At 40.0% G+C, this 258,962-nt stretch overlaps 1 pseudogene; it reads left to right on the top strand.

Moving 5' to 3' along the window:
• The first annotated feature begins 15,504 nt into the window (after positions 1 to 15,504).
• Positions 15,505 to 219,745, top strand: LOC123812506 (annotated as a pseudogene).
• The last annotated feature ends 39,217 nt before the right edge of the window (positions 219,746 to 258,962 follow it).

The raw sequence follows: 258,962 nt of genomic DNA, 5'->3' as shown, positions 1-258,962 counted from the left end.
GCAGGAACATCTATTCTAAAGACAGAAAAGCCCAAACAAGAAATGCTTGATTTAATTATCTTAACGAAGTGCCAGGGGACCGCTGGCACTCTATAACCTCCCTCTCTTCCTGGCCCGTGAGGGCAGGGTAATTTGATATCTGGGCAGTGCTTATACCTTCGCTCCTACAGCTGCCCACACAAACTGTCTGCTTCCATTAAGCTGGACTATTCCTTGTTGTCCAAGTTTGCAACACACATTTTGCTTCTGGACCTCTGTTCACATTATTTATGTCTCCTGCTTGGTAATCTCCTGCCTCAACCTTACAGCTCTCAGGACTGCCCTGCTGCCAGAGGTATCCCTCACAAAAAGCCTTTGGGGCCTGCCATTTTGGTGATTGCTACCATTCTGTATAATTCTCACTCACTGGGATTTTTTTAAGTCTATTATTCAAATGTCCGTCTTTCTCAACAGGTCGAGTCACCAGCCCCAAAGTGTACAGCTGACTGCCTCCTTGACATTTCCACTTGAATATCTCAGTCAAGTAAACACCGGCATGCTCCAAACTGAACTTGAGACTTCAGGCCACAAGACAGGCCCCTTCCAGTTTTCTCAGTCCTGATGAACGGCCCCCGCTAAACAAGCCAGAAATCTGGGTGTCATCTTCATCACCTATGTTTCCCTCACCCTCAGTACGGACCTCTCAGGGAATTCTGTTGGTGTTATCTCCTAAACACCTCTGCCCTCACCAGCTGCTTGCGGGCCGCCACCACGGGCTTAGTTCAGCATTGTCTGAATCGGGAGGTTACTGCCATTGAAAGGAGTTCACTCTACTCACAGGTCCTGAGAGACTGAGGACACCCCTCAGGGGCCACACAGGGACTCTCTGGGGCAATGGGAAAGGGAGGGACTGTAGGCAGGAGCCTTGATGGTGGTTCCCACAGGAAGGAGTGGGTGAGACCGAGTAAATGAGTTTAGGAGTGGCCAGTTTAATAATTTCCACGGGCTCTGGGGCCCAGGAGGTGATTAGAGCAGGAAAGTAGTGGCCCAGGGTATGAGAGCCCAATAAAGGAGGTTGCAGTGGTGGGGACTTAATCAGCTGCTTCAGAGGGAAATTGACCAGCTTCTAGCCAAAGCCTCTGACCAGGGTCAAGACAGCATTTAAACAGCTTTATTGCAGGCATATCACCCTGTTTACTTCAATAGCCTCCTTTTAAAGGTCTTCCATAAGTTGCCCTCTTCCATCTCTAACTCCTTCTCCATCCTCCTCTAGAACCCTTCAGGGGTTTTCTATTTCCTTAGAGTAAGGACAGAATCCTCTAACATGGTTTATGAACCCCGTACTTCCCTGGCACAGCTGCACCCTGCTTCCTCTAACTATATACACTTGGTTCTTCACCATCATATATATAACTGGTTATTTGCTCCACAGAAAGTTACTTCCTGCCGGGAAGTTGCAAGAACTCTGATGAACCTCTTAAATCAATTCCATCTGTATAATTTACTTTTATTTGACAAATTAAATAACTTTAATTTTAATTAATCAGATACTGCTGTTCATTATACATACTTATCTGCATCATTAATATGAGCACTGAAAGTAAAATGCCTGAATTTTCCCATATAAAGAATAGGTCTCAAACCAACATTGTAAATTTGATTATTGAATCTTGAGATAAATCATGTTCTGTTCAGAAAAATCCGTGTTTCTAGGAACTTTATGAGCTAATATAGCCACAAATACTGCTTTAGAATGTCCCCGACAATTCCGTCAGGCTCATAAACATCCTCAAGATCCGACGGCAGCCCGTGAAAAACTCATTTCATGATGAAATTTTTCCCACAGCATTTAAATTGCAGACATAAGATAGGAGAATGTGTTTTAATTTCCTTTATATTGATGTATTATCATCATTTTAAAGAAAACATTTATTTAACAGGTAGCAAGTGAGTTTATTCGATCCTTGGATGTCATAATTCCCCTACAAACTTGAAATTTCGTATTCATTTTTCTAGGAGGCAGAACCAGCCATGAACAATGTGATTTGCATCATCTACGACTTTCAGAGGCCATTACACCAACACCATATTAAATCAATATTAATGCGCTTTGTGGAAAGACACATTAAAAGCCTACTTGAAAACAAAATTCTTTTATAATAGCCCTAAATTAGTTATTTTATTTCTAAATCTTTAATCATTTCTCCTTCCTTCCTTCCTCTCTCCTTTCATCCATCCTTCTCTCAGTTTCTGTCTCTCCACTCACCTCCACCCTCCCCTCTCTCCTAATACGAATCTATTCTTTCAGTCCTCTGTCAAATGATGAAGCTTTCCTGCAAGACTAAGTAAAATATCACTCTATTGTATTTGCAGTTGGCAAAGTCTTAACATTATTTTTGGTTGTTCATTGTTGCCTTAATGCTTTGCAAGAATGGATTTCAAACTTTGTATCTTGGAATCACAGATCTTAATGCCACGGAAACAAATAAAACATTTTCTGTGAAATCATGGGGTATTCTTAGGACACACTACCCCTCTTGGATGCCTGGGGCTTCAGGAACACTCCTGCAAGAGTTACTGAATAGAATTAGCAGACAAAGTCAGAGCACATTTTCTTAAAATTACAGCTTTCTGATATAAAAAAGTAATATGTAGATATATTATTTTCAGATAGGGAGCAGCCAGACTGTGAGCATATCCGTTCATTCCGTTTCTACCTCCCCCTCTCTCTCTTTCTCCTTCTAAGTATTTTAATGCTCTTTTTAGTAATGAGGAAAGGAATATATGACCTCTCTCCTACTGATGTCTCTTTTTTGGGGCTTCTTGGCTAGTTAATTTCTCTCTCTGACTTACTGAACATCTCTGAGCCTTTATTAATTCAGCAATTAATAATACAGGTAAAGTATCAAGCATGGTATCTACGAGTGTTTATTGATTTATTTACACTGACCTCATTCCAAAAGCAATTTGAGGTAAATGAATAATAGGTGGTAAATAAATATTAGTTTTCTTTCCTTCCTTCCTCTATTTATTTATTTTTTAGTGCTTGCAAAGTTGGTGGCATTCCTTTTTTTATTGACACTCTTATAGATGTCCCCATTTCCCCCTTTGACTCCTCTGCCCAGCCCCAGCCCCGCTCCAGCCTTGGCCACATCGTTGTCTGTGTCCACAGGCTATGCATCTGTGCATGTATGTTCCTTGGCTAATCTCTTCCGGTCCCCTTCCTGCCTCCCCTCTTGAGATCTGTCAGTCTGTTCCATGTATCCATGCCTTTGGTTTTATTTTGTTCATTAGTTTATTTGCTCATTAGATTCCACATATGAGTGAGATCATAAGGTGTTTGTTTGTCTTTATCTGACTGGCTTATTTTGGTTGGCATACTATTCTCCAGGTCCATCCATACTGCCACAAAGGGTAAGAGTTCCTTCTTTTTCACAGTTGCATAGTATTCCATTATGTAAATGTACCAATCTTTTTTATCCAGTCATCTACTGATGGACACTTGGGCTGTTTCCGGATATTGGTGATAATGCTGCTATGAACAGAGAAGTTCATATATTCTTTCTAATTGATGTTTCAGGATTTTTAAGATATATTATCAGAAGTGGAGTCACTGGGCCATACAGCAGTTCCGTTTTTAGTTTTTTGAGGAAACTCCATACTGCCTTCCACAGTGGCTGCGCCAGTCTGCATTCCCACCAGCAGTGCACGAAGGTTCCCTTTTCTCCACATCCTGCCAGCACTTTTTGTTTGTTGACTTATTGATAATGCCATTCTGACAAATGTGAGAAGATACCTACCTCAAAGCTGGAAGGATTACAATGCTAAATATCAAACTATACTGCAAAGCCACTGTGATCAAAACAGCCTGGTACTGGCACAAGAACAGGCACACAGATCAATAGAACTGAACAGACAGCCCAGAAATCAACCTCCTTCCTCTATTTAAATTACCCTGAGTTTCTTAAAAAGGAACAATAAACTGAAAACCAAGAGGAATTTGAGAGTAGAGGCTATGGAGGTAAAATATTGGTAAGTGATATGGCTGATCCTTTTCAAAAGCTTCCCCATCTGAAAGAACAACACTCCTTCACAAGACTCCAGCCATCTGAGAGTGGAACAGGAGGCTGAACTCGAGAAACGGGAACATGGGCGAGTGCCTGGCAGGCAGGAGTGCACCTTCAAGGCTGGAGCTGCCCATGTGAGAGCTCAGCAGCCCAAAGCCAAAACACAGAGTTTTATTATAATTACATTTGAAGTCTACATAGCCTTTGTATGCTGCAAACAGCTAAGCAAATCTCCATCACACAGGCCTCACAGACGGTCAGTAAGATTATACCAGCTGGGCCATTCTAGAAGTGAATATGATGCAGTGAAATCATAACATGAGGCTGAAGTGCACCTACTTCCCCTCTCTGGACTTAGTTTCTCCATGTGTAAAATGGGCTAATTTAAGTTCCCTTTTAGCAATAAAATCCCACAATTCTACCTTTCTACACATAGAAACCAGGTAACTCCAGTCCCTGAATTTCAGTTTCTTTTTAAGATTTTTCTTTATATTAAACAAGCACAGTGTTAAAAGAGTAAGTATTCTTTTTTAACCCAAAGTCATTTGCAATTTTTAAGTTGGTTCTATCTTCACAGACATATATTTGTAACACTTTATCAAAAACCAACCTTTCCTAACAGTTCATAACATGAACAATTCAGACCTCATTACGACTGATATTTCTTTTCCTCTTCACATCATCAAGAGTTAGAGTTATAGCCTATACATAGAAGGGACAGAATTTCAAAATAAAAAACTCAGTTGCATTTTAGGGGTAAAGTCTTCCATGACCAGAGCCAGTACTTTAGTTGAGAAGGACTGAGTAAAGACTATGAGAAGAGCTGTCTATAAAAACACAAGTTCACCTTTCATATTTGAAAACCTTTTAAAAATCAGAACTCATGTCAGCTGTGCCAGGGTATTATTTTTAAGTAAAGTTGATGCCTTTCCAAAATTGCATGTGATTTGTCGTAAGACAGGAAAGAGGCCAAGATCTGCCCACTTGAAGTTAGCAGCTCTCCCAGTAGTTAAATTTAAAGTCAAATAAAAAGAAATGCAATTTATAATGAGACCACAGTAGGAAACAATCTCTTGCTACCTCATGAGTTAAAGCAGGATTTTCAATGACCCCAAACAATAAACAAAAAAATGCTGCCTTGGCTGGTGTGAATCAGTAGGCTGGGCATCATCCTGCGAAGTGAAAGGTCACCAGTTTGATTCCCGGTCAGGGCCCAAGCTTGGGTTGCCAGTCAGGTCCCCAGCTGAGGGCGTGTGAGAGGCAACCAATTGATGTTTCCCTCACACATTGACATTTCTCTCCCTCTCTCTCTCCTTCCCTTCCCCACTCTCTGAAAATAAATAAGAAAATCTTTTAAAAAATGTTTTTAATGCTTATATACAAGGATAAACATAACTTAGTATATATGTACTCATAAGACTGTCCTGTCCATTAAAATAAATTCGGATATTTTTTCAAATCAGTATAAATTTGTATAAACTTTATAAATATATTTTTTGAAAAATAAAATGTACTTTCCAAATACCAATCAAACATGGATATCAACTCTAATGATTTTGAAACACTTATTTGGCACATTATTAATGGGAAATCTGGGCTAATTCCCATGTATTTCAACTAATGCCAAAAGATGTAAAATGGTTCCATTTTTAATTCAAAGCTTGGAGTCACTGCAAGTAAAAGAGTTTTACTGTTAATATTGCAAATCATTAGTACTATCAGTCTATATGTCTTTGGAGAGTAGACACATTCTAACACAGACCAACCTCCATTTATTGCAAGAATAAAAGTGAGTAAAACATGCCAAGCTGGCGAAACGCACCTAACCCTCCCAAACAGCTACTCTCCTTATTCAAGTTCCGCCTAATAAACATGAAAAGCATCGACCAACAAGATGCTATTTAGCTTAGAATTCATGTCTACCTCATGGATCAAACAGAGAGGCTTTTTCTCCTAATGGGTGAATTTTCAAGCAACCATGAGAGATATCTATACATGAATAACAGGAAAAGAAGATTTTAAATCTCTCAGCTGCTGTGAAGCTCATGTACTTTAAGATACTCAAATACTTCTGTAAATATTCCCAAATCTTTCCTAAGTGAGGCAGGTTTTATTTTTTCTTTCTAAAGACTTTATTATTACCTGTCAGCAGAGAGTGACGCATTTGCTATTTGGCTTCATTCCTAGACCAAATGTAAAAGTCGTCCCCAAAATGAATTATAGAGTAACTGGCAGTGCAAACTGTTTGACAGAACTTCATTTTTGAAATTTATCTTTTCTTCCTCCTTACATAAGCAAAAGCTCAAGTATCTGAGGGAACCATTTTAACAATTCTGCTCTTAAGTAATAATTAAAGCCCCTGCTACACAGGAGTTTTATGTCTTTATAAATGTCAGCCCAGTTCTAATGAATCTGAGCTGCTTCTCAGCAGCTCTACCAACATACCCAGGAAGACATAAAATTTTGAAATGTCTTTTTGCTATTTATACATTTATAAATCATGGACCAAAGTTAACAGCTAAATCAAGTATATACCTTTTATTGATTCTTAAACCAACAATTAGGGCATGCATTCTAGTAACAGAACTCCTCCCAAATTACATGATGTTGAGGCTACAGAAAGATTTAAATATCTGAAGTTCAATTACCCTTAATTCTTTAAGGATATGAATTTTTTTGTTTTTGGAGTATCCTCATTTTATTATTTATTTTTTTATTATTGTTCAAGTAGAGCTGTCTCCATTTTCATAAATACAACTGGTTCCTGTTTATGGAGTCTTTTTTTTTACATACAGAAACCTACTTTATTTTTCTAAATAGATACTAAAATTAGTAGGTTATTTTTTTATACAAAAAATTACCAAAATATGTCTGGCTCTATTAGGATTAATAAGTAATGATGAACCTTTTCATTCTCTTTGGGTTGACAGGCATAAGGGAAAAATAAGGTGAGGGAGAATCCATGAAGCAAAGATTTATTGACCACTTGCTGTATGCCAGAGAGTGGACCCTGGGAATACAAATGTAAAAGGTACAGGTAGTGCCCTTAATGTGAAATCTTGTGAGGGAACAGATAAACAGATTGAACTAAAATGAAAAATGGTAATGAGATAGCACAGAAGAGAGACGCTCATGCTAGGTGGCAGGGCAGTGGGGAGACCTCCTCAGAGGGAAAGGAAGTGCCTGACAGGACGAGCAAAGGCCCAACGGTCACAGGGGAGCTGAGACGTTTAGGGTGACTGGTCCCAACAGGTGAAGAAGGGAAGGATGAGAGACAGGGCTAGAAATAAGGTAGCTCATGAAGGGCCTTTAATGACTCAATAAAGTTTTGGGTTGATCCTGAGAACACTGGGAGCCACTGAAGGATTTTTAAAAGAAGAATTCAGATAAATATTTTATATTAGTTACTCGAACAGGTGTTGTATGATAGAGGGCTTTATGGGACTAGCATTTATTAAACAGCTATTATAGCCCTGGCTGGTGTGCCTCAGTGGATTGAGTGCTGGCCTGTGAACCAAAGGGTCGCCAGTTCGATTCCCAGTCAGGGCACATGCCTGGGTTGCAGGCCAGGTTCCTGGTGGGGGGGTGCATAAGAGGCAACCACACATTGATGTTTCTCTCTCTCTTCTCCCTCCCTTCACCTCTGTCTAAAAATAAATAAATAAAATCTTTTAAAAAACAGCTATTACACATCAGTTTCTTATACTACCTTGCTGAATCCTCACAATAATCCTATATATTGTCTCCAGTTCACAGCTGAGAAAGGGGACTAGGAGAAAATTAAATGGGTGAGCAAGATCACACAGGTGGTAAGTGGTAAGGCTGGAATTAAAATACTGCCTGGTATATGCAATCCCTCATTTTTTCAACATGTTGCACAACACGCAAAATGCAACATGAACAGTGTATGTGCAACCTGTTTCATGACCATGGATGCTGCTCTGAATTAAAACCTAAGTCACAGTGTTGATGCAATAGGGGGGTCTGTGGAATGGGGCTGAGGACAGGAGCACTGCTGTCACGCTACCCAAGAAGGCAGATAATATGGAGAAACCCCAAATGCTTTCGATATGGACTTTATGTTCCATGGCCCTTTGTTAAAAGAAATTATTTATTCTCAAATTACAGAATTAATCTTTGTCAACATTATCACTATGTGAAGTAATGTTAACAGGCAATTCTCTCCCATCTGTTTTTTTTGGTGTGTGTGAGGGCAGGAGTGGGGAGGAAGGCTGAGGTCTGGGGAGAAACCACAATGGAAATCAAATGTCTTACTATGTTACTAAGTCATTAAGCTCAAGTTGGGCCCTAGACAGTGTGGCTCAGTGGATTGGAGCACAATCCCATACCAGGGGTGTCCAACCTGCAGCCCACGGGCCACATGTAACCCAGGATGGCTGTGAATGTGGTCCAACTCAAAATTACAGATTTGCTTAAAACATTATGAGATCTTTTTGTGATTGTGTCACAATGTATTTCATGTGTGGCTCAAGACAACTCTTCTTCTTCCAGTGAGGAGCAGAGACTCCAAAAGATCAGATACCCCTGCTGGGTGTACATTAAAATTTTGGGGGCTCCATCCCCAGTTATGGCACATACCTAGGTGGCAGGTTTGATCCCTGGTCAGGTGCATAAGGGAGGCAACTAATCAATGTTTCTCTCTCACATTAATGTCTCCATCTCTGTCTCTCCATCTCTCTGTCTCTCTCTCATCCCCACCTTCTTCTGTCCCTCCCTATCTTTCTCTCTAAAATCAATAAACATATTTTCTTTAAAAAAGAGAGATTAAGTTGGGCCCTGATCAGGTAGACTCAGTTGGTTAGAGCATGGTCCTAATAAGCCAAGATGGAGTGTTTGATCCCTGGTCAGGGCACATACAAGAATCAACCAATAAATGCATAAATAAGTGGAACAACAAACAGATCTCTCTTTCTCTCTCTCTCTCTCTTTCCTCCCTCCCCTCCCCCTTCTTCACTCTCTACAAAATCAATAACAAAAAATAAACAAATACATAGTAGGCTTTACCAGCTGCTGCTATGCACACAAGGCGTGTTATCAGATGCTGTCAGCTGCTTCCAAGCACACCTCCAGCTTCTGAAAATGAGGCTACTCTCTAAGCAAGTTGGTTTTAAAAAAATAACCTTAAGAGTGTTATATCTGGAATCAAGCAGAGCAAAAACATATCTTTGCATTGTTTGCTTCTTCCATCCCATGTTGCCACTTCAGGGATTCAACACCCCACTTTATAGGTCAGAAGACACAGGACCATGAAGAGAAATAACAAGAACACTCCCCAAGCTGGTGAACGTCAGACTCCAGGTCTTCGAATCTAAGCCTATTGACTCATGTCACTTAATGCTTTATCTTCAAGCTTCAGAAAGAAAAACTAATAATGTATTTTTGAAGGTCAAAGCATTTACAAGTCAACAAGAAGCTAGAAGAGGCCCTAATTTCCACATTTTCCTACAAGGATATTGTAGATTATGCCATTCTAAAATAGCAAAAGAACAGGTCCTGGCTCTCATTATCCCAACACTACCAACTACGTAAAAATACATGAGTCAAACAGCGAGCTGAAGACATGAACAGAACTATCTAGAATGTGCTAGAGCAGTGTTCCCCAAAGGGGGTTCTGAAGAACACTGGTCTCATAAAACACTCTGTTGTACCAATAAATCTGTGAAACACTAAATACTTTATTCCTATCATGCAGATTCCTAATGCCCTTTGGCATATAAAGGATTTGATAACATAAAGAAACCTGTTTGACTTTCATGCAGAGTGTTTCAAAATGATAAAAGCGGAGCAACAGAGGTGGTTGAATCTCAGTGACTGACATACCAGAACATTTTACAAGTATAACACTTCTAAATGGAACTCCATCAGAATACCTAAACCAAGAGTCAAACCAAACCGTGGATTTCATGTGATTTCCACTTAATATCAGTTGTTACATAAAAATAATAATGACTGCCTACTATGGGCCAGGTGTTCTGCTAGACCAGAGGTGGCAAGGAAGTTGAAACTAGTGTGCCAATCACAATGAATCACAAGTTCATCACGGGTGCTGAGGATGGAGCATCAAAGTCAGTGCTATGGGCTGAGGCAACACTGAAGCAGAGGGTGAGAGTGTGAAACAGCAGGTTCACAGGGCGCTCACTAACTGTCTCGGCTAGAATGCAGGCATTGTGGAGGGAACGCTTCCCACCTTTTTTTTTCATCCTATTTTCCAAGGCAATCCTCTCAACAAACATGTGTTTTTTGTCTGAAGTTTTTTAATTTACTTTTTTTCATATTCGGTATTGTGAAGTTATTCAGTGTTGTAGAGAGAGATGTTCTGTTTAATTAAATAATATGCTTAGTAAAGGATTAGTGTATATGCATGAGATCATTTTTAGTTTCATTTTCACAGTGATCCATATGCTCTTAACTAAAACAAAGCTCAACATATTTTACAGTGTGGCACTCTTCCCCCTCCTTTGTGATCATTTATTTCATGACCATGATGAGTTGCATGGCTCTGAGCTTTGCATGTTTAAAAAAGTACAATGAATATGCATCAACTTTATGACAGACTCCAGAACTACTCTTAAAAATATAAGTCACTCAAAATCACTCAAACTGACTAGTTTTTTCTTGGTATCCTTGTCCTTTTGCAGACTGTAGACTATAGCTTTCCTATGCATGGATGAAATAATAGCTAACAACTCGACTGTCTTCCTGGGAACCAGCTCATTTTCTTATGGAGAAAGGTGAGGGTGAAATGAAATGGCCAAAAGCACACTTTTAAAAGTGCATTCAGACAATAACCAGAGGCAGTTCACCACAGACTTCTTTCAGAGGAGCTGTCATCGCACCTCCATCCTCTTTACGTTTGGAACAACATCCTTTACACTCCAGCGGTTTTCAACCAGTGTGCCACAAGAATTTTTAAAGCATGCACTGCCTGACTATTTAGTCAGGACACTGACCGCTTTTCTCTTCGACTGTCAAAAAAATGAAAACTGACAACACAACAATGGCTGTCCAGACTGAACACCCTGTCTTCACCCATAAATATATGTCATATAACAGTTGCACCTTTACTGGTCATTTCACATAATAAGGTTCTGTCTGGTTAATTCTTAATACCAGAAATCCTTATCTACAAGTACAGACACTTAATTTTTTAAAAAGTCACTTTGGAGCAAAAAGAATAGGTCATTACTATTATTTTGTTGTATAAATCAATAAAAATTATGCCTACTTTTTGGTGTGCCACAGAATTTCAGTCACTAGTTTATGTGTGCCATGAGGTGAAAAGGTTGGAAACCACTGCTCTACTCCAAGTAGAAACAAACTGGAAGCAAAGATAAGAATGAAAAATGAGCTCGTGGTATAGAGGCGCACATGAGGAAAACGCTAATTGAAAATGGAGGATAACCTCAGCCCTGACAAGAAGATCTAGTACTTTAGAGTTAATTCACTGTCTTTATTGTTGATGTTGGCTATGGGGAAATTTGGTATATCAGGGCTATTCCTTTAAAGAGTAAGATAGTGCTGCCCTGGTTGGTGTGGCTCAGTGAATTGAGTGCCGGTCTGCAAATCAAAGGGTCGCCAGTTCTGTTCCCAGTCAGGGCACATGCATGAGTTGTACACCAGGTCCCCAGTGGGGGACGCTGAAGAGGCAACCACACATTAATGTTTCTCCACTTTCTCCCTTCCTTCTTCTCTCTAAAAATAAACAAATAAAATTTAAAAAAGAGTAAGATAGTGCTAATTGACAAATTAAACCACACCCTACAAGACTGACCATTTTGACCTAGTTTTCCTATCTATTACCCAGTCCCTGTGAATTTGTGCAGGTATTTCTCACTAACAATTTCTACTACCCCTTATACCTACCACTTTGTATATTTAGGAATGTGAGCCATATTTGGAATGTGTATTCACCACCGATATCAGGCAAACCAGAAGCAAAACCATTTTTGACTCTAGGATATTAAATGTAAGAAATTGCCTGGAAATAGCAAAAGGAAGCTTAAATATTCTATGCTGTTTCTGAAGAATACCGATATTAGCCGTCAAAGACCATGGACACTTAGTTCCTTTAACATCACTGTGTATAATCCACAGTGACAACCCAAGAAGCAGCAGTTTGATTTTTGCCAACTATGTATGCTTCTGCTGCTAAACCATTATTCAGATTTACTATTCAGTTGGGCTCTCAGGCATGCACAATACATAAATTAATATATACTAACACAAAAAGAAAAAAGACTGAATGAAATAATTTTCTTGAACTGCACAGCAATCTTCCTACATACAGTGACCAAAAAAATGCAACTTCCTTATCTTACTGGGATATCTAATTCCACTCCCTGTGGGAGACTCATCAAGGAACCTAGATAAAATGACCACTCTCATATAAGTGTAGGTAATTACAGCTATATTAACCCCTGAGAATGATTTTGAACGGATCAGTGTCAATCTGGGAAGTTCCTAAAAATAGTGGCTCTGTGGGTTACTCAACATCCTGGTGAATGCTGACTTTGCAAGGGGCACTTCATTGGATTTGGGACAGAATACTTGGATTCTTAGTTCTCCTGAGCTCATCATTAATAGAATCCTATTCTGTTACAAACCCCTGTTGCCACCCACCAGCAGTCAGTCCCCACCTCCTCAGGATGGCAGGTGTCCATTAGGTCCCTGTGCACCCTGATGTCGAAACTCAGAGGACACGGCCAGGTACAAGTGATCACTGCCCTTGTTTGGGAAGTCACTCTTTGCTGGGGACTGCCCTGCCTGGTCTCAAGAAGCTGTAACCCCCCGTGACTTAGGCTGAGTGAAAGACCTCCGGACCAGGAGCCACTAAGGAGACAAAACTTATTTCCCTGGCATGAACGCTGCCTGTTCTAATGCCTGGCTTCCCTTTTGCATGATCAGCAGTCAATGACGGGTAACAATTCTCTAAGAAAGAGAATGAATCTAAGACAGATGCAATCTCGTGGGAATGCCCTAAGGGAAGAGACTCGGGGCTGTGGATAAGAAGGGGTGATGGCATCAACCCCTGCCCCCTCAGCTTTGTCAAAGCCTGAGTCCTTGTGAGAAATCCAAGTCTCCTGGCTGCCTTTGTCTTCTCTGTTAACTCAAGCCTGCAGGAAATAGCAGGGCCAGTGCAGCCCAGACCAGGCCGACCCGGGGTAATCAGGCCTGGGACATAGAATATGCAAGATACTGTGAGATCTGTTTGCTGGAGGATGTTATTAGATTAGAATTTGAAGGCACAGACAGGAAACCAAAACTACTCTTTGAGCCCTGTTAGATAAAACCCCAATCTCTGCCCAGAATCACAGCAGGGATTCTGTCTGCACCTTTGTAAGTCATCTACTTCTTTTGATCTTTTCTTCCAGACTGTGAATCCACAAACTAAGTCTGTATTCTCAATAAAAATCTGCTTGGGAATAGAGACAGGGCACTCTCCCCACCAGAGAGAGTGACCATTCTGTTTTTACTTCTCCACAGAAACTGCTTGTCTCTGTTTATGTCTTTCTCGTGTTTCCGCAGGATTCCGCACTCACTGCCGGCCGGTGAGTACGCGTCAACTCTTAAGTGTTTAACTTACAAACTTTCCAACATTTTAATGTAAGGTACTCAAATCCTTGGTCTGGAAAGCAACCCCATCCTTTGTTACCTACAACAGGTTAGAAGGACAGGTAACTTGTTGTAACAGCTTGGGTTTCAGAGCCTGATCGAGCTGGTTTAGGCTTTAACCCATCTCTGACCAGCTGGTGAATGACTTCGCACAGTTTCCTCTTCTGGGACAGTATCTTCTATTTCTCAGAGTTAATACAAAATGAAATGTGAATCTCAGCCCTGTGCCTACCAAACACATGCTTGCACCTAGCACATCCCTGGCTTGGCACCCACACGCTGAATTGGTAACTTGGTTTTACACCCTTCCATCCCCTGACTATGGACTCCCTGATGGCCAGCACCCTGATGTGGCCATTTCTGCAACTCAAGGCCACAGCACAGTGTTTGACACATAGTAGGCTCTCAACATCTGCTTTACATTAAAGGAAGAGGAGGCACTTAATAGTGTTTCTCAAACTTTAATGTTTACATTAGTCATCTGAGAATCTTGTTAAAAAGCATATTTTGATTCATTTAGTCCAGGGGGGCCCAAGATACTATATTTCTGACAAGCACCCAGGTAGACCCATGCTTCCGAACTACACTTTGAATTACTGGGTACTAGTATCCCTTCTTCCCTCCCTCCCTCCCTCCCTTCCTGGCCACCACAGTAATCCACGAAGTGGCAACAGAGAGCTGTTTGTGGGCAGCTCTCTAAAGAACCACGTCCAATCCATGACACAAACACAGAGCAGGGGCACCCAGGATAATATTTGTGTGGAAGTTATATGCTGATATATCTCTACCCTAATAGAACAAGCTATTAAGTGAACTCCAATGCTAATCGTCAGAAAAATAAAAAGCTCTTTAAGGAATGAGAACAGGTTCACTATACTTCTAGAAGGCAAGACTACATAATAATGTGCCTGTATAAGACACAAATTTGTAAATAACTGACATTTAATACCTTCTATTTCACAAAAGTGTCATATCCTCTACCGTAATGTTAACAGAATGAGTATTTATAATACATGCCAGAAATGCACACAGCTACTCTTGGGAAAGGAAGCTGTCCTCTGGTTACCACACAGTGCCATCTGCTGGACAGCTACTGATGTGCAGCAGAAAAAAAATACAAGACACCCACTGGGGGAATGAAAGAAAATTTTCGGCAGCATCTCGAAGAGATTTATGCAAACTAAAGCAACTTTCTACAGATCTGCACTGTTTTATTTGGAGAGAATATTGCACAGCATCTATTCTCTTTTTCCTATAAAAGTAGAGCAGCTTTATAAAGATATGTATATTGGTGCAGGGCCAAAGGCTGAACATACATAAATCCCATATGGCCATAATGAAGAAAAAACTGTTCTTTCTATAAAAAAATAAAAATAAAACACTTTGATTTTCTGGGCACATCTGGAGTTACTGACTCTTAGTTAATAAAATATCAGTGCACACTTTGCAGCGCCCTTCACAAAGAATAGATATATAAGAAAGTACAAAATCTGAATCCCTGATCTTGTTCAGTTACGAGCACAGGTTCCTCCTGAACCCTAAGAGTGGTCAAATTCTTTAGCACAAATGGCAAGAAAAGAATAAGGAGGAAAGATGTAAGACTTACATAAGTTTTTCATTGACATCTTTCAAGGAAAATGCAACCTGCTCTGTCATACTATAACTTTGACATGATTTTAAATTTTCCTATGTGAATATGCTCTCCATCTAGTTGCAAGAGCTGATACATCCATCCTGATCTGTCCAAAACCCTTTAGCAGACTTCCACGTGGCACGAGGACACCGTCATCTCACCTCCTCCTAAGACCAGCCTTGTGTGTATTTCATGCGTGGGGTGTGTAAGGGAGGAGATGACTGCCGCTACTTGCATGACCTCTCTGGCAGTGCACACGGTGCAGTGTGCAAGTATGTTCATCAAGCTACTGTATTTACAGGGACTGCTGAAGATGTGGACACAGCAAACCACTGAAACAGGAAGAAGTGACTGCTACAGATTGAACTGCAAAATTATCCCTTGCTGTTTCCTCAAGTCTCTCATCAGTAGATGGACAGATGGTCGAAATGAATACAGGTGAGGCTGAGTCAAGACATTCAAACTTTGCAACTGTAGGAGCAGGTTCAGAGGACTGGGTGAACGCCATTGACTTTGTTCCTGGGCAGCCCCACCGTGGCCCTACTGCCCCCTCTTGCACTGGAGCACCCCTGCAGGGCTCAGTGAACAAAGAAGACTTGGAGAAGGAGCAGCTGGCAGTGGACGCAAAGCAGCAGCTTTGCCCCTAGGAGCAGTTGCAGAGTGCCGCTGTGGGGAGAACTGTGTGTATCTCCATGGAAGCTCCTGTGGTGTGCATAGTCTGAAGGTCTTCCACCCATGGACGCTGCCCAGAGATCACAACACATAAGATCTTGCACTGAGGCCCATGAGAAGGACAGGGAGCTCTCGTTTGCTGTCCAGTACAGGAAGGACAAGGTGTGTGGGATCTGCATGGAGGTGGTCTATGAGAAAGCCAGCCCCAGCAGGAACAGCTTCAGGATCCTCTCCAACTGCAATCACACCTATTGTCCCAAGTGCATTCACAAGTGGAGGAGGGCTCAGCAATTTGAGAGCAAGATCATAAAGTCCTGCCTTGAATGCCAGAGCACATCTAACTTTGTCATGCCAAGTGAGTACTGGGTGGAGGAGAAAACAAAGAAGCAGAAACTCATTCAGAAATACAAGGATGCAAGGAGTAACAATGCCTGTAGGTATTTTGATGAAGGACATGGGAGCTGCCCACTTGGAGGGAACTATTTTTACAAGTATGTGTGCCCTGATGGCCATAGAGAGGAGCCACGGAGTCAGAAGGTGGGAACATCAGGCATGTCCCGGGCCCAACAAAGGAACCACTTCTGCGAGCTCATTGAGGAAAGAGAACAGAAACCCCTTTGACCACAATGAAGAAGAGGTTGTCACCTCTGAGTTGGGCGAGAGGTTGACTTATGCTTTTGGCTGCAGGTGGGGACAATGACCTGACAGACTTTGAAGACTAGTGGGACTTGTTTCAGGAGGAGCTGGAAGACTTTCACAACTCGGACCTACAGCAGCAGCGCACGGCGTGTGGACGGGCCTGCCGAGCCTCAGACAGGGGCTGTCCCCAGCGGTGGGGCAGGGCCCACGGTTCTCTCCCCGGCAGGCCTGGCCCTTCCAGGCACTGTCTGAATGATTGTTCCTGTCTCCTTGATCCCTCACCTTTCTCTGGTTAAAAAAGTTACAAAAATAAATCAGTTTAAGTCAGGTTTTTCATAACACAAATTTAACTTCAGACAGTAAATACAGATTTATTGCGTCATTTGTTTTCAACCAGATTCACAGAGTTGAAGGTTACTGTTTATGGACTTGCCTGCACTCATTTGAGGACCTTGGGTTCAAAAGTCACACCATTGGCCCTGCTTTGGCATCCAAAAACAGGGGTGGCAGGCGAGGGATCTGGCCTGTGGTGAGTCGCCTCCTGCTACAGACTTGAGGTTTCTAGAGACATCTGCGCACATTTGTGTTTTTGTATCTGTTCCCGCCCTGCAGTCCCCACCCCACACTTGTTCTGTGGTCGGGTCTCTTAATGTTTAACTGCACACAAGTAATAAACTACTGGGTAACCATTAAAAAAGAAAAAGAGCTGATCACTTACATCTTAGGCCATCTTTGATTTTAAAGAATTAAGCAAATTCTTTAAAATTTGCTTAATTTGATAATGTCCATTTGATAATGGACATATCAAAAATAAGGATTAGTTCTATGAAATGCCTACTCTGGCATGTTAGAAAAAAATATATATCTAACCAGGTCCTTTTAGGCAATTTTCTATGGAGGACCTCAAAGGGCATTACTCAATGACCCTCAGAATGGCTTTATAGAGGTTTTACTAAGATTCAGAAGTGCAATGTATAAATAAAATTTGGATTAAGAAAGTATCTTATAGGTACTTTAGAGGAACATTAAGTGAATTGCCTGAGGTCACAAAACCCTAACAGTGAGGGAAAACAGAACCTGAAACACCCTGACCCGGGTTTAAAACACCTAAGGCACTTCCTCCCATGGAGAAAATGGTTTTCCTGCTACTCAGAAGTGGAACTGGTTTCCCCTTAGTGAGACCAGGAGCACTGAAAGGCCCCTGGAAGGTAACACCAGATATGCCAAGAGGGCTGGGAACACAGTGGGACACAGATTCCTCACCTGGCTGTCTGGTCTCATCCTGTGGAACAGCCTCAGTAGCCTGGGAAAGCTGACCTTTCTTCCAACTGCCAAGCCTCACCCCCACCCTCTCCAGGCCTTCAGGCTGTATGGGTAAGAAGCTGGCATCCAGACTGATCTCCATCAACGGTTAAGGTAGCACTGCTCTTCCCTTCCCACATCCGGAAGAATTTCCAATATGTTACATGTATAGAGCAACAGCAGAGCAGACTTTTCAAACACTTGGCAATCCAATATGGAGTCCCTGTCAGCCATGAGAGTCATGTCAAGTGCTGTGTCAAGACCGAGCTAATGAGGTATAACAGGAATGCTCTCAGGAGGGGCCATGAATGTCCAAAATCACGAGGCTGGACCCTCAGATAAGGAGTCCATCTGGACACCAGTATGTATGAGTGGGACCTCCACCCCTTGCAGGCTCAGAGAACTCAGAGCTTCCATTCCACCAGACTGTGCTGCCACTGCAGGCACCTGGCTTCATTTGAGACCAGCATCCACCTCTCCATCTGCGGACACCAGTGATCAGGGCTTCACACCTGATGCTTGCTCTGCTCGCTTCTATTGGCAGTAAACTCCTCTTGCGTTGAGACTCTGCTGGCTCTCTGGGGAGGTCCCCCCTAACGAACCTGGCATTGTGGGAAAACACCAACATGTGTGAGTGCCTCCTTTCGGGGATGCTCCCTTGCTCATGACACTGCACTTTCCATGAAGCTGAACCAGTTTTGTGAGCAAACTCTCAGGTGGCATGATAATGAAAATGAAAATATGAAACATGGTACTAAGACTGAAATATCAACACAAGACAAGCACATAAAAATTGGTTAGGAAAAGGATCCCTGACAGCGAGATGGCATCTAGTAAGGCTCAGAAAAAGGAGAATGTTCTTTTGTTATATGTTCTGAAGTCTAAAACCAAAACATGACTTTACCCACTCGAACTGAAACTAGAGCTAATTGCAACTTTATTTCTTTATTTTTAAATTACTTTATTGTTGTTCAATTATAGTTGTCTGCATTTTCTCCCCACCACTCCCCCCACAACCTCAGCCAAACCCACCTCCCCTCTCTGGCTTCCACCCTCCCCCTTGGTCTTGTCCATGTGTCCTTTATAGTAGTTCCTGAAAACCTTCTGCCCACTGTCCCCTCCCCCTCCCCTCTGGCTATTGTTAGATTGTTCTTAATTTCAATGTCTCTGGTTATATTTTGTTTGCTTTTTTCTTTTGCTGATTAGGTTCCAGTTAAAGGTGAGATCATACGGTATTTGTCCCTCACCGCCTGGCTTATTTCACTTAGCATAATGCTCTCCAGTTCCATCCATGCTGTTGCAAAGGTTATAAGCTCCTTCTTTCTCTCTGCTGTGTAGAATTCCATTGTGTAAATGTACCATAGTTTTTTGATCCACTCATTTCCTGCTGGGCCCTTAGGTTGCTTCCAGCACTTGGCTATTGTAAATTGTGCTGCTATGAACACTGGGGTGCATAGGTTCTTTTGGATTGGTGTTCAGGGCTCTTAGGGTATAATCCTAGCAGTGGAATTGCTGGGTCAAAAGGCAGTTCCATTTTCAGTTTTCTGAGGAAATTCCATACCGTTTTCCACAGTGACTCCACCAGTCTACATTCCCACCAACAGTGCACTAGGGTTCCCTTTTCTCTGCATCCTCTTGAACACTTGTGTGTTGATTTATTAGAAGCCTCAAAGAATATACTTCCTCCAAACCAGCTCTGCAAGAGATGCTAAAGGGTTTGCTTTAAGAACAGGAAAAAAAAAACAGTGTAAGAAAGAGGAACACAGGTACAAAAAAATGGCAATGAATAAGTACCTATCAATAATAACCTTAAATGTAAATGGATTAAATGCCCCAATCAAAAGACACAGAATAGAGGAATGGGTAAGAAAAAGCAACTTTATTTCTTTTATTACCTTTTCTAACCAAATTAAAGTCTCTACTGTTCCCTAAAGCACCTCTACATTTTCAAGGACCACTGTAATTGCTCCTGTCCTTCACCCACTCACCCATTCATGCATTGGACAAATATCTACTAAGCCAACTATGTCTCAAGCACTGTCCCAGGTGTCAAGAATATAGCGGCGTACAGAATAATCAAGTCCCTGTTCTGTGAAGTTGCCTTCTGAGGGGTGAGTCAGACAGTCAATAAATAAACCAATAAGTATACTGAGGATTAATAACTTACAGGAAGAAAGATAAAGCAAGGTAAGGAGACAGAGTGATGAGGGAACTGTATTTGAGTCATTTGAGATAGCATTTCTGATAAGGTGACAACCGAACCTTATCAGAACAACTGAAGAGGTTGGAGGAGGAGGAGAGAAAGTCTGGTTACAGGGAGGAAGCAGCATACTCGAAGCAGAGGGAAAAGCAAAGGTGAGGTGTCTGGCTGGCATGTTCAAGGCAGAGCTAGGAGGCCCACAGATGCACCAGTGAGAAGAGGCTGAGAAGGAAAGGAAAGGAGGCAGAAGATGCAGTGGGAAGATCACATAAGCAGCACTCCTCAAGTGCTCTGTGGTAAAGAACACTTAACTGTTTTTTCCAATCCATTGCAGATTAATTACTTTATAAAATACAGTTAAAATGCCATAGCAATATCTACTGCTATAGAAGTTTCTGCATCTATTTCCACAGACCCCTGGCAGTTCTCAGACCAGCAGTGATCCCGGGCCACGGAGGTGGAGTGGGGGAGGTCAAGGTCAGTGCTTTCAATTCTATTCTGAGGGACCTGCATCATCACCTCTAGAAGGTTTTGATCAGAGAGACCTCTGTTCCTTCAGACCAAATGCCCTTCCCCTACCAGCACCTGTCAAGGTCTCAATGACACAAACCGTGTCCACCATTCACAGAGAACAGGTTCAGCCAGGAGCATTTCATGTTCACGTATCCTGACCTGGCCTGGTGGTTTCTCCTCCACCCCCACCAAAGAAATTGTTTTCAATGAGAATTTTTCTTTTTTGGTACAGTCTTCATGGCATTCATCTACACTGTATTAAGATGTTTAGTATGTGCCACATCTCACCAAAAAGTCTGTAAATTCCTGGATATCAGAGATGGTTTTATAAATCTTGTACTTATTATGTTAACTTGACAGCCAATACATGCTCTTGAATTGAGTTGTAAACTAGATCTATAAAATTCAGTCATCAATAATATGATGTGACTACATAAAACAAACTTTAAAGGCCTGTTTTCAGTACTCTGGAAGAAGTGCTGACATTTTTCAGGCTCCCTGTTACTTTACAGATCAAATCCAGAAAATTATTACTGGTTCAAAACTTTTGTAGTTCTATTCTCCCATCTATGGCATATTTCTTGAAATACATGGCCCACTAGCTAGAACTTGTTACCATTTAGTGGTATATAGATCTCTTTGCTGGTGAAATGTGTTGTAATATGATTTGACCTGTAGAAATGCAGAATTTCAATGCTCCCTTAAAAAGGCAGTGACCAAGAAACAGCATTGTTTGTCTATGTCCCAGACCTATAGTTCATTTTCAAATTAGAAGTAATGGCCTGCTATGTTAAATGAGTGGGAGAAAATTAAACACCTGGATTAGGAGACTCTAAGAGCCCAGCACCAAGTTGAAAATGTAACTTTCAATATTTTAGCCCAAAGAAGCATGACAAGAAGTTTATTGCTCTAAAATCCAATATGGAAAAGTTCACAGTGATTCTAACTTTATTTTTACCAGCAGAAACAGAGTTGGCTGTGCAATCTTGAGTGTTTGTCTTTGAACCAAATCACTGTTTATTGTGATGACATTCCTAATTTTTTTCCTCAAAATTACAACTTTCTCCTTTACAAAAGAGGAAAATCTCTTTAGAGTGGGAAAGAAGGCAGTGAAGACTACCTAAATGGAGCCAATTTTTGCTATAACAAAATACTATAGACTGGGTGGCTTCTAAACAATAGAAATTTATTTCTTACAGTTCTGGAGGCTGGGAAGTCCAAGATCAAAGCACAGGCAGATTCGGTGTCTCGTAAGAGCCTACTTCTTCATTTATAGATGGCACCTTTTTGTTGTGTTTTCACATGGCGGAAGAGATGAGGGATCTCACTGGGATCTCATTTATAAAAGCACTAATTCCATTCATGAGGGTTCTACACTCATAACCTGATCACCTCCTAAAGGCCCCACCCTCCTCATACCATCCCCTTGGAGGTTAGGGTTTTAGCGCATGAACACTAAATCTATAGCAGTCAGCAACATGTTTTACTCATCACTACGTCATCCATTCATCCAGACACTCATCCACCCCCTCATCCCGTCACCCACATCATCCACATACCCCTCTCTCTCTCTCTCTCTCTTTAAATAAGAACATTATAAATGTTTTCTTTCTCAAAATCACAAGATTTAAAACAGAGCCCCGGGCATATCTTTACATTTATCTTCCTGTACTCCTAGATGATCACCTTTCTTCAGCAACTTTCCTTTTCTGCCTTTTCACCAACCCACTTTTCTTCTTTCCCTAAATTTAATCTTATTATTCTATACACAACTTTCCATTTCTTTTTGTCAACCACATAATATTTGCTCATGGGATCTGTGTAAAGCAAGAGAAGAACAAGGACTAAAGGCCTTCCCTTGCTGGCCCATCTCGCTGGTCCCCTTCCTGGAGCTGTGACTTTAACTGATACCCCAACAGATGTTTCACTTAGTGGCTTTTGTGCCAGCACTTTGCCCAGAGAAAACCTGTGGCAAACCTATGATCATATGAAAAAACCTATAAGACAAAGAGAAAGACCTGCTCCTAAATGATTTTTTAAAAGTTATTTCACATTGTACATTTTAAAACCCATGACCAAAATTCGACCTTCTAGATAATGGTGTCCCTTGACTGAAATGCTGTAGTACCAGACCAGCTTGAAACATTGAGTTAGCTTCATTGCTTTCATTACAAATTTAAAAATAGAAAGTGTAAGCATTTGGATGTTCTCTCTGGGCAGGGTTGGAGTAGGCAAAGGGTAGACGAGGATTGTCTTAGTCCATTCATGCCACTGTCACAAAATGACAAAGGTTAAGTGGCTTGTAAACAGCAGAAATCTACTTCTCACAGTTCTGAAGGCTGGAAGTCCAAGATCGGGATGCCAGCACAGGTGGGTCCTGGTGAAGACCCTCTTGTGAGCTGCTGACTGCTGACTTCTCTGTGTCCTCCCATGGTGGGAGGGTTCAGGGAGCACTGTGAGGCCCATTGTTTGAGGGCACTAATCTCATTCATGAGGGTTCCACCCTTCTTGACCTGAGCACCTCCCACAGGCCCTACTTCCTGACATCATCACCTTTGGGGGTGTCAGGATTTCAATGATTTGGGGGAAGGACACAGTCAGACCATAGCAATGGTAAACTATGGAATTAGTTAAAATTTACACGAAGCATACTTATCAGGACACAAGAAGAAAAACAGAATGAGCAGAGGGAGATGGGATGGGGGGGAATCTGTGCTAGTAAACAGCGAAGCGACAGAAGCCACTGCTCAGAGAGAGGAGAGAGGATTCCCTTTAGAAACATTAGCTAAGTGAGGAAGATAAACAGAGGGGCACAGAAATGCTGAGGCATTTTTGGCAAGTATTTTATGTCATCTCAACTAATCTCACAAGTATGATATGTAGATGTTATCCTTTCTGTACGGACAAGAAAGTAGTAGTTCCATGAAGTTAGAAAAGTTACCCAAAGTTATAGCAGGGATTTTAAATCCAGATATATTTGACTCCAAAGCCTATGATTTTTCTACTATGTTACCTTAAGGATAAAAATATCTACAAAATGAAGTTGGTGTTGAGAGAAAAGAGGGCAGTCATCTACTCAAAACATGGTAAAACTAAAGGCTAGAGAAGTTACTTTTTTTATTTGAGTTGCTACCGCTGCACTTATTAGGCAGATCTGAAAGCTGAAGTCATCTTTTGAAACAGAGGTCAAATTAATGTTAAGAATGCATGATGTTCTGGACCTAACTGACAGATTGGACATAAATAAATCACCAGGAGTGGTTGTAATACAATTTAAAAGTCTCCAGGAACTTCAGAATGGAACAGTATGACACTGGGCCAAAATGTACAATTTGTCATTTATAAAGTTATCCTGACTCAAGGAGTCTGGAAGGCTGCCGGCCTGATTCTGATGCAGAACATAGGTTCCAGAGGCCTGAATCAGGAACTTGAACTTGTGTGCATGACTGGCAGGCAAGTTCTACAACTATGACGTTTCAGGCATACCACGGAAACTCTGCACCTCTCATATATCTCTTTCCAGAGTATATTAGAGTTATTTATGTAGGTATCTCACCACCCCTAACTGGGTTTTAAGTTTAGCAAGGGCTATTTCCTACTCGTCCTGTGTTCCCTGAGAGCCTGCCACACTCATCTGTACCCAATACATGCTCAACATCTAGTTGAACCAACCCCTGACCACATCAGTGAGCCCAACTGCTGTGCGGAAAGCCAACTGTGGTTTCTGCTGGGGGAAACACTATCTCAATGATCACTAGAACTCTCTAAGAGACTGGCATCAGTTTGTGGCCAAGAGAAACCTGTGGACATACTTTTCCAACTGAATTGCATGGTGATTGGGAACATGTTTTTCAGAGGAAGAAAACTGGTTCAAAACTATAAACGAGAAGGAAGGATAAATGTATAATTTCTCTAACTGAAAGGAGTTAATATCAGAGTCTGTTGCAGCTGACCTTAATTAAAATTTTTTCAAATATAAATCATCTGGCTGATGAAACCATAAAGTGTTCCAGATTGCAGATAAGAAGTCAAGCTGATGAGCATGAATGACAAAAAAAAAAAAAAAAGGCAAACAGTTGAGTGGAATGAAATGTGACAGATGTGCTTCATTGAAGACAACAACAAACTAATGATTAAAATACTAAAGTATCATATAGGATGATGGACTCAGAATGACTAGTAACAATTTAGGAAAGCAATGAATGTCCTAAGTGCAAGCACATCTACTTTTCTTCCTAGTTAATATGTGACTTATGTATTCCCAGCATTCACTCAGACAAGGGGAAAAGCACAATCACCAAGACAGTTCATAAAATCCCTCCCAGTGCTTCGGAAAGCACATCTAGAATCAGACCAACTGGGTCAAAATGCCAACACTTCTGCTTATTAGCTACGGGGGTGCCTCAGTTTCCCCATCTCAGTTGGGTCAATAATACTAGCTACGTGGTAGGGTTGTTGTAAGGATTTAAAAGAATTAACCTATAAAGTGCTTTACATAGTGCCCAGCACACAGTAAACACTCAGTAAGTGCTAGCATCGTCATCGCCATCATCACTACCACCACCATCATCACCACCACGACCATTCATTTCTTCTCAAGGTCACATTATGCCAAGAGACAGGAACTGATGAGCATGGAGCCCCAGGCCGAGTGTAAAGACTGCAGAGTTAAGCTGACTTACTTTACCTCTTTTGATATTTCACTTCATCTCCATTTTATTCTGGGTAGGGTTTTGCTAAGAAAAATTGAAATTAAAATTAAATTGACCAATGTCTTGCTAAGGCAAGGGATTTTTCTTGACTTGTATACACTGATACGAAATCGAACACCCTGGCCTGCAGGCAGACCTGAGTATTTCATCAGCTAGCTGTCTCTACTGTTTGCTTTTGGACACTGCCAGAATAATCTCCGGAGCTGTGGCCAGCCAAAAATCTGTTTGTCTTTAATGTATCGCCTCTTGTGCATAATTGTCATGTTGGCAAGCTACCCAGCACCTTTCCAATACCCTATGTTTGGGAAATCTGCAGCCTTACGGATCTCGCTTTATTAGGGCAGCATCCAGAAAACTCAAGACCAAGACTCCTTTGCAACTGGGATACAGACAGCTGGACTAGACATTGCCCATCGGTCAAGTGCTCCTGAATCTTTGGTTTGTAAACAAGCAACCTGAGGAGACAAGCCTGGATCAAGTCCATGTCAGTGGCCCTGGTGGCAACAGAGGCATCCAACAACCAGGGGTAGCCAGCCCAGGAATTTCCGTGGTGTTCGCAGGCAACAGCCACAGTTTCAATTTCCTCATCAGGCCAGTTCAGATTCACGATTTGGGATGGTTCCTGTATGTTTAGACTCCTCCCCACAGTCCTGTGAGCTCTCCAATTTCCTTATAATAAAATCCTTTTCTAATTACTCAGCCATAGTGGGTTTATGTTGCTTCCAGCTAAAAATCTGGACTGAAAGAGCTACCTCTATTAGTAAAGGGGGTACAGGCACCAACCAGTGTTGGTAATACATATATAAAATACCTGGTGTTTAAAAATGGCAGTTCATATAATTAAGTCTACCCTAAATGTGCAAATTCTCCAAATTTCCCATCCATACTGCTTCCACAGAGAAGGAAAGACTTCGTTCAGGCCTTTGCAGTTGACAATATGCTTTGCCATTAAAATGTCAAGTTTGCCTTATCAATTTTTCTAGTTAACTGTACTATGAAATAATTTACCCCTTAAATAGTGACTTAAAACAACAAAGGTTTTATGATGCTCATACATACAGGGGTCAGGAATTTGGATAGGGCACAGAGAAGATGTCTTCTTTCTGTTCTAAGATCTGGGCCTCAGGCTTCTTGGCTTCCTCAAAATATGGTAGCCTTGGCATCATTGGACTTGGTACTGTCGGCTCAAACACCTCAATAAACAAGAGGGGAGGGGCACTGCCTTTCACACCCATATTGGAGCCCACGCAATGTTAGTTGCAGCACGCTCTATTGGCCAAACCAGCCAGGAGCCTGCCCTTATTCAAAACAAGAGTACTTAGACTCTACATCCTGATGGGGAAGTGACAAAGTCACATTGTTAAAGTGTATATAGGATGAGAGGTGTTATTGGATACATCTTTGCCACAGTGATAGGCACAATGGATTTAGAATCCAAATGTTAATTCTGAAGATGCCTAGGATTAACAGTCAGGTATTTAGACAGCTAGGGTACTTTGAGGCTTAACACAGGCATATCTCAGAGATACTGTGGTTGGTTCCAGATCACCAGTATAAAGCAACTTTGATAACACAGCAAGTTATACTCTCACTGATGGAGGGTCTAACCTTCAATTTGTTTTTAAAAAATACACCTTCTGTGAGGCACAATAAAGAGATGTATGTATGTACCATCATAATACTCTGCATCCAGTAGAGGTCCCAAAAGCATAAGCTAACTTTCTCAATTTTGCTTTCTATTTTTCATCCATCAATACATTATTTGACTATGGAATGCCCATCTAGACGAACAAGGTGACTACTTAAACTCCGAATACTAAAATCTCTCAGTAATAGCCCAAATTAATGTGTAATTTTTATCTTCTTCCAGCTTCTCATAAATCCCTGGTGCTATGATTCCCCTGCAAGAGAGTTAAAGATCTCTTGAAAAATCTTGTGTTTGCCTTCAGAGCGATGTCATGAATATAAAATCCTTTTGGAGATAAAAGGATTTTTTATGATGCCCATGTATTTCCTCTAGTTTTATAGATAGAAGATGGTGTTGATAAAGGCAGGATAATTTATATCATGCGCACTGAGCAGATCATTGCAGCTGAGTGTTTCATTGAAAAACGCAATTACATTTCTCTACATTTTAACACGACTGCTGAAAGATGCACTGAAATCTTTCCTGACTCCCTTCTAGGCAAAAGAGGTTCTGCTACTAAGAGTCTCTTAAGATTCTTGAAGGACATTTCTCCTCATCAGTATGTAATCTGCAGGAGATATACGCTGTTTCACGATACAGGCTCATCCGTTATTCTCTTGGTAAATTCAAGAGCTTTGACTATCTGATTGCAAAGGTAAAACCTGAGAGCTATTATTTTTAGGGGACCAATCCTTTCCAGAAGAATATATATCCAGCATCTTTTTTAATGGAATGTGCATTTGTTCCTCAAGGTCAAGGCTTGGGTCTGATCCACTGATGCCCAGTTCAGTACATTTACATAGGAGTTGTTCAAAAATGTCCACTGATGAGAATCTTATGATTACACATTACTTCCATGAATCTATAATTCATGTGCCACAATGCTGACTCCTTTATATGTGGCAAAGATTTTAGATTTGAAACTTCTAGTAGTTTACACTCCATTAGATGGTCATTATGTTTACATTCTAAGATGTATCACACTTCATGCATATACACCTTGTCTGTAGGCTACAAAACAAATCCCTTCAGAACTGGTAACAAGATGCATGAGGGTAAATCCATGTCTATCTTACATGTTTCCTACACTTAGCAGTATGTCATACAGAGTAGTTTTCAATAAACACTTATAAAATGATGCAGTCCTTGATTAGACAAATGAAAGAATGATGATACATTTGGGTCATCATTAAGTCGCCTTGTCTTGTTCATTATCTCATAAACGAGTCTCAACCTCAAAATAAAGTTGGTAATATCCACATTGTTACACAATGGGGCCTGAGCATTTTAGGAAATAACTGGCTCATGTTCTGTACTGTCATCACCAGAAAGGATTTCATTTCCACCAGCACCATATGCAAAGATTGACAGGCATGATTCTTGATTGGACTGAACAATGGGACGTCCTGCTCCCGTTAAGCGAAGAGGAAGTGACCAGGATGCAGTTTTCCAGCTGAAGAACTTCATTCTCATGCACGCTTCTCTGTGTTGTGAGGGCTTGCCATGCCTCAGGCTGATTTATAAACACTGCACATCCACCATAAAAATGAAACCCTGGCATCAGTGCTAGTTACTAATTAAATTCCATGCACATCCAGATTTTTGCTAGTATGTACATTTTAATAATGAGGTTGTCTTAAAGGCTATTGAAAGGCAGTGGAAGTCTTCACTGCTTAACCCAAGCCTGCCACTTATCCCTTCACTTTGCAGTTTTACTAGGGTAAACCATCCATCATACTGTGGTGTTTTAACCAGTTACAAATTAAACAGGAAACGTAATAAGAATAGAAAACCAATTTTCCTAGACTACCCTAATCTTGCCAAGCATAAAAATGTACTTAACTGAGAAAACTGCTGAGAGATTCATACAGAATTTGTGTGCTACTAAAGAAATCATTATAACAGCTAATTTCTGGGAATAGACTTTCTGCAAAAGTGGAAGGAGATATCTTTTCCAAAAACAGCATTGCAATAAAATGCAGATATTTATTCTCTACTAATTTAAAAAGGATTGTATTAGTATAACTTCATGTAAAGTCATATATGCAAATCTTCAGTGTGTCAGTGACAGAAAGATTTCAACTGTTAGGTAATTTAAAGTATTAGCTAAAAGGAAAAGTGTGAGCATTTAACTTAAAACAAGGAAATCTGTAAGAGTAATAGTAAGGATCAAACTGGAATTAAAATTAGGCTACCTAGGTGCTTAAAGAAAAAAATTCTAGTTAAGTTAGAAATAAAATCTAAACCAACTAACTTGAATTTTGTCTTAAACACAATTCTTTGTCACTGTCATTGTCATCATTATAATCATCATTGCCGTTGCTATCACTACCCTTTGCCAAATATGTAACACTGTAACAAGCATTTCATGCACATTTTCTAATTTAATCTTCAAAAAACAGCTCCATGACTTACGTTCTATTATTACTTATGGTTTACTGTTAAAGAAACTGAAGCTAAAACAAACAGGTTAAGTAGCACAAATTATTTGCCTAAACTTTTAAGTGGTAGGTTCAAATTCCAGGCAGTCTGATGCCACATTTCCTCATAATTATCCCTCGTCTAGAGGTGCTTCTGACAAGAGGTCCGAGGGACACAGGAGCTACAAACATAACAAAGCTGTTGAGCAGCTCATGAGCCCCATGAAGCGTGACTGGGTATGTGACTAAGTTTCAGGTCACTGAAATTTTCTGGTTCTCAAATTCCTAAAGGAGGTGGTAGCACTAGGCTGGGGATTCACAACTGGGTGGTGCCAACCACTAGGGAGCAATCTAAACATTTACGAGGACATTTATCAGGCCTTTCATGTATACAGTGTCTTAGACTGGATGTGCCACCACACCAAGGACTCACCTGCCCTGGCCATCATCTTCCACCATGCATGGCAAAATCAACTGAACCCTCCATCATTTACAAACACGCTCCCCATGTTATATATCTGAATATTATTCTTTGAAATGGGGATGGCCCTGCTATCACTGAGTAAGTAGTTTGATTATTGCCTTGTGCTTGCACTCAATATTCATTTATTCAACAAACTGTAATTGAGAACCTCACAGGGATGATTGTGGACCAGTCTTATGGGCATTTGGTGAGCAAGGATCGGTCACACAGGTTATAATGAATGGGATAATCCCACTATGTTCTATGTTCTTCATGATTTTCCAAAGGTTCCACCAGACATTCAGATACCAGAAAAACCCTCTCTATAATTATCTGAACCTACATATTAACCCTTTTTTCACATGTAAATACAAGCATGTTTTGTTTTGTGCAATTTTCATACACACTGATTTGTCCAGCCATGCAGCTACAATATGTGTGTATGTGTGGGTAATTGTGGGTGTGTGGGTGAAGCTGTTTCATTTCAAGCATTATCACTGACAGTTCACCACCTGGGAAAATCAAACCATTGACATAAGGCCATTTACAGTATTTGAGTTGCCAACAACACAACATACCTGTATCTGACAGAATGTGTGGCTGTTCCATTCATGATGATGCTACAAATGGGTAAAAGCATCTTACCACTTCATATGTCTCCAGAAGTCATGCTGGAGTGTTTACATGTAGATGGTGCTGCAGGGGCATGGGGGTATGTAATTTATACATATTGTAAATATAATTTTATGCATAAATTATGTATAGTTTTATCTATGTATACATGTATTCATCTCTATTAAACATCATTTTCTTTTTCTATTTCAGCCAGGGTGTTACATTAATTTTTTAAAATCCCTGGGTGTCAACTGTGTCATTCATGACATTTATTTGAAGCCACTAAGTTGCTGTTACTAAATATCTGTCAAAGAAAGATGCACTGATCCTGACAGAATAAAGACATTCTGGGCTAAATATTATCAGCTTTAAAATTCTACTCCATCCTATTAAATAAAGCCATAATTGGTGATTTTCTCTACAAAAGTGGCTCTAGCCAAAACCAAAAATAAATTACACACTCCCACTGATTTAGCATTACTGCTCACAGAACACACATTTCTGGAAATTCTCTAATTTGCACATTTTTTTTATTATGAGAAATGCCTTTCCTAGTCCATGAGGCAGAAAATAGCATTCTGTATACACCTACATATACTCATTCTTTCCTCTTGTCCTACACATAAAGCATACCTGGCAGAAAGTCAGTTGGATTAGAAAATGAAATGAGGCTATGCTTATAAATTAATTTTGAATGAAAAATTATTTTAAAATTGAGTGAAAGGAAGAACAACAGAAACAATGGATGGCAAGTGAGAGAAATGACATGGAATTAAAGTAATTTGATTACTCTGCATTATGGACCAACAGCATGGCAATATTCAGAGAATCGGAATGAAGTGCCATGATTTTAACAAAAGAAGAACTTAAAGTCTCCTCAGTGCTTTGCCATCTAAAGGGGTCCCTCAGTCAAACAATCATTAAGCAAGAGTTCAGAACTCTTGTTAAAGGGATTTGAATGACCTTTCTGAAGTGCCTCCTCACACTCAGATTCAATTAATTAGACAAAGATTTACTGAGCACCCACTGAACAGATGGGCAGAGCACTGTGCTTGGTGCTATGAATTCAATGGAAATTATGAGATTCCTACACTCTGTATTGCTGCAGGACACACACATATAAATAAATCTGAAATAAGAAAGACTATAAAGCAAGCTCTAAGAGAAGTACAAAGTGCTAAAACAACCTGAGAGAAGAAAAGATTCATTTCAACTGGAGAAATCTGAGGAGTTTCTTGGAGGAGGTAGGATTTGAACTAAACTTGAAAAAGAAGAAGAAAAGCTTTGATAAGCAGAAATGAATGGAAGAGGGAGGTAGCCCAGATACAGGAAACAGCTTGAGCCAAAGCCCAGAGGAGGATAAGATGTAGGGAAACTGCAGTGATTGTATCAGGGTGTGGAAGTAACACTGGACAGGGCCAAAATACACCTGAAATTCAGGTTGAGAAGTTGGGACTATGTACTATACATTCAACAATCATTAGATATTACAGAGCACCTACTATGTATCCAATTCTACTGTAGGTAGTAAGGCTATATCAGGAAACAAGGCAGACAAAAATCCATGGAGCTTGCTATTTAACTGGTGAAATATACAAAAAGATGAATAAGAAAGAATATATAGTGTGTCATAAAGTAAGAAGTATTGTGGAGAAAAATGAAGGGATGAGGAATAAAGGTGTTGCCACTTTAGAATGTCCAGGGAAGGCCTCGCTGAGAAGGTGGCATTCGAACAGCAGCTCACAGAAAGTGAGAATTTAGTGTGTAATGGATTAAAATGTAGAATGTGACCACTACATACCTATCAGAAGAGCCTAGAACTGGAAAACTGACAACACTCAATGCTAGTGAGGAAGTGGAGCAACAGGAACTCGCATACACTGCTGATGGGAATGCAAAATAGGACAGCCACTTCAGGATACAGTTTGGTGGTTCTCACAAAACTAAACGTATCTTACCACCCATTTCAGCAACTGTGCTCCTTGGTAAGTACCCAAAAGAGTCAAAAACTTATGTCCACATAAAAACCTGCACATGGATGTTTACATAAGTTTTATTCATAATTGCCAAAACTTTGAAGCAACCAAAATGCCCTTCACTAGGTGAGTAGAAAAATAAACTGTGATATACCAGATCATGGAATATTATCCTGAACTAAAAATGATCTATTAGGCTATGAAAAGACATGGAGCTACCTTAGATGTATATTGCTAAGGATAGAAGCCAATTATAAAAGGCTACATACTATATAATTCCAACTATATAACTTTTTGGAAAGGGCAAAACTATGAAGAAAATTAAAAAATCAGTGATTACTGGTGGTGGGTGGGGAGAACAGAGATGAATAAGCAGAGCACAGAGGAATTTTAGGACAGTGAAAATACTCTGTATGCTAATGAGTTCAATGTGGGTTTACCCTTGATAGGAAAGAAGGAAGGACAGAAGAGAGGTAGGGACAGGGGGAGGGAAGGGGAAAAGGGAGTAGAGCGGAGGGGAAAGAAAAAAAGTAAAAGAATATACATTCTGGTGAGTGATGTCGATAATGAGAGAGGACATGCATTTGCAGGAACAGCGGGTATATGGGAAATCTCTGCACTTTGTTCTCAGTTTTGCTGTAAACTAAAATTGCTATAAAACACAAAGTTTTTTTTTCTTAAAGAAGAAATTGTGCACAATTTACAGATCATATTTGTGTTTTTAGATGATAACTCTAGAAACAATATGGATTACTGATTTGAGGGGTGCATTGCAGGGGTAACCAAAAGTAGGCAGAATAAGAAGCAGCACAATGCACTGCATACCATATAGCATTCATGATTCCTAGCTACATAGTCAGTGTATAAAAAGATACACAGATAAATGAGAAATGCCAAATGTAGGTGAGTGGTTATCTTTGAGATGAAAAGAAGGTTAAGGGAAAAAAGAAGGGAAAGTGACATAGGAAAGGGTCCCCAGGTGGCTTTTTCTATCTTTGTTGCTGTCCTTCTTAAACTGCTAGTGGTCACACAGATGTTTGCTATATTAATCTCTATCTCTATTACTATTTGAATGTCTGAAATAGTACACAAAAATAAAAAAGAAAATTATAAAAGTGAAAGCTAGAAATAATTAAAATAGTTCATTTACTATATACTAGGCACCTAGTATTACTCTGGAACTACCTCAATTAATCCATTCAACAACCCTGTGAAAGGGGGTACTATTATCATTATCTTTCATTTATTTAAAAATATGAGACACAGAGGCTAGGTAATTTGGCAAGATCACACAGCTAGCAAACCAAGCCACACAGTTTCCAAACCAAGGCAGCAAAGCTCCAAAGACACTACTTGAAAATGAGGCAGGGAGACAGTTAGAATGAGGAAGTCCAAAAGGCATCTCAGCAAACACAAAATATGGTAAAGAAAGCTAAACCAGACATCCTCAGCCAGACAGCCTGAGCTCCTGAAATAGTTACTTCACTCTCCACAAATAGCTGGACTTGAGGTAGGAGACTTGGAGACAGTATATAAAATAACAAAGAGGAAGTCCTGGAGTGCAAAGGAGCTAAGGCTGACATTAAAGTAAGTAGCTGACATGACACTTACCAACATCTTGAATTCTGAAAATAGTCTTGTAATGGCACGGTAATACTTAAAACCACAGCCAGGCCTGCATACTTTGATCCTGAACCACCTATAATCCACCTTAGCATCATTATAATCTGATTGTAATAAATTAGCATTGTGGTTTCCACCCCCCTGAGTGGGCAGCCAGAGAGAACTATGGGTAACCTCATGTGCTGTACCAAGAAAAAGTATCTAACTCCTAACACAAGCACATTAGAAAGTAAACTAAGAATAGGGAGGTAAAAAGCCTTATAAAATTATAACCCCTCAGGCAATAGGGGGCCTTTCTCCATTCACAGATCAGCCAGCTCCCATATTCTGTGGAGTGTACTGTCCTTAATAAAGCTTGCTTGTTTCGCTTTATTCAGTTTGTGTGACTTGTCCAATTCTTTGTTTGCGATCACCAAGAACCTGGTTACCTGTGCTGACCTGTAACAAAACCACTGAAGAAACTGCCCTTCCAAAAATAAATAAATGTCTGAGTTGGAGAAAACTGAACAGTGAAAGAGAGTTGACAAAGATAGCAACAGAGTTAAGAGACACCGTCAAGGGAGACTGGATTGAATGGGGACTAGTTATACAACTCACCCATTATTTCATTTTTTGATTATTTAACTTCCAACACATTTTTTGAAGCTTATATAGCAGGCAATAGTCCAGATGCAGCAAAGTAAGAATGGCTAAGACGTTTTATGGAGAATCAGAATACAGTGTGATCAGTGTGACAATAAAGATATGCATGGAGGGTAAGGGAGTCTGTGGGTGACATACCTAAAACCCAGACTTTAAAGCCCTGTTCAACTGGCGAAGAGTAAAGTCAGTTCAGCAAAGGTGGAGGTGTTTGTTGACAGTGGGTGGAGGTGTTTGCAACAAAGCATGCTTGAAGAAATGAAAATGGTTAACATGGCAGGGGCAGTGGGTATTGGCAAAAAATGAAGATGCAGCAGTAAGCAAAGCCCAGCTCATAAATAACAGAGGTAGAATGGTCAGCCATGCAAAAGTGCAAAGGAGCTAAGGACAGATGTATGAAGAGCAACTTTAGTGTGCAAGGGAAGGAGAAGATGAGACCTGAAAACCTCACATTTTCTAGAACTGTAAGTGGTAAGATCTTCTGCTAAGAGAAAGGAAGGTGGGGGAGGAAGCTTTCGAATAGAGGAGATCAAAAATAGCCATGTTAATTAAACTGACAGGAAATTAACCGGGGATTGAAAATAAATGCTTCGTGACAAAACTAAGGATGTAGTGATGGTAAAGTGCCTTGACGCTGAGTTCATGGGTCAGTGCACACACATCAGTCAACATCGCAGCTGGGAGATCTCAGCCCATTCTCAACCATCTGGGAACAGGAGCAAAAAGAGTGCAGAAATACCCAGGAAATAAAGACAATCAGGGTGGGTGTGACACATTCTTGGACTAATTTTTAAATTATTTATAAGGTTTCAATGGCTAATAAAAAAACATAGACTACGTATATTGCTTCCAACCCAAAGAGTTTATAATATAATTGGCATAGAGCAAAAGCAACAGGAAGAAAATGCCAGCCAAGGGCAAAAAGTTGTGGGAAAACAACAGAATATGTATAACCAATTTGTAGGAGCCAAAGATTAGCCAAAAGAATTTCAAAAGAATGTAGAACTGATTAACTGACTGGCACCATTACATAGGAAAGCCCTTAAAAATTGGACTTTTGTTAATGTTTTTAAGGTTTCCTTCAATAAGTAATGAGGTGAATCGGAAAAACATCTGACCTGTGGCCCAACAACAGAATTTTTTAAGCAGAATTTTGGTTACTCTCCTATTGTTTCCCTTTCTTGCAAATAATTATGTATCCCAATTAAGTGAGACAAAGGGAGTTTTCACTTCTTTTCCCTTCATTTATTAATTCCTGCAGATAGATACTGCTCCAAATGGGCTATATGACGACTGGTACAGAGTTATTTCAAAGAAAAAGGCCCCCATGGGTAGAAAAAGAAGCAGCTTCTGGGTGTAGCAGGTAGCAGGGGAAGGGGTAGCAGTATAGAGAATTTCCTTTTTTCTAACACTAATCCCAGAGGTTAGTTTTAAGCATTAGTCTATGGCAGTGATTTTCAACTTCTTCCATCTTGTGACATGCACAAAATACTAAAATCTGTGGCACGCCACATTTTTTTGTGGATCTGACCAAAAAGTAGGTATAATTTTGATTCATTCACACTAGGTGGCTATTGTTATGTTGGTTGTTGTCATGTTTGTACTCAACAATCTAAGGGAAAAGAGGTCCATGCCCCTGACTTACTAGTCAGGTACTGCATGTTCTAAAAATTCTTGAAGCACACCAGCGTGCCGCAGCACACAGGTTGACAACCGCTGGTCTGTGGAAATGTGATCTGGGATCACAAGGGAAGTAGAGGGTAAAAGACTGAAGGCATCACTGAAGAAGCTGAAGCTGCTAATTGGCTCTAATGATCTGAATGTAAATTAATAAATCTCTGTGCTAAAAATTACATGAATATATAATTGAGACTTTTATAAGTTAAGAGCTCTCTTTAATCCATTATTCATATTTTTCCTTCGTGGGACCTGGTAGGGATGGAGAAGTTTTTTTTACTACCTTTCCTGCACCATCCATCCATCACATGCATCATTGAGCTTTACAGCTTTTGAAGGCCTTGTTAAAAAAAAATTCAAGGATGGCAGAAATGAAATCCACAGACAGTTTTACAAAGGAGGGGAAAAGGATCAAGCACAAAGCTGTGGAAGGCTGAGGGGCTTGAAAATTCCCAGCAAAGTTGTCTACTTAAGAACCCCTGAACCTAACAAGGAGAAAAACTTGAAATCGCAATGTGTGGCTGAGGGCTGTCAGAAATAATAGGCGTATAATGACTCAGCTATAACCGAATGGTCAGACTGCATTTTCTTCCACAAAGACTGGAGTCGTTGTCAGGATTAACTGCGGTAATTTATATGAAAAGGCCTAACAGAGCGCCTGGTACAGCAGGTACTCAAAAACGTCATCCTTTCATTCATTCATCCAGTCAGTCAGACAAACGACATTTAATTCCTATTATTTTACTTTTTCCTTGACTTCCTCTCTGTATTTTTCTCTTTGCCCTCTTTTCTTTCCCCCTTTTCTCCCTTCTTCCTCCTCTTATGCTTTCCATCACATGCATAGACACCATTTATCTCCTCTGGGGACACAGGGATTGGACCTCGTCGTTAAACACTCCCCAGAGACCTAAAACCTGGGGCCTTGTGGCCAGCACCCCCCTGTGTAAACATACTTCATCTGCCATCCTGTAAAAGCCCACTCTCATCAACACAGATGTGAAAGCACCTGAGCCAAGAGCGCGCTAAGAGTAAGTTGAAAAGGGACCACGCCTGGAATGGTGGCAGCTAGGCCAGTGGTTTACACAGGTGGAAACATTCAAGACCACCACAGAAAACCCAGATGCAAACAACTGGCTATTTTGTACTTGAGATCTATACAGTTATAGGGGATAAAATAAGAGGAGTCAGTCGACCTAAACCAAACCCCATTTTAGGCCACTACATAGCTGTGACCCTGAATAATCACACCTAACTTCTCTGTGCCTCATTTCTTTATCTATAAAATAGTTATTATGAAAATTAAATTATTCAATACACCTAAAGCATTGAGTGCAGTCTCAGAAATGTATTAAGGGCCAAATAAAATATTAACTCTATTACCACCACCCTCATCATCATCATCATCATTTTAAGATATGACCAGAATATTATAATCATTAACATTAAAGGTAATAATAGTATTCTGCTTGTTTTATACTTTGCCTTTTGGGTTTAAAAGCCCCTTCCTTACTCTCTCCTTCTGGACCCACAGCAGCACTGTGGGCCAGGAGGCTTATTTTCTGTCTTTCTCAGATAAGGAACGTGAGCTGCCTCACATTTGCTCTACCCTGCTATTCTCTGCAGGGCCACAGGCAGAGAGCACCTCCCCTGGATTCTGGTTCCAGAAATACAGGAGACACACACAGAAGCAAGGTGAGAAGCCAAAACTGGGAGGAAGGTCCTTCCCTCTCACCCCTTGCATGCCCTTAATCACCAAGTTATGTGTATTCTAGACCATCTCTCTTTTTTTCAGTATGTAGAGCTGCTTTTATTTGCACAATTTTGTTTTCAAACATTTTTTATTGTTGTTCAAGCACAGTTGTCTCCATTTCCCCCTCTCATTCATTTCCCTTCTTTTCTTCCCACTGTCAGGACAGTTTCCTCACTGTCCTAAACTTTATCATCTCTCACTTGAGTAACTGAAACCCCCACTTACTGTCCATCCCATCTGCCAGGGTCCTGGCCCTCACAGCCAGTCTCCACATAAAACTTGCTGTGGCACTCACTCCTTCGGGGGCTCCACACCTCCCTCCCCCAGACCGACTCCTCTTGGCATGGTCCCATTGTGTCTGTGTGTCCTCTCCTCCCCTTGAAAGCTCTGTTCACCTATTCAGCAATTATTGGCTCTTGTCTGCATACTAGATTATAAGTTCCTTGAAAGCACAGACCATATCTTCATTTTCCTAGCACCCATCAAAATACCCAACTCATGGTGAGTGCTCAAAAAAATATGTTGAGTAAACATGCGGAAACTCTACCGTACAAATAGAGAGGGATGGGGTACAATCCTGACCGTGTTTATACAGTATTGCATCAGTGGACACATTCCTGGAAAATTGCTTCCTTTAAGTAAAAATTTAATCTGATTAGAGACTAGGGACTTTCTAACCTTGAGGAGAGGATGTTAGAAAGAACCCCATAGTTTTCCTTCACTGTCTCCATGACTGTAAGCTCCATACCAAGAGGGACTACAGGCAAGGTAAACACATACCCTGGTCTGCATGGAAAAGCTCTGGTTTATAACTGGCATCCCAGTGTATGCAGTTATATTACATGGTGTCAAAATGGGCAGACTGCATTTGAGTTCTGTTACCTTTCAGCTCTGTGACCTTGGTCAACTTCTCTTAATTCCTGGTTCTCCATCTGCAAAATGGTATCTGCTTCACGGGTTATTAAGATTATTAGCTACAAAGTGGTCAGCACAGTGCCTGGCACATTGTCACAGCTACTACTGTCATTACTGAGTCAGAGACAGTGGCCACCCCAGTGCACCTGCATGTGCACACAGAAGAACTGCAATGGCTAGAAGTTAGCTCTCCAACACATTTTGGCAACAAATTGATCAGAGTTTTAACTCAAACCAGGTGTTAGTGCCTTTTCTGCAACCTTACAAAGGCACTTGTAAGAGCAGAGAAATGGGGAAAAGCAGGGCAAAAGGCTGCATGCCTGACCGATGTATTTTGTTAATAATTTAAGTGAGACCACTTAGTGCTTCTGCTTACAGCAGGGAGCAAAGATCCGCAGCTCCCACTGCTGCATCAGAACTCCTGTCAGCACAAGGGAGCAGCACGCTGTTTGAGAAATTGCCCCTCTCCAGCCTCTAATAATTATAGAAAGCATATCATTGAGGACCTATAACTGGCAGAGAAGGCTAAGACTACAAAATGTGATTATTGCTCTCTAGAATTGCCTTATGATAAATGATAGATTTCTGTTAGAGAAATGAGAATCAAAATATAGGAGTAAAGTTAATGCAGCTTAAAATATTACTATTCAGCAGAGTTGGTACGAGGAAGTTATACAAAACAAAAGCTTTGAGAGACAAAAATTGTAAATTGATTATGAAAAGAGAAGTTACAAATTTCACATAGATAAAATTAGTTCCGAACACAAGACCTGACCAGTGACTATCTAATGTACAAAGCAAAAAGTAACTGAATGCAAAACATAATATAAAAGAACAAAAAGTAAAATACTACTTGTGTAGGTACTAGAATAGTATTTTGAAGTATCATGTAAAATATGTATCACTCCTGGAAATTCCTTTTACCTTCAAGCCCCCCACTCTTTGAAGCTGAGGCATCATCCTTGGCTTAAAGCAGAAGTCAGGGCCAGGCAGTATAAAGAAGCCACTGCCCATCTCAGACTTTACAGTACACTTGTTCTAAAATGGTTCATGAACACTCACTTTTCCCTTGTAAGAGCTGGGCACTTAGAAAGAGGTTGTCTCTGGACTCCAAATACATGCTTTAAATATCAAGACTTGCTTGAAGAACTGGGTATAAAATCCTGTGATGAACCTGGTGGGTATTTCCCACTGAGATGAAAACCCCAGAAGGGTATACAGGAAGTCCTCAGGGAGACTTAGCAGAGGAAAGCAGAAGACACTCATGGTCCCTTTTCCCGTGAAGACTCTAAACCGTGCCAATGACACTTAAGAAGGCTGCAACAGAGTAGAAATGCCAATGGGCAGATTTTGACGGAGAGGACAAATCATTCCTACTTTCTTCCGTACCAATTCCCCTTGGACCTGGAAAATTCCCATGAGCCTTTCAGAGGGGCAAATGGGGCGGCTATGAGTGTCGGCCACTGTGCTATGCTATTGGGGCAGGTCTGAGACAATGAGAACCTATAGCAAAAGCTTTTGGTAGACCAAAGCCAGGATTTTATGTGGGTGTGGCTGAGTCTCAGAAAGAAAATAGCACCAGGAAAAAAAATCAAAGCGATAAGTCAGCAGAGAAAGACCTCCAGGTACTGACTGTGCTGAGATCAGGGACACTTCGGTAGCAGATGCAGTGAGGGCGGGGGCTGTGCCCAATGAGAGGAGGATGAGACAGCTCAGAGAAGGCGGGGAGAGCCAGAAGACAGCTGATGAGCCAGCCGCTGCCCCTCCTCCATGGTCTGGAGGGTGAATAGTCCACACCCCACTCTGCTACCCAGATGCCACCTGAGAGCAAAGGAGAAGAACTCCAAAAGACTGAGGCTTTACAAGAAAGACAAGCTAACCTAGAACTGACCTCGTAACCTTGAATGAACTAAATCATGAGGAAATGGAGAAATGAAGACAAATGCGACAGAGAAAAATAAAGTTATGGTACGTGGCTCTAAATTAAAAACCCTCCAATACATTATATGTCCAATCTGTGGAAAATTAACATGGTGGCATCTTTGGTACCAAAGTTAATACTGGAAATATCATTTGAGATCTAACACAAAGGAAAATCTAGTTTGTCCTGTCTCCCTAGGAAAACCCTCCATTTAGAGTAAGAAATTACAAGAAAGATCGCAGACAGAACACTGTGGATTGGGGGTGGGAGGCAGTGTAGCTAAAATGTACTGAAGACCTTCTACACCCACGGTAACCAGTACAATCTTCATTCAGTCCTCACCACAGACACGACATGGGCATGAGCACCCCTATTTTATGAGGGAGCCAAGGTGCACGAAGGTGAGTGGCCCTGTACAAAAAGTCACACAACTGGTAGGTGGCAAAATCAGGACTCAAACCCAGCTGTCCCTGACTCCTCAAAGTCCAGGACCTCTTTCTGTTGAAAGCAGAGTCAAACTTAATGATGTCAACACCTGAAAACTAAACTAAAGGGGAAAAGGCTGAGGAACAGAATTCTGGTGTATGCTCTGCAGTATGTGCTAAGAACGTATCTGCCACCAATTTATATCTCCTAATACCAAAAACTCAATGTTCCAAATCATAATGAAGCTTATACTAGAAATGAGATTATTTTTATTTGCAATGAGAGCTTGTTTGCTACCTTCTTAAAGTGTGTATAAGTACACCACAAGGTATTATTAATATTTTAGCATGGATTCATTCAAACTGAAGCAAAAATATCCACTTAAATTAATACGCTGAGAGTTAATTTTATAACTGAATATGGGAGTTGATATAGAATGATTTTTTAAAGAAAGGGGGTTATCCTTAAATTATATGCAATAGAGACTTTTAAGATAAAAATGCTCATAACAAATAGAATGAAATAAAATAAAAATGCTCATAACAAATAGTTTAAAACATTTAAAATTGCCCTGGTCTAATAAATTAACAATGATCTATATACTGGATGGCTTCAAGCTTTCAATTTCTGTTTATTTCTCATGTCCAGTTACAACCTTACCCCTGTATCTTCTCCCTCTTCAGTCAGCTGCTCTTTTTTGAAAACAAATCTAAGAGATTTTCCTGCAGAGCATACTTTTGTGGTCCCAAGTTTTAAAAAGCTTAACATCTCCCAATGATCTTACAAGAGCGGGTCCTTCAGTTTGGTCCCTGTCTCCAGCACTCATTCATTCCATCCTCCATCCACTCGAGAAAGGCAAAACCACTTTCAGTTTGTGGTAATAATAAGCACAACTAGTAAGGTAATAAAAGTAACAATAACAGTAACATCACGACACGAAGGAAAACAAGCATCTGTAGGTCATGGCATAGCCAGAAACATCTGATCGTGACAGCGTGTTGAAGCAGCTATGGTAGATGCTGTTGTTGCTGTTCATTGCTGCTGTTACCGCTGTTCCATCCGTGTCACAGCACAGAGCACACGTAGTCTCCACAGATGCAGGTCGTTCTGCAAGATCACACCCCTGTGTGAGAGCTGGAACCGTGAGTCTCCCTGTGCTCCTTGCCCTTCCCTCCCTATCTCCCCATATCACTCCTTAGATATTAAATGAATTTCAAATCTTAAATGTTGGAGAATTGAGAAAACAAAGCAATTAATATTGTGGTGTTTGAACCACTTGATCTTACCCACTGTTTTTCTGGCTTTAATTATGTCTGCATAGGAGGGTCAGCTGCTTTGAAGACTTTGCCTTCTGGCATTGCCTAAGGAGTAAAACATTTTTAATACAGGTTGGCATTCCAAATACTAGCGGTACTTGAAAGTAATCAAGACTACCAAGATATAAAAATTTTGGAGAAAGAAGGCTTAGAATGACAGTATTTAGATAATATTTACGGCCATCACCAGGTTTTCATGGGGGATTAGTTCCAGGACCCCCACAGATACCAAAATCCACGGATGCTCAAGTCCCTCCTAGAAAGTGGTGTCGTATTTGCATGTAACTTACTGTAAATAATCTCTAGATTACTTACAATACCTAATACAGTGCAATGCTATGTAAGCAGTTGCTATCCTGTACTGTTTAGGGAATAAGGACAAGAAAACATGTCTGTACAAGTTCTGTACAGACGCAACCATGGCTGGCCAAACTAGCAATACACAGCACACATCAGGAACAAGGTGAGGTTTTTTTTCCCGAATATTTTTCATCCATGTTTGGCTGAATCTGCAGATGCAAACCCTGAGGATAAGGTGTGCTGACTGTACATGTAAACTTGGTCCGTATCTCAACATCCTCATGGTTAAATGGGACAATATGGTACCTACTTCATGGATTTGGGTAAGCGTTACATGAGGCCGTGCACTAAAGTGCTCAGAATGTTGTCTGGCACACCAGGAGCCCATTAATGTTAGTGGAGCCGCCGTGGCCAATGACAAAATAATGAAGCATAGACACCTTCATCAGTCAGTGGTTTTTGCTTTCCTTTTCTGGTGACAAGGGTATTTACATTGGATATTTAGCTGCTATTTAACTAATTTGAAAATTCTATCTACATTGTTATAGACCAAATGTTTGTGTTTCCCCCAAATTCCTATGTTGAAATCCTCACCCCAAATATGATATGGAACTAGGAGATAGGACCTTTGGGAGGTGATTAGGTCAGGAAGCTGGGGCATTCATGAACGCGATTAGTGTCCTTGTAATAGAGCCTCCGGAGACAGGACACAGTGAGAAGACGGCCATCTATGAAAAATGGGCACTCACCAAGACACCAAATCGGCTGATTGACTTCCCGGCCTCCAGAACTGTTAATAAATAAATTCCTGCTGTTTTAAACCACTCAAACTATGGTATATTTATTATGGCAGTCCAAATGGACCAGGATATTTGTTTTGACAGTGTGTTTGGATGATCATGTTTTATGTATTGCTATTCTAAGCTGCAAATCTCTTCAGGAACTGACCATTAAAATACGATTATGATAATTTTAAACATTTTCTTTATAAACTTTAGAGTTCACTTTACTAAAAGAAACAGAGGGGTGGTTCCCATGTTAAAGTGCTCCTGACCCCCCCAAAAATTTTACCAATAAGAGTGTGTGATGATATTTATTCCCAGATGCCACCCTATGGGAAGAAAAAAAAGCTACTTTAATTAAATGTAAATTTAATTTAGATAAGGATTGGCCTACATCAGCAGCACTCTGTCCTCTGCGTGCACCAGAATCATTGGGATTCTGCAGGGCTCTCAACTTAGGCAGTGCCAGGTTCCTACCCCGGGGGACCCCAATTCAACGGGTCAGGGTGGGGTCCTGGCACTAAAAAATGCTAGTCTACTCACATCGTAGTATGTGCATTCAGGGATGAAAGCCACGGTCCCAAATTAGATTTCCTAGTTCCTATCTTGTTAATAGGATTTGTGAGTCTGTGATTTTTTTTTTACTGAACACAGTTGTTATTATCAGACTTCAGAAGCCACATTTAAAGAAATTAAGTGATGTTTTGATCTGAGGAGCAGTAGCCTAAAAAATGTGAAGACTACATTTAAATAAACAATCTGGTCTCATATAAGCACAATGGGATGTTAACAAAGAATTAATACGAGAAAGCACAGTTGGTCTATGGAAAAGCGAAGCTCTACGGAACGTGATTTGTCCAGGGGAATAGAGCCGGCAGCAAACTGCAGTACCGAACCTGTTACTTCTGCTCCTGTAAATCTAATTGGTTTTATCACACAAGAGTTCTTCTGTTTTTTAAAGATTTTATTTATTTACTTTTAGAGAGAGGGGATGGGAAGGGGGAAGAGAAGGAGAGAAACATCCATGTGAGAGAGAAACATCAATCAGCTGCTCGCTGCCCATGCCCGGACTGGGGACCAAACCTGTAACCTCGCCATGTGCCCTGACCTGGAATCAAACTGGTGAACTTTCACTTTGCAGAACAACACCCAACCAACCAACTGAGCCACACAGGTCAGGGCAAGAATTCTTTCCTTATTTTTTTTTTAAGTTTCAAAGATTTTGAAAAACTGACCCAATTATATACGTTGAATATTTTTAAATGTCTATAAAAGTCAGTTAGCTAAACAGACAGTGATATAAGCCCAAGTACATCCTTTGCTTCTGATCAGAATAGATACAGTTAATAAATATAAAAATTTTCTTTGGGTCAGGAGCACTTTAATAAAAATTAAATAATACTAATTTTCTTAAGTGTAATTTCACACCATTTATATAATATTTGAAAGCATAACGTGTGACATTTATTAGGTCTGAGCTGTGTTCCTGGGCAGGGAATGAATAAGTGCCACCATGTATTACAATGTGCTAACCTATTATGTTCCACATTGTTAAGCTGGGACTGTATTTGTAAAAAGCAACAACAATATAATTGTAGCAACAGTAACTGCCATTTATTGACTGCTTACTGTATACTAGGCATTGTAGTAAGTGTTACACACACTTTAATTTTTTTCATAGAAGTGTCACAGATAGGTAAACTGAGGCTCAGAGAACTTAAGGGGCATGCAAGCATAGCCATTTGGTGGTGGCAAAATAAGGATTTCAGTCCAGATCTGTTTTGTTTCAAACCTAATGCTCGAGCCACAAATTTATACTGCCTTAAAATAATCACTTCGACCATTCAAAGTTCAATTATGTAAAATATAAAATTAGATTAACATTTTTGGATGAAATTTAAGTATGATTTAGGTCAAAAACTGTTTGAGAAAATACTGATGATGCTGAGGGTTCACTCTGATAAAACCTGAATGGAAGACTGTGAAGATTCTCTGTTAGTCTGAGTGACAGAGAAAGATGACACAAGACTCAGCAGTGATGCACCTGTAAGTCCTATTCTCTGCTCTGTACCTGAGAACGAGCGCCTGGGAATATAAAATTACAAAAACAGGCATAAAGAACATTTTTTAAAATGCAAATAATTCAGTGATCGTGAACTAGAATACAAATGATTTTATTATACATGTTAATGGGTCAATCATTTTTACATCTAAAAAATAAATTATCTGACAAAAGAAACTTTGAGCAGAAGGGCAGAGAGTGTAAGAGAGTAGTAGATGCGCTATGTCCAGAAAGAATTACAGGAACTGAAACTCAGGCTGTGGATCTTTTCACTTTGCAGACTACATGTGCATGCTCAATGACATGATGATGTATTTCTTAGAGACTTAAATAACTTATGGATCATGGGGGTGGCGAGGGAGAACAAGTAAAGTGTTCCTATATTTTAATGTCAATCTTAAAATTATATGGTTGGGTTTCTAGTAGCACTTTCAGGATTGTTATAAGGTGTCTAGAAGTCACACATGCTTAGATTTTAAACAATTGTTTTAATGGAAGGAGCTCAGAATAATCTAAAGCTCTTACATTTCTGCTTAAAGGTTGAGTCTGTTTGGAAGGCAACTGGCAGAAGTCCCACCACTTTTGTGAAATAATACCAATGACGACTGAAAACTCATACAAGGCTTCTCGTAACCTTACTAAGAAATAGGCTGCACTTGTGACTCAGGGCTCCAGAACTGCTCAAAGACTTGATGTAAATTGTGTGTATCAAGGACCTGGCAGGGCTGCCAGCCCCAAAAAAAGTGTTCTTATCTGAGTGTCCACCTAGGTGGCAGCATGTGCTTCTGGGAGGATGGGAGGCGGAGGGCCTGGCTGCAGCCAGGAAGCCAAGAGGAAGGGTTTATCTCCCACCAGAAGGGTGTGGGCCAGTGTACCGATGCCTGGAGCACAAGCATGGCAGCCGCATCCTCCACATCACAGGGGAGGGATGCTGGGATGACTGAGCCTCTGCCTGGTACTTCCCCACAGATCACCAACCTCTGTCCTGCCGAGAGAGCATGAGGATACACACCATAACCCTGGGCCAGTAGGAAGGAAAATGCTTTGACACTGAGATTCTCCTTCCTTCTCTCGGGTAGGAATGTGACTTGAGAAAGTGTTGAGAGATAAGGAGACCCCACTGGAAAATAGGCCAAAGATGAAGTCTTCCTCTATGGATGTGGAAAAGGAGTTAGAGGCCTCCTGAGAGGATCCCACCATCTTTCCTGAGAAAGCAGGAGTGAGAAGAACAGAATATATGATATACCTCCAGTGGGAAGCTGTGAGCAACTCCAGTTCACACTGCATGGGGCAGGTGTTGGTCTCCTTTCTAGAACAGACAGAGGAAATACAGCTCAGACAGCCCAGGACCTGCGAAGGCTCAGGCAACCGTGGCACACAGAAGTGGGAATCCGTGCCATCGTGAGGGTGGTGGCACCCACACTGGCTGTGTGGCTCAAATGGCAGCACAGTGAGAGGCAGAATTTGGAGATGTGGCAGACATGGCAGAAGGGAGTGGCAGGCTGGGGGTCTGGCTCTTCTGAAAGTCGCTCCACTGCAGAGCCCAGAAGAGACGGGCAGGAGCCCCACCATCAAACCCACCCCAGTCGCAGGCTCTGTCCTCCCACCTAAAGCGGTCTCCTTGCTTCCCTGCTTCCCCTTCAGCCTTAACTCAACATAACTGCCAGGGAGACCCTTTTTAAACTCTTTTTTTTAGAAATAATTTAAACTCACAAGGAAGTGGCAAAAATAATAAAGACTCTGTGTACTTTCCACCCAGTTCCCCAATAATGACACATCATGTACCCATAGCATGCTATCAAACAAAGAAAATTGACACTGGCACATTACGATGAACTCAACTACAGGTCTTATTAGGATTTCACTACATTTTCCAGACACTTATTTTTTACTGTATAGTTCTAGGAAATGTTATCACATGTACAGACCTGTGCAACCAGCAGCACGAGGAGGATACAGAACTGCCCCCTCACCACAAAGGATCGCCCTGTGCTGTGCCTTTCCCATCACACGCTCCCCAACCCCACCCCTGGCAACCTTTGATCTGCCCTCCATCACTCTGATTTTGCCATTTCGAGTATGCTACATAAATGGAATTATGCAGTATACAACCTTTTGAGATTAGCTCTTTTTGGTCAGCATACTGTCCTTGAGATCTATCAAAGTTGTTACATGCATTTAATAGTTCTGTCTTTTTTATCCTTGAGTAGTAGTATTTCATTGTCTGGATGTACCAGAGTTTGTTCTTCCATTTGCTCTTGGAGCACAGAGGGACATTTGGGTTGTTTCCAGTCTTTGGCTTTCAAAAATACAGCTGCTATGTACAATAAGGTGCAGGATGTTGTGCAAACATAAGCTCCCATTTCTCTAGGTTAAGTACCCAGGAGTGTGATTGCAGGGTTCTATGGTAAGTGCATGTTGAATTTTATTGGGAACTGCCACACTATTTTCGGGATCATTTTAAAGCAAAGGGCATGTTATATCACTTCCTGTTCAAAACCCTCCAGTGGCCTCTCATCTTACTCCAATAAAAGCCAAAGTGCTCTCAGTCATTTTGACCTTACACAGTTTGTACACACACAGCCCCCACGACCTCTAACCCCATCTCTTATTACCCCATTCCTTGTTTATTCTGCTCCGGCCAGCCTCTCACCGACCAAACCACTGCTAACTCAGGGCCTGGCCACCCCTCAGAAGCACATGTGCCTTGCTTCCTTGTCTTCAATGCCCAGCCTTTAAAATTACAGTACCTCCCTTTCCTGCTTTATTTCATTCAAAGAGGGAATTTGCAAAAAAGTCTTTCTCCAATCTCTTCTGTGAGTACCCATTGGGGTTCATAGAGAAAAACCCCAAAGAGAAGGTGTACTGCCCCAATTTCTGCCACCCCTCAAAGCCTCCACATTCTCTCCTAGTCCACACAGACCCACCTCCGGCATCCCACTCAGCCTACTGCAGCTAAGCCAGTGTCTGCATCTTGTCTGTTTTTGCAGGTACCCGTCTCTCCTTAGATTTTGGGTCAGCTATTGTCCTGCAACCAAGTCTCCAATGAGTTTGAGAAAATACATAAACTTGCAGTTTGATGTGCTTTTTAACTTTTTCACTGTAAGGAGAATGATGATCTCTCCAGCTGTGTACACAACAGGAAGAAGAAAGCCAGGTTCTTCCACGCTCCATGGTGTGTGCTGACCATAGTGTTCTGTGATCACCAGCCTGGCCCCATTGCCCTGCCTTTGCCTCCCCAGTTCCTCATAGACCCAAGCTTGCCCTGGTTCCTGAGCTAATCAGGCAAATGGCAAGAGTTAGATCAGAAGAGAGACTGACACCCAGGCACAGACCTGGGAATTTAACTGTGCTCTCAATTACCACCATAGTAGATAAGCAGGACGCATCTGTAAGGCCTCCCCATGGCAATTTTTCCAGCCACTGTGGTAGACAATTTTTTCCACGAGCTTCTGGATATACTAACCAAAAACTTAGGCTTCCTACAGGACTGGACCCTACTGCTGGGCTTACATTATGTATCTTACTTACCCCTGCCTCGGGATCTTGTCATCCTCCAACCAATGGCTGTGATTCTGCTGTGAAGGAATGGGGTCTTCTGATGTGTCTCAGCTGTGCCTGACTTTACCCTCTGTGCTCCACCTGGAGCCCCCAGTGGACCCCATGGGCCTCTGGGACTGTGGGCTGCATAAGCGCACCCATCTTTTGGACACATCTTTGGGTTGCTTGGGCACTCTTTCAGCAGAGCCACTCCTCACAGCCACACATGGTCTGAATCTACGCTCTCCCCTTGTTTCTGCCTGAGCCCTGCGTGTCTCAAGTTCACTGCATACTCTCCTGAGCACCATTTATAAGCCAAAACAAGATATGACTACTGTTCGTTGCCTTATGCAAGGATTTGTCCTTAAAAGTCAAGGTGGCTCCAAACCTGCCATTATCTCCCGTGGTTAATGTGAGTGCACTACTGCTTTACTCTCATGTTAATGTTCGTCATCAGAAGGGAGCGAGGGTATACACGTCTTATTGTTCCCTGTGGTTCCTATTCTGTGTCTTAATTATAGTGTTAATATTCCTTTATTCCCAGGTTATCCTGAAAAATTAATATATTTAAAATTCAAACTGACTATCGCCATTTCTGCAATGTAGCAGGAAAGTCAATATTCTTACCATTGAGAAAAAATGTTTTCTGTTCTTTTCTGCATCAGAATGTGAGCAGAGGTAAGGAAGTGGGACAGATAGAGGTGACAAGATGGGAGATGGAAAAGACAAACAGGAAACTCCAAAGTCACTGGCAGTTCTGCTATATTGATAAAGACTAAATGGCCGTTATATAATATATATATCTATATCTATCTATATCACTTCTTCTTTATCCATTCATCTATCAATGGACACCTAGACTGCTTCCAAATCTTGGCTATTATAAATAGTGCTGCAATGAACATAGGGATGCACACATTTTTTTTAACTAGTGTTTTAGAGTCCTTCAGATAAATATTCATACATGGGATCACTAGGTCTTATGTTAGTTCTGTTTCTAATTTTTTGAGGACCCCCCATACTGGTTTCTCTAATGAAATATTACTTGGCCATAAAAAATGAAACCTTACCATTTTCAACAATATGGATGGACCTAGAGGGTATTATGCTGAGTAAAATAAGTCAGACAGAGAAAGACAAATACCATATGACTTCACTCATATGTGAAATCTAAAAAAACAAAGAAATAAACAAAACAGGAATAGATTTACAGACAGAAAGAGCAGACAGGTGGCTGCCGGCTAGGAGGGGTATCAGGGGCTGGGTGAAAAAAGGGGTATCAGGATTAAGAAGTGCAAATTGGTAGTTAAAAAATAGTCACTGGATGTAAAGGACAGTGAAGGGAAAATATAGTCAGTAATATTTTAGTAACTAACTATGCACGGTGTCAGATGGGTACTAGACTCATCAGGGGGAACACTTTGTAAAGTATGATGGTCTAATAACCACTATGCTGTACACCTGAAACTGATATAATGTGGAATGTCAACTGAAGTAGGAAAAAAAAATTGAAGAATGAATGACTATTTTGTTTAGCAAGGTATTAATGAATTAATTCTTAGACAAAAAAAGTCAGGCATGAAACCAAAGAGGGGGTTGTGGCTAGACAACTCTGCATAAAAAGTAAGAAAAACTGAATATGAAGTGTGGAGAGAACTGGAGGGGAGGGGAAATGAGCAAGAGCCCAGAGCCTACTATCAGGGTACCTCGTGAGAAAAATTCTCTGTGACAGAGAGCCATTTAGCAAAAGAAGTGTCTCTGCATTCAATCCTAGGCTTTTTGTGTTGTATTGATGTAACTGCTAACTGACCCTCTTACCCCAAACATTTATTAAAGTCTGTTATACCCCAATAGGCTTTGTATGAGTAATCTGCAGGGAAATCTAGGGGTGAAAAGCCAGGTATAGATCAGATTGGAGCAGAGGGAGGAAAGGAACAAGGAAGATCAAGACTCCAATGAGAACTAAAACTCAATTCCAGGAGTGATGGTGAGAATATTACATCTCAGGAGTTGGGATGGGGTCTTTGGTGGCCTGGGATTCCACTTGGGATGTAGAAGAGAGAGCTCAAGTCAGTGAATTCCTAAGCTGTCATCTGCAACATGCTTCTGCATGTGAATGCACACCTGTTCTCAAAGGGGTGGTTGTGGTAATGGATGAAGTCCCCATGACATGAAGAAAGACGGGAAGGGGTTAAAAGATGGTGCAAAGAAGTCTTTGGCAGAGGGAAAAATATATCTTCAAGCTGTTTTTAGAATAAGAGAGTTCCAAGCTAACCAGCCATAATAAATTCTGTATTTTAAGTGTCACGAAACAAGAATTAGGAAGATAGCTTGGCAGTTTCCTGGTTGCAGAATTTCAAAAACACTCCCATGATAAAAGGAACAAATAATTAGAATGTGTCAAGGCAGGTTCCAGCCACCCCCCGAAAGTCCTGCTTCAGCAGCAGTGGGAAGTTGCTCAGACAGAGAGGCAGCGGCAGGACGGGCGAGTGTGTGGGCCCAGGAGCTGGGCTGCACAAATCCAAATGCCGGCTCAGCCACTTGCCGCTGCGAGATTCTCAGCATGCCACTTACATTCTCTGTCTCCGTTTTCTTATCTATGAATGTGAACAACAGTAAATAGCGCCAAATATACAGTGCCACTAGGAAGGTGACATGAATTAATACATGTAAACCACTTAGATTGGCAGCAGGTACCCAGAAAGCACTTGATACGCATTTGCTTTCTTTACTGTATGAAGGAAACAGCTTACTACTAAAAGCGCTCCAAGCCTTAATCTGAGAGCCAGGAATCCCATTCTCCCAAGAGAATTGCATTCCCTTGGAGCCTTCCACGGAGGTGATGTTCAAGACAGAACAACTTTTAGAGTTTCCACCTCTTTATTAGCACCTGGCAATACAGAAAACTGACACTACTGAACATCTGCACATGCTTAAATGCCGTTTAGGTAAGAAGGATACACTCTGTGTTAATGATGAAGAGACCCTGAGACCATAGCCAAGGCAAGCAAACAGCAACTTTAGCACACTTGCCTCGAAGACCAACTTACAAATGAATGGGAAGGAGCCAATGATGGTGGCATCTGAGATCTAACAGAGCAGTATTTCCTCCATATGGAGCTTTTCACAAAGAGCTGGCAAAGGGGTGATGTGAACAGATCCAGTGATGGCAAAACAGGGGACATTAATACTGTGGTCGTGCCATATAGTGTTTAGACCAGGGATTTCTTTGTGTGACTTATAATATCTGAGTCTTCTTGACTTTGTTTTTGAAATGCCTTTCTTATATTGCTTCGTTCCTGGTGTAAGCTTGAATCCAAACACATACACACATCAGTTATGGTTTTATAAAGTCAAGTAATAATAATCCCCTGTCACAAAATGGATCTATTTTTCTACAAAAGCCAAATCCTTGAAAAACAAAGAAAAATAAGCAATACTGACAAGAATATATTGCCTAACTTTTGTGCTATAAAAATCTCAAACAAATAATAGTTCAGCCGTTAAGGGGAAAAATAATGTTAATTTATCACCTTTATTACCTAAATGCCTTCCAAATACTATGTCCCTAAATCCCCCAAATCCTACAAAGTGGAGGAACTTTAAAGACCATTTTACTGATGTTAGCTACAGCCAGAGCTGAGGCTCAAAGCCAGTTCTGAGCACAGAGCCAGGGCCTGGCCCACCGCACCAACATCCTGAGACACAGACTGCAGAACCTTTCTCGGTAACTGGTTGTAATTTGTGACACTGTTTTCCTTTGAAGATGCTCATTCTCAAGGAATGCTTCCTAACACTTAACCTACATCCCTCTCTTCTCCTCTACTTTAAACAATTCTTTTGTTTCATGTCTTCTGTGGGGACAGAGAACATTGGCAGTGACCTCCTTAATAGCAGTGATTTAACAATTATTCTATCACTGCTACTTCTAACTAAATGTATCCCACTCCTTTCATCTTTCATTAAAGGTCCAATTTTCCAACATACTGATAACTAACTGCATTTGCTCTTCTCTGGACTGCTACCAAACTCTTTATGTTACCCTCAAAATTCATATAGAGTGTGGGAAAAATTATTTGTATTACAGCTGTAATACAAATACTACAATGATTAATACACAATAATATACAAATAAACTGTTTTTGCATATCCCTAACTGTAAACCTACTTTGCCCACCCCTGCATATGGCATACATACATTGCTCTAAAAACGAAGAACCTGTGCCAACTAAATCTGGAATAATCCCTCCCATTCCTTCATCTGAGAGAGGGACGGGGGGAGAAAGAGGGAGGGGGTGGATTTACTCATTTGTAACTTTCATAAAAGCTTTACCTTGTTAGAATATCTACTGTCAACTTACAACCCATTATCTCACAGCTTTCTCTTTATGAGGCTCTTCCGTAGTGCAGCTCATGCCCAGGGTGGTGGGCATAAGCTGCTTATCAATGATTACAATCTGCCTTAAAATCACTCTCTGCCACAGGCCACATGCTGTGGTACCCGGAGGGGGAATAGCCAGTGCTGGTGGGGACTGGGTTGCTAAGGAGGAAAATTAATGTAAGGTATCAATGCGGACAGTGGCTGGGGGAGACAGCAGTGTGGTGTAGCACGCATGTGACAGCACCTCCCCTTCCAGCAGGGCCACAGTGCGCACAGAGGGATGGGGCTGCCTCGTTTTTCTCTGTCGTTCCCCCACACCTCTCTGGGAGCTTGTGCCCGAGTAACTCACTCCACCTTCCCAATTTAGGTGCCTATTGCTTATTCAAGCTTTTATGTTTTCGCTGGAACACTCCTTTAATGTGCCCCAGGCTAAATGTGATCTATCTTGTTTGACACGAGCAATCCCACAAGAAGTTGTAGGGAGGCATGCAGAAGACCCCAGATCAGTAAGGGCTTAACGGGAGCTCTCTCACTCAGTAGTCCATGGAACACTCACCCAGTGAGGTGCTGCTGGCGGCACAGAATCTACTTCCTAGTAGACATCATTGGAAAGAAACTATGTTCCTGCCCCACGTGAGACTCTAGCCCTGCCCAGTGCATCTTCTGCTACAGTGTGGATTCTAGACTTCAATGGCGAACAACTGCCCTGTCCTGCCTACCCCGCCCCACAGCTTCTGCAGTGAGGGCTGCGCTGAAAAGGCCCTGAGCCTCTTTGAAAAGCTCTGTGTTCTTAGAGAACAAAGGAACAACAGAAATAGCCGTGAATATATTCTTGGGCAAGACCAGTCTGCATATGTGATTTTCAAGCAGGCATTTCCTGTCTGAAAATGTCCTCTTGAGTGCTAGTAATAAATAGAAAAGGAAGGGATTAGAGTTGGGAGAAGCATGGAGACTGGTGAAGTAGAAATAGATGTTTCTGCATTGCAGTCATGAGAAAGCTACAGAAAACAGCATAAGGTATGATTAGGTTGGTCTGCATAGAGCAGAAATTGAGATACGTGACTTAAACAAGACAGGAGCTCATTTCCCATTCAGATAACGGAAGTATCGATGTAGAGAGTATACATGCTGCCACGTCAGCTCCAATATCATCAGGAACTCTGGATCCTATCTTTCTCCGTGTCTTTCAGTCCTGAGGCCCAAGGTGGCCGTGGAACACCAGACACAGCATTTCAGGCAGAAGGAGGAAGAAGGGAAGGGCCCAAAAGGTGTGCCTTTCAGCTGAGCCAGTCTGCTTTACAAGGCCTTCCTGAAAGCCCACCTAACACCTTCAGCTTCATCTCATTGAGATGCTCCACCCAAGGGGAGCTGGGCACACTGCCAGATCAGGTTTCCGGATGTGAAAGTATGGGTCCTGCGTATATATCTAGCAGTTTCTACACTAAAAGCTAAGACCAACGAAACACGTTTGCTCTTCATTCTTAAACCCTGCATGTTTTCTGAAAGCAAGGAGGACATGTGCCACCATTTCCCCAACATCTATACCCTCCCGGGGCGGTGGGAGGACACAGGGATGAGAACAGACCAGGATATTTCATTCAGTTGCATGGAAGTGTATCACTCACATCATTTAGATTATTTTTAACCTAAAAATGAAAAGAGATCTTGATTGTATATAAGTAGAATAACAGAACTTTATCATAACAGAGAGAGCTATTGAAACAGAAATGCAAAGCTTGGTTTTCAAAACAAAAAACAAACATCCATTGGAGGGGGAGTTAGTTCAACAAAAGAAAGAATGAAACCACTGCCTATCTGCAATTTCACATGACAAGGGAAAAAAGATATAAAGCTCAGTTATTTTAAGCAATAGACCAAAAAAAAAAAAAGCCAAAGCAGAATGGAGGCTAAGACTTGTCACTCAGAGACAAGGGATGGCTTCGCTCACCGTGAGTATATTTCTCTTCTTTGTCCTTGTGCTTCTTGAGACCCTGTAGTAAGCAAAACCTCTGAATGAAAAAATAGGGTTATGTGGTTTGATGGGATTTTTTCTCCTGTGCCAAGGTATGGAATAGCCTCACAGGTAAAATAGGGCTTTTTTTTTTTTAAGAGATTGCTTTTATGGCAAAGAATAAAGGCATTTGAATTCAGGGCTAGCTCAAAGAAGCTGGCCTGTATGCTGGATGTAATAAACCAGATTTGACCTTTACAATCAGAAACTGAGATTCTTTACCTGGAGTTTTCATCGCCCTGCAGACAACCCCAGGCCCACGCCTTATTGCTGACCTGAGGAAAGCCCGGTATCAGACAAGAGTCAGGGAGCAATAGGAGGGTGAAGACCTGCTCTTCTTATTTCCTTGCTACCTTATTACTTCAGTAACGGACCAAAGTTCCACATACTGTTCCACAACTGTATTGTAATATTTGGGGGAGCACAGCCATACACAAAGCCTTCCTGAAGTTGTGGTGCACTCAGTAGAAACAAAAGTAAGTATTTCTTCCTGAGATACCTTGCTGTGCATATGCATATGTAGAGAAAAATGCCCTTTGGAGCCAGACACCTTGTTGGCAATCCAAAGTCTGTGCTTCACAGGGCTAGGGGAGCACTGAGAAAGCAATGAACAACTTTCACATGTAAAAGCAGGAAACCAGTTCCTTGCTTCCTTACAATGATGCTGCAGTGATTCAATAATCCACATCAGGTACCTGACAGTAGGTACTCAACAAACATTAGAACTTCTACCTCTCTCCCACCACCCTATCCCATCCCATATTAAGCCCAATTTGATCATGTGAATGCATTCAGAGGTTAAATAAGGATGTCAATGCAATAGCATAGCCGTGGATAAACACTTCTGCTCCTTCACAGTGTGGCATTAGGCACAGATCTCCAAGAAATAGCTACCCTGGGCAATTATTTCAGTAAGCGCTGTAGGAAGGTACAGAGATATAAGAACACCAGCTTCAAAGCTCAGGTCACCGAGCAGGCTCCCAGATGTCATTTGGTGGTCTTCATCCCATGCCCAAAAGTCCTTGGCTTTACGTAACAGTTTGTGAAAACTGCCAGTTCTGTCTATCAGCTCGGAGCTGAAGTCACCAGGTAAGGCCATTTGGGAATGCTGCCTAAGAGACGCAGAGGGAGAGTGAGCGTGAACTGGAGCTTTCGGCACCAATGGCCTCATGCAGGGAGCAGTGGCAGTTTCCTGGGAAAATTCATTCAGAAATCATGTAATGTATTTGGATTCAGACACAGAAACAATGTGGTGATTCTAAGAGCTTAGATTTTAAAGTGAAAGATAATGGCCCTAAATGCATATTGTTTTTTGCTGCTTTTGGAATATTTAATAGTAAAGATAAATGTCCTGTCTGAATCACTCATTTCTTCAATGCTCAGAATCGAGCACTAGGGAAAGCTTCACGTCTATGTGAAAAATTAATTGCTGAACTTTATTTTTCAAACCAGTAGTTCTCACCCATTTACCCTCAAACACTTGTTATTTATACAAATGACTAAGATACTTTTTTAAAGCAAATGCAAATGAAGAGTATAGAATTAAATAACAGGCTAAAATCTGAAATGAGACCAAAATACCCCTTAAGTCTTTCTTGTTAATTCACATTTAATGACTGGGAACATCTTTGCCTAGTCCTGTGTACGGAAATCAATAAACAAGAAAGCACAAGAAACATTCAGAGCCCTGCGCCATGATCTGTAGTTATCACTTATTATGACTACTCTAGTTCTATTTTAATTATTTACTACAGTACTTTATGGCAGAGTATAAATGTGCTAAAGTACATTTTTTAAGTTAAAAAGCCTATGTACTACAAAGCTCAGGAGCACTTTTCCCCATTAATTGTTTTTTCATAGCCAGGAAATACACTGCTTTTCAGAAAACTTCCAAGGTTATTTAGTAACAGAGTAGAATAAATTATATTCCACTGTTTACCTACTTCTACAATCTGTAGATTGTAAAGATAAACAATGTTTTGCTTTTTAAAAAATCTCTGAAGAAAATATATATTGTGGGCCTGACTTAATAAAATTCTTGGGTTTAAGTTTTAGGTTTTCAAGCTTTCTTCTTGACAGGGAAGTGGGAAGAAAACCACAGATAACAAGTGATCAAAGAAAGGTTCTAGCAAAGACTAAACTTTCTCTTTAAAGTCTACTTATTGAACTTAAATCAACAGAGACAAGAAGTCTTAAACCTATTGATTGTTCTTCCCCCAAAATCATATGAAGGAAGAGAAGGTGTGGAACAGACGAGAATGAGTTAGGGAGTGATGATCATTAGAGGACACCTTGGACGCCTGCCGTTGCCACCCTCAAGGACAGAGTGAACGGACCGCTGCTTTCCCATGGGGCACAAGAGCACAGGCACGAAGGGGAGTTCTTCTCTACTTTTAGTCCATCGAGCAAACAGCTCCGCCGCTAGAGCCACTAGACACAGGAGCCCTATATTTCTGCACCTGTGGACACGTTGGGACACCGGGTATTTCTTCCCCAAGGAGGCACTGGCTGCTCACAAGTGAGGTGATGATGTCTGCTGTAAGAAAAAACACTTGAGTGGGCATTTAATAGCAGGTTAGTACCATTTAGATAGCAAATCTGTTCATCCTGCCTACAGCTGAAAGCTGGTTGCTCCGTAATGTGTGCCTCCAGCAGTGAACAGTGGAAAGGGGAAACATTTTTCCTCCTGCTATGCAGGCTAGAGGGCACTGTTGTATAATCTTAGTAGATATGTCTTCAACCTTTCAATAACCCAGACTTTTGCACACCAGTTACTGAACAAATACAGGGCAGGGCAAAAGTAGGTTTATAGTTGTGGGTAAGTGAAACAGGTTGTTCTTGTATTATTATTTATAGTGTTATTTTCCATATGAACAACTGTGAACTACTTTTGTCCCACCCTGCACTCGAAGGGAACCAGTCTGGGGTAAAGAGAAAGAGAAAGTAGAGGAGAGGCTAAAGAGAAAGGAAAGGAGCCAAAAGGTGTTTTGGAAGAAGGATATACTAAACCATGTTCACACCCACCCTGCATGGCCGTGGTAGCAGTGTTCACGAGTGATTACTTGGGTGGCCAGACAAATGCACTCAGTTGGCACTCAGTGAATCCTATTTGGGTTTAAGCAGGAAAGAAGAGTAGAATGTGGAGACACAACTGACTACTGACAACAAGACTGGGGATGACAAGAAGCCTTAAATTGACCGTGTGAGCTGACAATGAAACGTCCCCATTAAAATGTTCTGTAAACAGGCTTTAGATTACAACTGATTTTGCATATGGAACAATTTTCAAATTCCTTATCAGTACTGAACAGGTAAGTAACCTATTTGTCTGAACCATCCTGGGTTTCACATTCTCCACAGCTGTGTGCTCCACGTCATCTCTCTCTCAGCAGATGACCTTTTCCCGGACATGGCAGCAAATATTGAAAGGGTATAGTGGCTGGTGTTAGAGAAGCCAGTTAAGGTAGAGGTGAGGGAAGTGGCCAAAGCTCATGTCACTAGGGGTGAATGCATCACAACATATTAACAGGGCAAAGTAGTAAAACAAAGAAGAACAAGGACAGGAGAAAGGAATCAGTTAAAGAAGATTAAACACATAGATAAGAAGAAAACAAATTTAATGCCACTTTTTAAAAAGATTTTTATTTATTCACTTTTAGAGAGGGGAATGGAGGGAGAAAGAGAGGGAGAGAAACATCGATATGTGGTTGACTCTCACGTGCCCCCTACTGGGGACCTGGCCCGCAACCCAGGCATGTGACCTGGCTGACTAGGAATCGAACCAGCAACCCTTTGGCTCACAGGCCAGCACTCAATTCACTGACCCATACCAGCCAGGGCAAGAAAAAAAATTTTTAATGAGTCAGTGAACAGTATCAGCAAAACAATGAAAGACAAAAATAGCAAAAACAAAGAGGAATGTGCTAAAAAGGAAGGAAGATGTTTAGTGCTGGGCTAAGTTAGCACCTACAAGGTGTCTGAGGCAGTCATAGCTAGCATTGCCTGCTTCCCTTGGGTTGGCTTAAATCTGGGGTTTGATTTTTAGAAGAGAAGTCTGAGGTGGTCAGTGTAGAGGCAAACATCTTACTATATCCACTTCTCTTAGAACTGCAAGCAAGACATTTTCAGGACTGTAAATTGCTGTAGCTCTCTCCACTAGAGGACCCCTGCAGAGGTGCAGAGCTCTTTCCAAGAGACCTCTCCCACTCACTCTTCTGCAGTCCAGAAACATAATGCGCTCCATAAAAATACCTCCTCCGCCTTGTATTCAATGCATTCTTCTCTCCTTTGCCTCACCAACAACTCTCTGGAAGACAGTTTTCGGTACTAAGTACTGTTTCTTCAAATAACACTGTCTCCTCAACTTGTTTTAAAACAGCATTTACGCCATGACAAAAGTCCCAAGACAGACAGCTAACCTAAGCACCAGATTACAGGAATCATTTCAACGCTCCTCCTGCTCCACCTGAAATTCTCTCCTCTGATTCCTGTGACCAAGTTTTCCCCAGACTTTTCACTGTTCTCTGGCCAGGCTTGCTTCAGATCTTCAATGGCTTCTGGTGGGCCTATCAGTCTCTGATTGCCCCCCTGCCAGGCTGTGTTCCACTCTCTTATTCATCTCTTATCATGTGGCTGTTGATACAGAGTGTCATTAAAATCTACATTTTTAGCCAAGGCCAAGACACTTCCAAGCCATAAACCCTGAAATTATATTTACTACATGATGGAACTCAAAATAAAAACACTGCTGAGCCATTAAAATGTGAGTTTAAGGAAGTGAAAACAAAGTTCTTACCATTTCCAAGATTCTGATACCTTTTTGGGAAAACAATAAACCTCTTTATTTTTCAAAAATTGCATTCTTACTTTGACTACTGTAATTTTGCTGGTGCTCTAATCCTTGTCCCCTGAAGGGTAATCCATCATTCTGGTCCTGAGGCATCTCTTGATTCTTGGCATATGTTATTTTCACAGTCAATTTTGCATCACCATGACCTCTCCCCCTTCTCTTTGCTTGAGCCATCCCCTCTCCCCAAGTAACGCAGCAAATGAATGGAACTTGTCGTTACACAGTTGATGGAGAACCTCAGTCTGTTTCACTTTTCTACCCATGTTTTCAGGTATTTCTTTGTTCTTACTTCATGTTTTCATCTTCTGTGCAACTGGCAGTTCCTCCTTTCCAAGCTCATTTACTCTCTTCTTTACACAACTCCCCTCTATCAGGTTCCAGTGACGCGGCACTCGAATGAAGTTACACTATGACAAGTGCTCCTTGCACTCGCAGATGCTGTTCCTACCTTTTGGACCACTCTGGTCTTCTCTTCACCTGACTAAGCTGGGTTAGAGCTCAGCTTGCTGCCATTCTCTTCAGGGAATCTCCCCTCACACATTAGATGAAGTGAAGTCCATTTGCTGAATTGTTACCCAAGCTTCCTTACCTCCTCTTTGTAAGTCTCAGTGCATTTGTCATGACTTGTTTCATATCCCATAAAATGCATAAGAGCAAAGACCACTTTTGTCTTCTTCAAGGCTATGTTCGAAGTACCTAATGTCTTCCTCATCACTATAAATACATGTCGGATTGAACAGAAGAGACAGAAATAATAAAATGGCAACTCCCGTTTTATTTTTCCAGGCCCAGTTCAAGTGTCTTTTTACCCCCAGGCAAAAACATAGTTCCCTCACAGAATTTACACATTTCATTATCATTGTTCAAAAGTCAACTAGCCAAAATGTCAAGGCCATGAAAGACAAATGAGACTGACGGCCTGTCCCAGAATGGAGGAGATGAAAGACAGTGTGGGATCCTGCAGTGGACCCTGGAATGGGAGGGTGACATTAGTGGAAACAATGGTGAAACACGAAGTGTGTTAGGTTCATTAACAGTACTGTACCAAGGTCAGTTTCTTAGTTTTGATAATTGATAGGAAGATGATGTGAGATATTAATATTAGGTAAAAGGTATGTGGAAACCTTTCATACAATTTTTAAGACTTTTCTCAAAGTCTAAAATATTTAGATTCCTAGACCCTAACAGTGCCCAGTATAGTAGGTGCTCAATAAATACCAAAGGCTTTTACCCTTGCTTGCCCCCACTTTGGTTATTTGCAGTCTATGTTTTCATCCTGCCCTTCCTCCCTCACCTAGCAACAGCTTGGCACCCTCTGGGAGGACTGGTCCCAGAGTGCATGTACTTGAGAGGCCAGCATCCTGCCTTTTGGTGGCAATGGCACTACAGTACATTCAACACATCCTGCTTTCATCAGGACCGAAGACAATAAAGAAAAAAATGAAATATAAATAGGGAACCTGGTCTCTGTGTATCTTGATTATAAATTGTCTATATTTCTCTTTGAACCAGAGAAAAAATGAAATATAAATAGGGAACCTGGTCTCTGTATATCTTGATTATAAATTGTCTATATTTCTCTTTGAATTTGAAATTTATGTTATTATTTGAATGCCAAGATAGTCTACATTCCCCATTAAGCATCATTTTCTTTATAATTTTTATATTTTTATTTTATTTCATACATTGAGGACTGATCACCTTTCCACTAATAGCATCTCATGTCAAATTTTATGAAGAACATCTTTCTCTAAAATGCCTTAAATATATAAAAGGTTATCTTTATCCTAATGCATTGTGACAGAATTGCAAAACAGTATGGCTTTTAAGATAACTTGTAAAGGTTGAAAAATAAGTTTAAAACCTGAGAAATCCTTGTAAAAACATCCCTGAGCATTTCTAAGAGCATTCTAAATTTAGTTCATCACTTTAAATGACTATATAATAGCACATGTAATTAATAAGAGCTATAAGACATTCTAATTAGCTAAAAATTTAAGAAGGGTTTCCTAAAAGGTTGCATCCTTTATAGAAATTTAGGGTCAGTGTGTAGTCATTTTCCTCTTGCTCATAAAAACTTTGAATGTGATTATTTCTTATGGAAAACACATGATACTCTATTTCAACCATAACTCAACTGTCATTTGCTCTCATAAACCATGCTCAACTACCAAAGTTAAGGTTGTCTTAGCAAAGGAGAAGCCCCTCCTGTTTTTCAGTCTCCTCCACCAGGGCTTTCTGCTTTGCACAGCTACCTACCCGTGCACCTCGGTGGCATCCATCCTCTCTGTATCTAGGTGCTCACACCTTACAAACACAAATATCCACAGATGGTGGGTGTGAAGCTTGTGGCAGAGGCTTCCTACACCAACCATTTTACAGCACAGCAAGGAACAGGCCACACTCTTGTTCCTGTAGCATAAAATATGGATAACTACAGAGGGCTGGGCAATTTCAACTATATTTTTAAAATGAAGAAGGAAACATGGAGAGCCCCCCCAAGGAACACCCGGATGCTGCCCACCCTGTGAGGTCCCACAAACCCTGCAGGGTCAGTGTGTGTGGAGGCTCGGCGGCACCTGCCGAGTCTGAGGACCATGACGGTGAAATCACCTGCTGAGCGTCCTGCAGAGGTGGCCTAGCTTTCAAACTCTTGCTTTTCCATTAAAGAGATGAACAAAACCAATCTTACATTTTAACAAGCTTTCTATATTTAAGGGTAGGCCTTCCGTACACAAAGAACTAAATATATGATGAAATGCCTAATCAGATATGCACATATCTGAAATACCATCTGTGGTGAGCTGACCAAACACAATAAGATGGTTCCAAGTTATTTCCATAACAGTGTCCAATCTCCTAAAAATCAATCTAAGGCCTTCCATGAACTGACTGATAGCGTCCAAAGGAGCTCATCCCCACACCTTCAGTTTCTCACCTCATCTAAGCAATTCATAGTCAAGCACAGTATTCTGTCCTCTGGTCAGGGCATTTAATCAAAGTTTTCTTTAGTGGTCTCTTAAGGTTAACAAGCACTGGTCAGTCTGCTGACAGGCTTCGCCAATACCATTCGTTCACAGTTTTCACCCTCTCTGTGCCTAAGTGCAAATGAGGAAACAGGGCTGAGGGCCTCACCTATTTCCATCTTTCAGGTTGGGCCTCCCTTTTCCTTTCTCCTCCTGGGTTCTATAAGACGTAATTTCACATGTGGGTAATGACCATGGGCTTAACAAAGCTCCTACTTAATCCACAGTCAGAGCTAGGAGCCAGAACACAGAGGACCTGATGTTACCACCCAAAATGTGTTGAAACCAAAAGCCCATAGCAAAAATGTTCGAGTACTAAGGGGAATGTCACACAGCCTTTCTGGTTTACGAGCACATGAAATGGGGTCTAGGGAGGTACACTGGCATGGGCGTCTCCTACTCAGCATCTGCCTCCCATCTCAAAAAACATCTTGAGGAGAAAGAAAAGAAGGAGTGAGTTTGAAAATGCAGCACACACAAAAAAAACTTGAAATAAATATATTACAAATCAAAGAACTAGAGGTCAAAAACAAAACCAAAGAAGTCTTCTAAGTTCAACTTCATGGATCAGTGATTCTCAAGCAATGTCCCTAGAGGTTCTTCAGAGGTGTTCAAACCCTGAAATTCCACTTAATCAGAGAAGCTCCATTTGTATCTCTTTTACATACTAGGCCTCCATGTCAGACTTCAATTTGAAGAACAGATTCTGCAGCTTGAAAAAAAACAAGCTTAGAAAGCATTATTTCAAACTACAGACTTTCATGCATTCATCCCTTCAACAAACATTTATTAAACATCTGCTATGTACCGAGCACTGTGCTAAGGAATGGAGATACAAAAATAAGTAGTAATACATGGTTGCTGCCTACAGGGGCTCTTCCTGGAGATGAGAGAGACAAATGATGTGAAACTCAGGCTGATTAGGGGCTATGACCGGGGAAGAACAGGGAGCTGTGAGCTTCCATAAAACAGGTGCTTTAACATCTGGAAACTGGCTTTGAAATTCCACCTAAACATATCCAGTGGTGGGTAATTCTATAAGGAAGCCAATTCTATTTTTAACATTTGTAATTATGAGAAAATTTTCTCTTTAGAGTTGAAATCTATGTTCTTATGGCTTTAATACATCAGCTCTAGTTCTGTCTCTAAGTCTACACAGACATTAACCTTTACCACAAGATTCCCTTTTAAGACTAGATTCCGGTCATCATTTCTTCCTCTTGCCTTTCTACTCTCTAGGCATACAGCTTTTATTTAAATTAATTATTTTATGGTTTCCTGTAACCAAGACAAAAAGGGGGAAAATTCTAGGAGAACAGAGGCTTGAAAAAAAATGGCTCCTTCTATGAGAACTTGTTTTTGGAGGGACAATTCTAAGAGCAGTTTTGGTGCTCTCCTGGAATTAAGAAAATAATTATACATCATAAAATGTGACTACAGATCTTTAAAGCTCATTTTTCTTCATAACCGTCAGAATTAATGGAAATCTAGAGATGGCCAAAAGCATACAGGAACATATACATAAAAATGGTTCACTGATGTTACCTTACAATACACGCTATGTTCAATTGCTGCCCTTTATTAAAATGTGCATTTCAATGCACTGTTCAAAACTAAATGAACACCGTGTACTAACAATCTCCATCAACACCTGCACAGCCACCTCAGATATGCTGCCTGCGATGACTACTTCCCTAATGAGCATACTCTCAAAGTAATCAAGGAAGATCAATCTGTAAAATAAACAAATATTACCTATGTTTGTAGATTTCATGGTCAGTACCTATTTCTCATTAAATTTTAGTTTCACTTTTTAATTACTTTTAATTATTGAAAACTTTAGAAAATTATCATGATTAAGTAATATTCTAAAATGTTTTACATATGTAATTTTATAAGGCATTTCAGCATCTTTTAGCTACAATTTCTACACAAAGGAATTTCACTGTATCATGGATCAAGGAGCTTTGAAGGCCAGTGTGAAATCTAACACACATATAACTTTATTTCTGTGAAAATAAATCAGTTAAAATGTTTTTAAGATGAATTTTCTGAACACGGGCTTTGCATAAGAAGTATGTTTCACTAGTATAAAATGTAAATACCACCTGCTTCCAAGGGAATTTAAGTAATATATAAGCCTTTTTTTTAAAGTATGTGTAGATATTACTATGGTGAGTATTGAATTTAACTTTGATCTTCCTGGCAGCCTAGACAAAAAGGAAAACATGAAAGAACACTTAATTATACTTGATGCATCTGATAAGGTAAAATATTCAGGGGGGTGTTAGGAATAAAAACATTTTTACTTCTAAGTTTCAAACAAAATTTATCAAGAGGTACTAATCAAGGGAATTTAAACAAGGGGCGTTTAGTAATGGAATGTCTTCAACAAAAATAGGTTAGTGGAGACTGGAAAATAATCCCAAAAATGTTATGTATTATATAGGTCTTCTATAAAATTTGAGGGCACAGTTTTAATGCCATTTAATGAGAGTGTTTTTTTAGGATTATTTATTTTTTGAGAGAGGGGAAGGTGGGGAGAGAGAGAGGGAGAGAAACATCAATGTGTGGTTGCTTCTCATACCCCTACTGGAGACCTGGCCCACAGCCCAGGCATGTGCCGTTACTGGGAGTCAAACCAGCAACCCTTTGCTTTGCAAGCCAGCACTCAACCCACTGAGCCACACCAGCCAGAGCTAATGAGGGTGTTTTTATAAAGGATTATCCTGAAGAAAACAGCAAGTATAGCTACCATATTTTGCTGGGTATAATGCACACCCACATTTTAATGAGCATTATACACAGGATTATTATACCTGTTATTATACCCATGTATGTAATCATTATGTCAATGTACAACGTGCATCCTTATTTTTCCCTCAAAAATTTGGGCAAAAAAGTGTTCATTATACATGGCAAAATATGGTATCTCATGAACTGTGATCACTAATTCATGAGTATAACTGAATAGAAAAGAAATTACTGTTATTTTATTTCTCTTTCTCCACTGTTAGTGTTACAGAATATAGATGGTAGTTACCTCAAGTGTAAACTCTAAGGAAAAGGCCTATAGGGCAGATACCTGTGTTCATGCCCAAAAGAAGAACTTAGGGCGCCAAATATAAAAGTGCAAAGTTAATATTCTGTTACAGAAGCTGAAAAACTATAATTCTTGCCTGGGTAAGGGGTCACCTGACCTGCACACAAGTCACCACAGCAGCACCTGGGGCCAAAATTGGCCTCAAGCTTTGGACTCACTCAAGTTCCTGAAAAAGATGCTTGTTTGTAACTATAAAATATCATACCGAAGAATACTGTTTCTCCGAGTATTTCTTTACCCCAAGACGTCTCAGAGCTTTTAATGAGCTAGCATGCACTGTGGACCTCCCCAAGTGCAACAGAATAGGCGGTTAGCCTATCTGTCCACGATGTTCTCATTTGACAGAGCATCTTGCAAGACTAATGTCTTAATGGAACACAGTTTGGAAAATATCACCAGGTACGCCATAAGCCATACTTCAGAAAACAGATGTCACCACCTCAAAAACAAACAAACAAAAAAACAGGCAGTGTTGTTCCAGTAAAATGGTTTTCAAAGGTGTTCCATACAAAATCAACCTTGAATCACCCCCAAGCAACTGAATGAGCCAAGCAGGTCTCAGGAAGGCACTGCTTACCACTGTTGGAAAGTATCAACTTAGTAATGATAACTTCATTTACATAAAGCAGCTCCTTGTGACAATACTGTGACAAGAAGACCAGCTGCTTATGAGAGCTAGAGATGGAAGGACAATGTCTTTAGCCTAAAGAGGAATGTTTTCTATTCAAATATTCAATGTCTTTAGCCTAAAGAGGAATGTTTTTCTATTGAAATATGAACATTTTTCTATCCAATAAGAAATCTGAAACCTGTAATAGTAACAGAAACTGAAAGGATATTTAAATATATACTGTTTATACCATTTGATATTAAGTTTAGCCTTAAATGGGTAGATAATTCCTTTACATTCCTGTCATCAAAATAGTATTTAAATACTTGTTTTGAAGAATCATCACCAGCTCAAAAATGGCCTGGGCACACTGGGCTCAAAAAATGATAGCAGCCAATACTTGTTACGCTGGAAGCCATCAAATTCTCATGATCACTCTGTGAGGGATGGTGCGTGGACTACAGAAGGAGGCTATTCGAAACAAGGCGATCTTTTCTCACTGTGCAAATAGCGTATTCTAGGATCATAACTCCTCTACTTTAATCTATGATGTCTATCTCAAAGACTGTGGGAGGCAAAAATCAACAATGCTGACCCCAGTAACGATAAGGGACACTCTTCCAGGCTTGCTACCTAACCCTTTGGGGTTTTGTTTGCTTTTTTTTTCCTAAACAATATTGGTAAAGGTTATAAATGCTCTTGAACAGGCATTTTCCTTTTGATTTATTCAGGTTGTTGTCTCTTGAACTGTAATTTTTGACCTTTATTTTCTCCACAACACATTTGACAGATGAGATTTCCATATAAGTATTCGCAAACCCAACCTGTTTCTGAGAAAATCAAACCGTGGTGAAGCAGACTGAGAGTGAGAGAATTTGGGCTGTAAGACTTATCAACCTATTTCACCGGCCTATGGGTCAGGAAGCCACAGTTTAAAATATCTCAAAATGTAGTCAATTTATGTGTAAAAAATATAGTTATTTTTATCTTAAATGATTTTAATGTGAGTCTCTTTTCCCAAATGCTAGTCTATAGGTAAAGTTAATTAAGCAAAAGACATACCTTATTGAAGAATAAGCATATGAATACATTACTTTATTGTTTCAAATTATAGCACACAGAATTTACAGATTTTTACATTGTAATGAGTGTGATCATGTTATTGCAAATTTTACTTGCATCATCATCTTTTCTGCTGTTTTGCTAGTAGCTGTGATGTAGATAGTATAATTAGCAATTATCAAAATTTGTACTAGCACATCAGCAATTATCTCAGAAACTGGCAATTCCTGGTGTGTTCGTTTCAATTCTAACCCCTTCTCTTCCACCTAAGAAGAGATTTCATAAAGCAACGAGCAGTACTGTGGGGATAAACTAGAGTGTACTTTAGACTATGTAAAAAAGGAAATCATTACAAAATCTTGGAATTTGTTAGGGCATCCAGTACACCACAGAAATGATCAATTGATATATCATTTCATAGTATGTAAGAACTGCATATATTAGAAATTGCCCTTGGGAGATTTTTAATATATGTCCAAATTTTCCCTGATGAGAGGTTTGGCAGGTCACAGAGTGCACAGAGATCATGACCCCAAAACCTGGAAACCAAAGAATCTGCAAGAACCGTGGCAGGGGGAAAACAAGAAGACACTGCAGACAGGTTCATCAGAAAGCTGAATTAAAATCAGAGTAGAGCTGGGGGGGAAAAAAAAACAAGATTTCCTGTTTTATAAGATATAAAACAGGCCTCTGGATGACCCAGTTGTGTGTCTCCCAATTCATCTGATCCTGAGGAAATTCATTTCCTAAACTCCAGGCCCCCTGTGCCAGGCAAACGGCAAAGTTTCACAGGAACCTGATCAGACCAGAACCTTGCATGTGACGTGCCCATCCTCACATGTTCCAAGTGAAGAGTCTTAACCACTGAAAGGAATACACATCCCCAGCAACTCACAAAGTGAGAGAAATACTGTCATTTTCTCTTTGGCAAAGGCTTACTTATTTGGCAAATGCCTACTAACTAGAGTAACACCACGAGAGTTAGACTAGCTTCACTGCCAAGGCTTCCTGGGGGAGGAGTTCTTGGTAGTGAGAGAGTCTATGGGCTTCGCAGACAAGCCATCTGGAGATGGAAGAGGGGGTTGTCTAGACAAGGGGATGACTAGCTTTAGAAAAGAAGAGGAGTACACTGCGACAAAGGAGAGTGAGGCAGAAAGAGGGTGAGAAGCACTGGGAGTCTGTGTTCTCAGCAGGCACTAGACGTGGGTGGGCACTGGGCAGGATGACGGAACAGAAACTCCTATCCGTCTCCAGCTTCCCGCGCATCCACCAGGCAGGTTCCAGACAGGGCACCGATCTCCCAACGGTGAGGCTGCTCCTGCGGGGTTTCCCGTTAATGAGAAAGATACTAAAAGGGCTGAGTAAGGGAGGGGCCGATATCTTATATGCTGGGTTGGTTTTGAACATGCCAGGTTTCAACAAGCCTGGCTTTTCCTCAGGATTGTTTCCTGCTGCTCACTAAACAAGTCTAACAAGCCAGGAGCGTAGGCAAGACATGGGGTCAGGCACTGACTGGGGATGAGATGAAGAAAAAAACATAGTTCTACCTTCAGGTGGCTCTGCACTATCAACACTCAATCGAAACTGGAAGCAAAATGAGAGGAAGCCTTCAGAACACTCTTCTCACAGGAGCCCTTGGTGAGAAACTGATCAAGCCAGAAGGCACCTGACAAACTTTGTAGGGGGCCAGGGTGGGTGGGTTAGGGACCTCCTGAGCTTGGTCTGAACATGATGGTACCTCGGCATGTGCACGCACACCCAAAACAGTGCATAGCGGGGCACCCACGAGCCTTAGGCATGTCCACCTCTGCCCGACATACAAAATGATTTTATAAGAAAACCCATAAAAAGGAAAAGAGTAAATAAAATTATTTTTTAATTCAAAATTCAAAAACAAAGTGTCCAACATGATATTTTAGGTTGTGGCTCCTACAAATTATGAGATATCGGCTATCTCTGCCCTCTCAGCCTGGAGTCCACAGCAGGGGGTCCTACGGGGCTGAGCCATTCCCAGCTGGAGAATCCCAGAGCCAGAGAGAAGCAGCCTTGGGTTCCCGCTCCCCTCCGCCCACACACAGTTTACAACCATCAGGTTTAGGCAGGTAGAGCTCAGCTCCCCTGGGAAGTCTTGATTTTGTACAGACAACCATCTCAGCACTTCACCTTCCAGCAACCCCCTTCAGAAGCTGCCAGTGTACCAGAAAGTGCCTTTCATGTTTTTAAAAAAATAAACCTTCAAATAAAAAGTATTAGAAGCATTACATATTTTTAAAGAAGCAAAACACACATACTTCAAAATCTTACATTCCAGCAGGTTTCTTAGAGGATAAAAGAATACTTAAATCTTTATTTTTTTCTTTTTGCACAAATGTTAAGGGAACCACCACGAGGAAAAATGACCAAGAAAAATCTAGGAACTGAATATTTTGCTTGGAAAAACATATCTTAATGTGAAATAATTGTACTTTCTTATACTATGCCCTTGTGCCTAGGACCAAAAGATATTTACTTTTTCTGGAGGCCTGATATTCTAAAGAAATCACTTACTGGTATTGTGTTAAAATTAACTTTGTTCAATACAAGACAGATGCCATTTAGCACCAGAAATAATATATTTTTATAAAATAAATCAGATTGGACTTTTGTTTGTAAGAGTTCAAAACTGTGTATGTTCAGATAATACAATTAAAGTATGACATTAATTGAAAAACAAGAGGTAAAGACAATTTTCTTTTGTCACATGCCAAATGCAGCACTTCATCTGAATCATTATTTATCTAAGACCTAAAATATGCCAGAGGGGAAATTTACTGCGTTCATTTCAACCACTAGACATTTTAAAGAATGTCATGAACCAATTCTTAAACATTATTTCAATTTCCCTTGTTTTCTCAGCATCATTCTTTTTAAGTCAGATATTCTAGAAAACATTAAACTGGACCAATTAAGTCATTGTATATAATGTTCCCTCTGGTATTTATAATTTTCAAAATAATTACTCATGTCTCCTTTTATCTCTCTGAATCAAAGCTACTTAGTCAACTGCATTAGTCAGGGTTCGCCAGAGAATCAGAACCAATGGGTTATGGACAGATAAATAGAGAAGTAGACAGGCATCTCTACGTATAGAAAAAGATTTACTATAAGTAACTGGCACACACAATTTTGGAGGCAGACAAGTGTTGAGATCTGCCCCACAAGTCAACAAGCTGGAGACCAGGAGAGCTGATGGTGTGGTCTCAGGTGGAGCCCAAAAGCCTGAGAACCAGGGCAACCAATATAGGAAGCGCAAGTTTCCATTTACAACCAAGGGCAGGGAAAAACAACAACAACAACAACCACAACAAAAGCCAACGTTCCACATGAAGCGTAGTGAGGCCGGGGGAATTCTCTCTTACTTGGGGGAAAGGTCAGCCTTTCTGTCCCCTCAGGTCTTCAACGGGTTTGATGGGGCCCACACACATCTGGGAAGGCAATCTGCTCTACTCCACCAGCTTCGATGTTAATCTCACTCCTGGTGAACACCCTCACAGAACCATCTGCACTGATGTCTGGCCAAATATCTGGGCACCCTGTACCCCAGTCAACTCAACTGACACAGAAAATTAATCATCATACCAACCAATGATATTCCCAATGGTACTTTTTACATTTTGCAATTTCTCCTGAGTTCCCCAAATTTCAGAGTTTTAGAAGATTAACATGTTTCTAAAGAACAATTAGTCTGAATTAGTCAGAAAAACTTTATCAATAGCAATGTTTTCTTCTCAAGTAGAAAAATGGTTCTTCTCATATTTATAAGAGTTTGATATTGTCTATGTTAGCTCTCATAATAAAAGAGTGATATCATGAAGATAAACTCAAAGAAAATGTCAAGCCTAAACTCAAATACCAATCTTCATTTGGCAACTTCTCCCAAAACTCCCTGAATACCATTAATGCTACAAGGTAGAGACATTTTATAAAAATATACAATGAAAAGTAAGAATTCATGAATAAATTAATACAAATGTCACAGAATCTTATTAAAGTTTTCTTTAGAGCCTTGGAATAACCTTAAAATTCATGTGGAAAACTAATTCACAAATACCAAACTTCTATCACGAATGGTTCAGAAGTGGGTGAGGCCAGAGAATCTTCAGCTTCAGGCTCACAGCGAGCTACACCTTTGTCAACACCGTGATTCAGTGGCTAACTTTTTGGCAGTTCAGAAAGCAGTTCAGCCTGGTCCCCCCAGGCTGTAACAGGTCTCATGGAATGGATTCACAATAACCTATTGAAGAAGAAACCTATTTATACCCAAATCATCAACAATTTAAGGGTAAGATTTTGTTTGACCCAGGAACTACACTGGTAGGGAAAAGATGTTCTGTAGTCCTTCCTGGGGTCGGAGGACGAGAGGTGCTCACCAGAAAGCAAAGCTAGCAACAGGCAGCTGGCCTGGTGAGAACAGAAGAAAGCACTGATGCACTCCTGAGGTAACTGGAATGGTGTAACCTGATAAACTAACTACCCTCTCTACCTTACAGATACTTTTGTGTAAAGAGCAAGATGACTCATTGATAATCCAAACACCTGCCCTGTGGGTAGCACTGAGAAAAACTGAAAATTCTTTCTCTGCAACTCCCTTTTCTTTTCTAGACTACAGAAGAACTCATTTGCACTTATTATATCATTCTCCTTTATTTTAGTTTACATAATAGACTGTTGTCTGTTTCCTAATGATGTAATTAATGGGGGCACCACAATGACCCCAGTGAAATAAAGCAAGAATTTGGTATAGGACTCAATTTTGCCCCCAGACAATTACCTCAATTATCTAATTCCAATGAGAGGGATAGGGAAATGAAGTAAGCTCCCCCCAAAATGTGTCACAGTGTATAATGTTGACTCACCTGTCCACCAAAGGAGGATAGGGCAGACACTCGAATAAAGAAAAGGGCTGTAGATGTGATAAGAAAAAAAACTGTAGATTTCTTTTTTGTCTTACGAACGGAATCACCTTAAGTCAATTTTTACCTTGGTGAAGCCAAAGTATTTTTAGATGGGAATATTTATTGCTACATTGAGTATAATATATAGTTCACTTAAGAAATGCAGATTAATGAGAAACATTAGAAAAGCAAAGTTTTTCAATAATAGAAATCCAATGGAGATATTTTGTAGACATATCAAGAAAATTTATATAAATAGGTTGCTTGTTGATACATTTAATTTTGGGAATTATAAACCAACTTAAATCATAAAACCCATCAGGATCATCAGTAATTTGGATGAGGCAAGAAAAAAGTAAACTATTTAAATGTGCCAGATTTTTATGAGCTTATATTAAACATTAAAACCTCAGTCGTCCCCCAGTGCCAAGGAATGCTCTCTCCCACCTGCTCCAGTGCAGGGTGTCGGCGCTGCGCTCATCTCCTCCCTCAAGTCTTCACTAGCCCTCTGGCTTGGCGTCATGTTTCATGGCCCACCTCTGCCATCACTCCTCTGCCATCACTCCTCTGCATCCACCCCTGGTCTCTCTCCCTCAGGAGCATGATCACGTGATTATACCCAAACAGGTGCCTTCTCTCCATCTCCCCGAAGCAACAGAAATGTAGCTAGAGAAAACCCCACAACTGCAATGACGAGGCCCATGTTATCTTGAGAGTACTAGGCTAAGTGAAATAAGTCAGATGGAAAAGGGCAAGAACCATATGACTTCACTTTTATGTGGGATATAAAATAGAAAACAATGAATTAACAAGCAAACAAACCCACAGATACAGACAACAGAACAGTGGTTGGGCGTGAGGGGTGCAGGGGGAGGGCAAAGATGTGGTGAAAGGGCCAAATATGTGGTGATGGAAGGACCAGACTCCAGGTAGTGAGCACACAATGGAGTGTGCTCACTAGACGTCATATTATGGAATTGTACGCCTAAAGTTTATGTACTGTTATTAGCCAATATTACCTCAATAAATTGAATTTTAAAAGAAAAAAACAAGCTCAAAAGAGCACTTAGCACCACCCAGTGACTCTGCAAGTCACCAAGAAGAGTTGTCCAGAGTGAGAAGTAGCATCTGGGAAATGTTAGGAGAAACTCAAGGACTAACAAGATCTTTCACTGTCTGGTTCAGAATCACCTCCCTACCATTTATCACTCTCAGTCAATATTCTCAAGATTCCAGGAAAAAAATTACTTACTACTTCATACATACTTTGGTTACTGGTGGGCATGAACATCCCTAATCAGTCCCAGATCCCAAAAGGCTTTCCTTAAAATTTCATAACCTTGGGGAATCTCTGTTCACCTTCTTCCTCATCTTTATTTGAGCATTAACTTCTGGACATTCTGATCCTATCACCTGTTTTCACACCTGATCAGGACCCACTAAGACTGTATCTACTGCCCTGCTGAGTCTTTCTCTTGTTTTGAGTGTAACAGTCTCTACCTCCCCAGCACTCCTATCCAGCCCCCAAATAATGGGAATGCAACAGTGGGATCCATTCCCTTGGAGGGAGGCATAGAAGGGCCCTCCTGAATACCTTCTGGCAAACTGTAACATGAGGCAGGAGTGCTTCCTGTCACTCCCTGTCCTTTGGGACGGCACAACCCAGCCTCTGAACACAGACATCTAGATGGCAGGAAATTAAAGTCACACTGCTAGGAAATGAGATGCGCTGATGTGACCGTTCAAGGCAGGTGATATGTGAGCCTTTGTTACCAATCACAAGACATCACTTCCCACCCAGAGGGAAATAATAGATGAGTTCAGAAGCCTTTCGGCTCAAAGAACTGTTTACAACAGCAAAGAAAATGCTATGATACCCTCCAACCTGATATGTCATCCTGGGAGACAGATGAAATATCCAAGAAAACTGTTTTCCATAAATCCAAGATGTGTCAACCGCCTAAAGCTCTGTGCAAGATTCCACAGGAAATACTGAGGGAGGGGATTGTTCCTGAATACTGACATATCAATATACAAGAATAAAAACCCCATCTGGATCATTTGAAAGTGTCTGGGCTGCCTTCCAACCAGGCTCCTGAGCAATTCCTGTGCTTTGTTCTTTGTTTAATTCCCAGCTTAGCCTACCTTTCCACACCCCCCCTCCCCACCCCCCCACCCCCCCCACCCCGGTCCCGTGTGCACTGATTTCTCCTGGTGCTGCAAATGCCTGAGTCCAGCACACCTCCCGCCACACCACTGGCCACAGCCAGTCACTCGCTTGTGCCCTCAGGACAGGACATAATACTGAGTCAAACATCAATCAGCAAAGACCAGGACTGAAAACACAAATCGGAAGTAATAGTTTCATCTGCATCTGCTTGAAACCATCCAGAAAAATTGGCAGCTGCATCAGGAGGCACTTAAATGCCTGAAGAATCAGTTTTACAGATCTAAAGGTATTTTTTTTCTTGACTCTGAATGTTCCTCTTTTACAGATCCTTATGCCAGGCCATCTTTAATTTCTTCTCTTTGTCACTATAAAACAGCTACAGAAGCTGTTGTTAATTTCTCTACTTAGGGGCCATCTATCTGAAAGGAAAGAGGATTAGAAAAAAATAACCATTGCCCCCAAGAACAGAAACACAGAAAATTGTCAACATGAAACAAATTGTGTTTCTTTCAAAAGTGTTTGTTTTACCTTATATTTTTATAAACGATATAGCTGGTTTATATTGCACTTACAAACCAACTGTTTATAAGAAGAATCAACAACTGTGAAATTCTCTTTGAGAAAGAATGAAGAAAACCAATTAATAAATACACAGAACAATCAGCAGCAAACACTTGTTTAATATACCCAGCTCCCCTGGCTCTAGAACACATCAGTAACCCCTAAACAGTTTACATGGTCCGAGCCTGCCCTGGGGAGTTGGGGTGGGTGGGGGAGAGGCAACATCCTTCTCTGCCTCTTTTCTCCCCTCTGTGAGATCGTGGCTCCACTGTGTCATCTTAAAGGGGAAAGTAACAGCAGCTATCTACATTCTAAGCTTGTGAGAGAACTTCATAATGTATCTATCTGGTGTCTAATTTTCATCTGAGGTTTCCAAATATTGGGTACACAACAGAAGATTTGGGAACAGAAAAGTGTTGCAGAGACTGCTGCTGTTTTCATCCAGTTCTCTTTTTCTTTAAAAGCAGGTCCCTTTACTGTTGTAGATGGCAATGTGTCTGGGTTAAAAAATAAACAAACAAACCATAATTCTCAAACTCCCTTGTATTTAAGAATATCGACACACTTTGCAAAAGTCAATGATGGGTTTCTGGGAAAATGCTACAAAGGGAGCTGACTCAGGTGACAGCCTTTGCCCTTCCTCCTTTCCTCTGTCTTCCTATCTGGAATGTGGGCATGATGGTAGAACTCCAGCAGTGATTTTGTAAATATGAGGAAACCTTGAATATGGAAAGCCTGGCCTAAGAAGAACAGAGCAAAATGACAGAAACAGCTGAGCCACTGATGACTGCATAAATATCACAGAAGTCCTCAACTACCTACCTGGCTTAAGATTTCTTTTGCATGAGAGGAAAATGAACCTCTATCCTAAGTTACTAGTAACTGGAGTTTACTGGCTGCTGAAATTAATCTCAATAGATAGTTATTAAGTTGTTCAACTCCCATTTAAAAAACTCTGTTTTGAAACACTGTACTTTATCTGGCAGGCTGATACCACCACGAAGTCATGGTCCACTGCATCAGCTGATGCCCCAGAAGTGTCTGCACTCTCAGTCGCCATTATCATTTCATCCTAACTGAGCAAGAGTTCTCCCACGTCTCTCCACCTTTCAAACCTCTATCCTCTTTTTAATCCCACTCAACTCTCTGCAGATCTTCCACTTAGGAAAAAAAGAAAAAGGAAGGGTAGAAACCATTAGGTAAGAGCGACATAGCTTCTCTGACCCGATCCACAAATCTCCTGGTGTCTGTGAGCCAGTAGGAATTACAGGCCCAGACTCCAGATTCAGAAAGGCGAGGTGGTATCTCACCCACTTGCTGAAAAATCTCAGGAAGCTCCCTTACCCTCAATTTCAATTCCTCACCTATAAAGAGAAAATAAATGATGTAGCTGCACTTCATGAGCTATTGAAAGGAGCAAATGAGGTACATATTCAGCATACATGAATGCAGCACCTGAAACATGGGAAGCACTGAAACAATGCTCGTCCGTACTGTAATTAAGTCCACACTGTGTCTGTCACAATCACCCCCGTGCAAAGAGCTTGACACTGGAGGCACGTAACAAACATTTGCTGAGTGAAGTATATATTAAACAAATTCCACTTAAAACCTAGGGGAAATCCCTGAAAAAAAAAAAGATCGGCACCTATGATCAAGCCCACGTTGCAGGTAGAGAGATAGAGATGTGTCTGTATAACATCTAGAGTTGCACCATCAGCTGACAGACGATCACATTCTCTGAATTCTTTGTGTCATCTCTAAGAAAAAATAAAAAACTTGATACAGAAATCTGCTTGGCTAATTTTCACAGTGATCTCGTAGCAGACTGACTGAGAGAACATTGAGAGCTACCACAAAACAAGTGATGCCTAGCTCCTAAGAGAAGCCAGAGAAAAATTAATATAGCAAGATAAAAATTTTATTGAAAATATAAATGAATTGTATCATTAATGACAAATCATTTTAAACACTATGATGGGATTTACTTTTCTAACAGATTTTGGGCATGTGAGAAGATAAGATTCATAGGAAAAGGGTTAAGTGAATAAGTACATAAGACACTCTAAGATGAGTTTAAGAAACGATGCCAAAAACAATTTTTAAATCACCTTCTATACACAAAGTCAGAGATTTTTTTTTAACTAGGTAAAGATCTAAGCATACACATGACACAGGAGGTGAGACTACCAACAAATCACATTAGGGCCGGCTCCCAAGGAGCAGGAAAACCAGCCAAATCTTCCACGAGTTCACAGAAACAACACACTGGACAGTAATCAGTATTCTGAAAAAGGAAAAACACATTTGCAAGTACATATGGCCTATGAGAAGTGTAATATAATATCCCTCTTATATAGAAGAGTGAATGAATACACATTCAGTTTTTAGTCTGAGCCACACAGAGAAGATGCCTGAAGGATATCCTAAAAACCATATTTATTAGAATCAAACCTGTTTAAGAAAATTTCTGAACAGCCCTGGCCAGGTAGGTCAGTTGGTTGGAGTGTTATCCCATACACCAAAAGGCTGAAGGTTCAATCCTGGGTTAGAGCACCACATATAAGAGGCAACCGATAGATGTTTCTCTTGCACATCATTCCTCTCTCTCCCTGCCTCCACCACTTCCTCTCTCTCTAAAATCAATAAATATATCCTCAAGTGAGGACTGAAAAATAGAAAGAAAATTGCTGAATGGTAAAGAGAAGTATCATGAAAGTATGAATTATAACTTAATGAACTGACTGTATTAGACATTTTAATATAGAAATAATAATAACAGGTAATTCTAAGAGGTGGATCAATAGACACTCATCATGAGCAACCAAAGAGCCTTCTCAAAAGAAAGTTTCCTCCTCAATGTGAGCAAAGTCATTGTCCCACAATGTACTTCAGAAGGAGCCACCAAAGAGTTATTTTAAATTCTCAGTGTTCTACAGCAAATGTTACCAGTCTCTCTGACAAAACTTTCGTCTTTTACATGTAGTAACATTTTTCACCACCTAAGAGGATGGTTACTTTATTTTTTTTCCCTTACTCCAAATGGTCCATTAACGAAATGAAGGTCTGTGCAGGACTAGCAAGACCCCCATGGCTCAGAGCATAAAATCAAACTTTAATAAAAATAAGCTGCTGCTCTAATTATCCTTTATTTCCTCACCCGGTCAAAGTACTGCAGTTCACTGAGCAACGTGAGTGCGAGTTCTGCCCCTACCACTTACCAGCACTGGAGCAGCCGGCCATCACCTGCTTGTCTGATCTCGTTTCCATCTACAAAATGGGAGGGCAAGATGAGATGGACTTACAAGCCTTTCCAAATATGCCACCAAATTATTCTAAGTGATTTTTGACATTAATTGGCATATCTGGTTGGTGGGTCCTGAGGTTATTTGCTTTCAAAGACTAAGAAGGCAATTTTGTCAGGTGCAAAGTTTATGCCTGTGTGCTCCAAATAAGCAGCCTTCTTTTTGGACATGAAATACTGAATCAAAGCACATTTCACTAGGCTACATTTTTCCATTAGAAATACAGCTCTCCATTAAAATGGCAAAGCACTAATATTATCACAAATCACACCACTAAAAGGAAAGAAAAAAATAAATGCATGAAGGCACAGTTGGATATGAACTATTTAAGCTAATCATAATAGTCTCCCAAATCTAATTAGAAAGCTCACCATTCATCTGTTCATTCATTCATCATTTTTTATTGGACGGGTACTACGTGTTAGGTGCTGTGCTAAATATTCTTATCAAGTAAAAACGCTTCTAAGGCACAGATATCACCCCAACTTGTTACATTATGACAAGGTCTCAGAGCTTTTCCAACATCAGAAGTCCTTCATTACATGCTTCCATCTTCCAAGTGAGAAAGAATTAATCTCCTCAGACTTCATACCTTACAGAAGCTTCCAATTATGCAAGCCTGTCACTGAGCTTCCGTTGTACATGCCTCGATCATTCCATTAATCTTTTGGAAGTCACTGATTCTGCCTCCAATAAGCATTATCTCAATAAATGTGTGGGGCGTGCTCAGTACATGTCAGGCAGTGGGTTATGCACTAGAGATGCATGGTCAACAAAGCAGTAGAAAGTCCCTATCCCCACAGAGCTTATCATTGAGCACATATTGATTAACGGTGAATATGATCAGTAAGACTCGTCCAAATGCTCTTGGTCATTCCTGTCACTTGGTCATTTGTTTACATGACTACTCTGTGGGTTTCAGTTCTTGCAACACAGTAGAAACACAGCAAATATTTCCTAAATAAAAATTTTCAGTCCTTCTCTGTGTTCACAAGAAGGGAACTGCTGCTTCATAGAACTCGGCTGCCACCAGTAAAGAACAAATTAAAACAAATTAACACATCTTCAGTCATTTCTGTAGACTCCTGCCTTAAAGGAATGAATGTCACTTAATATTCCTCTTTCCCCTTCCTCCTTCCAAATGGAGCTATGATTTAGCTCGGGTTTTCCCCCTTTCACTGCAGCCCATAGTTCTTAGGGGAAGTAGAGCCTATTCTCAAAGGGTGACGCCAAGTACCCTGCTCTACCTTGATGTTAATGGTTCAGGGATGGGCACATGACCTAAGTTAGTCAATCAGACTGAAAGAAAGGAGAACAAGTCCTCTCTTCCACTACAATTAGGGACAACTGCTGCAAGTGGTGACAATTATCTTGTGAAAGTCAGTTTGAGAGGGATAAAAAAGTAACACACAGAAGAGATGGAAAAATGGAGCCTGACCTCTGGCTTCCAGTTTTATATAATAATACCTCTGCTTACTAGTTAGGCCAGTTTAAGTGGGGTTTTCTGTCACTTACAGTTACAACTAGCCTGGTATAATCCTCTGGAACTATTGCTTAATCTCCAAATTTAGACAGAAGAAAATGTGCTTTAGAATAGATACATATATTTTTAAATGTAAATTCTGACCAAAAGGATAGCATATCTCCTCTGAGACCCAGTTGGAGAGTGAAGCATTTGTTATTACAGTTTTGAAGTAAAAACAGTATTTACTACAAATAGTTCATAACGTTTCTTTCCCTCTCTAAACATAGTGTTCAATACCCTCCAGAATACTTACAGGTACTTTAGTTTTAAAGTTTTCTTTGAATTGGAAAGAAGTTCTTTTAAATTAAAAGCATAAACAATCTACACTGGATAATTCACTCGCTCATAGAGGAAAAAAGGTTAACAATAAATAACCCAAAATAAAGAACTTTTAAAAGAATTATGGATCACAGAATCACAGCTGGAAAAACAAGAGAGTACCTAGATTAATGGTTTTCAAACTTTTCCACTGAAACACATGAGAAAAGCTTTGATGTGTATGGAAATAGTGCCTAAAGTGTCCCACCAAACACAAGAAATATCTCTGACATTTGACTTTTTAATCTTAAAAATGCAAGGGAATTTTGTATCTGGAGCAGAATATTATTTACATAGGATTTTCCCCAAACTCTTAGTGGAACTGACAGCCCAGAAGTTGCACAGTGCATATACTGTGGCTTGAAATGATCTCACAGGCACACCACTGTGTATCCCCAGGGGCAGATGACATGTTTACCCAAGTTCAAGTGCACAGCCATAGACCATTACCCTCATGTCACAGATCACAGATGTGAGGCCAAGAGAAATTTTTTTAATGTGCCCAAAATTATGAAGAGAGTTATCAGCAGATCTGAGAAGAGAATCAAATTCATCCTAACTTCCAAGATCAGTATTCTCTCCAGATGCTTTTTTGATCATTATATGAAAAGAAGAACCCAAATTAAAAGGTCAGCTATAGCTCTAATCAAATTCATGAGTCTGTGGGTCATATCCTGAACATGCTCCACCTCAGTGCCTTTGCACTGGCTGTGTCTTTTCTCTAGATGGCTTCTCTGGCTCTCTGCACAGCTAGCTGGCTTCATCCCAGCAGTCCTGTCTCAGCTCAAATGTTATCACATTGCAGAGAAGCCTTCCCTGACCACCCTATGTAAAGTGGTCCATCCCAGGCCCCAGTTACATTCAGCCATATCAGTCTGACTTGATTACTTCCTAGGACATAGCATAATAAGAAATTACCTTATTTATGTATTTGTTCCCTTCTATATCATCTAGTTTCCTCCATCTTCAATATAAGCTCAACAAAGGAAAAGTCTTTTTCTGTCTCATTCATTGCTTGCCCCCAAATGGGGGTTCACACATAGAAGATGCTTGAAAAGTATTTTTAATAAGTAATTTTATTATTCCTACACTCTCCTACATTCTCCTATCTCTCTATCTTTTTCCAAGCTGTTAGTCTCCTAGAGCACCTTTCCTTCTTCACATTTGCTGCTCAAGTATTACCCATTCTAAGGACAAAGAGTCCTTACATTTTAGAGTAAGGACTCTAAGTCCTTTAGAGTTCTTTACATTTTACATCTTTTAGGAAGCCTCCCCTAGATCTACTTACCAACTTGCTTATGAGAACATTGAGGACACGAAACTTGCCTTCTTCATGTTTGTATTCCCAGATCCTAACCTAAGGCCGACCTTTGATCCCCGTCTTTCACTTCCATCACTTGCTCATTGCCTTCTCATGTCAGCGCACTCCTTCTCTGTGTTCTAACAGACCACTGTAAATGAGTGCATCAAAAAACTGTGGTACATTTACACGATGGAATACTACTCAACAGAAAGAAAGAACTCCTACCCTTCAGGACAGCATGGATGGAACTGGAGAGCATTATGCTAAGTGAAACAAGCCAGGTAGTAAAAGAAAAATACCATACAAGCTCACCTATAAGTGGAATCTAAACAACAAAACAAACAAACAAACTAGCAAAATATAACCAGAGACATGGAAATAAAGAACAAACTGACAGTGACCAGAGGGGAGGGGAGACTGGGATAATGGAGGAAAGAAGGGGAAGGGTCATCAAGAAACATGTATAAAGGGCCCATGAACAAAGACAATGGGGGTGGGGAGGGGGACTGAATGTGGGAGGTGGGGGGAGGTAGAGTGGGGGGAGTATAAGGGGGAGAAATGAGGACAACTGTTATTGAACAACAATAAAAAGTAAAGACCATTGTAAGGTTATCCTACTTGTGACTATATTTTCCATTATGCTAGTTCTGTTCCTTAAATACTCCAGTGCAAATTTTAATGCTGTCATTTCATTCCCTGCCTTACAATCTTTTTCTAATGTCTCTGTCTCTGTCTCTGTTCTCTCCCTTTCTCCGCCCCCCCCCACACACACAGACATACACACTATTTCAAAGCAATATTTCTTTTGGGCTTTATATCCTTTCATTGAGATTCTACCTCTTTGTACTTGATGTAGGATGCCTACATTATTTGAAATAACATACTATTTCCTATAACAACTTATACTCAGAAGTATTCTCTTCCTCTGATCTTCCATTTTTTGACTTCTTTCCCATAGCCTGCATTGTTCTTTTATGAGCCTCAAACTTAAGACATTCCTCTGTTTTCATCTTAGAAGGAAAGAGTTCTACCCAGACTCATATGTTGACCAAACAGGTGATTCAGAGAACTCTTAGTCCTATTCACTATCTGCCAGGGAGCAGGCCAAATCCCAGATGTAAAGCAAAGGGATGATTAATGTGCGAGTCAATCCTGCCTCCAGGAGTCTAGCCTAACTCAAAGCAGCTCTAACAGACCTACGTGGGATCTTCTCTAAACTCCGTGGAATGATGGAGTTCAGTAGTATAGGAAAAACCAGCATGCACAGGGTAAGACACAATGCATTCCCCTCTCAACCCCTCTATACTATGCTCTGTCCTATTGTTTCTCAATTTATTGCCTTCAAATGGACATTGAAAGTAAAAGGAAAAGAATTAAAGAATTTTCACAGAAAATAAAAGAAAAAAAAGCAAGGTCCAAAAACTGAACCATAAAAATTGCCACATTTAAGGAAGGGCTAGAGAAAGAACAAGAAAGAAAGAGCAGTCCAATGTTAAATAATAATCATGTCATGTCACCAAAATGACTTCGGGCAAAGGGAGGGTTGAAATACTGCAAAGTGATGATCATCAGTGCAATGATTTCATCAAGGACAAAGGGTGAATACTGCGTGATTAGGAGGCCCCTGACATCCTTAGAATTTTCAGAAGAATAAAAAAAGAGTATCGCTCTGGAAGGTGATTATGCAATGAGCAGAATGATGAAGAAAGGGAAACTGGGACATACATGTTGAGGAAGACTGACAGTGAAACACAAAGGAGAAATAGGTAGTAGTATTTTAGGAGAGATGTTAAAATCTGCAAATACTATTTAAATCTCAATATAAAAATAATAGGTATAATCTCCTTTCTTGTGTTTGGGAAGACTATCTCGGCTTTAAAAGATGATAAGAGTAACCACTACGTGAATCCTTTTTAAAACAAAAAGGCACAAGTGAGATTCGGAGAGAGGAATTAGACCCCAGAAATCTGAGAATATTAGATAAAATACTAACAAGGAAAGGCTCTGTGATTCTACTAACACTACATCCGAAATTTTTTTCCTTAACTCTGCTAAATCACCATGAAATTTCTGGACCTCCCTTTTTTATGTTCTGTTAAATTATTATATGGCCACAATATCAACTACAGGTTATATGCCAAATTCTGAAGACTTCTTACAACTAAATGAAACAGTGACTATGTATGGTTTGATGGCTATATATTATAACACTTACTGAATAAGAAGATGATAGCAGAGGAACAGTGAAATTCTTTTGAATGTTGTTAAAAATATGTATATGTTTATAGGTAAGGAAAAGTTATTAATTATTTTCTTTCATATCTTATATTCTGAGAGTATCAAAGATCTAACTATTCTTTTCAACTACAATCCAGCAATACAAAGTTATTACATAAAGGTTCCCAGCCTCAAGCAAACTCGGTAAAGGCAATGGAACGCAAGAATGAGAAGTGCTATGTACCTCAGTTTTAATCTACAGCCCCAAAGACAGCCTCACAAGGATTCCATCCATCCAGGAGCACACAACCACAGACTATCTAGTACTACTTAAGTGTTTTTACTTCATTAGTCGTTTAAGAAAGGTGACAAATTGGAAACTCTTCCACTCTAAGAACTAATTCCTTCCCTAGAAAATCAATCATCAGGACCATCCACCAACTGCTTAAATATTTCAAGTTTTATAAAGGGATTCACTCAAACAAGTATTTATTGAGGACTCCTATATAGCAGGCTCTGAGGTTTAAGCAAATAGGTCACTTGGACACCAACACTGAATTGAGACTCTTAGTCAAGTAAGCAGAAGGACAAAGACTATGAATACTATAGGAACAATATCCAAGGCATTAGGTTTAACAGGCTAACGTCAGAGGCAAAAGAGACTCACAGATTATCATCAGTGTACTTTGTTGGCAGAGACCTTAGTACAAGATGACATTATTCCTACAGTTAGCAAATTCATTTTATTTACAATCTTTCCTATGTGTGACATCTTTTATCCTTTAGTATAATTGTTCTTCTGGATACTGGACTTTCTGGCTAAGCATAAATTTCTAAAGCAAACAAGTTCTGATGATCTGACCTAAACTTTTTCCTGAGTACAGTCAGCACACATGGAGACTGGCACCACTTTTCCAAATCTTATGCCATCAGAAAGGCATGAGTGCAATTGTACCTCTTCCCCCAGTAGCTGCACCAGGGCTCGGGATCATCAACATGTTAACTCTCCAGAGAAATCTACAATAAAAGATGAGATCACTTGTGTGTAATTAAACTAAAAATAAATTCTGTCTTCTGTGGAAATGACTGCTGACATTTTCCCCAAACATAACTCTAGTCTTAGGAGAAAATCAGCTTAGCATTCTGTTGATTTTGAAACTCAATTAACATACCACATGCATAAATTTATTACTGAACTTCTTCTCCACAGTTCAAACAGGGTGTACATCTTAGTTTCTGCATATTCGTTTCACGCAACAAACATTCACTGAGGGCCTACTGTGTACCCGCCAGTGCTGTAGGCTCTGAGGACACCATAATGAAGTGAACTGAAATGAAGCGACGCCTCTGCCCCCATGGAACATTTCAGTGGGTACATGTGTACATGCGCCACATAAACACACAGTGAAGTAATATCCACTCATCAAGTGAAACAGGCTTCCTTTCTTAAACTTGGAAATACTTACGTAGTGTCAGGGACCTAAACAAGTCACTAGGCAACTTTTATTCTGCACAGTCTTAAATGATAGCCCAGGTTTAAATCTCAGCAGATTCACATAATGGCTTGTGGCCTGCCCCCCCTTCCCGACCCCCTGACAGCAGGTTGTTCTCCCTCGCATAAGTTGCCTTTAATACAGGTATTCTTTTTCCAGTCTTGACCCCACCAACCTCCCTGAGCAGCATTACTCATTCTCCCAAAGTGAACTGAAAATGTTCTCATGCAGTTCGCCTTCTCATATGAGAGCACCTTGTTTTGAATGGTACTTTCTTGCCCTTCATCTCACCTTTTAAAAGATTTCCAAGATCTACTTAATGCAGCAGGCAGTGTGATCACTTATCTTTTCAGGTCATTTCTTACAACTCACTTCTTAGTCCACAGAACCGATTTTGGTTCGCAGCCACCACAGGCTCCATCTACCCTGCAGGCCTTGGCTCACACTTCGCACCTCACCTAGAACAGGCCTTTCCCACCCTCTTGCCCAGGCAAAGTGCTGACTCATCCTTTAATCCTTAGTTTAGACATTATCTTCTCCAGGACACTTTCTCTTACCCTCTGCTCCCTGGGGGTACTTTAAGTTCTCCTTCTCTGTGCTTACACAATACATAAAAAAGAACAGCAGTAACTGGACTTACCACAGTATCTTGTAATCATCGAAGTGGCAGATCTGAAAGAGGAGAGGAATTCCCCATGTTTGTGGACCACTGTCTCGTTCAGTGCTCTCCACACAGCAGACACTAAAAAGCACGTTTGCTGAGTAACTAATTGAATGAATTTTAAAAACATACTTCAATAGATGTCTAACAGTAACTACAACTTGTGAAATTATCAAGGTCTCTAAACCAAAGACGATTTCTTTGACTGCTGGCATCCAATATCTTCCTTATTTTTCAATACAAGATATCTATTAATTTAGCTTTTTGTTTTAACTAGATAGTAAACACAAGTCAATGCTTGTTTAAACTTGAAAAATCCTACGGGGATCATGGAAGTTGATGGAGGAGACATAGTAAGCACCTAAACAAATATCTGTTTTGAGATCTACCCTCAGCCCTGGAGACACCAGAAAGAGCTTCATTAGCAAAAAGACCTTTCTTCACCTATGAGATAATGAAAGGGGAATTGCCAAATCCCTCAAGGCAAGGAGTGGGTGACATCAACTTTATCCAGAGCAATTTAAATCTGCAATGCCATATCCTGCAAATGAGGTCTAGATTTTTTTTAAAAAAGGAGTTCAGCATGTTTCCATTCACTGTTCTTTTCTACCCTTGGCAGCTACTCCTCTCACAAAGAGATGAACATGCATGCTGATTGTGACTATTCCCTTCACAGTCTGGAATTTTTTTTTTTTTGCCTCAGTTAGTTGATACTTTCTTATCTCTGAATCAGCTATCTTTTGTAGTAAAGTTCATAAGCTTTATAGTTTTGAATTTCTATTGTATAATAAAATATGTATCTGGCTTTTGTCCTGGATTCCTGGAAGGGAGCTTCTAAACTCAGAATTGCCTAAGTGGTAGGAGTGTGTTTGTTATCTACAGTAGGTCCTGGCACCTGAATTTATGCAAATGAAGCGACTTCTGACGGGTCCTTAGGTTGTTTCAGGAGGGGCGGGGCACTGGCTACGCTGGAGAGACCAACCACACGATTCAAGGGGTGGGACTTTGAATCACAGATCAGCTCAACCTCCAGGGAGGAAAGTGAGGCTAAGGATTGAGTTCAATCATATGGCCTATGATTCAGTAAATCATGTCTATACAACGAAACCCCAATAAAAACCCTGGGCACTGAGGCGCTGGTGAAGTTCCTAGTAGACGGACAAAAAAAAAATCTGGAAGGCAATGTGTCCTTATTCTAAGGAGAAAATACACAAAAGCTCTGAGTTCAAGGTCCTTCCAGACCTCGGCTTCATCTGACTGGCTCTGATTTTATACTTTATAATAAAAATGTAGCTATAAGCATAGTGCTTTCCTCAGTTCTGTGGGTTATTCTAGTGAATTATAAAACCTCAGGAGGATGGATAAACCCATGAATTTATAGCCAGTTGGATAGAAGTGCAGTACAAACTTGTAGCTGGTATCTATGTAAAGGTGGTCTTGTTGGGGAGTCTGCCCTTTAACCTCTCCCTTAACTGCAGGAGGTGGTTAGCATCAGAACGGTACTGCAGTATTACACTGTTCTACCATGGTAACCACACAATTACCATATTTATTCAGCACAAATAAAATGTTAGGCCTTGAGTCAGGGGACCTGAGTTCATGGTCAAACCTACCATTTAAGAGCTCTGTGATCTTGGGCAAACCACATAATTCTTCTGAGTTTTCTCATCAGTAAATGGGAGGAGAGGAAGGGGAACTGGACTCAGTGGCTACCATTTCCCATCTTTATATTGCTCCCACTGGGCCTTAATTTGGAGGGAAGCCAATGATGGCTTTTTCCTCTGGATGATTTTTTTTTATAGCAGGGGTGTCAAATTCATTTTTACCAGGGGCCACATCAGCCTCACAGTTGCCTTCAAAGGGCCCAATGTAATTTTAGGACTGTATAAATGTACTACTGTACTCCTTAACTAGGGGCAAGTAGCTCAGCAACTGCCGCCAGGTAGAAACAGGGTGCTGGGCCGGATAAAACAAGGCGGAGGGCTGGATTCGGCCCTCAGGCCTTGTGTTTGCCACCTGTGTATAGGCTTCTCTTATTAGCAATGAGTGGCAGATAGGGCTGAGGTTTTTGCACTTGCTGTTCCCTCTATCTGGAACACTACTCCCCCAGATATCTGCGTGGCTACTGCCCAACTTCCTCCAAGGTTTTTCTGCACAAATGCCACTGTTCTGCTAATCCTTGCTGGCCATATTACCTACAATATCAACCCCATACCCAACAATTCATCATCTCCTTCTCTGCTTTATTTTACTCCATGACATGTATCATTAACTAACATGCTATACATGACAATAGCCTGTTTCTCATCTATTTCCTCGGTAAGCTCTGTGAACACAAGGGTCTTTACTGTTTGCTGAATGACAAATAAATAGTATGTGCTTAGTAAGTATTTCACAAATGGATCAATGATTAGCTTTCCTGAGATCTGATAGACAGAGCAGCTTATCAGTTAGGAAATCCACATGTTCATATCTGAAATAACTGTAAAGATGATTCTGCCCACAATTCAAAAGACTAGAAGAAAAAGTATGACGCTAGATAATAAGACAATTCTAGTAATTGTAGTCAGAGTAAGAAATTTATGGAGGTTAAGAGATGTGGGGGTGATAAAAAGAATCAAAGAAGAGAGATGATGGTACTGAGGGGAATGGATGAGACAGCACATCGAGAGACAGTAAGACCACAGATCCCGGAATGTTCAAAGATGAAGAGAGGCAAAGCAGTAACGGAAAAACTGTATAGCTGTCAATGATGCTACAATTCTGAAAAGTGAAACATGACTTTATTAGTCACAGCAAAGATTTTGAAAAACAGGGGGCATGAGACCAAGACTCAGAAATATTGAGAACCTGCAGGGGAACACCAGCTTAGAGCTGCTGCCCGACGCAGCAGCTGCTGGACACAGAAACTATTAAGCTTTTGAAATGTGGCTGCTCTGAATTGAGATGTGTTGTAAAAGTATAAAATAAATGCCAGTTTCAAAGATTTAGTACAAATAAAAATGTAACACATATCATTTAAAATGTTTATATTAGTTACAAATTAAAATAATAATTATGGATATATTAGACTAGATAAAATATATAATCAATACTAATTTTATCTCTTTCTTTTTACTGTTTTGATGTGGCTAACTGAACATTTTAAATTATATATGGCTAGCACTATATTTCTATCAGAAATGCTAGCCTAGAAGGTGTATGAAGAATTCTCCAGGTTTAATATGAACCCCTATGAATCTGGAGAAATTAAAGGAGGCATGGTCTCCATCAGAGAAGTTTGCTATGCAAGCAGTGTCCTCAAGGAAAAGCAGAGTTTCAACATCAGGGAAGAAGTGAAATGGTTACTATATCTGGAAACAAAAGGTGTAGTTCAGGTGTCAGAGACAGGGTGGGAGACAAATCACAGGAGAGGCAGACACTCTGAAGTTTATCTGCTCCGTGCTGGTCCCAAAGCTGGCAGCATTTCCTTTACTCAAGAGAAACTTCTTTTTGGGAGATGAGTGGATGAATAAGTCACCCAATTATAACACTGTCAACCAACAATATTTATTAAGAATTTCATACAACCTAGGCTGTAGGGACCTAAAAAAGAATGAGTTCCTCCCCACGAATTGTTCTCAGGCTAGTAGAAGGGACAGGTATATAAAAATAGATAAATTCCAATATATGTCCTGGAAAATACAGTAATTATGTGCAAACTGGGCCCTAAGGTCAGAGCAGAAAGTGAGATCTAGACAATTTAAGGCCTGTGTGCTATTTCAATTGAGGCATGGGCTATAGAAACAGTCAACTTAGCACAATTTCAACTCTAGCTACAAAAGGGTCATATATCCTTTTACGTAAAAACATTAAAGCTTTTCTCTGGAAAAAAACCTATTTCCCATAAGACTTTTATAGATATAAAGAGAAAGAGCAACCGTTTACAAACGTACTCCACTCTCCCTCATTTAAACTATATTTCATTCAAAAACTTTAACAATACCAGCGTTTTATCTGCCATATTATTTTTAGATGTCTTTATATAAAACAAAATGTGTCCATTAAGTGCTACCTGCTTTTACTATTTTAAGATGCCAGATGGTTACAAAACAAAACACTATTTCTTTCATTTTCCTGATTTCTTTTAAAAATATAATACCATTTGGTATATTTACTTTCTAAAAGATGTAATTTGAAGCAGCAAAATCTCATTAGTAGAAACAAATCAGCCTGTGTCTGCCCTTTTGCTTCCTTTCTTCATTTCTTCAAAGGCCCCACAGTAAAGGAGAAGATGACTGCTGACATCAATGGGGGGCAGCGTGCGGGTGTGTTTGCGGTAAAAACCGAGTCTCTGGGGCTCAGCCTTGTTCGAACAGGCCCATGGCAGGATGAGAGGCATTGGACATCAGTATCAGAGAGACCTACATCCACATATCACCTTTATAGCTTATTAAATTTAGAACCTTCAGAATGTTCATCAATGTCTAAGAACTTCAATTTCATCACCCAGATAATGGAGCTCACGTGGTGCACACACCCTGCACTGTGAAAGTGAGATGATCATTCTGGCAAATGGCAGGTGCTCAGTGAGTGCTAGTTCTCCAACCCTTTTCCTTTCCTCCCAACCCCACTGCCCCTCCCAACCTGGTCATGGCCACATGCCCCAAACCCCAAATAACAAAATTACATTAATCAGCACAGCAGGTATTGTTCTGCTAAGGGCACCAGTGCATCAGCAAAGGCAGTCGACCATATCCTGTGTATTAAAATGAAAGAACATGATTTTAGAATTTAAATGTCATTAATTTCTATTAAAAATTAACTACTTGAGGATTTTCTAGCAAAATTAATCCAAGCTAATTGAATAGCCCTGAAGAGCAAGAAAACCATCAGGGCCATTGCAGACAATTGATTCAGTTCCTACAAAGTTAAAAAGCAAATTGTAGAGGGTTGTTATGACAATCTTCTCCTTATCAGCATGAATAAGAGCTCAGAAGCTTCATCCAAAATTCAATAGCAGAATAGTATCTTCACAACAGCCCTAAGAGGGTGTGTTTTCATCATAAAAATAACTTGCCTTAAATCCTCTGCAGAAAGAAATAAGATATAAATTTAATTTTTCATTCAGTAAAACTTCCCATTTTTGACATCAAAGTCTCCTCTTTTAATTGAACAAGAATAATTTCCATAGAAAAGTTCCCAAGAAAAACAACAGTGCATTTGATTAAAGTAAACCACAGTGCTGAGTACAGTCTCCAGTGAACCGAGCACTTAATAAAGGTGCAGGAAATGGCAAATGAGCAGTAAAAGCAAGTAGGCCTTAACAACATTTTACAACCACACATTAATTCAAGTGATTTTTTAGAAATCCATTCAAGACAGGTAGATATTTTTATGCCAATGGTGTGGGTGAGGAGGCTCAGAGAGGGTGACTTACCTAAGGCCACACTTCCTAATTGCACTGGAGCCCAAATCAGCTGATTCATTTGTGGGCCTTTAAAATCTTAGTGTTGGAATGCCCACCCCCATGGAGGTTGTTAAGTTTCCCGGCCACAACAGAATCCTATCAGTAACATTCCTGACATGTGGTTATTTGGTCCCTAACAATTCCCATGACTCACTCCTTTTATAAGGTCACTATTGCCATTTCTGAAATGTCTTCTTCACAATGAACCTAAATCTTCTCCCCAGTTATTTTTATCCTCCCATCCTGCCTACACAGCATAAATCCAATGCCCCTTCCATAGAAGAGCTGGTCCCAGAAGGCTCTTTGCACTTCAAAGCTAAAAACATTCCTTCCCCCAATACGGTTTCACCGTCAGTTGTTGCTATGGGTAACATGAAGGTACCATGTCCAAAAACCTTTGCTCATTTCCACCTTCCCACTTCTTCCCACCTTTTCATTTTTATGTCATATCACCCCTGAGATATTTAAAACAGAATCATAAATAGACTGATAAATAAAAGAATGTTCGGTTATATGACAACCAGTCACACAACCATGATCTTCCTGAAACACCTGGCACTGTGCAGGGGAGGGTGTTTATAATCTACACGTGTAAGAATCAACAGAGTTATCAGATCTCTTTATCTTTTACATTCAAATACAAAGTTAATCAATTGTGTGCACAACAAGCATTTATCTGAACACCAATGTCACGCCACATCCTATGCTAGGCTTTGTGTCAAGCACTACCCCATAGAGGGATCAGTAAGACCAAGTGTCTACTCTGAAAAGGAGTAATATTATTATTATCAAATACCTTTCATTGAGTATTTACAATGTGCATTTAAGTGCATCACATGCACTAATTCACTGAATCCTCACAATGACCATATGTAGATGTTACTGTAATTACTATTTTCGGATGAGAAAACTGAGTCCCAGAGAGGTTGGGAAATTCTTCAGCCTCTCTTTCTTTTCCCACCCTTCTTTTCATTTTTCTCTTTCAATTTTTGTGGTTCTTACTGGCTGCCCAATGTCCTTGCTAATGTTAAGTACTGTGAGGTTTTCTTCATTCACTAATTTACATTAGTATGTACGTGAGTACCAGGCTTCTGCCCTTCCTACTTTCTTGACCCACTTCCCCTCCAATGCATAAAAATGACCAAGGTCAGCAGTTGGGTGCCCCAACTCTGACTGGATGCTTGAACTGAACAATGAGATATAGTTTAAACAGTCTGGAGAGTATATAATATTTCAGAGCATCTGTTCCTCATCACGCCCAACACCGTTCATTTCATGCAACACCTGTAGTAGGTAAGAAGGGCAGATCAGAATAAGCAGTGCGTGCTATGACATGGAAGACTCCATTTGTAGATGGTGCTTTACTACATGTGCTTTGGGGAAGAGGGGCACAAGTGTAAAAACTCAAGGATTCCTTTGTTGGCAATTTTATCTTCCAATCTTATGCAGAATCTTTCCATCTTCCTTGTTGGCACATCCAACAGCAGCTCATCTCGGATTCCGCTACACAATGCCTAGTCTGAAGGACACACAGGGGTTAGCCTAGAGAGGGAGTGGGCAGAGTGCAGGGAGTTGGGGCCTTCATAGCAGGGGCTGAGCATGTGCCAAGGCCCCTAGATGAGGAGGCTTGGGGGATTCCAGGAACAAGTGCTGATTTGGAAGGGAGGGGGAGGGAGCACCGTCAAGGAAGAACTTTCTAATGAGAGTATTATTTGAGTGTCATGAGGAACCACAATACACGTAACAATATAACTGATACTCATACACTAATGTTCCCTATTTAAGTGTTATAAGCATTAAAGACATCTTTATTTAAAAGACAGCATTACAAAGAGTTTAATGTCATTTATATTTCTCTTTTCTGAAAAATGTCTTCAGTTCATAACAAATGCAAAAAGAAAGAAAGGCAGCATGTCTCTAATTAAATTTTTAAAAGGGAAGCAGCACTACAGCAAATGCATGTACAGATGATTCGCTTGTGAAATTTCATTTGACAGACATCACAATCCTCTTTCTAGTCTTTGGACCAAAGGCCATTTAGATTTTTGGTTTGTGTGTTTTGTTTTTTAAATTAAAATTGGACCTTAAAAACACAATGTAACTAAAAATCTACTAAAACTATAGGATAATTTAATTTGATATGTATATTCTTAGTTTTAAGTTCCCTTTGCATCCATTTGAAGCAGGCAGCTGGGCCTTATTTAGTAGTCTTACAGGTTAAGTATTTTTTGTAAAGGTTCACTTCGACCCAGGTAATCTGAAAGAAAAAACTAAGAAATCTACCATCTCCAATCCCTGTCTGACACTCTGAGATGATCAATAATTCCAACTCTCAGTCTTTGCAGGGGTTAATGTTATATTACCATGAATTCTTCCACGAAGAACTTCAGTGGGAGGGGTGATCTGCTATCTTTCTGTCGTTGTGGGCGGAAAGGACCTTGAGAGGCTGCTGTGCTGTGAAACAACATTCAGTCTTTAGCTGAGGCAACTCATTTACCCTTCAGGGTTTTGATCTGCCCATACAAGAGTTAAACTCCATAATCTCAAAGGCCCTCCCCCTCTCATAAGCTGTGAATTGTGGATGACTTGGTTTCCTCCTTTACAGAGTTGGAACGTAACAGATAGCCTGACCCTAAGGCTATTATAAGAAGTCTATCTTTCCACAGCAAAAGGCTATGCCCTTTTAAGTAAATTGACATACAGCTGGAAATTCATGTTGATAAAGTAGAGTACTGATTCATTTTAGTTAGAGCGCTCACATTTTTGATGGAGTCCTCTGTTGAAACACGGGCCAGTGTATCCATTCTAAGCAACGAAGAAAAAGAAGAGGTGCAACTCTGAGAATAAGTGGGCAGTTACAGAACTCCAAGATGTGTGAGAAAGTCCTGGGGCTTCATGAGCTGATGAGGGCAGGGATGGGGAATGGCAGAAGAGGAACGAACACAGAGAGTCAGAAGGGACAGGGAACTGATGTGTCCATTACTGCATGGCCCAGCATGTCACTCAGAAGGCCCACATTGAGCCATTTTTTAAAGATTTTACTTATTTCTTTTTAAGAGAAAGGGGGAGGGAGGATGAAAAACATCAATGGGTTCCCTCTCCTACACGCTTCATGCTGGGACTGGACTCACAACCCAGGCATGTGCCCTGACTGGGAATTGAAATGACCTTTTTCTTTGCAGGATGATGCCCCATCCACCTGAGCCACACCGGTCAGGCCACACTGAGCCACTTTGTATTCTTTCCTCATCAAGAGTTTTAAAGTTAAATTATGCAGGAGGTTTTGAATACGGGGTTTGTCCATTCTCTTTCACAAAATAACAAGATTCACCACAAAAACATGCACCAACTGTAATAAAAATGGAACACAAATGTCATCTCAACCACAATCCAAAAACATTTGGCTCAAATATCGGTCAGATTAATCCATCAAATCAGTGGATTAATTAATCTGTCAATAATCCATCACATTATTCCTGATTATTCTACGAAATAATCCCATGCCTTCCTCCATATTTTAGCCATCTCTGGAGACTTACATGCCCTGGCTCTCATTTTTCAATTTATGCTGAATTCTTATCCACTGCTTAGCACCCTCAACACCCTTGATCCCACCCTTCTTCCTGTTCTGCAGTTGTTCACAACTCTTGTAATTAGCAGAACAGTGAAAGGTGGTATGTCAGGGGTAGGGTTACCACTCAGCATTGCCCAGTCAACAACTCAACCTTTTCCTAAAAGACCTCTCTACTTCCTTCCCTCCGAGAATCCTCATGGGGTCATTCCACTTAGGTCGCTCACTATTTACTTGCTCCTCTGTCCCTCTCTACTCCCCACAATGCCCAAGAAAATTCCAGATAATCTATTATTTAGAGCAATTCAATTCTCTCTAGGCCTGTTTTAGAAACCAAAACCCCTTCCCAGTTTTGAATAATCTGAACCTTTTAAAGAGAGTGTGAGATTACAGTCTTTCCTTAAAAATGATTGGTAATTCTTAGGTAGTAGTTGTGTTTTCAAACAATGACATTTTCCATTTAAAATATATTCAAGTATGTACTAAATCAGTGATGGTCAACCTTTTTCTTCTCATGGCACACATAAACTAATTACGAAAATTCTTCAGCATACCAAAATATATATATATATATATATATATATATTGCCAATCTGACAAAAATAGGTAAAGTTTTGATTGATTTACAAAAAAAATAGTAATTACCTACCCTTTTTGCTCCAAAGTGACTTTTTAAAAAGTCAGGTACCTACATTTGTATATAAAGATTTCTGGTACCAAGAATTAACGAATCAAACACAACCTTATTATGCAATGTGACCAATAAGATGCAACTCTATTATATGACCTATATATTTTTATTCAAGACAGGGCATTCACACCAGAGGACTGCTGTTGTGTTGGCTGTTGTCATTTTCTATTTGGCAATCTAAGAGAAAAGAGGTCAGTGCTCCTGACTTAATAGGTATTGCATGTTTTAAAAATTCTTGCAACACACACGTTGAAAACCACTGCCCTAAAGGATGAGCATCAATCCTAAACAAGAGTTAGCCCAAATGTATTACATGGCTTCCAAAAGTGGCATCCAGAGTGTATTGTTCTTTATATTTTAATAGTTATTCTCAAACATTAGCATGTACCCAATCAACCAGAGGGCTTGGTAAAACACAGATTGCTGGGCCCATCTCTAGAGCTTTGGTTTCAGTAGACTTGGAAATTTGCACTTCAAACCCGTTCTGAGCACTGCTATTACTCTGCCCCTTGAAGGACCACTGCTTTAACAGAAGTCCTCATCCCTTCCACCTGAGAGGGCAGGAAGAGCAGCAGAGTACCTTGACTAACATAATGGCTGGAGCTTTCTGCTGAAGGTGTATGTAGCAAATACTTTCACTTGTCCCCTGTCAGCCCACACACAGTGATGAATCATTCTGTTCCCACAGATTCTATTCTATTTCCTTAAGTTCCACGGAGCAAGAGTTGGTGTGGTCTGCATATTAATCATTCCTCACAGACCCCATCATCATGGCACTTCTAAGGATACGCTCAGGTCTTACATTATAAATGTGAAATGGTTTAGAAAATGATGCTCATTTTCCATCCCTATCATTTCCCCTTAATCATCATGATTGTTGCTGATTACTCCCCCAGTGCTGGTGGGGAGAATGTGTAAAGAGTGAGAAGTTTGAAGGAGATAAAAGCAGTTGATATAGTACACGATCTTTCATATGTTTAGCATTGAGATGTGACAATAATTTTTGTACTCTCTGAGCAAGTGGCAGATGGGTGACTTCTGGCAGAGAAACAATTGATGCCGATTTGATGGCTGCCCCCACAGCATCATTAACAAGGCATTGTAAAGGAGAACCATAACCAAAATTTTAGCTACTGTTCAGCATCAACTGTTGAGCATCTTCTCACCAGCCAGATTTCTCCCAAGACAGGCTATTTCTGCAGGAATCCTTAAATTGAGCAACCTAATCAATAGCCAAGCATAAGACACAAAACCACACACTTAATGACAGGCTCTATAAGCAACATCTGCTGAAATTAAAGAACCACCTTCACAGTTCGGCATAGAAAGGGAAAATGCTCCTGTACTATCTTTTCCTGCCTCCTTTGCCAAATATTTGGTTATTTTCAGAGACATCTCTAAGGGTTCAGGACCTTAATGTTTATAAAAGAATGGCCAGTAATACCCCTTTAAAAAGTGGGTTCATCGTGGAGTGTCAGATCACATCAAGCTATGCAAGCCACTCCCACCATACCGGAGAATGCATGAGAATAAAACTTAGAAGATGTTTCCATTCCCAAGGCCAGGGTTTAAAGGTTTACATTAAAAGACTGACTTATGAAACTGATGCTTCCTGTGAACTGGAACTATTTTATTCTTTTAAGTTTCCATTATATATCCTTCTGGGGGCAAGTGGACTTTCAGGGTCTGTCTTTAGATAGTATTTAGTCAATTTCTCACACACTGGGCTTGTTGGGTATCTATTTGGCTCTTTAAGAAAATGATTTGAAGACATTACAATAAGCATCTTATACCATAATTTAAAATTATTATTGATAAGAAGGCTGTTAAAAAGTAGGTATATTAACTTGGTAGCAGCACCTGGTTCCTAGCAAAAAATTCTTGAGAGTTTTCTATAAGAGGAAAAAGAAAATTAAACAACCAAGCAGAAACAGTCTTTTGATTGAAGGAAAGAATCATAAAGCCACTTTCCTCCAGTTTTACTCTGAGCAACTAGATTGAAAAATCAAATGAGAGGTCTGCATACAATTAACCCTGATAGTCTACATGATGTGAATGCAAATTTATGGCTAAGAGGGGACTTCACAAACCTAATACACTAATGGTCACAGTGAGCTGATAAGGGATAAATTAAAGATGACTAGAAAACATATTTCTTTTAAAACCTTTTCTAAGAGAATGATGGCCTCATTAAAGTTACAATGTCTTAACTGTACAAGTTGAACTTATACATCTTATTCTAAAAAGATAACATGTATTCTAAAGATACATCCCTGAATGGCCATGGCAGACCACCATCCTGGTGTTCAAAGCCTTCCTCAAAAGTTGGCTCCACAAGTCCAAGGTCGTGAACTGATAACAGATGTATGACTTTCAACTTCCGTTACATCTTCCTTCTCTCGTGTTTGTCTCTATCCAAAACCTCATCAAAACATATCAAAACCTTTCTGACCCTTTTGCTTTATGGACTCAAAACCAATTTAATGTCTATATTGCACTCATGATTTTAGATACAAAAATAAAAGAAATTCCAAAACAGCCAATAGTTCTCCTAATTAATATTTTTAAATACTAGCTGAAACACAATTTATGCACCTAAAAACAATATTAACACACCTATTTTTAAATGAGATAGTAGTCTCTAGACCCTCAAAAACATTTTCCTTTCTTTAGTCAAAATAATTTTCTTGATTTGCTATGAAGTATATATCCAATCCTAATTAATTTATTACTAATCTTAATATATAAAGCTACAACTTTAAAAAAGATATTTCCAAGTATGAAATCAGTTCATTTTAACCAGTATAGAAAAAAAGAAATAAAATAGCATAGCATAAAGTAGAAGGGAACAGAATAAAAATTAATAAAACATACTGCATGTAGCAACTGAAATACTGATTACTGAAGTTTTAGAGTTTTATTTCAGTTGCCTGTGCATATGTGCGTCCATACTAGACCATGAGATAAACTGGGTCGTGGCCAAAATATTTGGAAAAATACTGTTCTAAAATATGCTGACACTTACTTTTATTACATTTACTTTAAAAAGTAATGGCCCTGACCAGTATGGCTCAGTTGGTTGGGCATATCATCCGGCGAAGAAGAGGGTCGCTGGTTCGATTCCTGGTCAGGGACACATGTTTGGGTTGAAGGTTGGGCCCCCAGTCAAGGGGCTACTGATTGATGTTTCTCACATCTATGTGTGTCTCTCTCTCTTCCTCCCTCCCTTCTCCTCTCTCTAAAATAAATAAATAAATAAAATCTATTCACAAAAGAAAAATGAATATGGATTAGTAGATGATCATTTGTTTCTACATCTTAGAAACTATGTACAATGTGTAGGCTGGCTGTCATGCTCATCCTGCCAGATGAAAGAATTTGCTTCTGAAGAAATTGCTTATAATATGTTGAAGCTAAAGATTGAGCAGCCCAACATCTGGTGCCTGGAATATCAATTTACGAGTATCTGAGTCACTTTGGCTTTCATTCAACCATGTGACCTGCATTTATCAAGACTAGTTTATACAGATACCATGTTAGGCACAGGAAGAGAAATGGTGAACAGAAAAGTCAATATCCCTATGATCCCTGCTGTCATGAAGCTTAGAGTCTAGTGGATATTAATCAGATGAATACACAAATACAGTATCATTATAGCTGTAACATGCTACAAAATATAATAAAGAAGATAACGAGGAATCCTCACCTGGTCAAGAAAATAATAATTATTAATATCATTAATAACCATATATAACATCTTATACCAATATAATTTTACTGATATGAACAATATTTAGGTGGTATTAACTTCCTTGAGGAAATGACATCTGAACTGAGATCTTAGGGATGAGATGTCGTTTACTGCATGAAGCAGTGTGCAGTGAGGGCTGGGGAATGAGAACATCCCAGGCAGAGGACACAGCAGATACAAAGCTCCTGTGGCAGGAGGCAGCCTGCACACTGCCAGGGACAGAAAGAATGACAGTTGTCTCAGCCTGCCCCAGAGATCATATGGGGAAAGCATCTTGTCACATGACCTTACAGGGGTTAGTGGGAGTCAGAACACGCAGGAACATGCAGCCTTGTTAAAGATTTTGATCTTAACAAGGGGGACAGCATATAACCAAATTTCTCTCTTGAAAAGATTACTCTGGCTGCAATGTGGATAAGGTTAAGGGAAGAACAAGAATGGATGTGAGAGAACTGGTCTGGAGATTATTCTAGCCTGTAACAGTAATCCCTAGTATAGTCCGTGTGAAAGGTTCTGCTGGCTTATGCTTGAGGGTTTGGCCAGGTGCACTCAAGATATAAAGAAGCTGTTAGGGGGTGAAATAAGCAGATGACTGACCAGACTTGAAAGAGTAAGTAAGAGAAGTACTTTCAGGATATTTCCTAGGCCTCGTGTTTACAGACCAGTGGTGATGTGGAAGAGGGTTTTCCATGACTGATCTTATCCTCTTGCCCTCAACTATGGTAAGGTAGAATATATATATATAGATAGATCTACTTTATATATATCTATATACTTATATATCTATATATTTATATATCTATATATCTATAGTATCCTTAGTATATCTATACTAAGATATAGATATCCTTAGTATCCTTAGTATATCTATACTAAGATATACTAAGGATACTATAGATATATAGATACTATAGATATATAGATACTATAGATATATAGATATAAAGTAAATCTGTCTATATATATATATATATATATGAATGGCAGATAAACACTTTTTCATTTTAATATAAAGCAATGGATATATCCCAAAAAGGGAAAATATTTGGATAAGCAGGTATGGTATTCAGAAAAAAGGTATGGGCTGAAGATTTTAATTTTAGAATTAACAGAAGATAGTAGGAAATTGACAATAGATGGGATTATTTAGGAAAAAAGATGAAGTGAGAGGAGATGAGGGAGAAGAGGAGGAGCAGAGACAGAAGGAGATGGCAGGGGAGGGAAAGAGAGGGGAGAGGAGGGAAAGGGGAGAAGGAAGCAGCATTGGGACTGACTGAGCCTGAGGAACTACTGGGTGCGTGGCTGGGTAGCTCAGAGGAGGAGCACACAGGGAGGTTGAAGAAAACCATGTGCCCAAGTCAAAGGAAGAGACAGTTTCAAGGAGGAAGAAGTGGCAGCTGAGAGATTAAACAAGATGAAGACTGGGAAGTATTATTTAGTTCTGGAACACTGAAGGCATCAAAGAGCCCAGTGGTCAAGAAAGATTATATTATTAAAAGCACTGACTGAGCTTCTATTACACAAGTGCTGAGAATTTTAAAGCTCAATTATGAGTAAAAATCACATACAGTATTATTATCAATGGCCTATTATTGGGACCCAATGAAAGGGTAAACAACATCTCCTTTTATAACAATAGTATAAACAACATTTTTTCATTTTTTCCATGATTGATCATATCTTCTTGCCCTTAACTATGGTAAAGTAGAATTACATATCCATATGAATAGCAGATAAGCATTTACTTTTTCATTTTAATATAAAACATAATGTTTCACCTCAATAGAGTTCAAGTTTCTCTGACTCAATACATTCAATATCCTTCACAATCACAATTCAATCTGAAAGCACATCTCATTAAAAACATTCTCTGTGTGCTGCTGGATGAATGATTTCATAAATTGCATACAAAATCCAGGCCCTGGAATACTGAACGGAAGAGGATTCTGATGAGTAAACATCTGCCATTTTTAGTTCATTTTTATTGTGCACACTTGCAAGCTTATTCAAGTTTCTGATCAGAGTTACATGCAGACTTTTATAAACATTCTGTAAAGCCTGACCACAGAAATGTAGTCAAGACATAGAAATTTAAATTTCAAAGTTGGCTGAGCATGGCTGCAACCCAAATCAGAAGAGGAAATGTTATACTCCAGTAGATTTTCAGAGCACAGAAATTGTACCACAATTTCAAAAGAAAGCATTAGGCCAGCAACAAATGGAAAGCTACATTTATAGAATGCTTTTAGACTTAAAAAAATTAAAACAATCATGTATTCATTGATTCATGTTCATATTTATTGTCAACCATTTGTTGAGCACTAAGCCGCAGGTCTGAATGGACAGCATATGTTCCACGTGACAGGGAAATGGCCATCATGCCAAGGCTGTGAAGGAAAAGACTCCAAAAGTAGGAGGGTGTATCTGGCTCAGTCGGGGGGCTGGAGGATGACCACTGTAATGCCAGCAGCTTCCATTCATTTGGCACTTACTACTGTGCCAGGCTCTGAGGGACCACCCCATGGACTGTATTAGTTGATCCTGGAAGCAATTCTCTGAACTGGGTAGTAATGTCATTATTCCCATTTTAAGATAAGAAAACTAAAATAAAAAAACATTTCTATTTTGTTGGTTTGTTTGTTTTTAGTATAAATCACAATGTTTAGAATGGTTATTCTTAAGACATCAAGAAAATCTAAAATCTGCTCAGCAAAATACTGATAATAGAGGAGGCAGGCTTTTAGAAATGTCATCACTAAGAAACGGTTGTGATCCGGTTATTGCGCTGGCGTTCGCAGGTATCAGTTGTTTCTTGGGAAGACTCTCCATTCACCCCAAGGATGACAGATTAAGGAGGCAATAGTGTACAGGATTGAAAAGAAATAAAAAATAAATAGCAAGGCAAGAATAAAAAGATACAAAACTGAATAACACTGGGTAGTGTTGTATCAGCCACTACATGGCAGACCAGAGAGTGAGAGACACGCACACACATGCATATGCCATCTACAACCGAGGACCTAGCCTCTCCCTACTCCTGTAGTAAACCTTCACACTCAAGATCAGGCCTCCTGCTCAGTAGATTACAGTACTTCTTTCTGACCCCTAAATCTGCTTTTAAAAATACTGTCAGCACTGGCTGGTATAGCTCAGTGGACTGAGCATGAGCCTGTGAACCAAAGAGTTGCTGGTTCAATTTCCAGGCAGGGCACATGCCTGGGTTTCAGGCCAGGTCCCCAGTAGGGGGCGCACAAGAGGTGACCACACATAAATGTTTGTCTCCCTCTCTTTCTCCCTCCCTTCCTCTCTCTAAAAATAAATAAATAAATAAATAAAAATTAAAAATAAAAATACTGTCAAACCCATCTCATTTGCAGCTGTAACACAACACTTCTCTGTCAAATTTCTCTGCTGATTCTCCTGCACAGAGTTCTCATTTCTCTTACTTAGTTCCAAGGCCTCCTCCTTACACAGAGGCTTTTGCCCATGTCTCCTCTCCTGCTTTATTTACCACCACCTCAGCCTCTGCCTGGCCCACCTAAATCCCCTGTCTCATCTCTTCCCTTCTCCTAATTCCTTCCTCATGGCAGCTCTACTCCGTTTCTTCTGCCCGAACAACTCTTAACTGACACTCTCACCAATAAAAAATTGTTACGGAGTTCAGCAACATTTGGGAAAATAAACTCACTCTAACTTAATGGCATAGAGAAGTGAGTTTCAAACTCTTTTAGCTACACAATCCTTTTGTCAGTGAAATTTCTCCCAGGATCCAGCCACTTAGGACTAGGGCCCGAAGGGATGGGTAGATGTCTGGGGCAGCCCAGTGGTCTGGGTGGGACCCCAAAGACCAGCAGCTCTCTGGGTAGCTTCAGGGTGTGGAGGCAGATCATCAACCAATGCCAAAAGCACAGCCTATTATGGAAGGTTTTTGGAAGTCAAATCAAACATTCAGAAAACCTAAAGTACTAGAAAAACACTTAGAAACTCACTTCTGTAAAATAATAATCAACCATGAAACAAATATTAAAGTGCCTACAATGTGCTGGACACTAATTTGAGCACTTAGGCTACATCAGTGAAAACCAAGGTCCCCTGCCCTCTAGTCAAAATCTAGCAGGAGGAGACAGACACCTAAGATGCACATAATACATATACAAATGATACAATTTATTAGAAGGTGATGGGTGTTGTTGGAGGTGGGGAGCAGAAAGGGAATGAAAAGGACACTGGGAGTTCCAGACAGTGGGACAAGAACAGGGAGGCATGTTGCAACCATAAAGAGGGCAATCAAAAAAGGCCTCCTGAGTAAAGTACCATTCAGCAAAGGCCTAAAAGAGGTGAGGAAGTTAGTCAGGAAAATGTTTGAGGGAAGAGGTAGTGGTATCTGGCTTTAATTGGTACTTTTTACTGAACCACTTACAGTGGGCCAGGCAAGTTGCTATTAAGTTAGAACAAGTTAATTCACAGAAGAGTTGTGAAGGCAGTGGAAAGAACTTCCATATAACGTTCAAGCAGCTTTCCTAATGATAAGGTCTTTAATAACATTTATCAAAACTGAGAACTTAACATTGGTGCAATACTATTCATTAACTAACTTCCTGACTTTATTCAGATTTCAGAATTTTTCCACTAATGTTCTTTCCCAGTCCAGGACAGAATACTGCATTTAGTCAGCATGCCTGTTTATTTTCCTCCAGTCTGTGACAGTTTCTCAGCCATTCCTCGTTTTCATGAAGTTGACACTTTAAAGCAAACTGATCAGGTATTTTATAGAATGTCCTTCAAGTTGAATCTTTTTTCCTGTGCTTTTTTTAATGAATAAATGGGGATTATAGATATGGAGGAAGAATGTAAAGTGCCCTTCTCATTTCATCCTATCATTGGTACATGATATTAACAGGACTTACCACTGGTGATGTTGAACTTGATCACTTAGTTAAGATGGTTGATGTATGCCAGGTTTCTTCATTGTAAAATTCCTATTTCTCTCTTCCATAATTCTTTAAAGATTTTATATATTTATTTTGAGAGAGATGGGGAAGGAGGGGAAAAGAGACAGAGAGAAACATCAATCTATTGTCTCTCCCGCCCAACTGGGGACCTGGCCTGCAACCTGGACATGTGCCCTACTCAGGAATTGAACCCACTGTGCCATACCAGGTAGGGCTCTCTTTCCATAATTTTAAAAGGTGAGTCACTATATCCACACTTAAAGAGAACTGAACTACACCTCTTGGAGGGGGTCATATAAAACAGTTTGTGTACTTACGTTAAAATCACCAGAGTAACTAATAAATCTTTGAGATGAGGAAGACAGTTTGAGGCTGTGCACATATCCTCTTTCTCCTTCTCCAAGCCTGGTCTTGTATATTTCCCACCCGAGTCTTAGAATCAGCCCTTTCTTCTTTTAACAGAGAACTGTATTCAGAAACTGTCTGGGACCTAGGGATGCTTGCTGCTACTGAAATGTCACTGCTTCTAGGACCTCTCGGCAATGTGCACACACATATCTCTATTTATTTCTGCATCTACATGTGTATATACTTAAATTAACACTGAAGGTGTGGGGATGCACATTCCACCTCCTTGAGAGTGGAGTGCTCCATGAATTATTTAGAATTTTTCTGCATAGGAGATTCGTCTCCTGTTCTCCATTTATTTATATTACTGTACACTCAGGAATCTTTATTTCACACTTAGGAATATAATCCAATACTTCATTTTGTTGCTCCATTTGGACCAGCCCTGGTACTAGCCCTGGCCATTGGGAGCTCTTTCAGTTGGTTCCTGACTCCCTTTGATATACCCTGTCGTTGTGGGTTTTTTCTTTAACACTCCCTCACTTTCTGGCACCAGGCTCATTTGGTACATTTCTTGACCCAGTCCTAGAATCAGCTATTTCTCCAAGGATTCCTGGTTTCCTTTATCCGACAATGGTATTAGGAACTCAAATCTGGGTGCTGGATGTGCCCTACATTTTTGAGCTAATAATTTATCATAAATATTTTCAATGTGAGTATACAAGTTAAATAACCACATTTTCAGTTATATAATATTCCACTGTGTAGATAAACCATAGCATCATCTACTGATGGATATTTTTACTGTCTCTAAATGTTTTGATATTATAAACAATGCTGGGATAAACTTTCTGTATTAAAATCATTACTCTCATGACTAACTATTTCCTTAGGATAAATTCCTAGAATTATAAATAGTGAGTTTAGGACTTTAAATGCATGTTATGACAAAGCCTTCCTGAGTCCCACCTACAGAAAATGACTGCCCATTGCTCCACACACTCTCCAACATTAGTTACATCATTATTTTTATCATTTCTCATTTAATGGATAAACCATTTTGTAGTTGTAATTGAGTACTAAGATGAACAATTTTTTAAATATATAATCCTTATTATATTTTTCCTATTACCATTTAGCCCCCTTAAGCCTCCCCTCAGCAATCACCACACTGTTGTCCATGTCCATGAGTCCTTTTTCATTTTTGCTCAGCCCCTCTATCCCCTAACCTCCCCCGACCCACTAACTGTCATCTGTTCCTCATCCATGAGTCTGTCTCTGTTTCGCTTGTTAGTTCAGTTTGTTCATTAGATTCCACATATGAGTGAAATCATATGGTATTTGTCTTTCCGTGACTGGCTTATTTCACTTAGCATAATGTTCTCCAGGTCCATCCAGACTGTTGCAAAGGATATAATTTTCTTCTTTTTTACAGCCAAGCAGAATTCCATTGTGTAAATGTCCCATAGTTGTTTTATCCACTCATCTACTGATGGACACCTAGGCTGCCTCCATATCTTGGAGACAGTAAATAATGCTGAAATGAACATAGGGGTGCTTATGTTCTTTTGAATTCGTGTCTTGGGTTCCTTCAGATATATTCCAGGAAGTGGGAATACTGGGTCAAAAGACAGATCCATTTCTAATTTTTTGAGGTATCTCCATACTGCTTTCCATAGTGGCTTCACCAGTCTGCATTCCCACCAACGGTGCAAAAGGTTTCCCCTTTCTCCACAACCTTGTCAGCATTTGTTTGTTGATTTATTGATGATAGCCATTCTGGCAGGTGTGAGATGATAACTCATTGTGGTTTTAATTTGCATTTCTCTGATGATTAGTGATGTTGAGCATCTTTTCATATGTCTATTGGACATCTGTATGTCTTCTTTGGAGAAGCATCTATTCAGGTCCTTTGACCATTTTTTAATTGGGTTGTTTTTTTGGTGTTGAGTTTGGTGGTGTTTTGGTGTAAGTATATTATAAACTTTGGATATTCACCCCTTAACAGATGTACCAGCAAATATGTTCTCCCATTCTGTGGGCTGTCTTTTTATTAAGATGAATAATGTTTTAAATATTTATTTGCCATTTAAACCCCCTTTAATTTTTTTTGTCTATTCAAGTACTCTGACCACTTTTCTATTGGTAGACGTTTTTTTAAAGATTTTATTTACTTATTTTTAGAGAGAGAGGAAGGAAGGAAAAAAAAGAGGGAGGGGAACATCGATGTGAGAGAGAAGCATCAATCGGTTGCCTCTCACAGGCCCAGATCAGGAGCTGAAGCAGCAACTCAGGCATGTGCCCTGACTGGGAATCAAACCAACGCTTTTTCGCTTTGCAGGACAACACCCAACCAACTGACCCACACCAGTCAGGGCAGTAAACTTTTTATTAATTGATATGTATAGTCCTTGTGCATTACAGAAATTAACTCTTTGACTGTTACACACATATTTTACCGCCTTCCACCAGTTTATCATTTGTCTTCTGATTTGGTCTATGGCCTAGACCATTTCTTTTTAAACAATAACTTTCCAAATACCAAATTCTATAAATTTAAACTAATTTATAGATTTTTTTTTTGCCTAAGCAACATTTACACTTTACAATTTTGCTCATGGACTAAAAATGTGTTTACTCTTACATTTTTGCATTATGTGGCAAATCTCAAAAAGAGCTGATGATGTATTATTGATTCTGACACAGTCATGAAAGCACAGATTATGCTACTATTAAAACTTATATTTTATGACAGGCTTGTCAGGTTTAATTTATGACTCATACACATTTCTGGCTCAGTAGCCACAAGTTATCTCCTTTTGAATCTTTATGATATAGTACATTTTCTTGCCAGATTATTTTTTCAAGCATCTTGACATATTCTAATAAAAAAAAATAAAATACACACCAAAAATTGATAAATAGGAAATATCATTTTAAAAGAAATTTCAAATATATATGTTCATATACATATACATCAATCTCCATTTATTTCTCATGCTAGTTTTGTACTTTATAAATATATTTTTTTAATTTTTAGAAAATTATATAACATGAAAATTATGTTGTCACATTTCTCTAATTTTCTTAAAATAAGAAACAAGCACAACACAAAATGGAACTGATGAAACCACCTTCTTTAGAGTAGCAGTGACATTTCAAATGAAGAGAAAAGTGTGTTTGTGTGTGTGTGTGTCCTAGGAATTGCCTAGGATGGTGGGGTTGAGGAAGAGCTGTCTGAGAACATTCTAGTCACGTGCAGACATGGTAGTGGGAAGACATATGGCACATTCAGTAAACAGAAGTAACGTAGGCAGGGCCAGACAACGTGGGCCATCGAGTCTTGTTAAGGATTTGAGTCCTTAGCCTAAAAGCAGATGGAAGCACATGTCAGTGACTTGTTCAAATTTATTGTTTTACAAGATGCCTGAGTAATATAGAGAATGAGTGAAAGGGAAGTAAAAATTCCTGAAGACCAGGATTGAGGCATGTCAGTGGTCTGGGCTACGATGATGGTGGCCTCACTCACTGGCAGGAGCGGGCTGGAAACATGGAGAGAAGGGAATGGGTCTGGCGTAGAGCTGGCATGCAAAATCCACAGCACTTAGCGATTTGGTTAAAAGCAGGGAATGAGGGCAATGGATGGACAGCAGTGCCTAATCACGAGATGGGAAAAAGTAAGAGAGAAGTGTGGTAGGAAGGTGAGCATGTTTTATTTTGAGCTTTGCAATCTCTTAGAAATAACCAAGAAAATATGATGTCACTGGAGCTTAAAAACAAAGTTTGAACTGAGGTTCTATAATGAGCATAACTATCACATAGATTCATAATTGAATCCAAGAGTGTAGTGGGGCTACTTAGGGAAAGAGTATAAAGCAGTGGTTCTCAACCAGGGGCAAGGCAGATATTCTGCCCTTGGGGGATTTTTGAAAATGTCTGAAAACATTTTTTGGCTGTCACAACTGAAAGCATCTAGGGAAGAGAGACCAGTATTCATATATTCCTATGGCTAAATATCCTACAATGCACAAGACAGACCCCTACAACGAAAACTACCTAGACCAAATGTCAGTAGTGCTAAGGCTGAGAAGACCGTGATGGTCCAGGAACAGAGATTAAGGAAGAACAACCGCAGAATTTGGAGGAATGCCAGGAGTGTCTGGTGCTGGGAACATCAAAAGAAGCAAGTTTTCAAAGAAGACATGGGCAACAAACACTGCCAGATGTTGCTACTGCAGAATGAAGTATTGCATATACTGATTCAGAGTCTAATTAATACAGAAATTGTTTTTTATCACTTCCCCTAAAATACTTCCAAACCTGTGTTATTTTTCAACAGGCCACAACACAGGTATGCATTTTTAGAAAAAAAAAAATGGAATTTTGCATCACTTCTTATAAATCCCAACTTTGGTCACCTTTCTAAATTTCTCCATTTCTCAGATGTTCACCCCACAGAGGACGGAGCTGATTTTGTGTAGAAGCTGTAAGAGTCAGGAGGGGAGAGAGAAGTAGGGAGTTTGCGCAGGAGAAAAAACGACAGCCTTTACATGGAAAAGAGCAAAGTCCACTTACAAATACAAAGGACTCCAAATGAACATTCAAAGTTTGTTATTTGGAATTCTGTGTGCATCTTCCCACAGAGACAATGCTGTAAGAAGTAACTAAACTTAAGAAAAAACTACTCAGCTGGCTTTACCCATAATATCTTTTGACACTGCTGGCAGCGCAAGCTGTAGAGGACCCTAGTTTCAGGAGGTTCAGGTGCATTTCAAACAAACAATTCAAGTGCCTTCCCCTCTTTTGGGAACACCCTTGATCCCAATTTTGTCAAAGCTCATCTGTTCCTCAAACACTTACGGAGTACCAGTATCACTGTTTGTGTAGTGCCTGCGTCCCCCACTAGGGGCTGAGCTCCATGGAGCCAGCACCATGCCCACTCTATTTACTACTAAACACTAAGAAACTACCATTACTGCCTGGCATTCAAAAAACAAAAATTGATTAATGAATGAATGAATGAATGAATGATGAGCAAATGAATTAATATATTTCTATGTTTTAAAATAATGCTTGCTGACCCTGATATATTTCAAAAGAGTGAATTATTATGCAGAATTGCCAAACAAACTTTTAAAAATAGGTTGGCAGTATGAAGAATGCTGTTTTGAGGCAGAAGGCCACCCATAATTAGGCCAGTCCTGCCTGAGAGCCACCTGGGGGTCAGCCTGCTTCAAATGGTATGTGCGTGTTTGTAGTTATATTTTTATTCCTCCCTTTCAGATATTAAAACATCTATTTCTGCCATGGCTGTGGTGGTGGTGATGCGAGTGTACTGCAAATTAACAAACAATTTTTAAATTTAGGGAGAAAACAGTCTGTTTGATAATAAAAGAAAATCTTCAGGAGAGGCAAGTTTTTGAAATGTATGGAAACCTACTAACAGGATTACTGTATTATCGTAAACAATTTTATGCAAAGAAACTTCCACATTGGACTTCAAAAGGGAATGGAATTAAGACAGAAAAAAGTGGGTCAGGTGGAAAAGACTTTTCTGATTAGGAAAAAATAGTCATCAGGGAGCATTTTACAGTGAACTCAAGCATGAGGCCCTTGGAAGGTGCTTTTCTCAGAACTAAACAGTGCCATTTAGACCAAGGCATAGTAGAGAATGAAAGCATCTTCTCAACAGCAAACAGGCAGGGAGTGGCAAGAACAGGGCAATCCGTAGGAAGCCAGGCCATCAAGCTGTCAATTAAAACCACAGCCAAAAAAAAATGCAGACGCACTTTTAATGAGCCAGTAAATGTGTAGGAGTCTAGGACTTTTAGATGTTAACTGCAAAAGTAGGTTTAGAGTTGTTCACGTGGAAAAACACTACAATAATTAATAAATAATAATACAAGAATAAACTCTGTTTCACGTACTTACAATTGTAAACCTACTTCTGCCCCACCCTGTAAAAAGGTCTATCTGAAAACAAACAAAAAAAGATAGGAAGACCCTGATTAAATAATACTGAATAAAGTTTAGTCGATAATTTTATTCTGGAGTGTATTTTATTAAAGGTTGCCTCAAGTTTAATATCCTTTGGTTTATAATGTGTAATTAGTAATTGGTAGGAATACCATGCATTTTAATAACTATCCCCACATACTCATCACAAACATAACATAAAGGAGTGCTCCCTCATACTCAGCAATCCACACCCAGAGTAACCTTCTGTGGTTAATACTTAGAAGCTATAAGCACTAATGTTCCAAACTATAAACATAGTGATATAATTTTAAATGATATTGATAAGAGCTAACAATTATTGTGTGCACATGAGGTGCTAGAGGCTTTACATATATTTCATCTACTCTTCACAACAAACCCAGGATAGTGGTATCAGAATTGGACCCATATTCTAAATGAAGAAGAATAAGGAATAAAGCAGTTAAGTAACTACCAAGATTCCAGCTCAGGGCTAGAATCTGAAGCACACATTCTTCTAAAAGCTCTATCAAGTAATGCCATACGTAACAACAAGGACATCTGGAAGGCCCACTTAATTTCTCCGTGCATGCTTTGAGTTCTTGTTTCCACTTCACTTTCAAAACTACTTGTTCTTCCATGTCTGTACACTCTTCTGGATTAACTGTATCCGCTACCATGGCTTCCACTTTATCTCGAAGTTGAAGATTCCCAGCTCTTGGTCCAACCCAAGCAGTGCTCCTCTACAGGCACTGTCATAGACATTTCGACTCGGATGGCATTCTGCTACTTAAAGCTAGACATGACAAAAACTGAACTCAGTGTCTCCAACCCATCCCCTCAATCTACTTTTCTTGCCTCTAGAAATATCTACATTTCTTTCAATATTTAAGCCAGGAATTTGGGAGTGAGCCTGGACTCCTCTCTTCTCCCTCAAATCCTACATCCAGACAAACCACAAGTTCTTTTGATTCCACCTCCTGATTAACTCTCCTATCAGTCTAGTCGTTCTGTCCATACGAACTTCCCCATGAACTTCAGCAGGACCACTATGACACCTCCTAAATGATATTCCTGCTTGGGACCACATTCCAAACATTTTCTGTAGTGCTACCAAAGTGTTTGGGTTTTTTTAAAGAACAAATCATGATTTTATTCATTCATTCACTCAGTTATAAATGTGTTAGCCAGGCACCATTCCAGCCAATGAAAATACAACATTGAATAAAAGGCACCATGGAGCTTCATTCTTGTGGAGAGACTGACATTACACAAGGGTGTGTGTGTGTGTGTGTGTGTGTGTGTGTGTGTGAGAGAGAGAGAGAGAGAGAGAGAGATAAAAGCTTAATACTCCCTTGTGTACACACACCCTGGACTTCATCCTTATTAAGCTACTTTCAGTTTCCCAAACACGCCATGCTCCCACATCCAGGCCTCTGCACATGTTTCTTCTTGTTAAAATTCTCTTCCCCCTGCCGTCTTCACCAGGCTAACCCCTACCTACTTTCAGCAGATCTTCCCTGATCCCTCCGGTTCTCATTCTGTTATCCATCATGGGGTTCCCAAAGCAACTTAACCTGACCCTTTATAGGCTCTAACTGTAAAAATTACTCACCTGTAGTCCTCTCTAATATAAAAATGCCCAGAGATCAAGAACATGTGCCCTGATGACATGATAAATATTTGTATTACTTTGGTGAGGCTACCTTAACAAAATACCAGAGACTAGGTGGCTTACACAACAGAAATTCATTTTTTCACAGTTCTGGAAGTTAGAAGTTCCAGACCAAGATGTTGGCTGATTTGGCTTCTTCTGAGGCCTCTGTGTTTGGCTTGGAAGTAGGTGTCTTCTTGCTATGATCTTGTACGGTCCTCCCTCTGTGCATGCACATCCCTGGTGCCCCTTAGCATGTTCAAATGACCTCTCCTTGTAAGAATACAAATCAGATTAATTTAGGGCCCATGCTAATGGCCTCATTTTAACTGAATCACTTCTTCAAAGGCCTTGCCTCCAAATACAGTGACATTGTGAGGTACTGGGGGTTAGGGCTTCACCATTTGGGGGGATTTAATTCAGCCCATCACAGTGGTCTGTAATCAACTCACAGCCCATCTTGTTTTGTCCACAGCCCCACCGCTCCCCTGCTCCCACAGCACTTCGAAGCAAATGGAAGATACGTCCTTTAGTCAGTAAATATTCTTTCAATGTCTTTGGATAAAAACAATATATTTTGCTCTCTAAAATAAAAGAGATAAGTCTTAGTTCTCTCATTATTTGCTAACATCTTTTCTGGTTTTTAGAAGCAATGATATTGTAACAAAAGGTTTCTTTTCTTTTGAAAATATTTCCCTTTATAACAATCATTTACAAAATAAAATTTTAAAATCTTCAGTATGGTAGCCCTTCAGTCTCCACTCTAAATACAGGAAAGGAGGTATGCATGGTTTTAGTTAAACCATCTGCTTACATGACTGACTGACCATGAACTGTGTGTTGGTGTACCTGTGTGTGTGTCTATAAAATATTATGCCGAAAATGAAGCTAACAGATTTCAAAGTGCATTCTGAGAACCCATGCATGTGATTCCATGCATCACCAGTAAGATCCAAGAAGCTAGGCTATTTTCTCTTTTCATTATGGATGCTCTTTACAACACCCCACTCTCCTAACAGCTGTCATGGCAACATTCTCCTCCGTCAGGATGAGAAAGCGGCAAGGCTCATCTTAATGCAGGAAAGAACCGGGGAGAGGGGAGACTTCCCAATTACAGGCCTCCCCAGAGTTTGGGTGACACCATTGCAAAATGCAGTTTCTGCCAGGCAGCCAGCCTGCTTTTAAAGATGCCACCTCCACTCTGGCTCTTCATACACGAATAAAATAAGGTGCAGATGAAACAGGCGGACTTTATTTTTCTCTTGAAACCCTACATATTTTGTCCTTAAACAGAAAATTGTAAAATAACAATGAATACCATAAGCACTGAAAAATATATGGAAGACATAGGATTTTAACAAATAAAAGATAATTTTGTCCTTGCAAATGTTTGTAAGAGAATATAAAAGAATAGTTGTATCCCAAAAATAAACTAAATATCATAAAATATGAAAAGTTTTATTCAGCAGAAATTCATGAAACTGGAACTAATGGCCTTGGGTAAGAGTTCTACAAATGAAAAATATAGGTATATTCATTGATTTTTTAAAGTAAAATGTATTTTTAGAACAGTTTTATATTTACCAAAAAATGGCAAAGATAGTAAGTTCCTACAACTCCGGAGAGGTTCCCATATTATTAACATCCCATATATGCATTTCTACAATTAATGAACAATATGCATGTATTATTATTAACTAAAGCCCCTACTTCATTCATGTCTTCTTCATGTTTCCCTAGTAGTGTTTTCTGTTCAGGATTCCATTGAAGATAACACATTCCATTCAGTTCTCATGTCCCCTCAGCCTTCTCTTGGTTCTGACAACTGTCCAGACTTCCCTAGTTTTTAGGGGTACTCATTTTTGTAGAATGTCCTTCAGTTGAGACTCATCTGATGATTGACTAGGGCTGTGGGTTTGGGGGAGGACAACCATGGAGGTCAAGTACCATTTCCATCACACTGTATCAAGAGCACATAATGTCAGCACCGCTTGTCACTGCAGCTGTCAATCCTGACCATCCAGCTGAGGTGTGTTTGTAACTACTGCAACCACTACAAAGTTACACTTCTTCCTCTTTTCTATACTGTGCTCTTTGGAACAAAATCACTTTGCACACCACTGTTAAGGACTCACTGTTGTGAGTTATGTTCTACCTCCTTGGAGGTGAAGTATCTACATAAATTATTTGCAATTCTGCAGAGGAGACGATCTCTTCCCCGCCACCCTACCATATATATATTTTTTGTACAACTGTGCCACAGTTTGTTTAGCCACTTACTGGCTGAAACAGATCTTTGTTGCTTCGTTGTTTCTTTTCTAATACATGCATTTAATGCCTTAAAATTTTCCCTCTAAGCACTGCTTTCTCTGCATCCCACAATTTTCGATAAACTGTGCTTTCAATTTCATTTTGTTCCAAGTATTGTGACATCTTTGATCCACAAGTTATTTAAAAGTGTTGTCTAATCTTCAACACTTTTTTTTGTTTGAGGATTTTCTGAGGATGTGTTTTATAGCCCAGAATGTGATTTATCTTGATGAATGTTCCACGCGAGCTTAAGAGGAATGCGCATTCTGCTGTTGTTGGTTGGATGGAATATTCTGTAAGTGACCATTAGATTAAGTTGATTGATAGTGCTATCCAGGTCAACTATATCCTCACTGGTTTTTGATCACTGCCTGTTTGATGTATCAAGTACTGAAAAGGGGGGGGGGGGTTGAAGTCTACAACTACAATAGTGGATTACCTATTTCTCTTTGCAGTTCTATCAGGTTTTGCCTCATGTATTTTGATGTTCTGGTATTAGGTGCATATGCGTTCAGGATTGTTATGTTTTCCTGGTGAAACTGACCTGTTTATCATTCTTGAATGTCTTTCTTTGCCCCTGATAATTTTCCCTGGACTAAAGTATTCTCTCTCTGAAATTAAGGTAGTGACTCCAGCTTTCTTTTGATTACTGTTAACACAGCATATCTTTCTCCATCCTTTTACTTTTAACCTGAGGCTTTATATTCAAAGGGGGTTTCTTGTAGGCAACATAGAGTGGGGTCTATTTTTAACCTACTCTGATAATGTTCCTCTCCATTGGTTAATTCGTATATTTAGACCATTCTGATTTTAAATGATTATTTATATAGTTGGATCAATATCTACCCAGTCTATAACTGTTTTCTATTATGTGATTTCCTCTTTGTTTCTTTCTCCCCTCTTATTCTGCCTTCTATTATGTTAATTGAGCATTTCATATGATACTATTTTATCTCTGTGCTGGGCATAACAATTATACTTCTTTAAAAAAATTTAGTGGTTGCCATAGAATTTACAATATGAATTTTAAACTAATCCAAGCCCACCTTCAAGTAATACTGTGCCACGTCATGTGTAGTGCCTGCACGTTATAAAAGTATATTAATTCCTTCCTCCCATCTCATAGGACACTGCTGTCATTCATTTCGCTTATGCTGTAATCATCTATAATACATTATTACCAATATTAGTCTAAGCAAATATTTTCTTTTAGGTCAATTAATAATAACAAAAAAATATTTTATTTTGCCTCACATATTCCTTCTGTGATATACTTCTTTTCACTAAGTAGACCCACGTTTCTGAACCTTTTAATTTTTCTGATGAAGAATTTCTTCTAACATTTCATGCAAAGCCGGTGTGCTGATAATGAATTCCCCCTATTTTGCTTGCCTGAGTAAGTCTTTATTTCTCTTTTACTTTTTAAGGATAATTTCTCTGGACATACAATTTAAGGTCACTGGGGATACTTTTCCTTTCATTATTTTAAATACTTCACTGCATTTTCATGGTTTCTGATGAGAGGTCCACTTTCATCCTATTCCTGTGCCTCTATTAAGGGTCCCCTCACCCCAACTGTGGCTTCTTTCAAAATCTTCCCTTTATCTTCGGCATTCTGCAGTTTGAATATCGTACGCCAGGTCTAGATTTTTTTTGGTTTCTATACTATTTGGTGATCTGTGAGCGTCCTGTATCTGGAGTCAGGTGTCTGAACTTAATTTTGGAAAATTATTAGTTGTTACTTTAAATGTCTTTTGTTTTATGTTCCTTTTTTTTCCTCCTGATACTTCAATCACACCCACCAGTATATAAGTATGTTTCACCTTCTGAAATTGTGCCACAGTTGTGGACTATTCTTTTTCTATTTTTCCATTCTCTTTTCCCTTTGCATTTCAGATTGGGAGGTTTGTCTCCACTTCTTGTCGAGTTCACTGAGACTAGCCTCAGCCATGTCTTGCCCACTGATGAGCCCATCAGAGATACTCTCCATTTCTATTGCTGTGCTTCTGATTTCTAGTATTTCCTTTTGATTCATATGTTTTCCAGCTCTTTGCTTACATTTCATGCTTGTTCTTGCATGATTGTCTATTTTTATTATTAGAGTCCTTAACATATGAATCACAGTTATTTTTAAGTATATTTTGTTATTAAAATTGTCCCAATTTTCCCCCTTTGCCCACCTCCACCCAATCCCCCCTCTTAGTTCATGTCCATGGGCCATGCATATAAGTTCTTTGGCTTCTCCATTTCCTACACTATTCTTAACTTCCCCATCTATTACGTAGCTACCAATTATGCCTTTTAATTCCTGTACCTTTCCCCCTTCTCCCCTTTCAAATGATCTCCATACATATTATTTTGTTCCTGTTCTGGTTGTTTGCTTAGTTTGTTTGTGTGTTTTTTAAAAATTCAGTTGTTGATAGCTGTGAATATGCTGCCTTTTACTTTTCATAGTTTTGATCTTCTTTTCCTTAAATAAGTCCCTTTAATATTTCATGTAATAATGGCTTGGAGATGATGAACTCCTTAGCTTTACCTTGTCTGGGAAGCACTTTATCAGTCCTTCAATTCTAAATGATATCTTTCCTGGATAGAGTGATCTAGGCTATAGGTCTTGCTTTTCATCACTTTGAATACTTCTTGCCTACAAAGTTTCTTTTGAGAAATCAGCTGATAGTCTTATGGGAACTCCTTTAAGGGTAACTCTCTGCTTTTCTTTTGCTGCTTTTAAGATTCTCTCTTTAACCTTTGGCATTTTGATTATGATGTGTTTTGGTGTGGTCCTCTTTTGATCCAACTTGTTTGGTACTCTCTGTGCTTCCTGGACATGTATGTCTATTTCTTTCACCAAATTAGGGTAGTTTTCTTTCATTACTTTTTAAATGAGTTTCCATTTCTTGCTCTTCTTTTTCTCCTTCCGGCATCCCTAAAGTAGAATGATGGCACATTTGGAGATGTCCCAGAATCCTCATACATTATCATCATTTTTGTTTTTTGTTTTTTAATTCTTGTTTCTTCTTTCTGTTCTGGTTGACTGTTTATTTCTCCCTTATGTTCAAAATTGTTAATTTGAATCTCAGCTTCCTTCCCTTCACAGTTGGTTCCCTGTAGCTTTTTCTTTATTTCACTTAGTGTAACCTTCATTTATTCCTTTATCTTGTTGCCATACTCAGTGGGTTCTCTGAGCATCCTGATCACTAGTGTTTGGAACTCTGCATCTGATAGGCAGGCTATCTCCACTGGGTTTAGTTCTTTTTTGGGAGTTTTGTTCTACTTTTTCATTTAAGCCATATTTCTTTTTCTCCTCAGTTGGGCAGTCTCCCTGTGTTTGTATCTGTGTATAGGTGGAGCTGCTTTGACTCCCCATAAAAAAAAAAGGCACCTACAAATTGAGTACCATAGAGCCTTAGGTAATTGCCAGAGTGCGGAAACCCACTTCACCACTTTGTAGCTCTGGGTGGGGTGAGAGCTCAGAGAGTGGACTGTGTCACTGCATGGATTCTGGGGATTTGTCTGGCACTTGCCTCATTTCCAGTTACTTCACCCATTTCATGTATGTGACGGTTGCCCCTCCAGCTGTTGGCCTGGTGTTGAATCCCACAGTAGGTGGGTTTGCATATGTTTTAAGACCATGTGGGCCCTTTAAGTGAAATTTCCTGAAAATCCTGCAGTTTCTTCTACTGTCCCAGCCCCCTCTGGTTTTCACAGCCAGAAGTTATGGGGATTTATCTTCCCAGTGCTGGAACCTTGGGCTGTGTGGTCTGGCTTGGGATCCCTCACTCCCAAAGTTCCCTCCCTATTTTCATCCACCACTCGTGAACATGGGACCACCCATTCTTCTTCCACTGCCTCTGCACACCACACCGTGTCTCCTCATTTCCTCCCCATCTTCTCACCTCCTACCCATCTAGATGAATATGGCTTCTTCAAATCCTTAGTTGTCAGACTTCCATACAGTTCAATTATCTGACAGTTCTGGATGCTATTTGTTTTGAGATTTAGTTGTAATTCTTTCTGTGCTTTCATGAGAAGGCAAAGTGTGTCTACCTACACCTCCATCTTGACCGGAAATAAATCACAGTTATTTTTAAATCCCCATCTCATCATTCCAAAATGCATGTGATACCTGAGTCTGGTTGTGATGCTTGCTTTGTGTCTTCATACTGTGTTTTTCCTTGCCTATGAGCACGTCTTGTAATTTTTTCTTGAAAGTCAATCAGGATCTATCGGATAATAGGAACTTAGTTAAATAGGACTTGAGTGTGAAGTTTTATGTTAACATGACTAGGAGCTTGGTTGTGTGAATGTTTGCTGTAGATGTAGGTGCCAGAGCTTCAAATTTCTCTTGTGTCCTTCTTCCATCTCCCCTGTTACCTTTGGGTATAGTCTGCATCCTGCAGCCTCTTCAGGTATACTCTAATGTTATTCCAGGGGAGTCTGATGGTGCGGTGATAAGGAAGGGGGAAATGGAAGCATTCTATAATCTTACGATTAAATCTCAAGTCTTTTGGTGGGCTTGTGTTGCTGTGCTGTGACCTTTACCTGTGTTTCTTATATATTTTTCCCTCCCCCTTAGATGATACAAAAAAGTTAGAGAGAGCTTGAATCAAAGAAATGTCCTTCCTTCAGGAAGTATAAGACTCTGCTAAAAATCAACTCCCCTGGAGAGTCAATCTTTATTATAGAGAATGCTCTGGGAGTGTTTCATAATGCTTTGAGAATTATTTTATAATTCCCTTCCCCTTACCAGAGCCACTGTGAGATCCTGGTGGGCTTCCTAGAGGCAAAAGCCCAGTAAGTTGAGGCCACTTGTAAAACTGTTGTGCTCAGGAATCTCTCGCTCTCCAGCTAGACCATATTCAGCCTCCAGCAATTCATCAAAATTTCTACTTAAGTGATCTCACCACTTTAGTCTCCAACTGCGTCAGCTGCAGGGAAGCACATCTTAGCTATGACTGGCTGGATTCACCTGTTTATCCAGATTTCAGGGTGGTGTTTGCCCTGGAACTGATGGTGGGTCCAAGAAAAGTCAATGAATTTCAGTTTCTTCAGCTTTTTGTGAGTGTAAGAACAACAGTGAGGACTTTAAGCTTTTTATATGGTAGAATACCATACATTGTTTTCTCATACTCAGATTTTTAATAATTATTTTCATAGAAAACAGAAATGTTTAGCTGCAAAATTTTTATTGAGAACATATGAGAAGCTTAGCTTAGTACCAGGTACTTTGGAAAATAAAAATTCATTCATTGGACAAATGTTTATTAAACACCTACTATAATGTTAGGCCATGTGCTGTACAGCAGGGGATGGTGATGTAGATGACAGTCATGGTCCCTGCCCTTGTAGAACTTACATTCTAGTGTGGGAGATGGAGAAAGAAAATCCACATGAAAATAGTAACTTCAGCCTTTAGGCAAGTCAGAGTGACCAAACAAAATGTAATAGTCATAGAAAGTATGTATGTTTGAATACATTGTAAATGGCAGTTCAGCAAAGAAAAGGACTGGTATGAGTTGAAGTATTCTGGGGCTTCAGCAGAAGTTAGAATTAAGGTTGTGCAGAAATGTCACTTTGATAAAGGGCACAGCAACGGCAAAGACCTGGAGGCGGTAATGAGATAATATGTTCCAGTACAGCCAGTACAATACAATAACTTGTTCCAACGCAGCTCAGCTGCAGTGCAGTTTTCAACGCAGTAACACAAAAAAGAACAGCAGAAAAGGTGGCTAAGGCCAGAATCAGCAATCTGTTCAGCAAGAACCATGAGGACCTTGTTATTAAAACATCAGACAGTGAGTGGAATGGGAAAAAACCTCGGTGCTAGGATTCATGAAGACAACTGGCCTCTGACACTAACCAGTCAGGGGCCCTCGGGGGAAAATCACTTGGCTCTCAGTCTGTGTCTTCACCTTTGGCAAATAAAACACTGAATCACTGAATCCTCTTTCCATTTAAATACTCTACGGCTCTGTGTGGGAATCTGTTGTACATCATTCTCAATAGGTAGATCTAGTCTTTGCGTGAGTCCATCTAATGACAGTGAGCTCACCCCTCTTTGAGGCGCCCCGTTCAAAAGAACAGGCGTGGACAGTTAAATTGACAGAATGCTTTTGTTCACAGCAAGCTGAAATCTGCCTTTCCATAATACACTCTGTTTAAAGTTTAAAACTCTAGAGTAGCTCTGTCCAATAGATCTTTCTGCAATGATAAAATATTCTTTCTACACCTATGCTGCTCAATTCAGTAACCAACAGCCACATGTGGCCACCAGGCGCTTGAGATGTGGCTACTCTGACTGGAAAACTGAGGAGTATTTTATTTTATTTTATTTTTTTTATTTTATTATTTTATTTTATCTTAAATGGCTGCACATGGCTAGTAGTTACAGTGTTGGAACGTCTGGCTCTAAACAACCCAGAATAAACTTATTGCTACCATGTGACAGCTCCTCACATATGTGTGATAGTTCATTACTGGCATGTCTCCCAAGCTTTTCTTTTTCTATCTCGGTAACCACACCAAGAGGCTCTAACCATTGTTCACATGACACACTTTGTAGCCCCACACTTTTACTGATACATGCTAATTGACTCACACTCAGTTGAGGTCCACAGATGGTTTCCAGACACTATGAAATACCGTTGAATTTACATGTAAATCTGTTGTGTATATATGTGCATATTTGATGGGACAGCTTCCATGGCTGCCTTCAGATTCTCAAAGGAACCTCTGACCCCAAAAGCGGGGCCAGGGTAACAGGGTAAGATAAAGGAAAATGGAACACAATAACTATTAATGTTAGCTTTGAAACATCACATAACTGTCCAGAGGCTGAGATGAAAGCAGACCTCAGGACCTTCTATAGAGCCCAGAATTACCTCTATTTCAATACCACCAATGTATTTTCACACAAAAGTTGCCTCAATGTCTTTCTAAAACACTGCCCCTCATTCTTTTGCTATAAACATGGTAACATGTAATTTTTATAAATCTATATGTCATATAAAACTGCTATTTTCAGGAGAACTATGGTTGAAAGTATTTTTTTAAAAGTATTCTTTAACACAAGAAAAGAAAAATACACTATGTAGCTCATTCAGAGTCCTTGGATACTTATTTTTAAATTTTTTTGACTGACATGACAACTTTTTAAAAAAGGAAAATGCACTTCAAAACCCTTTTTGCGGGCTGTTAAAGACATCTGCAATTCCCTTGGTTCAGATCCTGCTGCCTCCATACAGAAGGGTGTCTTCAGAAAAGGTTTTTGAATTCTGAATAGATCCATCACACTAAGTCAGAACCTACAGTCTGTCAAGTAATCTAACCTCGATCGGCCTAAATCAAAACATCACAGCTATGCCAGTGCTCATCCTATTTTTAAGGAACTCCAAGAAAGATCTTTCTGTTACCCCTTAAACAGCGATTCATTCCAATGCCATTCATTCAGTAAAAGACCTGGTGTAACATAACACTAAAATAATTCTGTAGATAGCACATTGCCTTTTTCCAGGTTATTTATCAAGTAAAAGTACATCATCTATTCGGACAGCTGTGGCTTCTCTTCCTATCATCCTAATTTAATGTAGGCATTAAAATTGCATAAGACCCTTTGGCATATTGAATATTCAAGTCTACAGTTTTCCTAGATTCCAGGGTTTGAAGGCATTATTTCTTTTTCTTCTCCATTTCTTTTTCTCTGTTTGTAAAATATTAAACAAGCAATTGCAGTGGCTGCAATATAAAAATTCTAAATAAACAAACCAAAACAGAATACCCCAACCTGGCATTACCCAATACCTGCAAGGTTACTGTTTAATAACAATTGACTACAAGGGACAATATGAAAAGTTTCAATCTATCTTTTTTGCAATTAGATCTTTATGCACATATTTTAGAACATCTACTTTTATATTTCCAGTTCTAAAGAAAGAAATCACAGATGTGAACAAAAGTCTCTCTAAATAAATCATCTTGAGTGGCAGAACCTAGACTCAGTCTGACCATAGCAGTCTGCAGTTTGCTCTTAGGAGCAAACTATGCTGTGAATGAATGCCTAAGAACTGCCCCTCCCCACCCCCACACACATGCAAACACACACTCAGATGTCTACTTGACTGTTAAAGACCAAACTCAGAATCAGTCACCACCTACAACACGGCCTCCCTGTTCCACATCCCCTCAACCCCCACATCAGACCACTAGAATTTCTGCCAACTCATCTCTTTATTCCATCTTTGACCTCTTCTATTCTCAACCCAGCAGACAGAAAGATACTTTAAAAAGTCAGTCAGGTCATGGTACGCCTCAACATGTCCCAAATGCTTCCCGTATCACTCAAAGAAAAAGCTAAAGTCCTTACATGCCCCACAGAACTGGTCCTCACTCAAGGAACGTCACCTGCTCCACGAAGCGATCCATTTAAATCTCAAATCCCACTCCCAACACACACCTATTTCTTACCTCCTTGTCTACTGCCTGCTTTTCCTCACTACTTAAGTCTAACGTATCACAGACTTCACTTTTTTATCTTATTTGGTGACTTATTTATCTAGTATCTCCCCCATCTAGAATGTAAGCTTCATGAAGGCAGGAACTGGAACATCTAGAACGCTGCCTAGCATTCAATAACAAAGTAGTTGCTGCATATATTCAACGAAAAGGTTACTATACAGGACAAGGTAAAAAGGTAAAGAAAAAATGACCATAATTTAAACACTGTTTAAATTCAACTCTTCATTTAAATACTGGTATTATTCTCTGAATTTTTTTTAAATAGAAATAAGTTTTTGTGTTATAAAGTAATCAAAACGTTCATTTAAAATACCAACGTTTTAGCAGGGTGTCTAGTACAGAGTAAACAGTCAACAAATGGTTGCTATTACTGATTTTTTATTGCACACTTTCCTTGGGATAAATTCTTGGAAGTGCAATTGCTGGTCACAGAGAGAGGCATATACATTAAGTGCTTAATAAAGTTTAATCAGGGCTCCTCATTTGCTGCAGCCTCTTCCAAGACATGTAAAGGGGCCTCAAAATATATTCACATGTCCATGTGCTTTTTGTAAAATAAGACATTTTAACTGCATCTGTTATGACTACTGTTGCCTTCCACTCCAATTTTCCTTCCACCAGGCTTACCCTCCAACTGAGTGGCTATGGAGCAGCCGTGGGCATTTCTGGAATCCAGGAAAGGTAAATCAAGCAGAGAATTATATTTTAGTTCAGTGTAATGGGATTTATAAATGGGCTTTGAGGTCAGTTCCAAAGATAGTTAGTGATAGCTATTCAAAACTGAAATGGCCAGGAATATCCCCATGGTCCATCATTTCAACTCACCCTCCAGAGACCAAAGGTCGTAACACAGTGAGAATGCCTCTCACCAAACCTGGCACCAGAAGCAAGTGGGTGGTGGGACAGAAACCAGATTTGGTATTTACAGAGCCAGGAGCTCATCTTTAGAAAATTATTCCAATCATCAGGTGTCTAAAATTGTAAACAAAAATTTCAATTCCATTTTCATTAGTGCCTAGACTAAATGGAAGCAATCTTCTATCAGGATTATATTCAGTAATGTAGTGTATTCAATTAGAAACACAACAACCTTGTAACAGTACAGCAACCAGCAAATGTGTGTGCATGTGTGCATGTTAAAAGTCAGTATCCTGACTTTTAACACCACAGAATAATTTTGCCTATAACTGAATTTTACATAAACGGGAATCATCCAACATACACCTTTTTCTATGTGGGTCTTTTCTCTCATAATTATGTCTTTTCAGGCAACAATATTAGCCTAAAGACTCAAGGGTGTTGTTTTAATACATCACTACAGAATGTTTTCCTTCAGTAACTATGATTAGTTCCAAAGTTGGGGATCTTCTTTTATACAGTTTTACATTTTATTCTTTTAATGCAAATATAGAAATTATCTCAACAGGAGTTAACACATAGATTCTACCCTAGAGGGTATTAATGATTTTTTTGATAGAATAAAGTACAAATTTACACATACAAAAATGGAACTACCTTTTTATTGAACCATAAAAGTAATAATGAAGCACCATGTGCTAAAATTTTTGCAAGTTTACCTTAAAAGTACTTCTACAGAAATAAATTTTTTTGAGTTGTAGATCAAATCAATGCATATATAGCAAAATCACATAATTCTGATTTACCCATTTTTGACTGTGTAATTTGAAATAGCCACTCTCTCCCTCCCCCATCAGCCTGTGCCTTCAGTAATTCCGTGAACAGCTCCAGTCTTCCTCAGGCTGGCCCTATGTCTCCCAAGGAGGCCACACCCACTGCTGTGTGAATGGTAGTGCCGCACTTTGGCACTCCATTCTTTCATCTGTCCCAACCAGCTGTCTTCTATTTTTTCCAAAGCATTAGATGTTACTAGATTAAAGCCCCAAAATATTTCTGTATTTGCCTCAAAAGCTAAGATAAAAAGTAAACAAAAATAACTAAGGAAAATCTTAAAAACTCTATTTTAAAAATACTGCATTTCCATCAGATTGTTCACGTTTCTCTTGTGCAATGACATTTTCATTTTCTTTTACTTGATCTGACTTCTAACCAAGTTCATTCTAAAATTACAGGCCACTAAGCCTCTGAAACTTTTATCTGCAGCATTCAGGTTCCATGGGGACAAATGGCAAAGCAGTAGACTGTGACAGGGCCACAGCTCGGGCCCACAGAAGCCGACCAAGCTCTCTGCCTCGGGCGGCGTGCCTCAACCCTCTGTGCTAGGTCAGTAACTTTACACCATCTGGGCTGCCGCCCCAGGATATATGATTTACTAAACCCACTGTGATCCCATGTGTGACTCTTCCCAAATAATTTAACAGAAAATACACTGCTTCCCTAAACATCAATAAATTCTACACATTTTGATCCCCATGACCCTACTTGAGGATTCACACAATACCCACAAAACTTCTATTTAAAAAACAACAACAACAACAACAAAAAAAACAAACAAACAAGCAAACACAGAACATGCTATGATCTTGCAGGCACCATTAGATAATTCTAGAATTACTTTTATATGAATTAACACATTTTGGGAAGAAATGTGTTAATTCATGTAAGGTAGAAGGTAGAAATAAACTCAGTGAGTGGACTCAAGAGTAAAAGAGACTGGTTAACCTAGGTTATATAACAACAGCCCATATTTAGCAACACTAAAAAGTTAGAGCTCTATAGCTCCTGTTTCCATGAACTCATCGAAACTTCTCCCAATGCCTCCTACAGCTCCAAATCTCAGTTTTGGATGTGGGCTAAATTTTAGTTAGGAAATGAATTATGTCTTCCAAAAAGATATGTACCTATACCTGTAAGAGTGAGTGTGTTCTTACTTGGAATGCAACCTTATTGGGAAATTGGCTCTCTGAAGATGCAATCAAATTAAGATGAAGTCATTACGGCAAACCCTAATCCCGTATGAATGGTGTCCTATAAGAAGATAATGCCATGTGATAATAGAGGCAAAGACTGGATTGATGCAGCTGCAAGCCAAGGAACACCAGGGATTGTCAGCCAACATAAGAAACTAGAAAAGGGCAAGAAAGGATTCTACGCAGAATCTCAGAGAGAGGGCGGTCCTGTTGTCACCTTGACTGAACTTTTGGCCCCCAGAACTGTTAGAGAATAAACTCAGTTTGTTTTATGCATCCCCCCCCATTTGTAGTGCCTTGTTGAGGCAGCCTTAGGAATGAATACACACCACAATGAGCACATGAAGCAGAAGGCCAGCAAGTCTTCTCTAGTTTTTCTTCCTGTACGGAGTCCCAGGCTGCCAAATCAGAACACTCACAATCCAACAGCATTCACTACATTTCCTCAATTCTCAGTTCTCTGTGATGAGATGAAACAGAAACACTTCATCAACTTGCTTCTGAGAAAGTATTTTGTACTTCTGTGTGAAAGTGAGTGAGTAGCATTCTAGAAATACACACTTTGAACAACAACGGCTAATATATACTGAGTGCTTACAATGGCCCGGGCACTCTTCTAAGAATTCATATGCATTAACTCATTTACTTAGTGCCACAACCCTAAGAAACTTAGGGTTTACCCTTATTATATTACCCTTATTATATGCAATAAATAAGAAAACTGAGACAAGAAATTTACTTGCCCAAGGTCACAGAGGTAGAAAGCAGCAGAACCATCCACCGTTTGATGCCCAGGCAGCCTGACTCAAGAGTGTCTGTCTGTTCACTAGCAGGCAATAGTGTCTCTACCGCTACATGAAGTTTTGACCATTCAGCTTATCCATGTTACTGTTTCTACTACTCAATGCCGTTCATCTTCCTCCATTCTTCCTGCCTTGTTCTCCATTACCCATTTTGGGCCTGAGCCAAATTACCACTAGACAATGTAAAAGACCCATGCAGAGCAGAGCTGAGTTCTTTGTGCAAATGTGACATTTCCTGCTTTTCCTAGGGCAGAGAGGTTAAGTATTTTGATTTAAAAGGCCTTCTATTTCCATTGAATTATAGTACACAAGGCTCCTATTTATGTCAACCAAGCATTTAAGCAGAAAGGGTGACAATGTCAGCAAGCCTTCCTTCCACATACTTAATGTGCATAATCTCTAATCAGGAGTTGGCTATGCACTGGAGTGGTTTTCCCAATGATCCACAAGTGGAAGTGGTCTCTTCCTCTGTCTAAATCCCCTTAACATTTAGTGCTTCTCATGACGCTTGTCAGAAACCATCTTCTATTCTAATTATTTGTCTTCACATGTTACTTCCCTTTTTGCATTGTAAATTCCAGATGTCAAAACTATGTTGTATGTCTGTTTCCCTGCATCAACTACCTTGGTGCTTGCATAAAGCAGGCCCTCAAAATACATTCAATATATTCAATAAATAACTGCATAAGTACATAATGATCATAATATTAAGCAAGTGCCTCTACTCTAATAATATGCTAAATTCTACACAGATTGGTTATTCAATCCACTGAAAGCAACATAAAGAAAACTCACCTAAAAAAATCAGTTCCTATCTGTTACCAAAGACTAAATTAAATTTAACATTGAAAAGTAGAAAAGAATAACCTTTACCTGTGCGGTAAGGTACTGAGCCACCTTTAACCAAAGATAGGTTAAGAAAATAAACAAAAGCCTGTAATTTTGCAAAGATGCAGGAAGCACATACTTTGCTGCAGGAATTTTAGCAGCATATTTGCAGAAAGGACTCGACTCTGCCGCACACAGGTCCTTCACATTTTCCTGGATGGTGAGGTGGCTTACGCAGAAAGGGGGCAATTTCTAAACAAGTGTAAAGCCTAGATTTTAGGCTTCCTAACATTCAGACTTAAAATTCATACATCTGGGCTGCATTTTGTTATTTTGGGGGAAACTGCTTTCTTTTACCTTTAGAACTGGATTCTAGTTCTAGCTCCTCTATACAGTAATAGAGAAGAGCTACCATTAAGAATTTACAAAGCACAGTTTTATACTGTACTATTTCATTATAGGTCATAACCCTGTGACTTTGCTGAGAAAATAGAGGGTCAAAGATTTAGTTCATTCATTTAATAGGTAGCAGTGCTAGGACTCAAACCCAGTTCTTTCTATCTCCAAACTCTGTGCTCTGTCTCTGTCCTTTGTGGTACTAATGGCTATCTGCCTACTTAATACCCATTCTCCTTTCTGATTTTGAGTGCGATGGTAATATCCCAATGAAAAAGTATTTCACCTCTAAGGTGGCCCTCAATGATTCCCACCTTGTTTCACTTATATAAACCTCTCCCACTGAGTGTGGGTTGGGTCTAGTGACACTTCTAACAAACAGAATAGAGCAAAAGTGATATGATATCACTTCCAAAATTAAGTTAAAAAAAGGCTGGAGCTTCCATCTTGGACCACCCTTTCCCACTCCCTGTTCACTCCGAGGGAAGCCACCTGCCATGCTGTGACCTGACCGGTGAAGAGATCCAGTGACGAGGAACAGAGAAACTCTGTTCACCTGCCAGGAAGGAACTGAGACAGACCATCTGTCCCACAACCCCTAGGGCCTGGTACCTGCCAACAATCACATGAGTGAGCTTAGAGGTGGTTTCTCTCCCAGTCAAGTCTTCACATGAAGCCACAGCCCCAGAGGACACCTTGATTGTAGCCTTGTGAGAGGCTCTGAGACAGAGGCACCCAGCTAAGCCTCTATCCTGACCCACAGAAACTGAGATAATCAATGTGGTTTCAACTTCTGCGGTAGGATAATTTGTTATGCAACACCAGATAACTAACAGCATTCCTCTGAAGGCAGGGGACACTACCTGACCTATGGGATGTAAGTAGAAGTCCAATGAATGGGCCGACGGAAAAGCTACTGCTTTCAAATAAAAGGGATAAATGCAGCTGCCATGAGCTTTCGGCACTTTTTTCTTCCCATTCTTCCTTCTGCAAATGCAGGTATGATGCCTGAGGTTGAGGCCATCACCTCATAACCATGACCACAAAATCTGCATGCCAAGAAAGGGGAAGAATCTGAGACAAAAAAGAGGGGAAGAATCTGAGTCCCTGATGGCACCGTGGAGCTGCCATCCCAACACTGGGCTGCCATCCCAACACTGGGCTGCCTTCCTCTTGACAGTTTGTTAAAACAGAAAAAGAAACCTTCTTTGAGTCTTGTTCGAGTTAGATGCAAATACTAACTAATTTACTCCTTTTCCAGCTTTGGCTGCATTTTCAGTTTTTTCTGTGAAACTGAAGGTTAATAACATCCTCTTTTTTCACCCAGAACAGGTGTGTTGAAGTGCTTTGTTCTCATATATAAATATAAGGCACTACTGCTATTTTATTTTAAGAACTCAAAATATTATTAACATTTAATGACAAGACCAGGCATATTACTGACAATGAATACATATACATAAATAATTTTAACTCTTAGCAACATTTTTTAAAAAACAATTTACTAATAACTTTTTGAAAACTAAAATAAATTATTTATAGGTAATTATCTTAATAATTACATAATAAAGTTTTACTTATATACCTCAACAATAAAACCAACATAGAATTTTAAATCTACCTTGTGTTATATATATGGATTTGATGAAGTTCTATGTTTTCAAAATAATTCACAAAAAATCTGAAACACAAGCCCAATAAACAGCAAATTAAACTCAACACCTGCACTTCATTAGCCAGTGTCATCAATGTAACTTACAGGGTACTAGGCAGGGAGTGACTGCACAGTGTGCCCTTGGCTGCTGCTATCACAGACATTTTGAAGGGTGTTACCAGGAAGTATCATGGTGGCTATGTTTTTGAACAATGGGGCAGGAAGCACATCTTCCATCAAGGGGGACTTGAAACCCACCTCCTATCTTTGCAGCACACAAAAGACATTGATTACAGCAAAGAAAACCCAGATGGGGATTGGTTAGGTTAGAGATATGTGACCACAGCCAGCAATTTGCAGAACAAACTCAAGAGAAGCAAAGTCACACTTAAAAATCCACAGATAAATCAAGCCTCTGGTCTATACTTAGGACTGTATTTCAAGAACATGAGTAAAGAGGAAGACAGCTACAATGAAAAGTAGACATCTCTGCAGATGCAAAAGCATAGAGAGGTTCTAGTCTGGACCAAAATTATTTCCATGTCCCTGCTGGTTAAAGACTCTTAACAGAGCTCTTTACTGAATAGCCCGTGACTAATATCAAAAACCATTATGGGACATAAACAATTTATCATATATAAGAACATGGAGAAAAGTATGGGACAGTCATAATCAGTTGTGGGTTTAAATGCTCTTAACAAATTCTTGAATTGTCTTCATAAAGCATCAGAATTATAATGATGCTAATAATATCTAACATCTATTGAATATTTACTATGTGCTAAGTTTTGTTTACGTGTACAAACTCTTTCAATCTCACAACAACTCTGAGTTAAGTGTATTAGTACCACCCCCAATTTATAGATCAAGAAACTAAGTAACTTGCCCATAAAGTAGGAGGTGATATAGCTGTGGAGATAGCCTTACTCTTAACTACTACAGTAAAAATACATCCAGATGTCATCTGTTGACTAGAACAAGGACTTGACCTGGCTATTACAGTCAGGCTATTATTCTCTAGTAAGCAGCCCCAGATATAGAAGTTTAATTAACAAGACATTTAAATCTGAGTATGTCAGCCATGTGTTCTGGTTATCTACTGCTGTGAAAAAAACTATTTCAAACTATCCCAAACTTAATGGTTTAAAACTACAACCATCATTTTATTTTGCCCATAAACTTGCAATCGGGTAGGATGTGTCTTTGCCTCACACAGTGTCAATCAGGGTGGCTGTAAGGCTTGCTGGGGCAAAGAGTGACTCCGTGCTTACAGACTATAACCATCTGAAAACTCAGTCACTCACATAGTTAGTAGCCGGCTGTCAGGTAGAGAGGGTCAGCTCGGGGGGTCAGCAAGCACACCGACCTGCACGTTTCCTCACAGCATGTTGAATGGATTCCGACAGTAAGCATCCCAAAACAGTAAGGCAGAAGTACATGGCATTTTTATGACTTAGCTTCGAAAGTCACATGGTATCACTATTGATTAAGGCAATCAAGCCAGCTAAAGTTTAAAGAAGACGCAGACCCCACCACTCCATGGAAAGAGTGCTGATGTGCTATGATAACACAGCTTGCAGCAGGAGATACATGGTGGCAAATCTAATGTGTCAGAACAAGGCAATTATAGCTTTGCAAAAGCTAAGTATAACGGACAGAAACAATAAAAAAAATTAAAGTGATGTCAACAACATCCTAATTAAAATTTTTAATTATGAGTTAATTTAAAAATAAAATTTTCAGTGCTTAAGTTTCCTTCTATTATAGAGCTCTAAGACATTTCAATTTACAACTTAATTGTATGTGATCCAATTTCCACTTCCTGGGGACCAAATCTGAGGTTAAATCACCCTTCCAGTGGGAATAGTTAGGGAAACAAGGACTGATACTGGGAAACATCAGGATTTTTCTATCATTGGTTTAACTGGAAAAATAAGAACTGTCATTCAGGCTTTCAAAGATAAAAGTGTCATTTTCAGTAACACCTACTACCTCTAAAACATTTCAACTTGCCTGAACAAAGCACTGGAAATCAGAATCTCAGTTTGCTGTACCCAAGAGGTCATGTCATTTGTAGATCCTTCACTGAGGACACTAGAAAACAACTCGGGCACTGTAATTCATGTGCCTCTGGTCAATGACCAGCACTAGTTACTGATTTCATCCTGATTGCAAGGGCTCGGTATTTTTTGTGGCTAAAATTCAGGGCAATAGTTTTAAATGTGCTGTGTACTTTTCTCTTCACCACTACTTTCACCCCTGAGAGATACAGTGCTGCAACCCAAAATCCCTTCCCCCAAATGGCCTAAATCTTATCCATTACTTAACTCAATCAGAGATCTTGTTTCTGTAGCCCCTCTAAGTACACATCTACAATCCATGCAAAGAGGTACACTTGTGTTAGCAAAATTCTTATCTGAAAATGATTTGGAGATGGAAATTCTAAAAAGCTCAGAGACACTGATAAATGGAAAGAGATAATACACAACTGTTCTCTCTATCTAGGGTCATTTTGGCAAATAAAGGGTTTGGCGAGAGTAGTTGAGCCTTCTGACTTAACAAAGGGTAAAAGCTTAAAAGGGGTCAGAAGAAGGTGAAATGAATTTCAGCAGAGCTGAGCTTCTGGATGTTTCTAGGAAAGAATAAGGATCTAGGAGGCAAGCTATAAAAGTGGGCAGGTGGGGGAGGGGAGAAATATTCTCCATTGTCTCTCCTACTAAGCTAGGTTCTGTGAAAACAAGGGTAGCTGTTGGCTCGTTCACTGTAATGCCTCCAGCACCTAGAACAGTACCCGACAGGTAGCAAATATGCAACCAGTGCCTGGTGAATAAACGAATGCTATTTATAGAGAGTAGTAATCCTCCAGATAAAATACAATGAGAAGTGGGAATCCGTGAGATTACTCTTTTGAGAGCAGACCATGTGGCTTTGGACCTTTGCCCTCTAAACAACCTACTCGTTCGCTCTCCCTCCTCACACGTCTCAGCCAGAGTAGGATGCTAACCTTCTCCCTGACCTGGAGACGTAGGGTGCAGAGTTGTGTCTCCCCATCACAGATGTAAAGGAATATGTGCCAAAATCTACCTACTGAGCACAACAGGTCATCTTTGCAGTCCAACTGCAAGCATCCCCACCTTCTGGAAAGGAACAGTACCAGGAACCTGGGCCTATTAATAGCATGCTAAGCTGACTTTTTACTTACAGGGTCAAAAGGCCACAGCGCAGTCACCAAAGAGTGGCACTTACACATCTTCCACTCTCACTGGAGTCCACTGAAAAAGGGGAAAGGAAGAGGTTTTTTTTTTTCACTTAAAGATTCCTTCTTAGAAAATGTCCTATTTCAGCTCCCCTTTTCTCTGCCCATCTTGACAACCACGGATGCTCTCAGGAATGCCCTGTCATTAGCCTGATGTGAGCACAAGGCTGTGAGATGGGCTGTATTTCTTCTTTATGTTCTCGGTGAATCTGCCTTATTTCCAAGCTTGCCTCAGTCACTAAGTCCAAGTTACTTAACCCCAGGGCTCAGCTCCTTCATTTATAAAACCAGAGATCAGGAGTAAATAAACTTAAGTCTCCTCTAGTCACAAATTCTTGAAATCAATAAGTAATGGAGAAAGGAGTCCAAACAATAATCTTTCTGACAGTGTAAAGAAACAATGGTGCTAGTTAATTCTTTTCTGTAATCCAATCATGCCACTTATTTCTTTGATCAATAATTAACCAGATGTTTCCTGTGTACTCGCTGTATACAGAGCATTGTGCTCCTTCTCTGGTGTTCCAGAACTTGTATTTAGGAATCGTATCTGCTTGAACGTTCACCCGTGTTTTGAGGATTTCAGGTTCTTATTCCAAATTGTGATAAATTATATGATTTGTTCATTTACCAGTTATTCAAGAGGCTTAAAAAGCTAAGGGCATGTGATTAACTCGCAATAAAGACAGATTGATTTGGCTACTTTATAGATGTTTAGTGTTCGATATTTGTTTAACTCTGTGAACTAGAGTAATAGATAGACAAGCTAACCAGTAATCAGAACTTTCATCTACAAATGTGTCCAGATACTGAAAGCCATCATAAGTACCATTTGCTGAGCACTGCCCATGGACCAGCGCTCTATATTCTACCTTCAAGACAGCCTTCTAAGAAAGGTATTTAGTCCCACAGAATGCACAACGAAAGAGGGACCAGGTTGTAAAAGACTGTAGAGTGACTCACAATTTCTTGACTCAAAAGCTGTGATTCCCAGAGGTCACAGGCAATTTTCTACCAACATTCTAATTTCCTAAATTTCTGTCCATCAGCTTCCTAATTAAAATGCAAACCTATTCAACCAACAGTCTGTTCTTGGTTTATACTCTAAGTAGCCGGTTGCTGCATAGTATGGGAAGTTTTTACTGAATGAATGTAGTTTTCGCCTTGTTGACAGTATCAGATTTGAGAGTTGTCACAGTGAAGATCAGTGTGTCCTTGGGAGAGAGCCATGGCCAGAGAAATCATCTTCCCCAAGCAATTAAAGGGGTGTCTGGTCTGTTCGCCTTCAGGGTTCGGACTGAGACCCATCTGTTCCGCCCTTATGCAAAGGGCCTGATAGCAAAATTATCTTCAGTTCCTCAAATGAATACATCTAAATAGGTTACTAATCATCATTAAACAGAAAATCTTTATCTCACACTTAGAAACCTTTTTTAAAGTCCTAATAAGGTCAGTTTATACTACAATGTTTCTAAAGTTAAGCTTCAAATTGGCTTTGGAACAAAGATAAACACTGTCACTAGACAAGAAAGAAAAATCCCGGAAGACGGTATTTGTTAGTGGGAGCTGGAATCCCTGGCTCCAACACAACCTGGCTGACGGCACCAAAACCTTTCATGGAATTTTAGTTACAACCAGAGAAATAAATACAATCAGCTCTATTGGTTATTGCAATGTGGGAGTCCGGGAAGTAAAGTACAAATGAGTAAAAAGGAGTTACAAATTCCAAGGGAAAATGATAAAACTGCAAATACATAGTTAGATGTTGTTTAGTGTAACTTCACAAAATGAAAATAAATGGAAACATTACTGCTGGTTCTAAGATCATTATATTGTGTCTATTCCAGATTAGCAATATATCAATCTAGAGGGTGAGGCAAAAGTATATCTACAGTTGTTCATATGCAAAATAACATAATAATTATTAAATAATAATACAAGCAGCCCCAGCTGGTGTGGTTCAGTGGACTGAGCGTGGGCCTGCAAGCTGAAAGGCTGCCAGTTTCGCCACTTCATTCCCACTCCGGGTACAAGACTGGGTTGCAGGCCAGGACCCCAGCTGGGGTGTGTGTGAGGGGCAAATGATTGATGTATCTCTCACACATCCATGTCTCTCTCCTTCTCCTTCTCTCTCCCACCCCTTCTCTCTAAAAATAAATAAATTAAACCTTTTAAATAAAGAAAGAATAGCTATGTGTTTTGCATACTCACAAATGTACACCTACTTTTGCACCACACTGTATTTCATTAAAAGGCATGGCCCATTTCAAGGATGAAATAAATACTGCCTCAAATTCTAAAAAGTTAGAAACCTAGGAAGACGGGATTTGTCTTGAATATCTGGGGAAAAATTGTTAAAGCTGTAAAAATAATGTATTTAACACTTACTAGGTTCCAGTCGGGGCCACATTTGAAAACAGAGGTAATCAATAAAACCTACTAGCATGAAGGAACTGATCTGCTGCTGGAAAGGGTGGGAAGAAAAAGGAAGCTAACAAGTGTTGAGTGTTCTGTATACCAAGCATTGTACTAGCAGCTCTGCAGTCAAGAGTTCATTTTACACAACAACCTGGATAATTATGCTCATGTTACATTATTTTCTCAGTATTTTTTTAATAAAGGAAAGCTTATTTAGAAAATCACAGAGGGAGAAGAAGTGAGTCATAAAAGAAACAGGCTCAGGTAACCAGTAGCAGAGGCCTAAGAAGGGTCCTTCGAGCACAGGAAAAAAAGAAAGGGAAAGGTAACACACCTGGGAGGCGGAGGAAGAGGGGGACAGAAAACGTGCAGGTATTTTCCCAGCATTACTCGCATTTTACACAGAGTTCACCAAAGCTCAGGAAAAAAAAAATGTGTATCTTGCCTAGGATCACATTGTAATGTGGCTAAATGGGGACTTGAAACCATTACCCCTGTTCTTTCTACTACTCAAATAAATGTCTAGAACAACACACAGCAGGCTGGAAGGCAAGCGTTGCTTAAAAGACAAACTACATTTCTGAATAATCAGCTTTTCACTTATGTGGGCTGTACAAGAAATCTGCCACAGAAAAAAACTGATGAGTAATCATTGGAGATATGGCTTCCATTTGAAATTAGGGAGAAAAAGACATCGTCACAACTGAAAGGGGAAGGAAAAAAATTCTTCCATAAAGTAAGTGAGGGAAAAAGAAATTATATAAAATAACATCAAGGGTCAAAGCAACACATGGAATTATTGGTCAAAATGCTTTATTGATTTCCGTAAGTAATTATTATTTCTGAATGAACAAGTAGAGAAAAGCATGAAGACAACTTGGGCACAACCACCTTTTTCAACAATGAGCAACACTCACAAATGAATACTGTGAGGGCCAGACAACTTATTAATAGCAATATTGACATGCAGCCAGTTAGATATTAATGGTAATATAAAAGCTGTGCAAAAAATTTTTAATTCAACCTAAAAATATGCTCAGTGATAATAAGTATACTTGAATCAATATTAATGACGTCAATGAGAACACTGGTGTTCATCAACCTGAATTATTTTTTAACTCTCTAGAAAGTATTCAGCCACCGCCCATCTCAATTTGATTCCAGATTAACGACACTAACGGGAACTCTCTGCCTCAATGGCAGCTGCTTCATGGAAGAGAAAGTGCTTTCGCAGAACCGGAATACATTCAAACACCTCTCAAAATATGACTTAAATAGACAGAAATTTTGTGGTGCTTTTAACCATCTTCAAATTTCCAAGAATGTTGTAGGTATGTTTTATTTCATAGGCATAAATTGCACTCAGTTGAATCTTGAATCCCACTCATGACTAAGCACTGTGGTTTGCTAATGCAGATATTCAGGGACAACTGCAAAAACTTAAAGCATCACTCATGTTGATCAAAATTTGCACATCTCTTCTAAAACTGCATTTATTCTCAGTGTGCTGCATGATTCTTAAAGAAGCAATAATTCTACTGATGGTAAGACAATTCAGCAATAGAACATGTATAAATAAGCAGGCTGCATTTGGCAACCACACTCCTCACTGGAAGCTTAATACCTGCACCCTGAACAATCATTTTAAGGTGTCTAAAAATAAAGCCTTGTTTCTGGTGAGCTTTTTGCTATAAGTTCAATTTCAGTCTGTCACTTTAGAGAGGAAGGCAACCAAGCAGGCAGTTGATTTGGAGACCTCTGAATACCAACATGTCCTGATTAAAATGACTTGGTAACTGTATTCAGCAAATGCTTAAGATAAGACATGTGCTATAAGTAACTGACTAGACCTGCCACGCATCTGTAGAACACTCCACCTAACCACAACAGAACACGCCTTCTTCTCTCGTGCCTGCAGAACACTGTCCCGGACAGACCATATGGTAGGCCATAAATAAAGCAAGCCTACAAATGTATTAAAAAGGACTGAAATCATGCAAAGTATGTTTTTCGGCCACAATAAAATAAAGCTAAAAATCAATAACAAAGACATTTAGAAAAATCACAAATATGCGGAAATTAAAAAAACACACTTCTAAATAACCAGTAGGTCAAAAACAAGGGAAACAAGAAAATACATTGAAATAAATTAAAATTAAAATACAACAGGCCCAAACTTACAAGATGCAGCAATATCAGTACTTAGAGGAACATGGATAGCCAACATCTACATAAAAAGAAACACCTCTAGTCAAGAACCTGACCTCCCACTATAAGACCCGGGAAAAAGAAAAGAAAACTATATCTATGGGAAACAGAAGGCAGGAAATAAAGATTAGAGCAAAAATTAATAAAATAAGTAGTAAAAGTAAAATAGAGAAAATCAACAAAAATCAAAAGTGGATGTTTAAAAGGATCAACAAAATTTACAAACTTTTGCTAGATTGACCAAGGGGGAAAAAACCCTCAGATTACTAAAAATCAGGAATGAAAGGGAGGGCATTACTTCCAACCTTATAAAAATAAAAGGGATTATAAAGAAATACTATAAAAAACTATATGCCAACAAGATAGATAGACAATATAGATGAAATTAATAGATTCTTAGAAATATACAAACTACCAAAACTGATTAACAAGAAATAAAGCCAGGTGGTGAAAGACGAATACCATATGATCTCACCTATAAATGGAACCTAATCAACCAAACAAACAAGCAGGCAAAATAGAACCAGAGACACTGAAATAAAGAACAAACTGACAGTAACCAGAGGGGAGGAGTGAAGAGGATAACGGGGGAAAGAAAGGGAAGGGTTGTCAAGGAACGTGTATAAAGGACCCATGGACAAGGCCAAAGGGGGGGGTGGGTAGGACTGAGGGTGGGAGATGGGGGAAAAGTGGTGGTGGAAAAATGGAGAAAACTGTGCTTGAACCAAAAAGAAAAATAATAACTTGAAAAAAAATCTGAATAGACCTAAAACAAGCACACAGATTGTATCAGTGATTTTAAAACCTCCCACAAAGAAAAACCCAGGCCCAAATGGCTTCACTAGTGAATTTTATCACACATTTAAAAAAGAGTTAATACCAATTCTTCACAAACTCTTGCCAAAAGTTGAAAAGGGGAGAAGACTTCCTAACACATTTAATCATCACTGTGACACCAAAGCCAGACAAGTTAAAAAATGAAAACTATGGTCCAATATCCCTTATGAATATACAATAGATGCAAAATCCTCAACAGAACATTAGCAAACAGGATCTAGGAACACATGAAAAAGGCCATATACCATGACTAAGTGAGATTTATCCCAGGAGTGCAAGTTGATACAATATCTAAAAACCAATTAATGTAATACACGATATAATAGAATAAAGGACAAACCCACATGATGAGCTCAATAGATGCAGAAAAGCATGTGATAAAATAAAATACCCTTCATGATAAAAACACTGAACAAACTAGGAACAGAGAGAAATTTCTCAACGTAATGAAGCACATCTACAAAAACCCCTAGCTAACGACAGACATAGTGGGAAAAGGCAGGATGCTTTCACCCCAGATCAGAAGCAAGACAAGAATCTCACACTCATGAATTCTGTTCAGGACTCTACTCGAGTTTCTGAGCAGGGCAATTAGGCAAGAAAATGAGATCGATGTCATCCAGACTGGAAAGGAAAAAGTAAACTCTCTCTATTTGTAGATAACATGGTTTCATACACAGAAAACCCTAAGAAATACACCTAAAAAACTATTAGAACTAATAAGTGAATTCAGCAAGGTGATAGCGTACAAGATAAAACACAAGTTCAACTGCATTTCTATGCACTTGCAATGAACGATTTGAAAATGAAATTAAGAAAACAACTCCATTTACAATAACATCAAAAAATAAACTACTGAGAAGTAAATTTAATAAAAATCATATAAAATTTATACTTCAAAACTAGAGAACACTGTTGAAAAAGTGAAAGAAATCTAAATAAATGGAAGTCTGTTCGTGAATCAGAAGATTTAATAGCGTTAAGAGGGCAATACTCTCAAAATTTATGTCTAATACGTCTAACCAATAATTACTATCAGCCCCCCAAGCATTCTTTAAGAACGCCACCCTTTGGAGAGACGTCAGTCAGTTACAGACAAGCATCTGAACTCTGTTCTCCCACAAATTCCACAACCGCTTTGCACACACACAGACTGCTCTGCCGCCTCACCTGCAGCAGTTCAGTAAAGGTTATTTTAAAATTTAGAAGAATGCTTCAGCATCAGACAATCAGTCCAAACACTGTTGAAAGAATTTGTTACAACTCTTCTGGCTTATAAATTTGGATATTCTGGCTGAGGCTTTGAGTGTTGCCTAGGCTGGTATATAGGGTTGGCAGACTTAGCAAATACAAACAGTACAAAACCAAGACGCCAGGCTCAATTTTAATTGCAGACAAATAACAAATAATGTGTTAATATTAGAATGTTCCGTGCAATATCTGAGGTATATTTATAATTTTTTAATAGTGCATGGGACATACTTACACTAACACGTCATTTGTAATGCGTCTGAAATTCAGACGTAACTGGATGTCCTGTAGGTTATCTGTCAACCTGGAGGTTAGAAATCAGACCTCCCACATCTCCATCTCCACTTAGCTCTGATGTCACATTGCCTAAACTGCATTTTTGTAGAAATGCTTCCTGGCTAATGCAATCTATCCCTCTCTTACTCTACTTGCTTATCCTAGCTCTGTTCCTGCTAGAGACTTTTGAAATGAGTTCTGATTACCTCTTCGGATTTTGCTCTAGCTCAGCTCTTTGCTTTAAAAGAGCCAAGTCTCCACCAGTGGTTCACAACATAAACTATTCTGAGGCCTCCTGCGCTATCTAAATTCTCTTCCACAGGCTCCAGGAGTGAAATAGAAGGGAAAAAAATGGTAATCAAAATACATCTGCAGTCATGGAATGAGAGAGACGCAGCAGATGCAAGGCAATAAATATTTTCTGTAAGACACTGGTGCTGGAGAACACAATTCAGTACATTCAATCTGTGTCTCCCAGAGGTCACAAGCTCCCAGACCCAGATGCGCTTTATTTGGCCACACAGTATAATCGTCTATAGTGTTGTTTCAGAATTTTCAATTCATTGAAACTTAATAATCGGGGTACTACCTTAAAATTCTGTCTGTGGTTTTCTTGAAAAATAAAACTCAGCAAGTCTGGGCCTGCATTCCTATCTGATAAGCAGAGATTGGAGCTGAAGGCCCCCCAGGACACCAAAGACCCTACCACTCACTATGGTCTCTCACCTGCATCCTGCTACATATACAGATGCCTTGGAGTCTGTGACTCTCTAGTATAAACCCTGCACTTTCACAAGTCCATTCCTTGGTTCCTACTCCCCATCTGCAGAAGCTTCGTGAGCTAATCAGGCATGTCACACCTAGCCTGAGCTAATCAGGCATGTCACACCTAGCCGATCCCTTCCTCCCACTGTCCCTACGAGTCATTTGTACAACATCCTATTTGGTCAGAAGATTCATTCACCCAGATGTAAAATAAAGCTGAATTCCACACAAGATTTGGAGTGTTGCCCATGAGATAAGGACAAAATACCCTGAGGAAAATGTGTACCAACTTATAAATCAAGAGGGAAATGTGAGGTTGAGAAACCTGTAAGTACTGCATACTAAATGAACAGTGTTACAATGCAAAGGCAATGGAACAAGCACAGTGCTTTCACTGTGATTAGAGCAATGATAAATGCAACCATTGCTCTGTAGTCAAAAGAACCGTAGCACAACTATTTTTTTCCTGCTCAAAATATAGTGTCTGTCAACTGTACATCTGTCAAAAATTGAAGACCACCAGAAGTAAAGCATTTAAATAAGCAAATCTTCATGTTGAAATTTCCTGACCTGAATATTACAGAGAATGTGAGACAGCACCTCCAACAATACCAATAGAATAATTAGTAAACACTGCATACCAGTAACAGAGCAGACTGGAACACGGACTCCGAGTGCACATGGTACGTTATCTCACATTTGCTTGGCAAACTCCCTAAACGTGCAACTTTGCAAAAGTACTGTTATCCCAGGAGCTTCATTGAAGGCGATACTGCCCTTTTTCACAAATCAATTCATATAACAAAGTAAATGAAATTCTCTAATTGGTTTAAATAAATAATTATTTGTTTAATTATGACAGCCATGTATGATTAACTGGGTTCGTGTTCCAGGACATTGTATGTGCATTCATTTTTTTTTTCTCATTTTTACAAAGGCACGTGATCATCTGTAAGAGAACCCAGACACACCCTTTTCCTGTAAGGTGGTACCAGAATCACGGTTTTCTACTTTTCTTTTCTTTAGTAATTTATTTTCCCTTTCCTTTTTTCCCTTCCTTTTCTTTCAAAAAGTCTCTGAATTTAACTTCAGAGACTTTTCTAAAGCAAAATGTCCTTTGTTCCTACCATGGTTAAATCAAAGTTACAGATGGCCTTTGCCACCACAGAAGGATATCTGAGGGAGAGGAGTCAGTCACCACCCGTGCCTCCACCCTGCCCGTCAGCACCTTGGCTTCTCCCCACCATTCGCTTTCTGCTCTTCCTGCCTGAGTCTGGTAGGCGTTTGGTCCCCCTGCTTGCTATGCCCTAGTGTGCATGCAGCCTTGGTCTACAAAGGCCACCCCTGATTCCTTTCCCCCTTAAGCAAAGCTGCTCAAATCCTCCATGTGCAACCTCAGGTAAAATTCTCGGTGGCAACACCATTTTCAGTAATGATGTATCATCTCACCCTGCTTCCTCCCTGCCCCAATCTCAACAGTAGCGATCTGCTTAACCCTGTTACATTCTATTCTAAGTGGCAGACCACTGCTAAAGAAAAAAATAAATATGCTGCGTTTAGTATATGTTTTATTTATAGTAGTGTTGTTTCAATTAGCTTCCTGAATATGTAATTTTCTACTACTAACTCTGTAAATAAAGACTGAAATCTCAAAAATAACAATTCATATCATTTTTCCCTCCTTTCCTCATCTATTTTAGAATGAAAATATCAAGAGAGAGAAAAGATGTTCATTAGTTTCCGGAAGCTGCTATAACAAATTACCACAAACTTGGCAGCCTAAAACAACAAAAATTTATTCTCTCACAGCCTGGAGCTCCAGAAGGTTGGAACCGGGCAGGGCCACATTCCTTCCCTCCAGGGGATCTAGGGGAGAGTCCTCTCTTGCTTCTTCCAGCTCTCAGGGGCCCTGGCATTGCTGGGCTTGGGGCTGCATCACTCTAGCAGCTGCCTTCATCTTCACATCACCTTTCTCTCTGTCTGTGTGGCTTCCCTTTGTGCTGTCTTACATGGACGGCAAACAGGGCTCACCTGGACAATCCAGGGTAGTCAGTCTCCCCATCTCAAGATCCTTAATTTCATTACATCAACAAAGGCCTTTTATCTGAATAGAGAGCAACATTTACAAATTACAGGAATTAGGACTTGGTATCTTTGGGTGGCCATTATTTATCCCACTATAAGATGAGTAAAGTACTACATGTAAAATGTCTGAAAAGCACTAGCCAGCCACAGGCTACCTTCCAATTAAAGAGCATAATGCAGATTCTACATTCTTACGAATATAAACAAGCACGAGTTATAACAGCCACCCTCAGCGTTTAGGAGCTGAAAAAGTTCCAGATACTTAAACTGCAAAATCACCTGGATGGCAAAGTATTGGATTAAATTACGAAAAAATTCAATGGGCAAAACTATACCTCTCAGAACTTGATGAGGACCCAGTCTGGAAGGCACTCCATGAATAGGATAAAGTTCTATTGTTACAAAACCAACAAGCCTGGTTTGGGAGAGGGGAATATAACATGCTGAAATATGATCCACCTATAACACTCCAGTTGGATGGAAATAAAAGAAAAAGAGAGGTAACAAAATATCCTTTTTGGGACACCACACGAAAACCCATGAGTTAAATGTTGAGTCCTGCATGACAGCAAAAACTACTACAAATATATTTTTAAGCTTGAAGGAAAGAAATAAGAGTGTTATGGAGTTGGGAATGGAATTCATTTTGGAGAAAATATAGGAATATATAGTATATGACTAATTTGGTTAAGCTTTATCTAAGATAGGGCAAAATCAAAACAATTTGAAATGTGTGCATTCCAGAAAGAGAGAGGAATTCAATAAATTATCAAAGGATTAACAGCAATGGAAAAAAGCTCTCTTCCAGCGAAACCTTGAGAGCATTTCTGAAAAGTCATAAACTAACTTTGTTGCATTAACTTTAAAAGAAGACAATAAAATATCGATTTCTTTTCATCACCGTGGACAGAAAATTTGAAAGTAAGAAGTTTTACTCTTTGTATCAAGGTCTGATCAAAGCAGTCCTATCATAGGTACGAGCTGCAGAGATATCCTTCAGCCCACCTGGAAAGTTTACCTAACAACTCGCTGCTCATTCCCCTTCATAAAATCAAATACTTCAGGAAACACACTCAAACGCTTCATTAAGCGTCCAGCCCTTCTTCTGGATCTGATCTGCATGTGCAGTCTTGAGAGGAGGCAGTCTGGTGATAACATCTTCCAGCTGTCATAGACACAATGTTGACAATTCAAAAATATGATTTGAAAAGTCCTGAAACAGAATGACAGTAAGAGAATTATCAGAAATTCGCTACAATGATAAGATTACCTGACATTGAATGCTTACTATCAGGCACTGTGCTAATAAGCACTTAGCTGATTTAAGTTCTCACAAAAATCTTAAGAGGAAGCTACTATTTTCATGGAAATTTTGCAGCAAAGGAAAATGAAGTGAAGATCCCAAGACTGGCAGTAGCTGAGCCAGGACGCAAGCACAGGGAGTCTAAATCCAGAGTGGGGCTCGTGCTTACTGTGTGCCAGGCACTGCCCAAAGGACCTTACACTTAAAGATACTCTTCCCAACCTCCCTGGGAAGAAGGTACTACTGTTAAACCCAGCTAAGAAAACTGCCACACAAGAAGATAATGTAACTTACCCATAGTCACACAGTTAGTACATGGTAGACCAGCATGCCAACACAGCAAAGAAAATTCTAAAGGCAGCATACCTGACAAGTATGCCAACAGTCAAGGCCAGTGACTTATGACATACTTAATAAGACTTCCTCTGAACAAGCACAGAAGGGGAACCCAGCCATCTAATCTGCCTGTTGAAGGATGACTACCTGAAACCTCCGTCTCCCTTGACTTCTAAGCACAATACCCCTATGCCAGTTCCCTAGCTTTTCAAAGGAGAGGATTAGGTAGCATCGTCACTTTTAATATATTTTTATGGGGAAAGCAGTGCCAGGTTTCCTTAATGGCCTGATGCTCTAAGGGTAAGTATACATAAGGAAAAAAACTAGATGGACACATCCCTTAACAAGTCAGAAATAATACAAGCACCAAAAGGAAGTCTAAAATAACTTTCCCACCGCTTCCTGTATTCAGTCAGGTAGGTACCAACAACAGTAACAACAACAACAACAACAACAACAACAACAACTAGAAAGAAAGGAAAGCCACTCTGCCATCCTTCATCTGAGGGGACTTTCAGGTGGTGCACCTAAGAGGCTGTTGGCTGGCACACAGCTAAAGACAGAAGAGAGCAGACTCCAAAGAGAAAAAAGAGGAAATAATTTGGTCCAAAGCAGAGACAACCACCAAGTAAACCAAAAAAGGCATGTGTGTGTTTGTGTGTGTGTGTTCTTCTCCGATTTACCCTGAGGAAGTTCATAAAGGCAATCTATTGTTTTGGTTTGTAGAGTCAAGTGTATCCACAAAGAATGTTTGCTCTGGTTCTTATGAATTCAAGCAGGATCAAGTTCGGACAACACTGCTCACGTTTTCTGGTTCCTTTTAGTTCTAGAATGGGAAACAGAACCCTGGTAGGGAGAGCCCAGTGGTTATGGGTGGGGAAGGGCAAGAAGTGCCTTAAATTATTAACTAGATGCTATTACAGTTTTCTTTCTGTTGTCACACACACACACACACACACGAATACACAAAAAGTACAAAGGGATACTCTGTACCAGTGTGCAATGCAATTATCTGCCAAATTACAGGGTAATGACATTCATATGGGAGAAGAAAAGGAATCTACTCAGCCTTTACTCAGAAAAGTAATATCCAAAATATGTGTGAGCAGCAGATACAACCCACCTCCCTGTTTTATAATTTTCAATAATCCATTGTATTTCTTATATGTGCAGAAAGCAATTTAAGGAGTTACCCTTCCCCCCCAAAAAATAGAAGAGTGAAGCAAATGAAAAAAAAAAAAAAAGAGTGAAGGGCAAATATGACATTGCTGTCGAGACTTAGAAATGCAATTGTTTTAATAAATACACAAGGTTTAAAACACAGGTAAGTTCACTCCACATCCCATGTTCCACTTGCTGATTTCACTAATCTCATCTTTCATTTCCAACGCCATCCCCACTGACATTCCTGCCACCACAGGAAAATTAGGGTCATGGTAGGAGAGCATTCTTGCCATTAAATCAAAGGTAGAGTTTTCTTGCCCCATCAATGTCTTTGATATCTATACTATAAACTCACGAGAACTTAACTACAGTCAACAATCATTAAGCTTTACAAACCATGGTGTTCTAGCCCTACAACGTGCATCAACATCTCAGAAACAACACTGCCTATATAAGGATGAATTTAACAAAAAAATATTCATGGTGTATTCAGCTGAGGAAAATGAGATAGAAACCCACAGAGTTTCTGCAAAAATATCAATTCATGAATAAAACATCTGCACAGCATATTGACTCAGAAGGAATCAATCATAATAAAGGTTTCTATGACATAAGATAATATGCATGTATTTAAACTTTTCTTTTTGACAAATGACAGATCATCATCAAAATCCTTCCACATTCATTGAAAAGATATTGCCAGTCTAAACGCTGACAATATCCACTGCCTCTTTTATGTGTGGTGGAGACACTGCCCCCCATTCATGCTCAGAGTACAGTTTTAAAACAAAACAAAACAAAACAAAATAAAATAGTTAAAGTAAATCTGCAGAAATAGGAAACTCTTTGGGGGCAAAAAATTGGAGTTTGTATAAGCATGTCTCAAGTCCATTCACCATATTGCATATAAAGATTTATCTTAGATTTCCAAAAATAAAGCTATGGAATCAAATTAACAGAAGGCCGCTCAATATATTATTTACATTCTGCTGACTTTCAAAAAAGAATTTGATTTCATATACAATAAAAGATACATCAAATCAGAGCTGATAAGAGAGCAGTTTTGTGCAGTGGTTATAAGCCCAGACTCTGGAGGTAGGATGGGTTCTGAACTCCATGTGCACTAGCTTTGTGAGCTTGAGCAAGTTATTTCACATCCCTAATCCTCAATTTCCTTGCCTATAAAACTAAAATGCTAATACATAGTTCTTAGAGGACTGTGTGAAACAACATATAAAACAAACATCAAGTGCCATGCTAGCATTGAAATAGTAAGAGCTCAGGAGATCCCAGATGTGTGGTGGAGTAGGTGGAAGGTACATTCAGCTCCTCTCAGGACCAAACTAGAACTATAACTTAATTATAGAAAAAACATCCTGAATAACCAACTGGACACTAGCTGGAGAGAAGCCTGATAAGTAAGGACATATGGAAGAAACCTCTTCACCACAACATGACTGGTAGGAAATGTGGATGCACAACAAGGCTGGCTGGACTCCCATGGGTGGCATCTGAAGTTTCAGAGGAATAGGATATATCAGTGGTGGGGGGGTTCCCCTGAGAAGTGTGGAGTCTAAACCCCAAGCTGGCCTCCCCAGGCTAGAGCACCAAAAGTGAAAAAGGTGCCCACATAAATCTGGCTGTGAAAAGCAGCAGGGTTCCTGACCACCAGGGAGAGACGACTAGAGACACAGAGAGCCTCATAAAGAACCAACGCACACAATTCCATTTGCACTCATTTACCCTGGGCTCTGATAGAGGGAGGTCAAAGCAGACTAGAGCTGCATAAGGAGAGTCTGGGGTTGGTGGCTCTGGGGAGAGAACTGAAGGAAAAGCCACCAGGATCTCTGTGGTGAGTCATTCCCCATACTGCCGGAGCCATCTTTCTCCAGCAGAGCTCTCTACTCCAGGAGGCATCAGCTGTGAGGAAGCAAGAGCCCCACCTGTAGGAATCTCTCTTGCTCCACCTTGTGGAGCTTAAGCCTTGTTGAGTACAGCCAGAGGCTCCTGCAGTAATTAAGCCTAACAGACAGCCTGCAGGCAGAAGTGGATCTCTTTGTTCTTTGAGACTTTAGCTGACCCTCCCTCAGGCAGGTGCTGGCAAAAGCCAGCCCTTGTGCACATCTTGGTCCTTTCCACATGCACGCAGGCCCAGCAGAGGGAGCCACATGCTATGGATCACTGATAGCTCCAAACAGGTTGCCCAGAGCCAGTCACAGGCAGCATCTGACGTAGGTTTGAACCAAAGTCTTTGCAGATTTACCCAATACACAGAAACAAACACAAAGAGGCAGCTGAAACAGGAAGACAAAGAGACAGACCCCAAATAAAAGAACAAGAGAATTTCCCAGAAGCAGAGGTAAATGAAATGGAGGCAAGCAACTTATCAAATATATAATTCAAAGTAGTGATTATAAGGATGTTCAATAGCATGAAAAAATACATGAAAACCATAAAAAGGGCCAGTCAGAAATAAAGAATGCAATATCTGAAATAAATAGTACACTGGATGGAATAAACCGTAGGTGAGATGAAGCAGAGGACTGAATCAGTGAGCTGAAATACAAATATGGGGTAAACGGAGGCAGTCTGGCTTCCTCACCCAGGTGTCTGAGCCACTAAGGGAAGCAGTTCCCCATAACCTTGAGACTGGGCCTGATACACTGTTCCCATAACATGAAGTGGGCTCACAGGCACAGTATGAAGCTCTGTTGGCAGCCTGCCAGCTTTGCCTGTGTTCTAGTATTTAAGGGGGTAGGGTGTCACGACAGGTGCCACACTAGAGGGCAAGGGCCATGCTGGGTGCCACGCAGAGGGGACAGGTGACATGCAGAGACATAGAGACATGGAGGGGGACACACAGCCTGTGGCATGCATGGCTCGCCCACCCTTGTATAAAGGCATGTCAGACATCCCAACGGCTCCATGAATTTTCTTCCATCTTCCCAAATACCAAACACCTGCCCGACCTTGAACAATCACAACCCAACAAGGACGAAAAAAACACCCAATCAGAGAGGCAAAAATATAAAAGAATTTTTAAAAATGAGGACAGTTTAAGGGACCTTTAGGGCAAATTGAAGTGTAACAACATCTGCATCACAGGGATACTAGAAGAAGAAGACAGAGAGCAAGGGATCAAGAACCTATTTGAAGAAATAATGACTGAAAATTTCCCTAACCTGGTGGAGGAAAAAGACACACAAGTCCAGGAAGCACAGAGTCCTGAACAAGATGGACCCAAAGAGGCCCACTCTAAGGCAGGTCATAATTAAAATGGCAAAGCTTAAAAACAAGGAGAGAATTTCAAAAGATGCAACAGGAAATTAGTTACCCACAAAGGAGCTCCCATAAGATAGTCATACAATTTCTCAACAGAAACATATCAGGCCAGAAGGGATTGGGATGAAATATTCAAAATGATGAAAAGCAAGGACCTACAAATAAGGCTATTTTACCCAGCAAGGCTATCATTTAATATTGAAGGAGAAATAGAGAGCTTCCCAGCCAAGAAAAAGCAAAAGAAGTTTGTTAACACCAAACCAGTATCACAAGAAATGTTGAAGAGCTTGCTTTAAAAAGAAAAGAAAAAAAACAGAGAAAATAGTTAAAAAATTAAATAGCAATAAATATGTACCTATCAATAATAACTTTAAATGTAAATGGTTTAAATGTTCCAACCAAAAGACATAGGGTAGCTGAATGCATAAGAAAACAAGACCCATAAATAGGCTGTCTTCAAGATAAAATAAACTATTTAAAAAAAAAGAAATAGTAAGAGCTCAAGGAACTACAAGGCTGTTATTTTGTAACTAATAGTAAAAAAATATCTATGACTCTCAAAATTGCCAGGTTGTCCTTATTAACCACTAACAAAGAAAAAAAATCCCTATGCTTTCACTAACAAATATGTGCATGACATACAGTTATAACATTGAAGAACCTCACCCCTTCTCTTCTGCAGAAAAAACTCATTTCACTTTGATACAAAAGTGGCCTCTAAGAGAACCTGCAAACATTGGAGAAAAAGTGGTTCAAGAATTAATTTTACATTTGTTTCAAGGACCTAAGCAATTGAGGCAGTAGAGTTTTGTATCATGAAATAAATAGCAATGACTTTGATTCGAAATATTTTAAGAGCAGGAACTACCAGCTGGCTACTTTAATCACGATTTCTATTTTTAAAAACTGCATCCTCTTGTGTCCTCAGACTGAATGAGCCATAAATTGTTTCCCCTGAGGATGAAGAAAAAAAAGTAATTTATTTGGTATTGTACATATAATTGCTGAAGATTTTGACAGAGGAGATTACTGAGCTTTCTTTTTGAGAGTAATTAGCCACTGCATTCACCTGCCTTGATTACAATATGGAGGAAGATGCTTATCTTTCAATTGACTTTGACAGAAGGGCATGTGTACAGCTCATCTAAAAGCTAAATAAACTTATTTGGTGCAGTTAAAAGTCAAGACACCTAGAAGACAGAACTGTTTGATATTTTTGAGGATTGGAATTTGATCTACAAAGAATATATTTTTACCCACTATCATCCTCAGAATGGCTTTATATGACATAAATTCTTCAGAAGCATTAACAGCTTGTGATTGATGCTGAATTACAGCTGCCCCTTAAATGGTTCTGCTTGTGGATTAGAGGCTGACCACAGATGGATTGTTCAACGCTGTGGAAGTCCTTCATCGCTCCTGAACATCTTACTGAAATAGACTACAGCTTGTCGATCCTCAAACAGGACAGATTATAGGATTCAGTGAAGGCTGCTGAGAAAGTCCTACATTTTGAACGCGCACCTAGCAAAACAGTAGATCTGTAATCAGAGAAAATCAAAGGCCATCCTTTTCAAAAACAGTTTGGTCTAAAGGTTGAGTCCACATGAAAGAAACTGTAGTTTAGGGACAAATATCAGTTTCATCCCTTGGAAAGGATTTTAACTGTTCTCATGATACCTCCAGGTAGTGCAATAGTCACTTCTTTTTTGACTTTCAAATAACATTTCCACTTTGGTTTTTCACTAACAGGACAAGTGTGACAAATACAAGAAGGTATTTCTAGGCAGATGAGCCACTCTTCACAGTACACTTCTTAATGGTCTGGTGTCAACCGAGATAAATTTCTGTGGGTATGCAACAGGACTGTTTCCAAACCCTTATTCTCCATAGTGTTCATCGTTGGTTCAGACAGACAGACAGAGAGAGAGAGAGAGTGTGTGTGTCAAACTTATGGGGTAGTGTGAAGTTAAGAGTACAGGTAATATAAAAGAAAAAATATTCAAACAGTGACAAACAGATTAGATGAATGAGCCAAAACACAGCAGACTAAGTTTAATTCCCCATTCCTAAGTTCAAAATACTGACTTCACAAGTATAGGATTTGACTTAATGGAAATTTGTGTCTAAAAAGAAAAGAAAAAGAAGATATAGGTGTTTTAGTTGCTGTATTTTTATATTTTATATTTTATATTATATTGCATATATTGCTATATATAATATATATAAAAATATATATAATATATATAAATATATATTGTATATATTATATAATATATATAGCAATATATATACCAATATATATTATAGCAATATATAGCAATATATAGCAATATATATATATTGCTATAATATATATATATTTTTATATTATATTTAATTGCTATATTAGTTGCTACATTCCAAGCTATAAATATGAGTCAAAAGTGTTATAACTGCCCCCCACCAAAAAAAAACTAAAAATCTGAAATGACATTAAAAGAGAAAAGTACCTAAAGCAAGAAAATGCAATAGTTCTTTTCTACAAACTGCTATGACCAGACCAGGAATTAATGAGTTTGGTGCTGGGTGCCACATTCCAGAAAGGCATTGAGAAGCTGGAATATATGTGGGGAAGGTGACAAGAATGTTAAGGAGTTTAAAAGGTAAGTATGAGAAAGGATGGAAGGAAATTAAGATTTTAGTTGGAAGGAAAATCTTTGGAAGAACAGGCCAGTGGTGGTGTGTTCACATCCCCACTGAGGCTGACCCAAGGAGCCACTAACAAGAGCTAAGGGCAGGAATGGGGCAGTCAGAACCACCCCCTCACACACACACACCACAACTCCTGAGCCTTTGGTCCAGGCCACAGGGGAATTATGCTATGTCCCAGGGCCCACCCACTTTTAGGGAAACATCAAAACTATATCCACCAGGATGCCTGACCCTCACTCCTTTCCTTGGCTACCTTCTAAGTACAGGCTTCTGTTCTCCAATGTCACTTAAGTTCTCTGTTGCTGCTAACAAACCACCCCAGAACTTAGGGACTAAAACTATCTTTCCTGTCTCACAATTGTGCAATCTGGGCTAAGCTTAGCTGGACAGTTCTTCTGTTGACCTTGGTGGTGGTCACTGATGGCCGCATTCAGCTGGCAGACTGGGGGCTGGGCTCAGCTAAGATGACCTGGGTGCTCTCTCTCTCTCTCTCTCTCTGTCTCCCTGTCTCTCTATGTAGTGTTAGGGGTTCTCCCTCTTCACATGGCCTCTCTATGCAGTCTCTCCAGCCAGGTAGCCAGAACTCTTTAATGGCTAATAAGGGCTTGTAAGAGACTAAAAGCTTAGTTCTAGAACTGCCACCCCTTCACTATTGGCATGTTCTATTGATTAAAGCAAGTCATAGATTCAGACCAAATTCAAGGGAAGAACACGACACAAAGAGACATGGTTCCCTGGGGTCACTCATGCTACAGGCTACCACAGCTATAGTCTCTCCAGCTGCTGAACTGATGTTTTCTGCTCCACCAGTAACCACTTATCCCCCCTCCTATGCCCTCAAATGTGGCCTTCAGAACCCCGGAGTTCACCAAATCCCCCATAGGTTCAGTCTCATTTCTGAACAGTGATTTTCACTGTCTAGCCTTCCTTCCTGTCCTTACCTTAACTGATACCTGGCTACCCAAGAGGATTCAGGTCTGCTACAGCTGTCTAGTCTCTGACACCTGTGTACTTCAGGGCCTGTACAGGGAGAGTCTGATCTCCCAAGGCTTCCTCCAGACCACTGTTCTGTTCTGCTAAGGTGCACACTCACTTTCCCCTCTCATTTTTGTATCAATTCTCCTTATTCACTAAAAATGTAAGGACTCTCTTCAGTCTTTTCTTACCACAGATTCTTCTATCATCCTATATGAGCCTATACACTGGTGTCACAATTCCTCGACCTCTTCACCTTTGGTAACCATCCCCTGAGCACAGTTACCCACTCTGCTGTCACATGTTGGCCCTATCATCACTAAAACCAAAGCCACTGATCCAAATATCTCATTCTCCGCCCACAGTCTACTCTTCCAGGTTGCTAGCTCATGCCACAGTGTGTGTATAATGTACGTTATATTGCGTGTGTGTGTGTGTGTGTGTTTCAGAGGCATTTTCAATCCACTGACTCCTTTATCCCTGTCTATAAGTCCACTCATGCAGTCGTTATCACCCTTAGCCAGTAACTCTCTTTGAGACACCATAAAATGTCTTGTCCTTTGCCCCTCCATCTCATCCTCTGCCTAACCCACACATTTGCTTTTAGGTCCATGAATTCAAGTATCTGAGCTCTCTTGAAAAAAATTACAAAACCAGAGATTAGTTTATAATAAAGTTATAATCATCACCCTCAACCCACTAGCAACCCCTTCTTTCTCTGATTAGCATGCTATCCTTCTCTCAGCAAACAACTATGTCATATATATTACTCCATTTTCTTATTTCCTTCCTGATATCTGCCACCTCCCACTTTTAGCAAGTGACCTTGTTTCGTATTTCACAGAAAAAACAGAAGGCACCCATGGCCACAGACCTTCCTCAAAATCTGGTGAGTATATGGGCAAACCTACCTGCAACTGCAATCACTTGTCTGCTCTCCTTCCAGTTACAGTGGAGGAAGTGTCCTTTCTCCTATGAAAGCTCAGGGCCCCCTCACTTAGTAATATCAGAGGCTTCGTCTATTATCCTTTAACTCTGCTGCCTCATCACTTCTCCCACCCTACTCTTTCCTTCCTGTGTCAACCCAAACATCTTAAAAACAAAGAAAACCTTTGTAGATCTCCTTTCCTTCTCTAGCTGCTACCTTCTATGTCCTATTCTTTGTAACCAGTATCTGGGGGGAAAGTCTCTATATCCTCACTTCCTGCTCATATACCTCCCAACCCACCCTAATCTGGCTCCTGCCCTCACCACTTGGCTGAATCTGTTCTTGCTGCAGTTACTATTGTGCTTCAAGTTCCCTACCCAACAGGCCTCAGTCTTCTCCTTCCATCAGCAGCAACGCAGGACATATGAAACCAGGCCACCTCCTTAAAACGTTCTCTCCGCTGAGCATAAGGAAACCAATTCTCCCATGTTCCTTCCTACTCCCGTGATCATTCTGCCGAGTCTCGTTTGGCAGCTCCCTCTTGTCCTCCACCCAAACTACAAATGTACCCATCTCCCAGGCAATCTCGCCCACCAGCATGGCTTCAAAGAACCATAAATGCCAACGACGTCCAAATTATAACTACCACCTATATCTTTCCTTTAAGCTCCACATTTGCACATCCAACTGTCTTCTTGACATTTCTACTTAGATATCTCACTGACATCTCATGCTAAACATCTCCAAAACTCAGATCATGATCATCTCTCACTACCTGTGCCTCTCCTTCAAGGTTCCCTATCTCCTAAAAGGCAACTTCATCCAGTTGCTTAAATAAGATAGCTGGGAGTCATCCCAGATTCCTTATTCACCTTTACTCACCCGTCAAAGCAACTGGTCTACCAAATACAGTTGAGCCTTGAACAACAGAAATTTGAATCAAGTGGGTCCATTTGTATGCAGATTTTTTCAATGACTACAATGAAAAGATTTTTTGAGATCTGTCAGAATTTGAAAACAACTCACCGATGAACAATATTTACAATTATGAATAAGTTTGGTTTGTCATGAATGCATAAAATATATGTAGATGCTAGTCTATTTTTTCATTTACTACCATAAAACATACACAAATTATAAAAAGTTGAAATTTATTAAGACTTACAAACACAGACCATACATGGTGCCATTTGCAGTCAAGAGAAATGTAAACACAGGTAAAGATATAGTCCTAAATCGTAACTACATAAAGTTAACTGTAGTAACACATACTGCACTGCCGTAATAATTTCACAGCCACTTCACAGCCACTCACTGCTACTGCAGTGAGCTCAAGTGTTGCAAGCATCCTCTTGAAATGCTACGTAATGCTAATCATCACGTGAGCAGTACATATCTGCAGTTCTCACATATTTTTTATTGTTTTGTGCAATACTGTAAATCCTGAATGACATCAGGGGACCCATGTCAAGTGCCACCAGTGATGCTGAAAGTGCTCCCAAGAAGCAGAGAAAAGTCATGACATTATAAGAAAAAGCTGAATTGCTTGATACGTCCTGTGAATTGAGAGCTGCAGCTCTGGTTGCCCACCATTTCAGAACAAATGAATCCAGCCCAAGGACCATGGTTAAAAAAAAGAAAACAAATTCACGAAGCCATCACTGCAGTTATGCCAACAGGCATGAAAAACTTGCACTTTTTGCAAAATACATTTTTTATCTCATATGGAAAATGCAGCTTTTATGTGGATGCAGGACTGCCATGAGAAAGGCATAGCAATAAACTCTAATATGATTCGAGAAGAAGTGAAGTCATTACATGGCAACTTAAAGCAAAATAAATGTGAAGGATCTAATGCTGAAAAATTAATGCCAGCAAAAGATGGTTTCATAATTTTAAAAAGAGGCTTAGCTTTTAAAAAATTTCCAGATAACAGGAGAAACAGTTCCTCCCAATCAATAGGCAGCAGATGAGTTCCCAAGCACGATTAAGAAAATCACAGAGAAGAAAAGATATCTGCCTGAATAAGTTTTTACTGCAGACAAAAATAACCTATTTTGGACAAAAAAAAAATGCCACATCAGACATACATAAGTAAGGCAGAGCAGTGAGCACCTCAATTCAAGGCAGGAAGGGACACACAAACTCCACTGCTTTGTGCAAATGCACTCGGATATATGATCAAAACTGCTCTTATAAAGGTGCCAACCCCCAAATCTTGAGAGAAACGTAAAACACCAGCTTCCAGTTTTTTGGCTGTACATCAAGGCCTGGACAAGGAAAACTCTTTTTCTAGATTGGTTCCATCAACACTTTGCCCCTGAAGTCAGGAATTACTGGGCTGCCCAGAAAGTTCTTTTGGTTTTTCTCCATAAGATGGCTCTACTAATGCTTAATTGTCTTTAACTTCATTAGAAACAATTTGGATAGATTGTATTGTGACAGCTGTCATATCAGCATGCATTAAAAAACACTTATCAAAATTGGTAAATTGTTATGTAGCCATTTTAATATTGAAGATGGAAGAAAATAAGCATCATTTCCACATATTATGCTTTATTATTTCAAGAAAAGTAAAAACACAACTGAAACACATAAAAAGAGATTTGTGCCGTGTATGCAGAAGATGCTGTAAATGATTATATGTGTCAAAAGTGGTTTGCTAAGCTTCGTGCTGGAGATTTCTCGCTGGAGGATGCTCCACAGTTGGGTAGACCAGTTAAGCTTGACAGTGATCAAATCGAGACATTAACTGAGAAGAATCAACGTTACAGCACGCAGGAGATAATCTGTCCAGACCAGATTAACTCAAAATATCCAAATCAATAAACTTATTGGTGGAAATGAAAAATGTGCCTTTTATTTTATGGAAAAAACCATATGGACTTTTTGGCCAACCCAGTACCTTGCCAGTAAAAGACTGCCTTTTAAAGTTCATGTGGACAGTGCCCCTGGTCAGCCAGAACCCCATGAGTTCAACAGCAAAGGCATCAAAAAGGTCTCCTTGACCCAAACAGAAAGTCCTCAATTCAGCCTCTAGTTCAGGGGTTATAAAGACATTTAAGGTTCATTAGACATGGTACTTACTCTATGAAAAGGATTATAAATGTTATGGAAGAGAACCCCAACAGAGAGAACACTGAAAGTCTGGGAGAATCACACCACTGAAGTTGCCAATGTCATTATAGATAAAGCCACAAAAGCCAAATTCCCACTGAAAAAAAACTATGACCAGATGTTGTGCATGACTTCAAAGGATTTACAACAGAGCCAATCAAGGCAATCATGAAAGAGAATATGAATATGGCATATGGGGAAGGGGGGAGGTGAAGGGTTTTAAGATATGGATCTTAAAGAAATTCAAGAGCTAACAGACACCACACCAGAGGGATTAACAGAAGACAACTTGTTGGAGACCAGTGCTTTCGACCCACGCCAGGCAATAATGAAGCAGGTCTAACAGGAACAGGGCCAGAAACAAACTGGCATCAGACAGCCTGGGAGAAGAGTTCCCAATATTCGAGATGGCTTTTGACTTCCTTTCAGACATGGACCCTTCTATGATACAGGCACTGAAACTACAGCAAACAAAGGAAGAAGGGTTGGTACTGTATAGAAATATTTTTACAAAAATAAAGAGGCAAGACAGTCACACAAATCATGATGTATTTCTGCAGTTACACCATGTTTCTGCTTCTTCTGCCCCCCTTCCACTTCCTCCACGTCTTCTGCCTCATTACCCTGAGACACCAAGACCAACCCTCCTGTACCTCCTCCTCCTCAGCCTACAGGAAGATGATGAGAGCAAAGCCTTCATCAGGATCCATTTCGACTTAATGAATAGCAAACAATCACCACACCATACAGTTAACAAACTTATCTGTTGTGTATGTGTGTGTCTTTGTGTGAAAATCTAGTAAGTGTATGGCAAAAACCCTGTGAGACTTTTTGTGCCATTAACATCATCACTGCCTAAGTGTTCATTGTGTAGAACATCACGTGCAAGGCTTGTATGGAAGAAGATCGCCTGTACTTCCACAAGCATAAGGTGAGTGATATTTAATGTAAAGTTGATAATGTGTTAGTTTTCTTTTTTATACTGTATTATACCTTTTCTTTCAGACAATTATATTACCGTACAGCATGCTTCTCTCTCTCTCTCGTAATTGGAGAAAGTGAGTATTAGCTGATCATCACAGGTAAGCAGTTTTTTTAAAAATGTAACAATGTTTCCAGTAGTATACTATGGATATGACTGTAATACTATATGCCATACAAATGTTATAATGACTCATTCATTAGTATATAGGTTAAGCTATTGTGAAGCAATCATATCTATTACACTAGGCTACCACAAAGCAATCCTAGTGCTGCTTTGTTATCAGTTCACATGGGCACCGACAGAAGGCTCGTCTTGTGAACAGATGAGGTGTATTCACAGTATGGACAAACACACTGAAGTACTGTAAATGTATTTCCTTTTCCTTATGACTTTCTTAAAAACATTTCCTTTTACTTTATTTTACAAATACAGTATATAGCCTTAGCGGGCATGGCTCAGTTGGTTAGGCATCACGCTGCAAAGTGAAAGGTTGCTGGCTCAATTCCCAGTCAGGGTGCCTGCCTGGGTTGGGGGTCAGTCCCCAGTCAGGGTACAAATAATTTTTTTAAATGCAGTATATAATAAATGTATAACAACATACAACATATGTGTAAATCAACTGTTTGTTATCCCTGAGTCTCCTGATCAACAGTAGGCTATTAGTAGTTAAGTTTTGAAGGAGTGAAAAATTATACATGGGTTTTCAACTGTACAAAATTATGCATGGGTTGGCACCCTAACTCATGTTATTCAAAGATCAACTGTAGCCAACTCAATTGCTTCTCTCTGTCTCCAAGTAATTGCTTAGATACACAAATCTACTGAAAACCATCAGTAATATCTCAGTTCCCTTACCGAAAGAACAGTATTTTAAAGGATGCCCTGCCAGATCCTGCCCCTGCCCACCTCTCTAGCTGAAGCTCAAACCACTTACCTTCCCTCCTCACTCAGCTCCAGCCACCCTGTCCATCTTCTAGTTCTTTAAATATGCCAAGTTCTTTTCCTTTTGTCCCTCTGCCTTATTTACTCCTCACACCTTCAGAATTCTCTCTCCCCGCCCCGCCCCCCGCCCTCCCTTTCCCTCTCTCATTCTTTAGGGCCCAGCTTACATGTCACTTTCTCAGGGAGACCTTATTTACCACTCAACCTAAATTTGGTTCTTCCTGTTATCTCGTTCATAGCACCTGGCACTACGGAAATTTGAAGTGACATATTCATTGATGTATTCAAGAATTGAATATCAACCTCATCCGCCAGGCCAGGGGTCGGCAAAATTTTTTCTGAAAAGTCAAAAAATAAATATTCTGGGCTTTACAGGCCATGGGGTCTCTGTTGCACCCATCATTTGCCATTGGTACACAAAAGCAGCCGAAGACAATATGCAAAAAAATGATGTGGCTGTGTTCTAATAAAACCTTATTCACAAAAACAGGCAGTGGGCTGGATTTGAACTAAAAGCCCTCATTTGCAGACCCCTGCTGTAGAGTGTCACTTCCAGGGAGGCAGGGACCAGACTGTTTCATGCTCACCACTGTGTCTCTGTTACCCAGTAAGTGCCTGGCGTACAGTAGTTGCACAGCAGGCATTGAGTGGACACAACCTGGAAGACTGTCACGATAAAATGTGCTCCATGTAGCTCTCAGGTCAATGAGCACAAGTTATAGGGAAGCAGATTTGAGTTCAATGTAAGGAAAAACTTCCTACATGTTCTGCCAACTTTACAGAATTACCATATAGTTTAGCTAAAGTAACAGATGTGAAAAAATGTTCTCTAAACTACAAACAAAATATACATTGTTATCAGTAGGAACTGATAGTTCTACAGCTGACCAAAAACATAGGTAGGTTACCCCCTGAGGCAGTGGGGTCCCTGAGCTACTTAAAGAGAGCCTGAAGACCGGTCCGCCAGTGCACCAAGACAGACTTTTGCATTGGTGGGTTAGAGGTTGGACGAGGAGACCTTCGAGATACCTTCCACCTTGAAGTTTCTCCATCACCTGGGACCTTTCCCATTATGAGCAATAATCTACTTACTAAGTCCTTACCTTATAAAAAGAACTTTATGTGCCATGACTTATTTAATTCTTAAATAAGAATTAAGAATTAATTCTTAAAACAACCCTTTAAGTTTAAATGACATTATGCTCATTATGCAGACAGGACACTGAGAGTCACAGATGCTAAGGTGAAGGGGTAGGTGCAGGGCCAGGAGCCTGACAGACTGTGACTGCGCTCTTCCCCCACATGCCACAACCTCCCCAGCCACACAGCCCCTTCCCAGCATCACACCCAGACCCCCAAATGTAGACATGCAATTCCTAACATGTCCCGATACTTAGGACTGAAAGATTAGCCTCTCAAAAAGCAGCGTGTACCACAATCATTATGGGGCTCTGATGGAATGATGAAGAAATGTGTGTCTTCCACAATCATTTTTTTAACACAATTTTCCATTGAAATATGATGAATAAATATAACAGCTTTGTATACAGAAAATAATGTATGTCTAAGAAACATTTTCGCCTTTGTGAGAAAACCTATTATTTTTCAATCTATATTTCCTAGGAGGGAAAATAGGTAGTTAAAGTATTAGGTAATATCATAAATTATTACATCACATAATTTGGGTAACATTTGTTGGGGAAAGAAAATACAGCACAGAATAAGTATTGTTTTTTCTGGTTTTCAAAGACAGAGTAGATTTTCCGCTTCCATATGCAAATGCTTATACAAAAATGGCAATTTTTAGTTCAGAAGGAGGTCAAAAGCTAATCTGATGTTTAAGTCAGAGCAATGGGATTATAAATGTTCTTAATGATCTTCAAATTGGTCATCTATCTTTTCTACATGTTTAATGATATGTATTACTTGTGTAATAAAATGGTCAAAACAGTCTGATTAGGGTATGTGTTTCTTAATATTTTCTCAGGAATTTATTGACCAAATCCTTTTTAATTACTCCATCTATCTACTGCTCAGTTATCTGGCCTCATCTACTAGAACACAACTGAAAATATGAAGGAAGCAAAAAACGCCTCTGAACAACCCAAACAGATTTGATAAATCTAATATTCGTGCACATTCATCACAGGAGGGCTTTCTGAGACCTTCTTTATTATTTCACAGCAAGTTCTAATAAACCTAGATAGTTGGTTGCCAAATCCTTACAGAGCTGGGAAACCAACCACAAAGGGATACGTAGTAGACAACACAATTATCCCCCCAGTGTGTCACAGCCACTCGTTCCGGGTGGGACTAAGTCCCACCCGGAGAATATCCCCCAGGGATATTCTCTGATAACCATGGTAACATCAGAAGCATCCCACATTCTCTGCATAGTCATTGCTGCATCACATCCAAACCAACAAGCACTTAGAATTCCTTGGGCATTGGTTCAGGAGTTTGTCCAGTCAGGGCAAAGCTCCGGATTTCTACTAAAAATATGGATAAAGATGCTCTTCTGATAGCAAACTATGCAAGATGGAAAACCTAAAATTCTTGCGATTATTTTTCACCATGACACAGAGCAGCCCAAGGATAAACCTTACATGTGGAGCCAAGTAAATTAAGTCAGTTCTTTGATCAAGCACCAAAGAAGCCAATTTAGCCTCAGATTTTCAGTTACTTGAGCCAATATAAAATCCTTGCATTGTTTAATTAAGTTAGTTTGTATTAGATTCTGTATTAGCCATAAAAATCTTGGTTTTCCCTGGATAGTCATAATTTACAGCTATTGTCCCAGTATAACAATTAACAGAGTTCGCTTTCACTTCCAAAAGTTATTTGGTTTGAATGGCCAAGTATATGGGCACCCAAATCATAACTCATGTGGGCGAAAAGGAGGGTACTGGGAAGTTAGAAAAGGCCAAGAGCACTCACAGTGACATGTGAAACCATATATGAAGGACCCATGGACAAAGACAAAGGGGGTGGGGGAGGACTGAATGCGGGAGGTGGGGGTCAGTAGGGTGGAGGAGAGTAATGGGGAGATAATGGGGACAACGGTAATTGAACAACAATAAAAAAAGAAGGAAGAAAAAAGAATGCACAGAAAATGTATTTTAAAAGCAGACATAAAATTCAGCAGCAGTCTGGGGTCCTGTGATGTATAAGCAAATCGTCCCATATATACTGATAGCCCTAGAGACTGTCACACTGAAGCAGCATTTTCACAAAACGCTCTAAAGGTTTTCTTTAAACTATAACTAATGCAACACAAAGGGGGGTTCTGGCTCACTGTATTTGAGAAAAGCTTCAGTCTATGACTCCCCTTGGAGACTTAAAATACACATGAACACAGTAAAGGCTCTGAGTGATCCTGAAGAAAAAATTAATTTTGTTTACCCAGTATTTACCCAATTTATTTTATCACAGAACATTGTTTTTCTATTAATATGCTGTGGATAACTCTTCTCCTGACACCAATTTGGGAAAAGCTGTAGTCAGTAATTAATGAGTCGGAGTGATAAAAAAAATCAAATTACATTTAGTGTTTTGATTTACAGTGTTGAGAAGTATTTACTATATTCTAGGAAAATTTTCTTACAAAATGCCTAACTTTTTTTTTATTTTTCAATTACAGTTGTCCCAATTCCACCCCCCCCACCCGTTGCTCTCCCTTGCCCCATCCACTCCACCCACCCCCTGCCTCCCATGGTCAGTCCCCAGCCAGTTGTCCTTGTCCTTGGGTCCTTTATGGTGTTTCTTGATCTGACCCTTCTTTCCCCCATTACGGCCATTCCCCCCTCCCCTCTGGTCACTGTCAATTTGCTCTTTATTTCAATGTCTTTGATTCTATTTGGCTTGTTTGTTTGTTTTGTTGATTAGCTTCCACTTATAGGTGAGATCATGTGGTATTTGTCTTTTGCCACCTGGTTTATTTCATGTAACATAATGCTCTCCAGTTCCATCCATGCTGTTGCGAAGGTTAGGAGCTCCTTCTTTCTTTCTGCTGCATAGAATTCCATTGTGTAAATGTACCATAGTTTTTTGAGCCACTCATTTACTAATGGGCACTGAGGCTGTTTCCAGCACTTGCCTATTGTAAATAATGCTGTTATGAACTTTGGGGTGCGTAGGTTCTTTTGAATTGGTGATTTGGGGTTCTTAGGGTATAATCCCAGCAGTGGAATCACTGGCTCAAAAAGCAGTTCCATTTTTAGTTTTTTGAGGAAATTCCATACTGTTTTCCACAGTGGCTGCACCAGTCTGCATTCCCACCAATGCACCACCAATAGTGCGCTGGGGCTCCCTTTTCTCCACAACCTCTCTAACATTTGTTTGTTGATTTTGTTTGTGATGGCCAATCTGACAGGTGTGCAGTGATATCTAGTTGTGGTTTCAATTTACATCTCTCTAATGGCTACTGATGTCAAAATGCTCAACATGTTTAAGTGTGAAATAATTAAATAAGTGAAAAAAATAAAACCTCGCCTCTCTTAGTGATTACTTAAGAATGGTGAATAACAGAATTTCAATTACATAACTAAAGTAGCACCCTCTAAGGTGGATGGCTTTTTGTAAGATACAGGTCCTTACTATCCAGAAGAGAGAAAAGGCTATGAAAAGAAGCACATATGCACATCAGTAATTAAGTCTAAGTAGAGTTCTACACTGACCAAGAAATGTGTAACCTGATATTCTTCAGCACTTTAAGATGCATATCATTCCAGAGATCAAATCAACCTTAATGACTTTAGAAGGGACTTGAGAAATGTTGATCTGCGCTAGATAAATTCTCAGCAAGCTTGGGGGGCTCTTTCATCCTGAAATATAAACACCTGCTCAGGAGAAATGTGCCAGGATATACTTCACTGTCCCTGAGAGGGGTTCTCTGACTCTGAGCAGAATAAAATAAAAAGCGTCAGAGATGCGCTAAAATAAATCCTGCCTACAGCACACAGACTGGCATCTTCATTACAACATATGCCTGTTGAATTCTTATAATTCAGGAAGTCCTCAGAGCTTTCAAGAACCACTTTAAAAAGACTTCTGACAGGAACCCCATGCTAGGCTTCTGAAATTGAGGGAGTGAGGAAGGAGAGAGAATGAAGGGCTTGACTAGAGCATCAAACACAAAAGTCTTTCAAGGAAAGAAACAAATAATCCTCCATGGATATTGAGTATAAAGAATCTGGCTTAAGGGCTGCAACCTTATTGTGATGGTGAGAGAACAATTTCCCTTCAATTCCCATAGAAGGAGGGGTACATGCTGCAGGGGGATTCTTAGCAGCTGACAAAGGAAGTTGGCATAAAATAACAAAATGTTGTTGGGGGCAGGTACTTAGAAACAACATCACCCCCACATGAGAGAGGCAACAACAAAGCAGCATTAGGTTAGAGTGTGAGGTGGAGAGGACCCTGATGGTAGAGAACAATGAGTCCTCGACACCCAGAATCCCAGTCTGTTCACTTCTGAGGACCTCTCAGGAGGCTCGAGTAAGGATTTAAGGGGGCAGTAACATCTCACTTAAACTTGGAATCATGTAACTCTGGGTTATGAGAGGGAGGAAAAGAGTCTAAGGTCCTTCCTACCTACATGAATCACAATTTTAATTACCTATATATTTGTTTAAGATGCACATGATATCTCTTGAAAGAGAAAACATCACTTTGCTTCATAGTTCATGTTTGTGCAAATGTAAGAAATTAGGTTAAAATGGTTCCTTTCTCTAAAGAAGACAGAACAAATTACAAACACTTGAAAAATTGAAGCACTAAACAATTCCAAATATATGATAACTCCAAATTCATATATACACACGCAAGGATAGGTATGTAGGTAGGTACGTAGAATGACAGACAGATAACCAAGCATAAGGCAGGAAGCCAAAGTACAGAGGGGTAATCTGAAATACTCACTAGTATCGTGACCCTTTGTACTTATTTCAGAAGGATTTTCACATGCATTTAATCTGAGCCTCACACTATCCCCGTGGACAGAATAGTGTTATTCCATTTTAACAAAACAGAAACAGACTCAATGAAGCTAAATGATTCGCTCGCATGCTTCACAATAGATGGGAATGGCCAGGCTAAGACTTGTATCTGATTATTCCTGACCAGTTGTCCCCTTCATCTTGTTTTAAACAGAGTTAAGAATTTGGGGGGAAGGAATTCATGTTTGAACTTCCACTGAAAAAGACAACTGTGGGCCACTCAACTGGAAACAAACAAAGAAATTGGTATAATAATATTGCCTTGTATCTGTGGAGACCCTTTCACATATAATAGTTCAAAGTGATTTGCTTACATCATTTCTTTTGCCTTTAGCACAGGAATACTTTCCCCCATTTTTGAGATGAAGAAATTTAGATACCTAGGTATTGAATCACTTGCTCAGGGTCATGGGAAAGGTTAGTGAAAGCGATAGAAGTACTAGAACTTAGACCCGATGGTGGTTACTCAATTCCATAGGATGATTTTACTGACCTAAGAACATCAGTGTTGGTATTTTTCTGTCTTCCACTCTCTCCTCTTCCATTCACAACGGAGGACTTACTGTATGCACAGCCCCACGCCCAGTGCTCTGGGAAGGCAAGTGAGTAAGACAGTGAATCTTCTTCCTAAGAATTTGTAGTTTAAGAGAGGACTGACAACTATTGGCACTCAAAATATCAGGAAGAATGAAATGTGTTCCGTTTTAAATACAAACAAATTCAACAGAAGGGGAAGACCATCCATGAATAGAAACATCAAGGAGAAGTTTGTAAATGAGCGTTACAGGCCCCAGTCTGCCAGGAACGCCCCCAGTTCATGACGATTGTGCTTGCAGCAGCCTCTCCCTCTCTCAAACTGTCCTGATCTGTATAATAAATTGCAGGATCAGGTTTTCAAGAAGAGAGTGAAGTTATGGTTGGGCTTTGATGACTGGGGTATATTTTAATGACTGAAGATTTGGAGAAAAAAATTAATAAAAAGGAGGAAACAAGTAGACCAACATTAAAATATTTCAATTTTAAAAATAGGGGGAACAAGAAAGCCAAAGACAGAGGAGGCAGGAGGAGAAAGCTCAGCTGCTCTGGTGTGACGGATAACCCACGGTGTCGGCAGCCATCGGTTTTCCCTCCGTGTCACAGCTGACCCCTGAATAACAAGGATTTGAACTTGAATGAAGCAGGTCTACTTACATATGGAGTTTTTCAATAAATACATACAATACTGTAAATGTATTTTCTCTTATGATTTTCTTCATATCATTTTATTTCCTCTAGTTCACTTTACTGTAAGGATATAGTACATAATACATATACAAAATATGAATGTGTTAATCAACTGTTTGTATTATCTGTAAGGCTTCTGGTCAACAGTAGGCTATCAGCAGCTAAGGTTTCAGAGAGTCAAAAGTTATGCTCGGGTGTACTTTGGTGTACTCCCGTACACCAAAAGGTTGTGGGTTCGATCCCATCAGGGCACATACTCAGGTTGTGGATTCAATTCCCAGTTGCAGCATGTACAGGAGGCAACCAATTAATCTCTCTCTCTCTCTCTCTCTCTCTCTCTCTCTCTCTCTCTCTCTCTCATCAATAAATAAAACCTCAGGTAAGGATTAAAAAGAGAGAGAGATGGAATCTCTTTCCTCTGGTCTAGGCTGGCCCCCTACCTGCCTTGACCAGAAAGCACTGAAAGTAATGCGGACCCAGCTCCAGTTTAGCCTTTAAGAGACTGAGCAGCTTCTGCATTTTGCTCTTGAAAAGAGCAACCAAGAAAGCTGAAGACAGAGGCAGGGACAAGAGCATGTCAAATCAGCCTGAGGCTGTTCCAGCCAACCCCACTGAGGTGCCAGTTTACAAATGGACAAGTGGTTAAGGCCATTCCAGCACCAGCAGACACCACACAGAGCAGAACTGCTCCACTTGCCTGAGTTGCAGAGTTTTGAGAGAGATAATAAAATGCCTATGTGTTAGGCCATTAAATTCTAAGGTGGCTTGCTATAACTGCAATAAATACCTGGAACACTATGTGAGTAGAACACGAGAATTTAAGCTTAGCAGATGTGTGTTTGGTAAGGTGGGTGTTCTCTGTGGTCCTATCCAGCCTGAATCTTAGGAAAGCCTTGCGTCCCTATGTCTCAGAGGTAGGCTTTCTCAGTGGTTCTGCCCCTCCTCCAGTCTGGGCCCAAGACCATTTCCTCCCCGCACCCACGCCTGCACCACTGGGGAGACTTTACCGGGTCAGCTGCCCAGCCATCAGTCTTCCTTAGGAGCCTCCAGGGAAGCCTGTGGAGAGAGCCTCCAACGGAGTGCACACTCCTCTCATATCTGCCACCCACATGGGTCCTGTTCCCTCCTGCTATCTCCCTTAGCCTTTAAGGATCCTTCAACAATTTTAGCTGAATTCAGATTATCTGCTTTTATGGCAGGCCTGCCTTCCTCCCTCCCAAGTTGCAACAAATAAGCCAAGGCCTGCATCCAGTCTCTCCTTGCAGGTGTCTGTCTGCCCTTGGATTTTAGGGCAGCCCTGTAACCTCAGGTCTGCAATGGGTTCAAGAAAAGTTTCAATTTGGACTATTACAATACTTCTGGGATCAGGTTTTTACGTACCAGGCAGAAGCCAGAAGTGCAGAGTTGCTTTTTCAACTGCCACCCAGGAACTCTGGGAGGCCCAGAGGGGCATCCGGGCAGCCCCAGGGTGGTGGTGGGGGGACGTGAATAAGTGGGCCTCCCAACTGTTCACTACTGTCTCAGTCAGTCAGCTGCATTTTTAAAAACCAAGTTTACCAGAGCTTCAGCAGAAAGGGATGTGACTGAAAACAGCTGGAAAACCACTGACCCACAGGATTTTGGAGGAACCCGGCAGTCAGTCCCTTCCCCAGGCCTCCTCCTCTCCACTGGCTCCCCGAAGCCCGAAGCCCTTACGTGTGGGGCAGCACACTCAAGAGGACAAGTCGGAAACTCAAATACCTCACGGGGAAGTTGACTTAAATTCACGTGAAATGGAGCTGAAGATAGAAAAAATATCCCCTAAAAACAGGTTTTCATAAGGAGAACAGAGCACAACAACCGAGTATGAAAAAGAAGTGAAAATGGGCTCTGGATTGAGGACAGAGAAATTATTTCAAAAACAAGGGTCCGGGCACAACAAGCAAACTTCGTACTTCACAATCTTCCTGCAGTTGGCACAGAGACACGCACGCGCGCGCGCACACACACACACACACACACACACGTGGGCACACGCACGCACATCTCCAGGAGAAGCGGGCGGCCCAGAAATCTGCCCCGCTGCAATCTTCCCAGTTGCACAGGGCAAGCAGCCTTTGTTGGCACCGCAGGGGGCCCTGGATGATGACAGGATGTAAACACACACACTTTCTCCTCCACCAGCTGGCCTGGGAGCCAGCGACAGACACACCACGGCAGCTCACGCCTCCTCTGGCCCTGATGATCCAGAGCTGTACCACTCAGGGATGACATAAGAAGGAAGGAAGGGAAATATGTTAAAGATGTGCACCATGAAAAATGGCCACTGGAAAGCCACTCAAAGTAAGGGCAGTAGAAAAGAAAAGTGCTTCTCCAGCAAGTGCCTTCAGTTTCTAAGCATCGCATGAATCATCTAGGGAAAAAAATCTTCACAGCTGGAGAGGTAATGTCTAGAAAAAATGCTAATATTACTGAATGTTACTGCTATCATTTCAAGGGAGGGTGACTAGGCCAGCAACAGCATTATCGATTTTCAAATTGGGCCTTGGGAAAAATGTGAAAAAGGAGAATAAATGTAGAATTAAATTCTCTTTTAATCACTGCATATAATTACTAAAATAAAGGCAGGTGCCTCATGATAAATCATATACAAATGAAAGATTAATGTAAAGGCCCCGAAACATTAGCAAGTGCCATTGTTTTCTGCAGAAGACATTTGGATCTTGAAATCGATACCTGAAAAAGATAAGTATTATGGGAAACAAATGTCAACCTCAACCTCGCTGATAGGCTTCCTTTGATGTTGCTTGAATATGTACATGAATCTCACCTTTGCAACTAAAACGTGAACCCTTTTAGTGGTCAGTTCTTTCTTGTGACTACTTTTCTTTCACATTATGTATGAAATGAACAAACAGTACTTGACCACAAAAATACCTGAGAAACTAACAAATGTGGAAGGCAGTTTCCAACCCGAGTACAAAGCATGATATTACACTGTGCTCTTCGTAATGGTGGGTGGGGAAAGTTTTGACTTAATAAATCATTAATCTTGCTTCATTTCACAGTATCACTCATGAAATGTTGGACCTTCAATAGCTGTGCTAGTGTAAGCCTGTACATAACATTTAATGTCTAAAAATATTTAAATATCACTAATGCTAAAGGAATGATCAACTTAAACTGTCAGGAAGTGTTAACCTAAGAGCAGATAGTTAATGCCTATTTAAACCACTTTAGTGAGTTAAACGTGAGAAAGTTTATTTTTCTTTCCCTTACAACTTTATTAAACTATAAGTGACATGCAATAAACTACATGTATTTAAAATATACAGTTCAGTTACGTGTTGACTTCTGTATACATCCAAGAAATCACTGCTACCATCACGATGATAAACAGATCCAGGACCTCCGAGACTTTCCCCCTGACCTTCTGTTAGCCCCTTCCTCCCACCACACCCTGTCTTCCACTCCTCCCCTGTCCTGTCCCTAGACAAACAGTGATCTCTCTGCATTTTTTCAAGTTTTCCATAAAGGAGATCTTACAGCATGCATTCTTTTGGGAGGGTCTGAGGTGTCGGGCTTCTTTTACTGAACACAATTGGTTTTAAGGTTCATCTATGCTGTAGCACATATCAATAGTGCATCCCCCCCCCCTTTTTTTTGTTTATGGGTATGCCACAGTTTATTTATCCATTACCTGGTGATAGACATTTGGGTTGCTTGCAGTCTTGATTTAACAAATAAAGCTGATGTGAACATTCACATACAAGTCTTCAAAAGTACACGTGTTTTTATCTCTCTTGCACAAACACCTGGGAGTGGAATGGCTTGATGGTTGGTAGGTAAAATTTTAACTTTTTAAGAAACTGCCAAACCATTTTCTTCAGTGGTTATACCATTTTACATCCCCATCAGCACTGGATGAGAGTTCTAATTCTTCCACCTCCTTTCCAACACTTGGTATAGTCAATCTTTTTAATTTTAACAATTCTAATAGGTGCATACAGATACTTCATTGTGGGTTTAATTTACATTTCTTCAGTGACTAGTTAGGTTGAGCAGCTTTTCATGCAATTAATTACCATCCATGTATCTTCGTTGCTTAAATGTCTCTTCAAATCTTTTGCCCATTAAAAAAAAAAGGTTCTCTGTTTACTCGTTATTGAGTGTTGAAAGTTCTTTATATATTCTGAATAGAAGATCAGATACAGGCCTTACAAATACTTCTGCCCAGTCTGTGGCTTGTTGCTTCATTTATTAACAATGTTTTTCCTAAAGCAGACATTTTTATTTTTTATAAAGTCTAATTGATCAGTTTGTTTTTGAATTGTGATCCTGGTAATATATCTAAGAAATTTTTACTTTGCCCGAGGTCACAAAGGGTCTCTCTTATGTTTTTGTTACAGAAGTATTATTTTAGATTTTACTTTTGGATCTATGACACACTTTGAGATTTTTCAAAAATATGGTATAAGGTGTGGATTGAAGTACATATTTTACATTGAATATTCAATTGTTCCAGCACCATTTTTTAAAGACTATCCTTTCTCCACTAAAATGCCTTTACGTCCTCATAGAAAAGAAGCTGTCTTTGTATGTGTGGATCTATTTCTGGATTTTTCATTCTGTTCCATTGATTTATTCATCTATCTTGGTACCAATACCACCACACTGCCTTGATTTCTATAGCTTTATAATTAATGCTTAAATCAGCTAACCACCCATCCAACTTCATTCTTTTTTTATTTTTTTCCAGTTGTTTTAGCTGGTATTCTAAGTCCTTCGCATTTCCATAGGAATTTTAGAATCAATCTGTCAATATTTCTACAAAATATGTCTACTGGAATTTTGATTGAGATTGTATGAAATCTACAGGTCAGCTGGGGAGACATAATCAAAGGCAGGAATCAGAACTTCCACTCTCGTCCCTTCCTCCCCACTGTTAGGCTCACACCAGTGGTGGACTAAGGACTAGAGGGTGGGTGTCTATGGGGACCCCAGGCTAGTTCCCTCTATCACCTTTCCTTTCCTTTATCTATGCTTTCCTTTCTGTGATATTTTCTCTCTTCTCCTTCCCTCCTTCTTTTCATGCATATTACAGACTAGTTCCCCTGCTTTCCGTTAACACCAACACCTCCCAGCCAGCGTTGGAAACCAAGGCTTAAGAGCCATTTCTCAACTCTCAGGTCCCTGACACAAGCAAAAAGCCCTCTTGGGAGAGAACACACATTTGGCCATCTTTGGGGCCTATCTGAGCAAGTCATCAAAAATAACAATGTTTTCCTCTCTGTCTATATTATCCACCCCTCTAGAGAAAGAGAAAACACAGACAAAGGATTAAAACCACGAGGGCCCAAAGGAATGTGGATTCCTGTGCATTTCCGAGGAGGATGCTGCCTCAAAGGAGTTCTGGCTGGGGCCACACAGGGGACAGCAAGGGGAAGGACAGACCTGCAGCCACAGAAAAGGGCCATAAAACCACTAGGAAGAAAGGAGAGGGTAGTGAGCAATGAAAGGGAAGTGAAGAAGAAAGGGGAGAACATCCTGGCCGAGGCAGCATATCTGAAATAGGACTTTCCACTACACTGTTCCTAAAGGCCCTTGGCTATTCATAGGACCTCGCTGTAAGTCCAGGGCTGCCTCTGTAATAAAATAACTATTAAAAAAATTGTCACCCTGGCTGGTGTGGCTTGGTGGGTTGAGTGCCAGCCTGCAAACCAAAGGGTCACAGGTTGGATTCCTAGACTAGGGCACATGCCTGGGCTGCGGGCAAGGTCCCCAGTAGGGGACTCATGAGAGGCAACCACACATTGATGTTTCTCTCCCTCTCTTTCTCCCTATCTTCCCCTTTGTCTAAAGATAAGTAAATAAAATATTTTTCAAAAATTACCGTCTTATTTATCTTGTGTTCCAAGTGCAGAGCTTAACTCATAAATTGTAGAGAGGAGAGGTGTTATGACCCAGACCACTACCTGAAATTTTTAAAGTCTCCGTATCTCTTAGAACTTACAAAGAATCAGAAATACAAATAGCTACTCTTCTATATTTAATTTTACTTAATTTCTGGTAAAATCAAAGGAAAATGATTGGTATATATGTGTTTTAATCAAAAGATCTTTACAATAATATGGTTGTCATAATTATCCCTAGTCAGTGCTTCTCCCACCCACAGTATCCATGAACTTATTCCAATTTGAAGAAATTATGACTCCCATTTTCTCTGATTTTGTCCCAGGGATACTCTCAAAAGATGTGCTCGAGAGCCTATGCCAATTTCTGAAAGAACTCATCTCTACTTGACTATTAGAAAACACAAAATCCCCTCTCTAAGAATAAGCAAAGGGAACAATCACACAGCCTGTGAAAAAAACTCTTCAAAACACAAAATGCTATTATTTGAAACTAAGAAAATAGGGAATTATAAATTTCATATCAACTGACTTATAATTATTTCCTCTTTTAAGCAAGCTTACATTTTAGCCTTCTCTTACCATATCAGGTACAAGAGATAAATGTACAGTAGAAAGACAATCCTAACACTTTCCAGTGGTCACTACCTTTAGTATCACCTCATAGACTTGAACTTCTAAGGCTAGACTATCATGGGTTTATTTCTCCCAGGGTTTTAACTTGTAATTTCTACACCTGCCACCAGGTGGTATCTTGAGTCACAATGATAAGCATCAGTCAGCTAGGTTTATACCTCCAGATGTGGATAAATGAAAGAATACATAATGCAGAATACATAAGTATGCACACTCTACTAAAATTGATGAATAAGTAAATAAATAATTTACATTGCAAGCATAAATTATTAAGTAGCTCTTAATTATCATGTATAACAAGTGCTTTCTCAGCACTCTAATCTGAATTTCTCAAAATAGCCATAACTAGCCAGTGCTGTTCTTTTCCCTTGTTGTTGTTGTTGCTTTTTTCTTTTTTCTTTCTTCAGCTGGAACAGTGTATAGTCACAGAGCTTCTTCAGCAGCATTAATCTCTCTGGTCTACTTTCCCAATTAGGAGGTTTACTTCCTCCTTGGGCTATTTCACACTTCTCTAAATCCCTAAACACCACCTCTAATGCAATTTCATTGTCATTGAATTACTTAAGATTATTTATTGAATACCTTAGATACTTTCTGCTAATGGTGCTTTTTGTTAAAAGGACAGTGTCTTTTTTAAAGTTCCTGTTTAAAAATATTAAAAAGTACAAAGAAGAAAATAAAAACCATCCCTAACCTCACCACCCAAAGATATCGCCATCAAAAGGCGCCACAGGTTTTTTTCCCTGTGGTTCTCTTTATTATCCTTTTCCCCGTTTGATTTTTTTCCGTCAGATTTCTTTTCTACTTCACTACTTGTGTGATATTTCTCAGGGCTCCATTCCTGTTGACTCCTCTACAAAGGTTTCCTGCATGGGGTTAATAACTATGTCCCTCAAAGGCTTGTTATGAAGATTAAATGAGATAAAATATGTAAGCCTTTAGGCCTGGCTGGTGTGGCTCAGTGGACTGAACGCTGGTCTGTGAACTAAAGATTTGCTAGTTTGATTCCCAGTAAGGGCATGTGCCTGGGTTGCGGGCCAGGTCCCCAGTGCAGGGCGCCTGAGAAGCAACCACACATTGATATTTCTCTCCCACTCTGTCTCACTCCCTTCCCCTCTCTCTGAAAATAAATAAATAAAGTCTTTTTTTTAAATGTAGGCCTTTAGACCAATGCCTGGCCCCAGTAAGTGCTCACTACATGCCAGCTCTTGTCATTATTTCTATACAGGTTGGATTTCATATTTTTCAACTCTGTGTAATTTTTCCTCTTCTTCCTTTTTCTGATGATCTTCCTAGCTGGCTATAGTTTCACACATGCAACATTCCCTCAAGTGTTGTTGAAAGCAGTGAAACACATTTTCTAAGATCATCTCACATCTCATGATCAATCCGTTACAGAAAACAATTCCTCTGAACCCTTAGGAAAATGCTGATCCCTTTCTTTGGAATAACAGAATCTCTGAATAGAACCCACGAGGGAGTCTTATTTTCCAATAAAATAATCTTTTGAGTTGAACTGCTTTCTGGCAGAATTTGTTGTGGATTCCAAATCTTTCTTAGACATGCATCCCTATCTGGACTGAAGAGAAAATGGTCTAGCATAATGGAAGAGAAGGAGGAGGACAGTGGTTTATCAGTAATGACAGCCAGCAGCCCATGGGGACAGTTAAGGAAACAGAATGAGCATCTCTGGACCTCCCATGTGGATCCCGTTCCTTGGAAAATGACCCATTTTCCAAAACCTCTGTCTGATGTGGCAGCCACACCAAGAGCAATCTGAAGAGCTTTCCCATCACCAAGCCTGGTGCTTTGCTTGTGGTAGTCAACTTTGTAGGAAGCAAAGGTCAAGGGTACCCCTAGGTAGCTGTTGAATTACAAATGCTAGAACTACCAATGCATCTATCCCTTCAGTCCACAAATAGTTATTGAGTAATATGTGCCAACTACTGTGCTGAATGCTAGGGATACAATGTGGTACAGCACCAGATACCATCTGCCCTCCGGTGTTCCAAGTCTAATACAAGAGATAAATACCAAGTAAGTAATCATTAAAATAGCTGTGCAATTAGAATCACAGACTGCCGTAACAGCATAGCTCTCCAATGATCCTTCAGGAATTAAGAAGCTGCTCAGGCAGTGGAGCTAGTTCAAGGCCAGTGCAAAGCCCCAAGGCCAATGGTGCCCATGAGGTCTGTATGGCTGCAACAGAGAAGCCATCAAGGACACAGGGCTAGAAGGCAAGAGAGGTTCGTGTTCTGGATGTCTGCCTTGATATAAAAACAGTCAAAACCCCTCAAACAGCCCTAGCTGGTGTAGCTTAGTGGATTGAGCACAGCCTGCAAACCAAAGGGTCGCTGGTTCGATTCCCAGTCAGGGCACATGCCTGGGTTGCAGGCCAGGTCCCCAGTAGGGGGCACACAAGAGGCAACCACACATTGATGTTTCTCTCTCCCTCTCTTTCTCCTTCCCTTCCCCTCTGTCTAAAAATAAATTAATTAATTTAAAAAAAATTCAAACATTTAGCCAGAGATCACATGGCAGACCTGCCCCTTAAAGGGACCATGGAAGTCTAATGAGGAGAAGGAATCAGAAGAGGGCAAGACGGATGCAGGAAGACAGAGCAACTTAAATCTCAATATTCCATGATCACATGTTCACCAGCCACCCTTCAATCTGCCCTGACTTTCTAACACTGCATCACTCAGGTCACTAGGTCACTGTCTGGCCCGGAGGGAAAGGGCATCTAGGACATCCTTCAATCTGGATCATCTGAGGAAGTACCAACAAAAACCCCTATCACCTTCTGCCACAGGGACTGTATTCTTCGCTGTTAATGCTGATATCCCCTATTTCTGTATCCCACCAGCCATTCCACTAGGAATTTGGGGAGCACTGGGGGCTCTGCTTCCACCAACCTCCAAACCCAGTGGTTTCAAATATTGCCTTCTGAAAACTGAACATTCAAATCAAAGAACCACATCTGAACAGAACCACATTTAAACAGGTGTATTTTTAGTAACCTCTTCACAAGCATATTATGGATAGTTGTAATTATATCAGCAATTTTCAGCATCCATGTAAGTAGAAATTGTTGTGAAAAGATTGCTAAAAAAGGAAACATCTCCCATACCCCTATTATCTACTATAATGCAGAATACAGCTTAGTGTGGCAAACAGGCAATTATGAGTAATTTTAAGAACTTTTTGGTCAATAGTTTCCACTGCTTCGATATTTTTTACTAACAAGATGAAATGTTCTAGCTCCTTCCCTCTCCCTTTTCTCCACACCATGATTTCAGTGTGAGGAGTAATATGTCCCCCAGCAGACAGCAAGGAGCGCTCTGAAGAATCCCCCAGGACCGCAATTGCGGTAAACACACGATTTCACTTTATAGGACCAGTGCTTTACCAGTTAACTTTTAAATTAGTCAATAATACCACTTGTGGAAAACACTGGTTAGAGAATTTCTCAATATTTTTACCACTGTCATTTATTGGAGGATCTATGATATAGCCTTAATCACTAGGAAACATAATGAGATTCATTGGTATTCTCATTTTATTAACATGGAATCTTGGGTTCGCATGTTTACCAGGTTTACATAAAATGTAATCAAGGTCAAAAAATAAACCTTTGGCAAACCTGAAAGCAAAACTGATATATTTTGATTACCACGTCAAAATTCTGGCAACCACGTAACATTGCTTTGACTTTTTCCATCTATTTTTAGAACAAAAGTCCCTTTAAAGCAGTAGCTGACACATGCCAGTCATGCCTATTGAAACTTTGACTATATTGCTGGCACTTTTCTGGCAACCGTGTTTTTATTTTTCTGTTTTTCTGTACTTTTGTATTTTAAAACATTCCAGTTCTTCCAACGTGAATTGCTTGCATGCTTTTCTTGTTTCCAAAAGCAATAATATAGAAAAAAATCAAAATCAGTCTAGAATCTGACTACAAACTCTCCTTGAGACACCAGAAACTAACATTGTTGTAGGGAAGTAAAAGCTGTCGTGAATAACAACACGCACAAGGACGCAAACCGCAAGGCAACCTACAACCTCCCTCCCCCACCGCCCAGCACACACAGAGAAACACCCATCTCTTCATGGGACCCTAACTCGGGCAATGTGGTACCTACAGAAAAAAACAAAACTAGCCATTTATCATATTTTTTAGACTCAAATGGCAAAAAGTTTCCAATTTGTATTTTAAAGTATATTTTTCTCTCTTGGATTCATAAATATCTGTTCAGCTATTTCCCATCTCCCCTCAGTAATAAGTAACAAAATGGAGACAGTTAGGTCTCCATTTTCACCAAACCTTCTGAAAGCAGCAGATAAAATTAAAAATTAAAATTACTCCTAACTATAAAAAAGTGATTGGTGAGTTTATTTATTTAATTTTTAACACTCCCCCATCAATAATTTCTATTCATTTTTTTTAACCAGAAGTAGTCTTTCTTCTTAGCCCAAGATGCTTAAGGGTAAGAATGGTTAGACACAGTTCCTTGTTCAGAACGTCAACTCTAAAAACTTTCAGAGCTTTCATAGAAAAGAAATATGGACAACTACAAAAGTTCTAGGATTTAGGAATCTAATTACTAAAAAGTTTCCTTCTGCTCTTTTTTTCCCGTCAATGGCCTTGCTAGCTCTGTTTTCTGCAGTCCACAGGTGGAGGTGACAGAGATAATATCTTAGTTTCTTTATATGCCTCTAATTTCCCATCCCACACTAGGTAAAATAATTAATAAATACTTGCCTAATAAAGATCTGTGGAGGGAATGAGTGACCCGAGAGAAAAAATGCCACAACACGAGCATGTGCCTATTTCCCCCACAGAGGCCCTGGGGCCAGCTGTGACCCCAGATACGGTTGGCCCTCTCCTCTTTGTTCCCCACCATCCGCCTTCCACCCCTCACTAGAAGGCTGCCCACAGTCTTCCCAGGGGAAACCTGTGTCCTAAACGTTGTTGCAGCTTCACCCTCCACTCTGTCAGCACTGCTCCACAGTGGACGTTCCCATTGGAAACCTCTCAACTTTCATGAGGCTCAATTACAGAAAATCTTCTGCTACATCTTTTCTTTCCTTTCCTGACTTCTTTATGTCTTCACCCAAACACAGTCACACCGTGAGGGCATGGCTAGCCTTCTCACTGGACCTCCAGTAAGCTTATTCATTCTCAAAACTTCCACGATAATTTCGTGAAGATGATTCCAAAATCTCTAGTTCTAGTCCTCATTACTCTCAAGGCCTCCACATCTGATTCCCAGGGGCTTCCTTGACCTCTCCACCATCTAGATAATTTACTATCACCTCACATTCAACAAGGCAATCCTGAACTCATGGTCCTGCCATTCTCGCTGAACCAATCCATCGTCCTACCCTCCATTCTAATTAATGGTCCCAGGCACCCACGCTTAAAGCCCCAGGAACATCTCTGATCCCTTCCTCTCCTTCACCTAGTCAAGTGTCTAGTCTTTCACATTTTGCTTCTATTTGCCTCCTTCATCTCTCCTTTTTTTCACCTAACCAATCTACTGTAAATGACCTCTGTTTTCTTTATTTTTGTTTACTAGTCCTTTGTGTGGGGCTTTCATATTTTAGTCTCATTTTCAACTGCTTCCCACTGGGATTCTAAGCCCACTTGACTATTAACTATTCCTCAAACACACCCCATATTTTCCTGCCTCATCGCCTTGGGCCATGCTATTCCCTCTGCTGCGTATGCCCTTCTGTCACCTCCATGGGTTGTTATCCTGCCCAATGATGGCACATTTTAAGTTGAGTCCTCTCATGAAGCTGTACCTGATTTTCCCAACCAAACATGGTTTATTTCCCCCTTGAAATCCATATTTTGTTGTTGTTGTTTTTCCCACCATCTCTCTTCCGACATCATAGGCTCCCTTACAAGGACAAACTACTTCTCACACCAGCCCCTACCAGCTAGTAGGCTTTTTGAAGGCATGAGTCATATTTTATACCTTTATTTTCCATGCAGAAGCCTTGCATGCAAACCAAACTCAATCTTTGTATTTGTTTGTATGTATGTATTTATTCTTCCCTCAGTAAATATTTGTTGAAATAACAAAACCAGTTGCTTTTACATTTATACCCCTAACCACCTACAATTCCTTATTTTTTCCTACAATAATAGTCCTCCTTTAATGTTGCTAAATACTCATGCATTCTAATATTTCAAATAAAATTAATCTAAAAGCAGTTTTAGTGCCCAATGTTTTTTCTTTACTTCTCCTTTCTGAAACTTCTATACCAGGAATTCTTAACCTCAGCACTATTGATACTTTGGACCAGATCATTCTTTCCTGGAGAGTGGGAGAAGGGTCTATCCTATCTCAACCAGGACTATCAGATAGAAATATAATTAAAGTTACAAATGCAAGCTACAAGTGTAATTTTAAATATCTTAGAAGCTACATTTAAAAGTAAAAAGAAACTGATTAAATTATCAGTAACATTTTCTTTAACCCAACATATTCAAAATATTATCATTTCAATAAGTAATCATATAAGAAAATTATTAATGAAATATGTACTGTTCTTTTTCTTATTAACAGTCTTTGAAATACAGTGTGTATTTTATATTTATAGCACAAAGTCATTCAGACTATTCACATCCCGTTTACTTCACAGCCATATGTGGCTGTGACTACTGTGTCAGACGGTTCAGGTACAGTTTTCCCTAGGGTGAGAAATCACTTTTCAAGAAGAATAAAGGAATCTTTTCTTTTCTCCCCCCCCTAGTCATTCATAGCTATAAGCAGATATAGCATGGTTCAAATCAGTCACAAACTAAGTAAATTTCAAAGGAGATTCATGATAGGAGATCTAGGATTTTTTAAAAAGTAGGTATAAAAAAAGATGGAAAAACCAAGAAATGGCTGTATGATTCCATTTCACTAGCTTGGTGCAACTGATCATTAGGTCATATAGAGATGTCCTCCACACTCAAAATCCCCAGCCCAGAAATAATACCTACATTAACAACATAACATATATCTCTATACCTGAATACACAAGGTGTTCTCACAGTTTGCACAAAAACCTTAAATACTTGAAATCTCTTTCAAGTTTCCAGTGAGTCATATGTTACAGAGCTGGGAGAGAAACACTGCAGATCTTCTCATTCCAACCCCTTCACTCTACAAATAAAGAAACTAGAGTCAGGAAACTAGAAACAGGACTAGAAATTGGCCTGACATCTTGGAGCTCATGAATGGAAGTCTAAGCCAGAATTCAAGTTCAGAGTTCTGGTTCCAAGCACTCTTCCCACCCCTTCCTCACTGCGTAATGTTCAGTGAGTAACATCACCTCTTGTACCATTGGTGTCTTCATATCTACAACAGAAACAGTGATATATACTTTGCACATTCTTTGTGAGAATTACTCCCAATAAATTAATATGTATGAAAATACAAAGCACAGTGCTCCTGTGATCCTAAATGTTTGCTGAATCTGAAAAGGATAGACATAATAGAATCAAAAGGTAAGGAGTAACTTGGAGATTTATTTTAATCCATTCTTACCTCTCAGGAGTATTATGCCTAATCAATTAAGGCTGGTGGAAATTTAAATTGCTATTTAAAAGCTTTAAGGAAATACAGGGTCTGACACAAATAATGCCCCCTTTTAATTACAAAATCTTTTATTACAAAATCTTATGCATGTCACTCTGTAATATAACAATATCACACTCAAGAATACTATATGACATTTTAGGTGAAATATTCAAATTAAAACTATACATTATTACACTCATATTATGACCTTACCAGCCACACTCAAGCAGGGGTTACTTCTGCCGGACCCTGTATTATAAGGCCTTTCTCAGTGATACATTGCAATAAGGAACAATTCTTATAATCGGTAAGTTTTCCTACATGTCTACATTTTTCAGTCAATGTTTCAAGAACCAGAAAAAAAAAAAAAAGAGTTTAATCATTAGCTTCAACCCACCTGGGCAAACAAAACCTGCCAGAGGACACTGGGCCAGAGGAAGAAGTCCCCACTACTTAAGTGGATTAGGATCACAGCCTGCTCCTGGCACTAAACCTTACCCTGAAGGAAGGACCAGCTTCCATTTCCTAAATATTCCATTTTTCCTGGTTTGGCTAATAGGAAGGCTTACTGTGCCAGTAAGATAAAACCAATTTTACCACATTTCTTCTCTCAATAGAAGCACAAACTCAATCACTCATGGAAAATAGAGCTTACCATTGTTTCCATGAGATAACAGCACGACTCCTTTAGACATCTGAGAAACACTATTATCCCTTACAGCTTCTTTACTCAGAAAAATTTTTCAAGATTTTATTTATTTTTTGAGAGAGGGGAAGGGAAGGAGAAAGAGAGGAAGAGAAATGTCGATGTGTAAGCCCTGGTTGGTGTGGCTCAATGGACTGAGCGCTGTACTACGAAGCAAAGAGTCGCTAGTTCGATTCTGTCAGGGCACATGCCTGGTTGCAGGCCCGGTCCCCAGTAGGGGGCACATGAGAGGCAACCATACATAGATGTTTCTCTCTTTCTCTTTCTCCCTCCCTTCCTCTCTCTCTAAAAATAAATAAATAAAATATTTTAAAAGAAAAAAAAAGAGTGATTGACTCTCACACACCCTCCACAGGGGATCTAGCTGAACCCCAGGCATGTGCCCTGACCAGGAATGGAACCAGCCACCCTTTGGTTTGCAGGCCTGCGCTCAATCCACTGAGCCACACCAGCCAAGGCTCTTGCCTCAGAAATTTTAATATTAACTTCCTGGGTTCTATAGAAATGTGTGCACTTTAATAACACCTTGTACCAATATTCTGTTGTATTTTGGTCCAATTTGAATGTAGTTGCAATCGTCCTCTGGGTAATATAAAAGAAAAGTGCTTTTTCTCCCCCTTGTAGTTCTATAAAGCTCTGGTTTCATGCAGGCTCTTTTATCTAAGGACATCCCTTTGAATAGATACTTCCTGCCTAAGCCTTCCCTCAGTAGGGTGTTCATGGAGGAGGGTTTGCACTTTAGAATTCAGGCCCTCGAGTTAGAGAACAAAGTCTGAATCCGCCTGTCCTCCAGGATACAATGAAACAGCCAGCTGTTTGCTTAGACATTTGTCTGAGTAGTGTTTTATTAAGCTATTATTAGTTTTAATGTTGTAATTAGATGTGCAAATGTACCCGGAGGTATGTTTGGATAGGAACATCATACAAATCAGAATCGACAATGATGAACACAGCTGCATTTCTGCCCATGATTAGGCATTTAAATAAGTGCTGGTGGTGTGTTTGCTGGAAAACCGTGATCCCGTGGGTGGAGGGAGAGGTTAGCGTTGACAAGAGGCTGACAACGGGACATCAAAAATATCATAAAAACAGAGGAGAGCAAATGCACTGGCTTCCGCTTAGAGACTGGAAGCAATCTCCCTAACCGCCCTATCTAAAATAGCGCACTGCTCTCACCCTGACACCTCAAATGTACGCAGGTTTTTGAACTCGTGCCTGTTGTGCCTCCCTTCCCAACAGAAGTTCTAAGAGAGCAGGGATAATGTTACATCCTCAACACTAGAAGAGTACTCAGTCTCTCCACATGCTAGATTCTCAAAAAAATGTTCCTGAATAAATAAATGGATAAAAGTGAATTGCAACATACACTGAGGAGACTTGGTGTAAACGACTTCTCTTCATCTACAATTCTCATAAAATCATTTACTATTTACAGCTGAGTGGTATCGAGTTCAGCCTCATCTTTTCACCACTGGATCTGGGTTGGCTCACTGACTTGTCCAAAGGCTTATAATTAATCAGCCTGGACTCAGACAAAACACTTGGTAGCCAAGTTTGCACTTCATTATCCTCTTTTCGTCTGTGACCATAACCATCAGCGGAATATATTAGTGTTCTTTCCTACTCATCTCACATTCCACTAAATGAGTACAATCATAACAGAGAATAAAGACGTCAGCACTTCTGTCCCTTCACAGCACTCTCAGTTGTGCATCGTAATTAAATCTCTTTCATAAACTGCTGGCTTCTAGAATCCTCCCTCGTGTAGCTCCAAATTACTAACCCTTCCAACCCAGGGCTTTCCAAGACTTTGTGTACTTATCACTTCAAGTTCCCAAGCTTTGACTTCTTGACAAGGTTTCCAAGAGGTCTACCCACCCACTCCTGTCCCTATACTTCTTCCAAACCTTACAAAAATATGAATCCAAAGATACAAGCACAAGCAATAGGCATTATATTTCTGGAAACATGAAAACCCTGCAGAATCTTTAACAAGTGTGTAAGCCAGTGTGGCTTGAGGGATATGAGTGTATTGTTAAATAATGTACCAATGCTGTAAGAATAAGAACAAAATACTCTAATACTGATGCTATACCAACATAATGTAATCTTTTTTGGAAATTCAGAAGCCAATTCTTAGAGTGCCTGCAGGACATTATTACAAATATTGATTCTCTCGATGTATTGCTACAGAAATAAAATATAATTACTTAAGTCCTTGGATTCTTAATTAATGGAACTTTACAGCATTTTGACAAAGAGGGCTTATAATATTCTTCTATGAAGCAAAAGCAGACAAAGAAAATTAGTTACATTTCAAACAAAAACAGCTAAATTTAATATCATTTTTTTACCTGTAAAAGACTACATCTAGTTCCTAACTCATTAAAGTATAATTGGATTTTTCATGGGTCGTGACCAGAAAAGTTTACTCAACCTTTTGTTCTCAAGCAAAATGTTAAAGTTATGAATTTTCTCTTACATTATATTATATATTTTCTCTTATATTATATTTCAGTCTATCACTAGATATTAACCTAGACTGTAGCATATTTGATCTAGATTGCTAAATATTAGGTCTTCTACAGCTTCACATGTTTTTTCTTTAAATAACTTTTCAACAGAGGAAGATTCAGTATGACTGAAGCTACTTTAAATTATGCACCATCCTGAAATATACTGAAATTGGCAAAAGCTGTTTATCAACTTTAAATATTCAAGCTGATGACAAATATAAACTCATCAATACAATTCCCATTGGCCATCTTGTGTCTACAACCATTGTCTGACTAATCAATGACTTTTAAAAGCTTCCTGTATTGGTCTTCAAAGCAGAAGGGCTTCCAAGGAGAAACTGAGCAGAGGCACCGAGAGAAGCAGAAGTGAGGACCTGGGGGGAGGACCCCGAAAGTTTCCTCAAACCTTCCTTGTGACCTAGCTCCATTCCCACCTTCACACTCCATGAGATGTCTCTGAATCCTTGTACTACATCATCTCTCTCTCAAACGTAGTTCCAATTGGTGTCTGTGGCTTGGACTAAACATCCTTAACTATTAAACTAAAACAAAATTGTCTCCTTAGAGTTTCACAACACACACATTAATATAAAAAGCTTCAGAGAACTCCCGCAGTATTTTTGAAACAACAAACCAGTAGAACATCTTTCTTTCATAACATCTACCCAAAAGACCTTTTTGAAAAACGATGATAGATACATTCATATAAACTTATACAATGTGTTTTCTCAACCAAGGCATCTGAAAATATGGTTGTAAAAGGGAAGGTTTGAGGAAGAAACTCACACAGGTATCAGCCTGTTCTATCTTAGCAAAGGCAGAAATTCTGTATAAATCAAAAGGTCATTTTCCTCCTCAGAATTAATTCAGTTGCCGCAAATACACATTTTGCCTCAGATGATCCACTATGGACATTTTAAAATATGATCAATCAATACTTGAATGCACTCACTATAAATCAACACTACACACATTCTGAAGTCCCAGGCAAGGCCTTAAAACGCACCACAGCCACAGGACCAAACGCACGCCCCAACTGCAGTAAACATGGAACAAGAAAAAGCCACAAACCATGTGCACACACATAAGCTCTTAGCACTCATTCCTGAAACAACTTTGAATGAAAAAGAGAGGTCCTGAAAACTTACAGTTATAAACAACCTTACTGAAAATCACAAGTTAGACAAGACTTACATTTGGGTCGGGTGGAATATTGTATTTTTAACTCTCTGGAAAATTCCCCAAAAGCATAACTGGTAAATGCACCACTAGCATTCAGTGGCTGCTTCAACACCAGGCTTATTCTCAGACATCTGAACAACATGTTTACATAAAAGCAAACAGCCCCTGTATCTTTTTTACATGCCATGTTCTACCAGACGTGGGCAATAAATAAGTTCTAAATAGTGACTCTTCTGTTATAAGCATATAAAATGAAAATAAATTTGTTTCAGACAGGATAAAAAGCCATCGGGTTAGCTGCAGAGTCAGAAGGAATTTGAGCTTTAACGCTGGAAGTGATTCTGCACAGCTGGGCTCTCTAAATCTATTTAAACTACAGTCAACATGCGTGCTAGTCCAAAGTCAATTAAGGCTGACAGCTCCATTTCCAAAAAACACGGCAACACTGATTCTGTACCCGTAGGAGGAATGTGGAAGAGTGTCACAGTACTGATCATTGTTTCCTAAAGATACCTGTATGGAGAACCTTAGGAGCATGAAACACTTTGGAGAGAGTCACTTCTCGATGACCGAAGGCTTATTACTTTAAGCACTAAAAACATCTTACCAATTTTCCAAGGATCCTTCTAGAATATACTACATCCCTCTAGGCCTTCTAAACTAGAATGCTCAAAACTTGATTCTCAGTGAGCCCTGAGGATAATTATGATGAACATTACTGTATAGTGTTCAATGACCTTTGGTATGAAAGGATGTTTTCATATATGCTACATGGACCCTGGCTGTGGTATATTTTAAGCTTCTGTTTGTTTTATTAAGCTTTTCTCTTCTCTCAGTTTAGCCGACCAGCTATTATTTCTTACTATTTTCAAGCTGTTTGCCCATTGAGAAGCCTCTCTCCCCTCGCCCTTCCAGTCGACAACTTCTCACACTGCTCTAACCTTAGAAATCAATGCTTCAGGTGAGAGCAAACAAGATAAGTCAAGGCCTAGGTCACAGTCCACGACTTCTGTGGCATCAGTGGGCCTTTTTTCACATCTCTGGTTTTCAGGCACATTCCAGGTAACTGCAGGTTAATTAGCACCCATGAGATTCTACCCCGCACACCGCCCCTCCCCAGAAAGTTGTGCTGAGCTCCAGCAGTGTATGGTCAGTCCCTATTCAGCAAGTTGAAATAATCTTTGACTCAATACAACCTCAGACACAAAATATATCCTTTTAAATGTGTATTACATACTCTGCCAATGATGTTTTCAAATGATCTTTCTGAGCCTTGTCCTGAAATCCTTCCCACAAAGACATAAATCCTATTGTGATCCTATCATGGAAAAGGGTCACAATCTCAGTAAATTAATAAATAATGTACTCACAGAGAGTTCTCCGGAGCTCAACTCAGATGTCCCTTCATGGGACCCCAGGGAGTTCACAGTGCATCTGTCGTTTTCATGTCTAAATAGAAAGGTAGAAAGAGGAACTCGGGCACAACCACTTCCTTCCTCTGTGACCTGCAGCAGGTAACTTACCCACTCCATCCCTGGATTTGCTCACTGGTGACAACTGAGCAAAGAAGATGCCCAGTTGACAGAGTTAAAAAGAGAAGTAAATGAGATATTTGAAAAGAACTTAACATAGGCCCTGGTGCTCAGAATATGCTCAAAAAAGTTTAGTTACTGTGATAGTTCATTTTATGTGTCCATTTGTCTGGGCCACAGCGCCCAGATATTTGGTCAAACATTATTCCAGATGTTTCTATGAACCTGTTTTCTGGCTAAGAAAACATTTAAGTAAACTCTGAGTAAAGCAGATTACCCTGTATAATGCGAGTGGGCCTCATCCAATCAGTTGAAGGCCCGAACAGAACAAAGACTGACTTCCCCCGAGCAAGAGGAAATTCTGCCAACAGACTGCCTTTGGATAGAATTGCAGCTCTTCCCTCAGTTTTAGCCTGCTGGCCTACACCATCAAATTTTAGACTCACCAAGCCTCCATAGTCATGTGGAGGTCTCTCTCTCTCTCTCTCTCTCTCTCCCTGCCCCACCCCCCGCGCGTGCGCGTGCTCACGAGGTCTTGCTCTCACTCTCACTCTCCATCTCCCTCCCTCACTACCCTTCTTCTCTCCCCTTCTCTCTCCATATATACAGCGAACCCTGACCAATACAGTTACTATTATAATCACCATAATTACACCATTAAAACAAATCTACTGGTCATCCTCTAATTTCAAGTGCCAGAGAGACAGGTTAACAACCATAATTTCCTCAAACTTCTTCAAATAAAAAGAGGACTGGATGATTCTCAGCAAAACCAGACATCTCTGTAAATGTCCCAAGGTTACTTACCTAGCATACAACAATACCTCGGTATCAAAATGTCATCCCTAGGTATTTCAAATAAATTTAATAATTTTAATAATTCTGTCTTTTTTATAAGAAACTTTAAGGAAGAAAAGATACAGCAAAAGAAGACCTGCAATTAGTAAATTAATTGTTTTATGTGTTTTCACTGCTGTATTTGTTACACTATCAGCTCTTCAACGACAAATACAATGCATCTTTCAAGCAAACCTGCAGTAATGTTAACAATGTGATTACACATTTATTGCCTACTGAGTTAGTAGGCATATGCTTCGAAGACCTCGGTTTTGCTCATAAAACTATCATAAAATGAAACCCCTTTTTCTATGAAAGGTAATAAATCGGCTTCATGTCTTTGAAGTATGGAATTTTTCACAATCTCTTTTCATATTTTTCTTTAGCAGAGGGTCAAAAGATATCCCAAAACCTCGTAATTTTATTCTATTACAACTCACAGGATATAAATATCTTTATTTCTCTGCCAAGCATTTTATTTCTTTCCTTGTTCATGTCTCATGGCTGGTGCATCCTAAATTTCCAGTCTCTTACCTAGTGTTTGGCTTTAAATACCTTCCTTAATCATTAGAAACACAAACTCGGTGAGAGGGCCAGGATGCACGTGGCCAGGAGGCCAGGCCTGAGGCCAGGTTACGGGTGAGACCGATTAGGATGGCTCGAGGACTGAAGAGACAGTTCTGATGGGCAGTGGTGTACAATGCCTATGAGCTGTGAGTTAGACTGAAGTCAGGGGCTGCTGGGATAGAGGAAAACAGAAAGGGTCAGACTCTAAGCATGAGTGAGAAGGAAAGGGTCAGTGCCCAGGGGACCTATCTGGACAGGAACAGAATACATCTCTGGGGCAAGTTGCAAGGAAACAGGTAGAGAGAAGAGCCTCACATAGAACAAATGGACTTGTCCACAATGACAGCACAGTTTGGAATGACAAAGAATTCTGGGGCAGCGGCATCTGCCTGCTGTCTTGGCTTTAAATGGCTTGGCTAGAGTGGGTAGATAAAGGCTAGCAGGTGTGAGCTGCTCACTGACAGACAGAGGCCAAGGCTGGCTCTGCAGGGGCCAATGACTGCAGCAGAGAGGGAGGCCAAGGGAGCCCTTGTGTCCTATCGCGCCGTTGAAACTGACATGGCGTACACTCTTGCTTTGCTTTTCACCCTCTTAAGGGCCATGAATTAAAGTATTCACCTTTATCACACAGACTTATCTTCTGGAGCCTGTTAATAGGAGGAATGATTAAACTCTGGAAAAAGCCTAAAGTCTGCCTTGAGAACTTGGGGAGAATCCAAAAATATTCCCACTTTCACTAAAACTAAAACTGTTCAGTCCCCAAAATCTTCTTTTTTTTCAGAGAACAGGAAAGTGATCCCAAGCTCTTAATCAAAAGCAAACTATATCAGCCCCTATTAAAGATACAACTGAAAGTATTGAGGCATAAGTGAGAGGGTTTTTATGCTGTTGATTTCTCAAAGATCAAAAAAGAAGGCTTAACTAAGAGCAAGAGAGAAAAGCAGACACCCAGCTTTTCTTTTATGTACCCCCCATTTTCACAGTTGGGCGACACCTTCTCACATTCCCACTCCTTCTCCCAACAACCAAAAATCATGATGTTTTTTCAGTACTCAGTACTATTTAAGGCCAGACAGAAACCCCAAAATCCAGAAAACAGTTTATTAACTCATTAACATGTTACTGTAAGGCTGAGCAAGTTATTACTTAGTTATGCCTGTGTTGTTTGCATTTACAGAAGATAGGAAACTTGAAGTTTAAAAAAAAAGGAGAATTTGTAATGTGCAATCTCAAACAGTAGGTAGATAAAGAAGCTATTTGAAGGGGACTCAAAGCCATTTCTCAACTTCCGAATTGAAACAACTTATCTTGGGGCCCACTCCACTCACAGGTTAACACTGACCCGGAGAGAACATTCTATAATAGAGGGATGAGTTTTAATCTTAAGATATTTGCCTATGAATTCTGAATATTCAACTCTAAAAGAACTGGAAAAACACACTAATGCTTAGAGAAAGCTAATGGTGCTTCCAATTTCCCCTAAAAGCTACATCCATCAGTCTCTTCCTGGGGGGACAGGAGGGGTGTGGTACTGGGGCATTTCTTCCACTAGTTAAATAATATCTTTGCAGAAAGCAACCTAGTTACATTCTGTTAAGGAATTTAATCCAAAGAATGTTTTTCCCTCAGATTACACATGCAAAATTGCTCCGGTTTTGAGAGAACAAGGATTTGTAAATACTAAAGAAATAAATAAGAAATTAAGCTGCTTGGATTTACCAGTTATCAACATGGTATTATTTTCCAGGGAAACCACTCACCCACTTTCTTGCTCACACTCACCTCCTATAGGATATTAAAGTGATTAATTTTTTATACAGATTTTTGGAAGTGGCTGTACATTTCCCTTGAAAAAATCTTCGAAATGAAAAAGCTACTGTGAAGATCCAGCACAATTGTTGTCACAACCATAATCACTGTAAAACTCCCGCCGACTCCCAGGGTGTGTTATGTATCACAGTCGCTCTTCACCTCCTTCTGCTGTGTTTGCACAGACACCAGCTATTTCTAATTCTCCAGTGACTGTCACAATGTTTCTGTTTCAGAATTGAAACGGGTTCTAATCCAGAGTTTTACTGTTCTATGAAAAAAGATCAGAAACTTCTACAACAAAATCTGTGCTCTGAAGACATTTTTTAAAAGCTTTTTTGTGTCGTACTCATTCTGAAGGAAACACTGAGTTGACCAGGAGCAGAATAATTCTGAGTACTTACTGTGCACTAAATTGTATGTATGTTAGTCCATTTAATCCTCATAATAACCAGTTGAGGAAGATGCAGCGATTATCTCTCCATTTTAACCACTGGCAAATTGAGGCACGGACACATTAGTAAGACTTGCCGAAGGTCATACGGCTACTAAACTGCAGTCAGGATTGGAATGCAAGCAGTCAGCTCTGCCGATGAAGAACATGAACACAGCAGAGGTGGGATTTAAAATCATGTCATTTATGGGGAAAAAATCAAGATACGTCTAACTACACTGGGAAGAGTGGGCCATTTCATTCTCAGAATTTTTTTTTCCCCCTGAAACTAATCAGCAAGCAAAATGCTGGTAATTTCGTGTCAGAGAGCAAGACAGGGACAGAGGCAAAAAGAATGGGGAGAGACAGAGACAACAGAGCAACAGAAAGAGATCCTATACATCAACTTTTGCGTGGTTTTAAGGAAGCAGAAAAATCCTCATCACTCTACTGCTTAGAGCCCACATAAATTAAAAGGAAATGCTATACTACTTTTCTGCTGTGTTGCCCTTCCAACCCCAAAGCATGTCTGTTACAGGATACAGCTTTCCTGGAAGGGCCATTATGGACACAGTGTCCTTTTATTTTAACTCCCTGAAGGGAAAGGGAGTCACCTGCACACTGTCTGGGTCTAGGAGGGCAGACACTACCCTGGAGTAAAATCTGAGTACGCCAATGTGGGATCTAATGGAATTCTGGCACACTAAGGAATTCGTCTCCAGTTTCAGCTCCCAGCTGCAGCTAGAGCTACGTTAAGAAAAACAGCAAAATGACGCCTGTAGTGGCAGTGGGGCAGTCCAGACCACTCTGTTTGGAGGCTGGGCTTGCACAAACTAAACTCTCAATGGCTGTCCAGGATCACCCAATGCAAATGCTGGTGATGGCATTGGGGCTGTGGGCACTTCGGCCACAGCCAAGGCAGCAAGCAGACCCACATCCATTACAGGGAGAGGCTGTACTGACCCTGGCCCGGTCTGAATAGATGGACTCCTAGAAGGGGAACAACCACTGAGGTGTCTTCAGTTGACTTCCACTTCCCAACTGAGTTCAGTCAGTCTCAAAGTCAAAGATGAAAACTTCCCCTCCAGAAAGGCCCAGAAATGAATGTGCTGTGTAGTGCAAAGAACAGTAGCTTCGGAGACAGGAGCTCCATCCTCAGCTCTCTCCTCCCCCTACCACCTGACCTTAAGAAAATCAGAGGATTTCTGTGATAGAGGCTCCTGTGAAACAGCAAGTCTGACAGTACCCAATTTTCAAGAGTTCTACCCAACCTTCTTGACACTGTTTTCTGTGCTCTAGCTAGGCTTTTTGCTTACTATTAATTCTAACATGGCTGAATTGCATGCTAACTTTTAAAATTTTGAGCCCTAAATTTAAAATCCTATGGAACATTTTATATAGGATATAGTAAATTCTGATACTACCAAAATACAGAATTATCTGACCTATGTTGAACATTTTAAGCTGCTACGGAACACTTTTGTAATTTTAAATTAAATCTTAAATACCTTTATTTTTAATTAAAACCAATTTCCAAACACAAAGTATAAAAACAATTCCAGAACATAAGGGAATCTATCTAAAATGTTTCAAAACACAAACTGATTACACAAAATAAATTTCTATTAAGTATGGAACATAATTAAAATTTACTTAGAATTACAGAAGTGGGATCCTTCGCTATAGGAAATAATGCTTGAGTGGAAATTTAAATTCCCTCATCCTACTGTAAAAGGGGAAAAGAAAAAAAATACACCATTATCCCAAATAGCCATTTTCAGAATTTTAATTATATTATTATACTCCTTATGGCATGTAAAATAAGAAGACTAAAGAATTACTAGGCTGTTAAATCTGCATTTACCTAATCAAAATGACATACTGTTAGACTTTTTGATCTGTTAAATATAAGTTTTTATTTGTTCAATACAAAATTACCATTTACTACATAAGTGTTTTAATGAAAGTAGCATCCTAAAAGCTTTTAAACATATCAGTAAAAACTAAAGATGTTTTAGGAGCTCTATAAAATCACAAATTCTGGTAGTTTTATCCATTAAATTCCCATCATTACTTGAATATAAGTTCCTATTTTCCCATTTAAAGAGAATGCTACACACTTGTAATAGATAATGACAACTGAGTTTTATGTTTATTTTTCTAACTTAAAAAAGCAATATATTTTATTGTAAAAAATTGGAACATAGCAGAAAATATAAAGAAAAAATTCATTTATAATCCAACTGTAAGATAACTGTTAATATTTTCTCATGCATTTCCTTTCCAGCTTTTTTCTGTTTATTTTTCACACGGCGGAGGTCAACATACACATCATTTAATATTCTTTTTATACCTAACATTTTTAAAATCAACATTTCCCATGTTATGCAAATCCTCTTTTAAAAATTCATTTGAGGAAGAGATTTTGTTCACTGCTATTTCCTTGGCTCTGAAGCAATGCCTGGTTCAGTGCAGGCAATCAGTGGATATTTGTTGAATAAATTAGTGAATAAATTATTTATCCTGTCATTTATTACCCCATGACCGTAGTGCTGCATATTTAGGTTGTTTTTAATTTTTCACTGTTATTGGTAATGCCACATATCATGGTATACAACAATTTTTCAGTATTTAGGATTATTTATTTAGTAACACATTCCAGAAGTTGAACTACTGGATCAAGGTTTGTATAAACAATTTTAACCCTTCTAATACCTACCATTGACTTGCTTTCTCCCAAACAGTAGCTTTGCAGTACCTACTTCAGCAATCTTTCTGAAAAAGCCTTTCTGATTTCATAGGTGAGTTATCTCATGATGATTTTACCTGTAAGGCTTCAATTACCAACATTGACTATTTCTCCAAATAGGCACTACACATCCGTATTTCCTATTCTCTGAGTTGTCTAGTCAGAGCATTCACAGACTTCCTCATCCACTCCTATTCCCTGCAGCAGCGGCACATGCCCTGTGGCTTGGGTCATGCTTCCTCTGTATTCTTCTTTTGGGGAAAAGAGTTGGTCCTGTTGTCTCTTTCATATAATGTTCAAATATTTTGTCATTTTCACAAACACACAGATACACATGTATTTATAAGATTTTGAAACATTTTTGCTTATAACAATATATATCACAGAAAAATTGAAAGCACAGAGAAGCAGAAAATAAAAGTCATGGATAAGCATTATTAATATTTTTGTATGTATCTTTCCAAATTTTGCTCAATGTTACACTATTTCAAAAGAATTTATGTGGGATCATATGTGCATACTATCTCGCAATTTTGTTTTATGTAATTCTATTTCGTAAACAACTTGCCATATCAGCAAATACTCTTCATGATACAGTGTTAACAGAACACCAGGGTAGATAACAGTGTAGAATTTAGAGGCATACACGTATGAGTTCAAATCTCACCTATGAAATCCTAACTATAACAGCTTCTCTAACCCTTTGCTCATTGATAAAATGAGGATAACAACATTTATTTTAGATGGATTACTGTTTAAATTAAATGAATATAATTTTTAAGGCAATTTAACAGTGTGGTGATAATAGGTGCTTACTAAGCATTTATCAAACTAATGAAGGACAGATGAAAAAGTTTTTTTGTTTTAATTTGCCTTTCTTTGCTTTCTTTTTGTATATTTGGATTTGTACACCTGTGTGTGTGAGTGGCTTGGGCTATACCAACTCTTCAGATCTTCTTTCTTTTTCTACTGGGATAATTTTAACCCTTACTGCTTTAAATTCACTCATTCATTCATTCAACAATGACTTATAAAAAGCAACTATGAAGAGGTCGCTGAGAGATGAAGATGGAAGCCTGGAGATACTTGAGAGAGCCTGCCTGTGAATGAAGCCAACACAGGAAATAAGTGGACCAGAGATGGATCATGCCTGGATCCAGCCATGCCTGAACATTTCGTGTGTGGCAGCATCGTGAGTCATACAAGTTCTAGCAAGTACAATGAGTGCCGAGCAAGCACCAAGTGCTGAAACATTTTTTTCTCATCAAAATGCGACAAGTACAGGGTTTGATGAGGTCTGAAGCTGATGAGTACCAAGGTATGACTGCATTTCATTATCTACTGATCAAGAATTCTTTATATGCATCAGGGACATGCCCTCCCTGGAACACAATGGCTCAGAAACCATCTCAATTGCCTGCAGGTCCCCTGGGGCACAAAGGTTGAGTTGCTTGTCTACCTCCTGGAGTCACATGGTCATGTATTCTAGTTTCCAAAACAATGGATTTCCACACGCATTAATCACTTAAGCCTATCAACTATAACTAAAGCTAAAATCTTTAACTCTTGTGTTTCCCTATCACAGGCTGAAGGCACAAAAGATAAAAGATGAAAGAGGTCCAAGTAAATTGCTAGCTGGTGCACCCATGGAAGCCACAGGAGCAGAAATAAGGGAAGCCAGAGGCCAGGGGCGCTGGTACAAACTGTTGGTCTGCATACCCGTCTGGAACTTTTAATGGATTCAGAATATTCATCGCCATTGTATCACCACGACCCCCTTTGAGGGACTCACCTTGCTTGTGCAAAAACCATCCCTGTTGGTCCTTTGCTCTGGACCTGTGACATTCTGGCCTGTTCTGTTCCAAGTGGTGGCTGAATGTAACATGTGCAAGAAGTCATCTCTTTTGCTATCTCAGCTATGGGGGAAAAAAAGACTCATTCTCTTTTCTACAGGAAGGAAGGGAGGGAGGGAGGGAGAAAGAGAGAGAGAGAGAGAGAGAGGGGAAGAAAGAAAGAAAGAAAGAAAGAAAGAAAGAAAGAAAGAAAGAAAGAAAGAAAGCGACTATGTGCTCATTTCCTTATAGATAGTAAACTTTTGTCTTTTAAGTTACAAATGTTCTTCCTAGTTTACTACATGCCTTTTAATTTTGTTTGTGGTAGTTTAAGGTATAAAAATATTAAATATTCATAGTTTATTCTATTTTCAGTTTTTTGTAACATGCTCAGAAATTCTTTCTCTGCTCTAAGGGGATTCTTTATGATTTGGAGTGGAAAGAGAATAAAACCCTGTTTAAAAAATAAAATAAAAAACAGTCACCCTGGCCAGGTGGCTCAGTTGCTTGGAGTGTTGTCATGCACACCAAAAAGCTGCAGTTAGATCCCCAATCAGGGCACATACCTAGGTTGTGGGTTCAATCCCCAGTTAGGGTGTCTATCAAAGCAGCCAATTAATATTTCTCTCTCATATCAATGTCTCTCTTTCTCCCCTCCCTCCTTCCTCTCTCTCTAAAATCAATTAACATATCTTCAGGTGAGGATTAAAAAACAAAAGTCTTAGGCCAGAAATGGAGGAAAAATAACTGGCTTGATATAGAACCAGCTTTATAAAATGTTCACTTTACACCGTAACTCACTTTTCAAGGGCAGGCTAGCTTATTCACATTTGTGTTTCTGGCACCTAGCACAGCATGTGACATGTAGTAGGTTCCCAATAAATGCTAAATTTGCTGAACAGAGAAAAAAAGAGCAATCAGGAAGGGCAAAGTCAGTAACCAAATATCAGAATTGAGAGGAAAGACTTTTTTTTAAATCCTTGCCCCAGGATACATTTGTTGGTTTTAGAGAGAGAGAAAGAAACATCAATGTGAGAGAGAAACATTGCTTGGTTGCCTCCTGTACACACCCCAACCAGGGACGGAACTGCAACCTAGGCATGTGCCCTGACTAAGAATCAAACCCACAACCTTTCAGTGCATGGGAGGGCCCTCCAACCAACTGAGCCACACCAGCCAGTGTGAGATTTTAATTAGAGTGACATTAGTACAGAGAAAACTTGAGAAAGTTAAAAATCATACACTGTCTACAGCACTGATGCTCTTCAGTGTTTGAAGGGATAACACCTGCGTTAACATTTTTCCAAGCCCCGATATCTCAACTACTCTATTTGGCAGCATTTCTCCAGGTAAGTTCTGAACTATATTATCTACCAAGATGCTCCAACAGCAAGTCCAATGAGATCTGTCTGGAAAAGGTCAGCCATAGTTAACAGAACAAGAATAGTTTGTGAGACATTGATATAACCTTGCAGTCAAGGAGAGTAGACTATAATGTGCAAATATAAACAATGACAATTTCACTGTGCTAGTGAGTGGGGGTGGACGCCATAGAGTGAGTATGTGTACTGTGTAACCATCACATTCAAAATGACTTAGTATAGCAATGACTCTGCATCAAATTTTGCATTAACCTAGAACATTCCTCCACAGAAACTATTAGGATGATTCAGAAGGCTGCAGCTATGGGCAACTAGTGACTGGCAGCTTTATCACAACAATGTGCCCACTCATGCATCACGTCTCATGCAGAGTTTTTTGGCAAAACATCCAATCACCCAGGTGACTCAGCCCCCCTATAGCCCAGATTTGGCAGCCTGAGACTCCTGGCCTTTCCGAAAACTAAAATCACCTTTGAAAGGGAAGAGATTTCAGACCATTGATGAGGTTCAGGAAAATACGACAGGGCAACTGATGGTGATTGGGAGAACTGTGTGAGGTCCCAAGGTGCCTACTTTGAAGGGGACTGAGGCGTCAGTGTCTTATGTATAGTGTTTCTTGTATCTTGTGTCTTCTTCAATAAATGTCTCTATTTGTCATAGTACATGGCTGGATACCTTCTGGACAACCTCATATGATCAAATAAATGCAACCACTGTGTATTGCTTTACCCCTTCTCTTCAACTCACCCAAACACCAGAGGCACAATGAACTTTCATATACATAAACACTCTGAGAAATTCTTCAAGTTTCAGTTTTCAAAGGAGACAGAGAAAGAAGCTAAGGTTAGCATTTGTCTGGGGTACCCAGACAGAAAGGAGGGAACCAGGGAAACGCTGGATCCTTATAAAAAGTAAAATCAGTGTTCTGAGATTTGGGAAGACACTAGAAAAAGCACACACTTGGGACACAGGAAGGGACAAATGACTGGAGAAGTCACAGGCCAGGCAGAAGGCATTCAAGGGTGTTGGCAGGACTTAGGCTATGTGGTGGTATGACTAAGAAATAAACACCAGCATCCTGGAACCAAGAACCAAGAATAGGAGCAGGGACCCCAGCAGACCCTAAAGATAGAGTGGAGGGACTTGGCAATAATGTCTACCCCAAGCACCAAGAGCTGTGCTGGACCACAACAGGTAGTGGGATCCCTGCAGACACCAATCATTTGTTTCCCAGACAGGCCAGTTTTTCAATGTGCATTAACCGGGGGCAAGACCAATGCACTCTGCAGAGGGATTATTTTAAATTTCGCTTGACAGTCTATCCACCATGGTAGGAGGGTTATGGGTGAAGGCTTGAATTAACTAACACCATGTTCCTGAGCTATTTCAGTGATATGCAGCATCTATTTAGACTGGTACCTGACAGCAGAACCCTTAATTCCACTGTGATTGGGACTGAGTACTAAGGGAAAGGGACCACCAATGCCGACTTCAGTAACAAATGAGGTGCTCCCAGGCAGAGGTTTCCCTGGGAGACTCTGAACTGGGCCACACAATGAGCACAGGGGGCCCAGGAAGTACATCTCACAGTCAGTAGAGTGGGACGCCAGGCAGCTCTAACTGGCTGTAAATATTGCAAAGTCCAGTGGCAGAAGGGGTCTGGGCTGGCAATGAAATCCCCTAAGATCCCAGGTTAGGTTTTCCACAACTTCAAGTTACAGACATGCTGCTGTTTTTGCTTTGTTTGGTTTTGTTTTGTATTTTTCTGTAATTGAAGTATTGATGTAATCTAAATCATCACATCTTTGCAGGTTCTGTATCCTGAAAGATAATAAATTGTTTGATGTGTGATTATTTGTCTTGGTTTAACATATATTAAAAGCCTCACACTGAACAAAAGTACTCTTCAAATGAAGTCACTGACAGAAGAAGTGGGAAACTCTGATTCAAGAGCTTGATGTCAGGCTGAACCACACACCAGCAATGAAACAAACAGTCGTGGTTTTATAATCAATCCTTTTACCCAGGTAAACATAGTTCCACAATGAGTTTAGAGTCTTTACATATGACACATCAGCTTCAATATCTAGGTTATGTGCATAATTTTTTTTCAACCATTTTACCCAGTTGCTACAGTGCTACCAAATAATTAGTTCAGCATGAAAAATTTGTGAACATCACTCTTACTTCTCATGAAATACAGGGATCTTAAAAACATCCTGGAATCTAGCTTCTAAAGCAATCCTCAGGTAATTGCACCACTCACAAGAACATGAAAACCTAGACTTCCTCTTGTATATGATCTTGCAATTAGCACACTCATTTAGATTTCGCAGTTCTATACACAGCTATCATTACTGAGGGCCTACCACTAACAGTGACTTTTATGGACACTCTTAAAATTGATTACAACCCTGCAGAGTAGGTGCCGTTATGGTCCATTTACAAAGGAAGAAACTGAGAAGTCAAATAGTTTGTCCAAAGCCATAGGGCCACTTAGTGCAGGAGTTAGTGCTCAAATCCAACTCTGACTCCAAAAGCTCAAATCTCTAACTAGCCTGCAGTAAAGTCAAGTTTCCTAAATTGTTTTCCCGTGATAACTGAAAGTAAAACTCTAACCACTAACAATTTTTTCCTCATCTGTTGCACACTGACATGACAAAGAGTCCATGAGGGCCTTCGGTTCACTCAGGAGTCTTCCTTGGGTTAAACAGGCCACAGGAGGGGTCAGGGCTCACATCAATCAATCAATCAACTAGCATCTGTTGAATGCCTGAGATTTTGGGCCAGGCATTACAAAAAATTACAGTGAAGTAGTAGACCTGATTGTGAGTCTGACATTCTAATGTTGGGGGGGGGGGGGGTAAGGGGAGAAACCAAGAAAATACTTTGGAAATTTAGAAAGAAATAGAACAGAGATCCTTTAAGATTAAAGAAACACTGAATCACAAGAAATGACAGTTTAGATGCAACAGGAGTCTGGGAAAATCAGTTGTTAAAGAGGTGCTTTGGGGGCAAAAACTATTGCATTAAACCAACTGCCTTAATCTAAGTATGATTCATGATTATGCTGAAATTTGAGATTATTCACCATGCAATCAACTGTATCTTAAAAATATGATGCAGTTAAGAGTCCGTGTATATATCAGTGCAGCCTTAGAACAAAGAATGATGCTATATAATAACATTACAAATGTTTCCCTAAAAAATATATGAGCATTCCCTAATAGGCTTGCCATATACTATGAAGTCCTTTGGTTTCAGTAATAAGCAAAGAAGTTGATTAAGTACTACTTCCTGTGTTTGATATTAAGAAAAAACAAATGGCATAATAAATTATTCAATTAAAGACCATTTTTTATTTCACTCCATTAGAGTACAATGAATTGGCTTAGAAAAATTAGGGCAAACTATACTAATCTTCATTTTACTGGCATGTTATTACACACTGGTAAAACCTATTAGGTTTATATAGAGACAAAAGAAGGCTATTAGAAAGATATTGCCTTCAGTTCTTTTCTAAAAATCACAAATTTAAAATATATATAGAGAGAGAGATAATAAAATATGTATTCAGATTTGTTTGTTTTTAAAAAAACACCTTGTACTTAGAAAACCTTTTTCAAATGCCACATATAATAAAAATAAAAATTAGTTTTCACTTAAAACAACTGCATGATATATATAATTCAGTGATATGTCCTGGTACTGGGTGGTAATATACTACTGACTTTTACATAGCTTTTGAATTTAAATAGAGGGCAAAAGATTAGCCTAACCTTTTCCTAGCATAATTTTTCATAGTACTAACTCATTTTGTCTCAGGTATTCATCCATTTAAGAAATATTAAATATCTACATCAAGCCTTGCATCGTGGCTGGCAGGGTGGACACAGAAAAGAAAACTACAACACAGCTACCAATTGACAGAGCAATCATGTCTTAGAATATCAAGAAAAAGATTTTCACTGTAAAACACCCCTTTATCATTTTTATGCTTTAAGACATCAACTATATCATCAACAGAGGGTAATTCTAGCAGAAAACATTTAGAGCTTTAGACATGAAAGAACATCTTCAAGAGCCAGTCCATAGATCGCCATTGGTAGAAGAGAATGTCCCTGCTCCACTGCCATCTTCTTCTCTTGGAGTAAGAATAGTCTATTTAGGTCCCCGATTCTTTTTCAACCCCAAAGGACAGACCAAAAATAATATGGTACTAAAATTTTTCCTGGTTCTTATTCCCCTTGCATCAAGATGCTCAAAACTCAAACATAAACTTTGAAGGTAATGGAAAACCTAAATGTGAACATAATGACTCCATCATCTGAAAATCCCTTCTCTGACTCTCTAAGTAACACTGCCTTAGAGCCTCACATCATTAGATGTTTCCTGAGCAGCTACCATGAACGGAATCCTCCTCTGTGTGCTGGCAATAGAGCAATAACAAAGCAGATGAAAATCCCTGCCCTCACAGAGCTTGCACTAACAATAGCCACACAAAGTGTACAAATAAATAAGTAAATAGTATACAAATAAGTAAATAAAATAAACGTGGAAAAAATAAAGCAAGAAAGAGGAGAAATGTTAGGGAGGTCACCATTTCAATTAAGATAGGCAGGGAAGGCCTCACTAGGAAAGCTACATTCCTGCAGACCTGAAGAAGGTCAGAGAGGGAGTCGTACCGGCACAAGTACAGAGGAAGACCCTGAGACGTGAGCAAACGTGGTGTTCCTACGGCCAGTGTGACGGAAGCAGAGTAAGTGGGGGTTGAGTACAAGGCAATAAGGACAAGTGGGTAACAAGCCTGGTAATGTAGGGCATTATACTTTGGCTTTCACTCTGAGGGAGACAGGAAGCCATGAAACAGTTTGGAGCAGACCTGAGATATTTCTAAAGGAGTACTGTGGCTTTTCTGCAGAAAATAGTTGTGAGAATAGAAGACAAGGGGACAAATGGAAAAACCAGTTAGGAGGGGAATGCAATAATCTAGGTGCAAATAGATGATAGTGGATCAAACTGAGTTGAACGTGGTAGAGGCAGGTGACAATGAGCAGATCCTAGATATATTTTGAAGGTGGATCAATGGGATTTCCTGAAATTTTGGATGTAGAGTGTGAGAGACATAAAGGAGCCCAGACAGATACCAAGGGCTTTGACATGACCATGGGGTAAAATGGACTTGTCATTTACCAAGATGGGGTACACAAGAAAGGAGCAAGTTTGAGGGACAGAATCAGTAGTGTGATTACAGATATGTGAGGTGAGATGCTTGTCTGTTAGACATGCAAATGGAGAGGTTGAAAAGTGAGTTGGGAAGCCTGGAGTTCAGGAGAAGAGCTAGGCTGGACATTCAAATTTGGGAAGGTCAGCATATTGATGAGTCCGGATATGAGCATGGAAGAAGAGGAAGCACAAAGACCAAACCCTGGCATACAGATATTTAGACAGCAGGGACCTGAGGGGAAATCCACCAAATGAGATGAAGAATCAGGAGAATACACTATGATGGCTTAGAAGCCAAGTGAATAAAGTTCAACCACAGTAACAAGAATGAAGGCAGGATTACATGAGCACAAATTCAAGTGGAAGTTCTCTTCTAATTGCTTCTATTTTGTAAGTAAAATAAGAAGCAGAGGCTTTAGCTGAGGGAGAGAATGGAAGAGGAGGTGTTCGAGATTTGAGGAAGGGCCCTGACAGGTGTGGCTCAGTGGGTTGGGTGACAACTTCCAAACCAAAAGGTCGCCAGTTTGGTTTCTGATCAGGTCACATGCCTGGGTTGCAGGTCAGGTCCCTGGTTGAGGGCATGTGAGAGGCAATGATTCCCTTGCACATCGACATTTCCCTCCCTCCATTTCTCCTTCCCTTCCTTTCCCCTCTCTCTAAAAATAAGTAAAATCTTTTTTAAAAAAGATTTGAGGGAAGAGGAGAGAGTGGGAAGTATTCATCATCTAAGGGAGAAGTCATGAATGAAATGACCAAGGAAACAGCTGGAAGACCCGGCAGCACTGAAGGCCCATCTGAGATTACTGATCATGAAATTAAAGTGAAACCAGTCAGCTTGACTGAGTGTTTTTCTCCAACCACATAAAAGTACACAGGCACAAACTACAGTGGCAGTGTTGGATTTAACCGGGTGTTCCAAATGAATCCTACAAAATGAGAGAGGGAAGAGGACATTAAGAGTACAACCGCTAGACTGATGATAAAATACATGAAGGAATTTAAGTTGTGAAGAAGGGAAATGAAGAAGAGGATGTGAGAGGGGTGTAGAATAGCACAAAAGGGAGCAGAGTCTGTGGATTTCAGGTCCTAGTGGGCCTGAAGGATTGCTGGAGTCAGGAGGACAGAGACTGAGTTAGAGAGAGAGAGAGAGTGATTGGACAGCAGGGTGCTTAAAGATGAAACAAGGTGGGCTGCTGTCTCTGTAACAGCAAAGTTCAGCACAGCAGTTCTCAAACATGCTGGTCTCCAGTGGCTTTACAACATCCTTAAAAATTAGCAAGGACTCCAAAAAACATTTGGTTATGTGGGTTATATTCAGTAATCTTTATCATATTAAAACTAAGAGAAGAAAAATTTAAATACAAGAATATTCAAGTACACATTCCATTAGCTGCCAGAGTGAAGATGTTCATCACACATCACACAGTCCCTGGAAAACTACATTGTGCACTCTCAAGTAAATGAGTGTTCAGAAGGCAAGTGATGTATTATTATTATTATTATTGCTATTATTGTTATTATTGAAATGGTTTTTGATCTAAGAGAATCTCTGAAAAGTTCCTTAGGGACCCACAGAGGCCATTGGACCTCACTGAGAACTGCTGGTCTGAGTGTGGCCGTGGAAATGAGTAGCTGAGGTACAGTGGTGGATATAACAGTTAAAAGAAAGGAGGAGAGAGGACTGAGAAACCGAGAAACTGGGGAGACAATTTATGTGAATAATGAAGTCACTTAGAATTATGACAGAAGTAGTATGGGAACAAGTGGTAGTGAGCCAGGAGTTACAATGGGCATAGACTGAAGTGACTCAGACAAGGAGGGAGGAACAGTGGTTTGTGCAGTGTGATGTCGTAAGATTCAGAATTAGAGATTTTTGGAAAGGAGGGAAGAACAGTGTGGAAGTAGCAAAGGAGAACAAAAGGACCTTCTACCCGCCTCCAGGGGTACGTGAAAGAAAACTGCCACCACCTGAGAGGGCACAGAGGAAGCAATCCCCTAAGGGTGAGTCAAGTTTCTTTTTTTTTTTTTAATTTTATTTTGATCATTGTTCAAGTACAGTTTTCTCCCTTTTACTCTCATTCCAGCCCACCCACCCACCCCTCCCCACTTCCCTCCCATTACCACCCTCCCCCTAGTTTTTGTCCATGTATCCTTTATATTTGTTCCTGTAAACCCTTCCCATTCTCCCCTGAAATTCCCTCTTCTCTCCCCTCTGGTCACTGTCAGTCTGTCCCCTATTTCAGTGTCTTTGGTTATATTTTGCTTGTTTCTTTGTTTTGTTGTTTAGGTTCCTGTTAAAGGTGAGATCATATGGTATTTGTCTTTCACTGCCTGGCTTGTTTCACTTAGCATAATGCTTTCCAGCTCCATCCACGCTGTTGCAAAGGGTAGGAGCTCCTTCTTTCTTTCTGCTGCATAGAATTCCATTGTGTAAATGTACCATAGTTTTTTGATCCATTCATTTACTGATGGGCATCTAGGTTGCTTCCAGCACCTAGCTATCGTAAATTGTGCTGCTATGAACATCAGGGTGCAAAGGTTCTTTTGAATTGGTGTTTTAGTGTTCTTAGGATATAGTCCCAGCAGTGGAATTGCTGGGTCAAAAGGCAGATCCATTTTTAATTTTCTGAGGAAGTTCCATACTGCTTTCCATAGTGGTTGTACCAGTCTGCAGTCCCACCAACAGTGCACTAGGGTCCCCCTTTTCTCCACAACCTCTCCAACACTTGTTGTTTGTTGCTTTGTTTATGATGGCCATTCTGACTGGTGTGAAGTGGTATCTCACTATGGTTTTAATTTGCATCTCTCTGATAGCTAGCGATATTGAACATTGTTTCATGTGTCTTTGGATCTTCTGTATGTCCTCCTTGGAGAAGTGTCCGTTCAAGTCCTTTGCCCATTTTTTAATTGGGTTGCTTGTCTTCTTAGAGTGGAGTCGTGTAAGTTCTTTATATATTTTGGAGATTAAACCCTTGTCTGAGATATCATTGGCAAATATGTTTTCCCATACAGTTGGTTCTCTTTTTATTTTGATACTGTTTTCTTTAGCTGTGCAAAAGTTTTTTATTTTGATGAGGTCCCATTTGTTTATTCTTTCCTTTATGTCCCTTGCTCTAGGAGACATGTCAGTAAAAAAGTTTCTGCATGAAATATCTGAGATTTTCCTACCTACATTCTCTTCTAGGACTTTAATGGTGTCATTGTTTATATTTAAGCCTTTTATGCACCTTGAATTTATTTTCAATTACAGCAAGGAGAAGGGGAAGTTAATGCAGGAGACTGAAGACAGGGTGCCCAAACCAAAACCCAAGATGGCTACAAATGCAGCCCAACACAAACTCGTAAATTTACTTAAACCTTTTTTTTTTGCTCATTAGTTTTCATTAGTGTTTGTGTATTTAATGTGTGCCCCAGAGAAGCCAAATGATTAGACACCAACAATGAGTGCCAGGGAATGCAACAGAATGACAGAGAAGGAACTGCTGTGAAACAAATTATCCCAAAACCTAGCTGCCTTTTAAAAACCATTTAATTATGTTAATGGATTCTGTGGCTCAGGAATTCGGACAGGACACAATAAGAATGGCTTGTATCTATCTATTCTCTGTTATCTAGGGACTCAGCTGTGAAAACTCAATAGTTTTGTGGATAACTCTGATAACTGAGGGCTGAAATCATCTAAAGACTCATTTACTCACATGTCTCGTGTCTGGGCTGGGAAGACTGAAGACAAAGCTGGCCAACCAGAGCACTATACCTGGCCTCTCCAGGTGAATTAGCTTCCTCACATGGTGGCCTCAGGGTAGTCGGAAGCAGGGCAGCCATTTAATTTAGTGGCTCAGGAATCTCAACACAACTGTTCCAGCTAATAAGGGGGAAGCTGCATGTCTTTTGTATCCCATGCACAAAATTCACAGAGTATCACTTCCAGCATGCCCAATTGGTTAAAGTCTAGATTCAAATGCAGGCGACACAGATACTCAATGGGAAAACTGTCAAAAAAATTTTTGGATCCATAATGATAAAAGCAGCGCATCACCTTTTGCCGAGAAGGAGCAGTTTCCAGACATTTAAAGATGAAATTTATAGGAACATTATAGAAGCCATTGATTAATCTTCTGTTCCTGTCTGTAATGGACCGAATATTGTATCCCCCCAAAATTCATACATTGAAACCCTCAGAGTGTGGCTGTATTTGGAGATGAGGCCTCCAAAAAGCAGGTAAGGTTAAATGAGGTCATAAAGGTGGGGCCCTGATCCCACAGGATTAGAGTCCTTATAAGAAGAGAGAGGAAAGAGCTTTCTCCATCCCCCTACCTCACAAACACTCCATGGAAAGGCCATGTGAGCTCACACTGTGCAAAGGCAGCTCCTGGCAACCTGAAATGAGACCTCTCACCAGAAGCTGACCACGGTGATCTCTTGACCCAAGATTTCTGGCCTCCAGAACTGTGAAAGATAAATTTCTTTTGTTTAAGCCACTCAGTCTGTGGTATTTTGTTATGCAAACCTGAGCTGAGCTGACAAATACCTCGTCCTCCCTCCTTTATCAGTAGTATAATCAGTAGAGGCTGAGAGGACAGAGTTTTGAGTAAATGCAGTCGTTGAATGCAGAGTCCAGATCATACTCTGTATTTTTATGCAATTAATGGTTTAAAAAAAAGAAAGAAAAAACCAGGGATACACCTCAGTGATAGGGATTTTTTATATATACACACAAATTAGCATTTAAGATCACTAACAAAGCCAGATGAGGTGCTATCTCAGCAGATGGAGCACTACAGGTGTCTATTCTAGCCTGGCAAATTTTCATTCTACTAACTAAAATTATAGGAGGAATAAAGTGAAATAGTAACAAAGAAACTAAATTTATATTGCCTTGTTCAAGGTTTTCATTTAATGAAAATGTGCTCTGCATTTACTAGAAAACTATACATTTAAAAAGAAACACTTGAATTCATCTGAAAAATCTAATTTTAAATGCCACCATCTTTTAGTGGAGAATCCTGACACTTCTAAAGAGGGCAACATAGAAATCCTGTGACCGAGTTTGACTTCATGAAGATATTAGCACACTTCTCCCAGTCTTTTTCAATGGAATTTCTGAATATCAGTATCAGGAGATATAAATACTTGATGTTAAAAGATATCAAAGAGGAAAGCTATTCACAGATTATATGTCAGAAAAATAGGCAAATAAATACTACATTATCATCTGAATGTTTACCTATGTTATTTTCTACTGTTTTGTTGTTATTTTTAACGTACTAGCAGGTGAAAACTATATTAACTTTTTCTCAAATGATGAACTGTTGCCTTAAAAAGACATAAACTCTAGTAATTTATGCTGTCAAACTCTGTGTCAAATTGTCATTATGTCTGCTATATTTAACAGTCATGAAACTAGAATAAATGAACACTTCACCAGTAAAAAAACAAATTATTAATTTTTTAAGGATTTTATTTATTTATTTTTAGAAAGAGGGGAAACGAGGAAGAAAGAGAGGGAGAGAAACATTAATGTGTGGTTGCCTCTCGCACATCCCCTTACTGATGACCTGGTCCACACCCCAGGCATGTGCCTTGATTGGGAATCAAACCAGTGATCCTTTGGTTCACAGGCTGGCACTCAATTCACTGAGCCACACCAGCCAGGGCCAAATTACTCACTGTAATATCAACTCATACACAAAGTCTTTAGTATATCTAGTGTCTAAACGTCTTTATTCAAAATACAAAGTAAACCTTTAAAATACATCAATATCTAATAGATAATACACACTATAGTTATAGTTATTCTCAGGATTGAACCTGAGAATATGTCAGTTCTCATGTTCACACACCCACTGATAAAATATAAAGGGCATATTTAAAATAAACTATTAAGGGAGAAAGGTTTGTATACAAGGTAGAGTTGTGGAAGGTATTGGCTGAAATTACTTGTCAGCTTCAAGCTACATCATCTCGGAGCTATTTGACAGTTCTTCTCTATTTCTTTCTTCCCTGATGTTCAGATCTTAAGGAGAGGTGCCCACCTAACGATGAAAACAGGACTCATCCCTGTATCATTTATTTACCCTTCTGACCCCTGTCCCTTCCAGTTTAAAGGTTTTAAGTCACATAAGCCACTCCAGATATCTGGTACAACAGAGAATGGGAAAAGGGAAGGAGAGGGGAAGGAGACAAAAGATCAGATGTAAGTGCCCAAAACCCTAGAAGAATTCAGAGCTCCTTGACAAGTGCAAAAGGATGGAAAAAGTAACACCTGTGTAGCTTTAAGAGCATTAGCGAGTATTTTGACCAATAACACTCATCATCTAGCATGACAGTCCCTTCGTTACACAGGCAGCATTCAACACAGCACTGGAGCAATAGAGTGGCGATATCTGCAGAAGGTGCCATCAGACACAATGGTGAGGTCCAGCTACCAAGGTGACAAGACCAAACGGGAACAGTCTCACTTCACTGGAACCAGGGCTCAATGCCCAGTCACAACGTGTGCCAAGTCCAGAGCAGTGAACTCAGCGAGGGTCACACAGTGAATAAAATGCCCTTCACCCAGTGCCATGAGAATAATGAGCTTTCCCCTTCACCCAAATGCCATCTTATGAATGAGAGAAGAATAAATCCTTGAAAAGTAAGAGAATCAACCAAAGAGTTTTCAAACCAGAGACTAATGTGCTGTGTTTTTTTGCCTTCTTCTTTTTTATTGAATTTTTTGGGATGACACTGGTTAAATAAAGTTATATAGCTTTCAGGTACACAATTCTATTACATCATCCGTATATCGTACTGTGTGTTCACCACCCCATGTCAAGTCTCCTTCCATCACCATCTATCCCCCCTTCACCCTCCTCTACTTCCCCCAGCCCTCTTTTCCTCTGGAAATCATCTTACTGTTGACCCTGTCTCTGAGGTTTTGTTTGTTTTGTTTTGTTTTTTGCTTAATCTCTTCAGCTTTTTCACTCAGCTCCCAACCCCCTCTGCTCTGACAGCTGTCAGTCTGTTCTCTATGAGTCTGTTCCTATTTTGTCTGTTGGTTTATTTTGTTCATTAGAGCCCACGTATGAGTGAAATCATATGATACTTGTCTTTCTCTGACAGACATTTCACTCAGCATAACACCTTCCAGATCCATCATGAGATGTTTTCCATCTTCAGTGGGAATGAGATCTTGAAGGTGAGATGAAAGCAGCTATAGAAAATAAATTATGTACATCTTAAAAGTACTATACATATTTATACAAACATACTCCTATCCTTCTAAACTCTTTTTCCCAATCCCAGCTACGTGAACATATTCTAACCCAGTACTGTTCGACGTGTGACCTGGATAAATTCCGGATGTCCATTCAACATGTCGGCATCACTAAACGCAGACTGCCTTCTCACACAACCACATCAAAATTATAACTAAAATATAGAACAACCATCACTCAGACCTGTCAGAAATCTAGTTGAATAGAAGTGTAACAACTAAAGAATTAAAGAAACCACATCCATCCAGACTGGTAGGAGGGACAGAGATGCAAAATGAGCTGGTCCCACATCCAGACCATGTGGTAAATAAAAATTCAGGAGGGATATCTCAGGAGCCAGGAGCCCCAGCCCCACACCAGACCTCCAAGCCCAGGGTCCCAGTGCCAGGAAGATAAGCCCCCATAATTTCCGGCTGCAAAAACCAGTGGGGATTGAACTGTGGGAAGAAACTTCTGGAGTCCCAAGCAGTTCCTCTTAAAGAACTCACACACAGACTTAATCAGACTTGCTCGCTCCCTCTGAGCTCCAGTACCGGGGTAGCAGCTCAAAAGGCATCAGTGGCATATACGGAGAAACTGAAGTGTCTGGCATCAAGGCTAGAGCTGGGAAACAGCCTTCTTCAAGATAGAGAGGTGAGCCAATGTCCCATTTCTGAACCCTCCCTCCACAAAGCCACAGGGCTGACAGGCTGGTCCCATAACTGGGACTCCATCAACCTGGATAACACTGTTTACCCCACCCTGGAGATCCCCACAGTCTCATTCCCACCCAACTTACAGGTCCACCCAAGCTGGTTTTCCATATTAATGGCTGGTCTTGGTTCATGCTCCACAACTTACTAAAGCCTATCAAACAAGCAACAGCCAGCTGAGTGAGCCCCCAGATTCCCATACCTCTTGCTAAGGGGCCCCAGACCTGGCACTAGCAAGAACCAGCCTAGATTCACAGCTTGGCTTCCCTTGGGAACCTCCAAGCCCAGCACAAGTAGCGGACATCTGAGATTACATTACAGCTCCAGAAGGTGACCCTGGGTGAAACACAGGTGGGGGCTCACCCTGCCCTGTCCCACCTGGAAAACTTCAGAACCTACACTCCCAGTGGACAACTACAGACCACACTGGAGCACCACCATGCCCCTGCACAGCTGATCCTCCATGGAGGGCAAATGTTGGTGGTCAGTAGTCATAGCTAGTTCTTGCAGCTGACTGGCCTGGGTAAATCCCTCCCACTGACCTGCCAACAGCAACCAAGGCTCAACTACAAGAGGAGGGAGTACTCAGCCCACATAAAGGGCTTACCTCAAGTACCCAGCTTGGGTGATAGGGGAGGCTGTGCCACTGGACCCTATAGGATACCTACTACATTAGGCCACACTGCCAAGCTCAGGAGATGTAGCAGCTCTACCAAATACATAGAAACAAACCCAGGGAGGCTGCCAAAATGAGGAGACAAAGAAATATGACTCAAATGAAAGAAAAGATCAAAACTCCAGAAAAAGAACTAAACAAAATGGAGATAAGCAATCTGTCAGATGCATAGCTCAAAACACTAGTTATAAGGATGCTCAAGGAACTTAGTAAGGACCTCAACAGCATAAAAAAGATCCAGTCAAAGCCCTGGCTGGCGTAGCTCAGTGGATTGAGTGTGGGCTGCAAACCAAAGCATCACAGGTTCGATTCCCAGTTAGGGCACATGCCTAGGTTGCAGGCCAGGTCCCTAGTGGGGGCCATGTGAGAGGCAACCACACATTGATTCTCTCTCTCTCTCTTTCTCCCTCCCTTCCCCTCTCTAAAAATAAATAAATAAAATCTTTAAAAAAAAGATCCAATCAGGATCAAAAGAAACAAAAGATACACTAATTAAAAAAATAAAGAACAATTTGCAGGGAAACAACAGTAGAATTGATGAAGCTGAGAATCAAATCAATGACTTGGAACATAATGAAGCAAAAAAACAAACAAATAAACAAAAATAAAAAACAATCAATCAGAACAATAAGAAGAAAAAAGAATTTAAAAAATGAGGATACTGTAAGCAGCCTCTGGGACAACTTCAAGTGATTCAACATTCGTATCATAGGTATGCCAGAAGGAGAAGAGAAAGAGCAAGAAATTGGAGATCTATTTGAAAAAATAATAAAGAAAACTTCCCTAATTTGGTAAAGGAAATAGACATGCAAGTCCAGGAAGCACAGAGAGTCCCATACAAAATGGATGCAAAGAGGCCCACTCCAAGACACATCATAATTAAAATGTTAAAGTTAAAAATAAAGAGAAAATCTTAAAAGCAGCAAGAGAAATGCAGTTAGTTACCTACAGGGGATGTCCCATAAAACTGTCAAGCTGATTTCTCAAAAGAAACTTTGCAGGCTACAAGGGAATGGCAAGAAATATTCAATGTCATGAAAAGCAGGGACCTACAGCCAAGATTGCTCTACCCAGCAAAGATATCATTTAGAATCGAAGGGCTTTTCAGACAAGAAAATACTAAAGGAGTTCATTATCACCAAGCCATTATTATATGAAATGTTAAAGGGACTTATTTAAGAAAAAGAAGATCAAAGCTGTGAACAATAAAATGGGAACAAATACATATCTATCAACAATTGAATCTAAAAATCAAACTAAGCAAACAAGAAGAACAGAGACAGAATCATGGGTACAGAGAGCGTTTTGATGGTTGCCAGATGAGAGGGGCATGTGGGGGAATGGGTGAAGAGGTGAGGGGATTAAGAAGTACAAATAGGTAGTTACAGAATAGCCATGGGGATATAAAGTACAGTATAGGAAATGGAGTAGCCAAAGAACCTATGCATGACCCACGGACATGAATGATGGTGGGGGGACTGCCTGGGAGAGTGGGGGGTGCTGAGTGAAGGGGGGCAAAAGGAGAAAAATCAGGACAACTATAATAGCAAAATCAATAAAATATCACTAGAAAAAATACAGAAAAGACTAAACTGATCAGGTAAACCATTAAAAAATAGAGGAAATAAATTATCATTTTTTAAAAAATTAAAATAAAATACAATTTTTTAAAAAGAAATGTGATCTGTGGACAACTCCAGGCAGAACTGTGTTTATGGCCTGTCCGTGGCTGGATGAGTCCTGGAAATGAGGGCAGGTGACTAGAAATCCTAGAGCACTTTGACATTGCCCATCATCTAAGCCTCTGAGGAATGAGCTCATCTCACTGAACCGGACATGTACAAGCACAGGGCTGGCCAGACACACGTGGGAGTTGCACATGGCACACTCAGTGTGCTTCAGCACTGTATACCAGACTGAGATTTTAAAAAAAAAAGACTCCTCCCCTACCACAAATAGTTCAAAAGTACTAATGTGGATCAGCATGCTTCCTAATACTGCCACCAACTGCAGTGTCATGCTGGGTTTTGTACTTAGTATCACAATGTTACAAAACAGACCAATGAGAATAGAGGACTTTGCATGTAAATGAGGTGCCCATGCCCAAAGAGATAACAGGCTGTTAAAACCAAAGTTCCATAGGAGTTCAACGAAAAAGAAAAAAAAAGACAATATTCCTTTCCATAGGAGCAAGTACCATATTCACACTGCAAGAGGGAATTCAGTTTCCAGCAAACAATATCAAGTTACACGAAATAAATGTTAACTAAAGTTATTGATTTTTTGGTACTTTTGTTTGTATTTCATTTGTAAATTCTGTTTTGGTTTTGTGGTTGGGTGAGAACTATAACCACTAGGAGTTTAGTACTAGTTTTATGTTAGTAAATATTTAAATAGAGTAATAAACTTTAAAGGTCGGCAGTGGGGACCTCCCTTAGAATGATTCCATCCATGATTTCGATCAGAGAAGTAAGGCTATCTTGGGTATTGGGTTGGAGTCAGAAGCCTGGACTGGGGAGAAGCAGGAATGGAGGACAGAGGGTGAAGGCAAGGTCCACTAAGCATCTGAGCTGAATTTTTCCAAGCACAGCCAAGAAAGAGGCTGCCTTCAGGAACTGTGAGGCTATGTATTGTAATTAGCATCATTTGAGTTATTTTATTATAAACAGAAGCCTACGGAGGAAACGTAACATATTTGAACTTCATTTTGGAAGACTAAGAATTAAGATTTTTTAATGAAAATTTCCAGTTTATGAAATAAGTTATGCAGATAATGCTTCCATCCAGAAAGCACCAACCAACTCATAGACAAAAGTACTTTAAGAATCTGTCTTTCAACAACTTTTTCCCTTTGCAATGTAACCATGTAACAATGATAGCTTTCACCAGCAACATAACCCCAGGCTGTTAGTATACCAAGAATCCTCCTTACTTGACAGATGAGAAAAGGGCGGTTCAGACAAGCAGTTTGTGCCTAGACCAAATAATCAGGAACCCGGCTAAGAGAAAACTTTAGTTCTGGTTTTCTTGAGTCCAGTATAAAAAGTATTTTAAATTTTACTAATAATTTTTAAATACACCAAGTTCTATTACTAGGGAAGACATTTCTATAAAATAATTACTACTTTTCTCTCTTCCAGTTTAAAAAAAATCACTTAAAATTCCAAAGTAGTTTTAGGAGATTAAATGCACAGAATAATAATTATTTTTCCTTTAGGATTACAGACCATATAGATTTCATATAATTGAAACAAAAAAACTAATGTATATTAAGCTAGCATCATGGTCCAGGCTGGTATCCAACCACTTTGGTGGTCCTCTATTTTTACATTTTTCTACCAGATCATGTTTGTATTTTCCCCCTACATAGATTTGGGAGGACAGGGAAAGGAAAGGCAATATGTGGTGGATAGAATACCAGGCTTTGTAACAAGGCACTGGGTCTCCAGATACAACTCTGATTCTAATCACTACCTAAACCAAAGACCTACACCTCCACATTTCCTACATTCACCTGCTCACCAAGTCGCCTCCTGAGTATCTCTGCAAGGCCTGAAACAGGGCGGCAGCCCCTTACCTAATCCCCACCCTACCTCCTTCCCTCCCTTTTCCCCTTGCTGCCAAGGTGACCTAAGATGCAAATCTGATCTCTTCACTTCTTCCTTGGAAGTCCTTCCTTTAATTCCTCATCACTTGCTGGATACAATCAGAACTCTTCAATCTGGCCTATAAGGTCCTTCCAAAGCTGGCTGGAGAGTTTCATCTTCTTTCTCCCACTTTCCCCATTTCATGGGGAAATGCATATTCATATTCAACAGTCAATATGTATGTGCATATTCTATATTTCACCCCCTTAAGGAACAAGTAGTGGCTCCTGGAATATTTGTTTCCACAGAACTTAGGAGCATGCCATGCCCCTTGTCTGAAGTATCTGTCCTCACATCCCAGCTAAACTCCTCCCCTTCCTTCAAATCTTTTAGCACTTCTTCTGTCCCACCTGCTCCCCACCTCCTCCGAGAACTGTCCTTAAAATCTTCCTTCTTCCCACCTGCCCTCGGCACAGTCCACCCCTCTTCTCTGTTCCCTCAGCATTCATCTGCTGTACCTGATCATCTGTCTTATCAAGGACTCTCCTCGAAAATGACAGCCACGATTTCTTCATCTCTAGTATCATCATGGCAGTTAGCGGCCAATAAATGTTTCCTTAATGCACAAAATGTTGCCTTGGATACATTTCTCTCTACACTGGAGTTTCTTCTTTTTCATGAGAATCACACTAGAATATATCAGAGACCTTGGCCTTTTAAAGTTCTGTGTTTCAGTGTAGCTTTTAATAAAACACTGGCCTTTTTTTTCTACTAAATGAAGTCTTTAAAGAATAAAAATTATCAGAGGGTTGGGTGGGTGGGCTGGAATGGGAGTAAAAGGGAGAAAACTGTACTTGAACAATGATTAAAATAAAATTTTAAAAAAAGAAAATTATCATTTCATCATCAGGACACCTTGAGGTGTTGAGTTTACAGATCTATGTCAAGATATAAAATTAATGGGCAATTCCCTGCACTATGCAAGTTACAGCCATAAATTCCCCCACACTTGTTAATTTCATTTATTCCTCCCATGAGGAAGATGGTACTTGTCCTCATCTTAAAGAAGAGAGTACAATGGCTCTGCATAGTAAAAAAGAGCTAGAAGTGCTGAAGTGGATTTAAACACACTGCTATTCAACTTCCCATATCCTGTGGTCCACCTCTCTGGTGGGTGTGGCTAAGGAATCTATGTAGGATAGGAGCCACATCATCACATGCTATTCAACACCTGATTTGGTGCTTAAAGTTTAATCACTGTTGAAATGAAAGGCAGTAAGAAAATCAATTGAGTGCATTTTAATTGATAGACATATTTAAAGAATGTTAACTTTCCCATAAAACTGATAGTACCGTTTGGCCACTGACATGCCTAAACTTGCAGTTTTCTTGAATAAGGAAGTGTATTGACACATTTTTATACTAGAAAACCTTTGAATTTAAGAAGAAATCCACTTCAATAAATGATAAAACAAGACATTGACAACCAGGTTCTGCTTAAGCGTTTGAATAGCATTCTCTGTTAGATGTGTTACTTTGTATCACTATTACTGCTGCACTTTGTATTACTAAACTACTATTATAATTTAACTGAAAATAAATTGATCAAATCCTAAATGCCTTCTACCATCAGCCATCACCAGCATTTAATATAACGACGCTAGAAGTCATGATATTCAATTTTCAATATCCTTTACCAATTACCATAGACACCACTCTTTCGATCAGGCTGCCGTAGAAGGAAGCAGCATCTCAAGTCCCTTTGGCCACTGGGCCTTCTGAGAGACGGTCAGGCTGAGAGTTCAGATGGATGGCTTTAATTAAATAAGATGTTGGAAAAAGAGCAAATGCACAATATAGTAGTTTCCCAGTTTGTTGCACTAAGGAAGAATACCTAATTCTTGTTAATTCTTGCCTTCAAGACAAATACTTTTTGAAAAGAAAGAAAACTGTGTAATTATGTCAAATCTTTGATGGCAAAACCACTCACTTACATGAGTTAAGTTTAGTCAAATAATTCTACTTAAAAATATGTTAGTGTTTCAGTGCTTATGGTTAGAGTTAATAAAACTATGTAGCAAAGTCAGTTTGTCAAAAGCCCAAAATATACTCTGGAAGCCTCTTCCAAATATATGTAATTTAAAAACTCTTCTAATGAAAAATTTGGTGCAGTTTATTAAAATTTTGTTCAAAAAAACTCATAAGATGTTACATTGAGATATAATTAAAAACATCTTAGGAAATTTAACTTTTTTGAATTATCTCTTCAGAAACTGGAGCCCTAACTCTCAGCTTTGCAACTTTAGTTAAATATTATTCCTTCTCTGATGCTCAGCTTCTTCATCTGTCAGGGTAAATAATAATAAGACCCCCCTTACAGGCAAGGCTGCACCAAACGATGCATGAGAAATATGGAGCACAGTGCCTGACACACAGCAGACTCTCCACGTGCTTGATTTCCGCTCTTTTCCCCACGTCACTCCCAGGTCAAAACTCAACTTTCAAATTGGACTTTTCATTAAGCAGGTTGTGTGTGGCAGAGTCACTAGATCGTCTCATGATGTGGAAAATGAAACAGACCAATGCAATAATAAAGGCACACTGCTTAAGCCCCCTGGATTTTCTCATAGATATTTTATAAAAGCTAATTCTTTATAGCTAAGAGATCCAAATATTCTCACTCAACAAAACAGAAGCAAAATCTCAAACACAGTAATTCCTAAAGAAGCCTAAAGAGAATTTCCTGAGTTCACTTGTAATCCTCCAAAACTTATGAGAAGAGCAGAAAGGCTAGAGGAAGAGGAGCTACACAAAATGCCTACACTTTCCCCTGGCGAATATATAGGGTCTGGTACAAGTAACGCCTGCTTGAGTGAGGTTGGCAGGGCAACAATATGGGTATAATAATTTATAGTTTTAATTTGAACATTTCACCTAAATGTGATATGGTGTGCTTCAGTGTGATATTGTTATGTTACATACTTATGATTTTGTAATAAAAGATTTTGTAATAAAAAAGGGGGCGTTATTTGTGCCGGACTCTGTATACATGTTTGTATGCATACAAGGCAGAAGGAAGGCATTATTAATTACTAAGGAATCTATCCCTTTACACTGAGATATTCCTTAACAACTATATTCCTATTATGTATGATCAGCTAATAAGAAGATTAAACAATAAATTACTTAATTTAATTTGATTGCAAGAGATATGAAACAGAACAGTTTTCAGAATCATTTTACTTCTCCCAAAACATTCACCCAAAAGTGTATTAGGTGGTTTTAAATGAATCAGGTTTATCAGCTCAGGCAGAAAACTGAGGGGAGGACAGAGAAACGTGTCCTGAATTTTACTAGTATGTCGCTGTACATGAGTGAATCTTAACATGTCATTTTTGAAGCGACCACATTTGCTGCAACCACCACGCACCGCAGTCTCCCTGCCCCGCACGGCACGCAGTAGCCACAGTTGCTCAGGACCATCTTCACAGAGGCCTTCGTGTCACACCCAAGTTACAAACTCTGTGTAGGTAAGACATGAGTTTATACGGACTGGCCAAACCTCTCTTTGTCTGTGCCAGTATCAGGAAAGTGAGTTTCTGAATCTTTGAGTTGAGATTGGTACTCAATTTCTCAGTATTGATAATACTGAGAAATACTTGTTCAAATATGTGGTCCTTAAAGAAGCTAGCAGCCTGTATTAATTTGCATTAAGTTTCAAAGAGAGATTTAGCTCAATAAAATCTGCATTAAAAAACGTCATGTTAAGAGCAGTCTCCATAATGGGTTTCAAAATATTTCAAAGTACACTGAGTGTACAGAATTCGGAAAGAGCAATGGTTATACGAGTACAATGAACCTTAGAATTTAATGGTAACATATTAGAAATTGACTTTTTGGTCAATGTTTCGCTCAGACAAAATTTAAAATATGTTTGTCCCCCAGCCTGACAGTTTAATCTTTATGTTTATATTTAACAAGAACTTGACTCAATACTATCTGAATCAATTAGATTTGTAAATTCCAAAGAAAAAAATTAAATACAATCTGATTTCAAATACAAATAGAAAACATTGTTCATTACTTTACAATAAAATTCTTTCAAAAGATAAGCCAGTCTCAAGCAGTGTGCTCTGACACATGCATTAAAAATCAGTTAATTTAAATATCTTTATATATGTATACACACAATTGAAACACAAAGTAGGAGATTTTAAGAAACAAAACACACATATTTATGCATTCCCACTGAAGCAGAACCTCCAAAAGAAGCATCATAAACAAAAGCAATACCAATTAGAAAAGCACCACATAATACAAGCAAAAAGTAAGAAAGCTTTAAAGTGAAAAAAGACATGGACTAACAAAGGTCCCCTTTTCTCTCCCGTGGGAGAAGACATGGCAGAACACACAGCTTCTGACTCAGATTTTCACGTTCTGGAGAAAATTCAGTCTCACCTCCACCAAACAGATGAGCTGATTGCCTTTCAAAGTTACCATATATTTCTAAAAGGTACATTTTGTCCCAATCCAAAAATCTACTCATTTCAGCACTCCCATTAAACGTGTTGGCAGCACTGCGGTGTTTTCTTTAGCAGACAGATACGTGTAACACCAAGTGCACTGTGACGTTCACTCCATGCTTGACAGAACGCTTGCGTTTAGTGCTCTTACCTTGTTATAAATTGGCACCACTATATGCAAATTTCAAGATACAGTTAACTAAAGGGAAAAGCATTTCTAAGCCTGGGATGCATTTTGAGTAGCTAAACATAAAGTCGCTCACCAGAAAATGTGCTGGAAATGTACACACATTTCTATTAAGGAAGTGGTTTAATAAGGATGAATTCCCTGAGTCATTAAACAAGATATAAGCCAGACAGGTTGTGCCACCTAGAGAAAAACTGGAAACCATGCATTGGCCCTTCAGTAGTAAGCATTATTTCAAAAGCCCGAAACTTCTGGCATGCTCAATAACCGAGCCGCCCTCCATACCAAATCATGAAGCTGCTGGAGTAAGCTTCCCTGACAACTATGCCTTCAAACACCAGACTGGCCTCCTGCTTTCTTCACCCACCTACCCTGGCAGGACCCTTTAACCTCAGCGCCCACTGTAGCCATCGCCCAGGAGAAGCCAGCGTCCTGAAACCCATCCAAGTCTAAAGCGTTTTCCTGGAAGCCAGGGCAGGCAGGCCGGGGTGGGAGGAGCAGGGAACAACCCTGGTGGACCTTGCCAGCCAGGGTCCCTCCGGATGCTAGTAGCGCCACGGCGCACACCTCGCCAGCCCCTTGGGGCCTGTATTGGAAATTCTGGTGCACTCAGCATGTCATATCCAGGTTACCGAGCTGAACTCCCTGGCCAACCTCGGCACAAACCAAACACCATGAAACGACCTCAACAGCACTAAGCCTTTAAGGTGCAAAAGGCCTTCAACTTTCCTCTCCTTAAGTCACTTAAAAGCAATGGGCCCAGCACTCTGGTCAAGCACAAAAGATCTACAAGTAACCTGGCACGGAGAGCCGCTTTTTCAAAGAAAATAGACAGTAACTGTGAAAAGCCCGCAGTCCTGCGGTATTAACTTGACAGCCGGGACTACGCTCGGGCATAACTCATCTTCCAGGAGTCACTCCCAGTCCCAGACCCTCAGCCTAGCGTCAGCCTTCCACCTCCCCCTACTCCCTCCGGAGACCTGCGGCAGCGCCCACTTCCCGCCCCCGCGCTCTTCCTCCAACTCCTCCTCCTCCTCCAACCAGAGTCTCCAGCAACTTTGGGCTTGGCAGCACCATCGAAGCTCACCCAGCGGCGAGAACACCGCAAAGGCGGCCGCAGGAGGATGAGGAAAGTTTGAAAAGTCACTTAAAGCACTGCAGCCCCCGCCCCCCGCCCCTCAACCCTTACCTCCAGCACCCACCTCGCACACAGCCGCTCCAGGCTCCACGTGTGAGCGAGCCCTGGAGAAGCTGAAGTTCCCCTTCTGTTTTCCCCAGAAATATCTTTCTCTAAGCGAGAAGTTGGCTGCTGCACCACCATCCCTTTCCCCCCCTCTGCCCCACCGCGCCCCCCCCCCAAAAAGAAATCTGAGTTCGCACGCCGCTGCCTGGCTTCGCCCGCCACACCAGTGGGCGCGGCGCCCCTCCCCCGTCGGTCGGCGAACACTTCGGGAGGGAACTGGGGAGAGGGAGGCACCGGGGGCGGCCCCGGCCCGGACCCCAGTCCCCGCCGCCTCCGCGCTGCGCCTCACTCACCTCTCTCCTGCTCTTCCGCCTGCAAGCAGATGGGGATATTCTTCTTCCACCCCGGCATGGTGCCTGCTCTCTGCGCTCGCTCTCAGGCTCGCTCTTTCTCGCTCGCTTGCTCGATTCCTCTCTCCGCGGCTCGCCCGCCTCGCTCACGCCCTCTCCCTCCGGCCACTGCGCTCTCGGGGCTCTTCAGCGGGGCTGGGGCGCCGAGGCGGCTCCCGGGCACATCGAGGCGGCGCCGCGCGCCCCGCGCTCGCCTTAAACTCGCCGGCGGCCCCGGGTGGCGGCGGCCGGGCCGGGCCGGCCGGGCCGGGCTAAGGGGGCTGCAGCGGCGGCTGCCGCGGTGAGGACGGGAGGCCGGGCCCGGGACCGGGGGCGGGGGGCGCGTGCAGGCCGAGAGCCGGGACTGCGGAGCCCCCGGGAGGTGGGCGCCGGTGGGAGGAGTGGGCTCGCGCCACCGCCTCTTTCCCCTCCTCCTTCTGCTTCTTCCCCTTCCTTGTCTCTCTGCCGCCAGCAGGTGGGACTCGGAGCCGCTGCACAAAGCTCCGCCGGCGGATGGACTGAGGCTGCGGGTTCCCCGACCGCCTCTCGGCGGAGCCTCTCCCGAGACGCGCGCGAAGCGGATCGGGCACGGAGGGGGCGCGCGCGCTCACACCCTCCGCGCCCCGGGCGGCAGGCCTGCGAAGCGCCCGCCAGGTACAGAGCCTGGCACCCAGCCGCGGGTGCGGAACCCACGCTGCGCCCCCACAGCTACCACTCCTCCCTCGCCAAACCCAACTGGCCGCTCCGCCGGCTTAGGCGACGACCTCGAAGGAGTGGAGGGCAGTGTCCTTCCCTCTAGTCCCTCCTCCTCGCAGCTCTCCCCCGCCCTGCCTGTCGCCCCCTCCCCCAAGTCCAGACTTTGCAGCTATGGATTCTCTGAGTTCGCCCCTCAACTAAGGGAAATAGCAACTTTCGGAATGACCAGCAATAGTTCCAGGAATACATTTTTCTGGTGGGGTGGGAAAGGTGTGAGTAGAGAACCTCTTTTGTTTTAAATGAAGCAAGGAGACCTTGACTGAGTGAATATTTCATTGCGTCTTAAAGAATAAGAAGGGTTTTATGATCAGGTTTTATGATTAGTTGCTTCCCGTTGTCATAGGCTCATAGAATATCGGTGGAAGAATGGATGGGGCGTGGAGGGCGGGGGGGTGCGGGGGGGAAACAGCCTAACAGTAGAGCCTGAAAGATTCTGCCCAGACTTGAGGGTACTTGCTTGTGATTTCAAAAGACGACTAGGAGGGGCTCCTGACAGTCTTCCAAATGACACTTGGCAACTGCACGTCCTGCAGACTTATGACAGCCATCGTCCTCAAGGCAGGGGTCCTGGCTAGATAATGCCAATGTGTTCACCTCCTGAGTGTCTGATGTGGACTGAGGAATTTCGGACCCTGAGGCTACAACTACTGGTGTGTAAGTTGTTGGAGACCAACCACTGCACAGTTGTAACTCTCTCTGACCTGCAGTTTATTGTGGCCTCTGAAGGAACTGCAGTTTGCTCTCCCAAAGAGAGGACATTGACTCTTGCCAGACTTCTTGATCTCTTCTCTTGGAGACATAATAATACAGCCAGAGAATTTAATAGCTACAAGAGACAAAATAGAATTTTTTCCTCTGACATTGCATAAGCAATCTTATCAGGCTGGGATGTTTGCTCCTGCTGCTGCCTCTTGACTGGGTGGCTGACCTTCATTACAGAAATGCCCAGATGCCAAAGACAAGGAGCCATCTCTCCTAAGCAATAGAAAGGCCCAGGTCCAGAAGCTTCGAAAGTGAGAGAAATGAAGGGCTAAATGAAGGGCAGAGTCAAACCATCCCAGGGCGTTATCAGTAGAAATCTGGTGTGCACTGCTCAAATCTTTCCAGATTCTTTGAGAAGTAAAATCCAGAAAATCAATATGAACATCACACCTGTGACCCTTAAATGATCCACCCTCTGTCCTGAAATAGTCTTGGCCTAATCTCGTTTAAAGATCTAGTCCTGCTATCCTTCATGTGGAGAAAGTCATTTGTCATTGATTCCCCTAAAAGGACAGAGCAAACCCAGCCGTAACCTGCTGGTATACGTATGCTGCAAAGACCCAGGTTTTTAGCATTGCTCACGTTTGTTTTTGTTTTAATAGTATCTTATATAGCATTTTATATGTGTGTGGTTGTTCTAACAAGCATAATTCTAGAAAACCTACACACTAAGGTATGGATTGAACCATACTCTTCTGGTTACATTCAGGGGTGCACTTGTCCTGCCAAGATGAGTGACAAATACCAGTTGATAGGGAATTCCAGCTGACAATTGTTAAAATACATTTTTTGAGAGAGAAAGAGAGAGAAACATCAGTTCGCTGCCTCATATTCGTGCCCTGACTGGGGATTAAACCTACAACCTAAGAATGTGCCCTGACTGGAAATTGAACCGCAATCTTTGGTGCTCCAAACCAAAGTAAGCCACACCGCAAGGGCACAACTATTAAAATAATAGTATTTTAACTCAGATAGACAAAATTCCTACTATGTGTTAGACTCTGAGCTAAAAACCTGGGATCTGAATTACAATTAAATAGTCAAAGATCAAATTAATGCATTCTGTTACGTGTTAGGGTCAGATATGATTTTACAGATTATGCAACTGAGACTGGTAAAGAAACTCTGAAGAATAGATTCCTATCTTCCCCAACCTCAGAGTACTCATTATCCAAACTCTCCTTCAATATCCAACCTTACATCATCTTTGTATGTACATCTAAGTCATTGATGAGGCCCTGAGTTCGCTCAGGTGGGAATATGGCTCTTTGCATCCTTGGAGCCAGGGACAGCATGCATTCAGTGATAGCTGATGATGATAGGATTTAACCTCACTTGGGCTACCTCTAGAATATCACCTCAGGGAAATCGACCCTTAATGAACTCTTTTCTCCACACTGCTATCTATCACTTGATAATATCAAACCAGAAACAAAAGACGTAACTAAATCATTGAAAACTTAGTCATATATTTGTCTATTGTTGAAGTCATCTCATATTCAAAGCATCATATATGAAAATGTATTCCAAGGAAATTGTAATGCTAGGGACCTTTATGAGGAAGATACCCACCTGCCAGTAGGATAAAAATAAGGTAATATTATTTTTTTCCTTTACTAAATTTGAAATTCAGTCTCCTTTAAAGGCTTTAACTGCAATTACAGCTGCAGTGTCTGTTTCTAGACATCAGCTCACTTATACAATATTAAGAATTTGTGCTCCTTTTTTTAAAAGATTTTATTTGTTTATTTTTAGAGAGAGGGGAAGGGAGGGAGAAAAAGAAGGAGAGAGACATCGATGTGAGAGAGAAACATCAATCAGTTGCCTCTTGCAGCCAACCAAGGCCTTGGTCTGCAACTCAGACGTGTTCCCTGACCTGGAATTGAACCGGTGACCTTTTGCTTTGCAGGACGACACTCAACCAACTGAGCCACGCTGGTCAGAGCTTGTGCTCCTTTTTTGAACATAAATTTTTCTAAGTTATTTGTACTATTTGAATAGCCTTATACTAAGGGTTTACAAAACTGAAAGTTTAACTTAAATTAATTATTTTACCTTAACCAGCATACACAGTTAGTTGCATAGGCCATAGGACATAATCCTAAGTGTGGCCTTGCTTGATTTCCTTTTCTACTTAAAATTTTTAAAATAAAGTGAAGAAGAAACCTGTTCCCTTCCTGCTAGTGCCTCTGTCATCTGGTAGAAAAATTTTAAGAACAAACAACAAACAAAAACAAACCTTTAAAAACTTTACATAATCATTTGATCTACTTTTCAAAGTTATGCGGATGCACCCACTTAGAAAATTGAAAGTGTATCTGATAGAAAGAGCAGCCTCCCTTTCAACTCCTTTGTATTCTGACAACTGAGCTTCCAGTCTCCTGCTCACAGGCTTTCATTCTAACAGAGTGTGATGATCACTTCCTGGGACTGAATTTCATGAGTCTGAGGAGTCCCCTAGGAGACATAAAATCCCAGCTGTTATTTTGGATTGGCTCCAGGGCCTAAAAACATCCACAATATTTTTTTTAATCGTGCATTGACTTTTCTGAATACATGTGCTGCATACTTAGCAGCCACCTGAAAGTTTCAATACAGCTACCAAAACATGCCCTTTTTTCCTGTGGCATGCAATGAACTTGAAAACTCTTTTAACACTTGACATGCACTCCTAGTGGGTACCCACAGATTCCTTTAGATGCCGTTAACTCACTTTTGATGCAGAACCCTGAAGCTTCCTTGGATAGTTTGTCTTCTTGGAGGGGAGGAGGGAAGAGAACAGAAAGCAAACAAAATGAATGAAAATGGTGTTCACTTTAAAATCTTCAGTGAGGAGAATAAACTGGGGAAAGGGGGAACATGAAAGAGAAGAACTCTAACAAGATTCATTCAAGTAAGGCATGTGTGAAAGCAAACTGAAAGTTCATCTAAGAAAAACAGTCAAGTGTACTTTAAAACAGCAGCACAGGGCACAGCAGTTGGAGTCGGGGAGACTGTGGTGGTTCATTTCATGTGTCACCTTGATTGGGAGCAGTGGGAGCTATTTGAGGTGCCCAGATTTTGGTCATACATTATTCAGGAGGGTGTTTTGGATGAGATTAACATTTAAATCAGTGGGCCCTGGCTGGCGCAGCTGAGTGGATTGAGCACGGGCTGCGAACCAAAGTGTTGCAGGTTCGATTCCCAGTCAGGGTACATGCCTGGGTTGCAGGCCATGACCCCCAGCAACCGCACATTGATGTTTCTCTCTTTTTCCCTCCCTTCCCTCTCTAAAAAAATAAATAAATAAAATCTTTTAAAAAAATCAGTGGACTGAATAAAGCAGATTGCCCTCCCTCATAATGTAGGTGGGCCTATTTCAATCAGCTGAAGGCCAGAATAGAACAAAAGATCTGACCTTCCCCCAAGAAAGAAAGAATTCCTTCTGCCTGATTGCCTTTGAAGAGGGATGTTGGCCTCTTTGGCTGGCTTTGAACTGAAACACCACCTTTCCTTAGGTGTTGAGCCTGCTGGCCTAACTACAACTCTGGGCAATTTCTTTAACCTAACTCTGAGTTCCCCTATGTTTCAAATGTAATACCTATATGACAATGTCATGGTGAGCACTAAATGAGCTATTATAGGCGAGACAATTAGCACACTACTGACATGTCGTTAATTATAGTTGGGAATAGATATTAATGCATTGGTTAAAAAAGAAGTTATGCAGGACAGTCTTTGGGGATTCATTGGCTAGGCTTCAAACACTCCTTAAAATGGTATGCAAATTTCTGTATGTATGTTTATTATTCCCCTCTACACACACTATACATGCTTTTGGATACAAGAAAGTCTCTAATTTTCATCAAGTTCTCAAAGGGATGCCTAATCCAAAAAAAGGATAAAGGTCCCTGAGAAGAATGAGAAGATTCCATAATATATAATTAACGTCAATTTTACTAAAGAACAGAAAGTGTTAATCCAAAAAGAGATTTACCTTCCTAAATTAACATTAGGATTACTGACATTCAAACTCTCCCTTTGCAGTCAAACTTTTCAAAAAAGTAATCTATTCTGCTGACAACCAAGTTTTCAACACTGATTCACTCCTAAACTAACTGCAATTTCTCTCTGCAAAAGGCATTATCATCATTTCGGGCCCCTGGGGTGAAAATTGGAGGAATATTTGATTCAGTCCCAAATCCCCAACTGGTTCCCAAGTTCTTTCAAATCTACTCTTGAAATAATTCTCGTGTCTCTCTCCTTTTTTCCCATGAACATTGCCTTGTTGTTGTTTCCCTTTTAATAAAACCACAAGTTATCTCTCTGCTCTTGCAAGTCTTCCAATAATTCATCATATCTATTTCAACTTGTCTTTAGCCACAACTGCTCCTCACATATGACTCCCCGCTCCCTCCTTCCTTCTTTCCTTGAAATGCCCCAATACCCCCTGGAAACCACTCTACCTTGTATTACTTCTATTCCCTAAACATATAATATGCTTCTCAACTTATATATCTTTGCTCATTAGAATTTAAATAGGTTGAGTGCCTGAGGCTAAAAGAAGTCCCCTTACAACTGCTCAAGTCAGAATTTGAGCCCAGGGGTGTTGGGCTTTCGAATTAATCTCTCCACCCCACATTAAACTATCCACTTTCATTTATACCTAGTGTCATCTCTACCCCACACAAAATTGTTTCTATCTTTCAAGGCCAATTCATATTCTACCTCTTCTTTAGATCTTACCTTCTCTTGTTTTCCCACCCCCCTGGACTACCATATCTTCATGTACATGGTATTTTATTACAGCTTATATATAAGTCTGATCTATCCTATTGTACTATGTTTTTATAGGGAAGTATGTGTCAAGCAGGTTCTGAAGTAAAATAGTCTAACTTCAAATTCCTATGTATAATCCTAGGCAATTACTTACTTTTCTCTGCCTTTGTTTCCTTATCTATAAAATAAAGATGATAACAGTAAGGCCAATCTCAAATCTTTGTTGGGTGGATTCAATGAGTAAGCGTGTGTCAAGCACTCAGACCTGTGCCTGGCACGCAGGGAGAATCCATTAGGTTTCACTTGTTACTATTATTATCATAGGGTCAGGAATGTACCTTATGCTTCTTGGCATTGCCACGGGCATCAAGCATTGCATCTCATAGTGTGTGCACCATGGAAGCTTGCTGAAAGGATGAATGTTAAAAATAGTTGTTGTTTCCTAAGTAAATCTCCAATGATCATGAAGACTTGGCCCATAAACATTCCAATGATGGGAATTTTGCTTATTTCAATACCACGTGACAATATTTCAAAAGAAACCTTTTAGGTCATAATGGAGAACAATGATTTTTTTTAATTATGATGATAAACAAGAGCAAAATGACTAATGGAATGGAGGACTAGACATAAATAAGCATTTCATCAGGAAAATTAAATAGATGGTTCCTACATTCATGACAAAAAGCTTCTAATAATGAATTCAGGTTTTGCCCCTGGAGTATCTAAAAAAATTAGAGCAATGAAGTGATTAAGAAAACTGACTTCAGAGGGAAAATTGAGGTAGCTAGCTACATCTAGTATAGATTGGTGAAGCTATCACTAAGAGCTTTCTTAGTTGAAATTCATAGGATCAGTGGAAAAGTAAATGCCAGAAAAGGGAAGGAATTCTTTATCATGCTGACAGGTGATAAATAAAAATAAATTAAAGGAAAGGGTAGGTTGGTCAAGAGGAAAGATCTAATTGGTACATACTGTTGGTAATACTGAAAAACACTGGTTAAAAGACAGTGTGCCCACTTATTCTACTAGTTAGGGTACAGACTCATACAGTCATTTTGGAAAGCAATGTGGCAATATGTAAGAAATGCAAACTGCATATCATTTCACATATTGTGCTATTTTTAGAACTGTCTCTTAAGAAAATTATCAAAGATTTATGCTCAAAGATGTTTATCACATCTTTATTTATAAAGGCAAAAAATGGAAAGGTCCTAAATGTTCAATAATAGGGAATTATTTACAAAAATTGTATTAACTATAATAAAACGCTTAAATGTCATAAACTTAAAAGATAGTAAATTTGCCCTGGCTTGTGTGGCTCAGTGGATTGAGTGCCAGCCTGAGAACTGAAAGGTAGCTGGTTTGATTCCCAGTCAGGGTACATGCCTGGGTTGTGGGCCAGGTCCCCAGTAGGGGGCACTCAAGAGACAACCACACATTGATGTTTCTCTACTTCTCTTTCTCCCTCCCTTCCCCTCTCTCTAAAAATAAAATAAAATAAAAGATAGTAAATCTAGCCCTGACTGGTGTGGCTCAGTTTGTTGGGCATCATCTTGCAAAGTGAAAGGTCACCAGTTGGATTCCTGGTCAGGGCACGTGCCTGGGTTGCAGGTTCTTTCCCCAGTCAGGGCACATAGGAGAGGCAACCAATCAACCAATCAATGTCTCTCTCCCTCTCTTCCTCCTAATCTTCCCCCCTCTCTAAAAATAAATAAATAAAATCTTTTTTAAAAAGATAGTAAATTCTCATGATATAAAGTTCAGCGAAAAATAGAAAACAGAGAGTTATACATATACTATATTTTATGGGTTCTAAGATACATAGTTTTTCATATTTTTACATACTTAAAATTATAATACTTCTTATAGTTTCAGTGCCTGTGCACATGTATTAAAACTTGCAGATGGGGGACATCAGCTAAAGTCAAATTCTGGAGACAATAGCAGAATATTTTCAAGGAATACTATATCACCAGTACCTTGGTTGAGAGAGAAGATAATTGTGCAGAAAAACACAAACATCAAAAAGTGAATAACAGAGTGAATCATAAGAGTTGAAGTTGAATATAATAAAAATTTAGGAATGCTTAACCAGTAATGCTTAATTTCACTTATTTTTATTTGTATAAGCTCAAAATATTTGATAAAAACTGTATCTAAAGGATTTCTTTCCACAAGTCTAAGTATTGTAACCTAGCATTTGCAGTTTTTTTCTCTTGATTCTTAATAGTACATAAAATTATAGTAGATGCTAATATAGATAATCTATGTCTATAGATTAATGAAAAACTATGTACTCATATATATTATGAATCCAATTTTTTTTAGTGGGGGAAGAGATACATCAAAACATGTTTTCTCTGGGTGTTAGCATTATCTGTGAATTTTAACCTGTTTTCATATATTTTTATATGTTTCAATTTTTCTAAAAAGCAGTATTACATTTTAATAGAGAAATATTAGTAAATATTGTTTTTAAAAACAATAGTGAAAGCAAGTGGTTGAAGACTTGTGATTTTTTCCAATTACTGTGAAGTTAGCCTATCTATGAGGAATTCTGAAGTAAATAGGCTAAGAAATTGAATTTGAGAAGTTTGAGTTTTATTCTTGCATCTGCTAGACTAGTCATTTATAAATAATTTGAGTTTTCTAGAGTGTTTCTATTCCCATATGTAGGAAATATTCAATAATGTTCACTCACCTTCTTCAAAGTAACAGTCAGTGAACATCTGGAATGAAACAAAGTAGATTATATCATAATTGCAGGGAGTCCCAGCAAAGAGCATGAATAAAGCATTTTGTAAAGTCAAAGCTACCTCCCATTTAACTTAACACTAAGTAGCGTTTATTTCCACACTAGCTCTGGGGCCTAAACCCTCCAATCCATCGAAATCCCCAGGAATATTAACTCAGAGCAGTTTCTGTATAATATACCAAAAGGTTCAAAAAAAAAAAAAGGTCCCTTAGGGATTTGTAAGCTTATTTGTTTTTACAACCTGAAAACTTCAGTCTCAGCATTGACAGTGAAGTGCCTAACACATACGTATTATGCATGTATGAGCATTTCTTTATATTCTCTTTGACTTTTAAAAATCTGCTCAATGAGCCTTTTTATTCCATACTTATTATATGTGATGTTTCATTAAGATCCATGGATAGAGTTACTCCTAATTTATATTTACATTATTTAAGCACTACCAGTGATATTTGCTGCTGATTATGTAAATGGAAAGTAACACAAGATTTATGGCATGATTTTCCTTCTTGCACTTGGTGACTAGGTTGCCTCCTCATTTGTATTTATGCCTTGAATAATAATCAAGTCTCTTCCATTTGCCCACCCTTTTGCCTAAGCTTTAAGAAGCTATGTGGCTGGATGTGAAGGTGGAGGGAGAAATAACCGCTCTTGGTTCAGAACGATAATAGTAAGCGCCTCCTAGAAACCATGAAGCAGGTCAGCTCCCAAGAAGAATTGCCAACCCACTTACTGTAAGTGAAGAGGCAGGAGCTTCAGGGCTTGACTCGGAAGTTCTCCCAGCACTACACTTTACAGTCAGCCCCAGGGAGACCAGAAAGGACCTATATTAGGGAAATGCCTATAGAAGATTAACAGGTAGGTAGAGAAATGCCTTCAAAATTTTAATGAACAAGAATAGACCAGATGAACACCAAGAAGTGTGACCATTTATAGCCACCCTCAAAGGCTAGACTGCAAATTGGCCTGTTTCATGGTTGTCTGTGAAAGAAAATGCCTCTCTTTGTGAAGGAACTGTGACAAATCCAGTCTTGTGAAAAGAGAAAATCATAAACAAGTTAAAGATGCTTCAAAACAACTTTCCTAAATTCACTAATTTATTAAATGAGTTTTACATTATAACCCCAGTGAAACAAACAAACAAACCAGAAAAAAAAACCCCTAGCAGACCCAAACGAAGTGCCATGGCGGCACCGTCTCAGGATCACAGCGCGTTTTCCAGTGCTCACAACAAATTGAATTTCATCAAGCAAGCAACATCACTGAACTTCTGCAAAGTATACTGCGTATTCTGCTAATGAAATGGACTAGGAGTGCCTATCTGCCTGTAATTTATTTCTATTTTTAACTCATTTCACGATTCCAATTATTATTGTAGTGTTTTATTCTTCTTAGCCGTATTCAGAGCAGCCTGGAAGGAATTTTACTTTGAGGCTGCCCTCAGCCTTTTCAAATTCTGACCCTTCTCAGCAATCTCTTTTCCATCACTACTGTTTGTTCTTTCTCCCTGGAGCCTTCCTTTTGCCACTTCAAGATGCAGACCTTCTCACCTCCTCTCCACTCTCTCCAAAATGCACCTTCCCCATGGCAATCTTCGCTTTCTATGTGACAGTTATCTAGTCTGATAAACTAATCTGTTAATTTACCATGGCCCACTATTGTGCACGGGAGAGCATGTTCAGTTCCCCAGCCTCTTTTCCCTTCCAGGAAGTTTTACTGCTGGCCTTTGAAAACTGTCTTACTTGTAAGAGGTGCTATTAGCTGTGGGAATTTTATTTTATTTTTTCATGTTCAATTTAAATATTTTCTTGTTTATGCTATTACAGATGTCCCAATTTTTCTCCTTTGCCCTCCTCTACCCACCCCGCCCTCCAATCCCACAGTTAATCTCCACACCGTTGTCCATGTCCCTGGGTCATTCATACATGTTCTTTGACTAGTCCCTTCCCCTTCTTTTAACCAGTGGCCACCTCTGCCCTCCCCTCTTACTGCTGTCAGTCTATTCCATGTTTCTATGTCTCTGGTTCTGTTTTGCTTGGTAGTATATTTTGTTCATTAGATTCCACTTATAAGTGAAGTCATATATTACTTGTTTTTCATCAACTGGCTTATTTCACTTAGTATAATAGTCTCCAGTTCCATCCATGCTGTTACAAAAGGTAAGAATCCTTCTTACTCTTCTGGTGCATAGTATTCCATTGTGTAAATGTACCATAGTATTTTTATCCACTCATCTACTTATGGGCACTTAAGCTGTTTCCAGCACTTGGCTATTATAAAGTGTACTGCTAAGGACATAGGGGTGCATAGGTTCTTTTGAAGTGGTGTTTCAGGATTCTTAGGATATATTCCCAACAGTGGAATCGCTGAGTCAGAAGGAATAAGATGGGCCCTACAGGGGAAAATGGGACAGCCCTTTTTGTTATCCTTCAAATCACAACACAGAGGAATAGTGTCATGTGGGTAGTAGTTGATGCACTTCACTGTTGTGGATGGTTCTACGCCAGTTCCATTCAAAGCTGCCGTGAACTCAGCATTCAGTTAAACCCTAGAAGAATGTCATGTAAAGCAACTTGCATTTTCATGCCTATAACAAAGTTTAAAACATTTGAACTCTCTATTTAATTGGTATATATTTAAACTTTTCTTGCAATGGTAAAAGAAAGGCTTTTGGCATTAAACTGCTGCTGAGTAGATCCTAAATGTCTGAAAATTCATTAAAATAGCACTTTAATTTTGACAGAGTTGAACTACTGGGAAAATTAATTGATTGTTTCTCACTTGAGCTTTGGAGAAATCATTAAGGTTTTCATGGTTTATGGAAAATTGAGAACTGAAGTACACTGAAATCAATATGTTATCTGATGTACAGAGAAAATGGCACTTCAGATGAAAGAAAGCATAAACAGCTCTTCAGAGCTTTTTCTTTCTTTCTCTTGATTCAACAAGCATATTTATATAGAGCTTCTATATTTACTTGTATTCAAAATCCTTAGTCAGTCATTTCATTGTGATGCGCATTGTGAGGACAGAATAATGAGGTCTGAAAGATGAACCACTGCATTTTAGAATCTATTTTTTCTGTTAATTTCAAAAATATAAGGGACATGATACAAAATACCAGGATGACAAATCTGGCAGTTAAGTTTTGCATATTTATTGCTGCTTCCAAGTACCTTCAATCTCATACTGACCCTTTACCTCTTTGGGTAGCTAAAATCACTTCCAATTCATCCTCCTATACAGTGACATCCACAGCAGCCCATGGAGGGATCAAATATGGTAGCAATATAGTATGTGCTAGCATGAGCCTTATCTCAGAAGCACTGAGTAAAGTAAGCCTATAGCTAGCAGATTGGTTATCTTGGCTGTCATTGGAGACTTGAAAACCGGAATGGTTGTCTAGTAAGAATTTACCTTAGACCAGGTACTCCAAGATATCTAGCAGGTGCATAACCAAACCAGAAAGCCATCGTTAAGTTAGTGTTTGGTACTTGACATGTTCAGTATTCACTTTTCTTTAGTTTCAAACTTTATCCAACTGAGTTAACCCTGGTTTTCTCTGTTGGGAAATTAACAATCTGTAAGGAATACACCATAAATAAACTCTTTGAGTCTTTTTTTAAAATTGTACTTTGTACTTCCTTATTTTGTAGTTTTATTAACAAAGTCTGTGGAAATCTCAAGAAATAAGTGCCTAACCAAAGCAAGGTTGAATACCAGTTCATCCCATTGGTTGGCAGCCTGGCGCACAGCCCTCCACTGGTCTTCATGCTGCCAGCCTGCGAGTGACTAATCTCAGCCTTCGTCTCCCACTGTCAATTCACCCTGTTATATATTCCCATGATAGGCATCTCTGGACATGTTCTAACAGCTTGTTCAGAGGAAGGCTTTCAGGTGAAATGGAAGACTAGAAATTTTTACTGCTTCAATAGTTCCTCATAAGAATATAATTTATTTAGCTATATCTACAAAACCACAAGCAAGAATTTCTTGTTCATGATTATGAGACACCAAAACGAAAAAAAAAACCCTCAAAAGATTTACTATAGCATGCATTCTTTTTTAAATTTTTTTTTATTTTCACCTGAGGACATTTTTGCATTGCTTTTCTTTTTTTCTTTTAGAGAGAGAGGAAGTGAGAGAGAGAAACATCAGTGTGAGAGAGAGACATAGATGGGTTGCCTCCTTTATGTGCCTAGACCAGGGATCAAACCCACAACCCAGACATGTGCCCTGACCAGAATTCAAAACCACAACCTTTCAGTTATGGGATGATGCTCCAACCAACTGAGCCACACCAGCCGGGCTAGCATGCATTCTTTAAAGGAGGTAAACTGGTAACCAAAGCACAGGCTGGGGTCAGGCGATTTGAGTGTTATTACTGTTTTTCTTTTTTTATCTGATCTGTTCAGTGATCCTAATCACTGGACATAAGCACTAAACCATGTTCTTTTTTGAGCAATGATTCTTTTTTTTTCTACTTCTAGGTTTAATCCTACAGGCCTTGAGACAGCTGTGGAATTATTCTTTCTTCTACTACTGAGATTACTTGTTCCACTCCTACAAAGAGAATCTTTGGGTGAAAGCACGGTGTCTGTGAAATCCACATTAAAATATACTGGGTTATGTAACACATTAACTTATTCATGTCCATCATGACATAATCAGAGGTGGATTTATTGCAATGTTAACCAAGCAGGAGCCATTTTGGTAGGAAAAAATGACAGCAGACTAGACAGACAGCAGAAATCAGACATGAAGTTTTTCTTCAGAAGATAGACTTACAATGAGAGGAGAGAAAAGGTCCCTAGGCCAGCAACAGGAAGACACTGCCCTGCTAGAGAATGGGGAATTAGCTAACATTGAAGGGAGCCTCCAGAGACTAACCCCACCGCTCACAATTCTTTTGTGGTTATTGTTTTCCAACCAGTCCTTTAAACAAAATATCCAAAACCTGTAGCAAAAAGAACAAAATATTACCAGTTACAATATTACATTTCCAAGTTTTTATTTTTCAGCTCTATTTTCAACTTTGGAATTGCATTTAATTCTGATAGCAGTAGCAGTAGACTGTCTGACTTCTAGTCTGATAAAATGATTTGTATTTACTGAGACCCATATCATTCTTTTTTTAAATTGGAAAAACTTAAAGTTGAAAAGTAGAAATTTAAGTACAGAAGGCTCACATCAAATGTGTAAATATGGGAGAAAGAATAATGCAGTGGTTATCAGCACAGTATACAACAGAACTGCATTGGAGTCCCAGTTCCATCGCTTACTATCTATGAAAACTTGAGCAACCTGGTAAGCCTCATTTTTCCCGCCTGTAAAATAGGAATAATAACAGTACTTATTTCATGAAATATAAGTACCCCGTAAGTTAGCTATTATTATTTTTTAAGTTAAATATTATTCAACTAGAATTTACTTCTGTGATTTAAAGGTTTTATACTATAGAGGGAGCTACCATTGAATATTTTAGACAATCAGTAATCAAGGAACCATATTATCTACAAGTTAGTCTAGTGCTGACACATGTGCTTTATGAATATGGAAGAAATATAAACCCAAACTTTTCCTTTAAGTTACATATGTCATACTTAGAGAGACAAGACTAATTTATGCATATGTAATCCTCAGTAAACCTATGCAGTATTAGCAAATAAAACTGTGGTATTTATTTAAAAGTTGTTTTGGTACAGATGTTATAAAGTCACCTGTAAAATAGTCATGCAACATAGTCCTTAGTCTTGCAAAACCTCAAAATGATTATTGTATATATAATAATAAAATAGAGTAATCAATGGAAATAAAGTCAAAAGTTTCAGTGAAGGATCAGCCCATTCATTTTTGCATTTCCTCATTTTACTTTACTGATTGCATGGGCTGATCATGTGCCACTTTCACTTCTGCAGTGGGTAACATGCAGGCCTGTCTCTCTGATGCAGCAAATCTAGACGGAAAGAAATGGACTCATTTCCACACCTTGTTTATTACCTAAATCTTCATTGCTGGACAGAGACCCAGTAAGCATAGCCCGGTTTGGAGGTGATTCTCCTGGTCAATCAGGATCCAAATGTGCAACTGAACCAAACCTCATGCTCCACCCCTACACGGCAGGCTGCAGAAACACAAGCCCTTGGTCCCTTTTTCTTACACTTCCCTCAAACTGAACATTGGTACATGATGATTCTCAGTATCTATTTAGAAGTGATTATTGCTACATGGAAACAACTGCAACCAGCATTGGGAAAAAGTTCTAGACTTTACTGGCCTCTCAGAACTCCCCTGGATACCATGCTACTCCTGAGGTGAAGAGAGGAAGGAGGTTATAGAACTGAGGTGCCAAAACAGGCTTGCTTTGATGGAAACATTTTCTTCTTTTCCAAAGTGAAGACTAGAGTTGCCTGACTCTGGGAAGTATCGCCTAGGAGTTATTTTTTTTCATGGTTCAAAAAGTTTGTTTACTGAGTTTTTGTTCTGATAATGATCTGAAAGTCAGTTTTACTTTGGAATGAAGGGCAAGTCTAACTTGAATTTTTTTATTTGAGCTGTGCTACAAGAGGTCAAAAATGACCATAACACTGATCCATGGAGAAACCCAGAGTTATTTCCTGTAAAGTAGCTAACCATTCTCTGGTTTAAAGTAAACTTTCAGGATTTCACATGCATGTGCACCTCTTATTCTGTCCACACATTTTCCCTCACCTCACAACAGAGGGCTCAGCAGTTTGAAACAATCCATAATTCTTCCCCTTCATTTTGCCACACCTTTTTTACTTCGACAAAAAAATGTACCAATCATTCCCAAAAGTAAACTGTTTCTAATGAAAGCTCCCTCCTTTGGGTCCCACAGTGCTGGGAGGTGTAGAGTGGTTACAGTGTCACTCATGTCTTCAGAAGAACTGTGACTACAATAATAAGACACATTTTCAAGGTTGGCTGATGAAATTCATCTATTTTGTTGTCACATTTTTAATAGGTGTGTCATATCTTATTTATGACATTTCATATCTAAATAAATAATATTATTTAAGATATTGCATATCTGTCACAAAGGGTTCACAACAGCATAGGAGGAACTGGAGAGTATTATGCTAAGTGAAATAAGCCAGATGGTGAAAGACAAATACCATATGATCTCACCTATAAGTGGAACCTAATCAACCAAATGAGCAAAAAAGAACCAGAGACATAGAAATAAAGAACAAACTGGCAGTGACCAAAGGGGTGCAGGAGGGGGATAATGGAGTAAAGAAGAGGAAGGGTCAAGTCAAGGACTATGTACAAAGGACCCATGGTCAAGGACAATGGGGTGGGGATTGCCTTTGGAAGCAGGTGTTGGATGGGCAGGGATGCTCAAGGGCAGGAAAGTGAGGACAACTGTAACTCATTTCATAAAATTCATCGTGAACAACAATAAAACAATTCATCCTGATAAAAATAATTTCAACAAAATTAAAATGAAAATAAAGCTTGGAAATATTTTTTTCAATGGTATTGGTCCTGGTTGATGTGGCTCAATGGATTGAGTGCAGGCCTGTGAACCAAAGGGTCACCAGTTCAACTCCCAGTCAGGGCACATGCCTGGGTTGCAGGCCAGGTCCCCAGTATGGGGACACATGAGAGGCAACCACACATTGATGTTTCTTTCCCTCTCTTTCTTCCTCCCTCTCCTCTCTCTAAAAATAAATAAATAAAGTCTTTCAAAAATAAATTAAAAAAAGGTATTGTACATCTGAATAAGTCATATTTTATTTAGATAGAAAAACTACTTCAAAATTATTGGCTACTAAGGTTTAATATTCCCAAGAAATAATTAAAATATATTATGATTTCTGTTAAAAATAAGAACAATGAGGCATTCAGAATTTGTCTCATTACTGTTTAAATAAAACATTCAATATTGTGGCTTAGTCTTGTGACACAATGCAAAGACAGCATTTTGTACATATAAGCTCATGTGTCTGTATAACATAGGTAAAATTATATTTTAAAGCTGTCATGGGGAACCCTGGTTAGTGTGGCTCAGTGGATTGAGCACGGGCCTTTGAAACAAGGGGTCGCAGGTTCAATTCCCAGTCAGGGCACATGCCTGGGTTTCGGGCCAGGTCCCCAGTAGGGGGCATGTGAAAGGCAGCCACCACTGATGTTTCCCTCTCTCTTTTCTCTTTCCCCTCTCTCTGAAAATATATAGATAAAATCTTTATTTAAAAATACTGTCATAGGAGAGGAAAGGGCAACTCTAAATTTTGTGGAGGCTGATTACAGAATTCTTCATTTACATTTTCAAAAGAATACCCTGTAATACTTTAGTGGTTATTCTGGCATCATCCAGGAACGCGCGCGCACACACACACACACACACACACACACACAATTTGAAGAGGTAACAGTGCACTCGAAGGTATCCATCAAAATGATTGTACCAAATACATTCTTTTGAATAATATATATTATGTTTAAATGCTTATTTTCAGATTTATGTATGTTTCTATTGATGTTATCTAGCCTTTCTTTAAAGAACAATAGATTGCATATCTAGGGAGAAATATTGATCAAGAGTGAGCTCTAACTTCACATGGGAACTTGTCCTAAAATACTAGATGTGAATAATGCAGATTTACCTTGTTGAGAAAGTGAAAATACTTTCAAGAGTAAAGTTACACTGTCCACTATTAAATGTGACTTTTTTGGAGGCAATTTTGGGAAAAGTTGATTAGCAGCTAAAAAAAATAGGAAAATCAGGCTGAAATTAAGACTATGACCTTTCTATCATGATACTGTCATGACAGCCAGTATCATTTTATGGGAAAATATGCTGTGTCTGGTCAGCTTTCTGTTTCTCAATAGCTTGAATATTATATTTTAAATAAAAGGAAGAATAGAAAAAGGCCAAAAATAAGCATCTTTAAAAAAATAAAATTCATCTGGTTAAGGTCTGAAATTGCAGCTATGTTTATTGAAAAGTAAAATAGGAAGAAAATATAATCTTATCCGATCCACATGTTTGATTTTCTATTTCAGTTCAAAATACTTCTGTCTTTATGCTAACTCCTGGTCTCAGTGTTGATCTTTTGCAGGTTGGCCTGACACTACTAATTCTAGAAGGGAAATCAAGAAGACAATCTATAATTTCACAGACTATGATAATACTTCTTGCAAGAAAAATTTACAATAGGCCCTGGCTGGCATAGCTCAGTGGATTGAGCACGGGCTGGGAACCAAAGTGTCCCAGGTTCGATTCCCAGCCAGGGTACGTTCCTGGGTTGCAGGCCAGAACCCCCAGCAACCGCACATTGATGTTTCTCTCTCTCTCTCTCTCTCTCTCTCTCTCTCTCTCTCTCTCTCTCTCTCTCTCCCTTCCCTCTCTAAAAATAAATAAATAAAATCTTTAAAAAAAAATTTACAATGGTTGGGAGTTTTGTTTGTTTTTCTTGTTACTTTTCATTATTAACACTCTTTCATAAAGCTGTTACTTCTTCTGTGCCTAGGAGGCAAAAGGGCTGGGCCCTTTGTTGACTTAGTTCATCTAAATGTCAACTACTTTTCTAATGGAATAAGAATTGTGTCCTACTGTTTTCGTTTAGGACTGCAATAACATGGCCTTTAAGATTCTTTCCTACACTATGATCTCTGATGATTTTATTATACCTTTCCTTAAAATTAATAGTAAAGAGCATTGTCATAATTGTTAGGTAGCATTCACTGTTCTGTTCGCTTACAGCAGAATACGAAAGTATTTAGGTGCGCTATGGGTTTCTGTTGGGACAGTACAGATCCTAGGCAACCTCCAAAGAATTTTCTTAGTGCCTGAGACAGAGGAAGCATTGAAAGATTTCTCCTCCAAAGATGATTATTATTTTTCAACCGAAGGCTTTTCTTTCCTCCTGTGCCCTCTTTGTGTCGCCCCCTGTCAATAAACCTAAAGTGCGATATTGACATATGCCCGCTAGAACCGCACCAACAACAGAATTGAGCACAACTTAGCTGCTATGTGACATGCAGTTAGCCAATGTGCAGACATAAACCAGGGTGTCGTAATTTAACTTCTTACTCTGATGCAAACGCTCTCTCTCAGGGTTCCCTGGTAGGTTTGCTGGCCTCCTTCCTCCCTGTGATCTCTGGCTTGCTCAAGCCTGCCTCACTGGCTCCCTGCTCCAGCTCTTTTGTTCCAGGTGAGAAGTGCTCTGACTGCAGTGGCCCCAGTGCTGACGCAGGGGCTCTGCCTTCCCTCCAGTCTGCCCTTCCCTCCCCTTCCCTCCTCAGACTTCCGCTGCCTCCTGAGCCGGGGCCCTGGCTTCCAGGGCTTGCAGCCTTGTCCAGTTCTATACAGACCGTTCTGTCCCGCTTCCGCTCATTTAGGGGGTATTGTTGTTGTTAACCACTTTACAAAAACTGCTCATATCTGCCAGCTGATCTTTTTATACTTTCAGAATGTCCTGATTTGGATTAGCATATTGCCCTTGCCTTTCTATTGTCTATAATTGCATATCCATACCGGTAGTCTAAAGAATGTTATCTACATAGAATTATTAACATTCAGTGTAATGAAATACATTAAACATGTTCAGAAGTACATGAATTTACATTGATACTTAAAAAAACTAATCATTAGTCATGTTTGGGAACTGGTAATAAAAGCAGGGGCAGAGACAGAATCAAGCATTTATCACGCTTTTCCCATAAGAACCATATCTCACAGTAACCAAAGACTTGATGAGGGCAATTTTGGTTTGTTTGTTTTAATGAACTGCAGCTAATAAATGGAGAAGGGATAATAGATTTTAAATGTCACCATTTTGCAATCCTAATGAAATAAAGAATCTGAACAATGACCATCAATTGCTTCTAACTTAATAAAGAATGCGTCAAGCTGACAATACCAAACTCACCAATCAAGTTTAGCATCACAAAAAGGGAAATAACCACACACTCAGTGCCTCCTTGTACTATGCAAAAGAAAATATACAACACATTTTGAAATATTCTTTTTTTAAGATTTTATTTATTTACTTTTAGAGAAAGGGGAAGGGAGAGAGGAAGAGATGGAGAGAAACAGCAATGTGCAGTACAAGGATCGGTTGCCTTTCACACGCTCCCAACTGGGGACCTGCCCCGCAACCCAGGCATCCACCCTGACCAGGAATCAAACCGGGGACCTTTCAGTTCATAGGCTCGTACTCAATCCACTGAGCCACACCAGCCAGGGCAAACTATTCTTGAAGATAATTGAATGGGATTCTAATCAAGCCCTCTATATCTGCCAATTTCATAGGAAATACAGGAGATAAAGGGTATCACAGGAAAGCAATTAGTAAAATCCCAAATGTGGGAAATTCTACAGGGCTAATTATCCTCTGTCTTCAACAAATTACATAAGAAAGGAAAAGATACATATTATATTTCAGCAAACTATAGGGACATATTAATATGCACCAATCATATTAATATGATTTAAACCAAGCAGTTGTAAACAAACAATCTCTTAGGAAACACTTAGAGAAATCTGAAGACTGGGTATTTGATAGTATTAGGGATTTTTAACTTTCAGGTATGATAATGGTATTGTGGTTATTTTTTAGAAAAAATCCCTAACTTTAAAAGACATAAAATATTCATACATAAACTGATATAAACTTAGATTTGTATAAAAGTAACCCAGGAGATGGAAGATGTAGATGGGATATAAATGAAAGAAGACTGGCCATGAATTGACAATTATGGAAGCTGGTGATAGCTACACGGTAGTTCCTTGTACTACTTTGTACACTTTTGCATATGTTTAAAATTTTTCATAATAAAAAAGTTTTAAAAGATTCAGTAGCTAATGCATTTCTCTGCAGTTGTAATAGGAACTCAAATGTCAAGAGAAAAGCTTATTCTAGGAATTATAGCCTACCAATAGAATCTATTCTGTGGGAGTGTAATGATTTTCTCAACCCACTTTCTTTTCTCCTTTTCTTCCAAAAAAGTTTCGGAAAATATGATACTGTCTGTTACAATGTGGACAGTAAATGACGGGGGGTGGAGAGAAAGGTGTTCGCTAGGAAAGTAGCGGGTTTATCTGTGAGCTTGGGGTAACCCCTGCTTTGTTCTCACCACTGTGGAGAGGAATGTGGTGATTCAAACTGGAGGTATAAATCTCAGGTGAGCCCCCCTAAATGTCCAGCACTGCCCGCCAAGTGTCCCAGGGCCACCTGTGAAATGATCTGGGGAGCCACAGCCGTGTAGCTTGCTGGCAGTTTGTTGCTGGGCCCAGGGTGGGTGTGAGTGGGTAAGCTGCTGTTCAAGGAGAAGGGTTAGAGGAAACTGAGAACAAAGGGCCTGGGAGATTCCTAGGGAAGAATCTCCAGTCCACATCAGGGAGTTCAGGCCATGGCAAGTCCAATTATAATCCTGACTAAAAATTAAAGGATGAACATAAAGGGTTAAGATGCCACCCCAATGACTTGTCAGTCCTGGCAGGACTGGGGCAGAGGGATCAGAGCCCATCTAGGGGCAGAGGGATCAGAGCCCATCTAGTGTGAAGAGGCTCAGCCTTAAGACTGATTAGAGTGGAGACCAAGAGTCAAGAACACACACTTTCAAGGGCTGGAGAGATGCAGTGGATTTAGTTGAAAGGCACTGTGGCCCATTGATTACAAGATCTACCAGTCTGATGTCACATGTAACCACACTAACTCCAGTCGGTGGACACTATTCAGCTATGGTGGAGGGGAAATTTGAACCCTGGTCTGAGTTCAAAATCTGTGGTTTTCCCCTTGTACATGCTGCCTCCTAGGTCACTGAACTGACCAGGCATGTGGCAGAGTCTTCTCACAAGCACCTCTGTTCTGTGCACTTGGTATTGTTCCTTTCTGGCATTCCTCCCAATCCCTTGTTAAGTGCCAGTCCTTTGCTTAGGCAACAGCAGACGAGAGCCAATGCTGGCACAAAAGGAAGAAGAAGGAAGACTCAGTGGGAAAGTGTAGGAGGCAAACTCACCTGGGTTGAATGCTGGTCCAGCTCTCCCCAGCTCACTAGCTTCTGGCAAGTTTCTTGTCCTTTATGGGTGTTTTATCATTTGTAAAATGAGCGGATTATTATCTATCCTGAAGGATTGCTATAAAAATGAAATTTAAATAGAACATAAAAATAAGTTAAAATAACCAGGAACCCTCCTGCCCCTTTTAAAACTGTTTCTGGCCATTTGGGGTCCTGAGATAAATGCAAACAGACTGAGGGATAGCAGAATTCTGCAAAGTTTTATTCTCACGTGGCTTCCCCACACCAAAAAGTCAAGTACTCAACCTGTTTGAACTTGACCACAAAAGAGTTGTTTTTGTAAAAAATTTATGAGTCAAAATATTGCAATACCTTGCCTGGTCTCTTCCCAGGAGTAGCCCATCCCATCACCACAGAAGTCAGGGAGCTGGAAGGGAGTTTCCTGCTGATCCGAGCTTACCCAAAGGACATTTTTATTGGTCTGTTCCATGGTTCTCAACACCCCCAATAGATCAGGCATCAGACTTGCAAACGCAAGTAGCCTAAGTAATATATATCAAAAAGGTTGATTCCTTTGGGCTGGGGCAAAGATGTTATTCTAAAGCAATTAGCTGGAGCACTGTGTCAGGCAAAGTCTAAAATGCTTTTTCAAAGAGATTAAAAAATACAGAGGATTAAAGAATAATGTGATGTAAGAGGAGTTTGTTTCCCTCCCACATTATAATCCTTAGGCAAGCAGTCCAGGCTGAGGGGTGGCCCCACTCTGCATGGGCTATGGTGTGTGGAAAGAGCAGCAGGTAATGGGGAAAGACAACAGTGGTAAAATCTTGCTTATCTATCAAGGTCTTCATGTTTTTTAATATTATTTCTACATATACATAGCTATCACTTGCTAAATATTATCACCTTTTTTCTTTTCCTATCATTCTATATCAAGTATATTGGGGAAGGTCAACTTATTTGCCAATAATTCTATGAAATATATAAAAAAATAAATTTATAAGTAATGCTTCACTTCACCACTGTTTAAAAAGTAGCCTTGGCCTGGCCGGTGCGGCTCAGTTGGTTGGGCATGGTGCCATAAACTGAAAGGTTGAGGCCTCGATTCCTGGTCAGGGCCCAAACCTGAGGTGTGGGTTTGGTCCCCAGTCCTGGCGTGTACAAGAGGCAACAGATCAATTTTTCTCTCTCACATCGATGTTTATCTCCCTCTCTTGCTCCCTCCCTTCCCCTCTCTCTAAAATCAGTGAGCATGTCCTTGGGTGAGGAGTTAAAAGAATAGTCTTACTTTTCACTAGAACAATCTCTCAGATTGTTATTGACTTTGAGTCATGGGTTTTTATGTTTGTCTTTTTAAAGGATCGCCTGGCCAATGTTCAATAGCAAGGAACTTTATTATTGAATTTAATTTTAAATGTCTTACTAGGTTAGCAGCTGACAACTCTAAATTTTGGCTGATTATTTTTTTCTTTAAAAATCACTAAGAATAAGAATGCAGAATTTAAGGAAGAGAGAAAATAGGTGTTCAGCCTAGTTCCCCCTTTATCACTTTCTCAGGACTGTCTTTGATCAATAACCATCCTATCAAGAACAAGTCTCGAGATGAATGCTGTAATTTTGTTCATTTCAAGCTAAGTTGCTGAAGACATTTCTACCGTATTTGTCATCTCCACTTTATAAATACTTTGGGTTACCAAAAGATCATTATGGAACTTGCCTAACATTAATCTTTTAAAGCCGATCTCTGACATGAATAATGGAAATTTTTCTTTGTCGAGACTCATTGGACTTACTTTAGATTGACTAAACAACTTTTATTATGATTATTTTGCATGGGTTTATACTGTTTTTCTTTAATAGGTGATACATCCTTATGGAACATATTTTTCCACTGTTTATGTGACCCCCAAATATCCAGATGAATAAAGAAATTTATCAATTATTTGAGCCTTTTGTTTTCTCAGCCCAAAACATTAGGTAGAGACCATCATCAGGAACACTAATTTTGCCCTCATCTGTTACATAGTAGTTTGTGCTTGTAGACACAGCTTTAGTCAAAAGGTGGAATGAAAAGCCAGACTGGATGGATCACGCTAGTTTTCTTGAGTTCTGGGCAATATCCCAAAATTGAAATGAATTGTTCTCAGAACTGTGGGGAGTGGATATCTGAAATTACTCCTTTATAAGCTGTAGGAAGTGTGGGAGTATGAACCAGTACAATGTCAACTTGAAGAAAATTAAAGGTTTCAAATCCATGAGCTTGACCTTAGAGAAAAGGTTGGTCCCTGAGAAGCCACAGTGGAGGAACCAGCATTACAGTGGACCTATGCAGGGAAGATTTTCTAAAGCACAAAGCCTTAGAGGTCCCCAAACCAGCAGGACTCTGAAATAAAAAAGAAGCAGGACGAATAGATTTTTGTTCCAATGCTACTTGTTATTGGCCACTTACATTCTCTAAAACCCACTGAGCCAATATAGTGGAGTGGCTTAGCATGTGAGACTTGGAGCCAGACTGTAAGGCCACAGGGCTATTCAGTTACTTACCATTTGTGAACTTGGGGACCTTGAACTCCTTAAGCCTCATCTGTAAAATGGGACCAATAATAGAACTTAACTCTCAGGATTGTGTGAAGAGTCAGTGAGGGAGTGTATGCACACTGGGCACACAGTGAATGTTTAGTCATGGAGCTCCTATTATTATTACCCCCGTGAGCTGCTATGGGAAACATCTGAGGCAAGAGATATGAAATTTTGTGATGACTACACATGGCCATGCAAATTCAAGGAATTGTTAGTTTATTTAGTTCTCAATTGGACCTACTTTAGCAGCTCATCAGAGGTCTAGATGAAATCTCAAAGCCTAATGGGAATGAACACTTTTCCTGTATTCTGATAGGTCCCCACAACTTGTGTTTTCAGGAATTTGGAAGACATATTTCTTCTTTGCATGGACCTGGTCAAGTAGAGTCCTGATGCTGCTGGCAGCCATGCACCTTACCTGAATGATTGCCTGTTATCTCAATAAAGCAAAGGCTCCTCCTTGCCCTTGGAACTGAGAAATGCTGAGAGATATGGGAATAAAAAAGTCAGATTCCTTCATTCTTTTTTATCCTACCTTAGCCTCCACTCTTGTTACATCTTCTGGGCAGTAGATTAGCTATACTTGGAGTTGGTCCATAGGATCACAGCCTCCCTTCTTACATAAGACTGCCTTAGTCAGGAGTTACAAAGAACAGCTTTCTGCCTGTACAGAGACTGAATTTAGTGTATGGGGAATTGGGACATTCACAGGAGTAAGTTAACTTGAAATGATGTGGTTTCTGCTACTTGAGAAATATTTTTGAAAGAAAAAAATACTGAATGTTGCTATTTAGGTGTTGCTGTGGGAGATAGAACAGAATGAGAGAAGGGGCTTAAAATTTGTGAAGCTGCTTTGAATTCCTTAATCAGGATTCTGTTATCAGAATCCAAAAACTTTTGCTACTTGATAGTAGTCCTATCAGAAATCTAACTTTTCCCTAAGGTCTGGTGGTATTATCGACTTAGAGCTCACAAAGAGCACTAGAAATAAGTTTTGTGGATGAAATGGCACCTGAAGTTACATATGGTTAGGAAAATACACAGTTTTTTGAAAAATATTCCTGAAACCAAGCTCCAGCTTCAGAGGAAAGGAAGTCAATAAGCAATAAGATTCTGTGATGGAAATTCTGAAAATTTCCCTTTTCTCTTAAAATGGATGACCTTGCATGTTTATGCTATGATTGACATCTTTAACAGTTATTGAGTGACTATTCAGACAACAAAATAAAGTTTACTCTCCATATCCTTGCAAAACACCCACCCTCTTGCAGCCCTTGGGGTCATCTCAGCAAAGGGGCATTTTGACCAGCCTAATCCTCAAAAGAAAATCTGAAGCCACCTTCATGGCCTTTCTGGCCACAAGTAAAACACGTCTGGCAGTACATACCCCTCTTAGCTCATTGACTAAATCACAGCAAAAACTCCTCTTCCTCCAATCTTCCATCTTGTGTAGGACAGCCCTGCATTCTGCTTCTTTGTTATCCCCACACCCCAAGCACCACGTCATAGGTGAGGATGGGTAGGTGGATAAAAACTACTGAGTAAAACATATTTGTACCTGTTTACAAAGCACTAAGAAAAGTGCATTTGATTATGAATTGCAATTATTCGTAGCAACTAATGAACAATAATTAGTTAATGTTACTGCTCATCCAGGCAGCGGTCAACATTGCCTCATGAATGAGTGACTCAGCATTACCAAAGTGCAAGGTGTTTCCTCTGCAGTCAAATTTGGCCCTCTCTGCAGTAATCAAAACAAAGTGCTCATCAGGAAAGCAAGGCTGGAGAATCATTTGGCAGTGTATCATAATGATTATTATTACTTTGTAATATTTGCTGTGGAAACTACTCATTGTTGACAAAAATCCACTCTCCCATGCTTCTGGGTATATCTTCATCCCACAACGAGACTGCATTTTCCTGTCTCCTTTGAGAGAAACTGTGGCCATAGGAACTACATTGTCTCTCTCTCTCTAAAATCAATAAATAAAATTTAAAAAAATAAAATGAGTGGAAGTGATGAGTATGTGACATCCTGCATCATTTGCTTAAAATGGAATTGGTGCTCTGGACCTGTTCTCTCTTACACTTGCTAATGAGCCCAGAACCTGTCTCTGACCAGGCACAGGAGCAGCCAGCTCCCTCTGGGGTGTTGCCCAAGTAACCAAGTGGGAGAAACATGAGCACCTGAATGACGGTGTAGAGCAAAGCCACCCTGCGCTGCTCACTTCAGGACTGCAGTGTGTGAGGAAACAAGCTCCTTTGTTCTCTACTCCTCTGTATTTTTGGATCTTTTGAAAAAGCATCTTAGACTTTATCCTGGCTCAATAAATTATGCAATATATCCTTTCATGAAAGAAAATACAATAATAGTATATATATAGTTGACCCTTGAACAACATGGTGGGTAGGGGTGCCAGCTTCCTCATGCAGTTGAAAATCCACAGGAAACTTTGGACTCCTCCGAAACTTAATAACTACTGTTGACCAGAAGCCTAAATAATAGCATTAATAGTTAGTCAACACTTATTTTGTATATGTGTTATACACTGTGTTCTTTTAGTAAAGTAAGAGAAAAGAAAATGTTTTTAAGAAAAATATAAGGAAAATAAAATACATTTACAGTACTGTACATATTTATTGAAAACAATCTGCGTACAAGTGGACCTGTGTGCTTGAACCACGTTGTTCAAGAGTCACTGCAATTACATTCATTTTCTGTATCTTCATAACAAATCATCATAAACTTAGTGGCTTAAAGCAAGGGAAATTTTTTATCTCACAGTTCCATAGGTCACACTCGGGTGGGTTCTCTGCTCAGGGTCTCTCCAGGCTGAGATCAAGGCGTTGGCTGTGGCTGCCATTTCGTCTAAGTTCAGGGTCTGCTTCCCAGCTCATGTGCTGTTGGCAGAATGGTTTCCTTACCATTGTAGACTGAGGACCCTGTTTGCTTGCCGGCTGTAGGTGGGTGACAGCTGCCACCGGTTCCTCGAGGCTGTCTGCAGATCCTTGTCCCGTGGCCCCCATCAGTAGTTCACAGCAAGATTGTTGTTTCTCATTTCAGACCATCAGAAGCATCTCTCTGACTTCTTTCTCAAATGCTTACAATCTGGAGAAAACTCTGCTTTTAAAGGGCTTGCCGAACTAGGTCAGATCTACCCTGATAATCTTCCTTTTTTCATATTAAAAATATAATCACAGGAGCAATATACTATCAAAATCATAAGTTCTGTCCATGCTCAGCGGAGGGATTTATATAGTGCTGGTACATCAGGGAGTGGGAATCTTGGGTGGAATTTAAAAATTCTGCTTACCACAATCACCTCTAATACATACATGTAATACAACATACATGTGATATATATGCTCAATATAATAATTATTAATGATAATAATTATTATGCTTCTATGTGCCAGGGACTTATAAGCTATCTTTTATGCATTTTATCATTTAATCCTCACAACAAGCCTATGAGAGATTATGTTATATTCTTCATTTCATAGATTAAAGAAATAACTGGGCTTATAGAGGTTAAGTAATTTGCCCAAAATTATACAGCCAGTAAGTGGCAGAATCAGGATTACACCCAGCTCTATTCCCAGACATCATAGACTTTGGAATTGGACAGACCCATTACACATGTTCCTGGTACCCTGAAATTCACCTTCACAGCCTTTGTCACAATGCCAAGCAAACAATTTCTATGAAATAAATTAATAATGTCTGTCTCCCCAGATAGACCAGTAACTTCATCAAGTCAGTTCTATCCATTGGAGTGTATTCAGCCACAAGTTGCAGAAAACCTGACTAACAGTGAGTTAAATTAATAGGGACTTACTTTCTTCATCTAAAGAAAGAGAAGTATGGAGTTAGAGGCTGCTGGGAATGTTTCAGAGGCTCCACAGTATCAGATTGCCTTTTTGACTCTTTTGGTCTTTACTTCATTGTTCAAGATGGCTTTTGCAGCTCCAGCCCTCATGTCCAAATCAAGACTGGAAGAAAGAAAGTGATGAAAGTGGTTGCATCTGTCTCATTTCAGTGACAAAGCAAACTTTCCATTCTTGAGCTTGCACATACTAGATTGCTTACAACTCCAAGTGGAAATGGGGGTCTGGGAGAGTGAGATTTTACACTGTTTTCTAAATTGAGGAATAAAGGTATGGTAAATGTTTGGTAAGTAAAATTAGTGTCTGCCATAGGCAGGGACTGTATCTGTCTCATTCATCATTTATTTCCTGCACCCAGTTCAATGATTTGTGCATAAGAAGCCCTTAATAATTGTCGAATGAATGTTCACTAAATAATGCATGCAAAATGCTTAGCACAGTGCTTGGCATACACCAGGTAGTTGATGAACTGAAATCACTGTTGCTAACTACCGTGTTTAGAGCCCCCACATGTGCATGTGTGTGCCTCTGTGTATCTGACTGATGCTTTCCAATGCTACAGGCAATGCTATCGCAGAAATACTTCGGTTCCAGACCACCATAATAAAGCATGTATCACAATAAAGTAAGTAGTAATCTTTTTGTTGGTGTAGGGTCTTGTCTTCTGTTTGTAAAAAAAAAAAAAAAACACCTGTGAAGTGCAATAAAGTGAAGAGCAATAAACTGAGGTATGCCTGTACTTGGGTTGATTCAAGATAAGCACCGACAGCTGATGGGTCTGCTGGGCACATTAGCCACAAAAGGACCCCAAATGGAGTCTGCTCTGGGGTGGGACAGTGGGAAGTGATCAATCTCCTTTTGGCTCCCCCCCACCCCCCGCCATGTCCTTGCAGGCTGGTGACGGGTGGACAGTCTGTAGCGGTTGTTCCCCTGCTGCTGGTGAAGCTCAGTTTACACAGCTAGTGAAAGGATGAATGCTGACAACTCTTTCTTTTGGTAAAGAGGAAAAAAAGAAAAACCTGTCTGGAGATGGCAGGACTTTGCCTGCAGCTGAGGTGGAAGAACCTTCCCGGCCTCTGTGCCACCACCTTCTTCCTGGCAACATTGCAACAAGCTCGCTGGTCTTCGACTCTTCTCCCCGACCCATGGCCAGGCAGCCAGGTAGGTCTAGATTGCCAAGTGAAAGAGACGGGGGTCTGAGAGGCACAGGTCCACTTGCGCATGGGTTTTTTGAGTAATTAATACTGTAAATGTATTTTCTCTTTCTTATGATTTTCTTAGTAACATGTTCTTTTCTCTAGAATGTTATAAGAATACAGTATATAAGACATGTAACATACAAAATTTGTGTTAATCAACTCTATGTTATCAGTAAGGCTCCTGGTCAACAGTAGGCTATTAGTAATTCAGTTTGGGAGGAGTCAAATGTTATATGTGGATATTTGACTGTGTGGGGGGTCAGTGTCCCTAACCCCCTCATTGTTAGACTGCTGACTGAGCAACAATGCTGGGAATTGCCTATACGCTGTTTCCCTTTCCCCTAAGTCAACACTGCATGACTTCAGTGATTATATTAGTTCCCTAGGGTTGTTGTAACAAAAGACCACACACTGGTGGCTTAAACAACAGAATTTAGAATCTCATGATTTTGGAGGCTGAAGATCCAGCAGGGTTGGTTCCTTCTGAGGGCCGTGGGCAGAGGATCTATTCCAGGTCTCTCCCCAGCTCCTGGCATTTTGCTGGCAATATTTGGTGCTCTTCGGCTTGTCTTCCCTCCTTGGCTTAGAGAAGCATCACCCCAATCTCTGCCTTTGTCTTCACATGGTGTTCGCCCTGTGTGCCTGTCTCTGAGTTCAAATTTCCCCCTTTTATAAGGACACAGTCATATTGAATTAGACCTCTTCTAATGACCTCACCTTAACTTGATTGTCTGCAGTCTTTATTTCCAAATAAGATCACATTCAGAGGTACAGGGGTTTAGGACCCCAGAATCTTGGGGGGAAACACAATTCAACCCATAACTATGAGGAACTGGTACATGTATATTTCCCTTTTTCTTTTTTTAATTAAAGATTTTATTTATTTATTTTCACAGAGAGAGGAAGGGAAGGAGAAAGAGAGGGAGAGAAACCTTGATGTGTGAGAGAAATATCCATTGGTTGCCTCTTGCAGGTCCCCAACTTGGGACCTGGCCCACAACCCAGGTGTGTACCCTGACTGGGAATCAAATCAGTGACCTTTTGGTTCACAGACTGGTGCTCAATACACTGAGCCACACCAGCCAGGGCTGTTCCTTTTTCTTAAACAAAGGCCAATATTGATACCTCGACTTCCTCAAATGTTAAAATTGCTTCCAGGATCTTTGGCAAGAATCAGAACCTATAAAGACAGTGATTCTATGGCCTGGATTTTTTTTAAAGATTTTATTCTCTTATTTTTAGAGAGAGGGGAAGGGTGGGAGAAAGACAGGGAAACAAATATCAATGTATGGTTGCCTCTCACATGCCCCCTACTGTGGACCTGGCCTGAAACCCAGGCATGTGCCCTAACTGGGAATCTAACCAGCAATGCTTTGGTTCACAGGCCAGTGCCCAGTCCACTGAGCCAACCAGCCAGGGCCTGACCTGTATTTTTAGGACAACACTGATTTCATGTAATATTTTTAAATAAAGGTGATTTATTGATCATAATTATGAGATTTATGTTTTATGCCTTTATAAAATTTCTCAGGTTAGTAAATGGTCAAGTCAGGAAAATTAATGATTATGATTACAGTTACCATTTATGGCATATAATTTCTACCTGCCAGACACTGTATTGGGAGTTTAACCATAATAATACTACAAAGTGGATGTTAATAGGCTCATGTCATGGTTGAAGAAACTGTGTCTCAGGATAGTCAGAGGATATCCCTAAAGTCAGGCCCTGCCTGGGAGGGCTGAATCCAGAATACTAATCAATATACAAGTGTGGGCAAAAGTAGGTTTACAGTTCTTTGTATGGAAAAATATACAAGAATGAATAATAAAATAATAAACTGTGTTTTGTATACTCACAAGTATAATCCTACTACTGCAAACCCCTGTTATGTTTGATTCCCAAAACTGTTACAGGCACGCTATCTGTTTTTGTCTTAGAAAATATGGTCGTCATGCATTTGTGGTTCAAATCAGCTGTACAAATTACAATAGCTGAACAGGAAAAAAAAGTCTCTGAACAAATTAAACTTTTGAACAAAAAGAGAAAAATGTGAGTCAGAGTGCTGATATGAACCTTCGTTGACTTACTAATATTAATTCCATCAGATATATGAGGTCTGTCCAGAAAATATCCAGCCATGCAATATGAAAAATAGAGACATTTACTGAAGAAGATACAAGATACAAGAAACACTGAACATAGGACAATGATGCTTTAGTCCCCTTCAAAGTAGGTACCTTGGGACCTCACGCGGTTCTCCCAATCACCATCAGTTGCCCTGTCATATTTTCCTGAATCTCATCAACAGTCTGAAACCTCTTCCCTTTCAAAGATGATTTTAGCTTTGGGAAAAGTCAAGTCACAGGGCACCAAATCTGGGCTGTAGGGGGGCTGAGTCACCTGGGTGAAATGATGTTTTCCCCAAAAATCCAGCATGAGACATGATGCATGAGTGGGTACATTGTCGTGATGAAGCTGCCAGTCACCAGTTGCCTATAACTGTAGCCTTCTGAATCATCCTAATAGTTTCCATTGAGGAATGTTCCAGCTTAACACAAAATTTGATGCAGATTCATTGCCCTGCTCACTCAGTCATTTTGACTGTGATGGCCACACAGTGCACGTGCTCACTCAGTGGTGTCTACCACCCTCTCTGACTACTACAGTGAAGTCGTCATTGTTCATGCATATGCATTCCAGTCCACTCTCCTTGGCTGACAGGTTACAGTGATGTCTCACAATCAGCTCTTGTTATATTAACAATGGTTGGAGTTTTTCCGGACAGACCAAAGTACAATTACACCAAAAGAGCAGGCAGTGGTATGTTTCAAATGTTGTTTAAAAATTTGTGGACTGGTTGTTTTAAATAACTTTTCAAACCGTTAAAATATTATTTTTACCCTTTGGGAGTACCTGCAGGTGAAAATTAAGGGGGCAAAAATTCAAGTCTTGCCTACATCACTAACAACATTTCAGGAAGAGACAAGCATTACTCAGAATTTGATAACAGAGTTTTTAAAAGTCATTTGTTTCAAATTACTTTTGTGGTCTAGAAAGTATAAATTCCTCATCAAACTATTTAATTGAAGTCTTAATACCCAGGTTAAGTTGCATTAAAGAGTAGATGAAGAATCTTTTTAAATCACTTTGCTGTGATAGGATTTTGTGGATAAGAACCTAATTTAAAACAAATGAGCCACCGGCTAGATTTAGGCATTTCTGTCATGTAAATTTTGTCTCTGAATCTATTTGCGGTAATGGATTTTGCTCTATTGTGGAAATGGTGAATTGTTTTGGACATTGTACCTTTCTCATGTGTAGGTGGTAACTGATGAGGCACTTTTGGAAATTTTGCTAATTACCAATGTCCTGTGTTTATGATGATAAAGTAAAAGAATTTAGCACAGATGTAAGACCGACTTTATGCCTGTAACTACCCATTTAAAATATTTTTGCCTGAGGAAGTTAGATGCAGAAACATCCCATACTCATTCAGTATATTCATTAAACATCTACTGTGGGCCAGGCACTGTTCTAGGTCAATGAGATGTATCAGTGAACACACATAAAGATTCCTGTCTCATGGAGTTTACTTCTATTAGGGGGAGACAGGCAACAAACAATAAAATAAGAAAAACAGTCAGAAGTATCAGAATAAAAGAATAAGAAGGTGATTGTATCATGAGAAAAAGAAAAAAGACAGCAAGAGGCATTGGGAATGTTGACAAATTATGTCATCATTTTAAATAGCTGGGTCAGGGCAAGCTCATTGAGAAGGTGACACCAAAGTCTCAAACTGGGGAAGCTGGAATCAGGGTTTCCACTAGATGAAGTGGAGCAGGACCCAAAATAGATTGTGCATGTGTATTGGAAATAATGGCCCAGGTCTGGATGCTGTTGCAGAACAAATGCCTGGCAGAGGAGAGTTCTGGAGACAAACTACATTTCTCTCCTCCATCCCTGCCTTACTCCCTCCAACTTAACCTTATACGGTGGTACCTTGGTACTAGTCACTAATTCATTCCAGAACTTGCGACAAGAGATGAAACCAATGAATACCAAGCAAGCGATGAGTGATGAAGCATTTTCTCTTGCAGTGTGGTGTCGTGACTCACAGAATTCTAGCAAGTGTGACACATCCCGAACAAGTACCTAGTGCTGAAACATTCTTTTCTCATCGAAATGCATTGAGTACTGGATTTGACAAGTCCTGAAGCCACGGAGTGCCGAGGTATGACCGAATTTTAAAGCAAATTTGTGTCAAACATAAATCACTGGCTTTTTCTTAAAGGTGATGGGGACAGGGATGGAGGTAAATGGTAGTGAGATGATTGTATGTTAGAACAGAAAATTACTCAGAGGTGGCATTCTAGTCAGCTCAAGACTAAATGGAGACATTAAAATTTACCTTGAAAATTCCTCTGGAAAGTGTCCATTGCAAACTAGCAGACATCTCTTATGAACTCAGGATGGCCAGGGCTTGATTTTGGTTTTTTTGGAATTGTAATTGATTTCTGTTTCTTGGGTTGAGTAACGGATGAAATAATTGATTTGCATTGTAGGATCACATTGAATGTTTGAATACAAGGTTGGGTAAAAAGTAGGTTTACAGTTGTGAGTATGTGAAACACAGAGTTTGCTCTTGTATTATTATTTACTAATTATTGTATGATTTTCCATATGAACAACTGTAAACCTACTTTTGTCCCACCCTGTATGGTAAGAGGTTCACAGGGCTCTGAGATAGACTTAGGTCACAGGAGCAGATTCATGTCTCCTGTCTCTGGGGAAGAAGATCTTTAAGGGGGATGGCAGGGAAATGCTGTTTTAACCTCTCTCTTCCTCTCCCAGGCAAGCATAGTTGAATTTGCATAAATTATTTAAAATAATCATTTAATGACCCTGTACCTAGCAGGCCTCTAGTCTTGTGTCAATCAGCTGCTTCCATCTCTCTTTCTGCCTCTCTGAGATACTGTCTGGCCCCCACTTGCCTGATTTCTGCTGCTGTACAAAGCCACCAAAGTTTGGGTTCCTGTGCCATCTGCCCTTTTTCACTGTTCAGTAGAGTTATCTCTCCAAAGCTATAGAAACACCTGTATATTTTTTCTCTTGCTCTCATTCATTTAGTTCAATAACAATGAGTGAAATAAGTTAAAGAAAAAAGCTTATACAAAATATCACAATCGGCTTCTATACATACTTCGCATACTTCATCCGTCTCCAAATTAGGAGAACTGCTGAGGACAGTAAGAGAATTTAAGACAAGTTCATAATATCATGAAACTTGAAGACCCTTAGTTTAACTTTTAGTAGGGATTATTCTGATTACATATGCATAAACTTCTCCCTGGGAATAAGAAATAAGAAGATTAAGTTGTCTTTTTCTAAGCAACACATTACAAGCTTAACTAAGATTAGCCACATTATGATATACAACTAAGATTATACATTTAAGATTCCAGTTACTTAACTTAAATGTTTCAAAAATTGAAGCAAGCTCCTCAAAATGACCAGACTAAAAGAAAAGGAAAGTGGGGTGGAGGTGGAGGTTTGTGTGTATGTGATAGTTTCGTGTATTGTGATTGTACTTACTCAATTAAGTACAATATTAAATGTTTCTCTCTCTCTCTCTCCATCCCTCTCTCCCTCTCCCTCTCTTTCTCCCTTCCTCCCCCACCCTCTCTCTGGTGGGGAGAGATATAAAAGTTATAGGATGCTTCTATATCTTGGTGGTTGTAAATAATGCTGCAATGAACATAGCGGTGCTTATGTTCTTTTGAATTAGTGTTTTGGGTTCCTTTGGATATATTCCCAGAAACGAGATCACTGGGCCAAAAGGCAGGTCCATTTTTAATTTTTTGAGATATCTCCATACTGCTTTCCACAGTGGCTGCTCCAGTCTGCATTCCCACCAACAGTGCAAAAGGGTTCCCCTTTCTCCACATCCTCACCATCACTTGTTTGTTGATTTATCAATGACAGCCATTCTGACAGATGCAAGATGGTATCTCACTATGATTTTAATTTACATTTCTCTGATAATTAGTGATGTTGAACATCTTTTTATATGTCTGTTGGCCATCTGTATGTCTTCTTTGGAGAAGTCTATTTAAGTCCTTTGCCCATGTTTTAATTGGTTTGTTGGTTTTTTTTTGGTGTTAAGTTGTATAAGTTCTTTATAAATGTTGGATACTAACCCCTTATCAGATCTATCGGCAAATAAGGTCTCCCATTCTGTGGGTTGTCTTTTTATTTTGTTAATGTTTTCCTTTGCTGTGAAAAAAACAGTAGATGAGTGGATAAAACAACTATGGGACATTTACACTATGGAATACTACTCAGTCGTAATAAAGAAGAAAATTTTACCCTTTGCAACAGTATGGATGGACCTGGATAATATTATGCTAAGTGAAATAAGCCAGTCAGAAAAAGACAAATACCAAATGATTTCACTCATATGTGGAATCTAATGAACAAACTGAATTAACAAGCAAGAAACAGACTTATAGATGGAGAGCAGGATGACAGCTAAGGTAGGGAGAGGTAGGAGGGGTTAGTGAATGGAGGAACTGAGCAAAAAGGAAAAAGGACTCATGGACATCGACAACAGTGTGGTGATTTTGGGGGGTAAGGAGGTTATAAGGGGACCAAATGATAGTGGAAGCAGTACAATAATTTTTTTAAAAGGTTATAGGGGAAGCAATTAAAAATTTAGTTTTTCTCCTGGTAGAGTTTTTGAAGTGAAGAAATTTTCAAAATTCTCAAAGATAATTGTGACTCCTAGGTTTTTATTTTGGCTTCAATGAGAAAGTTTCCTTAGGTAGTATTTCTAAGAAATCAGTGTAGTTTAGAAATGTATAACATGGCTTTAAAAAAAAATAAAAAAAATAAAAGACTTAAAATGTACTGCTTCATCCTGGCTGACTGCCAAGTTTCCGGTTTTCAACAACTTTTTTTTTTTTAAGATTTTATTTATACATTTTTAGAGAGAGGGAAGGGAGTGAGGAAGAGAGGGAGAGAAACATCAATGTGTGGTTGCCTCTCCCATACTCCCTACTAGGGGACCTGGCCCACAACTGAGGCATGTGCCCCGACTGAACCGGTGACCCTTTGGTTCTCAGGCAGGTGCTCAATCCACTGAGCCATGCCAGCAGTTCTCAACAACTTTTTAATAGATGGAATAACTCTTACTAATACCTAATTTTACATGTATTTAGGATAAAATAGTTAAGCCAGTCCAATGGATTTAATATCAAGGATTAGTTGCTTAAGTAATTTAAGGACTACCTTTTAAAATAAAAATTTAGGAATGAAATCACTTTCTAGAGAAGTCCTCTCACTTCATAGAGAAGTCCTATGATGATATAACCTATGAAAATTCCAAACACACTTGCAATGTGGGTGAGAGAGTGGGGCATGACTTTTGAAAGAGAAGCATTCCTGGCTACCCAAATTCTTTAGAATTCACTGTTCAAAATGACCAAAGGGATCCGCTGTCCAGGAGAGTTCTAGAGTGAGACCTAGAGTCTGGGAAGTCACTGCAAGTCTGATACCCCACAGACATGTCTGGAGCATCAGAAGGACAGTTTGCCTGCCAGGGAGTTACTTGCAAAAGGAACCACAGAGCTGGTGGGAAGGAATTCAACCAAAAAAAGATTGAGGTGTGTGGAGAGCAGGACCAATAAAATGACACTTGGCTGATCAAGATACCATAAAGTGTATAAAACAAAGTGGAGTCACTCATGTCAACCAAGATGGCTGCCAGTCAGGCATGACACTTTGGTTCAAGAGGGAAACTACCTAAGTCAGAGTAAACACATCTGGCAAGAAGACATACCCAAGGTATCTGTACATGTGATCAGAACAGCCGTGTCTGCAGAGAGGGACCACCCACAGGTAGGCTCCTGGGCAAATTCCCCACTTGGCATCAGAGGTGCCAAAACATTTATGAAAAAGACCCAGAAGAGTGGAGTACATCACTTCTGAGGTATAACTGAGACAGGTTCCAGACCACGGTTGAGACAGCCAAGCTCCACACACCAGAGTGCTGCTTGCTCCACACCATGCTGATCTCCCTTGGCATCTGCTGCTGGAGGCTCTGCCCTGCTGGACTGAGGACTTCGTCCACCCTGCTGCCCACCTGGCTCTGGAGATCCTCCCTTGCAAGATGCTGATGACTCCCCTGCACACTGCACTGTCACCCGGACCTGCAGACTGAGACTCTGGGACTCAGGTTCGTTATCCCCCATTGATTCCTATGTGGGTGTGTTTTATTTCTTTTAGATTGTTAAGAGTGTGAGTAGGGTATTAATGGATGTTGATATTGTACTTTGAGTGAACCTGCATTCAATAAAAGCTGAGCAACTAGCATAGTTACTGTGTGTGACTCTTGTCTATTCCTTGGTGCTGAGCTGCTCAGCAGGCAACTAGCTGAGCAGTTGCCCGGCTGACTTACAGGAAAAACTATATCACGAACATATGCTCATGACAAGGTGTGCCAGCTTGGCCCAAGGACAATGGGTCATTATCTGAGGGGAGGGACACTCTGAGGTCAGGAAGGTTCATGTTGCTCAGATTTCTCTTGGGCCCTTGTATGGAGAGGCCAGTCCCCAAATCCGGGAGGAAGAGTATGCAATAAGAAGCCGATCAGCAGCATCATTTTAACACATGGGCTGGGCAGCGTGACTCTGTGACCAGTAACAGAATACAACCCAAGAGGAGGGTAGGGTAAATTCCTCAGTTCAGTCCCAAGGCAGTTGGAATGCCTTGCAGCAGTTACAAGCTGGAAATACCATTCAGATCAGCCATCTGGGATCCCTTGGCCGTGTTATACGGGAGAAAGAGCAAGGGCCATAGCCACCTGGTTGCTGGCTATCACTATAACCTGACACCCAACTCAGGGCTACTGGAGCAAAGTGGCAAAGGATCCCTTGTTGTAGCCAGGAGGGTTAAATCCAGGAACCCATGTAGCAGCACACCCTCTGAGGATTTCCTTAGCTACTGCAGGAGGCCCGAGACCAGGATGGAGCTTCCCAAGATTCATCTGGTTTGACCAAACCAGACAGACGGTCTTTTGTTTAA

Source organism: Phyllostomus hastatus, unplaced genomic scaffold (assembly GCF_019186645.2).
Source record: "Phyllostomus hastatus isolate PE091 unplaced genomic scaffold, TTU_PhHast_1.1 phas_scaffold_93, whole genome shotgun sequence".
NCBI classification, from domain to species: Eukaryota; Metazoa; Chordata; class Mammalia; order Chiroptera; family Phyllostomidae; genus Phyllostomus; species Phyllostomus hastatus.
This window is presented reverse-complemented; position numbering and strand designations above follow the sequence as displayed.